General features: G+C 40.3%; 9 protein-coding genes and 2 long non-coding RNA genes across 30 annotated transcripts in view; 5 read left to right on the plus strand and 6 right to left on the minus strand.

Annotated features, from left to right (window-relative positions):
- LOC115347196 overlaps window positions 1-6,006 on the minus strand; it is a 12,246-nt gene extending 6,240 nt beyond the window's left edge. Inside the window, exons 1-2 of the long non-coding RNA XR_005933335.1 lie at window positions 5,381-6,006; window positions 5,184-5,290 (exon numbers count right to left, since the gene is read on the minus strand). This is a non-coding gene — a long non-coding RNA (uncharacterized LOC115347196). The remainder of the gene's footprint in view (window positions 1-5,183; window positions 5,291-5,380) is intronic.
- LOC121233585 (wiskott-Aldrich syndrome protein homolog) overlaps window positions 1-6,393 on the minus strand; it is a 16,567-nt gene extending 10,174 nt beyond the window's left edge. The window contains exons 1-2 of the mRNA XM_041126607.1: window positions 6,203-6,393; window positions 6,035-6,169 (exon numbers count right to left, since the gene is read on the minus strand). Coding sequence (XP_040982541.1) covers window positions 6,035-6,169; window positions 6,203-6,312 — 245 coding nt within the window. The 5' untranslated portion in view covers window positions 6,313-6,393. The remainder of the gene's footprint in view (window positions 1-6,034; window positions 6,170-6,202) is intronic.
- A 20,756-nt stretch (window positions 6,394-27,149) lies between these two features.
- Window positions 27,150-42,763, plus strand: GYG1 (glycogenin 1). Of its 5 annotated transcripts, XM_030029484.2 has the most exons (8): window positions 27,241-27,368; window positions 30,865-31,000; window positions 32,916-33,090; window positions 33,532-33,694; window positions 37,493-37,619; window positions 40,801-41,020; window positions 41,683-41,733; window positions 41,962-42,763. In XM_030029484.2, the coding sequence occupies exons 1-8, from the start codon at window positions 27,362-27,364 to the stop codon at window positions 42,130-42,132; spliced, it is 1,050 nt and encodes a 349-aa protein (XP_029885344.1). In that variant the 5' UTR covers window positions 27,241-27,361; the 3' UTR covers window positions 42,133-42,763. The 5 variants fall into 5 exon arrangements, with proteins under 5 accessions (XP_029885342.1, XP_029885343.1, XP_029885344.1 ...); XM_030029482.2 differs by lacking the exon at window positions 30,865-31,000 and having other exon boundaries at window positions 27,150-27,368; XM_030029486.1 differs by lacking the exon at window positions 41,683-41,733 and having other exon boundaries at window positions 41,966-42,157.
- Window positions 42,764-46,201: 3,438 nt separating this feature from the next.
- HLTF (helicase like transcription factor) lies at window positions 46,202-73,038 on the minus strand. Of its 4 annotated transcripts, none has more exons than XM_030029474.2 (24): window positions 72,913-73,038; window positions 71,328-71,538; window positions 70,611-70,777; window positions 70,020-70,153; window positions 68,903-69,000; window positions 68,078-68,152; window positions 67,677-67,868; window positions 67,462-67,557; window positions 66,400-66,448; window positions 64,538-64,625; window positions 63,738-63,817; window positions 62,751-62,840; window positions 62,432-62,529; window positions 60,366-60,509; window positions 59,424-59,562; window positions 58,593-58,728; window positions 58,111-58,290; window positions 57,529-57,650; window positions 56,353-56,531; window positions 52,391-52,519; window positions 50,925-51,037; window positions 50,445-50,625; window positions 47,363-47,443; window positions 46,202-46,632 (listed from the first exon to the last, which is right to left on the minus strand). In XM_030029474.2, the coding sequence occupies exons 1-24, from the start codon at window positions 72,930-72,932 to the stop codon at window positions 46,480-46,482; spliced, it is 2,955 nt and encodes a 984-aa protein (XP_029885334.1). In that variant the 5' UTR covers window positions 72,933-73,038; the 3' UTR covers window positions 46,202-46,479. The 4 variants fall into 4 exon arrangements, with proteins under 4 accessions (XP_029885334.1, XP_029885332.1, XP_029885333.1 ...); XM_030029472.2 differs by having other exon boundaries at window positions 63,738-63,829; XM_030029473.2 differs by having other exon boundaries at window positions 68,903-69,003.
- Window positions 73,039-73,133: 95 nt separating this feature from the next.
- Window positions 73,134-87,242, plus strand: LOC115347788 (tubulin alpha-3 chain). Of its 8 annotated transcripts, XM_030029480.2 has the most exons (6): window positions 73,189-73,277; window positions 82,065-82,519; window positions 84,112-84,334; window positions 84,845-84,993; window positions 85,918-86,598; window positions 86,835-87,242. In XM_030029480.2, the coding sequence occupies exons 3-6, from the start codon at window positions 84,214-84,216 to the stop codon at window positions 87,138-87,140; spliced, it is 1,257 nt and encodes a 418-aa protein (XP_029885340.1). In that variant the 5' UTR covers window positions 73,189-73,277; window positions 82,065-82,519; window positions 84,112-84,213; the 3' UTR covers window positions 87,141-87,242. The 8 variants fall into 8 exon arrangements, with proteins under 8 accessions (XP_029885341.1, XP_029885340.1, XP_029885339.1 ...); XM_030029481.2 differs by lacking the exon at window positions 82,065-82,519 and having other exon boundaries at window positions 73,134-73,277; XM_030029479.2 differs by lacking the exon at window positions 73,189-73,277 and having other exon boundaries at window positions 81,884-82,519.
- An 874-nt stretch (window positions 87,243-88,116) lies between these two features.
- On the plus strand, window positions 88,117-108,920 carry HPS3 (HPS3 biogenesis of lysosomal organelles complex 2 subunit 1). Its single transcript, XM_030029469.2, has 17 exons — window positions 88,117-88,559; window positions 89,419-89,913; window positions 91,232-91,421; window positions 93,504-93,589; window positions 94,783-94,975; window positions 95,256-95,337; window positions 97,279-97,433; window positions 98,876-98,984; window positions 99,195-99,376; window positions 99,714-99,891; window positions 100,522-100,752; window positions 102,495-102,680; window positions 103,851-104,039; window positions 104,580-104,687; window positions 105,051-105,257; window positions 106,603-106,693; window positions 107,848-108,920. The coding sequence occupies exons 1-17, from the start codon at window positions 88,337-88,339 to the stop codon at window positions 107,973-107,975; spliced, it is 3,033 nt and encodes a 1,010-aa protein (XP_029885329.1). The 5' UTR covers window positions 88,117-88,336; the 3' UTR covers window positions 107,976-108,920.
- Window positions 108,921-110,041: 1,121 nt separating this feature from the next.
- Window positions 110,042-135,770, minus strand: LOC115347784 (ceruloplasmin). 3 transcript variants are annotated; one of them, XM_030029468.2, is made up of 20 exons: window positions 135,679-135,770; window positions 129,600-129,769; window positions 126,491-126,735; window positions 125,038-125,250; window positions 124,344-124,517; window positions 123,497-123,751; window positions 122,050-122,215; window positions 120,941-121,080; window positions 120,195-120,335; window positions 119,868-120,079; window positions 119,156-119,306; window positions 117,047-117,259; window positions 116,460-116,667; window positions 115,073-115,212; window positions 114,465-114,593; window positions 113,766-113,872; window positions 112,803-113,019; window positions 112,026-112,165; window positions 111,376-111,538; window positions 110,042-110,333 (listed from the first exon to the last, which is right to left on the minus strand). In XM_030029468.2, exons 1-20 carry the CDS (start codon window positions 135,700-135,702, stop codon window positions 110,263-110,265), a joined length of 3,279 nt encoding a protein of 1,092 aa, XP_029885328.1. In that variant the 5' UTR covers window positions 135,703-135,770; the 3' UTR covers window positions 110,042-110,262. The 3 variants fall into 3 exon arrangements, with proteins under 3 accessions (XP_029885328.1, XP_040982539.1, XP_029885327.1); XM_041126605.1 differs by lacking the exon at window positions 135,679-135,770 and adding an exon at window positions 134,663-134,695; XM_030029467.2 differs by lacking the exon at window positions 135,679-135,770 and adding an exon at window positions 131,358-131,393.
- Window positions 129,607-150,598, minus strand: LOC115347791 (transmembrane 4 L6 family member 1-like). 3 transcript variants are annotated; one of them, XM_030029487.2, is made up of 9 exons: window positions 150,355-150,598; window positions 148,507-148,596; window positions 148,269-148,417; window positions 146,687-146,867; window positions 139,545-139,634; window positions 138,702-138,844; window positions 136,979-137,159; window positions 135,679-135,771; window positions 129,607-129,769 (listed from the first exon to the last, which is right to left on the minus strand). In XM_030029487.2, the coding sequence occupies exons 1-8, from the start codon at window positions 150,529-150,531 to the stop codon at window positions 135,757-135,759; spliced, it is 1,026 nt and encodes a 341-aa protein (XP_029885347.1). In that variant the 5' UTR covers window positions 150,532-150,598; the 3' UTR covers window positions 129,607-129,769; window positions 135,679-135,756. The 3 variants fall into 3 exon arrangements, with proteins under 3 accessions (XP_029885347.1, XP_029885349.1, XP_029885348.1); XM_030029489.1 differs by lacking the exons at window positions 129,607-129,769; window positions 135,679-135,771; window positions 136,979-137,159; window positions 138,702-138,844; window positions 139,545-139,634 and adding exons at window positions 145,170-145,396; window positions 145,684-145,735; XM_030029488.1 differs by lacking the exons at window positions 129,607-129,769; window positions 135,679-135,771; window positions 136,979-137,159; window positions 138,702-138,844; window positions 139,545-139,634 and adding an exon at window positions 145,170-145,735.
- A 36,900-nt stretch (window positions 150,599-187,498) lies between these two features.
- On the plus strand, window positions 187,499-193,620 carry TM4SF4 (transmembrane 4 L six family member 4). The gene is made up of 5 exons (XM_030029222.2): window positions 187,499-187,920; window positions 188,179-188,268; window positions 190,435-190,568; window positions 192,923-193,112; window positions 193,404-193,620. The coding sequence occupies exons 1-5, from the start codon at window positions 187,747-187,749 to the stop codon at window positions 193,419-193,421; spliced, it is 606 nt and encodes a 201-aa protein (XP_029885082.1). The 5' UTR covers window positions 187,499-187,746; the 3' UTR covers window positions 193,422-193,620.
- Window positions 193,621-200,450: 6,830 nt separating this feature from the next.
- Window positions 200,451-283,913, minus strand: WWTR1 (WW domain containing transcription regulator 1). The gene is made up of 6 exons (XM_030028586.1): window positions 283,276-283,913; window positions 237,626-237,762; window positions 217,068-217,267; window positions 206,011-206,144; window positions 205,356-205,468; window positions 200,451-204,273 (listed from the first exon to the last, which is right to left on the minus strand). The coding sequence occupies exons 1-6, from the start codon at window positions 283,668-283,670 to the stop codon at window positions 204,089-204,091; spliced, it is 1,164 nt and encodes a 387-aa protein (XP_029884446.1). The 5' UTR covers window positions 283,671-283,913; the 3' UTR covers window positions 200,451-204,088.
- A 90-nt stretch (window positions 283,914-284,003) lies between these two features.
- Window positions 284,004-286,431, plus strand: LOC115347804. Of its 2 annotated transcripts, XR_003925616.2 has the most exons (4): window positions 284,004-284,027; window positions 284,881-285,013; window positions 285,293-285,363; window positions 286,068-286,431. It is a non-coding gene; the product is annotated as an uncharacterized LOC115347804 (long non-coding RNA). The 2 variants fall into 2 exon arrangements; XR_003925615.2 differs by lacking the exon at window positions 284,004-284,027 and having other exon boundaries at window positions 284,038-285,013.
- The last annotated feature ends 1,927 nt before the right edge of the window (window positions 286,432-288,358 follow it).

Consider the following 288,358-nt stretch of genomic DNA (forward strand, 5'->3'; position numbering starts at 1 on the left):
GGAAGCGGAAAGAATGACAGAGAGAAAACAAGGTGGGTGGGGAGCAGGTCAGAGAGCTGAAGACAAAATCCTGCTGGGGAGCAGCACAGGAGAGGAGAGACAAAAAGAGATGAATGGGAAGCAGGGCAGTGGGATGCAGACAGCAAAAATAATGATCTGCAACAAGACAGAGGCATTGAAAGAGAAGTAAGGGACAGGGAACAGGACAGAGGAATGGAAGGAAAAAACACTGATGAACAACAGGACAAAGGGATGCAGAGAAAAGGGAGGAGGGGAAAGGAAGGAGGGATAGAGAAAAAAGATGGGGATAGAGCGTGGGACATGGAAAGACAAAAAGCTGGATAAGGAACAGGACAGAGGGACTGAGGGTGGTGGGGAGGGGGGAACCAGATGTAGATTAAGACAAGAGATGGAGAAGGGGAAAAAAAAAAAAGTGATGGGCTACTGGACAGAGACAGACGAAGAAAAAGTAGGGCCAGAGTTGGGAAGAGAGAAAGGAAAAAAGGGACAGCTGGCTGGACAGGGGCTTATAACTAGAAACAATGAGACAGGCAGCAGGACAGAGGCATAAAGGCAGAAAAACCAGGGAGAGGAAGCAGGACAGATGTTGAGAAAAAAAAAAGTGCCAGGGAGCAGGACTGAGAGATGGAGAAAGAAGCATTACAGGCAGAGGGATAGAGAGAGGAAAACACAGGCTGGAAGAAGGACGGGGCAGGGGGGAACAACGGATACAGATTAAGACAGAGTGACAGAACCCAGACAGACAGCAAGAGAAAGAAAAAAACAGTGACAAGCAGCAGGCTGGAGAGGGGGGCATGGGGAAGGAAGGACAGGAGGAAGGAGAGAGGCATACAGAAGACAAGTGAGGGACAGGGAGCAAGAAAAATCATAGAATCATAGAATCATTTAGGCTGGAAAAGACCTTCAAGATCATCGAGTCCAACCATCAACCATGCCCACTAAACCATGTCGTAAAGTACCCTGTCTACTCGCTTTTTGAATACCTCCAGGGATGGTGACTCAACCACTTCCCTGGGCAGCCTATTCCAATGTCTGACAACCCTCTCAGTAAAGAAATTTTTCCTAATATCTAACCTAAATCTCCCTTGTCTCAACTTGAGGCCATTTCCTCTTGTCCTATCTCCAGCCACCTGACAGAAGAGACCAGCACCCACCCCACTACAACCCCCCTTCAGGTAGTTGTAGAGAGCGATAAGGTCTCCCCTCAGCCTCCTCTTCTCTAGACTAAACAGTCCCAGCTCCCTCAGCTGCTCCTCATAAGACTTATGCTCCAGGCCCCTCACCCACTTGGTTGCCATTCTCTGAACACGCTCCAGCACCTCAATGTCTTTCTTGTAGTGAGGGGCCCAAAACTGAACACAGTACTCGAGGTGCGGCCTCACCAGTGCCGAGTACAGGGGAACAATCACCTCCCTGCTCCTGCTGACCACACTATTTCTGATACAAGCCAGGATGACGTTGGCCTTCCTGGCCACCTGGGCACACTGCTGGCTCATATTCAGCCGGCTGTTAACCAGCACCCCCAGGTCTTCCTCTGCCAGGCAGCTTTCCAGACACTCTTCCCCAAGCCTGTAGCGCTGCATGGGGTTTGTGTGGCCGAAGTGCAGGACCCGGCACTTGGCCTTGTTGAACTTCATACAATTGGCCTCGGCCCATCGATCCAACTTGTCCAGATCTCTCTGTAGAGCCTCCCTACCCTCAAGCAGATCAACCCTGCCTCCCAACCTGATATCGTCTGCAAACTTGCTGAAGGTGCACTCGATCCCCTCATCCAAATCATTGATAAAGATATTAAACAGAACAGGGCCCAACACCAAGCCCTGACAAACACCACTTGTGACCCACCGCCAACTGGATTTCACCCCATTCACCACAACCCTCTGGACTCGTCCATCCAGCCAGTTTTTCACCCAGCGAAGAGTACACTTATGCAAGCCATGAGACGCCAGCTTCTCAAGGAGTATGAGATACAGAGAAAAAAAAAAAGAGGGATGGGGAGCAGGACACTGGGATAGAGAACAAGTGAGAGCAACCGGGAGAATGACAGGGAGATGGAGCCAGAGCAAAAACAGGGACCGAGAGCAGGACAGAGAAATGGAAAAGGAAAATTAGGGATGGGGAGCAGGACAGACAGATCCTGGAGAGACAACAAGGGACCCAAGTATAATGACAGAGAAAGAGGGAGGGAGGGAGGGAAGGATGAATGGTGAGCAGCACAGCAGGATGCAAAAAGAAAGAGAGGAATGGGCAGCGGAGCAGAGAAATGGAGAAAGAAAATAGTGGTGGAGAGCTGGAGAGAGAACTAGAAAGAAAAATAAAACAAGGGAGAAGACTGAGGAGCAGAGAGAGAAAGGAAGGTAGACGGATAAGGTCAGAAAGGTAGAAAAATCAAGAAAAATAATAAGGACGAGAAGCCCTGCAAAGAGATGGCACAAGAAAACATAGGGCCAGTGAACAGGACAGAGGGATAGAGAGATTGGGGAGGAAAGGAGAGGAGGGAGAAAGGAGGGAGAAGGACATGGACAGGATGCAGAACACAGATAGAGAAAAAGGACAGGGAACAGCACAAAGGGATTGAGAAAAAAAGAAAGGGTCAGATCGGTACAAAGAGACCAAGAAGGGAAAATTAAAAAAACAGCAATGGGCTAGAGGACAGACACAGAGGAAGATAAAGGGCCAGGTAGCAAGAAAGAGGAGGAGAGAAAGGGAAAAAGTCAGAGCTGGTTGGACAGGGAGGTATAGCAACAAATGACCAGACAGGCAGTAGGACAGGGAAATAAAGACAGAAAAACCAGGGACAGGAAGCAGAACAGAGGGACAGTGAGAGGAAACAAGGGGCAGGGAGCAGGACAGAGGTGGAGAAAGAAGCATTGGGGCAGAAGGACAGAAAGAGAAAAGAGACAGGAAGAGGGATGGGAGACGGGGGTGGGTGGGGACAAGGAGCAGGACACAGATTGTCAGAGAAAGACAGGGAGCAAGACAAGGTGATACAGAGAGAGAAAAAAGAGACAGGGAGGCAGGACAAAGTGGAAGACAGCCAAAAAGAAGAGACAGGGAGCAGGACAGAAACGGAGGAGAAAAAGCCTAGGATGGGCAGCAGGACAGATAGCTGGAGAAGGGAAAAAAGCACTGAGCTGCAGGACAGAGATGGATTGAGAAAACACAGTGACAGGGAGCAGGACAGAGTGACAGAAAACAAAAATTACCAAAGAGGGAACAAGACAGAGAATAGGGGGAAAGGCAAGGAGGAGGACAGAGAAACAGAGAGAGAGTGAGAGGGGATAGGGAGCAGGACAGAAAGATGGAGCAAAAAAGGAAAAAAAGGATGGGAGGCAGAACCAAGGAAAAGAGACAAGGACGGGGAGCAGGACAGAGGGATGGAAGAGGAGAAAAAAAAATAGTGATGGGCTGCAGGACAGAGATGAAGGAATTAAAAAACAGACACAGGGAGCATGACAGAAGGACAGAGAGAGAAAAAAAGGGACAGAGAGCAGGCCAGCATTGGAGGGGAAAAAACCAACAGTGATAGGCAGGGGGAGAGAGATACGGAGAAAGTAAAAAAAAATTAGGAAGACAGAAAGGAGAGAAGGGACAGCTAGCTGGATGGGGGGATACAGTTAGACAGGATAGGAGAGGGAATGGGACAGAGAAAGACAGAAAAGATAGCGAGAGGAAGCAGGGCAGAGAGACAGCAGGGTGGGGAAGGGACAGAGATGTGGACAGAGATGGAGAAATAGGCAGCAGGGACAGAGGAAAAGAGACAGAAGGAGGGACAGGGAGCTGGGCAGAGAAAGAAGAATCAGGACAGCAGCAGGATGGAGATAAAAAACTGGGATGGTCAACGGGACAGAGAGGAATATGAATATGGGCAGGGAGCAGGACAAAGGGACACAGCAAGAAACGACGGGACAGGAAGCAAGACAGAGCGACCTGACAAGAATAATGACAAAAGACAGAGAAAGAGACCGTGAGACGCATAGCGGGTTGGAGAAAGAGAGACAGGTATTAGAAGCCCTGCAGAGAGACAGAGGATGAATAAAAGAGGGCCAGGGAGCAGCACAAAGGGTCAGAGAGAGTAAGAGATGAACAGGAAGGAGGACAGGGACAGTGAGATACAGAAGAAAAAAAAAAAAAACCAGCAACAGCGAGCAAGACAAAGGGATCGAGAGAAAAAGAGAAGGAAGGAGGGAGAGATAGGAAGGCAGGGACACAGAGCAGCACGTACAGGCACAGAGAGGAAAAGAATGCCAAGGAACAGGCCAGAGATATTGTAGGGGAAAAAGAGACGGATGCAGATCAGGACAAACAGATGGTGTTGTGCTTTAACCCCAGCCAGCAACTAAGCACCACACAGCTGCTCACTCACTCTCCCCCACCCAGTAGGATGGGGGATAGAATCGGGGGAAAAAGAAGTAAAACTTGTGGATTGAGACAAGAATGGTTTAATAGAACAGAACAGAAGAAACTAATAATGATAACACTAATAAAATGACAATAGTAATAATAAAAGAATTAGAATATACAAGTGATGTACAATGCAATTGCTTACCACCCACCAACCGACGCCCAGTTAGCCCCAAAGCGGCGATTCCCCCAGCCCCACTCTCCCCAGTTTATATACTGGGCATGATGTCACATGGTATGGGATAACCTGTTGGCCACTTTGGGTCAGCTGCCCTGCCTGTCCCCCCTCCCAACTTCTTGTGCTCCTCCAGCCTTCTTGTTGGCTGGGCATCAGAAGCTGAAAAGTCCTTGACTTTACACTAAACATTACTTAGCAACAACTGAAAACATCAGTGTGTCATCAACATTCTTCTCATACCAAACTCAAAAACATAGCACTATACCAGCTGCTAGGAAGACAATTAACTATCCCAGCTGAAACCAGGACAGATGGAAAAGGAAAAAAAAACACCTATGGGCTGCAGGAGAGACACAGAGGATGAAAAAAAGGAGGGAGAGGGAGCAGGACAAGAACCCAGAGAGAAAACAAAAAAAAGGGAGCAGTCAAACAAGACAGAAAGGGAGCGAGGAAGGAGGAGCAGGACAAGAGAATAGGCAGAAGAGGAGAGGTACAGGGAAGAAAAAAAAAAAAAAAAAAATCACAGCAGCATGGGAAAGAAAGGGGGCCAGAAGAGGGGCAGGGAGGGACTGGGACTCACCACAGCTCTTGCTCTTGGAGCTGCCAGAAGCCTTTGCCAGTTCAGACGTTTCTTTCTCCTCTCCTCCCTTCCTCTCCTGTAAATCCTGTCGCTTGACTGTCCTCCACCTAAAAGAATACATGGATGTCTCACAGCTCTTATAAGACGAGCCTTCCTAGACATGTAGCCTTGCTCACTCACACACTACGCAGCCATACCGTGCTGTTGGTGATGCATACAGACCCTGTGGTGCACGTTGGCGGTCTGACCTGCTGTGGACTACGAGGTGGGATCCTTCCACATGCAGAGAGGCAGGCTCTCTCTTGCCTGCAGCAGGAGGCAGCTGCCAGCCGGATGGCCTTCTATTTCTTCTTCTTTAACATTCTCTAGCCTCTCCAGCTTCAGCAGCTCCTGCCCACAGCCAGTAAGCGCTCCGCCTGTCCCTCTGTGCTCCCGCGCCGCGAGGAGAGGGAGGCCAGGCAGAGACAGCCCACGCAAGCCTGAGGCTGCTGCTTTCAACGGCATCCCCGGGGGACGAACGGACAACCGCACCCACAGCGTGGCCTCTGGGAGAGGGAAAGAGGCAGCAGTGACCGTTATTACCGCAGCTCGACCCTGGCCGGAGCCCCCTCCTTCCGCAGGGGCTTCCGCAGACGCCGCTCGTTCCCCGCGCCGCTGCTAGCGGCACCCACGTTGAGGGAGACTCGAGAACACCGCAGGGCCGGCTTGCTGCCCTCACGACAGGGCTCGGGGGCTGCCTGCGGCCACAGCACAGGCTTCAGGGGAGGGGCTGGAGCTGAGGGCAGCCGCACGGGCCGAGCGGGGCCAGGGGAGCTCTGGCGACCCGCTGGCCGCGCCTGGGGGGTGCGCACCTCCGTCCCCTCTTCCCTTCTACCGGTGGCTCTCGGGGAACTCCCCGGCGCGGCGCTGCCCTGGCCCGGCTCGCCTCCGGCGGACCGGGAGCCTGCCGCGGTGGCCGCTTCGCAGCTTCCCGTCCCGGCAGCCCCGGGCGGCCAGCGGGCAGGAGGCACCCCCCGCCCCTGCCCCCGCCGAAGGGGATCGCTCGCCTCACCCGCGGTCCCGGCGCTCGCCCGCTGCCGCCGAGACCCGCGCCCTGCGCCCCGCCACGCTGCTCCCGGGGACCGCGCATGCGCCGGCCGCCGACGGCGCGCCGGAGGGACCAGAGCCGGCGCGCGAACGCCGGGCTGCAGTACCGCACTTCGGCCACCAGGTCGCACTTCGGCAGCGAGCGCGACGGCACCACCCCGCAGACAGCGCAGTATCACATTGCCGTTACCGGCGGACGGCAGCGTGGAGCATATGGCCGTCACCGCGCATGCGCAGCTCCAGAGTTGCAGTACTGACTTTTGGTCGCAGGGTGGCAGCAGCGAGTGCTCCCCAGCGCGGCTCCGGGCCCCCCCGCGATCCCGCCCCCGCCGCCCGGGGATGACAAGGTGTCACGGTTGAGCCCCAGCCGGCAGCTCAGCCCCACGCAGCCGCTCGCTCCCCCCCAGCGGGATGGGGGACAGAATCGGAAGGGTAAAAGCAAGAAAACTCATGGGTTGAGATAAAGGCAGTTTAATAGGTAAAGCAAAAGCCGTGCGCACAAGAAAAGCAAAACAAGGAATTAATTCACCACTTCCCATGGACAGGCAGGTGTTCAGCCATCTCCAGGAAAGCAGGGCTCCATCACGCTAAGTAACGGTGACTTGGGAAGACAAAAACGATCACTCCGAACATCCCCCCTTCCTCCTTCTTCCCCCACCTTTATAGGCTGAGTATGATGTCATATGGTCTGGAATATCCCTTGGGTCAGTTGGGGTCAGCTGTCCCAGCTGTGTCCCCTCCCAACTTCTTGTGCCCCTCCAGCCTGCTCGCTGGTGGGGTGAGAAGCAGAAAAGGCCTTGGCTCTGTGTCAGCACTGCTCAGCAGTAACTAACACACCCCTGTGTTATCAACACTGTTTTCAGCACAAATCCAAAACATAGCCCCATACCAGCTACTATGAAGAAAATGAACTCTATGCCAGCCAAAACCAGCACACAAGGGCAAACAGAAAAAATCAGGAGATAACAAGGGCAAAGAGACTCTGGGAGAACAAAGCACAGGGAGAGCCCTGGTACACGTGGAAAGAAAAACATATGACCATGAAGCACACCAAGAAGCAGTGATGATGAGGCAGAGTACCCTCAGCAATTTTGCAGATGTCACAAAACTGAGAGGAGTGGCTGATAAGCCAGAGTATCATGCTGCCATCCAGAGGGACCTTGACAGGCTAGAGAAATGGGCTGACATGAACCTCATGAAGTTCCACAAGAGGCGTAACTGTCAGCCTGCTTTTTCCTTCAAGGTTAGGACTCAGTTCTGTAATTCAAGGAAAAACCCTGAACTCACCTGTCTGTGTTTCTGCCCTACACCTAGACTAGAGCCCTGCAAGAAAATTTTGACAGCTCTCAACTCATTCACCATCTCAGCCGTGGCAGTGTGTCATGGCTGCACAGTATCAAACCGAGGAGACCTCAGATCTGAGCACACAGGGGAGCACTGGGTGGCACGGGGGAAGGTTACTGTAGTGATCCTAACCAGAAGATTAATGTACAGTTGAGGAGGTAGTGATTGACATAACAGTTAACCTGAGAAGGCACACGCTCCTGCTGTGCTATGTTGCATGTATAGGTTGGCCTTCAGGCACGTGCTGTGCTGCATATACACCTTGGTCACAGGATAAACTTAGCTGACTAATTGTGAAAAAGGAGCCTGTAGGCAGTTCCTACTTGGCACTGGTGATTACATGTATTTGTCTTTATCTTACACTGAAGCAGCAGGTTCTCAAGTGAACCCTCTCTTGTTTGACAGTAAAAGGATGAATAGAATTATTTTCTTACAAGAAAATTCTGTAAGAGCTCTAAAGACCAAGATGTCAACAGAACCTCCTCACAGACAGGAGCTGCACTGTGGCCGTACCTCAATTGGAGGTCTCTGATTCTGCACAATGTGATGTTCCCAGCATCTGAAGGAATGTAAGATTATACTGCGCTCTTTTCCCTACTAGTGTTAGCTTCAATAAATGGAATTTTGATCAATAATTTACAGAGTATGAGTGCCTTTCTTAGTGGAATCACAATGAACATTAGCCCTAGTGCATGATGGGAACAAACGCCAGAGAAGGGTACACAGCCTACTCTTTCGGGTTCAGGGCTTACAGTTTATTATCTAGGGATCTAGACTTTTCCATTTCACACAGTAAGCCCTAAAGTGATAAACTACAAATCTCAGAACCCAAGCAGTCCTTGGGGATTTAGAGCTTACGGATGAGATTAGATTTTTACATCCGGCGCCCTGATCAATAAATGAGTAAACAGTAAAACCTGATAAATACAGAGCCCCACAAAATAAAGTCATAAACCATAACCCCTGAGAGAGAAACCATTGAAAACCTCAAACTCTAAACAATAAACCTTAAGTGAAAAACTCTGAGCACTCAGTTTTAAGCAAGAAATGCCAAAGAATATGTGAGCAGGAAAATGGTAAAGAGAAAAGTGAAAAGAAGATGAGAATTTTTGCCTGTAGCTTTACAAGTTTCCCTTTCATTTGGAAGGGCAGCAGAATGGGAATACACACACACCAGAAACACTTTGCGGTTGCTGTTTATAGGCTTGGTTTCAGCCACCATTCATCAGTGACCATAAGTAAGAATCAATCCATAGATTGATCCACTATACTAAGCTGCACTTCCACTGAACCAGCCTGCAACACAATGAGCACTAAATCTCCATTACAGACAATTAATATTTGTGGTCCTCTCAGCTCTGTGGGCAAATATCCAGAGCCAGTGACACCTGTAACCACCAACCAGCCTCTCCTTAAGGGAGGTGGTACCTGCTGAGAGAGAGAAAGTCTTCAACCACCAGACTATGCTTCAGCACCTGCAAAAGGCCAGAACAGTTGTTACCAAGAGGCCAAGCAACTGCACAGCCCTTCCAGAACTATCCCAAATCCAAGGCGCATAATTGCTCCCACAATTACAACTGACCCTCTGTGCTGGTTCAGCCATGTTCTCTGGCTCTGCTTCATCACCAGGATGCCACAGCAGTCCTCACAGATGGTAAGGCTTGCTCAGGCACCTGGATAACTCCAGCCTATGGTAGATGGTACTCCTCAGGGCAACGGCAGCACAGACACTGCAATGTTGGAAGCGTCTGTCTTGGCATAGAAACGTACACAGGTCAAACAGAAAGGAGAAGTAAGCAGTCCCCACTGATGTAGCCACCCTTTCATTCATCACAGGCAGAAGGCAAGATTTGGACTCCAAAGTGACCACCCACCACTGTGCCTGACAGTGCTACACATTCGGTGAGCTGTCACCAGAAACACTCCTCTCATCCACCCCGAGAGCAAGGAAGCCAGCCAGTCCTGTGCCACCTCTCCAGCCCTCCACCTTCCACACACAACCTATGCTTCTCCACTTAGCACAGGCCTAGCCCTTTTCCCACAGAAAACACAGGCACACAACACCAATACCACACAACACCGATACCACCCAACGTTTTAGGTCATCTTCAGACTGCTCAGAAAGCAGCATTCAGCAAAGACAGGGGAAAAAAAACCCATGGCCTTTAAAAAGTCTGAACAGTGGAGAGACTCAGCTAGCAGGAAACAGACTAACCAAGGAAGTGACAGAAGCAGGGCTTTGCTTCACTCACACACCTTAAGAGACAATACAAGTGGCCCAAGTCAAACAGACCTTGCTAGAAAGTCCTAGTGACAGAACGGTGTGCCAGAAAGCTGTCAGGTCCAGGTTTCTACTGCACACAGGCAGAAGAGGAGCAGAAGGAGGGTGATGCAAGGAAGATACTGGTTTGCATAAGGACAGATCCATCAGGAAACAAGCAGGGCTCGATGCCAGCGTCACAAGCATGATTCCAGCCACGCTGGGAGGCAACACTGCCTGGGCACTGGAAACGATGCTGTAATGGCAGACTGCACTGACACGGAGTGCCGAAGATGATGGCAGCTCTAGACCACCCTACCACAGGCACCCGTCCTAACAGCCGATCAGGTTGCACATCAGAGTGGGGGTTCTATCCCAGAGGGGTGCTGAGTGTGTGTGGGTGTCCCCGCGCTGCACTACTGCACTGTGATTGAGGGAGGGCAGCAGTGAGTACGTTGCGAGCTGCAGCACCGCGCTGCGGACCGCCGGAGTCGGCTGTGACGACGGCGGCACTGCGCATGCGTGAGAAAGGAGGCCCTGTGCCGGGATCGGGCGAGGGCGGCAGTGAGCACCGCGGCAGTACTGCGCGTGCGTACACCGCCGCCACCGTCCCACCCCCCCCCAACTCAGCACTGAATTGTGATCAACGGTGCGCAACCGTCAGGCAGAGGTGGAACTGCGCATGCGTGTGAGACAGGCTGCAGTACTGGGCTGGGATCAACCGAGGGCAAGCGCGAGCGGGGCGCCGGCACTGCGCGTGCGTATGCGGCGCCCCCGCAGTACTCGACATTGACCAACTGGCGGCAACAGTGAGCACGATGGCGGCAATGTGCACGCGTGCCTCCCGCTGCAGGGCCGGGTGAGAGGGCGGCGGTGACACTGCGCATGCGTCAGGTGGCGAGCAGGCAGGACGGCGGAAACAATACGGACGAGGGGGGCGGAGGCTGGTGAAGGAGAGACAGTGAGCAGGACGGAGCGAGTGGAACAGCAAAAGAAGGGCGGCGAGCAAGCTGGACAGACGGCTGGAGTTGGTGGGAAGGATGGTCAGGCGGAGGGATAGAAGCAGAGGGACAGGGAGGTGAACAGGGGGGTGGAGAAAGGACTTGGGCAGCTGCAGAAAACCTCTCACCGTCCAGCCAAGTGAGCCGTATGCACCAATGCCTAGTGCTCAAGGCTAGCAGGCACTCATCGGCATATATCGGCTCCACTGCCTTGGTGTCCATTGCGACAGTAATTTGTGATCTGCTGCTTGCTGACAGACGTAGTAAAAGGCATCATCCTATCAAAGCGTAAAGCAATGCAAAACCTGAAAGCTCTGCAGAAAAGCATGAGAAACCAAATTCAGTATACAAACATAAATGCTAATCTAATGCATGCAAACAAGGTAAAGGAGAACACACAAGCCACAAAAGCTGCCCTTCCACCCCCATTTTGAAGACTATCACAGCATTTGGGTTTGGTGCAAGAAAGAAATCAGACCAAGTAGGCACTGCAGGTTAACCTTTCAGGAACCTCCTGTGTCCACATTCTTGGCATAACTGTGCCACGCCCCTCTTCCAATTCAGGCACTTGGAAGCGGATCCACTTCTTCAAACAGTTGCCTAGTTACCTCCTGCTCATTGCCTCAGATACACCACAGAGCTGAATGCTGGCTGGCACCAGGGGAAAGATAGGAACCCCCAAAATGGTTCAGAGCCTACTGTTTAGGGTTAAGGGCTTACAATTTATTATCTAAGGATTTGGACCTTTTCATTTAACAGTAAGCTGTAAACCCTGAACTTCTAAGTGTTAAACTACTCTCCTGGTTTCGGCTGGAGTAAAGTTAATTTTCTTCTTAGTAGCTGTTATAGTGCTGTGTTTTGGATTTAGGATGAGAACAACGTTGATAACACACTGATGTTTCAGTTGTTGCTAAGCAGTGCTTATACTGGGTCAGGGATTTTTCAGCTTTTCCTACTGCCCTGCCAGCCAGCAGGCTGGGAGTGCACAAGAAACTGGGAGGGGACACAGCCAGGGCAGCTGACCCCAACTGGCCAAAGGGGTATTCCATACCATATGACGTCATGCCCAGTATATAAACTGGGGGGAGTGTGCTGGGGTGCACCACAGCTCGAGGATTGGCTGGCCATCAGTCAGCAAGTGGTGAGCAACTGTATTGTGCATCACTTCTTTTGTGCATCCTCTTAGTAGTAGTAGTAGTATTTTCCCTTCCTTTTCTGTCCTATTAAACTGTCTTTATCTCAACCCATGAGTTTTGTTTTTTTTCCTGATTCTCTCTCCCATCCCACTGGGGGGGGGCAGGGGGAGTGAGTGAGCAGCTGCGTGGTGCTTAGTTGCCAGCTGGGCTTAAACCACGACCACTACGTATCTTGGAACCCAAATGATCCTTGGCGCTTTACAACTTACAGATGAGGTTAGATTTTAAATCCCGCACCCTGATCAGTAAATAACTGTAAGCCCTGATTGATAGATATGGAGTCGCACAGAATAAAGTCATAAACTGTAACCCGAGTGAGAAACTGTAAACAATGAACTCTAAACAATTGACGGAACGTGAGTGACTGAACCCTCAGTTTTGAGCAATACATGCCACAGCACATAAAAGCAGGAGAACAGTAAGAAGCAGCGGAGGAATTTTTGCCTACAGCTTTTAAAGTTTCCATCCTTTGGAAGTGTAGCAGAACAGGACACACACCAGGAATGTGTTACAGATGCTGCTTATAGGTCTGATTTTAGCCACCATATGCAAGAATCAATCCACAGGACTGCAGTAAGCTGCACTTCCACTGAACCTACCTGCATCCCCGCGAGCACTAACATCTCCATTAGAGACAATTAACGTAATATTTTTGGTCCCCTCAGCTCCATGGTCCAACACCCAGCAGCAGTGCCGCCGAAAACCACCAGCTGATTCTATACCCTTGTCACTCACCAGCACTCTCGGGCAGGCCTGCCAACAGCGGGACCGTCCACCCCCGGAGGGACACATCACCATCCTGCGCCAGGGCCTGCCTTCCCCCCACAGCTCCCAGCTGTCCGTGTCCACAGGGCCGACTGCACACCCTGGCTGCTGCTGGGGAGGAACCGGGGCCTTCAAGTCAGGACAAGGGATGGGAAAGGCAGACCCGTGCTCTAAGCAGACCCTGCCCTGCGCACCCCTGCCTGCACCGAGTGGGCCTGGGTCCAGACCCCCCGGCCCCCACCTCTGCTTCCAGGCAGCCACAGGCACAGCGGGCAGGAGTCCAAGCCTGCGGCTGCCACCGGTCTCACTCACCTGGCTGGTGCCCCTGACCCACACCTGCCCCTGCCACGGGGAAAGGGGCCCTGCCCTCTGCCATGCTACCCCCAGGCACTGCACGTGCACTGGCCACAAATCGAGGAGGAGAGCGTGTCCCCGGGTACTGTGTAGTGAGTTGAGGCCTCAGTCTTCTTTTTTTCTGTCTCGGATGAGATTCCTTGAGGACTAAGGCAGCCCCCTCTGTCTTCTACTTGCCAGTCTGAATACAGCACACGCAACTCAAATAACAGCATTAACCATGAAGAGAAGGCTGAGGAATACATTACTTTAAGAGTTACTTTTTTTTCCCAAACCTATATAGTAGGCAGAGAAAGTCAAGATTGAAAATACACAGCAGCATGTGGTTTTGGCACAGTTCCTCTTCTGTGCAATGCTTTGCACATCTAACATCCTTAAGTTGTATCAGATACTTTAACCAAATCTTGCACAATAAACAATTATCTGTGGTCAGTATTTAAAAGAAAAGCAAGAACAACTGAACGTTCTTCAAGGCAAAATGAAAATCTTCTTTTGACAAAAACTTCATGCAGCAACATAGAAAGAAGGACTCCAAAGATAATTCATCTTCACTAATGGTGCCTTCCCCATCCATTCTTAAATACAGCGGCACTCAAATCTTTGCTCATGAAACGAGAAGTCTTTATGCGGAGAGACTGACCGTACAGGCCCAGCATCAAAATCATACATGTGCTTCAATACAAATGGAGCTTTGACAACACATACCATCTGAACCCAGCTAATGAAATCTGTCAACATTATACACCAAATCCAAGACACATGGATTAAAGTGGAAGAGAAGAGTCAAATTCTAAATCTCTCAAAGCAAATGTTTCAGTTCCTACAAGGAGCAATGGCTGAGGAGGTTCTGGAGTGGTTAAATGTGTTGTCCAGATTTGGATCTCCTCCTCCTCCACACTGAGAGACAGGAATTCCCATTCCCTATGGGGTACATTTTATACCGCATGGGTAAATACAGGGTGGCTTGAAAGCAATTCTTTCCTGAAGTCTTACTGTTCTGCAGGCAGCACTGGTTTTGATACAGGATGGCCTCTCCACCAAAATGAAAAAGGAAGGATTCAGTCCTCAGTAAAAGTATACAATTTCAAGAGTGACTATGTCTGTGCACGTCAGTTTTCAGACCCATAGCTTGGCTGGAAAAATGAACACGTATGAAAATCTAAGCTGAATTTTCAGATTTTTTTAAATTTATTTACAGTCAGATAAGATGCATACTTGTTTCTTGCTATTTCAGCCACTAGTAACAAGAAGGGTAATGTTATCTAAGTATTGAATTTTTTATCATCATACTAAATGCAAGTACAATGTAAGACAATGAAACATACGCTGCATAGAGAACCACCAAGAATTGTTCCAGCTAATTCCATTCCTTTATTGGAAAGCGAACAGAGTAGTAGCTTTGTTAAGGAAAGATGGAGCAGGAAAGATCTAACTGAAGCAAAGTGGTATGCAAAGTATCCTGCAGCATCAGTAGCTGTATGCCAGCCCCAGCAGAACTGCTGACTGTATCTCACTCTTACATATCACAATCCACTGGTTTCCTAGGGAGGTCTTGCTATAAAGAAGCTTGGCTAGTGCCCCTCTTATACTCCACAAGTCTTTCTGGGCAATGGTTTCAGAAAATACTGCCAAATGTCCCTACCTAACAAAGCACCCCTGCCTGTCTTCAGACTTCTCTGCCATACAATTCTTCAGCTTCCCTACTCTCTTAGCCTCAGCACTGAAGCCTTTTTAAAATTCATCTCACAGTGTCCCCGCCGAAGTCCCTGATTTTGTCTCTCTCCTCTTCACTACATCATTGTCATCTCATTGCCAAGAACCCTGGAAGACACATTATTTTTCTTCTTATAGGTCTTTTCCTTCTCCACTTCTGAAAACTCTTCAGAGTTGAAATTCTTTTCAGCCTTTCTTCTCTTTCAGTTTAACTTGTTTTCATTTATGCTATGCCCTCTCCAGCCTCTCCTCAGTTTCCATAAATGCTCTCCTTTTCCCAGGCCTACCTCATGTTTTTCTTTCTCTCAACCATTTCCCTTTCCTTCATTCCCACTCACTATTGAGTTTTTTACCATCATACTAAAATGCAGAGATGCAGAGAAATTGTTTTTTACTCTATTGCAGGCCCGACAACCAAGTTAAGTCTCAGGCCCATTCAGTTCAGCGGAGCTCCATCATTGTTTGGCCTGGCTACTCTCTTCCATTCCATAATAAATGAAGTTAGGGAGCTAGGCCACAGCCTACAGAAACTATTATCTGCTGTATGTCCTCTGTCTTTGCTGAAAAGGAACTCTGAGAAATCTAAATAGACAGTTTCAGCTAGCACTGTGAGGGCAGAAGGTAGAGTGAAATTTATGTCTCTCTATAATTACAACTGGGGCAACCTTGAAACCAAGAATAAAAATATTCCTGTTGCAATGTCCTAACATCCTGGGTCATTCTGTGGTGGGTTGACCCTGGCTGAACACCAGGTGCCCACCAAAGCTGCTCTATCACTCCCCAACTCAGCTGGACAGGGGAAAGAAAATATAATAAAGGGCTCATGGGTCGAGATAAGGACAAGGAGAGATCACTCAACCAATTACCGTCATGGGCAAAAGAGATTCGACTTGGGGAAAATTAACTTAATTTATTGCCAATCAAACCAGAGTAGGGTAATGAGAAATAAAACCGAATCTTAAAACAACTTCTCCCCACCCCTCCCTTCTTCCCAGGCACAGCTTGACTCCCGAATTCTCTACCTCCTCCCCGCCAGCAGCAAAGGGGGATGGGGAACGGGGGTTACGATCAGTTCATCACACATTGTCTCTGCCACTTCATCCTCTTCAGGGGCAGGACTCCTCACACTCTTCCCCTGCTTCCAGTATGGGCTCCTCTCTCCACGGATCCACAGGTCCTGCCCAGAGCCTGCTCCAGCGTGGGCTTCCCACGGGGTCACAGCCTCCTTCAGGCATCCCCCTGCTCCAGCGTGGGGTCCTCCCCGGGCAGCAGGTGGAGATCTGCTCCACCGTGGACCTCCCTGGGCTGCAGGGGGACAGCCTGCCTCACCGTGGTCTTCCCCACGGGCTGCACGGGAATCTCTGCTCCGGCGCCTGGAGTATCTCCTCCCCTCCTTCTGCACTGACGTGGGGGTCTGCAGGGCTGTTTCTCTCACATGTTCTCACTCCCCTCTCCCGCTGCAGTTGTGCAGGTTTGTTTTCCCCTTCTTAAATATATTATCCCAAAGGCGCTACCACCATCGCTGATGGGCTCGGCCTTGGCCAGCAGCGGGTCTGTCTTGGAGCCAGCTGGCATTGGCTCTGTCAGACATGGGGGAAGTTTCTAGCAGCGTCTGACAGAAGCCACCCCTGTAGCCCCGCCGCTACCAAAACCTTGCCATGCAAACCCAATACACATTCAAAGAGTGCAACGTAGCAACGTAACAGATGCTGAGAAGGCAGAAAATATTCAAACACTTCTGTTTTGATCTTATAAAGGACACATTTATCATTAAGTGTTTGTCACTGAATGTATTCATAGCAAACTCAGCCATGTGAAACGTATTTTCAAAGAACCAGAACAGAAGTCCTGCAGTGGAGTCCCAACAGAAAGTTGTGAAAAGCAGACAGAGGAAAAACAACACTGGATATGTGCATGACTTATGCCCTTTAAAGATTCACCCCAAGCTGATGGGGTGTATCATTCTACTGGTTTGATCTGATACTAAAGGTCTGGCGACAAAGAAGGGCTGGGAACAACCTCAGTGGCGGCCCTCACATGAGCATGCATGTTTGCTTGTCCAGGTTTATTCAAAGTCTACTCAAGAACTGAACTAGGGTCACCTAGTGGTGCCAGGAGGTCGTACCAGATGATCTACACAAATACTGAGAGCCTGCCTGGTTGGATGGGATAACAGTTTGTTGTTTTACAGGAGGTTTACTCCTATAAATGGTGTGACTGAATAAACCGTACTTCACTTTGGAAAAGCTGGGATGGTCAATAACCTTCTTGTTGCAAAGGAGAGAAAGCAAAGCTGTAGAAGTTGCATTCCTGCTATATCCCAGCACATTTCAGAAGACTGCACACTAGAAGGCAAGAAATAGAAGTTTCAGCCCCACTAAGCTCACCAGCATACAGCCAAAGGTCTAAGTACCAAAGAATATGCCTAAGGGGACAAGAAAAGGGTGAGAAATGCACTTAAACCAGAAACTGATATCAACATCTGTCACAAATGTTACATGACCCTGGAAATGTTTTTGCCTTCACAATGACACACCTATATTAGGGATTATGAAGATCAGCATTTCTGGACTGCTTCCTTATATGGTAACCAGTACAACTGCAAGGCTTGAAGACAAAGGTAAAATGTAATTAGTTCTTAAATGACTAAAACTCCTGTCACTGCTGTTTTCAGTTTGGTGGGTCCACTATGCGTTCAAAGTTTTCTTCATTCATTTTCTCACCCCTCAAAAATTAATCATTAGGTTTGCTGATAGAGGTATTATGCTGCATTAAACCAGTTGCTATAGATCTAAGAAACCAGACAAGCTTTTGAACACTCAGAGGCCTTCAACAGGTCCAAAATAGGTGTGGCAGACCTAAATAAAATTAGCTGAGCTAAAAACAACTAGAAAGCAATTGCTCAGAGTTTAGCTAGGTGCGTATCAGTCAGATTGTCTCTGAAAGACAAGATAGCTGACAGCTTTGAAGTAAAAGAGAAGTTATTAAGGGGGTAAGAGAGGAGACAATGTTAGGGAAGAGAAACAAACAGTTTGTTGCCTATGGAACAGAGAGGTTAATGAGGAGGTATATTATGATATGCCATAAAACCAGTAAGGCTATTAAGTCCATGGTTTTATTTGAGACTAAAGAAGGGCTCACGTGTCCAAAAGCTTGTCTACTTTCTCCTACTAAATCAGCTGATCTAGTAAAAGACCTCTGCCTACAAATTCTGTTTCTTCTGTCCTGCTCTATTGTCCATGATCATGTTTCACTATCACAGGTGTCATATTTAAGTTAGCGGAATTCCACAGCTCACTCCCCATTACACTGCAACCAGCACTAAAACTCTCTTCATACCATACATGATTAGCTCTGAAGGTATATTTGGACACTGAGGTCTTTGAAAGATGTGATGAGCAGTTACAAGACAAGCATTATACAGATTTCCCTATCAGAGTTGTTTAATATGAGCAGCTTTTAAAAAGCCAAATTAAAAATTTAAAGAAGCCTACTGTAATTTATAGCTTGTGGTCCTGTCCATATCCGTTTATCATCTTTATAGTTTAATGACCACATTCTCCAGCATGACTCTGCAGTGCGTAAGAGCTCTCCTACCGATTATCTGACATCTCCCAATCCTTTCTTCTGTCACAGGTGCTCCAAATTGCTACTCCTGCTGCTGTCTCACTTCTTGATCTTTTTTCACTTCTTATCTGGACCAATGCACAGCTTTGATCTGTCTTAACTCTCCAAGTTCATTTAAGAAGCAATACAAAACTGAACAGAAAAACAGTGTATGAATAGTAATCATTAGGAAAATGCAGTGCGCTCTCCTTCATTTCTATTACTCCAGAACAAAACTCTGTCCTTTCTAATACAACTAATCACAAAAGGGTCTCATTAAAGATTACCATATAATATTTGAAGCCTACCAGTGGCTCTAAATATAACTAAAATGCTAGAAGGAAAAAGCACATTAATTTAAGTGCAGGTATGGAGATTAAATGTGCCAGGGCAGAAGGAGATGCTGGAACCAAAATATTTTCTACTATGCTTTTCATAATTGTTACTGGCTTCATAAAGACAGGTTTACTCTCTGCTGTTCCTTTTCCTAAATGAAACACATTTCCTCAACATATATTCACATAAGTGATACTGTGCTTTATCCAAATGGGCCTCCTGAACATAAGCCATATCACTGTTAAGTGCTTAATAACTACAGGCTAAATCCTATGATCTCTCAGCTGGACCATTATACCCATTAAACATTTATATAAAACACTTTTCAACTTACGTACAAGTGGGGTGTTTTTGTTTGTTGGGGTTTTTTTTAAGCAAGAATCATGTCACAAATAATTCTGTGCTATAGCTTTTATAAAACCTATAAAATATATATTTAGATGAAACATAATGGCTGGGAATTCCTACCTACAAATTTTTTATGCCTCTTGTAGCAGAGAACACAGCAATAAAATCCAGAAACTTCGTTGCAGTCATCCCTATGCGATCTAAAATACTCAGAACATCCCTTGTAAATAATGATTATTAGAAGAACATATAGGACCCCTCAAATAACAAAAAAGGTGCTTTAAACCTTTCCTGAAACACTAAAACCATTGCTTTAAGCAGGGCTTCTCCAGAAGATAGTGGGGAGCACAGAATGGGAAAGATCTGTAGCCTATACTTGTCGGGAGCACCGACAAAATGTTAAAGTTAACCAGTGGAGTTCACTTCCTAAAATGTTACAGTCAGAATCATTGCAGAGCTTCTGAATGTTTTACATATTTATGGAAAATAAAAATATGGCCACAAACATAGTACTGAAAAACTCTAAGGTTCAAAACCCACTCAAACCCACCTGCTGCAGATCTCAAGTGCCAGCCACAACAGCTATATCAGTGTAAACTGCTATAGCAAACTGACCTTCATAGGCAATAGGCTGCATCAAAACATAAACAGTCACTAGCAAAAGCATCAGAAAGAAGCAAATGGAGCTTAGGCCTTCTTATTATGTCAATTGTGGCTTTTAAAACAAACAACCAAGTGTCCGTCCATCCCCAGTTAGTACCAGCTATAATTAAATTTGTCTTCCTATGAACAGCTAATGTAAAGAATGCAGGGCATGGGTAACGTGATTGCTGTTGCCCAGCCCAGTGAACAGAACTGCTGCATCTGCATTGTGAACAATCTGGAAGCTGTGGGGAAACATTGATGAAAATCCTGATAAAAGACAATGAAAAAATAACCAGACTGTACAGTGAGAAAAGCATGAGATGTTTCAATGTTTGCACAGGATAAATAATGCTATGGTTTGTGTGAACTATGCAGCTAGAAAATCATCGTTGAGCCATGCCTGATATACAGGGACCAATTCATATGAGAAGGCATTGTCAGACTAATTATGCCCAGCTTCCTAATATAGCCCCAAAAGAAACCCACTTCATACGGCATATACTGCAAGGTAGCTACATTTGACAGCTACTGTAACTATGATGGAGAGTAAACTTAGGGATCAACCTTCTAACATGGGGATATTTACATGGAACGATACACCTGATACAGCAAATATACCCAGCACAGTCAACACGGATGCTGTAAATATGACACAGCAAGAAGTTTTCTGCAGACTTTCAACAGAAAAACAATCATCCATCTCTTAAGTGGAATATACTGCACTACAGCACACAATCAGTGTGAGCAATGAATTCGTAAGGCTGACAAGTTAGCCCTCCTTTAACTGTTCACCAGATGCATTTCTGCTTATCTCCAGCCTAACTATTTTTCAGCACTGTGACAAGACCTCTGTCCTTCAGCATGTATGACACCAATTTTAGCAAAGATGGGGTTTAACACCTACAGACCATTTTGCACTGCAATGGTTTTGATAACAAGGACTTCTGATCAACATCTTGTAACCTTGAATAATGACCTTTTTCTTGTGCAAACCTGAACATCCTAAGATAAAACTCCACTGAAAGAAGACCTTACTAATTAGCCCTCAAGCACACTGGCACACTTAGGTCAAGAACCCAGGAATGTGTACCTCTAGGCTCACATCACTCTGCTCTGATGAGTACAAGACCTTGTCAGTGAGGTTGGGTGTGGAAGCCGTTACACCACAGATTTGTATTGCTGATGTTCTGTGCAGTCCTAAGGAAGTTGTGTAAGAAGGACCAGTGTTGCCTGAACTGATGGTGTCATGCTGAAACAATTCCTTCAAGGTCAATTAAAATAACCTCCCAAGCAACACTGCTGTTGCTTTATGCTAACATAAACTGCAAAGTATCTTCCCATTTAATCTAAATGAGCCCTACAATCTTCTTCAGTAAAAATGGATGTGGTGATAGTTAACTGCTCAGAGATGTGGGATTAATGCTTACATAGGTTTTTGACAACTATAATTGCTGAGCATTATTGTTAATATATCACTTCTGTAGTAACATTCTAGTCCTAGACAAGGACTCTGGGTTTGTCTGGAGAGAAGGAGGCTGAGGGGGGCAACCTCATAGCTCTCTGTAGCTTCCCGAGGAGGGGACGTGGAGAGGGAGGTGCTGAGCTCTTCTCCTTGGGATCCACGGACAGGACGCCTGGGAATGGCTCAAAGCTGCACTCGTCAGGACAGGTTTATACTTGATGTTAGGAAACTTTTCTTTACCAAGAGGGTGGTCAAACCCTGGAACAGGCTTCCTAGAGAGGTGGTCGATACCCCACGCCTATCAGTGTTTAAGAGGCATTTGGGCAATGCCCTTAATAATATGCTTTAACATTGGGTCAGCCCTGAAGTGGTCAGACAGTTGGACCAGATGATTGTCGTAGGTCCCTTCCAACTGAACTATTTTCTATTCTAGTCTATTCTATTCTAAATATTGATGCTATTATACTTCTTTAGGTACGAGAGGGCTTGAAGCATCTGAACTTAATGATACTAAGGTTTTCCAAAAGGAAGTAACTGAATTCACTTAATATTAATCAGAAATGTCATTCCCAGTACAACATCCTGATTATTTTTTTTTATTTTCACATGAGACTAAAGTTGATTACCTGGCCTAAACTGGAGGAAGTATTAGCTTGAAATTCAGCACAACTCTAGCATGGAACTAGAGCATTGTTGCAAGTCTGAGTAACCTGGTGGAAGTATGGCCACTGCTTCTTCCCAATCCCTGCTAGAATCTCTGCATCTTGTGAACTGCGCATCTCCAGGAATTTTATCATCTGCTAGTTTGTTTGTTTCAAGTATTAAGAGTTTTAGTGCTTCCTGTAATGGAATGAAATGCATTTTAAGATGAGGTATTAAAAGTCTTCTATTTTGGGAGAGTTTAAGATTCTGGTCAGCACACCTGTGCAAGTAAGAAACTTTAAGATTGATTGTTACCTACTGAGGCAGTAGCACCTACAGCTTGGACACACGACTGGGACTCCCCTGTGCAAATACCGAGCAAGAGATGGACTTACTGTTTTTAGTCAAATGGCAAAGAGAGAAAAAAAGGGAAACAAATATGTAGCTGCATTGTCTGCCCTTACCGTCATGGCAAATGAGGAGTGGAAATGGTGACAAACCCCTGCTTTCAGCTCCCAGCCACATGTCCTAATCAGTAGGTCTTGTGGCCTCCCATCCCAGAAGAATCACTAGCAAAGGGGAGCAGAGAGAGATGGAGCAGAGGGCAGGTTAGGAGAAAAACACATGTACACGTGCCTTGTTCAGCCTATTTGCTGAAGAAGAAGAGTGAAATAATTTGTGAAATCATTTGTACGTGGTTCTGTGTTCTCCAATAACATTTAAACCCTTTCATTAAGTTTAAGAAAGCAGAGAGAGGTCTCGGCATGACTACTTTTTAACAGTTTTGTAAAGACTGATGAGAGAGGTAACTATTTCTCCAATGAGAAAAAAGGCTCAGCATCAATTTAGTTCTCAAGGGATGCCAGGTTATTCATGCAACCAGGAGAAAAGCTTCTATTGCAGCTTGCATTATAGACCACTGAGAATCAAACCAAAAGATTATATAAATCAAAAGAAACTGAGGCCTACTTGCTTCACTGCTTGTAAGAGTGTTTATCATGCTAGCTAGAAAAAATCGTAATTCCTTAATCCACTAAACATGTGCTCACTGCCATGTGTTAAGTAACACGCACCAAGCAAATGCAAGATTACAAGATAGAGCCCAGCTTTTCAGAAGACTATCACATTTATGTCATAGGTGGATTTTTTTGAAGGAAATGAGGCCAAAACTATAACTGGCTCTGGGACAGGCAAAGAGAATGCCCATTAGGAAAGGAGAATGTGAAAGGTTGAAATAAGCTGGAGTAACAGCATAAGATTTTGATTATTCAAATAGAAACAAAAAAGTCTTTCCAGTCTTATTGGACTAAGCTACACTATATTGAAATCCTAGCACTAGGAAAAATTTGTGTGAAATTTTAAAATTCTATGCAGACTATTCTAAGTTCTCAAAAAATAAATGTCCAGTCTAGCTTCACAGTATGGTCAAGGTGAGAAGGGCTTCAAAAAGCAGAGGGGATGACCCAGGACAGCTTTTGTCATCAGCGAAGTTTATGACAGGGCAAGACAGAGATGGCAGAACAAAAAAGGAATCAGACCTCTCAGTACAGTCTTGAATCGGGCTGTATTCTTTTTATATATCCAGCTATGCACTTCACACCGTGGAAGTCTTTTTCCTAACCAGATTATCATTTCAGTTGCAGTGTTGTAAAAACTGAATTCCAGTACTTTAAACTTGGACTGAATGCATGGAGTGGACCATTTTTCTTTTTTGCTCCAGATTTTGCAGAGGCAGAAATAATGTTTTATTCTGAGGCTTTCCCTACAAGTTTTATTGATTTAACGGTTGGACTCACTGTGCACATTTGCAAAATTATTATATAGCTTAAGTGTAAGTAGCTAATTAAGTGCTTTAGAAGTTTACACTTAACACAGTCCAGTTACAGGGGCAGCAGTTTCTGTTACAGCTATCTAAATCCTAACTATATTTCAAAGCTCATTCTTAGTATTTGGTGTTTTGAAATGTCTTTCTACTTAAGTTATAGACAAGCTCTTACTGAAATAGCACTATTACTCAGTCATTAAAAGTAGGAAGTTCTATAATGTGCAATGGTAATTTGACTTCTGTGACATGCATTGTGATGTAGTTTTTTAATTGCATGATCACAGGCTCATTTTCCATAGGACTTGCACATCGTTCAGTGTGCCAGTATTCACCTAGTGAGCTGCTATGCAGCACTTTGTCCATTCTTTCTGAACGCTGTCTCTTTATCCAGCAAAATCTATTCCTTCTTCCTCCTCACCAGATTTTTATCAAGTCCTATGGGGTGCTGACAAGTAACACAGTTTCCCTGGCTAGTTCCCATCCTCATATACTTATCTTTCACCTAGTCTTAAATTTGTCCTCTCCCATCAAAACTGAGGCCAAGCTTTTTTTTTTTGCTCAGCTTTTCCTAGGTTTAGATGCTTTCCCATCCTAGCCCTCATCTCATGACAGCTTGTCCCAAGCATTCCTCTCTTTTCTTCCAGCTTTTTTCCTTCTATCCTCATGTCACGTGATCTTTTCTTCCATTTGATCTGGAAGACAATGGCACACCTGACTATCTCTCAGGTTCTTCCTGTGACTTTTCCCCTCCAGGTTGTGGGGAAAGGAGTGTAACCAGTCAGTACAGGGGCACGGATGTATGTGCAATCCAGTCACACAAGGGAACCATAAAATTTACAGCCTGTTCAGCCATGAACATCTGAAAAATCTCAAGCAAGCATGTGCCAACAGGTGTGTGCATAGGAATGAGGGGAGCATTCCTCTGTCACACTTTCAAGCTTAACGCTGACAAACCTCGGTTTTTTTTGTTTTGATTGTTTGTTTGTTTTTAACACGGAAGCCAGAAGGAATGATGCTCTTTTGCTCCACTCTAACATAATACAAAGGAGCCGGGAGGGGGGAGGGAGGGGGCGGGGGAGGCAGGGCAATCACCAGCAGTGGCTATTCTATTGTTTTCTCTCAAAAACTTGGCAAAGCAACAAGCTAGACACAGTGAAATGTGCTGGCTAAAAATTTCTCAAAACTTTCATCTGAGACAGACACAAACCATGCCCAACACCATCACAGAGAAAGTTTGTCAAAGCCATGGATACCTGAAAAAGGTCCACATACCAGAAAATATTAGTAATACCTACTCACAACATTACCAGCATTGTCTGTAATTATGATTCATGCATTTTTATGCATGTGATGTTTTGTAAATTACTGGTATGCTTTAAAAGATTTTTTTTGGTGGTGGTCAAGGAGCACTTCCCTGATTTTGGTATTTTTAAAAGTAAGCAATTTGATTTTAAAACAGGTCTACAAAAGTTGTCTCAGCTCAAACATCATTTCCTATACTGGGGAAATTTGGAGGTGGGATGCTCTTTGTTCATCAGTTTGCATTTGAGGGTTTGTTTATTTTTTAAATCCTTTCATGACAAACCCCATTTGCCATTTCAGGTTAGAAAGGAATCCCTTTCCTAGAATACTTTCCTCAGCTTACTCTGGTGAAAAAGCAGGTATAGGTCATTATCTTGAGGAAGGTAGTGGACTGCAGAAAATGACCTGGGGGTACTGGTGGACACCAAGTTGAACACGAGCCAGCAATGTGCCCTTACTGCAAAGAAGGTGAATGATATCCTGGGCTGCATTTTAGGCAAAGCATTGCCAGCAGGTCGAGGGAGGTTATCCTTCCCCTCTGCTCAGCACTGGTGAGGCCACACCTGGAGCGCTGTGTCCAGTGCTGGCCTCCCCAGTACAAGAGAGACATGGGCATACTGGAGGGAGTCAACAAAGGGCCACAAGGATGATGAAGGGACAAGAAAGCCTCTCTCCTATGAGGAGAGGCTGAGAGAGCTGGGGCTGTTCAGCCTGGGGAAGAAAAGGCTCAGGGGGATCTCATCAATGGATGTAAACACCTGCCAGGAGGGTGCAAAGAGCACAGAGCCAGGCTCTTCCCAGTGGTGCCCAGCGACAGGACCAGAGGCGATGGGCACACGCTGGTACACAGGAGGTTCCCTCTGAACATCAGGAAACACTTTTTCACTGTGAGGGGGACCGAGCCCTGGCACAGGCTGCCCGGGGAGGTGGTGGAGTCTCCATCCTTGGAGGTATTCAAAAGCCACCTGGACATGGTCCTGGGCAACCAGCTCTGGGTGACCCTGCTTGAACAGGGGGGGTTGGACCCGATGACCTCCAGAGATCCCTTCCAGCCTCAACCAGCCTGCGATTCTGTGATTCTTTGGACCAACTCATCTCTTCAGTTAGGGTATCTTGTATATCTATACCCTTCACTATTTGTCATCATCTTTAATTGCTTAGTTTTGACTAGTAGGTAGAGAGTCATGTGCGTAACAAAGGGCCAGTATTAGAGTCTTAGTACTCATAATGCTTGCAAAGGTGATAGAGAAGAGCACAAGAAACTTATCAGCACCCTTCCTATATTCCTGAAAAGGTACAGCTTAAATATTTTCAAGGACTGAAATCAAGCCTTAAAGAAAATACCTAAATATGGGCATACCTCCTCATCTCACCAGCTAACACACACTCCCGGCAGTGCCAAGCATAGCCAACAGTACTAGTTACACTATCTTGATGGAGGGATGACGGCGTAAGCCTTCAAACGACGGCACTTGCCTCACACCTCTTCTAGGGCCCCTCCTGCCACCCCGCAGCGCCCTGCGGTGATCACCACCAAACCACCCGTGACGCCACATGCGCCAACAGCTGCGTTTCAAAGCCTGGCAGCGATCCCAACCGCGCGTGCAGCTGCCTGCATCCGGCCCAAGGCGTGCCTCATGGGAACGCCATCCTCAGCTGCCATTTTGCGGCAGCATCGCGGACGGCTCACCGGCGGCCATGCAACCCTAACGCGGCCGCAGGACCGGGGGTGTCTGGCACGTGTGCGTACTGTAAACGCGCTCCCCGCAGCTGCTTTGGGCCAGGCGCGGTTTCACTCCTTCTTCCTGCGGGGCTCGGCGGTCACAGGAGCAACGCGCTCTCCTGTGCCACCGGCGCTGCCAGCCGGAGCCACGGCGTCCCGACGAGGGCTCCTACCCTCCCTCCGCGCCGTGGAGCATCCCCAGGCTCGGCGTGGCCGAGGCGGCGCCGGCGTGGGTAGGAGGCCCTCACGGCGCGGCCCCGGCCCCGGCCCCGGCCCCGGCCCCGGCCCCCGCCTCCGCGCCCCGGCCCGGCCCGGCGGCCGCCACCGCCCAGCCCCGCGCCCCCTGCGCGGGCCCACCCATGGCCGAAGGAGGGATGACGTGCCACCGCCGCCGGGGACCATGGCGGAGACCCCGCCCCGCGGCGACGCGGGGATTCCTCAGGGCGGGGCCTCCGCCCCCGGCCAAAGACGTGCGCCGCGTGGCCCCGCCCCTATATAAGGGGCGGCCTTCACGCAGCCCCTGGAGCGCGGCCGCCGCCTCTGCTTCAGCCGTTCCGCGGAGTTGGCACCATGGCAGGTCAGTGCGCGCGGCCGCACCTCCCCGCGGGGGCCCAGCGCGCGCGCCGCGGCTCGCCAGGGCTGCAGGCGGCGCGGGCCGTGCCGGCGGAGCCACCGGGCGCGTTCTGGGAGCGGCGCGGGGCGGGCCGCGGCCGCGCCTATTTTTAGGCAGCGGTCCCTGCCAGCCGCGCGCTCCGGGGGGCGGGCCGCCGCCGCGGCCGGTGGGGGCTGGGGCTGCCCGCGGCGGGGTGGGGGGTGGGGGGGGGGAGAGGCTCGGCTCGGAGGCGTCCGGCTGGGCGAGAGGACCCTGGCCGTTCAGCCGCGCTGCGCGGCCGCCTGCCCCGTGCCTGGCCCGGGGCCGTGCCCCCTAACGGGAGGGATGTGGCCAGCGCGGCGGAGGGCAGGGGGGTCCGCGGAGGCCCCTGTAGGGCCGCAGCGGATCGCGGGAGAAAAGCTAGCCCTCTCCTGGCACGCTACGGAGAGCCTGTAGTTCCTGTGCATTTTGATGCTTTACAACGGGCCGTTCCTTACCACCTCTCCGAGCGTGCCTGGCTCTTTTCTTCCGGACACCACCCCCCCCACCCGATTCTTACCATACCTGAAGCTGTCAGCGGAGTCGGTTTCACTTTCAGATCTGGAAGGTTGCAGGAAGTCTGGTGCTCTGCCTCCCGATGCACGTCTTGATTAGATGCTGCTGCCTCTTTAGGACTCCTGTACCCCCCCAAAAACGATGCACGTCTTGATTAGATGTTGCTGCCTCTTTAGGACTCCTGTACCCCCTCAAAAACGATGCATGTCTTGATTAGATGCTGCTGCCTCTTTAGGACTCCTGTAACCCCCCCCCCCCCAAAAAAATCGGATGTACCTAACTTGGAGAACAGGGGAACTGGCAGACACTTGTGAACTCTGGCTATGCCTATGAAAATGCTTCCAGAGGACGTTTTAAAATACTGGGGCGAGCACTCTAGCCCCCTCCTGCATGCTGTCAGGTGGAAGATTGCTCCTAGCTCAGACTTCCAGAATGCTCTTGGCTGGCTGTGTAAGGGCTAGTGCAAAGACTTGCATACAGATACTATAGCCTATGAACTGGGCAGCCAAAGATGTCTCTGAAGGAGCTTGGTTTTGCCTGGATAAATCAATTATGAAGACGTGCAACTGTCTCGCATTCTCTGTGTTTTTGCAGCCACACTATTACTAATAGTTCAGTATGTTTCAGGCATAACAGTGACTGCTGTGTGAACGTAACCTACTGTGGAGGAAATGTTTACAGAGAATGGAGAAGGGGGAGAGGATGGGAAAGGAGACCCACACAACTGAAATACTGGTGGTTTAGGTAAAATGGACTGGTCTCTTACAGATGTAACTTCCATATTAAGCAGCAGCTGGTCTTGCCCAAACTGTAGTAGGGACTCATGCATAACGTGTCTGAACGTACTTGTGAATGTACTTTAGAGAAGGTATGAAATAGAAGATAGTTTATGCAAAACTTTAGAAAGCTGTACTGACTTGGATGCTCTCTCTGCAAGTTGCCCGTGTCCTCTACCTGTCAAGCGGTCATAAAGTTTCCTACTGCAGTTGGGATGTAATAGGGGCCTTCTTAGCCTTTGCTCCGTCATTAAATTGACTCTATTTCTCCAAGACCTTTGTGTGTGAATAATCAGTTTCAGTAAGATGAGGAGACATGGTAGGAGTATACCTGCTAACAAGTCAATGAAAAGACTAAGTCTTTCAATGGCAAGGTCACTTCAAGAATTAAGTCTTATACTGCTGGAAAAAAAACCCCCACAACATTCAGATGAATGTTGGGGACAATCCCACTTTGTCTACACTTGATTTTTAGTGAGCTGTCTGTCAGCATAAGAGTGGCGGACTCCTATATTGAGTAGTTGAGGAGTAACATGCAAATTAAGTAATGAAAAATGCTGCCCTATTAGGAGGGTGTTCTTACCACTTAAAATGCTACACACTTGCCAATTGTAAAGCTTCAAAGAAACAGAAAATTGTCCTGTAGATTTGCTGAATTATATGAACTATTACAAATTGGTAGCTAAAGTGAACTGAAAAAAACCCCAACTTTATTCCTGTCATTGTAGAAGCTTTTTTGAACTTTGTAATTGACCACTATAATGTAAATCCCTTGGGACTAGTTGGTTTTGCTGCTAAGCAAAATAGAAGGTTTTGTAGCTGGTCTGTACAGCTTGCAAACCAGGTTTGCAGAGCTTATAGACAATTACGGTACATGACTTTCTGTCATCAACTGTTAAGATGGTATTAAGTTAAAAAGATATTGATGATGACTGTCTCATGGGCTGAGGAGTTAGACCAAACAACAATCTCTCTGAAAGTAGAGCAGTCAGTATTTTAATCTTACGACTACACTTGGTGGTAAGCCTTTAAGTGTCCAGAACACTCACTCTCAATCCTCATCTAACCTAGTTAACTTGTGTAAAGAAAAGAAATCATAGTTGCTAAAATAAATTTGAACGTGAAAATCTACTCTTGAAATTCTTAGGAAGAAACTATTTTGTTGATGATATCAAAAATGGTTTGTATAAAAGCACACTTCTTTATAAAGAAAGCACTGTATCTTGGAAAGGAGTACTATGTGATGATAGTTAAGAGTTGTCTACATGATGATAGTTAACAGTGAACTGAAGAAGTTTAAAGTTACTTGTTTGCTTTTGTCAGTCCTACCCTGGCAGTTTAAAACAACGTGACAATTGAAAGAATGCAAAGCTTGTATTATATGGCCTCAATAAGCAGTGTACAGCGAAGTGATCCATCTTAATCTATTTTTAAGATACAGCTGGAGCGGAAGATTGTAGTAACAATCCAACCTTACCTCTTTTTGCTTGAAGAGCAAAAACTGTTGCTTCAAGTCTTAAACTGCTTCTCATATTACTTCTCATATTATCTTGCATTCTTCTGATAGAGCTGCAACCATGGGTTGCAGAACAACTCATCTGCAAAATCCTGATCTAGCAAAACTTAATACTGTTGTCCAAGATCTAATTCAATGCTTACTTTCATTTGAAAATGAAATGTAAGTTTTATACTGCCCTAGCTTGAGGGTTGAGAGCTGAACCCAGAGTAACTGCAAAGCTCTACCAACTTTAGACCAAATGTAAGCCCACTGACTCCCAATACTTCTAGCTTTAAAATAGTATATTAATGGCCAAAATAAGGCTCTTTAGACCTTTTGGATTATCTCTAACATTTGGCATGACTTATTTAACCTGTGGGCAAACTGGCACTGGTTTTCTCTTGCAACAGTCTTGATTTTGTTGTTTTTCTTTTTACTGCATTTTGCCATGTGTCAAGTTACTAATAGCAAGTATAGCTATGCAAGTATAATCTGCTTCACTCAGCCATGTAGGTAGGCCCAATATGCAGAGTTAAAGGGCACATCTTGGAGGTCTCACAGCATGATTACCTAATGATACTAGGTTTCTAGTATATCTGTCTCAGAATAAAGTAGTGGATCATGCTAACTTGACCAAGTTCATTTCTTCCAGACCAGTCTTTTGTGACTCTAGCCACAAATGACTCCTATGTGAAAGGAGCACTGGTACTTGGTTCATCCTTGCAACAGTACAGAACAACAAGGAAGCTGACTGCACTCATAACTCCTCAGGTCTCAGATCTTATGAGGTAAGGTCACTTATGTACTTCAAACTGCCACAGTTCCTGCTGATGTGAAGGTTGAAAAATGGAAGTTAAATTCCTTAATAGTAACCTTCCAAAACTCTGGAAGCTTAACAGCTAAGCTTAGCAGAATTCAACTTATACTATCTGGAATTCTGTAAGTTCTTCAAACATGAAACTGTTGTTTTTTTTTTCTCCCCCCCCCCCCCCCCCCCTTCTTCCATATGATGAGTTAACAAATACTCTGTAGTTAGAGCACTAAACTGTGACTTGATACTGATATTTCAACTGGATCTTTGCTCTTTCATAGTCCTGCTTAGAACTGTCCAACAATACAATATTGCCTGTGTGTTCATTAGTGCTGTGTGTATGCATGTGGAGGTGGGAGTAGGGGATTATTGGTATTTATTTGTCTGGCAGAAGCATTCCCAATTGAGATAATGTAATAGAAGCTCTCTTGAAATCTAGCAGACACTTCAAATCAAATTTCATCATGAGAGAAGAAAATGAGCAGAACTAAAGTAGCACCAAGTATGTCAAATCAGCAGATCAACAGAGGCATCTAATGAGGCCACTGCAGTACAACAAATGAAATTAACAGGCAACTGCTTCCTACAGCCTCTCTAGAATAGTCTCAGTATGGAGTGGACTGGGTGCTCTTTCCGCATGTAAGAGGAGGGTAAAAAAACAAGTAACTTAATAGCTACATGAACTACAGATGATAGGTCAAGATTCTTTACATGGGGAAGTTCTTCTGAAAAGATGTCTCAATTTATAGAGGCAGTAGAGAAGTGGCTCAATAATAGAGTGACTTTTCTTGGAGTCTCTTGGCAGCTAAATGGCCTTAACATAAAGATGTTACATATAGGAACATCCATTCTAGCCTATTAGGTCAGTGTGCTCTTTTAAGATGAATCATAAATGTGCTTATGTGCTAGTGTAAGTCAGCTAGTACTACACCCTTAGACCAGTGATACCTGCCTACCTAGTGGTGTAACTGGAGCTTGCATTTCTCACTCTGTATCCACTAACGAGGTATGCCTTAAGTTCAGAAGCAACTGTCCATACCAAACTGTCAGTATAAAGACAGCCTTGCAAGGCAGAGTTCTAAAACCCGTTTACAAACTCTGTGGCTCAAATTGTACTGATAACTGGTGAGCATTCAAGATACACTGTAGAACAGTGAGGCTTCACAGATGCTTCATATTTTAAGCAGCATGAACTCCTTAACCTCTCTTGAACTAATGGTAGTGCTTTGCTGATGGTAAAGCAAAGGTTGGATATCTGCCACAAAATTTAACTACACTGTCTGAAAGTCTCTCACCCTTAGGTGAACATGATTCTGGGTCAAAACACTGCTGTACCCACAGCTATGATTAAGTAAGTCTTTAAAAATTCATGGGATAAAGAAAGTTTTAGCAAGTGGGTCTAGTCAGATGGCTTTAACAGTCACAAATCCAGAACAGTGTTGTCATAACTATCGCATAAACTTCTGTTTCAGCTGTTTAGGATTCAGCTACTGTCCTGCTCAAGCTACTCTAACAGCTTACCATTTCTTAATTGCCTGCTCAAAGTAGACTTGCCAGAAATCAGAGTCTGGCTGGAAAAAAAGCTGTGTGGAAAGGTTGTACTACGTAACCATGACCTACTGGACTTGGTAGCAATGCCAACTAAAGCCCTGTTTGTGGAAGAAAAACCCAAGCAAACTTCTTTGTTCCACAAAATGATGCCCATTACAAACTAGAAACCTTGAGGCAGACAGGTGTGCTTGTGCATTCCAACACATGCAGTCAACTCTTACTGATGGCATAAGAAATACTGCCAGGTTTGCTGTTATTCCATTTCCCTTTATGGAATCTGTCAGCGGTCTGGTGCTGGAATAACCATAGAACTAAATCTTGGCAATTGAATCTTTCTCCAGGAGAGTGCTGGAAAAAGTCTTTGATGAAGTCATATTGGTAAACGTCTTGGATAGTGGGGATTCAGCACACTTGGCGTTAATGAAAAGACCTGAGCTGGGTGTCACACTAACAAAGCTTCACTGCTGGGAACTGACGCAGTTTTCAAAATGTGTTTTCATGGATGCAGACACAATGGTAAGTGGTTATGTCCCATGGTACTTCTTAATGACATGGTATGGGGGTTGTTGGATTTTTTTTCTGTGGGTTGTTCTCGGTTTGTTTGGGTTTTTTGGGGGGGAAGAGGGGTTGGTGTTGTGGGTTGTTTATGTGGTTTTGGTGGTGTGTGTGGTTTGGTGGTTTTGTTTTTTTTTTTTTTTAAGAGGAGGGGTAATAGAGGCCTTCTTACTGTTTGGACTAGCAACTCTAAAAATGTATGTACCTTTTTTTATCTGAATCAATTGTAACGTAGTCTGTGGGGACTATCTCCATAAAGTATTTTCTTCCGTAAGACAAGAGCACTGATATGAGAACTTTCTTTCGTGTCTTAAGGTGGATGTCAAAATCCATTTAAACGTGGTACCCCAATTCCTAACCTAAAAACCAGAAAACAATTTTTTTACCCCCCTTTACAACTAGGTTTTGTCAAATATCGATGAGCTTTTTGAGAGAGAAGAGCTGTCTGCAGCACCAGACCCAGGCTGGCCTGACTGTTTTAATTCTGGAGTTTTTGTTTACCGACCTTCCATTGAAACATACAATCAGCTGTTACAGTTTGCCACAGAGAAAGGCAGCTTTGATGGTATGTATTAATTTGTATTTCAATATAAGTTAGACCAAAATAGTAATAGTGGTTGGGATGGCACAGTAACTACTTACGTGTCATGGGGACTCTGTGCGATAGAATTCTGAACTCAGTGTAACTACACAAAAATTAGAACCTTCTCACAACAGAGGCTATCATTACAATATGTAGTAAAACTACTTTTTTCAGACTTCATGAAATAAAAAACCTAAGAGTTTGGCCTCCAAACTAGCAGCTGTAAGCATTAGCAATGTAAAAATCATGTAACAAGAAATCTTAAGATGCAGCAAGCACAGTGCATACATTAGCAAATGAAACTGCAGTACTATGCTTCATGCACTCCTAATGATCAAGGCTTGAATGTTCTATGCCAACTCAAGTTGCTGTGGAAAAAACAGTACCAATCAACTTGAGTGCAGATTCAGAGAAACAAACATTTAAAGATGCAACTGTGTCTTCATATGCTTTGTGATAGCTTCCTGTCATTATAGGGTGGTGACTGTCTTTTTCCCAATATCAAGTGCATGTAGCCTTGGCTGCTTCCCACTATAGGCCACTGTGCCAGATTTAAGCTTGAGAAGCCAAGTTCTGCTGTCCTGTAAGTGTCCTAAATCTATTACTATTGCAGTAAACGCACATGTTGCTTGAAGACTGCTATAGTTAAAGGCTTCTGAATGACTGTCGCCGTCTCCTGTCACCAAGTTTCGTTATGTAACTACTGTGGTACAAAACCAAAGTCTAACTGAAAAAGCTACAGAGAACTACATAAGACCATAAAACGGAAGTCTTAATAGAAGGCAATTAGCCAGCCTGTTGACTTACCTTTCAGTACTTTGTAAAAAGTAAAAATTCTAGATGTTACTCCTAGTCTGCAGAATAATCCCTGTTACTGTGTGGACTCCTATGTGTGGCCTCCTAAAGAACATTAGTTGCAGTTGGATGCTTAATGCTACCATATGAATGAACTCTAGTGAAAATGAGTACTGCAATGTAATGAAGGGTCTGTCTGTACCTTGCTACTGACAAGGTAGCAGTTGGTAGCTCTTGGGAGTGCTCTCAAATATTGGTTGTAAACTGATCACCAGCTATGGCAAAAGCTGTAGCACTGTACTGAATTGTTGCATTAAAAAAACCCCAACAAACACCCAAAAACCAAACAAAAAACCCGCAAACAAACCCACATCTTTGTGCAAACTGACTGTTGAGTAGCTCCAGGAACATGAGACTTGCCGATTGTCTCCTCTGAGCTTTGTGCTCAACTGCTAGCAGACCCCATGTTCTAGGCCTAAGGCCTTTGTTCTTTAAAAGAATAGAACTGCTTCCACAATATACTTTCTGACTTCCTCAGGGTCCTAAATATGAAGCAATTGTTGCAGCTTTTAACAGCAAAAATGGTGTGTTAATGGTTTAAAATTTATTCAGTTTTTATTAAATGGTAGTGCTGATCTGAGTAATGAGACCATGGAGACTTACACTACCTGTGTAAGCTGCTGCTGAGCTCATGAACTCAGTGGAGAGAAAGGGGATTTAAACTTAAATTGATCTAGACAGTAATAAAAGTTCATAGGAAATTTTATAAGAGAAACACCTGTGAAGGGTCACTGCCCTTAACAGGACACAGGGATGCAAACTTAACAAGCTACTAAGCTATGCATAATTGAAGTCAAGCTCTAAGCACCCCATCTGCAGTAGTAGTAACTAGGCAATGCAAGACTTTGCAGAGTATTTCATGTTTATAACAACAGACAGATGCCTCCTATGTAATGCTATTGTCCAGAAACGGTAGAGTGATGGCTTCTTATGTAGACAACTACTTTGTCTGTTTGAACTTCACCTTTCTAGATAATGAGGAATATGTCATGCAATAATTCTAGATACCAACTAAAAGTAGTGGAGGGGGGAAAAAAAAAGTTTGGTTTAAAAAAAAAAAACAACAAACAAACCTGGTAGTACTGATACTTTAAGAACATTGCTATTGCTTCAACAATCCTCTGGCTCTTTAGCCTGGGATCTAAAATCTTTGCTTTTACATATAAAGATATAATGCAGCAAGACTGTATCTGTGGATATGTTGCTAATGTAACTACTGCCTGATTCTTTCACCTTATGTCTAAGGTCCAGTTTATACAAGACTACTGTTGAAGTCTGAACTAGGACAGCTAAATGCCACTTTCAGTGGCTGCTTTGGCACAAATGCATGCAATCTGAAAAAAAGCCAAGTATGTGAAACAATCTGAGTGAGTGAGTGTCCTCTAGAATAAGTTAAATACACTGTTGCTTCCCCTTCAGTGATGAGCTATCTGTTCTGAGAGGGCATCCCAGACTTCCTTCTCTCCTAGATGATCTTACTGTTAACATACCAATTCTTAACGCAATGTTAAGTTAGAGGTTAAAATGAAACATAGCCGAGTAAAGACCAGGGGACTTGTCTGGTTTCTTTGACTCTGTTCTCTTGAACAGTTGATGGGCACAACTTCTTAAAAAGTGCTTTCCTTCCTTTATGGGTTGAGAGGCAAGTCAGAGGTTTGAAATTACTGGACTTGAGTCTCTTCTAGGCAATTCCTCACTCTGCAATCTGTATGTATGCTTTAACAGGGTACTTAGAATTTGTATTTGTCAGTGTACTGTCTGTACATCTAAGTTTATGCTCAGGGTCTAGATAATGCAGTTGCAAAAAGCATATTCTGCTTAAACAGCAGTGAGGGTGTAAACCTTAGTACTGCCCTAAATCTAATCATAGGCCAATAAAAAGACCTTTCCTGAGTCAGCAGAGACTGAATGCTTTAGAAAATTAAAGACTAAAATAAAACATTGTCTCTTTTTCTAAGCTATCCGTTTACCTACTCTTTAGCAATGCTACTTGTGAATGCAGTTACGTTTTGCAGATGACAAAGTTAAGGGACTCCCTTCAATCTCCTTCATAAGAGGAACTATTAGCACTTAAAGACTAAGTGTATTCACTGCAATAAAGAATGAATGGATATAAATAAGTAGCTTTTACTTCTCAGTAGCTGCTTATAAACTAGTCTGCTTTGGGCCAGCGGGTTGTTGGGTTTGGTGGTTGGTTTTTTTTTTTTAGCTATTCTACTACTGACATACCAAACAACTTCAGACTCATTTGACCTCATTACAACCTCTACTTGCAAACTTAAGAGGTGATCCCTCCCAACACAGTACGTCTGGCCATAACTTAGATTGTTATCCTCACTTAGGGCTTAGTCAGCAGCTTTTTAGTACAGAACTAGGAATGCCTACTGCCTGTTAAGGGATTTGATGAAGCTTTACTAGCATTGTCACCAAGACTGAATGTGCTTTCCTTATCAGATCACAGTGTAGGTAGATGCATCCAGGACTGCAGGTCTAACAGACTATTGATACCCTAACTCTGTTGTTCAGATGTTGGTCATACATCTGTAAGCATAAGTAATAAAACTAATAGTTGGCACTTGATCTTCCGAGCTACAGCTTTCCTGAAGCTGAACAGTGCTTAATTGTCAAGTCCTGTTTTTTGCTGCCTTATACAGCTTGAACTTAAGCTGTAAAAGAAAATGAATGGCAGGGTTTGAGAGCAGCTTGCTATTTTTTAGCAAAAGTAACCCCACACATACTACCTCTTTCATTCTGTGCACTTTTTGGATTTTCAAAGGGTTGTTCACAAATAGAACTCTAGTGCTCTGTGCCAAACTCCTACTGGACATGACAACTGCATTACCGGCTCTTAATTAGTGAAGTGATTGAAAAAGATCCTGAAACAGCTACCTGATGCTTGTAGCCTATTAATGCTTTCTCTTTCAGGTGCAGATCAGGGGTTATTAAACACCTTCTTCAGCAGCTGGGCAACAACAGACATGAGCAAACATCTACCATTTATTTATAATTTGAGCAGCACTTCTGTATATTCCTACCTTCCAGCATTTAAAGCGTAAGTTCAAAACTCTAAGAAGACTTTCAGAGCTTATGTAAACTAATTTCTTGTAACAGAATGAACAGGCAGAATGTGAACTTACACAGTTTTTCTAAAGGGAGACCTAAAAGAAAGTATAATAGTTTCTTCTCAAAAAAAAAAAAGTTGAATTAATACTAGTTAAATGAATCATCTCATGATAAATGCAGAAAGCTGTATCTGTAGCTTAAACCACTCATCCCTGGTGGTAACCCTGAAGCTGATTTAGAGTAAGCACATTTGACAGGTCACTTGCAAAAGGGAGAACCACTCCTCCAGTATGGGATACTGTCTATTACAGCTCTAACCAAAGGCAGTAGTTCTTGAATCAGCTCTTGAATGGGCTTGAGCTGAACTCCAGCATGTCACTGGTGGTATTGTTCCCACCTAGATAATTTGCCCTTTCCTCACTCAAATTACTTAGATTATTTAACAAACAGTAGTTACAGTTCATCTAATCAACCTGTACCATTCAAATAAACATGGTGAACAAAGGCTTGTATAAAGCTAGAATTTTCTCCCAACAGTCTTTCTAGATCTCAGACAGTTCCTTAAGTAATACCAAGATGGAACAAAGACTACAGCCAACCACCATACCATTGTGTGTTTCCTGTGTAAGGAAAACAACTGTATCCTCCCTAGCTAGCAGTATTAGATTTGGCATGTGAGTAAACCATATGTCAGCAGCAGGGTCACTCAAAGTGTTATAATAAACACAGGAGGAAGCAGGGTAAGCTGAAATGTTACACAGAAACTCTTATTCATTAAGAGTGGCAAAAGCTGGTGGCGGGGGAGGGAAGTACCAATTGCATAAAAAAAAAATCTGATCTCTGAATGACATCAGGTTACTAGTGTCTAAAGCAGCAGCTAGCATAAGCAGGACTGTTGCTGGCTCAAGATCAAACTATGTTGTCTTGTGATCAGAATACCATTTGAAATCCTGTCATGCTAAATGTGGAACACTTATTTAAAGAAATATATGCAAGCCTAAGAATGACTAAGTAGTTAGATAGCATTTGATAAGCTAGCATCTATTGTAAAGTATGTCCTCTTTCCATGGCTGGCTGGTTGTTAGTCACATGACCTTAAATTTACTAATCACCTTGTTGCCACAAAAGACTAATTGCGTCTGGGGGCTCCTGACAAAAATTTCATTTAACTGACTGAATCAATTGCCTAACTGAATTCAGCAGACCTTCAAAAGTAGAATGCTGGAAGTGCAGGCCTTTTAAGTAGAATGCCCAGCTCAATAGGTGGAACAATTTCGCTTGGTTAGATTAGCAGCTACACTCCTAATAATCAGCAGTTGGAATGAAGTGAAATTTAAACCTACTGACATCAATAGCTAAGTTTTTTGCAGCTTTGTACAGCGAGACTAGATTTCACAGCAGTCTCAGTAATCCTTTTTCCAAAGGAAAATGCCAATTCATGACAAATGCTCTCTAACTTCAAAACATTGATGAAGGACTTTTCTGGGAAATGGGGAAAGACAGATTAGTTGCTGAGGCCAGTGTGGACATAAAGCTTCCTAACAGTTGAGCTTAAATGTCAAAAGAAAGTATTGCAGATCTAGAAAACAGATACTGAAAACATTGTAGAAGGTTGGCATCTGTGAACTGTTGTACAGGTCTTAAGCGGACAGAATACTAAGAATACACTTCTCCACTTGCAGCAAGTGTAACATAACACTTCTTAGGCATTCTCTAGCTTAAATAGCCTTGATTTTTAAACAATGACAAGTTTCCTCAGAACAGCAGCAGCCTGAGGTGAACAAAACTCAGGCTGTTAAGTAGTACTGTGACAGCTAATAAAACTAAGGTAGTCCTCTTATGCCAAATCTTGACATACAGAGTTTAAAGTTAAAGCCCAGGAACTGACCTCTTAAGGATAGATTTTTTTTTTCTTGCAATTAGTGCAAATACTTGACCTTGTTTCACACATGCATAAGTTTTTTTTCATTCTGCAGTAAGATTGGTTGTGTTTGAAACACTGAATGTGAATATTGAGATACAGTCAAGGGTCTTAAAATAGTACAACCCCCCCACCCAAATGCACACTGCCTTGTTTTGAATATTCTGAAGTTTTTGAAACATACCTGCATTGTCTCCATATGTAAAACTTAAACATCTGAGTCCTGGTCAAAATGGCCGGAGTGTGCTTAACAAATTATTAGAGAAACTAGTTTGGCATTATTATCCATTTTAATCATATTATGTTGAGAAGAAATCCTAATGTGATACAAACTGAACTAGGTGAGACAGTCCCTGTTACTAGGGAGACTGGTATTGCTTGTTCACAAAATTGACTCAAGCTGAACTCTAGTTCTAGAACCATAAAAGAATAGAATGCACGCTGTCTCTTTTAGTGTTCTTTACATCAAAAGGGGTGCATCTCATCTACACTCTTAATGCAAAAGAACATACTGGTAGCATTTGGGACAAAGCTAGAAGCCCACACTGAAAACGGGGTTAAAATAGTTTTTAAAAGAAACAAAAAAACCCACCACCACAAAACCCACCCATGGGTAAACTGAGGTTATTTAAAAAATAATGGTTGGTTGTCTAGCAAGACCCTGCTGCACCAAGATAAGAAGTCCTCTGAAATTACCTAGGCTATACAAAGCTGTTATTTTGCAGGGACACAGTCTTCCTGCACCAGGGCCTTCCAATGATCCTTTTCTATAGGGCTGTAAACTGAAAGGGTAACTCTAACACTGACCCTTCTCTACATAATGCTTGTAATGCCTAACTATCTGGATCACTGACTTTGGAGTAGAATCTTTTTCACTTTTAAAACCAGTTCCGATTGCAACGGCTGCTTGAGACTGCTCTCTCCTGAGCTATGGACATCACTCTACCTAAAGACTTGAGTTGGCTGTAAGTACTTAAATAGCCCAGACCATTAGGTTTTGGCTGTATTCTGACTAGTGTAATGTAGAATTCAGTTTGCATTTTTTCTGTTGTATAAGCGATGCTTTCAGTCCCAGTAGGCAATGGCAGTTTGATCATTTAGTGTTTAGCCTCCTAAATATATTCATATTTCTGTTTTCTGGACACCTACAGAAACTGCAGGTTAAAAAAAAAATTATGCCTGCCAGTCAAAACTCTTGTTTTCTAGACACCTGCACAAACTGTGGGTTCTAACTTTTTCTGTCCAACAGGTTTGGTGCAAATACTAAAGTGGTGCATTTCCTGGGAAGCACAAAGCCATGGAACTACACATATGACTCCAGAACAAAAAGCATAAAAGGCAACATGGACGACCCTAAAATAGTTCACCCAGAATTCCTCAAGATGTGGTGGGATACCTATACAGCTAATGTTTTACCATTACTAGAACAGCATGGAATTGTCAAAGAAATTACTACAGGTGTAAACATGGTATGTGCTTTAATATTCTTGTACAAACTACCTAAGTATGGATGACAGGTTCTCTACAATTCCACCGATTTCCTTTCCCTCTGTCCAACTCAAAGCATGGATGTGGTTTAGTTTGTGGGATGCAAGGTTTTTTGGTTTTGTTCTTTTAAGCTTGGAATAAATAATACTACAGAAGGGAAGCATGCTATAGTGGTCTTGAAGGTAGCTGTCTGCTTGCCTAAACCAAACTATGTAAGTAGCTAATAATGCACCAGAAATTACACTGTAGCAACTTCTTTAATATATACAGGGAAGGGCCCCAACTCTTAATCTGTTGCAGCTAATAAGGTTCTCAAGCAGAAGAACCCCAGTTCAGCATGCAATATGTACATACAGATCTTGCATGGTGAAACAAATCTAGGTAAGCCTAGGATAAGTAGAGAATGCATGCTTACGTAGACTGGCAGTGATGAATCCCAATACCTATCAAAGCCAAAGTAATACTTCTGACTCTAGCTCTCATTCACAGAGTTCCGTAGCTTGCATCTGACTGCAGACTTCATAGTCTTAGCTTAGTGCATGGGCCAGTTTAAGTTCTCAACCTTTCTAAGACCAAAGTTACTGATCTCTTAAGATGTGCTTTCTCTTGTTAATCTTACATCTTTCTAACAAACTATTTGCAGCTATCGGGCTTGGTCTATACTCTGGCTTTCTCTTGTGGCTTCTGTAGAGAGGTATGAAGAACTTAAACTTTACCTTTTTTTTTTTTCCCCTTTTCTCCCTGCTAACTTCTGTAACTCTGCTTTGTTACTTTGCTAGGAAAGCTGCACAATCCCTGCCCACTGGCAATGCTTGCTGCTGTGCATGAGACTATCATCTACTTCATTATCCCATTCTATAGCCTGTTGCTCACTTCAGCTATGCAAAGTATTTCTGTATTTTTACTCTGCCTTTCCTTTTAGGCAGAGATTACAGAGGGAGTGTCCCACATATCAATATCAGCACCATCACCAGCATTACCAACTGTATCTTCAGAAGAACGCAAGGAACGGTGGGAACAGGGCCAAGCTGACTATATGGGAGTGGATTCCTTTGACAACATCAAGAAGAAACTTGATACCTACCTTCAGTAGAAATGCCTGTCTCAAACAGTGGTGATGCAAGGACTTGTTCCAGAACTAACAGCTAGAAAGGTGTAGATGGTGGTCAGTTACACTTGCTAGTAGCTTGATGAAAAACTTCTTGGCTGAAGGCCGCTGCAGTGCTACAGATGAAGAATGAGCAAAAGCTAGGAAGCAGAATTCCTTGGGCCACCTATAACTGCCCAATTTCCCATTCTCCCTACTAGATAAAACCAGGTATTTTCAGCTTAAATTTTCTTCTGTTGTGATCAATTGGCTCAACATATTCCTTGAAACTGGGTTTGTTACCTCACCTCATTAAGGTGATTAGCATTGATTCCTTTGCTTGCTGTTTTAGATGTAAAATCTAATTCATGGGATTGCTCATACACTAGAGTGGTAGCCATTCTGCTTTACCATAAATGTTTTAATGACACTGGGATACATACAGATGTAACAGTAATAGCACTGCTTTGCTCTTCCAGTCACAATTGCACTGAAGTTTTGACCAGGTTCTTACGCACAGTGCCTACAGCATGGCAGAATGCATTTTTCAGTTCTGTATACTATGGGACTAGTAAACTGAGTTTTATCTGTTACTTGCAATGTTGCACTTGATACAAAAATAAAAAGTTGTCATGCATTTCTGGCTTCCCTAAACTCTTGAGCAATTAAAAAAAAGGGAGCTCTGAAGCAGTCTAACTAAAATATTCAACAGGTATAACCCTTACGCTTTGCTAATGCTACTCTACCTGTCATTAGCAAATGTCCAGCTTTTAGTTCTGTAATTATTTACAGAGTATATAGTCATTTGCCAGGGAGCTGTTTAGGGCCAATCACCTTATTAGCTTGCCCTAAGTATAGGACAGGGCAGTGGAGGAAGTACCTGCTGAAGCTACTCACATAAGCAACATGGAGCTTGGGAAGAAGGAGTCTTTCTTTTGGTGACTAAAGAAACATCATCCCTAATGTAAAATAAACAATCAACAAGCTCACCATTTGCTGGTAAAGCAGAAGATGTAATCTGGGTATGAGAGTTAGTTTGTTTTAAGTCGTTTTAACTATTTAATTGCTCTAAGATTCCTTGGTCACTATTTAGCAAAAATGCTAAAGATGAGGTCCAAAACAAAGTAGCTTGTAGCTATTTAAAAGTACCTAACATCTGAAGTCTCAGTTGTAACTAGCCCTTTCCTGTGTGGGTTTTTCTTTTGCTGTGTTGGTTTTTTTTAACAGATAAATTTGAAGTTGTGTGAAAGCAGGAGGGATTACTAGTTACAATGTATAGTGACAAAAGTATACTTTATCCAACAAGTACAAATATTGGAGTTTGCATACTCATAAAATACTCTATGGAAAATGGTAAAATACTCTTGAAGACAGCTAAACAGTCTTAGTTTTGCTCCCCTTGTCTGTATTTGTACTAGAGAATAAGCACGTTACTTCTTTTTAAGCTTAGTTGGAAAGAACTGAAAGTGTAAAAGCATAAGACTATACCAACCTGAAATTTTGGTTTAGTATGTAAGTTTTGTTACTTTAATACAAGAAGATGAGGAAAGATGCTGAATAAGATGAAAACCTGCATGTTTTGGGTTAACAAATATAGTTAGTAAAGAAAGAACACCTATAAAACCATTCTGTCCTAGCCTCTGTGACTCATACTATGGTCAAGTGTTTACCCACAGCCTCAGGAAAGTGAAAGGTATGATATCTCTACCAAACTCTATGCAGCTTATTTTCAATAAAACGACCTTTATGTCATTATCTGCCACTATTTCCTTCATGACTACTGCAGGCAGCATTTGCAGAAAAAGAGATCCCTTTTTATCCCATGTAATATTATCACTTGATACATCAAATAATTTTCTGCTCTAAACTGTAGGTATTCAAACCAGTAACTGAATTAAAGCACTATACTCAAAACATCCTTATTCAAAAGTCATAGCCCTGCTTAGATTGCAACTCAAGTATTGGAACTCATTTGCCTTTAAAAAGCATGTAATCGAAGGTGTTCCTTAGATGCTGACAACTCAGAGCAAGTCTTAAAACTCTTTTTTTCCATTTATATCTTTATGGGGGGGGGTAAAAAAACCCCAGAATGATAGACTACTAACTCAGTCTTTGGAATTAAAAATGTTACAGTCATAACTCAAAAGCTCATTTCTAGAACGTGCTACAGAACATACCATTAGAACTCCAAGGAAGAGAATACCAAGAGCCAAACACTACTTACGGATCATGAAAAGCAGAAAGAAACCCCAAGCAACCAGAACACTGTGGCTTTTAACCACCTGAGTAACCGAACAGCTCCATCAAATCAGACAGGACTTTTCTGCTCTCAGCTTTGACCTTTAACTGTTCTCTCAGATACATTAATGGCTTTCTTGTAGAAGACCTTAACTAGCCATACAGCTTAGTACTAACTCCAGTAAGTTTTTATTTGGCTTTGGAACATGGAAACCATCATCTAGTAGAGGAAAAGTGATACTAGTAATTGTTTTCATAATCATAACTCAGCCACTCTGCAAAATATCAGTGTATTTTAACACAAGTAATGATGTAGCTTGACTAAGCATTGAAACAGGTCTTTTCCTCATGGAATTTTAACTTGGAAAATGGAAAGAATGATACAAAGCCAAATCTATCATTCATAATCAAGAATTATTTCTCCATCTTATCTCTAAACATCAGAACCTGAACCACAAAAACCCAAAGAAAGTCTAATTTACATAAAGTCTATACCAAAAAAAAAAAAAAAATTTCTATCAGGCATAGCTCTGTTTTCTTGTTCTTTTGTCAACTTACCAATGACAGCCAGTTACTGGGGTTCACGCTGTCTTCAGTCATTCATGTCTTTTTAATTCCTTCTCTAACAGACTTAAAGCACTTGTCTCTATAGCTAAGATGCTGGCTTCCCAAAAACTGCATCAGCTTGTTAGGTTACATATTTTGAATTCCTTTCTCACTCCTTCCATTGGCTCACTGTTTCTCCAAATATCAGACATCTTCCCTTTATTTCTCAGTCCTTTTCCATTTCCTATGTTTGCAATTCATCTTATAATCAGCTAGCTGGTATTCTAAGACAGAAGAAAAGTTGAAAGGCATTAGAAGCAAATCAGATTCCATTTCTCTGCTGCCAAATACACTTCCTGAATCTAAACACAGAATCTAAATGGGACCTAAACATAGCAATCTCTGCCTCCCATTTGAAGTTTGAGCGTTACAGGGAAGGCAGCATCACCGAAGACCAGAATCAAATGGAAAGAGATAGAAGGAACAGACAAGAATATTCAAGTAATATTCAGCTGAGATTCTTCAGTGCTATTTATCACTTTGCAGTACATGAACACAAGTAGTTTACCAAATTCTTCCTCTATAAATCAAGGTGCATGAAGATCAGCATTCCATTAAGACATATGCATGGGACTGGAAAACCACTTAGTGGAAGAAAACTGTTAGAAAGCTGGCAGCTATTAAAATAATATGTTTTGTTTATTTTGCAAGGGCTGATTCACTGACAAGTGAGTGGGTCATTCTACTTTGCATATAGCACAGCTGTATTGTTCAAAGTGTGTACAGAAATTAGAAAGCACATTATCAATACAAGCCTACGATTCTAGCATTTTATGCAAATCACAAAACCTTTACTTCTTTAAAAAAAAAATAAAAGAAAAAATCAGTAGAATTCTGTTTAAGGGAAGTAAAATATTAAAAGAAAGTGTTTTACAAATTTAAGTACTTCATTTTTACTAGCTCCTGGGAAGTAATCAACAGAGGAACTCCCTGGTGCACCCATGTATTATTCAGAAATAGTAAAAAAATGTTTTAAAATTTTGAATTAAATACCATCTTTGAACATAGTCTGCAAAAGTAAGAATTCCTTATGAAGTGATCACTGAGGACCTATTCTGAAACAAACAGCCCAGATGATCTGTTTGGTTATCAGGAAACGTTGAGATTGAAATATGAAGCCAATTAATTTCTTAAGGGTTTTGTCTGAAGGACAAAACACGCATTACTTACCTTGTTACCTTTTTGCCTCTAAGAGATGAAATTCTTGTTAGTTAGAATGCATGAAAACACATTTCTGTTTTGAGAGATTTTTATGTATTCTTAAGCATTGTACATAATAAGCAACATTTCAAAGAAATGAACACTGGCAAGATTTCAGGAGTGCAAAACAAGTTTTGTGCATTTCTAAATTAACATTTAGGAGCAAATCAGTTTTTATATTTTATTTGAAGCATTTATGTTTTGACAGCAAAGACAGCAAAACCAGAAGTTAGCACAAGACATGTAACTTGAACAGCAGTATTAACTAAAATATTAAATATATTATTTACTCAAAATACCAGTTTCAAGCTATAAGTCAATTAGAGCCTTAATTTCATTAATTTTGGTTTGTTTTACTTCACTTGCTGAAGGTTTTTTGGTAGCAAAGGCTCCTGCTGCAAGTTCCCTCTTCTTGTTCTGAATTTTCAGCATATTTTCTTCCACTGAATCCTTCACTATGAACTGAAATAGAAAAAAGGCCCAATAAAATGAAGGGATTTTTTTTTTTTTTTAATTAAAAGTTTAGGATGAGAAATTTAGATACTTTGGAAGAAAAATTAAAAAGCTGAGTAGCCTAAAGCACAGTTACATTGTTTCATTATTACTTTGTGAAGAAAACACAAGAGGGAAGGGTTATAAAGCAGATGAAGGAGATGGTTTGGCATTTTAATTTTTTTTGCCTTTTTTAAAAAAAAAAAAAAAAAAAAAAACCAAAAACAAAAAACCCACGCTTATTGGAAGAATATCTCTCTTCTTTGCTACTTATATTAGAAGAGAACCTGTCTTCAGTTTCCCAAGTAATGTTTTTGTCAGTGGGTATTAATGAGGCAGACCAACTGCTCTTCTGCAGCTAAACAAGCTGTTATGACAAGAGCAAAAGCATTCTACGTACCTTCAAGACAATAAACTGTAATAGCCAGGCTAGACAACAGCAATATTACCCCATCTTAGTCAGTCCAAATAGCTCAACAGGGACATCTAATTTTTAAAATTACTATTTCGCAGGGAATAGGTTACATTTTATTTAATGTTACAATCCAAAGTCCACACCTTCAAAATCATACCACAATTTAAGTTTATTGGTGAGACATATGATGTCACAATTCTTTTAAAAATGCAGTAAAGTGTTTTGAAAAATAATTTATTTATTGATAACCAGAAAAATATTCAAACAGCTCACCTCTCAACTCACCTTAGTAATAACAACATTATGCTTCTGACCCAGCCTGTGACACCTGTCAAAACACTGGTCTTCTGCAGCAGGATTCCAAGCCTGTCAGTAGCAGCAATGAACAAGCTAAATAACTTACTTCAAAATACATAGCAAGATGCACATGCAATCACAAAGAAGTTACTGTACCATCACCTCTTGAACAAGTATCACTTGCAGATTAATTACTCCCAACGTAATACTCACTCCTTAAGTATCCCACTATAAAGAAAGCTTTGAGAACTTCTGGTTATATATTCGTAACAAGCAGGAACTTCAGGTAAATGGTTTAAAAATTAAGTCTGTCAGGAGTCTAGGAGACATCAAAACAATCTCGTTATTTTAATTCTGAAATAAACGCTGCATATACTAACTGCCTCAGTACCCTTTTCCTGATAGCAAAATCTAAACCAGCTGAACACAGGCAGTTATTTATCAGTGGACTAAATCCCCTGACTGTTAAGAAAGCCCATGTATACTTACATTGGTATATGCAATCATCACCAAGTTAGGTAAACAAGAAATTTGCTGAACACAAAATGGTAGCCCTAGCTGTTCCTACTTACGCTTAGGATATAACACTAAACACAAGGATTTGCGAAATGTCAAGTCTGTGCTCTGCATTCTTCCAGCATGTTTTTTCTATGTAAAGGTATAACACTACTGGTTCTCACAGAACAGATATTTAAATCTACCTAAAATATTATAATGTTCTGTCTGTGATAAGCAAGCCTCATCCAATGGGCTCACCTTGCCATGTCACCCACATACTGTAAGTTATCTAGGAACTCTTAATGACTCCTTTCTATAGAAGGGGGAAAAAACAGCACTAGGCTAGCACAAAAAATTCACTAGATTCTAAGAACCTCTGATGCCTAAAGACACTTAAGACGTCAAGCTGCAAGATAAAAGCAAAACAAGTCTTGTTTCTCCAGTCTAAGGTAGCAAGCAGAAGTGCAACAAATGATACATCTGCCACTGCAAGATGAACATTCCTGGCAAGCTATGTATGTACAGCAAATGGTTCTAATACTAATCTGACTGTACAAACAAGAAGTCTTGAGGAAAGACCTAGCCCAACATGCACAAGCAGGTTTCATTCTATCTTTGCTGTAGTTGAGGAGGACCAAAGTGTACAACTCTCACTCTTCTTCTCTCATGAGTCCCACAGAGGAAAACTGAATTGCAATACCTCTATGCCTTTCTGCAATATCTCATACAAAGGATACTGTATTTTACATGGGAAAATATGACGAAACTTTAGCTGCAGAGAAGTGTCTGTGTACTTGTGATACTCTCACATTAAAGGTTCGGATTTCTTCCTAAAGGTGAGAATTCAGCAGATATGATTGTATTTAAACAAATAAACAATTTAAAAAAAATAAATAAAAAAAAAAGAAGGGAAGAAAGTCGTCTATGGTTGGATAAATGTTCCTCCTTTGCACTGTGGTATAATACCTCTCAGAGAAGAATGCAGACCTCTAAGCTGCAGTTCTACAACAAATCCACAGAATCTGAGTAGAAAAACTGGTTACTCCATTGGCTCCAGAGGTATTTCTGCTTCTTAAATCCTATTATTGCTGCCAGTTCACTTGAAGGAATGCTAATGCATGACCAAATCTCATTTGGCACTGAACACTCAAAACTGAGATCATAAAGGATGACATGGTCCCACTGCCCCTTCATCAAATACAAGTAGTCAACCACTGCCACTTGGGACAGTTACCATCACAGAATGGTCACCAGCAGGATGAGGAGAAGTTGTTCAATGGTGTATGAAGGCTGCAATTGTATTTGGCTCCGATTTCTGAGGTATAACTATATATTGTAGATGACTCGGTGTTAACAATGCTTAGCTTATTTTCTTAAAACTGCTTGCCACAGGACAGTGTATGCATTATACCTCATTAATTATCTTCACAGAAAATGAAAATTCTTTGGGAGTTTCCACAAGTTTTCTTATTCAGAGAATTGTTGTTTTTTTTTTAAAAAAAAAAAAAAGGCAGTTGGACTAGATGGTGTTGTAGGTCCTCTTCCAACTGAACTATTCAATGCAACACATACAGAAACAATACTTGTGAAGATGTATCACAGTTCATGAAAAACCTTTTTCCAAGGCAACTTCTCCACACTCTCACTTGTATTTAATTCCTTCAGTTTATTAAGTAAATAGCTTTTGTCTTCATGCTGTTATCACTAACCTGATACCCAAGCTAGTAGTTTTTCTTTAGTATTGGTGTTACCAGATACCCAAGTCCAAAGCTACTCTATTTTCATTTACTTTGGTTTTGTTTTCAAGTGCACAAACTGCAGAATTTGTCTCAGTTTGCAACTGCCCAAAATCTAGGACATCAGAGCAGAGGAGTAAATAGTGGGGAAGGGAGGAAGTGAACAGAAAAACTTCAATTTTGTACAATGACACAAAACACGAACCAATTCTGTTAATACCACCATTTTGCTATCAATAAATGTAATTTACATTTTTATTCCTTCCAAAAAATTTTGCATCCCCAAGTGCTTTAATGAAAGAAAAAACTTCCTAAATTTAGATATCACCATCTTTCTCAGTCTCCGACAACCACAAAAAGTAACCTCAGATTAATATCTTTATAAATAAATAAATTCACAAAAATAACAGGAAAGACTAGAGCAGAGAAGCACTGCATTATAACACAGAAAAAAATACACTGTTCCTGAAATTCCACTTCACGGCTTTTGAAGTTATTAACTAGAACAAACAAAATAATATTCAAAAGTATCAGAAAGAAAAAGAAAGAAATACAGAAGGAACAGGTATCAAATGCTACACTGTAAGGTGGCACACCACTTTGTTAACAGTACTACTAGCATTCTGTCCATTCACGGTAAATAAATGGACAGCACAAAAATATTGTGTTAAAACAAAAACATGCCAGGGAAACAAACAAAAACTCCTCTTTGCCCTTTAACAGATACTCATCAGTGTCATTCATTCCCAGAGGGGCTTTCCTTCTACCTCTTAGGAAAACACCAAAGGAGCTTCACCTAGATTAAGTTAGATAATTATGAACGACCCATTACTCACAGGATCCATTAAAAACACTCGGGAAGCTGCTGTCAGATTTAATCCAACTCCACCTGCTTTCAGAGACAAAAGCATTACAGTTGGGGATCCTGCTTGGCTGCTTTGGAAACAATGAATTGCTTCTACTCTTTTCTTCTGTGCCATTGAGCCATCCAAACGAGTGAAGGCAAACCCTGATTCTCTGAAGAGAAAGTAAAAATGTTCAATTTAACAATCCATTTTCTGTGACAACAGGAAATAAATACATTCAAAACCTGACCTCTACTTTGAAATGCGTATTTAAAATTCTGCATTTAACAGGTGATACATTAAAAATAACAAGAATGAGATTCATGGCTTTATTCCACTACACAAAGTATTTAAGTAATTTGTTCCTCTTCTGAAGTTCGAAAGATCAAAAGGATACTATATCCTTTGAGAGATCTTTCTGAAACACCATAAAAGCATATGTTTATTAAAAATGACAGTAGTTCTACTTACTTCAAGGGATTTTCTATTAGCGACAGGAAAGTTGTGAACTGAGAAACAACCAGACATTTAGCAGTTGGATTATCCCTCCGTAGTTCTATCAAAGCATGCATGAGAGCATTTATCTGAAATCAAATGAAGACTTATGCAGCTTATTCTGACTTCGTTAGATGCCACTCCTACAGGTACTTTGATAAAGTTCACATGAATTGAGAAATCACTGTTCAGTAATACCTTTTAAACGAACTAATCTTAAATTCTGTGGGTAGGGTTTCTTTTATTTTCCAAAGGAAACTAAGGTTTGAGCACTTTCAATGGTCACAAACTACAGGGTGATTGATGGTGCTTTGCGGAAGAGGAGTCAGAAACCCAGTCCCCCACTACCCAGGGCATACAGGGAAAAAGGGAATGGCCACAGGGCAAGTGCTCTACTGTAGCAATACTCAAGAAGCAAGAAAGGCATCCCCTAGGAACATTCAGGCAAATAAGCTATGCAAGACCCTGGGCTAGGTATGACAAAGGATAAGGAGGCACCAGAAACAGTCTTGGGACCAACATGAGAACAAAAGGAGCAAGGAATTGGATCTGAGGCAGAAGAACATTGCCAGTTTTCTCATGTAAAGTTTAGCTATGATAAGGTAAAGAACCACTAACTAGAGAATGCAAGTAACTGCACCAGGTAAAAAATAAAAAAAATAAAATAAAAAAAATCTTAATTTATCCTGGAGCACAATGTCTTAAATTAGTTCTTAGGTCTCCACAGAAAGATTTTTAGAGAATAAGTTTATAACCAACTTCTGAAAGAACAACAACTTCATTACAAATTAAAATAAAAAAGTTTCAGAAAAGCAATCTCAAAACAAAAAGGTCAAGCTACCAGCAGGAAGATTTAATTTCTGGCAGCAAATGCACAATGAAGGTAAGGCAAAAAATGATGTGACAGACCTGGAGAAACAGGTCTGCAAAGTAAAATAAGAATATCTCACTAGTTTATCTGACAAGTGTTATATTGAACATATGATGCCCACTTAGTTTTCCCCTTTAGAGCAGAATATATAGACAGTTCTAAGAAGGAAGGATTTACTAAGATTTTTAGTTTCCAAAAGTAAATTAAGAGCTGAATAGTTTCAGTAGTTATAGAACTACTCTATCTTCAGAAACAAAAACAAAAGACAAAGCAACAGCTCTTTTACTGAAAGTTTCATTTAATTAATACGCATCTACGTACTGCGCAATCACCAGCATCAAATTACAACTGATGCTCCTTTTGTCTTGCTTCCCTGCTACAAAATTTGTTTGTGATGAGATTTTATTATGCACTTTATCCTGTGCTGGCTAGACACGCTGTGCAGACTTTTAAATAATAATTTAAAGTATGTTATGCATATGTAAAGTAGGTTCAGCATATTTACATAGAAATTCTAGAGAGTGCTCTACAAAACCATAATGAAAGCCAAGTAAAACACAATGGAATGTACCTTTGAACTGGATATCCACTCCTGATCAGACTTCTTTCCATTACTGGAGTCTATTTCCTCTTCTAGGGGACATTCCACCAAGTGCTCTACTCTAAGCTCATTCCTACAGAGAGGGCATTTGGCATTTGGCTACAAAAAAGTCCAAATAACATTAGAAGAAACATATTAAATCAAATTATTTATAGTGAGTACTAAAGATCACCTTTACAAAGCACCTTTTATGAAATTATTATATTGGTGTTCATACAAAAAATCCTCAAGGACTACATTCGTTCTTGTAACACATTGCTTTGTCATTTCTGACATAACGATCAAAATATTTGTGAGAACATTAAGGTGACATAAATGCTACATGTTTTAAAAACACTCAGCCTTCCTTAAAAGTGGTCATCTTTCCGAGCATATTTATACTTGAAATAAGCAGCACAAGATTTGAAAGCAAGCAAATACTTGGACTATGGGGAGAAGACCATTTAAAATACCAGAAAAATAAACTATCTTTCAAAGACAAGATCTTTCTTAGTTACAAACAAAGAACGACCTTTTACCCTTTTTCTTCAAAGCCTGCACAAAAATAATAGCAGTCTGATGAAATATGCTTTGTCAGGGCCAGACACAGGGTATCTTCTCTTTTTCCACAACATACATGAGAAATGAGACATAATTTAACACCAAAAGCTTTTTTTCTCTGAAACATACTCTAGATAAGGCAAAGTTTAGGATTTATACAATAGCACTTACATAGAACTACTCACAAAATTTAACAAAAGACTGTGTGCACTATACAAATACACAACTTAGGCAAAAGTTTTTCATGTCTGTTGGTTTTGCTGTGCTAACAGAGCAACCCTTTAAAATTGGCTACCTCAGTTTATATAGCAATCTGGCCACAGAACCAAGGCATCTTTAGACCAGCTGCAAAACAGACCTCAGAAAGCAGATGATTACTGGGGGCTGCTAATCTGGAATGAACCTCTAGCCAATTAAAGAGGCTGGCAGTCATAGTCTGCATACATGAATTAATTGCAGCAATAAAGATATCCTTTCAAGAGACAGAATCTTAACACAAACGAATCTGAAATAAGTCTCCAAAACATAGTTACAAACAAACCATTCCTGATTTGGCAGCAATCCAAAAATCTTCCAATGATGAGACAAAATAAAGGAATTCCAATAAATATGAAAAAGTTTTCAGGAAAAAATCCTAACAGTGCTCATAAAGACTCCCCCCCCCCACCCCCTCAATAAAAGGGTCACATCTTTCTGCATCCCTTCTCCAATTTAGTACTGTAACTAAAAACAACAGAAAACACAAAACACAGCTGAACAATGCCAATACAGATACCAAAGACTTGCAGTGAAAGCATATGAAAGTGACAAAAAGTGTCTTGCAATCAACAACTAGAAGAAAAAAGAGCATGTTTTAATGCGTATCTGGCAAGCTTTTACAAGAATGCAGTAGTTAATACACAAAGACATTAGATTACTGTAGAGATTTTACAGCTTTATTGGGACTTTTACTTACTTGCACAACTCTGAAACTAGCCTCAAGGAAAGACTGAAATGAAGGTGTTAATTCTCAAGCTGTTAACTAGTAAAAAGTTTTTCCAATTTTGGTAAATACTTTTAGGTTAACGTTTAGAAAGATAAAATGGTCTCCAAGTTTGTAATACAATGAAAGGCCAAACTTTTCACTCAGCAGTTTTGTGTTGGCAGCTTCACATTCCATTCCTCACTGACGGCTTAATGCTCTCATTTGTATTAATAATGGAAAGCACAGGCATCTTGCCTGGAAGAGTCCTGTTTGAACCCAAACTGTTTTGAGGGAGGGGGTATGTGTTTGTTGGTTTGCTTTGTTTTTAAGGTGGGAAGTAAAGTTCTTTCCCCAGCTATTTACTAAGAGAGAGTTGCATTGTAACCATTCAGGCACAGGAAGTACCCAACTAAGATGCAGCACTAGGACAAATACCTATTACGTGGAAACAGTTAATTCCCCAACTCTGAAATAGTGTTTTGGCTGGAAGCAGCAAAAACTTCCTTAGGAATTGATTTAAATCAGGAATCATTTGAACTTAAGAAAGGCTTACTCACTCGCTGCTTTACGAACTCACAATAGTTCAACTTCAAAAGAGCAGAATCTACACCAACCTCTGTTCAGACTTCACTACTATGAAAGCAATCTATGGAACAATGTGGAATTGGACAAAGGCCCTAGGTTCTGCAGATTCCAAGGTCTTTTCTAGGCAAAGCATAGTAAATAACTTGACAGCACAGTCAAGTAATATGGGTTACATCACATCATAACCCAATTTATTTCTCTGCATGCCTAAATACGCCTGAAGGTTGAGCAGGGGCACCAACTCTGCTACAGACACGTCAAGAACCTCTGCACAGGAAAAAGGCCTCTGCAAGTGCCCTTTCCTTAGAGGGTAATTTCACATCACTAGTTTCCCTCAAAATTGTCAGAACTCTCAACTGGGTTATCTGCATCAGAACAGAACCTTGCGTGTCTGGCAATGAAACAAAGGCAATCTACGTGCCAGACAGACAACACTTCCTACCTTTTCTTGTTAGGTTGACTGATTATGCACAAGCAGGGACTAATTTGTCCCCTGCTGCCTCCTATGAAGAACACCACCTAGATTTAGCCTGGCACTTGCAGCTCTACTGTGGCTGAGTAGGAGGCAGAACAATTCCAGAGGGGAAGTGCAGCAGCACTGGATACAGATGGTGGGACTACTGCACTATCAGACTGCCCTAGAAAGGAAAGGGCAAACAAGAAGGAAAAGTATAGCTTAGAAGCACACATGAAAAATAAATACTGTGTTTTTCAAGAAAGCAATCAAAAGACACTCATCCACAAGCTTATTCTGGAGAGAGTCCAGAGAAGGGCCATGAAGATGGCCCTCTAGCAAGGCAGCTATTTCACCATAGAAGTTTATCAGCTTGCAATAAGGAGAGTAGACACGATTTTTAGTTCAACAGTCAACTTCCAATACACAGCTTTGGTCTTTTTTAAGCACAGCAATATATACATGCATCACATTACATACAAGCAGTGAAGAGGTGTCCTAGTTTCAGCTGGGATAGAGTTAACTGTCTTCCTAGTAGCTGGTACGGTGCTATGTTTTGAGTTCAGTATGAGAAGAATGTTGATAACACTGATGTTTTCAGTTGCTGCTAGTAGTGTTTAGACTAATGTCAAGGATTTTTCAGCTTCTCATGCCCAGCCAGCGAGAAAGCTGGAGGGGCACAAGAAGTTGGCACAGGACACAGCCAAGGCACCTGACCCAAACTGGCCAACAGGGTATTCCATACCATATGACGTCCCATCTAGTGTAGGAACTGGGAAGGGGGGGGCGGGGAATCGCCGCTCGGGGACTAGCTGGGTGCCAGTCGGCGGGTGGTGAGCAATTGCACTGCGCATCATTTGTACATTCCAATCCTTTCATTATTGCTGTTGTCATTTTATTAGTGTTATCATTATCATTATTCGTTTCTTCTTTTCTGTTCTATTAAACTGTTCTTATCTCAACCCGTGGGTTTTGCTTCTTTTTTCCCGATTTTCTCCCCCATCCCACTGGGTGGGGGGGGAGTGAGTGAGCAGCTGCGTGGTGCTTAGTTGCTGGCTGGGGTTAAACCACAACAAGGGGCATCCAGCTACATGGAGATATACAACGCTGCACTAGATGCCATCATTTTTACCCTAGGGACAAAGTAAGGTCAGAACTAGGGAAAAGGTCTTTGAAAATAATGATGGACCTTAACACTGTTCAGTTTGACAGCTACTCTCTCCATAGTTTGATTTCAGGCCGATAGTTTTTATAACCCAGCTGATAACTAGGTTTACACTGTTCACCATTTACGATTCAAATGAACGATAGCTAGGTGGCCTTCTGGTGATACCAGTTCATTGCTTTTTAATAGCTATTACTTATTAACTGTAACCATAGATCACCAACCTGTTCACTTCTGATGACTTCAAAAATACATGGCTTACAAAAGACATGCGCGCAGCGTGTTATCACAGGAAGAGTCAGTGATTCCAAGCAAACTGCACATTCTTCATCTGAACCAGAGCTCAGAACCAACTTCATTTTACTCACTAATGTCTCAGGCAGTTCTTGAGGGGTTTTATTATCTGCAAATACAGAAAGACACTTAAAACCAGAGATTTCCATACAGAAAACACTGAGGTGGCACACATCAACACAGTTCCATTGATCAAAATGCTATTAGGACAGTTTATACACAATGAGGATATAGCCTTACTCACTAGTTAATTGTTCAATAATTATTTAGAAATTATCCAATCATTTCTCCACCTTATATTTTTCAGAAAATAAATGACAGCCTTCTAAAAAAAGGTTCTTACCATATCTCATTGTCTTTTGGTTTTCTGAAAAATCACACCTATACCAATGGCATCTCAAAATAGGATTTTTCAAAACATTAAATTTGAGAACTCTCAAATTTAGAGTATTTCAAACAGACTATACTTTCTGCCGAAACAAATGTATATAATTTTCAACACTATGCAGCTGTACAGTTCTGGCTTGTCAAAAATAGAATTTCACTCTCCTTTCAGTCCTCTGTGTTCACCCTTCCTTGCAGCCATAACAAAGTCAACAGTTTCCTATTCTGCTGAAGAGGCAATGGTTCTGCTGACATGGCTACCAATCTACAAGCCATTCCCCAAAGCCCCTCTACATCTTCTCTCCTGAGGCAAAGAAAAAAATTTGCTGTAAAAGCACTTCTGTAAATTATTACAACAACTGATACACTGCTTTTTAACAAGCCTTCTGCATTTGGCTCTGCAGAGGTCCTCTTCAGTTATTTCTTTATGGGTTGTCAAAGCTTATTAACTCCTGCTTCTAGTCTTTGTAACTACTCATACTTCATTACTTTCATTCATATTTGAGTATATGCTCAAGAACCCACTTCTCAAACATAATCAAACATTATGGTATGAAAAAAATAAAGGTAACAAAGCTAGAAGTAGGTAAAAGCTAAAAACCAAGCTGAAAAGAGGAAGGCTGAAGCTAGAAAGCTTGGAAACACGCAAACGTGTTTCTGTTCTTGAATACAAAGTGCAAGTCCTGTGTTTAGAAACACAGGAACCGAAAGCATTCACTCACCAGCTGAAAAACTAGAAGATGCATTTATACAGAGATGAGGATGACAACAAAGCTGCCTCAATCTGAGCAGAACACCAAGGATGTCAGCATAGTGAGCTAGTACAGTCCCTTCACTGAAAAATCTGAACAAGAGTTTTATCATTAGTGTGAAATGCTACAGCCTGAAGTAACAGATGACATCAAGTGATCAAGTTAGCCGTTAAAATATATTCGAACAGGAAAGTGAAAAATCAGAACATAATTCTATCTAATCCTCTTCTGAAACAAGGTACAAAATGCTGCCAGCAGCATGTTCTACTAGAAGAAATGCTAACACGTGGTGACAAAAATTTTAAGGCCATTCTTTATGTATCTGTTATCCCTTTCTGCTTCTCTCAAGACAGAACTTCTAATATATAGTTCTACAATAGTTTCTACTTCACTCTGCAGAACCGAACAGAGGCTATGCTAATTTGCAATTAGTTGCTTAAGGCATACACACTGACACACTTGGCTACTAAAGCTCACATAATCAAAATTTCCAAAACACAAGTTTATGATATCAAACTTCAGCCTTCAGGATTAAGAAAGCCATCTGCTCACCTGCTAATAGCAGCTTTGCCCTCCTTCTTCACAGACTGATAGATTTGTCTCTCTTCCTCTGTCAATATAACATGCTGAATAAGTACTTTACGTTCTGGTAACTCCAGAATGGGTTTTCCTTTAACTTTACTTGTTTTAGTTCTTCTAAGGGTAATGCTCCTAATCAGAGACTGTAAACGCCTAAAAATAAATATATAGACAATATATTACCCAGGTGGGGTTGGTTTGTTGGGATTTTTTTTTCAGTTTATTGCATAAATACACATTCTGTACAAAATCCAAGCCCAGTAGTACGATGTAATTCATTAACCCGAAATATTAAATAATTTGAATTGTTTAATATTTATTAATTTGAACTAAAAAATTCAAATAAGAACTGATGACACATGCATTCCAGTTTTAAATGTGAAACACTAATTTGTCACATTGCCCAGGCACTACTAGTCATACTTGTTCACAAACCCTTTGGGAACACTTCGTACCCAAGTCCTCCTGGAGCTCCCATTGTGACTGGACGTTGAATTGTTCTGTGCCACCACTCTCGATCAGTAAAAGGTTTCAGTTTTAAGAAGGAAATAAGAGACCACAAATCCTTTACAGAATTCTGAATAGGAGTGCCTGAACAGAAAACAAACAAAGATTGTAAAACCTCAAGGAAACTAAAAAATACATATTAGTTTTTTAATTAAAATATTACAAAGCACTTAAATATCTAACAGTGAGAAAACTACAGCTCTCAGTGCTAGGAAGACTTAGATGTTAAAATTTCCATTTCAGCTTCATCAGTAGTGATTACATCATGATCTTCTTTAAATTACACTTATCATATTATTTATCATATGCTTGCATGGTCCCTGGCAGTTCTTAGGATGACTATTACATTTCAAAAAGCTGAGGTTTGGTGTGTGAGCTTCTAACCAGACATAACATGCCAGTTTATAAATAGGTCCCTTTTTACTTGCACTTCCACCAAACCTGTGTAGCAAAAGTTATTTTAAAATTTGTGTCTGCAAACTGAGTAAAAACAAAAATTAAAAAAACCCCAAAAAAACCCAAAACAAAAAAAACAAACAAAAGAAACCCCCAAAAGCGAAACCACAAAACCAAGCAGAGAAAATAAAAAACAACTAAGAGACAACACACACAAATCCCTGCTCAAAGACAAGTTTAAAAACATTCCAAATGAATCTGACACAGACAGACATTAACCATCTCCCAGAAAAAGCAAAAGTAGAAACACCAAGTGGGAAACACAAGACAGTATTACACGAAGATGATCTACACTGCATTTCCTCTGGTGTCAAATATTTTACCTGTAAGTACCCATCTTCTGTGTCCCTCCAGATTTAAGGCAGCTTTAGTTTGCTGAGCATTTGGATTTCGTATAGTGTGCCCCTCATCCAACACAATTCTCAGCCACTTGACTTTATGTAAAGGGCTGTCACCTCTGATCTGAAACACAGTATTTTAATCTTTGACTCAAATTAAATTACTTTTTTGCAATTTGAATTAAGCAAGCTATTTAAATAATAATTCCACAATTAATAATGGATAGTATTTATTCACATCTTGTTTATTTATCAGCACAGAAAAGCAAAACTAAGAATGGAGCGTTCCTTCTTTTAGATTTAATGATTCCTAGAAAATGTTACCAGTCTTCTCATACTCCAGTACGAGGAATGAACTACAGCAGAAACAAGCTAAGCCTGAAAAGAAGAATGGTGTCAAAGACACAGAGATATGGAAAATGGATCAGAGAGAAAATCAGAAGTTTATATTATATTTGAAGATGTAATCTTCAGGCTTTTAAAATTGCTGGAATTTCTATGAAAGCATCACTTTACAAATACATCCCATGCAATGAGTTACTTGGTTGTAGCCCATGTGCAACAAGAACTAAGGAATTATGTTTTTATATGCTCCATACTCTTTGAATTTGACAGGGGAAGGCAGAAATGGGATGCCACTGATACCTGAGGAGATTTACATACTTGCCATCCTTTTCTATCCTTAAGAAGTCTCTTCCTTAAGCTGTCACAATTGCAGCCAAATAATTGTCTCTACAGGAGCAATCGATAAAAAACTCCCTTCGTTACCACAGCAAACTCATAAGAAAGTATGTAAAGCAGAACTACAGCTATAACCTTTTATTGTCTACCAGAATAGCACTCGAATATACTGCCATCATTAGCCCAACACCAGGAGTCTTGAACAGTAAGGGATCTTCAAAAAACCACTTTTTCTCATTTACTTACTCCGTAATCAGTAGCTAAGATGTTGTATGTTGTCAGTACGATGTCTTGTTCTGAAAGAACTGATGGGTCTTTGCTACGGTCAGAACCGTAATAAACATAAATATTTACATGAAAATCTTGGTGGATATGTTGTTCAAACTGGCCCTGAAAGAAAAGTTGTCAAGTCACCCAAAAGATACTGTGTTACTACATGACTGTTAGAATAATATCCTTCTAAGTTGCCTTAACTAAAAACCACTTCCTCTAGCTCTGTGACATGCTACATCCACTTACATAACAAAAGCAATTTGAATTTGGGTTTCTTTTTACGTCTCCACCCAGGTGAGAAGAGGGACCAGAAGTAGTCATCTCAGTCATTAGTAACAGACACAGTATCACATTCTGGTAACTCTAGCTCTACTTCTTGCACAAGTATTAATTCACATTCTGATGGTATATTGGTGGTGCATTGACCCTGGCTGGGCACCAGGTGCCCACCAAAGCTGCTCTATCACTCCCCCTCCTCAGCTGGACAGGGGGGAGATAATATAACAAAAGGCTCGTGGGTCAAAATAAGGACAGTTTAATAAAGTGAAAGCAAAGGTCACGTGCGAAAGCAAAGAAAAACAAATGATGTTATTCTCTACTTCCCATCAGCAGGCAATGTCTAGCCACCTCCTGGGAAGCAGGGCTTCAGTACGCGTAGTGGTTGCTCTGGAAGACAAAAATGCCCCCCTTCTGCCTCCCTTTACTTAGCTTTTATATCTAAGCTGACATCATATGGTACGGAATATCTGTTTGGTTAGTTTAGGTCAGCTGTCCTGGTTATGTCCCCTCCCAAGATCTTGCCCAGCCCCAGCCTGCTGGGGGGGGGGGTGGTGGCAAAAATGTTGGAGAGACAGCCTTGATGCTGTGCCAGCACTGCTCAGCAGTAGCCAAAACGCTGGTGTGTTATCAACACCTTTCTAGCTACTGATGCAGAGCACAGCACTAGGAGGGCTGCCATGGGGAGAATTAACTCCATCTCAGCCAGACCCAATACATATATGCACTTCAAAATCTACTGTTCCTTCCAAACTGTAACGGAAGAACTTTTATGTTGTTTTTCACTTTCTACCTTCATCTTCTCTTTGTTTATCCTTTCACTGTTCATTCACAGCTTCTTCCCCTTACTGGGTTAACCACCTAAGTTTTAACATAAATGACAGCACAACTGTCAAAGTACTCATTTTAAAACCAGTGTTTATATTCCCTACATTTGTTCTGTAAAGAACTCAGCATACAGTAATCCTGACAGCCAATAAAAGTCAACAATTTGATTTTTGAAGCACCAGACTCACAAGTTTTCTTTTTAAATACTTAATTCAGTTTTGAATTGAAGAGTACTTTCTTTTTACACTATTCAATGTTACTCAATTATACAATTTTAATGTTTTATCTACAGTCTAAATTTGCTACCTTTTCTTATTAATGTTCTAACCCCATACAGCAAAAACTTCCAAATAAAATATAACTTTCAAGGTTGAAGATATCCCCTTAATATTTGTATTCAAAACATCATGGAAACAAAAAAAATTAAACTGACACAGAGAGCACTAGAAGGGCCCTTCAGCCTGTTGACCCTAGCAGACCTACTCCCACAAATCACCAACAGGATCGCCAAATTACTGAACACCTCTAGTAAATGAAACGTCACATGCATTATCAATAAAGTACAATAATATTTTATTCTGAACATGCAAGAAGGACCTGTCTCCTCTACCTTCTGCATCTGGTTTAAGGAGTTAAATCACACGAGTTCCAGAAGTGCCAAAGTGAATCTGCCTAGTCAAAAGCAGGGAATGGAAAGTGAGCTCTTTCTTTCTGATAGTGGTGAGCCCGCTACTCATGGAACTGCACTCTCATTACAATACTACTTCAGTCTTTAAGTTTCTATCAAATAAACCTCCCTTGTGAAAGCAGCTCTGTTTCATAAAAAAGGAAAACCATGACCTTTTACTAGCATGAGAGACTACAGGCAGTACGATTTCTACAGCATCATAATCAACATGTATCACATTTACACATTAAAACAGCTTAGCACTTACAATCCAATTGCTCAGGACAGAGAGTGGACATACAATCAGTGTTGCCCTGGGGCCATCATCAGAATATTTCTTCTCAACACACTGAACGCTAGCGGTACCTGAGGAAACAGAAATCATATTTAGTGGCATAACAGTTCATTTTAAAGCAAAGTAGTTAAAGAAACTCATGTTTCCCTGAAGTCTTTTCTAAATTTCTTCACCTGAACAGCATCAAAGCAATTTACAAAGATATAAGCTTCATTTATTAAGTCAAATATGTATAATATTTCAGCTTCAAAAAACTCAGAAATTAATATCAATCTGTTTATTCCTTCATTACCTTTTCTTTTTGTTTGTCTTTTTAAACAAGTAGATGAAGGCAGAAGAACAGATGCAAAGCCTGTATCTTCTTGGACAACACAGGAAGTTGCTGCAAAAAGCCAGACAAACATAGATTTTTCACACCATGCAGAGCATATGCATGCATTTATTTTTATGACACGTTTCATAAAAGTCAAACCTGTTAACCAAATTACTTCTCCTCTCCAATACAATAATGTAGAATATCTCAAGTTGGAAGGGACCCATAAGGATCATTGAGTCCAACTCCCTGCTCCTCGCAGGACTACCTAAAACTAAACCATATGGCTAAGAGCATAGCCCAGACGCTCCTTGAACCCTGACAGGCATATGTGCAGAAATATACTATCTTATACCTCTATTTCAGGTTATGAATATTCAGAGGAATGCAGTTTACCAGCCATTTAAAAAAATAAATAAAAAATAGTTTAGTATAGGTTTCACTCCAAGTACTTTAAATCTAAACTTAACTGCTTACTCCAGAGTACCTGTAGCCCTTCATTTTTTTTCCATGCAAGATACTTAGTTCAACAAATGACACGTTCTTACCTCTTCATGATCATGTTTCGGGTATTTACCACAAAAGATGGGCTTAATTTTTAAAATTTTTTTCCAACCCTAGTGCACTGACAACAAGTCTGTATCAAATTCTAAAAATCTTCGCAATTCTGTATTTCACCTTCCATTTGACACTCATAGCTTGTTACACCACCATTAGTTCAAGTAGGAAACAAACTACAACACTTAGTCCTAAAACATTGCTTTCCCATTCAGCAATTTCTAAAATTTTCTGCTTAAAGCTTTGGTTGAATAATAAAAAAAAAAAACCAAACCAAACAAAAAAACCCCAAGTAGTTTAGTCAATTCCTTTTTCAGTTAGTTAGAAAGCCTTTTCAGTTTGGCTTCAGAAAGGAAGACACCAGGTGTCACAGTAACCAATTAAAAAAAAGAATTCCTTGCAACTTACTTTCTGTTTGTTGCAGTAGCCATTGGTCAGACTCTCCCAAGTCACTGCTTCCTGAATATCTGGGTTTCTTGGCTTTCTCTCTAAGATATCGTCATTAAGAAAGAAAAAAAAAAAAAAACCAACCACAAACCAAACAAAAAAACCCCCCACAACTCTACTACTGCTTGAATTTACATATTACATCTCAAGAGCATAAAGCAAATGAACTTGATATTGCAAATAAGATACCACTGTGGTTTGAAAATTTTCTCTTTTGAAGGGTTAGAAAATGGAAAGCACAGAACACAGAGCTGCAAGGTGAATGATGCTCATAAAACTTGGTACAGATTATCACTGTAGTTCACACCACATCGCTGATGTGGTGGGAAGGTTAAAACACGTTAGTAAGCTTCACAACTTCCATCAGCTCAAAACTGTCTGTCAGAAGCATGCCTGCAAATTACTTCTTAACCACTTAAAAAACCCAACTGATCCTAAAGGAAAGATTATTTCCCAGCCAGTTTTTTAGATGCCACGCACTGATGTTATTAGACATCTTTACTACTGAAGGAGACATCCAAGCATGCATTCATGCAAGCCACGTTGGAATATATTAAAAAAAGCACTAACTCATTCTAAGTGCAACACAGATACAGAACGCTTATGATAAATGTAAGCAGATGTATAGCATACTGAAAGGTGAAGAGTGAGCAGGAAAGCATTTTAGGCTCAGGTTAATCATAACAAAGTACCACTTTATTTTTACTCAAAAATCTATGTAGCACAGCAACAAAAAGAAAATTATTATTCCAGCTATCTACCTTTTTGGAAGACAACTCGAGTATTTCAACGGAGTAGTTTCAAACTTTTTTATGGTAGAAACACCAGGCTCCATCACATTGCTAGAGTCTTCATAAAGAAGAAATTGGTATTTAAGAAAAATATACATAGTCTTCAGCTTGGTTATCAAAACAACTTTAGCATAACTTGATAAGAACAAGTACAAACGTCCTTTAAAACAACCTTTGTTCTGCATGGGACAAGTACTACTGATACTGAGATCACAAATGAAAAATAAAAAATACTCTTAAAACAATCTTAAATATTTACAAAGTCAAACATGTACTGAGTTTGCAGGTGGTCAAAAACCTTCAAGATGATGAAATACCAAATGTAAGCACTGTACTGTTAACAGCAAAGGTAAAGGTCTATAAAGAAGTTTTAAATAATGCTAAACGGTGAGGGTTTTTTTTATGGGTCAAACCTTACTAATTAATGATTTCTACATTGCCTAAAGCTAAATGCGTAAAAGCAACATTAACAGAAAAAAATGTGGTAGCATCACAGATGCACATGTGGGGGTTTTGGGAGGGCAGGGGGGATCGCAGGGGGCTTGTTTTGTTTTGTTGGGTTTTTTTAAGGTCTTCTATCAGGTAGTGAACAAAACATCACCTCTGCGCTCTGCCAATAATACCAAATCAGAAGCAAATGCAAAAAAGAAAACGCATTAGGACAGAGTTGATATCAAAACTGAAAAGCAACAGCGCTTGCAGAAAGAGTTTTACTATAACTCAGGTAAGTAAATTAATGCTTGAATTCCCGATTTAAACTTCAGTAAAGACTTTTTTTTTTTTTAATATTAAAAAAAAGTTTAATACTATCCTGAAGATGGCAAGACTTGCACAGACTCAGGAAGTAGGTATCAATTTAATATACAATAAAAAGAGAAATAGGGACGGGGTGGGCTTTAAGGGTCTGAAAGACATTATCATCACTTTTTCAGATTAAGCAATAGTAGAAACAGGCTCTCCCCTCACTGCTGTAAATAGTATCTTGTTAAAATGCTTGATGCTCTGGAAAATAAATAAATATATTGGCTGCTGCTAGGCATTTCAGCTTTGGTAAAGGTTCTGATTTTCTGGTGACAGTCATATTGATCCCCATGAAAGTCTGCATTTTCTCCCTTCCAGAGTACTGATAAAAATAACTTTCACCAGAAGCAGTTCATACTAATGTGTTCTCTACTTATCAGTCCCTTTCATTTCTCTTGTGCTATCAGTTAGGCCATCTGTATTAAAATTCCTTGCGTGAGAGAATAGTGAGGGAAAGTTACTCAAGAAAACTTCAAGCCCCATACATTTCTTCAGTCATTTTCAAGAGCATGATGAGTTACAAAACATACTAACAGCAAGTATGATTTTTCATATACATCTATAAATTCTCCTGATACAACCTAAAAACTACAGGTGTGATAAAATCCTTCTAAATACTTGTCATTTGCTCATTACTTAAAAATATATATTAAAAAAAAAGGCGACTTAATATAGAACCCAATTACAATTTAACTATTAACATTTACTGTTTAAACAAACATGATTCTAACAGTTGCATAGAGTGCTCCTGTTTTGTCTACAAGGAAGGAAAAAGGAATGCAAAAGAAAGCCAGGATCCATTTCCTGGATGTGGTAACTTTCCTGGCAGGGTGCAACTTTCTCACAAGCCACTTCATCTTCTCACATGTCAACTGAAACATCTGTAAAAGTATGTTTTAAATACTTCTCTGAGATAACTTAGTTTGTCAAGAGTTTGCGAAGACTGGTACTAACCACAGACTAAGAGTACCCCAGGTAGTAACGTTAATTATCATGCAAACAGTACTGGACTTTTCATAGTTTGCTGTCACCTTTACATAGTCTGCGTCCAACGCTGTTCATGCTGTTAGTACCAGATTCCTATTGAGGAATGGAAACTTTTATTCTTTAATGTAGCAACAGGAAAAAATGCCAATAACATCATTATGCTAATCTGACCAGTGATTAATTACTGCTCTGAAACATGAAAAAGACTTGCTCAGTGGCAAATCAGACAGTCACTTAAAGATATTGAAAAAGCTATACTTTTTTTTTTTTTTTTTAATAGCCACATACAGAGTTCAAATGAAACTACAGAGGAGAGAAACTCAGTCTACACAGCTACCCTAGAAAGAAAACACGCTAATAAGATTTCCCAGTTAACATTCTGAGGTCAAACACAAAGCATTATTTTGTTAAATTTAGACAAGTATGGCAAAACAAAACAAAACGCCCAACCTTAATACTGTCAGTGATAATAAGTCACCTAATCCTAGCATTTAGGTGATTTCATCGTCTTGAAAATCATGTCATAACGAAAGCAAAAAGCACTTAACTGCAATACCTAAGAAGAGTCTGCACACTGGTGTTAGCTCACTAACTGTAGTTTCCCCTCCCCTCTCCATTTCAAGCATCTGGCAAAAATATAAACCAAGATTTATTTATTTACTTTATACCAAGACCCTCTGCTTGCTATTTTGGTTGTTTCAGGCACTTCCTCCAAACCACAGAGGAACTACACGTGCACACCCCCAGAAAAAACACCACTTCTATTTGTGCAGTCACAATTTGCCTACAGGAGAAATTAATAAGAAATTTAAGAATTTACAAAACTTAACACTGAAAATGTTTAAGCCTTCATAAATTCTTCCTTGGAATACGCTTAAGAATACCATCCTAAGATAACACAGTTACAGCTCAGTTATACACTCTGAAGTAACATAGTCCACCTACTTTCAACTAGTCTACCCTACCCTTCCTCTTATTTGATGTACTTGAATAACTTTTTCTACAAGATTTATACAAAGTTTACCATACAGAAAGTTACTAAGCACAGGTTTTTTTATTAACTGCTACATTAACTCTGTTAAAACAACCTTTTCCTTTCATCTCACCTCATAAAACTTATCACTTGTGATCTTTTCAACAGGAAGAGGCTTGCTATCTTGAAAATTTGTGAGAATCAATGCAATAGTAGTAAGCGTTTTACCCTGCGTAACAGAAAAGAACATTATATTTTCCACAGATTAAAATGAACCAAATGACCAACCAATCAAGAAACACACACACGTTTTGTACAAAAAAAATTCAAGCTTGTAAGTATTATTACCAGTCCCATATCATCAGCCAGTATTCCTCCAAGAACATTTTTAGGTCGCCTCTTTTCTGCAAAGTTTGTAAGTATATTGTAGTAGAAGTTACTTCTCTCTTCCCAAAAGGGTGGCAAATCATTACTGTTCTCACGTGAAACCATCCAAGCTAAAGCCTGCTTCTGATGGGGAAGCAAGGGTGTGCCAACTGCCTGCAAATTAAACAGATACATTATGCACTATTTGCCTATTAAATATGACATTCCATTTTTGGAAGAAAAATTTTTTTTATAAAGTCCTTTGTATCTACTGATTTTTTTTCTGATTCAAGCATCTCCTATGTCCAGAAAAAGCTAAATATGCTTCTAGATGTTTAAGTATTTATATTTTTATAGAAAACAGTTTCTAGCTTAAGAAATACCTCTGCTCCTTCCATTTCACAAGTTTTATCATCTTCCTTCAGATCCTCAAACAATTTGTCAAATTCACTTTTAAGCTGCGCAAATGAACACAAAAATTGCAATTAAAATTATTGCAATTAAAAATAACCTCACTAAATAATCAATAACTATTAAATTACAATTACCTGTCATATGATGATCAGTATAGATAGGTCTACCACTTTAGGACTCATTTGCTGGAATAAGTTCATTAGCTACTGCTATATAAAAACTACGTTCAGTTTTCCCAAGACAAACACATGCCAATACAAGCAAGGGCTTGAGAAGGGATGGCTAAATATATTCACATCCTTGTACAACACTCAGTAAAGTAATTACTTCACTCTAAAGAGCAAACAAAAAGCAAAACAAAAAAAACCCCACCACCCAACCCTTCAGGTATCACCTTGGGTCAAATCTGAAGATAAAGTCTGGAAGTCAGATTTTATTTGCATTTGAGAACTTAACATACTTGTTATCTGGTAAAGCATTAGGACAGAGAAAAGAAAACACACCACCACAGCAACGTAAAAAAAATTATTGAACAACCAAAACCTCCCAAAAGTTACATGGGACTCAAGGCTGTCACAGCTAACATGTCTCCTTACATTATAAAAATGAAAAAGTTCAAAAGTTCAAGATGACTTCAAAGCAAATCTGTGGTTCAGAAAAGGAAAAAAAAAAAAAGGAAAAAAAAAAAAATGACAGACTTCCACTTCACAAGCAGTGTTTTATTAATGAAAAAAGTTAAAAGACCCCCACTGTTAAAATTCCAACTTCCTGGTGTTTAAGTATGAAATGCAAACCTGTTCAGTTGTCAACTGCACAGCAGCATGAACCGGAGCACTGTAACTTGGACCAGCTCTCCCAGAAATCCACTTTGATCCAAAACCACATTCTGAACCTACTTGCCATTAAAAAGATGGTATTTTGAAACTCAACAGTATGATGACTTCCCAATCTCAGCCTTCACTGGCTCATCAGTAACAATACTGATCAGATTGTGGGCTATAAGACAGTATCTTTCACCATTTGTCTTTTAGCCTCAATTTATCCTTTACTGTCAATGGGCCACAAAGGCTTTCCACAAAGCTGCATGACACTCACAGGCAATGAGCTATGGGTTGGGATCCTTCGAGATGGTAACCATGTTTCTTAGAAATTGTTGTCTTACATGAAATTTGACTTGGTAACAGTATGATGGCTGATAACACAAAAGGCTTTTTTACTCCAAAATCTTCTTCTGTTAACTATGCACAATAGAACCTGTAAGCTAAAAACTGAAATCTTGCTATACGTAAAACAGATCTGTCCCTCACCAAGTGTTTATTTCTGCACGCATCCTTATTCCTGACGACCACTGCTTCAACAAAGCCTAGTTTCAGGAGCTCAGGTGCTTTTTGTGCAAGGCTAGCTCTGCAAAGCATCAGGTCTGGTAAGCTTCTATGTTCAGAGAGACACCTCATCTCTATTTGCTCATACCTCACTAGTAGGATACATGTCCTAGCACCCTGCTAAAAAGCAGCACTGTCCCTGAAACCCTCATCCTATGAAAGGGTCTAACCTGTTTCTTAAAAAAAAAAAAAAAAATAAATTTTTTCAGTTTAGAGAAATGCAGGGTATCATTACATATTTTTAAGAAACATAAGGAATTGAGCAATAGAACCTCAGAAACAGACGTTGCTCAAATGCCTCTGCAATTGTAGGCAGGTAACATAAAAGGCAGGACACTAAAGTATACTTCCTATGAAGTTTAAAATTAATAGCTGTGGGCTCTGCATTATTCCACAACTAACTGAAAAAATCATTTTGTGAATAACAAGACTATGACAAGGTTTAAGCCCTAAAACATTAATTCCAACCAGTGGCAAGTTCAATCTGAGTATTTTAAAAAGGAAAAAACTCCAAAACTTCACAACTCACCTTTCAGAGGAGGAGCCAATTTAAATCCGTGCCTTTTTAGCTGATCTAGCACTGCTTCCTTGTTTTCTTCTCTTCCCCAAAAGCTCATTTGTACAGGCATGGTAAACGCATTTTTTGCTCCATAAGGGACAACCCTGATAAAAAGCAAGGAAAAAACCCACAGCAGTAATCTTTTAATTGTTTAATTTTTTTATTACAAACCTTGTTATTTCTTCAGCAAGAGGTACTCCAAAGTGTTTATTTTCATCAAAACACAGAACGTTCCAGATAGATGTTAAGTACTCATAGTGTGTAAATCTTTTATACAAACGACCACAGACAGTTAATTTAAGAGTTCCACAAAAATCTTTAAGGAATTTGCTTTCACTAGTGTCTCTACATTTTATCATATATGGGAAAGACTGAACTGTATGCAAGTAGTTCAACAGAACAATAGAGTCTAAAAACATGATGCTTTAATCATATTACCAAGCACTGTCATTTCTGTCAAAAGAGAACACTTACATAGTTTTCAGAATTTGCTAGCATAGCAACAATAAACATTTCCATTATTTATATTCATGGAACCAAAAGCGTAATCTTCACACTTACCCTTCAATTAATGCTAGTTTGTTGTCCATAATGCCTGCCAATGCTGCCGCTAGTTCTTTTTTTATATGGCCTACCTGGTCTCCATTCACATTATTTACTTTCACTGCATTTTTATCATAAGGATTATTGGGCTCCCTCTGAAGTGCAACCATTTCATTATTATTAACCTAACAAAGCAAAACAAACGCCAGAACACATTCATTTAGTTGCAAATTGTTTGCAGAAATATCTAACGTACGCTTACTTAAATATCATGAAGCTTAAAGATTAATTTGGTATAGCATTCTGTTGTCAGTCTAATAACCTACTACTTATTCAAGATACCAAAAGCATTACAGAACAGCCACCTGATACATGTCAGCAATTTCTGAGCAAGAACTGCTAACACATTTTGTAAGGGAATAAGCATCTCTTTTTGTCCATGTAAACAGTTCAAAGACCTAATTTCTTGTTTTCAGTCACTTTCATTTGCCTTCTGTGGGTGAGCAGAGCTACCAAATAACTAAACCAGATTTGAAAGCTTGCTACCTTAATTAAATTTTGAATTACAGTTTTAGATTAAGTACTTCCTGTGAAGAATGTTGAATACAGCAAGTTAAGAAAAAAAAAATTATACTTGGTCAAAAGTTCTAGGAATTTTTGAAATTGAATTAAACTTATTTTTTCTGAGGCTGACAACAACTTTTTCTTCTGCTTTATAATTTATCATGCACTTACAATCCCCGTGTAGTATCGTAATCCAACAACACTTCCTCGCAAAGTTCCATATAAGATAGCTGAGTCTGTATCCTCCTCTGTTCCAGAAGTGTCACCTACAGAGAGGAAGTCTTCCAACCCAAGACTGGAGTAAAAGTCAGGAGAGGAAAAACGGGAGTAGTTTCTCTCTCCTCTGCAGATGTTATACTGACAGTATCCTCTTGCAGAATCTCTACAGAAAGAAAAGTGTGAAATATTTGACAATTACTTTAATAATAAAATTATTATTTCCTTGTAATCTATTTTACTCTTTATATAAGGCTACTTATAAACCCTGGTTTTACAACTTTATTCAGATAATATTTACCTGGAAACATTCAAAAAAAGTTTTATATTAGGAGAAAACTTTTGTCTGCCATTTTTTAATCCCAAATAAATTAGTTTAAGCCAATTACAATAAAGAGCTTACAATTTAACTGACTAAACTACAGTATCTGTGCATTCTGTCCTACCTTCCCTCTCTGTCAACATTAAGAATTCTCCAGATTTAGTTACGTCTCTAATTATACGTGGCACAGCAAAGTTTCCATGCATTTTCCTAACACCAATTTTTCTCATCTAAGAAAAAGGTTGAAAAACCCTCTTTGTAAGTGATTAACTCTGTATAACTTCATCCCTATATCCGCAAAAGTTGAAATGCTAAAACAACTGTTCCCTACATATTTCTTAAGCTTCCTTCATACCTTGACATCTATTATTAATACTTCATAATAAAGTTGAGAGAGAATCAGCTACTCCAACCTAACCTGGATAATTACACTATGTATCTCTAATACAAACTGCCATCTGCCAGGTTCCCCTTTTGGTGAAGGGATACACCTAGTAACTCATGTTATTGCACACAGAGAGATGGAAACATCTCTGGCCATGCATTTAATGCATGTTTGAGTGAAGACAGACATACTAACAACTGTTTTTATCAAGTAGTACGTTAACAATAAAATCTCAATACAAATTTCAGCTGATACATAATAATCATGACCTTTGGTACATCCCAAAACTACCCTCCTATGTTGCTGGATTAATTTAAGAATACTGTGATTTAAAAATAATTAGTTTCCATATACTAGTTATTCAGAGCTTAGCATAGTAAGCTTTGGTTCCTTTTGCAAACGGTATCTAAAGTTACTGTATAATCGGCATTCCGTTTTCTCCGACAGAAAAGAGACACCGTTTAAGAGGCTCTGCTCCGAGCTAATTGCAGATGAGCCAGCGAGGGGTTAACCAGAAGCCATTTTGCCACTGCGCTGCGGCAGGCCTCTCGGGAGCCCCGCCGGAACGCAGAAGCCACCCGAGCGGCCTTGGCGCCCAGCGCCGACACGAACAGGGCGGCGGAGACTCCGAGCTTCTACGCTAGCCACCTCCGCTCGCCCCGCCGCCCGCCCGCCCACCAGCACCTCGCCACCCGCGGCGACCCCCGCCCCGGCCGCCGCTCGCGGGACACGGCGCGAAGCGGCCGAGCGCAGGCGGGACCGGCCGCGCCGCGGACCAGCACAGGCGCGGCGCGGCACGGCGCCCGCCGCCGCCGCCGCCACCCCCGTCTCACTTGGGTAGCCCCCAGGACATGGCGGCAGCAGGGCTCCCGCGGCCCGCAAAGCCCCGCGAGCGCTGCCCCCGCCGCCGCTCCCCGGCCGTGCGCCCGCGCTCCGGACGCCAACGGCAACCGCCAATCCCTGCCAGGGACCTCACAGACGCTGGCCAATGAAGACGCTACGGACAGGAAGGCGACGCTGCTTTCCCGCCCCCCCGCCCCGCCCGCCAGCGGTCAGCCCGCGCGACCCGTGCCGGAGAAGGCAGACAGCTCTCCCTCCGGGGCTCCCGGCCCTACCGGCACACCGCGTAAGCTTCATCGGACACGGGGGAGCGTCAAAACGATCCGTTCGCGGCGGTGGAGAACAACTGCAGTTAACCGTAGGTTATAGACAAGGGAACGTTCACGAGTTTGCAAAGATGCCAAGAAACTGGGAGAGGACGGAAAGGGCAAAGCAGGGGTTTGTCAGAATGGGATTTTCTGGAAGTTTATCTTGTAATGAGAATCCGATTTAGAAAGTAGCCTGCCTCATACACTGACCAAGATAAAAGCATGTGGTACACTACCTTATGCAGAAAACAGTACGTTGTTGTGAGTCGTTGACGTATCTGTATGCGAACGCATCAATCGTTGCCACTGTCAGTGACCTTTAGAAGCATTTATACCCTTGCAGGATAAAGCCTTTTGAAAAATACTTTCATGTCACTTAGGTGAAACCACTCTGAAGTTTCCTGCAGCTTCTCCCAAAAACTAACCAAGTGAGCTGTAATTTAAGTGAAATAGATATTTGCTGTAACCAACAGCAGATGAGGAAAATAGAATTTTTCTTCTTCATTGGCCTACTGTTAAAAAAAAAAAAAAAGAGTAGTTTTAAAAGCTTCCTTTGCTAAAAACTGAATACTTTCACCCACTGCTCCAGCATGCCGTTCCATCCCATTAAATAATTGAAATACTTCACAAAGTCACTGAGGCAGCCACTGCTATCCATTGAAAGAAATGTTCTGTCAAAAAGGGATTTATGCAGCAGTCTTCCTGGATTAACCTGGATGCTAGATGAAAGAAAGTTACATGGTTTTATCTAAAGATGCAGGTTAATGTAAAAAACCCAACCAAACAAAAACCCACAAACAACAACAAAAAGGAAACCAAATCCTAGCTTTTCAATTATGTATCCTTAAAACTTTGCCAACAACTTCTGTATAAAGATTATCATCAGGGAAAACTGTCCCAGAATTAAAATCTAATGTATCTGATGTATAAATTTGTTGGCTTATAATAGATTTGCCAGACTAACTTTGTCAGAGGCTAAAACAGTAAAAGAAAACCCAGATTGTTAGATTGATTTTTGACAGAATTTTCTTCTATGTGAATACATAATTTCTCCTCTTTAGATTCATACAGATACTGCCATGGTCCGAGATAGTTTTAAGACTGACTTACTCCATCTTTAGAAGCCAATTTTAACTTCAGTCTACAGAGATCTTTCAAACTGAAGTGTAGGTTTCTAGGCAAGACCCTGTTTTTCATTAAATTACTGACACATTCTCACAGATTCAGTGGTTCAAAATGGAGTTTAAAATCTGTCCGTGTACCTGTTTTGGTCAGTGCAAATTTACTGAAATAAAACTTATGTTACAGCTTTTACAATTAAAACTATATAGTTGCAAGGAAAACTATAATAAGATAGGATTCTAGGTAACTATTTATTAGACTTTTTTTTTTTTTGAGAAAAAAAGATTGATAGAATGTTCTCCCATAAGGACTTGCACATCTGTCAAAACCAAAAGTGACAGAGTTCATTTATAGTAATTTTCCAACAGAAGCTCTTCTGCAAACTGGACTGGTTCCCACTTGCTTCCTAACTCTTAAGCAATGCATGTGGCAGACTGAAGGGAATCCTACTCTCAGGCAAGCCAGGAGACCTGGGAAGCAGAGCCTAAAACTGAGCTTCCAACCTCCACAGTTCCATGAAAACCTACAACAGATAATGCCTTGCAGTCAGAAATGCTAAGGCTTGCACAGTTCTCTGCTTTCTCCCTTTCACATACAACTTTGATATTTCAGATTGCTACACATTTGAAGAGGAACAATGTTAAATATCAAAAGCCTTTCAGAAACAAATACTTTTCTTCATTCATTTATACTGTTCATTATCCCCATACTGTTTCCTTATACTCCCCCCCCCACCACATAATTTTTCTTCTTGCATACAAAGCTTGCAAGATTTTTGTTATCTTTTCTTGAATATACCAGAAACAGAGTCATCTATAAAATAACAGCATATTCCAGTCTGTTTTTTTTCCAGTGTGATATGATCAATAAGTCTGAGACCACAAAGATCAGCACACACCATATCCTATAAAAGGTTAGGCTTATGTCCTGTCTGTGTTTTCAAAAGGGCTGTATTTTCTGCATCAGGAGTTCAGCATCTACAGACAAAATATCCGGCAGTGATGGAATATCAAGTCCTTTCAGAATTTTTTAAAGGACATTTTAAAATCATAATTTCTCTGGAAGAATACATGAAAAAGGCTGACTACATAGTCCCTCTTAGAGGCTCTATACTACAGCTAATATTTTTGAGAACTTACTTTCTCAGGCTCATTTCCTAAAGTGAAATGAGTGGTCTACAGTGATGCCTCCTCTCATTTCTCCCTTTGCTGACGCTAAACATTTTTTCTGTTGTTACCATAGGATGGCAATGCTGCATAGGCCTATTTTTTTCTCATCTGTGCCACAGTCATTGCTGTACGTGTAGGATAACTGCCTTTTCATAAAGATTTATGGCCACAAAGAGTCAAGGTGAAAATTCTTCCTGAGCTCACATGACCTATCAGGCCAGAATAGTTAAGATGTACAAGAAATTCTGTAACTAAGAGTATATAAAGGAGTTTGACATGTATAAAAGGATAATAGGAAGAGCTGAACATAGTCAAGTCAGTCAGTGGTAAATGGATAATTTTATAGTTTAAATGTAAATGCTATCTTGGCATGTATCTGCACAACTTTTTCCAGCAGAGTACAATTAATGGCCCCACAGAATTTTTGCCAGTAAAAGAGGGAATATAGCTTTGTGCACAATTCTAAACACCAAAGTTCATGAGAATTAAGTTTGATCAGCTTTAGTTAGACAGTGATAAGGAATAAAAAATGTGCATTACAAGAGGCCTAAAAGAGCTTGGCTTACTTAATGTACTAAGACAAAGTCTGAGAAACAGGGTATGATTAATTTTTATACACATATCAACAGAGCAAACCACTGAGAGAGGAAGTAGATTATATAACCTAACCAAAATTGTTCACACAAGCACAAATGGTTGTAGCTACTCATACGTACATTTAGACCAGAAATAAATAGAAAAAGATACTAACATGAATAGTTCGGTTCTAGATAACCCTTCCAGAAGGAATGAGACCAAAATAAATGGTTATCTTTGAGACCAATTTATAATAGGAATTCTGTGACATAGCTGCCTGTGTCAGTAGGGAACTGTACTCAGTTAAGTCAGCATCAATGACATACCAGTAAATGGAAGAAAATTAGTAAATCCCCATAATTTGGTACTCTCAGCAAGCCAATGGTCTGAAGATGCAGGAACGAACATATCTGGAATCTTGAGACAGAGAGTGAAATAGATCTGTGGGTCACCATGAGAGAAAAAAGTAGGCATCTTGGGAGTATGGTGGAGCTCAAAGAGTCTAAGTCGTGCTGTGGAAGTGCTTTTCTCTCCTTGGCTTACAGGAGGAGTCTAGAGCAACTGGCTCACAAATAAGTTGCTTCAGTAAGCTGTAGAAGTTATGAGTTACATGAAATGGACAAGGGCCTCTGCCCCTACTGCGATTCAGACCAGCTTGAACTATTGTCATATTGGGCAGGAATTTGAGGAGCACAGAGCAGATTTGCCTAGCAATATTTTGACCCTAACATATTCATGCATCCCTAAGGAAAGAAAAAAAAAATTATCTTCTTGTGAGGACTTAAAAGCAAACAAGTTAACAAGCTAATCTATTTTTATGTAATTAATAAAGGCAGCAGTGTTCTTTGCGTGTTTTCCACTACACTTACCTTAGAAAAACCCGAAGCACTGCAATTAGAAACACATCAGCTCAGGTTAGGCTCATGCTTAGCATGAATTAAGCATCACTCCACTGGCCTCAATGAATTAATAGCAATTTCTTCATTTTAATTTTTTACCAGTTCTACTGTTAACAGCAGATCTGTCATTTGCTTTTCTTTAAATTTTTGGGGTTTAGGGTTTATTTTTTTGGTGGTTGGCTGGTTTAGGGGTTTTTGTTTGGGCTGGGTTTTTTTGAGAAAAATAAAAGGTAAACTGCTATATCACTTTTGGTGAAAAGAACAAGATGCAACTGATTGATGTTAGTTAGCAGATGCTTCGCTTCACAAATGTGTGGTACATTTATTCTAGGTGGAACCTCATTTGAAGTAGTCTCTACAAAGCCTGTTTTATTCTAAATCATGCTATAATTTTATACAGTTTAACAAGAACAATACATGAAAAGCATCAGTTTTAGTCTAATTTCACTCTGTTTTAGCTACTATTTCTGGTAAAAATGAGAAAGAGGTAATCACATTGTTCTCCTTGCTCAACAGTAAAAAAAAAAAGTATGTGGAAAAATTCATTGATGATCTTCATCATAAATATCCTAAAATCATTACAGAGTGGGTTTTTTTGTTTGTTTGGAAGTTTTGGTGTTTTTTGTTTTGGTTTTTTGTTTGTTTGTTTGTTTGTTTTTTTACAGTTTTATAGTTAACACAGGAAATGCCGTTAATTACTGCAGAGTAGCTTTTTTTGCCTGCCAATTACAAAAGCATAATATAAGGAAAGGTCTAGAAATTAATAAATTAATGGAAACAATGTTAGTAATGTTAACAGTATTTTAATCACTGTAATTTCTACTCTAAGAGGGAATATGTTTTAAAAAATGTGAGTTAATACTGTACTGTATCATCTTGATGCAGCTGAGAAAAAATGGCAGTAGCAATTTTCTTATAAAGAATTCTACACTACAAAGGAATAGATAACAAGTATTAGATCTTAAGGGTCATTAATTATTTGTTAGTATAGCCTATACTGTAAGAAAATTTGATGAATCAACAAGAGGTACTGATTAATGGAACTCCACAGTGCTATCAGATCTACTTGCATTTTATAGCCTAACAAGAAAGGTGTATAACCTCCTCATTGCAAACCAGTGTAGCCTTCAAAAATGCTTGCTTTAGTAATTGCATTTGTGGCTTCTTCTTTACTAGATATGCTAGTTTATAGTATTTTTATACTGTCTTCCTATTGGTAAATTCTCTAGATTTCTAATATTTACTAGTGAATTATAATAATTCTTGAAATCTCTCTACCAATTAAGCCATATTCTATTTGTGAGTAGTTCTATGTTTCTCCAAACAAGACACTCAGCATTTGAATCATAGTAAATAGTTTTCATAAGGAAGAAGGGCCCAAGCAGCATCTTGCCTAAAGTTATGTTAAAATATGTTAGACATATTGACGAAAACTTAAGAATGATATAAGTGTTGTCACTAGCTAGGAAGTCACTGGAAAAAATGATACCCCAGGAATGACGGCATGCTAAAAATAATGTCATGACCACTTTTGCCCTCTCCAATTTTAATCCCTATCCCATCTTGGCCTGTACCCAAAGTCCCATTTTACTGCAGGAGACTAAACAATAGGCCTTTATTATTGGCTCCAAATGACTGGCTGATGGTTTATGCCAATATAGGAATAATTTACAGATACAATAGTAAGACAACAAAAATGTATAAATAGAACTTTTAAAAAAATGCGAAAGGACTTGCAAGAGGAAATGGATGGGCAAGGGGCAAGGAAAAAAGAAAAAATCTTAGCTGAAACATCTGAAGACCCTCAATGCGTGTAGAGACCCAATATAATAAGGACATAAAATTGCATTCTACTATAAAGTCTGTCAACTTTTACTACTCCCGTGTATTTCAGGATTCAAGCAGACAAACACACATACAATTCAGATGCAAATGCACACTGAGCACCTCTCTATCAGATGCAAGTTGCAAAAGAAAAACAGGAACGCTGAAGTTAAGGGCACTATCACTTTTAGAAACTTATTGCCTTGGTATATTTCAATTACATTAAGACAATGTTGTCTAAAGAAAACTAAAGGTATCATCCTTCAAAGCTTGTTTTCTGTCCTGCATGTACAGAGGGGCCAGTCCAAAAAGGACCACCTTTGAAGTATTATCTATCTGTCATTTATACTGAAAACCACCATCATTTAAAGTCACCTCCATAACTTCTTCAGAAAAGCTATTCACAGAAAGATCTGTAAGATGATACTTGACTGTTTTCAAATAATCCAGTGCAATTTTATAAAGATGATATAATTTGATATTAATATATTAAAAGTAGAAAGTAAAGAAACCTTAATTTTAGTATGTTATTCATGAAAAGAAAACCCCAAAGATAAAAGGATAAATTGTTCACAAGCAAATATGTCCCCCCCATCTTTTTTTTATTTCCAAACTAAATAAAGGATTGCATTCCGCTCAAGGGTTGCTTCAAGAGTTCCCAGCACTGTAGGCAACATACCATTTTCTCTGTATCCCTTCCAGAAAAAGGAAAGGGATGGAACAGGGACAAAAAGCAGCAGTGATGAGCCTAGGAGACTCAGGCTAGCTCCTCTGAAGAAAAGATGATTCAAAGGAAAGATGCAAATGCTGTTGCTGCTGAGTGGTGCCATCTTTGTCTCGCAAAGGGCTTCTGCCCAACATCTGAATCTTCCCAGTCTGGTTTTCCAGGCTTTATATGACCAAAGCTAGGCCTTTGTGCAAGAAAGTGCCTACACTTAGACCTGGCCCTTCTAATGCAATGTTTATGTAAAATGATTCAAGCACAGATTTTTTACTCTCAATAGAAATTTTACCAACTTTTGTACTGCAAAATGGAGTTACAACTCACACGATAAAAAGCAATGATTATGTGGGTGTAAATCAGCATAAAGAACTGGACACAATAAAGTGTCTGGCACCTTTAAAAATGAGCACAATAAATAAATTTTTTTAAAAAGCCCAAATGGGCCCATTTTCAAATTACTTTGGTGTTTCTAAAACTGCATCTTAAACAGACTCCTCAGTCACACTGCTAAAGATAAGCTTCAGGATGGATGAAGCACACCACCACTCAAAAGAATTACATTCTCTTTTATAATGGCAATCTTCATTAAAAGCCTATGACTTTCAGAATCAAGCTGTACACCTATCTCTTAAAACTCTCCTGTCCTGGGCTTTAAATTAACTCTAACTTTAAGGCCAAAGTCATATTTCAACCATAAACTAGGTCATCCTTAGTACATAATTAATTTGTCTTTGCAAGCCTTTTCTATGCAGCAGGCTTGAAAGGAAGTATGTCAGCCTTTGGTATCTCTGACTTTAAATATAACCTCACCACTAACACCAGTCTCAACTTAGGATATTATTATATGGGTGTGAGTGTTATCTTATTTCCTCACTCCTAGTCCTCTATGTATTAAAGAACTTATCAATAAACCAGCCTAACCCACAACACTACCAGAGATATAGACATACATACATTTAAATTATGTACAAAATATCATGTGTAGATGAAAGCAAGTCATGCCATAGACCTCCTTCAGCTCAATATTCCATAGCAGTATTGACTCTATAAAACTAACAGAAATTTAAAGTGGTAAGAATCCTATTGTTACATTCTTGAGTACAAGTGGGAAAAATCTGTTTAGTAAGAATATGGCCATATTTGCATCAGTTCCCAGGTATAAACTGCTTTTATAAAAAGGCTTGTTAAAAAAAAAAAAAATCAAAACGATAGCAGGAACCAGGCATTAATCTCAGTTTTAAATTGCTCCCTCAGATGTAGCTTTAAATGCAAGTGGTTGTAAATTATGTAAAACCTCATAAAAAATTGCATAAAACTTGCACTGGAACAACTGAAATCTCATAGAAAAATACTCTAGCTTCAATCATTAAAAAAAACAAAACCAAAAACAACAAAACCCCAAACAAAACCCAACAACAAAACACTATTGAGTTTTGTAGTTTCTTTTGAAAGGTTTTCTTTTCTTCTGGAACCACAGATACATAGCTTATATTTTGCAGAGAAACAGAACTTAACTACCTCCAATAACCTGAAATCACACCTTGTGGGCAGACCCCTGAAACAGAGAATGTCTTTTGCTCAGCATAGCATTTTTTAAATACAGAGCAAGGATACAGTTTACCAGAATTGAATGTGAATAGCTTGACGTTTATAATAACACATGGAATTTCTTTTCCCATTTCAACTTTCAGGCAGCTCCCTCAACAAAGTTAAGTTTTTTCTTCAACTTTCATTCACTCTGTCAGAAAGATAATAATCTAGACTGAATATTTCTATTGTACAAGGCTGTTATTAATCTATGCCCAAGTTTAAAAAGAAAGTCTTGACAGAAAAAAAAAGGATTATTTGATTGTAATGCCTTCCTGTCCAATCTTGATTAGAAGTACATTAAAATAAATGAAGACTTCTAGCTAGATATCTTTCTGTGAGATTTCTGTTGGCCTGTTAGTCAGAACTAACATTACAGAAGAATAATCTTCTCTGCTGCTAGTAAAAAAATTCAGAGCACTTCCTGCATTTCGTGGACCAGTTTGATCTCCTCCAGCCTCATGTACCCACCAGGAAAAACCTCCACGCAAGAATGCTACACGGGGAGCATTACAGGCGATGTGCTGACCACTGGAAAAGAATTAAGTTTTGACAGAAAGGAGAGGGAGAAAGAGGAAAGAAGGGGAGAAAGAACAGGCTGCCCAGAGAGGTTGTGGATGCCCCATCCCTGGAAGTGTTCAAGGCCAGGTTGGATGGGGCTCTGAGCAACCTGGTCTAGTGGAAGGCATCCCTGCCCAGGGCAGGGGGGGGGTGGAACTAGGTGATTTTTAAGGTCCCTTCCAACCCAAACCATTCTGTGATTCTATGAAGAGGAAAGAAAGGGAGAAAGAGGAAAGAAGGGCTGAAAGAAGAACAAAAGGGAGGAAAAAACCAACTGTGGTGTGGCTGCTACTCCAGAAACCAACCAAGCGTACTCACTTCAGCTCCAGACATCCAGCTTCACCTATCCACCGGGCAGTCTTTTTCTGCTGGCAGGGATTTCCAGGCCTTCGGAGGTCTCCTCTCTCCGGCCGGAGCTGCACGCAGGCACTCCTGCCGTTGCCCTAACGAGCAGCGGCCGTCTCGCGGCCTGGAGAACGGCCATTGCAGCGGCGCGCCCCAGTCAAGCCAGAGCTTCGCAGCCCTCCGCACCTCCAGCTTCTGGCCCGAACAACCCCCAGAGCCGGTGCGAGCACAGCTGCCCACAGCGAGCCCGCCCCGGACCTTCACCACAGCCCTGAGGGCAGCCTCAGCCCACCCCGAGGCGCCTCCCACGCCGCAGTTTACCGCCTCGAGCCGACACCCCCACGCCCAGTGCGGCTCAAGCCCCGCCCTCTGGAGACACGACAGCTCGCGCGCTTTCAGGAGAGCATGTGGCAATCATCGCTCCACGTGGGGAGAAGAGCGCCCTCGGCTAATCAGTGGTCTCCGTTCACCTCTAGACCGCCCAGGTAACAGCCAATGGGGAGCCCGCACGCGAGGGCGAGGGGCTCGAGGCGGTTAGCCGTCGGCAGTTGGAGCTGTGCGACTGGTGGCGGTGGATGTAGTGTGGTGCGGTGCGGCCGGAGTTCCTCAGCTTTGCAAGACATCATGGTGGGGAAGGGAATCCTCGGGGCTGGGGAGGGGAAGGGTACTTGGGAGTGCTTCTGCTGCGGCAGTCTGGGGAGTTTGGACCGCATGCGCTGCGGCAGGACTTGCAGGCAGCCTCTGCGTGGAGTCCCCGCGGTAGCAGTAAGGCAGATGGACTGGGGAGAAGGAGAGAAATTGGTGCAAGAGTTAATAGTTCAAGGGAGGCGAGGCACAGAAACTGGCCGGTGGCTAGTAAGACGAGATGTGTAGAAAAGCGACGGATGTCTTGTCGGTGGCGGGCGCCTCCCACGCGGAGGGGTGAGGGGCGGGCTGAAACCTGACCCAGGCGGGAAAGCACGGCGGCAGCCAACCGCATCGCTCCGCCGTTGCTGGGCCGTCTCGCCGAGCCAAGCCGCAGAGGCTTGCGTATAGCCAATCAGAGGAGAGGAGTGTGGCCGGCAGCCAATGGCACCGCGTGCTCCTGAGAGGGCAGTGGTGAAGGGGCGGGGTGGGCCATTGTTGCGGGGATTGTCTGGCGCCGGCTGCGAGAGCGGCATGGCGGTAACGCGACGGGGGATGGGGAACGGTGAGGCGGCGTGAAAGCTTCGGGAACTTGGTGCCAACCGAATGGGAGTGGAAGTAAGCACAGAGTTAGTCTCCCTGGCAAAAGACTTCTGACAGAACCACGGGGTGAGAATCAAAACGTGCAATCAAGGATACAAGTTTTGATGAAGCCGTCAAGAAAACAGGAGAAAGCAGCCCAGATGCCCTACTTTTAATTCACTACCTCTGCTTTTTCATAGATACACTGTAACAGTAAGCTAGAAAAATGGCTTATTTCCGTCTGGGGTGTAAGACAAAATGGAGGTCTTGAGAGATTAAACATACATGGCACAGTTGCTTAGAATCAAAGGAGCTGGATAAAAGTGGGCAGATGACATATGATGGGGACTCGCAGATGATTTCACAGAGGAACTCAAATATGTATGAATTGCCAGGGGCAGTTATAAAGGAAAATGTATTAAGTGGTCCTGTGCAGGAAAGATTCTTGTGGCAGTTATCCAGTATGCAATTTGGCAACAAATCAAGGAAATTTAGGGATATTATATAAAGAAGTCTTCCAAAACTAAAGGAAGGTGAAAAAGAGACTAGGCAGAATATTAAAGATATGATATACATGCAGCATGGTAAGGGATGATGAATCTGTATTCACCCTCTGTGTTCGTAGAGACTATATTGTCTCTAAGATCTTCCAATATTCTCGAAGTCAGCCCAGGTCAACTAAGGTGAGTAGAGTCTTGCCAGCAGCAGACAATTTGATCAGTTAAATTGTCACTCGAGCAACCAGGGAATACTGCAGCAGAGAAAGATCGTGGAAAGATACAACCCGCAGATAGGTAGTTATTATGAGAATAAAATCTAGAAGACAGGTAGCTCCATATCTCATTGTCATTGTACTGTTTTTAATTTGCAGCGTGAATGCATATCCATCCACGTTGGTCAGGCTGGTGTTCAGATTGGCAATGCGTGTTGGGAATTGTATTGTCTTGAACATGGGATCCAGCCTGATGGTCAAATGCCTAGCGATAAAACTATTGGAGGTGGAGATGATTCATTTAATACCTTCTTCAGTGAGACGGGAGCTGGTAAACATGTTCCCAGAGCAGTGTTTGTGGACCTAGAGCCAACCGTAGTTGGTATGTACCCAACATTAAAGATCTTCAGTGTAAAAGTGCACATTCCCTATGGTCTTTTTTGTTTGTTCAGAACACTATATATTAAAAGATGTGTGTCTGGATGCTGTTTTGACATTTGAGGTTATTATTTGAAAGAAATGAAATAATGGTCTACAAGTAACAACATTTGGAAAACAATAGAACTTTTTTAGAGTCTGGATAATCTTTCTAGACTGCTGCACTGCATCCAGAGTTTTGTTAAATTGCTATCTGCAGTCTTGTCTATACCTGTAATGTAGTTTTCTGAGTGACCTCTGTGTTCTCAGGTACAAATACTGCTTTGTGAGTGCCTGATGTTTTCCCCTAAACAAAGGGGCTGAAGTTGTGCCAACTTTTTAGGCTAGTCAGACAAGTTGTGTGTAGTCAGGGATGCTGTCTACACTCTTTTGACATGTGCACTTAGTGTGTAGTCACTAGGCAGCACACACAGAACTGATCAAATTTATGTTGTGGTATTTTGTTTTTTTGTAGATGAAGTACGTACTGGCACATACAGGCAGTTATTCCATCCTGAGCAGCTCATTACTGGGAAAGAAGATGCAGCCAATAATTATGCCAGAGGCCATTATACCATTGGAAAAGAGATTGTTGATCTAGTGCTAGACCGCATTCGCAAACTGGTGAGAATTCATGCTGCAAGTCAGTATTTAAAATAATTGATACAGCTCTATAGCTATCTATAACGATAGTTTGCTATGTTTTTTCCCTAAGAATTTTGTGCATAGTTGATTGCTTAAAACGGAACAAAACAAAACAAAACTTTTATCTCCTTGCCCCCCTCCCGCCCCCAGTTAAATAAAAATTCAGTCAGTAAAACTTAAAATTTTTTAGGCTCTGAAATATTATTTCAAAGTATTTTAAGGATACCTCAGAAACATATTATGAAAGCCTTAAACAAGTGTAACAACCTTTGTTACACTTTTTTGTTTGTTTGTTATTTTCATTTTGAATCATGCCATTATTTGTCATGCAAAATATTGCTAGTACCCTGAACATCAGGTTATGGCTGAATGCTTAGCAATCTTAATTACTTCTCTATTTTTTTTAATCATGACGTTGCATTGTGAGATATTCACATAGAATAATATGATTCAAAGTGAAATAGTGATTGTCTACTTAAAATTACAAAAATAAACACCCCCCTTGTTTTCAACATCTGGTTGATACTTGCTGAAAGCTAGTATGGGAACATAAACAGATCCTAAAGCTGTAACCCAGCTGTAGTTTATAGTAACTTGTCAACAGTGGTGCACAGCTGCTCTTGCTTACAGTGGTATTAAAATGGCATCAGAGACAATAAAGCAACTTTAAAGTATCGAAATACTCTATTCAGAAAAAGTTATGCAGAGGCACTGGTACTTTTGAGTAAAAGACATGCAAGAAAAAAGGAAGACCACCTTTCAAGAATGCTGTTTTTTTATTGTAACAGTCTAAACCTAACAAACTTAAGAAAGAAATGCTTTTGAATGATTATTTTAATACTGCTTTCTCCAAAATCATCAATAACTTTTTTTTTCTCCCACTTTTTTTCCACCCCATTATAGGCTGATCTGTGCACAGGGCTGCAAGGTTTCCTTATCTTTCATAGTTTTGGAGGAGGCACTGGTTCAGGGTTTGCATCTCTGCTCATGGAAAGGCTCTCTGTCGACTACGGCAAAAAATCTAAACTAGAGTTTGCGATTTATCCAGCACCACAAGTTTCCACTGCTGTAGTGGAACCTTACAACTCAATTCTAACTACCCACACAACATTAGAGCATTCAGACTGTGCCTTCATGGTCGATAATGAAGCCATTTATGATATATGTCGTCGTAACCTTGACATTGAACGTCCTACTTATACCAATTTAAACCGATTAATTGGGCAAATTGTTTCATCCATCACAGCCTCACTGCGTTTTGATGGAGCCCTCAACGTAGATCTGACAGAATTTCAAACTAACCTTGTTCCATACCCACGAATCCATTTCCCCCTGGTAACATACGCCCCTGTCATCTCTGCTGAAAAAGCGTATCATGAGCAGTTGTCTGTGGCTGAAATTACCAATGCTTGTTTTGAACCAGCCAACCAGATGGTAAAATGCGACCCTCGCCATGGCAAATACATGGCCTGCTGTATGTTATATAGAGGTGATGTTGTTCCCAAAGACGTCAATGCAGCGATTGCTACTATCAAGACTAAACGTACCATTCAATTTGTGGATTGGTGCCCAACTGGATTCAAGGTACTTCCATAGCTTTTTAAGTGGTTGATGTTTGAAATACTAGGAAATGTATAGTATTCAGAGGTAACAGTCATTCTACAACATTGTAATGTCCCTGTTAAATCTTTTGATGAAGAAGTGCAGAATAACTGTAAGCTATTTATTTGTTCGTAACCATGGTGATTTTTGATTGTTATAAGAAATCAGTCTTTAAGCATTAGCACTCATGAGGAAAGTTTTCATTTGTTTTCTTGAAGGTGGGCATTAACTACCAGCCTCCAACTGTGGTGCCAGGTGGTGACCTTGCCAAGGTCCAGCGGGCTGTGTGTATGCTAAGTAATACAACGGCTATTGCTGAAGCATGGGCTCGCCTCGACCACAAATTTGATCTCATGTATGCTAAGCGTGCCTTTGTACATTGGTATGTTGGTGAAGGAATGGAGGAAGGAGAATTTTCTGAAGCCCGGGAAGATCTGGCTGCCCTTGAGAAAGATTATGAAGAAGTTGGTGTAGACTCAGTAGAAGCAGAGGCTGAAGAAGGAGACGAATATTTAGAAAACTGAAGTCTGGAAAAATTTATTGGGGGAAAAAAAAAAAAAGAATTGCAGAACCCTGTTCACTTGTTTGATTGTTTTCAAATAAAGTTTTAAAGGTTCTACCTTCTATTTTTTTCTTCTTTGCTATTTATTTATGTGTATTTGTGTGCACTTTCCTGTGATCCCAACATGTTCTGAGACATACTCTCTTTGATTTTTGGTTTCTTACAAGCAGGAAACTGTTTCTTCTTCAGGTTGTTACAGTACTAACATCGCTGTTACTATTCCAAGCCTGTCTGCACAATACAAAGGAACCTAATCTTTCCTGAAGGCGTTTTCCCAGAAAGGCTGGCTTCGCAGAAGACTTCTTAAAATCTCCAGGGTTAGTTAACTGCGTGATACCGTACTTAAGTAATTTACCTGACTAGTTATGGCAGATGCTGTTATCTTTTTGAACAGAACTAGCACTTATTATCAGATTACTTGCTAACAACATAAAACTTGCTACTTGAAAAAAAAAAAAAAGAGGGGGGGTGACATTATGCAGAGGAAAAAGCAAAATTTTCCAACCAGCACACCCCCCTGCATTTGAATCAGATAAAAGGAAAATAAAAGAGCAGATCTGTTAGCTACTTTAAAAGAGCACTGTAATTTTTTACATTCCTACCTTGGCCCATTAAAAAAACAATGTCCTTTAACAGTAAGTTCTGATGAATATAGCTTTATAGACACTTGGAAGCAGTTAAATTGTAGGACACTCAGCTCGGGTAAAAACTGCTGACCCGCTACCTTAAATTGTTTTAGTCCTGAATCCTGGTAAAGGAGAAAAAGCTTTAGTGTTTTGTTTTGGTTTTTTCCAGGTTTGGTTTTGGTTTTTTCCTTCCCCACGCGTTCTACAAAACCGGAGAGAGAGAAAGGGCTACATGTGCTAACGATAGCCAGAAGCTAATTATTTTCAGAAGTCCTTGTGACCAGTAGCTGTGGAGAATGCAGTTGACGGAGTTCTGAAGAAAGACTTGGTGCATTTCGAACCCAAACCGCCTTCCTTTTTGCCTCCGGGAGGCCGCAGCCTGGCGCGCCGCCGCCATTCCTGCTGTTGGTGCTCCTCCTGCTGCTGCTGGCGCCGGCCCTGAGCCGCCCCGCGGAAGTGGCGGTGGGGGAGCGCGGCCCCCGGAGGCCGGCGGGCGCTCTTTGCGCGGCCGTGGCGGAGGTCTTCGGGGACCATGGTGCAGCTTTACAACTTGCACCCCTTCGGGTCGCAGCGGGTGGTGCCCTGCAAGCAAGAGCCGGCGCATTTCTGCTGCGGCCGCGATGTGCTGTTCGTGGCCAGCGCGGCGGCCAGCTGCGGGGTCGAAGTGTTCGCGGTGCGCGACCGGGGCCGCTGCGAGCCCCTGGGCTCCTTCGCCACGCTGGGTCCCGTGCTGCGCATGGCGCACAGCCAGGCAGGTCAGTCTCGTTCGCCGCTGGGCCCGGGAGCGCCGGCTCGCGTGCGGGGAGAGGCCTGCGGGCCCCCACCGCTCTGCGCCGGGGCGGGGTGGGGGACAGGACGCCGGGCCGAGGCGCTCGGGCCGGGCCGGGCCGGGCCGGGCCGGGCCGGGGAGGGCGTTGGGCCAGCGGAGGCGGCCAGGCTCCGCTGGGCGGGCCTGGCGCTCCCTGCCCGCGACTGCCTGGCGCTGAGGGCGGGCCCGGGCGTTCCTCGCCGGAGCGGGCTGGCTGCCGCGGGCCGGGTCGGGGAGCGGCGGGCCGTGAGGCACGGCCTGGTCCGAGAGCCGCGCGGGCGGCTGGAAGCGCCGTGGCCGGTGGGGAGTGCATGGCCGGCGTGTTGCTGCTTCTGCCGCCTTTCTCCGCCCCGCCTGTGCTCCTGTCTTTTTTTTTTTTTTTTTTTTTGGCTTCGGAGCACGGGGCGGGTGGTTTCCCCAGCCGATCCCAGAGCTCTTCCTGAGTCTTTCCCTGGTCTTCAGAGATCAAAACATTTTCTCGTTAATGGATATTCTCGGGGGGGGGGGGGGGACGACGACGACACCTTGTCTGCAGTCGCAGCTCATAAAGCAGATTCGCTTAGGAGTTAGTCTGGACCTAGACCTAGAAGTCCTTTGTTTTAATGGTATGGGAAGTGTGTTCCACCCAGCAAAGGAACTTGCGCTTTGGATTTCATTAGAGAAAAATTGCTGAAAACCGTTTGGGGGAATTATTTGTAGGAGTCGAGAATTTAGGATGATCTTTGTAATGTACTACAGCAGGTAAAGAGCTCAAAAACTGTCATCTATTCTTTAATGATATATCAGGACCACTGCTTTCTTTTAAGGAGACTATCTGGTGACAATTGAAGAAAAAAGCAAAGCAACTTTCCTAAGAGCGTATATGAACTGGAGATGCATGTCTGCAGGGAGTTCTCGTGTTTGTGTTCGTATGGTTGGTCACAAGATGGAAGAGTCATACAGTGAAACCTTAAAAGAACAGATGTCAATTGTGGAAATGCCACTTTCGGATCCTCCACTGTGCATTTCATGTTGTCCTGTAAATGGAGATCTTCTTGTGGGCTGCAAAAATAAACTAGTCATGTTCTGCTTGAAATATCTGGTCATAAACCAGAATTTGACTGTGTTAGACTTTGAACGCTCCTTAATTTTACACATTGATAACCTCATTCCTGCTGAAGTTGCATTTTGTGCCAGACATATAGCCATAACAACAGAGCTGGATGTTCTGATCCTGAAACTGGAAGTGGTCCAGCAAAGTGCAGACAGGACAGAGCAATGTGCACATAGAGTTAGTACACTAGAAAAGCCTGTGGATGGAGGTAAGTACAGAAATTAAATTTTTTTTATTTCCAAGAATCTGCTGACTGATTCCTGTTATTCTCGAATTAGGCTCAAACAAAATCATTGCCCTTCAGTAAATGTTTCCCAATCATGTTAGGACTGTCAGCTGAATATTCGAGTGCATGAAAAGTTGTACCACCTGCAGTTGGAGGTGACACTTAAAACAAATAATGCCATCGTTCTGCAGACACTTTCAGGATAGTGCAACCTCTAAAGACATAGATTCAGGTCCTTGTTTTGGGGTGCCAGCATGGGCCAAATCGAAGTGGTAGTAGTTCAGTGTGCTGTGTTCAGAAATACTATTCTATCAGTGTCACTGCCCAAATAACTGTGTCTCTTCTAGGGGACAAGTGGGAGGCCAAATGGAAGAAGCATCTCATGAACCTTGAAATGGACCATGCATATTGGCTTACACATTTAAGAATGCTTCTGTGGCAATGTGTATGGTCTTTTGTAACTCTTAGTTGGCTCAGAACCTGCGTAAACAAGGTGTCAGCAAGTTCTCCTTTTTCAGTCCTTCAGTCCCCCCTTATTCAGGGGCTTGCCTTAGAATCCCAGAAATAGATGTACTCAGTAGGTTTCGTTCCTGTGTATTGCAAGAAATTGATCCATATGTAATCAATTCCCACCTTTCCAAAAGTGTCAGATGAACACCAACAAACCTTAGGAAGATGCTTCATTTGTATTTGAAGAAACTTAAAACAGAAAAGGATGGTCTTTCAGAAATGGAAACTCCACCTAGAAGAAATTGAAAGGTATATAAGACTAGTCAGATAGGAAGAATATAAACTGGAAGGTTTGTCACTGAGTGAAGATGGATCTTAACTCAGATAATGGCATCCTTCCCCTAGTTGTTTTTATTACTAAAAACTAAACAGAAAAGTTCAAATTACTTTCTGAGTGCTGTTAGGATTTGCTTTCCAGAACTTAAGTGAGTTTAAGATAACACAACTTTCTATCATAGCTGCCTTTTCCTTCTTAAAACCTCTCCAGCCAAATGACAACATTTTTTGACAGCCAGCCATTTGCAGCACAGGTTGCCTTGGACTGGCCTTATAATGAACAGTTTAGCTGTTCTTTCAGAAGTCTTGACTCTTAGGTATTCAGACTGTTGAGGCTTAAATGAAGGATTGTTCTCGTCTTCTAGCATAGCTGTTTTCAAAATCTCATGGTTTGAGGAAGCCAATGCTAGCTAAGTAGCTGTAATTGGAGTATTTAATTGATACTCTGTCATATCATTTTCTTACTGCTAAATGGAATGGTTTGAACAATTAATATGGCATTTTCACTGTTAAGGTGTAAAAAAAGATGAAGGCCCTTCAACACATACTTTACAGCTTGAGTTAGATGAGTTCATCGTATGTCAGAAGCCAGTGGAACTGCTTGGGGAAGAAAGTAAGCTATGTGAGATACCCATCACACTGGAATCCACAGAGTTACCTACAGAAGACACAAAGCGCTTCCAAGTGCGGTATCTGCTTTTCAGGTATTACAGATGCATTTTCCCCTTTATGGGTTAATTTACTACACATAATGAGCTGTGGCTCACATCTCGTTGAAACAAAAATCCACCTTGATATTTTGACTTCTGGGGTTTTTATAAGGGTTTTTTGTTTGGTTTTTTTTTTTGCACTGAGGAAACAATGTGATACCAAAGAAAGTCCATTTTTTAATAGAACAGAATATTTCTATTTTGTTGCAATTGGAAGGGACCTGCAATGATTGTCTAGTCCAGCTGCCTGACCACTTCAGGGCTGACCCAATGTTAAAGCATATTATTAAGGGCATTGTCCAAATGCCTCTTAAACACTGACAGGCTTGGGGCGTTGACCACCTCTCTAGGAAGCCTGTTCCAGGGTTTGACCACCCTCTTGGTAAAGAAAAGTTTCCTGATGTCAAGTCTGAACCTGTCCTGATGAGCCTCCTATTGAGCCTGCTGCTGACCAGCACCCCCAGGTCCTTTTCTGCAGGGCTGCTCTCCAGCAACTCCTCTCCCAGTTTATACTTGTGCCTGGCATTACTGCGTCCTAGGTGCAGAATCTGGCACTTGGATTTGTTCCATTTCATGCCGTTGGTGATTGTCCAACGCTCCAGTCTATCTAGATCCCTCTGCAAAGCCTCTTGTCCCTCAAGAGAGTCAACAGCACCTCCCAGTTTGGTATTGTCAGTGAAGTTGCTAATGGTGCATTCAACCCCTGCATCCAGATGATTGATCAAAATATTGACCAGCACTGGCCCCAGGATTGAACCCTGAGGAACACTGCTGGTGACCAGTCACCAGCCAGATGTAGCCCCATTCACTACAACACTGTGAGCTCTGCTGTCCAGCCAGTTCTTAACTCAGCACACCGTGAACCTGCTCATCTCAGTTGGACAACTTTTGGCCTTGCAAATCCTAAGTTTCATTTTATCTGGGGAATGTGACTTGTTGTTATAATTGAAATAGAATAGAACTTCGGTGAGTTTGCAGATCTAGTGATGTTTAACGTCTGCTTTCATCATACATCCTTGTACGCTGTGAAGACCATGCATGGCAGCTTCTCTTGTGATGTATCAGAAGGAATGGTCCTTTCTCAAGGAATACAGAATGAGAAAATCATTTATGTTGGAAGGGACCTTGTGAGACCATGTAGTCCCATACCCCACCCCCTCTCTTCTCAAGCACGGTCAGCTAGAACAGGTTTTCCAGGACCCTGTCTAGTCAGGTTTTGAGTATCTCCACAGATGGAGACTCCACAGCATCTCTGGGCAACCTGTTCCAGTCTCTGACCACCCACAGTTTTTATACTTTTATGTGGAACTGGCAAAACCAAGTTTTACATACCTTATTCCGAAGTGGCTTGTGTCAAATCTTGTTACTGTTTAGAGAAGCCTATTTTAAAGGATTACACGCGAGACTGATCAGCAGTCCTGTCTGTGTGACCGTAATCAAGGTACTGCCTTCTGTTTATTCTGCAGCTTTCATCAGATCCAGCTGAAGTGATACTGATTTGAGTACCTCTAAAAAAACCTGCATTCTCCCTTTCTCCAACTAGCAAAGGGGGTTTAGCAAGTATCTTAAGCACTAAGAAACTATACTTTTTATTTTGTTAGTGATCAAAGCCATTCAACTTTTATCCAAAACGGAGGAAGAATTGATGTTACAGTCCAGTAGTAAATTCCAAAGCAAAGCAGGAAAAAGGATGACACATACTAGGGAAGAAAAGTAGGAGTGGAGATGGCACCCTGTTACATATAGCTCAGCTGAATAAAAAGAGAGGAAAATAAAAGGTTAAATTGAGGTTCAAACCAATTGCAACATGTCTTCCAGTGATCCCAAACTTTGACACAAGTCTTGTAGACAAGCAAAGAAAGAGGATTTTGTTTGCAAGAATAGTTGTTTCTAGCTGTGCCACGTGTTTCTTGGCATTGATTGCCGTGCGAATTACATTAGTAGTAGAAGTGCACATTGTTGTTGAGTATTAAAACGTCAGTTATGCCTGTTATAGCTAGTGCTGTTTACTTGTCCAAAGTAGCTCATAATAATTTCTCACTAAGGTTCTGTGTTGTTTTGGATTTTTTTCTCTAGGCGTTTTACACCAGACCAGTCGCCTTTTGGGTTTTGTGAGGAGACAAAGTTGCACTCTGTTCAACTGCTTCCTGTATACCAGACAGGTATATGGATATGCTTGGATGCATTATGGCCTGTGTCACAGGAGACCTGGGAAAGGAAGGAGCTTCTTTGTATATTCTGTTTTGTACACTGTTTCTGTATGATTTGTTTTTAAATTAAGGTCTTTCCTCCCTTTTCAATGATTTAAACTGAGCTTCTATTGACAAAAAAGTCTTCTAAGTTTCTCTAAGTTCTGCATAAACCTTGAACTAAAATATCAATTCACCACACCAAAAGAGGAAGGTTAAATCAGCTTTTATCAGTTCTCTACTGATTAATTTTACATCACAAAACAGTTACTCTTTACACTGCATTAATAAAATTATCCTCAGTGTTATAAGATACTAAGCTGCCTCTCATTAGTCAACAGTGGAAATCAGAGTAGTAAACCTTAATAATCATTAAGATACAGGTTACCTTTCTGCCAGGCTTTAATTAAAACTGCAAGGGATGAATGCCAATTTTAGGGGTTCTCTAATACACACTAGCTCAAGCCCCAACAGACCCATGGAAAAATTTAATGCTGTATGTTATCAATCAGCTTTACTGACTGCTCACCCAGTTTGTGGTTGTCTGTCTGCTAAGGAGCAAAGCCTCATTTAAGTTGCAGCTGACTTGAGAATAAGCTACTTGCCATTGTAAGTCCAGCTATCTTATGTTCTCTTGTGATTTACAGTCTTTGACAAGAGGGTCTGTAGAATCTGAACACAGCCTTTACATGCCAAAGTGGCTTTATAAATAAATTCTGCCATTCCCAGGCTTTCTTTCCTTTAAGTGAGGGCCTGTATTTTGGTGCACTGTAGCTGTAGCTCTGGATGAGCGTTCATCCCAGCTCACAAGTAGTTGTCTAAGATCGGGCTGATCGTTCAATTCATGGATGCTTAGTTGTGATGAATCTGCCAGGACTCTCAGATGCTGTTATATCTGTAGAATTTCTTCACTCGCTGGTACATCTGCACTTTTGTTAAAAATGCCTCCAAATATGATGACAGGACATATAAATTTTTGACCTGTGCACTGATCCAACCTGTACACTGATCTTAATATAATTCTTCTTCTCTTCACAAGCTACTAACAAAACCAGTCTGCAACCTGGGCAGGTTTGATAGTGTCTTTTAGGTATCAGGCTTGCATAGGAATTGCCAGGTTTTGATTTACGAGGTATATAAAATGCCTTTCTTATTGTTACATCTAGGAGGTTCTGTGACGGCTCATGAGGAAACTGAGAACAAGAAAGAACTACTGAGTCTCTTTTGCTTTTTCTCTTTACCTCATGTTGGATATCTCTACTCTGTTGGGAAGTTAGTAGAACTGATTTCTACTTACCAGTATTCAGAGAAGTCAGAGCAGGCAGTTCTCACTCCACAGTTCCTGCACGTCATTACAAGGTACTATGTTTATGATTTTGCTGGTAGTATTACTATGTTTCTCTATGCTGCTGCCTTCCACACACCCCCCCCCCTCCCCCCCCCCCCTCTGATATGTCCTTCATAGCCTCCTGGAACTCTCTGGGTAGGCTCATGTGATAGTGCAGCATGCCCTCCTGCTTAGACTTCAAGGCCCATTTCTACGAAGGAAAAAGATCTGATTCTCTGCAGTCTTGGCTACTTGATTTTTGCAAGTCTTTGGTTTTTTCCATCATCTTTTTGGTTTCTTCTTTCCCTCTAGTGAGAACCTGCAGTGTTTCACAGTGCGGTGCAGTGCAGCAGCAGCTCGTGATGAGGATCCATATATAGATACGACCGTGAAGGTGCACCTCTCGTTATCTTGCTAAAAGAATGGGGGTGGTAGTGTGGCACTTACTCTCCTTATGTTTCCTTCTGAAATCCTGTTAGTTTCTATTGGCTGAACCATTAGTATAACATCCAAAATTAGTATTTTACTTCAGTCTATGGCATATTGTATTTTAATGGTCTACAAATGTCTCAATGAAACAATCTATTACTGTGGTTTAAGATTCTAGACCATTAGTAGAATGTTTTCAAAAACATCAGAAGCTATAAAATAACTTACATTTTAAACTAAATTCCGCGCTTTCCTGTATAAATCTAAATGAAGGGTGCAGAGTTTTCCCTTATTGCAGCTGATGATGTTTGTGTCTCTCAGGTGTCCTTGAAAAAACAATTTTTGTAAAGGGACTGTAGACACTTGAGGAAGTCTGCTACCAGATACTTCATGCATGTTTTTTTAGGAGGGCGTTTGATCCTTGATGGTCTAGACTTTTCCCCTTCCTTAAATTGCTTACCAGTAAAAATCTATTGAATTGTAAAGTTTGGGATATACATTAATAAAAATACCAGGAAAGATAGACTGAAAGGTATTTTAAGTTAGCATTTAAGGATTTCTTTTGAGCATGTAGACAGCAGACATAAAGAAACCATAGGACAGTGGAAGTAGTATAAAATTTTCAAGAGCCAAACACGTATTCTCTGCTCTCTGTAGAGGTATTGAGATAAAGAATACAAACATGTGACACAGTCTCTCCTGTCCCTTCTCCAGTCTCAGCTTTCTGTGTTTTCACTGTGGGTTACATTCAGTCCATCACAATTCCTCCAGTCAGGCAACAGGCTGCCTCCTGCCTCAGCAGGAGGTTTGAGGAGGTGTGCCCACAATGGTAGTCTGCAGGCTGCAGTCCCTCACGGGTGTCCGTACTGCAGCTTGCCGTCCACAGGCAGCAGACCCACTCTGGCATGGGTCCTCCATGGGCTGCAGTCCCTCTGGGGCGTCCCTGCCCCGGTACGGGTCCTCCATGGGCCACGTTCACGCAGGGGTGTCCCTGCCCTGGTATGGGTCCTCCATGGGCCACGTTCACACAGGGGTGTCTCTGCCCCAGTGTGGAGCTTGAAGTGTGACGATGGTGATGGTTATTTATTATTATTGTTGTTGTTGTTGTTGTTGTTGTTGTTGTTATTATTATTCCTGCTGGTTTTTTTACATCAGTTTCAGAGCTGGCTGGTGCTGGTCCTGGCTCTGACTAGCCCAGGGCAGATTAAAGTCTCCTGGTCACCATTGCAGCCCTCTGCCTCTTTAAAGTTTGAGGTTTCTTCAAAAAGTTGAGTGTACATATGATGCTGTGTTGCCTTGCTTCACTCTGTATGCTAATTTGTAAATATGGTATTTTATCTTCTTGAAGCTGTAAATTTAGAATATTTCTGGGCAAATGAGGTTGAATTTTTCCATTTTTAGTCTAGTATAGATGATACAGTAAGTTTTACTTGAAAGGTGCATATTGAACAAATCAGGGATGTAATACTGGGTATGTAATGTACCAATAGGCAGGCAAATACTTCTATCTATAATTGCTTTTTATAAGCAACTGAAATCGAGACTTTTATAACCATGGCAGGCAATCCTCTACAACTTGGCCAAATTCAAACTATTTGGGATTGAGTTTTCCATGTTAGGCATCTCCCTCAGGCTCAGTTGTTTTGAGACACACATCTAAAACTGTGTAGTTGCTTTGAAGAGTGAAATGATTTTTTTTTTTACCCATTGTTATATAATTTATGTCATAGTTTTATGAGTATTTTTATTCTTGCTTAAGTGAAGCACTCAAAGTTAGGAAAGCCAGTGAATCTTTTTAGTGTCAGAACATTGGACAAAGGTTACCTTTTTTTCTTTTCTTTTTTTTTATTTAAAGACTCAAAGTACATACTAACTGAAATTACGAAACAATCACTTTCCTTTATAGGCTTGTCCACCTGTTGCATTGGATGTCTGCACATTAAGAATGCAGCTTTTTATAGGACCAAGAGCTATCTGTCATTTCAGAAACCATATAATTCTTTTGACTAAGGCAGACATGGAAGATATTACTGAAAGAAGAAAGCCTACAAGAAGGATGCTGTAAGGATTTGTGTCTTTTGGGGAGATGGTATTTATAGCTCTGTGTACAGTGCTGAATTTGTGGATGTTGGAGTTGAAGAGGGGTTCCTCTGTGGAAAAACTGTTTGGGAATAATTCCCTAGTTGGTGCATAAGAGCAGAAGTCAAGCATTTATTTTTTTTCAATTCTACTGTATTAACTGACATAGAAGAAAAGAGGGTAGGGTCACAAATGGTTGAAGTCAACAAAATTAAGTTACTCAAGATTGTAAAAAACTTAACTTTCTTAAGTAGTGTTAAAATTATGTTACTAAGAACGTATCTGCTGAGAAGAAAAAATATTTATCTTGAGAAACAAAAATAAGTAGGAGTACTGAAGCTAGAGGCTAAAAAAATGTGTTGTAGCACAAAATGAAAATGCCTTACATGTGGCTAAGGGTTCTTTCCAAGGAAAGTTGTGAACATCACTATAGTAATCCATGACAAAAGAAGGATCGGACTTTGGCCCAAGATGCTCTGTAGCATGTATGTAGCCAGAGGCATTTGTGACTTTTTATCTATTTCCGTGAGAACTGCTATTCCCATTCTTTTCTGAGGTCTTTTCACAAAACAGCTAAACAGCTATTCTAGAACAGCTATTCAGAAATCACATTATTAAAGTCAGTTCGAGTTCATTAACAAAAGTGGGACAGATATAGCTGATTGAAGAGTTATTTGAACCAGTATTTCTTAAAGCCGAGAACAGACATTATTCAGGAGAAGATGAGGATAAGCCCATCAAGGCAAATGGTAATGCAAAATACTGTAGTTTTCTATGCATAAAGTACAGTTTCTTCTGCCAATTTTATTGTTTCAAAGATTACAGTTGGCATTTGAGGAAGATATGCTTTTTGCCTTCTGTAAAGAATGTAAGTTGAATGAATGCTAGTCTTAACACCATCATTTGAGAATGAAGATGTAAATATCCCAGAACAGTTAAAACCAAAACTCCAAAAACCAGAACAAAAAGAGTCTGTGTTTTCCTACAGTGTTTTAACCTTTAGGGCATTACAGACCTAGCCAATATGTTACAGTAAAAGCATTCAAATTTTTTTTTACACCATGTCTTGGCAAAAACATTAATAGAGCTGCAGGGGCAAACGTGCAGTAAGTCCTTACAGAAAGTAAGTAAACATCTTAGCTAATTTGAATTACTTAACTTTAATGTAAGTATCTGATACTACCTGGTGTTAAACCCGGGAGAAGATGTAGTAGAGAGTTTTGATGATGTTAGTGGTGTATGAACATGCCTATCCCTGTTTTGTTATTAGCCATTATGACTTAAATTCACAGCTTACCTCTCAAGCATTTACTAGCCTGCAAACATACCTATTTATGCATTTGAATTATCAAGTGAGTGGGGTTTTTTTGGCTGCATAGTGTTTATTTGGACACTGACAGCTCAACTGTTTTTCTTTTCTCTAGTTCCAGAAAGGCTGACAGCATCAAATCCAGAACAAATTCTGAGTCAGAACCTGGTTGGAATTTATATATTATAAACACTGTTTCAACCATTCAGCTTTACAGAGAAATGGTATTGCCCAACTCCTGCTTTTGTTGTTTGGTGACTAAAAATAAGTGCTGTTATTTAATCTTTGATGCATGCCATTGCTGAATATAATGTAATGCATTTCTCATGAATAACCTATAATCCTATTTCAAGTGGTTGCTACCCTCTTTAGAACTGTTGCTGTATATTCTTAATTTTTGCCAGCAGCCTAAGAATATCCTGTGTCTGTTCTAGGTAGATTATAGTAGAACTTACGAAAATGTAAAAACTGAGAGTTGCATCCATCTTCTAAGTGAGGCTCACTTACTGGTCAGAGCAGCTATAATGGACCCTTGTTTCCTTACATCAGATGAGAAGGAAGAACTTCTAAGAGCATTCAGAGAAAGTTGTGCCTTCTTAGGAGACTGCTACAGCAGGTATGGTTTTAGATGCCAAAGTGATACAAGTGAGCTTTTGTTTCCAATAATGTAACCTTAAAATGAAAATCCATCATTCTTTGCTGTTTTACATTAGTATTGCATATATAATATAAATGTTTACATTCTATGAAAACAGCTTAATCTAGTCATCTCTTCAGTATTTGGTTGTCTTTATTGTCATTGAACAGAGAATACATTATGTTGAATATGAGCTATGTATTTGCAGATACTGGTGAGTCTGCAACTTTGTTTGATGTATTATTTTAGTTCTTACAAACAGTGATGGCAAAAGTGTTGCCCTTAGTTCTTTTTTTCCTTCCTCTGTTGCCTTCAGGTTTGACACAAAGGATTACCACCTTGCTTTGCCATACTACAGAATGTCAGGTTTATCCATGACTGAAGTTTTAAAGAGGCTAGTTTCAGAAGGTGATGAAATGCAGACATATGAGAGAGGATTTGTATTTTACTTAACTCACTCTCTTAATGAAGACTTAAATGAAGAATTAAGTAAGGTAGAAACAAGTTTTTTTTCTTAATCTATTGATTTAGTTCTGATTTTAGGAAGTGTGTATCACATTTTAATTAAATTCCCTTTGAAAATGCTGAGCTGCTGCTTTAGTTTTACAGTTGTTCTTTTTCACATGGTTTTTATTTTCCCTTTTTTTGTTGACAAAATAGCAAGCAGCACCTGTGATGCTTTGAGCTGTTTTCACGCAACATATTGTGAGTTTGGCTATCATGATGCACGTTGCTAATGATCTGGTTCTTACTTGCACACAGAGACACTTGTGCTTTAGGAAAGCTCTGCCTCAAATTTCTTTCATCTCCCATTTCTGTAACAAAACAAACTGTTTCTCTGAACATTACAAAATTGCACAGGTTGGTAAAACCAATTCACTGTGGTGGTGGATGTTCTCTAGCACCCCAGAATATGAGTTGAATCACTGCTGGTTATAGATCCTTTACTTTTACCTGTAGGGAGGAAAGAGGCAGGAAAGGCACTGTGATTCGAAAGCTAAGATGTACTTGTCTGTTTTATGAAAAAAAAACCAAAACAAAACAAAACTGCAATACTTTCATATGCCATAGAAGACTGTATATCTGGAAAAGTCTAAACTGTCAAATGGCTTTTATTTCAATAGGAATCAGCAAATAAAGTTCTCCAGATATTCTATCTTGCTGACCCTGTGCAGCTGCCTCATATCCTCTGCAGCCCCTGCATGAGAAACGTATGTCCTGTGACAGCTGTGAAGTATCTTCAGAAAGCAGAAAAGATTATGCCATCAGTGGTCCTGACACTTACTAAGGCTTTCATGGCTCTGAAAATGGGAGACTTGACATTGTATGAACATGAGATGGACTCCTATAAGGAGGTAAAGTATGCTGAAAGCATGAGCTATTCATGCTTCGCAAAGCCCAAGTGAATAGGTTTGGCCTGTAGTTGTATTTTACAGTAAAAGAAACTTTTACTCCTTTTTCTCCTGATATACTGTGTAGGCTCCACTGAACGTGCGGAATAACAGTAGTATCAAGGGTTGGCGTGTACTGGGACTGTACTGTTTACCCTGCAGGTTAGGGTAGTCTTATCTTGGCAAAGCCTTACCAAATAAGCAAAAGTTTTGAAGCTGTTAATTTTTGATAAATTAAATGCTGTTTACTGGGGTGTAACAAGCTCTGCAGAGCCAGTGCTCTTCAGCAGTATGGCAGGGTTGTAATAGTAGCTTTTTCACACACCTCCACCTGTAATTAATATGTGATGTGCCCATGAAAACACCATCTGTATGCAAACAGCCCTTATAAAACTGCTGTTGAAGCAGAATATCCATGGTGCACACAAACTGAAGTTTCTGTGTACAATTTCCCATCTTTCTTATGTAGAATCAAAGCACTTAACCTTCATTAAGATCAGATCAGAACCTACTTCAGTGCTATCAAAGTAAGAATTCCACATCAGTGGGGGAAAAATGTTAGTGAAACAGTCTCTGCCATAGATGTTCACATGTGGTTTTAGATTGAGACCAGTCTGTAAATTACTTCTTGTTAAGGTTAATCAGGACTGTTGAATATTCAGAGGTGACAGAGCTCGAGATACAGACTTTTTCTGAGAGTGAGATTTTGGAGGTCTAAAAACTTTTAAATAAACTGATAGCTGTTCCGAAGTTGGATATCATGCTTTGGTAGGAGAAGTCCTGGAGAGCTTTCAAAGTTTGCAGGTTTTGAATTGCAAGGTAGGAACTGTGGAGAGCTGTTTCAACAATGATATTCAGCACCACCTGCTTTCTAACCACTTGCAGCGTGATCGAGTGAAATTGTCATGTTGTGAGCAAACATACACATTCTACTGCGTGGATGTTATTTAAAGAATAAGGTGGCTGGGGTTTGGGTGTTGAGTTTTGGGGTTGTTTTTTTTCCTTTTTAATCTGACCTATTAAAAAAATGTTCTATTGCACCTCACCTTTAAAAAGCATTTTGTTGCAACGTAGAAAAAATAACACTTTCAGAAAGATAAAGAAAGGAAAGACAGTTTGTATGCATAGTGGGGTGGAATCTGAATTTTCCTCTTAGGTCTGCCTTATATTACCTGTGTAATTCATTTAATCTGCTTAGGAATCATTTCCCCACTGTCTTTACAGTGGAAATAGTACCTTGTCATGCTTACCTTCAAAAGCACTCAGATATCCAGAAACAACTTACTGTTACACATAGTGCAGCAGATTTTGATCATTGTTTCAGGGGTATTTTCAAAATAAAAATCATACTTTAGCAAAGTAGTCTATTGAAATTTCAGCCAGTGATTTTTCAAAACGCCATGTGTATTGCATGTCTTGGATTTCATAGTGAAATCTACCTTTGTTATGTGCACAGTAACTCCTGATTTCAGCAGCATGTTACTTTCAGTGTTCAGGCAAATGGCCTACTGCTCAGGAGTCAGTGCTCCAGCACACCATTTGGAGCTCAGTCTCCGGGGAGCTATTCTATAAATTGTAGAAAGAATTTATTTCCTTCCCTTGACTCTTCGTCATTTCATCAGTCTAAACTTTGCTGCCTGAGGAAATACTGAGTTTGCTGAGTTGAATTGTATGTGGGTTGAATTCTTTACCTGATTTATTTGTAGACAATACTGGCCTGTGGCTTCATTGGACAACCAAAACTCTTGAGACAGCGTAAGGAAGGAATGGTTCTGCCAACTGAGTTTGCTGTTTACCTGAAGGAGATGCAGCCTGGTTTACTGGTGGCTGCCACTGTGGCTTTACATGAGAACAGTAAAATTGAACTGGAAGAAGCAGATACGTTTTTCAAGGTTGGCATGTGATCATTTTTTGCTTCTATTTTTCTCATGGTGATGTTGTTATGGGTAAGCAAGGCAGCCTCATTTGCTCCTTCACTCACATTTCAGTATTTCTTCAGAAAGAGGAAGATGAGGGTTGGATATATTCCAGTCATGATAGATGACTACAGAGTCAGAAACTGGACCTTCTGGAAAGAAATACTGGTTAAATCAAGCAAAAAAAAAAAAATCCATTAAGTTCTTTGTTTTAACCCTGTCATTTGAATGGAGAATACCCTGATCTCAGGGATCTTTCAATGGCTTCCTAAGGCTACTGAAATTTAACAGAATTTAGATAAATCACTTCCATAAGCTCCTTCTGAAGAACTCATTAGGGTTGAAACGTAATTCTAAAGAATCAGACTTAAATATGAAGGTATATAATGTTCTGATATTCTGTATAAATTCCTGAAAGAAGAGTGGGTCTCTGCAGTTCATGAAAAGAAAGATAAATAGAATAGTTTTTCTGGTGTCACCGAAATTTTCTTTATTTAGATTGGGAATAGACAAACCTTTTTTCTTTTCTCTACAATGAATAACATTGGATTGAGACCATATATTCTTCAATGTAGGTATGTTGCAGTCTCATGTCTGTTACTGTGAAAGACCTGTACCAGAAATACCAAGTCATGAAACTCAAATTAGAATAAGTGTTGTTGTTTAAAGCCAGTTGGAAACCAAGTAAAAGTCCTTTTCACTGACACACCAGACCTTAAAGCATCTTGCTTGTGGTCCTACCATTATACCTAACTGAGCTACACAGCATCTCTTATCATGGCCTTTAGATTCTTTCGAAGATCTCTGCCTGGCTATTGACATATATAAAAATCCTCCAAATTAGCAGTCTGTAAATACTTGCTGTCAGTGTGCTGACATCTCTGGCAGTGGAGTATATCTTGAAGAAGAAATCAAATCTATTGTTTAGAATTGATTACCAGAAAATCATTCCATGAACTTTTTACTTTGCCTAGCACTGCATCATGTAGAATCACACCCATTAGAAATACATCAAGACAAAAAAGGAACCAATATTCTGCTTCAAGTAAAAGTGAAAAACTGTTTCTCCTGTCTCTTCTAACTTCTGCCACTAGTAAGTACCATAGTCTCTGCTAACTTGCTGTCTTCTAATGTTTTTGTTCTTAGCTGTTGTGTAGTAACAGTGAAAACACTATTCCTCAGCTCTTGGTGGATTTCTGGGAAGCTCTTCTTGTAGTGTGCTCTCAGGAAGAAGTACTTCAGGAGCTTTTATTGAGGGTTACTTCTCAGTATGTTTGGAGAATATCAAAGCAGCAGCTTCCTGAGACTAAGCCACTGAAAACAGCAGAGGATCTGGTAAGTATACCACTCAGAGGAATTTTTATGACTGCATTGTCCCTCCAAAATCTATCCAAATACTATCCTTAATATTTTAATTCTGGACAGTTTTTCTCTTAAAAGAAGCAAGACTGAAAGCAAATAAGGTAGCGTGCAGTTACCAAATAGGTATTTCTGGTTCTGGCCAGTCCTACTCTTTGGGGACATTTGCAAATATAATTCCAACAGGAATCTCAGCTCTGGATAGAAATAAGGGCTAAAATGAAACAATGAGAGTTTGTCAGGTGGAGTGTTTGCAATTTTACAAAGCTGACTAAATGAGAAAAATGTGTGAATGATGAATTTTAAAGGATTCTGAATGGGAAATCTGAAATAGAGAATTAAATAGAAGTTTCCAGTTTATTTGTTACTAAATTGTATGAACCAGAAGAAAGAGCAGCTGCTATTTTAAATTAGGCTATTTGAGAGTAAAATTTTCTTCACTTTTGGTGGGTTTCACATAGAACTGTCACTAACAGAAATATTCCTTTTATTGCAACTTGATTCTTTCTTGTATAGATAAACTCATGTAATCATTTTGGGTTGATTTTCCCATGGGTAACTTCCATAATGTCAGCGGGATCTCCATCTGATAAAGATTACGGTGACGATATCTCAAAACTACAGGTATGAAACCCTTAAATCTTACTGTTTACAGCTTGGATCTATTCTGCAAATGTTCTTGTATGTGTGAACAACTTTCTCTAGCAGACTACTCTCCTCCTTCCCCCCCAGGTTAACCAAGTTTAACTAAAAGGCCCATTGAAATAATGGAAGAAAAAAGTACTGAAAGAGATCTGTCATAACAATGATATTTACATTTGCAGTCCACTCTAAACTTGCTTTCTCAGTTTTCAGTAACATTTATTAAAGAAAGTATTATTTCAAAATCATTCCAATAAGTAAGGGCTTCTGTTCTAAGGTTATGGCTAGCATTTTTTTGCAAAGTTTGTCTTAAATCCAAACAATACTTTTTCTTCTTATCTTCAGTCTCTTTTATGTAGTCAGTCAATCAATATAGCTTCAGCTCTGCCTGTTTTGGAGCCTCTGACAGAGGCTGGCAATGTCGGCCTCACCATCCATGTTCTCTGCAATACCCGCCTAGGCAAGTATGAGGAAGCCATTGACCAGCTTCTCAAAAGGTGTCCTGATGCAGCTGTATTATACGCTCAGCATGAGCTGAAAGATGACAATCGGGTGAGCTACTTATGTTGAAGTTGTTCAGTACTTTTTGTTTTGTTTTTTTTTCTACTAAAATGCTATTGTGTACAGGCGGACTCTGGACGGATCAGGTAGCCCAGCTTTCAGACAACATAAATTGCTTAGCATGCTTTGAACCTCTTGCTTGGCATTTAAATTCGATAACTCAGTTCCCACTAATTTTAAGGGAATATTTTTTCCACCAGTTTCTTCTGTGACTTCCTGTATGTATTCTAGTAAATTTAAAGCATAGTCTTTTCAGATGGCAAAGTGCCTCAGAAAAGGAAGAGTAATATGTTCTTTTTCCACTGTAAATGAAAAACTACCTGGTTTCTCACTAATCAGTGTTCTAAGTTGTTTGACAGTGTTGTGTAATGTGAAGTTTTAGTAATAAGCTAACTGGTAAGAGAACATGGTCCTTAAAATAAAATCACACTTAAATATATTCTTCCTGTGTTCTAGTGACATCTTCTGACCTTACAACATCAGAATGGTACTAGTGCACTAATGGAAAGATTACGTTCTTTATGTCCCATTTTCCCCTTAGGCCTCTATACAGTTTTAATTTTGGAACTGATTTTATTCCAGTGTTCCAGGAGTACAGGAGTTTACTTCCATTGCCCAGCAAAGCCACTCAAATAATTTTACACAGTTTTGCTGGCCAGAGTCAGCAAAGGTGATCCTCTACCAGATGGACATACTAGAACTCTGTTCAAAACGAGATTTGTGCTTTTTATTTAGATCTGAAAATAGTTTTGTTGATTGTTACCGCATTAGTTATAGAGTTGAATGTGAGGTTGCAGTACTGAATCTGAACACAGGTGGAAGGAAAGTTACCATGTTTAAAAAAGAAGGAAAGAAATCCCTTCCCCTTTCTCCATTCTTATCAACAAAATTATAGACAAAACATAATTCACTACTACAGCTGTTGGAAGTAGACAGATTAGGTCAGGAGACAGAGCAGTGTTCTTATAGTAATGCTATTCACCACTTTGCATGGAAGCTGTTTGGAGGGAAAAAACCCTTAATTTTCTGACTGCATCAGTCTTGCTAATTATGTGATTTTTTTTTTTTCTCTTACAAACTTTTATCTATAGAGGCACTAGGGTGCCCTGTGTAAAAATTTTCAAGTAGAAAAAGGTCGCACTGAAAATTGAAAAATACAACACGTGCAAAACCACTGCATTTCAAAGCATTATATAAATAAATGACTGAGTTCATCATAACTTACCTGTATTCGTACACCTCTGACCTTAGTTTGGTGTATTTTTAGCAGCTCTTTCATATTCTTAATTGCAGTACTTGTTAATTTATACTTTTGCTGTGGGTTTCTGTGGATTAGGCGGTGTGGTGGAACAAGCTGCTTCCTGAACTTTGCAAGAGAACCAGACTTACTGGAAATGACTGCCCTGGTCTTATTTCATCGCTGAAAGGTAAATTAATTGATTGCAACTCAACTCCAGAAGCCTTTGCACGTCATCTGACATCATTCTACATACTGTTCAGACTAAGGACAACTGATGTGATAACTTTTTCTACAGTTAAAACTAATACAGCTCAGCAGGCTTTTTAGTCATTAGCACAGGATTCTGCACCGTACAGTGTGTTGCCTCATATAAAAATCATGGCATTCATTTTGTACTGAAAATAGTTAAATGGTTGGAATCATACTGTTTGTTTCTATATAGGTCAAGAATAGACACCATTAAAAAAGCTTACTAAATAGAACTAATAGATAGTAATAGGGTTTTTTTTCTAGGCTAAGTGACTGTATGGTTCTAAGCAATGACAGCTAACAGGCTACTATTGATAACCCAGTGGGTGTTTAAGTGTGTATTGATGATTAGGTCATAGACTGAAAAAACACAGTGTGTTAGTACTAGAAGTAGAGAAACCCGTCCTGGTAGTTGATGTAGTCCTATTGTTGCATGTTTGCAGGAAGTCAATAATATTGTGTATAGCTGAGGGGCCAGTGTGTTTGTTTTGACAGAATAAGAAGATTTAATAAAGTATGTATATTTTTTTAAAAGTGCCAATGTAACTAACGCCTGAGGGCAGAACAGCAGCATCATGGGGTTGCATTGTGCAGTACAGGTTGCCATGCTCTATCATAAAGTTTTAGTTTCTAGTGCTAGCAGTTTTTCTTTTGAAGCATTGTTTTCACGTAGTAACTGTGCTGTAATCACTTAAGAACATAATGTTAAACAGCTTGGTCTGAGAAGCTGCTTGCATAACATCCCATTTTACAGATAGTGCTGAGCTAGGGTACTGGTATAGATTTTTAGGGCTTCCTTTGCATTCGATACAAAATGTGTGAAGTACTAGATCAGAATTCCATAAGCATTAGTGCCACAGGTAGACCTGATGAGTCAAGATAGAGGTATGGTTTTAATCTAAGATATAATTTCAGTTTACTTTTGAGATTTCCTATAGTTGTATTTGCTTCCAAATGGGTGTGTCTTAAATTTCATTCCTCTTGCAGTATAATTTGATGACTTCAATTAGTAATTACATTGTTAATGTTTTTTTATTTCTTTGTTCTAAAACCAAAATACCTAAACAAGATTTTCTCCCCTGCTCTGAGCAGAAACTTTATCAGTTGTTGCAATGGAACTGGAACTAAGGGATTTCCTCAGTCTTCTACCGGAGGATGGAACTGCAGCATTTTTCCTGCCACATCTTCTTCACTGCAGCCAGAGGAAGCTGCTGACCTAAAACAATGAAAGTCTACTATGTGCTCAAATACAAAGAATGTGCTGGAATAAAAAAGTAAATGAAACAACCAGTAGAACTACGTATAAGGTACTGTGGGACTCCCCTCACATAAATCACCTTATTTCTCAGTTGAAACCTTATGACAACTATTGAATGACAGCTATTGTCTGAGGCAAAGCATCTGTTTGAAGCTAATACTATTACACTCTGACAAAGGTCAGCAAACCAGAATTCCTGCCAGGTAGAACTGAATGGTGGTTGGACAGGTAAAAACATAGCTATTCAACTGTTAGGCAGAATCACTCATCTTCTCAGTGAGGGTGAACTTAGGGCCAAAACAGCTAGAAAATACAGACTACATTACAATTGGACATACAATGTTCACTGAAAGTAAAGCAGGGAGCGGGTCTTAATTCTGTGTGTGTTAGTTGGATCACTGACCTAGGGAGGAGTTTAAGTTCAGGCATGTGTCTAACTGTATGCGTAAAAGTAAGTGCCTTACTCTTCTGAGTGGAGTTGAGCCCCACTTACTTCATTTTGCAACATAGACAGTCCCTTGAATTCCAGCTAGCAAAACCAGTCAGCTGCTCTGTCATCTTAATTAAATATCCATGCAAGTGTAACACTGAAAGTGTTTTCACTTAGCAATTCACAAAAAAAAGCCATAATCAAAGAGAAATGGAAATGTTCCTAAGGGGAGTGGAAGATATGGACTGCCACTTGCTTGCTGGTTTTGGTTTTTTTCTTCTCTTGTTGTACTTGGTTAGTAGACAAGTATTTGAAGTATTGCTAGGCCGAAAATTCTTATTTCTTCTAGGATTTTGGTAAGCGTTTCAGGTACTTGTGCATGTATGTACTGATGCTTGTCTTTCTTCTGGGCAGAAAACATCCTGTTTCTTCAGCTGGAATTCAGTCATAATAAACTGTCACAATGTTTATGACTTACTTTCTTATGAATGCAGTTTGGTTTTTTTGAGAATCTACAACAAATAAAACAATGACTCCATGATCCCATAACCATCTAAAGGCCTAATTAGCTGACATTGACTTTATTAAATCCATTTTCACTGAAGCTGTAATATTACTTAAACCTGTAGAAGTCAGTCAGAAGAGATCATCTACATTGCAAATAAAATATATTAAAAAAGAAAAAAATAGTTTAACTTACCTATGTAGCATTCCTGCTACAGCCAAAATCAATGATCTAATTTACTAGCAGGGATTATGCTGGTTCCAGTAGAATCTTTCTACCTTAAAAAAGGCCAAAGCGATTTAGGCTTGTTACAGAGAAGCAACTTCCTTTGTTCTAGTAGCTGTAAAGCCCCAATGTTTTGCTCTGCCTGCCTGTCCCATATATCCTTCCCTCTTGTTTGACATAGGTCTAGCATACGTGGAGTTGGGCTATTAGAACAACCGGATGGCACGACAATACCTGCTCTTACTGCTTTCATTTTTGACCAGCACCAGTCATGCACCAATACTGCTGCTTCCATATGTCAAGAAATGCTTAATTTGCCTAGGTCTGCCCTACATAACTAACAGCAAAATAATTCCACTGCAGGAGTTGTTTAAGATTCATCAGAGCAAAGCTCTTAGGTATAGTAGTCACCAAATTTTGCCCTTCACCGTCTGAATTTCATCAAGCTTATTTCAGTATAACTTTGTCTGTCTTGCAATTATTTTCATTACAGAAAACCAAAAACATCTTGTGCAACCATGATCCCTCAGTCATTGCATCTTTTAAATTCACTATCTTGAAAGATGTTACTGGATAAAATTATAATTCAACAGAAATAATAGAACTTTTTTGTTAGCTGTTCAATTATACCATAGTATATAAGTTTTAAGTGTGAACCTATGGATAAAGTGATAACCAAATTCTTATTTTGAAAGCAATAACTACTAACATATCTGACTAGTAAAATGTGACAGCAGATGCCTAAAACAAATTTTGCTGTTACACAGGGTTATTTACAACTTAAAAAAAAAAGGAAAGTACATTTCATTTGGCTCTTCCATGTTCCTCAGCAGTTAAATAGCATGCATTAGGCATTGCTTAGAATACGTTTAGCTTGAAAGATACTATTTTTATTTAAAGAAAAACGTATTTATAAGCTGTTAGATCCATTCAGCTGTCTTAGTTTATGGCCCTTTTGCTAGCTGTTGGCCGCCAAATGAAATCTTCCAAAACACACGTGGAGATGAATTGTCCAGGAGATACAGTATTTCTCAAGAAATGCTTCACTGAAGGTAGACCTTGGAGAATCGCTGTGGTAAAATGTTTTCATCATTCTGGTGTGCCTGCCATACCTTTACATTTGAACTGATTGAATAATCTTGGGAACAAAGACTGTTTGTCTGTAAGGGGGAAAATAGCTTTTGTTACATGTATTTAATCAAAAGAATAGTCTACGCATATGAACAACAGAGTCCAAAATGAGAGCAATGGATCCCAGTACCTTCTAGACATTGCAAATTACACTTATAAACAGCTTTAAAATGCACTGAAGGGTGCAATTTAATGCATTTTAGATGGCTGATTATGAAAAAAACCAACATACTGCTTCTACAAGGTAAAGTGTATTTCTGCATCTCTGCGTACTCTTAAGTCAATCTTTTTATTATCTGTGCAAGTTTGGCACAATATATTCTGTAAATCAGAATGGTTTATAAAATAGAACTAGATTGTGTTTAATATTCCAGTCTGTTTTTAGTATAGATACACATGTACATTATATAGTTGTATATCTATATATACATCTACATACACACATTTTGAAATGTTCCTACTGTTCTCTTTCTGTCAATTAACTATAATGCATACCTATTACGCTCTGTCTTTTGCATACAGGAAAGTGTTGCTTTTAAAATTGTATTCACTTTGTAGAAACAAGAACTTTCAAAATTCTTCAAGATTCAAGTTTTTTTCACAGGTAATATTGCTAAAGCAAGGTAATAGTGTCTGTATAGCTAAAACGTCTTTTAGAAAGAAAAAACACTATTTTAGTTTTTCAGTACTTTAACTGTTAGGGATGATGACTTCAGCTTTATTTTTGTTTTAAATGAAGATTGGGTGCAAGTCTGACACTACTGGCACTTCTTGGGTACAGAATTACTCTGTCTCGTGATGAATTCTTTTTAAAAAAAAAAATCTGACATTTTAATTTCATTGATGGGAAGCTGAAGCAATAGTCAGTTAACATTCAGTCCTTTAGCTATTTCTGTTTCCTGAGCACCAGCGCTGAGGCAAGTATGATTGGGTGGTTTGCCTCCAGACATCAATATTAAGCCATGAAATATTGCTGGATGCCTGAACTGGTTCTGAGTACGCAGGCCTGTCTGTGAGTCCCATTCTCATCTTTAAATGTAATGAACATTATTGAGATAGATAAGCTCCTACCTTCCTTTGGGAGCACCGTGTAGGTTGCTTCCATGCCTGCATGGATGTGGTCAGTAACATGACAGTGTAATAGCCAGGTTCCAGGGTTCTGCGGGGTCATTTCCACAGTTTGAAATGTCCCAGGGAACAGATCAAAGACATCTGCCCGGTAAACCCCTGTTTGCTTCAGGACAAAAAAACCCAATGGTTAAACAGTGTGGCATTACCAGATAGCTGTAATTTAAGCTACCTTTTATGCATATTCCCACCAAGCTTTTTAATCACAGTTGAGTGAAAAGGCACCTGCTGTATGTCATTTCTACAGAAGCATCACTTTGTACATCTGCTTCATGCTTAAAAGATCAATAAACTAGCAACTACGTGGAAATGAAGGAAAACTACAGCTGTTGTTTTACCACAGACATGAAAATTCACAGCTACGTTGTGAAAACAACTTGTGAGGTTACCAGTCAGCAAATGCTACTGACAGATATTCTCCTTCTCTTGTACGTTGATAAAATACAGGTTTGAGGCATAAAAACTTTACGGTCAAATTACAAGTCCTGCTTAATATTGTAACATCTGACTTTTCACCAGAGAGTACAGTCCTTGGTATTTGATCTACCTTTCATTCTTAACACAGCAAGAAACGAGTGGAAAGGACCTGTTACCTTATAATCAAAGCTGTGACCATGGAAGTGTGCTGTGTGAATGTCTACTTCATTGCCCATTCCCATCAAATACCAGCTTACTTCATCTCCAACATGCATAGTCAGGCCATGTAAATTTCCAAACACCTTTCCATTAATGGCTAAAAGAGGGAAAGAGCAAGACAGCGAAAACAAACAAGCTTTTGTGTATTGTTATTCTCTAAACTTCAATAGAATACAAGATTTGAAAGCTAATGCCAGGCAAAAGTGACAGCTTTGAATGGTATATAAAAACAAAACAACTGGACAGTATATTATGAATGGGTCTGATTATATTCCATATTTAACTAGAAAGTAGGATGTAGTTAAAAGAAAAGTTCTTTGCTGTACATCATTGCTAATATTGCAGTTCTTAAAGATTTGCATTTCCTGCAGCTCTTTGTAAAGGGTAAGCTTTACCAGGACATGCTTTCAGGATGCACATTGCCTTTCCAACTTATCCAGAACAGTTGTTTTCTGACATCAAATGAAAATTTCAAATTTCATTTTTACCCTTTCTCTCCTCAAAATTTCAACATGAAACCATTTTTCTTTTTTTTTTTTTATTATTTTTTTTTAAAACGAGTAATTCAGTGGCATTAAGGGTGTTTTCAAACAGTTTGAGTGAAATCTCTCAGGCAATCCGCCCTGGAACTGGAAATTCAGAAGGTATGAGAAAGTCAAATTTATATGCAGTACTTTCAAACACATAATTTTATAGAGTTTCCAGAGTTACATTAACTAAATTGGGAAACATACCATGCATTTTATTACTTTCAAGGAATTCCTCATCCTCTTTATCAACAAGGTGTGGGTTGCTGGAATAGGTTTGAATGTTTTCATCCAAGTACCATGACTCATTTTCATCAAAAACCATAAAAAGAAGAGCAAACTGAACTTTCTTTTTAGTGTGAAATGATGGCAAATAATGTTTATGACACACAACAAGTGTGCCTATTAATCCACTGTAAGTGTCCTGAAAACATAAATGAAAAATCATATAATTACAAGATGTGACTAAGAAGAAGCACTTTTAATGGCAGACATGAATTCTCTTACTATTTTTACAGCTGTCAGTATCTGGGAATAAAGGTAGCCAGTGTCAGACAAACAAGGTGATTTCTTTACTGTTATATACTACCCATGGATCAAGTTCAATGGATTATGAAGAGTAACTGCCTCTTTTTCATCTCTTGCTAGAAGTAAACATTTATTCCTTTTTAATTTCTTGCTCATCTTTTTTTTTCCAAATTCTTTTTCGGTTTTAGGATTTTGATCTTGGTTTCCATTCAAAATATACTTCTTGACACTTTTTTATTTGCATTTGCTGAGACATGAAGGAAAGAATACATTAATTTCCATTAAAAATTATTAGTCATGTTAAGTTAATGGGCGCTTGTACAAAAATGGCAGATTTATGTTCCACAGTTGCTGTTAGTTTTCCCACACATGACTGATTAGACATTGAGCAAGCTATAAAGTGTTAGCTTTAAGAATGAAATCTGAGTGAGGTGATCTATACCAACAGCAGAAAAACCAGGGAGCAAGAACATGAAGGGCTGTGACTCTCAAATTCTGCCCTTTCTTGCATTATTCAAGAGACAAATTCAAACATATGGTAATGGGGGGCATGGCTTGACAGAGAAAGCAGAAAGTTTCAAACTCCTCTCCCTTTTGCTGTAAGTAAGAACAAAACCCTTTAGATTGATATTAATAATGTACCTTAATGATGTCCACCGTTGAATGGTATGCCCATGCAATACAATGTGGATCTCCTCTCTCAGAACTAGATCTCTCTGGGATTTTCCAGACATATATTTTTGTTTCACCTGAATTGAATAAATATCGATTAATTTTAGAAGTTTTTTGTGTGCTGACGTATAAGAGGTCATCCTGAAACAGATGTTATCTCCATTTACAGTTTATATTTTTCTTGAACTTCCTCTTCCCAATTACTGCACTAGCTAGCTTATTGTTATTTTCCTTCTGCAGATCCCGGACTCTTCTTGCCAACATTTTTTTGTGCGTGTGGCTGCGCTGTCCAGTTTATCATTCTTAATAAAAACAGTTGTATCCTTTTGTAAAGATCACAGAGGAACTTCTGAAATAATAGGTACCATAAGCTGTGCTCTCCCTATGTAGCCAAATCTGTTTGCTTTCATGAAAGGTGCAGCCTTTTTGATGCTATGTCAAAAAATTACTGATCTGTCAAGGGCTAGGATACACAGCGATAGTTAGCAGGGCCATTTTAATTGTAGAACTATTTGTCATAATTGGCATAAAAAAATTTAAGAACCTAAGGTAAAAACAAACAAAGAAACAAAAATGAAATCTTTCCTGCTATCCTAAAATGAAAGCTTGCTAAGCCTTGCTAGAAGGCTTGACGTTACCTGCTAGAAATAAACAAGGATGCTTTGATACCTGGGTTAGTTACAGCAACAACAGAACTGTCTGTTTTCACTCCATGGGCATGTATAGAATAAGGTCTTGATGCCAAGTTCTTAAAAACTATTATAATTTTATCTCCAATATTTGACATAAGCAGTGGCCCTGTTGGATTGAAAAGAAAGATTAACTCGGTTTTACAGAAGATCAGAGCAGAGAGAGAGAGGTTGTTATGTTCAAATATACATCATTGGCTTATAATTCAACTAAAAACTATACATAGATAATGTCATTCACTGTGATATGCTAAGTTGAGTAGCTGAAGGTAGGCATCTAAGTAGAGGCCTAAATCTCAAAAGCTCCAACACCTACTCTGTATTTGAAGTCAGTTTGGATGTTGCTGGCCAGTTTTATGCTGACTTTGAAAATACTGACCTGTGACCAGGCAGCCAAGCAGGTTTTTTTCTTGTAAAGCAAGCAATGTAATCTTGCAAGGAAAGCACCATGATAAAAGTAGCAATTCCATGTAGGTTTAGGCGCTTTGTGTGGGTAGAACTATACTCGGTATTATTCAAATAGTATCTTCTTGTTTTGTTTCACTACATTTTTCCCAGTTTCAAAACTGAACTTCATGATGACTGTACCTTGAATTTCCAGGTGCTGCTGCTCCTCTCCTCTGGGTTTGGGAGTACTGAATGTCTGATCAGTGTACTCGCGATATACTACCTTTCTGTATTTTGAGCCAATGAATTTGTTGTCTTTATTTAAAAATGGATTGCCAGGGCTGCAAACAAAAAAAAAAAAAAAAAAAAAAAAGAAAATAGAGATAAGAATATGTTGTACATTTCTTCATGTATTTTAAAACATCTTTTGCAAGTATGTCAATTGACCATCAAACAAAAATCCAGCTCAGTGAAACTGTAATCTCATAGACCACTGGTATCTTCAACATGAAAACATTCTTGTTAAACTAGGAGGTTTCTCTTAACCTAGAAGGTTAAAAAAACCACTATAAATAGACCAAGTCTATATAATATTTGAGAGAATACTGAGTGCTCAGCCTGACCGGTATTTCAAATTGCAAGAAGTCATCCAACAACTTGCATACCAAAAAATAGAGCCCTCAGTGACTTCTGTAGATCTGAAATGAAGCCTAAAACTTGTAAAGCTTAAGTGCCTTGCTGAAATGAAATGTGAGGGACTGGTTCTCTGCTGACATTATGGGAGCTGGAGACAGTGGGGAAAAAAAAGTCTGGTAACAGCATAGTCTATATTACTTGTGCTTAGAACTATGACAGAGTCCACTGTGGTGTGCAGGGCAAGGAGATGTGCTATCAAGCTGAGGAAAAAGAAAATACAATTAAGTCAATAAAAAAATACAGGCAGTTACAAATCTACTACTTTAACCTCAAATTAAGTTATACAGGTGGAACATGTAGAAATTCATCAGTTCATTGTTTAGCCTCTTCTGCTAATTGGCATAAATTATTTGATCCAATCAGTTCCCTCTCACTGAGATTCAAATACTGGGAATAAAACATCAAGGTGACAAGCTTCGTAGTGAACGAATTCCATCATGGACTTCTCTTGTGTAAACTAATGAAATGGAGAGGAGTAAAAAAGAACCTTATTCAGAGTACAGATAAACATGAGACAAAGACGTGCTACATATTGTAGGTAATCAAATACCAGGACAAAGTAGTCATCGTATCTACAAATTAATGAACATTTTAAGCATCAAGGACTGTACCAACATCAGTAAATAATAAATGTGCATGCACTATCCAGGATTCATGAAAATTTGCAGGTGCCCCACAGAAGATTTATGCTGGACCATTCCATGAACATCATGCTGTCTGGCTAACAGTTACATGGCAACACTAGTGGAGAAGGACCACAAATTCAAGTGAGCCCTGAAAATATATATGCAAAGAAAGGATGTCTAGAAATGCCTGGAGGAGAAAAAGGTTCAGAGAAGTGAGTTGCTCCTTTGCTTTTTGCGTTTTTTCCCTTGCCTGTATTCCCAAGTACCTTTCCTCATGGTATTGATGCCTCTCAAATTCCCATGTCCTGTTAGGAGAATAGTCCCATTCAACTTCCACTGCAGCAATATAGTAAGTCTTTTCATGCAAATACATAGATAGATCCACATTCCACCAATGGCATTGTTTCACTTTGTAGTTCTGTTTCATGCCCCCTGTGTAGTGATCTGTTGTCAGGCATGACACTTCAAAAACTCCTAGAGGTCGTACAAGAAACAAAGACTTGAGGATAAATATCTGTTACTAGTAGATCTTGAGATTGTATTACCTATGTTGATTTAGTGTTTAGAGACTGAGACACAGGCTATTGCTCCTATAAGATCCAAATTCTTTGTGCAGCATGGCTACTTGTAGTAATAAAATTCAGCATACATAGAAGCCAGAATAATCAAGACTTTAGCATTAAGAGCTTATATCCTATGAACACAAGTTTGCTGCCCTTCAAACACAGCTGTACACAGTTTTAGCTCACAAAGGATCAAAATATCAGCTATTTAAAGCTTGTCTCTAAGCATAAAATGTTCATAGGTAAACAGTTTCTAAACTAGTAACAGGATTTTTAAACAAGACATTTACCTTCAGAATCAGGCTTCATAACAGCTGTAAGGAACGTATGTGGAAAAAGATTTGCTGTATCTCTTCGTGTTCCTTTAGTTACAAATGTGTTTTCTGAAAAGTATATCCCATGGATGTCGACTTCTGACCCCAAGCCCATCAAATGCCAGGAAACCACACTTCCTTTACACATCTCAAGACCAGGTTGATTTCCATACATATAACCATTAATGGCTGCAGAAGATTTGAGGAAACAAAACCCACCTTGATTAACACATTACTTAATTCTGCAATACAGATTAAATAATACATACTTCAGCTGTAATGTGATGCCTTAGACTGACAGAAATATCAATAATAAAATACTTTATCATACCAGCAAAATTAGAGAATCAGTTCAAGCAAAACAACTTTTAAAACCTGCTGTTTTAAAACAATTTCTAACTGTTCCTTTTCAATGTCTAAAGCACAGGTAGCTGACTTGACCAACTGGAACTTCCACTGCTTTATACCTGTGAAGTGTACAGGATGCATAAAGCATCCTGGTTTATACCCTGCAAGACCCTCCAGCCATACAGTAGAGACAGTCTGAAGTGTTTTTTGGTTTGAGTTACTAATCCTTTCTAGCTACTCTGCAAAATTTTCAAAGCCTGAGCCTCACAGGTACCACTTAATGCTCAGTATCAAGGCTCTGTAAATAGTAGGAATGCCCCTGAAGGCAAAATTTAAGAAAGACCACAAGCAAATATGTTTAAAGATTAGGACTTATTTGCAGGACTAGGTACTGAAGATAAAAATGTTCTTCCACGTGAAACTTGAAAGCTGTTTCTACAGTACCAAAACACAATCAGTGTGAAACTCAGCTCCACCCTAGTAAAGAAGCAAAGATTTTCATTCTAAGGGGGCCACAGTGCTGGTAAAGGAATCCAGACTCAGCCACGAACACAAAATGAGCCAGCAATGTTCCCTTGCTACAAAGGCAGCTAATGGTATCTTGGGCTGCATTAGGAAGAGTGTTGCCAGCAGGTCAGATTATGAAGGTGAGATTGCAGGTGCTATTGTAGAAAGGCTTCAGACAAATTGAGCTGGAAAGCAGCTTGGCAGAAAAGGACCTGGAGGTACTGGTGGACACCAAGTTGAACAGGAGCCAGCAATGTGCCCTTACTGCAAAGAAGGTGAATGATATCCTGGGCTGCATTAGGCAAAGTATTGCCAGCAGGTCGAGGGAGGTTATCCTTCCCCTCTGCTCAGCACTGGTGAGGCCACACCTGGAGCGCTGTGTCCAGTGCTGGCCTCCCCAGTACAAGAGAGACATGGGCATACTGGAGGGAGTCAACAAAGGGCCACAAGGATGATGAAGGGACAAGAAAGCCTCTCTCCTATGAGGAGAGGCTGAGAGAGCTGGGGCTGTTCAGCCTGGGGAAGAAAAGGCTCAGGGGGATCTCATCAATGGATGTAAACACCTGCCAGGAGGGTGCAAAGAGCACAGAGCCAGGCTCTTCCCAGTGGTGCCCAGCGACAGGACCAGAGGCGATGGGCACACGCTGGTACACAGGAGGTTCCCTCTGAACATCAGGAAACACTTTTTCACTGTGAGGGGGACCGAGCCCTAGCACAGGCTGCCCGGGGAGGTGGTGGAGTCTCCATCCGTGGAGGTATTCAAAAGCCACCTGGACATGGTCCTGGGCAGCCAGGTCTGGGTGACCGTGCTTGAACGGGGGGGGGTTGGACCAGATGACCTCCAGAGATCCCTTCTAACCTCAGCCAGTCTGCGATTCTGTGAAAACTCCTCCTTTCAGCTACATCATCTGTAGGGCAGAAGTCGGTTTTCTCTTGCTGCCTGGTTGCATTCATAGGGGTTGCACATGGGCTACAGACCTAATTCCTCCTTCTGTCTGCTCAAAGGAGTACTTAACAGTGCTAAATGCTCAACGGCCATGCAAGACACTGAGCAGCTGGCATTTTGAACTACCACATTTAGCTGAAATTGAATTGCATTCAAACATGATTTTGTTTCCAATGGAATGAAATGTCTCTGCCACTATACAGTTTCCAGTCTCCAACATGAGATCACAAAAGTAAAAACCTTATTGTAGAAATGAATATTTGGCTAACTAATAATTTTCTTACAGTGCATTTTGTTAGACTCTTGGAAGTCCTCATCATCTTTGTCAATTTTATTAGGATTCAGTATAAACATCAAAATATTGTCATCCAAGTACCAGCTCAGATTCTCATCAAATACTGTGGCAAGTAGAAAAAACTCCATGTTCACATTTTTCTGTTGAGAAGAAATAGCACAAAGGAAAATAGAAATGAGTCAACAGGAAATGTCAGGGGAAAAATTCTATACGCATAATTTATAAGTATAATTCACAAAGTAGGATAGATGCATACATTGATACTTCATTCTGATAATCTCAAAGCTCTCTAATTGCTGTTATCTGGTGACTAGATATCTGCTGCTAATGCTCTTTCTACCAGCAGGAACCACTTTGGGAAATGAATGTGTATTTTGGTCTTTAAAGTCTATATTTTTCTAGTCATTCTCATCCTAGCTGAGACTTGAATGCCAGTGGTTGCTCACGGTGATGGTGGTTTCACAGTTCAGTGCCTGCCTATCTGGAGCCAGACATATTTTGCTTTTTTAAAAAAAAACAAAAAGCAAACTCACTTCCTTCATTTTATGTATTCCCCTCAGCACATGGGTGTGACTGTGATGTGGAGAGGAGGTGTTGCTGAGTGGTCCTCAATGTGGCAGGCCCTGAGGTCACAATTCAGGAGGAGACAGCAGATTCAGCTACCATGATGCAAATACTTCCTTTTTTCTTCTTTGACTGACCTGTTTCCCAGAAGGAAGAAGAGCTCCTTTCCTGCACACCAGGAGAGGACCCACAAGGCCAGAACTGGTGTCTCTGACCGCATCCACAGCTGAGTAATAAAGCCAGGTTAAACAGTCTGGATCTTGGTCTGTGGGGCCCACATCTTCTGGCACATTCCACTCATACGTAAACGTAGCACCAGGACTCACGTGAGAAGCTGGAGATTCAGTACCTATTATAGAAACCAACAGTAGGAATGAACATTGTTTATTTTATCACCTTTAATACATCAACATGTGTGACAGCTTGTTCTCTGGTGCTTGCAGGATCCCCGTCTATAGGCGTACCTCTGGAGGCAGCACCGTACAATGCTCCCTCATCACTCTTACGATAACTCACACCATGGGGCTGAATGCTAAACGGGTGGCTGGCATTGTTTCGGAAGGTCACCCTGATGCTGTCACCCACTTCAGCCTTGATAACAGGTCCTAGGAAAGAGCACACGGTGTAATTACAAGATGTTCCTGTCAAGTGAGGTACAGATCACCACAGGCTTATGGCAATGAATGGCTGGCTGCTTTTCCCATTGCATGGGGAACTGCCCCTGGGCCTGTGTGGCCGCAGACTAGGTCCCTGGCACGTGGCCTGAATCACACGGCAGCCCAGCAGCCACTGGACTGCTCCATTCCCAATTCCTCGTGGAGGCCCAGTGACGTGCAGGACAGTTCCTCCCTTTGGAAAGGGACCTACAGACATTAGCACCAACCTCAGACTCAGTCCAGAGAGATGCCAGAAGCAGCCAGGTTGTAAACAGGGCTAGACCTGCCTACCCCGGCCTTGTAATTCAGAGCCTGGCCTTTGGAGATCATGGCCTATTCCCACAGGCAAGGTGGGGACCACCACAGCGTTGCCTTCAAGAGCTTTCTTACACCCTGAGGTGTCTCTTGGAGGAAGCCACAGGCACCAGCGTCTGCAGGAGGCAGGGAGAGCTGAGGGCCCCTCCCTTGGAGGCGGAGGGGCACTGTGGCTAGCCCGTGGAAGTGATAGTTTACTCTCATAAATCTTTGACATGAAATAATTTTAGATATCTTACCTAAGAGTCCGAGATGCACTTCCTCTGCAAGTCTTTTTTTATGTTCAGTGAAAGAATCATCTGTGTATTCTTTGTAAATGGCTTTTTTGTAAGAGCCACCAATTCTTGTCTCACTTTGTTCAAAAAATATGTGAGATTCACTGTGTAAAAGAAATTGCAATAGATGCAAACAGTTTAAGTCATAATGCTCAGTTTTACAAAGGCAGTCAGGACCTCAACCCTATTTTCTGCAGTATGACATGCTGAGTTTGTCTTTTAGGTCTCCTTTCAGTGATGTGGCCACACACTTACAGGCAGTTCCATATAAGGATGTGCAGGAATCCATTATCCTTGACTAACTTCTCTTTAAGAAAAAGACACTGCTCTGTTGCCCTTTATAAAGCTAGCATGCTTAGAGACTCATCAATAATGATTTCTAGTCAACATTTTGTAACCTGAAGTTTACTCTTCTTTTTATTAAAAGTTCCAAATAATTCAACAACAGTAGATATAAACACCAAGAATATGTAACATCTAAAAAGAAAGTAAGAAGATTTAGTCTACACTTTTAGTCTTCAAAAAAGGATCTTTCAATGTTTTACAAGCACTACTCAAATAATGAACTGTGCCTCATCCCTTGTGGAGCAGGTGAGTGTTCTTTAACTTACAGATGAAAAATCTGAGGAATCAATGTATTCAGTGAACTGATCCATGTCTTAAATACGTAAACACAGAGCAAAGGGCAAAGCTACCTCGTGCAAGTTGTTTGCTAGCTGAGATGCTGTTAGCATGATTTTCATCAGCTAAGGAGATAATAATGAATTCCTAGCTTTGTTCTCTAACTCAGAATAATCAATCATCTTGAATCATCAGAGGTCACTGCCTACATGTGACATTACAACATCTTCATCCCAGTGAAATTACTAACATTATAGCGAAATTTATAGTAAGATTACAAGGAAAACAATAGACCTAATTTGGTCTCATTTTTATCCTAGCATTGATATTTAAGCAGAAGCAAGGACAATGAGAAATTCTGCTTAAAAGTTCTACCATATGGCTTACCTTATTTAGCATGTTCATATCAATTTTGCTTGGAAAGTAAAACTTCTTTAATTAGAAGCACTTACCTGTCGGCGATTAGTTCTTGTCCTGTAAAATGGTTCACTGCAGATGGGCCATAATTCCAGATGACCTCTTCAGCAGCAATGAAGTACTGTCTTATCTTTGTACTCTCATTGTGATCAGTTGTGGATTTCCTGCAGTCTTTTACTTTAAAGAGGGCCTGCATGCCACCTGGAAAAAAATAAGGAGGTAGAGAAAACTAGGGAGAAGGAACTGCACTTTGTTTTCTCTTTCCCTGCTTCCAATAGCTCTTCTCTTCCCTGAAGAATTCCCATACCATTGATGGATATGCAAATCATAAATGAAAAGGAAGATGAATGATATAAAAGAATGCACGCCAGCTGGGCTAGGATGTAGAAGCACAGCCATGGTATTTACAGTAGGCAGACAGGTGTGGTAAAGTGCGTTCTGCTTGTAAAGCTGCAACTGGCATGGTAGTTAAAGAGAAGAGCAGGGTGGAGTGGGAACAGCACTGTCAGTTAGCACTTCAGTTAAGGCCAGGTGCTACCAGACTGACCACCTTCCCCCTAAATCTAATCAGCTTACTTGTGAAACTCCTGGGTCTCTGCACCCTAGCAGAAAGGTCTGTTAGGAAATCTGCTTGTTGGAGATACAAATAATATAATAAAGAGAGTCTTTTTACAAATAATATAATAAAGAGAGTCCTTTTACAGCTATGGATTAGGCCCATTTGTAAGATTTAAGTCTTGACCAGGATGCTGCAACCACATCAGGATGCTGCTTGACATGATAGCTATTTCAAAACTTATAATCTCTGTGTAGTTGAATCTGCAGGTTAAACATACTCTTTTTTTTATATTAGAATTTTCAAATCTTGGAAAATGAATTTGAATTCCGTGTTCCTTCCCACTTTTGTGACAAATTACTTCTCTAATACACTTACAGGGATATAGATCATGGAAAAGCGTCGAATTAGCTTCTGAGTATTTCGTACGTCTATCAAACACTGGAAATACAGGAAGATACAGGGAAGAGAAATGCAGATCATCTCAGCTCATTAGCCAATGCTTTTTCCAGAACATGCCTTTGTCAGCAGGCAAGTGAGCCTGCCTGTCCTGTGCCCTGTGCCAAAACACGGAATGAGCCCCAACTTTTTTGTTGGCAAACAGAAAATTGTGATTAATTACCTTCAGTAATGGGCAAACATCATGCTATTGTTTGTCTAAAGTTGAGGCTTGCAAAAGTGCAGCTGTGCCAATTGCTGCCAACTGATAACAATTTCCATTACAGACAAGAATTTCCTTGATTTCCGTGGCTACATGCTCAAGCTCATCTAATGCACTTCTAGGCATTTCAATTACTATGAGAGTTTTGTTACCTAGAGGAGAATATTGTCTGGCATATAACCAGGTCAGGAGTACTGCTAAAGTGACTCACTAAACTGTTAGCTTAAGCTAAAACATATTCTGATCACTGGAACTTACACTGTACCTTCGATATGGTCATTCACTTGGCAGCTGAGCAGCCATTCCCCAGGACTCCTTGGTATCATGACAGCATCAATGAATGTGGCTGGGAAGAGGTTGATGGTGTCAACTCGATGATGCCTTTCTATTAAGGTCTGTCCATGAAAGTAGGCTGAATGGATATCAGCTTCATTACCCATGCCAAAAAGATGCCATTTTACCTTATCTTCCACACACATTGTGAGGTTTGGGAGGTATCCATACATGTAGCCATTGATTGCTAAAAGAAATGTTATTTATTACAGTTACCTTCACAGACCTTAGGATCTTTTCTTCAAAAGCAGGTGTCATACAACTATTGCTCTATTCTTCAAAATAGAGAGAGGCTCAAAACAAAACTGCACCTTTGAAAGTGAGCCACTATCAGACACACACTTCATCTCCACAACTATCTGAATGAACAGCAGTTCCTGCTATGATTCTGTAATCCATATCAGAGCCAAAGGTATCTTCTTTGTTGACACTAACAGTAAAAACTGTTTTTCTAAACTGCAATATTATAGTGCAGAGTTCAGGACTAAGAAACAGAACAAAGTAACAACTCTGTTTAGAGCGCCTGGGAAGTTATACTGGCAAAATGTTCTTGGCCCCTAAGAATTTTATATCACAACTACAAAGATTTGATTGTACAATACTTGCCATCACTTTTAAATTTTTTTTTTTATTTAAAAGAACCTTTCTTAATCCTCCAAGAAAAAGCCCTGCTTAAAAAAAAAAGAAATTATCTACAGCTCACCTTTAAAAGAGACAACACATAAAAATATTACTTCACCACATCAATGACAAGCAACTTTAATATAATGTTCTCTCACAGTGCATTTTATTGCTTTCCTGGAAGTCCTCGTCATCTTTGTCAACTTTGGAAGGCTCAGAACAGTATGTCCTGATATTATCCTCTAGATACCAACTGAGATTTTCATCCATCACAGAAAACATAAGGATAAATTCAGCATCAAAGTGTTTATCACTGTCCTTATTCATTGTATCTGAAAAAGAGAGTGGTATATTCAAAGTCTTTGGCAACTGACATTATCTTTTCATCAGTTTTAAGTGTAGTATCGGTAGGGCTGGTCACTTCGTATTTTGCTGCTTTTCCTGAGTGTAAGTGTACACATAAACTTACAGACATGCTCAGAAAACAAAGATTGGTTTTGATAGATACTATAAAAGAACTTTACTAAGAATAAATATCGCATGTGATAAGATTACAGTAAATCTGTTTCTCATATCAGTATTTACACATCCTGTTGCATTACTAGCATGAACACATCTCACTCACATGGATTTGTGGACAAAGTATTCTGCAAATTATATTCACTGTCACACACGAAATCAAACCACATCCTACACTATTGAAAGGCAGCTAATTGAGAAGACAAAAAGTTGCGATTTCAAAATCAACTGTAAACTTCTCCTCTTCCAGTACATTATTTCACTGATATTTATCAATAACCATTATCAATCACCTTGCATATGTATTTATTTACTTATTTATTTATGGTTTACCTTTCCTGCAAATTATTAAGGGCCCAACAAGCCCTGAGGCAACATCTCTTGGAGCATCTATGTGGGAGTGGTAAACCCTGGTTATGCAGTCTGCATCTCCCTTAGCTGGACCTTGATCTTCTGTCACATCCCATGTATAAGTGTACTGGCCTCCAGGCTCCACAGCATCATCTCTCTTCTGCAAATCTTTGGTGTTGTCAGGATAAAAAGCACCTGAAGAATGCCACGCAGCCACCATTAACACAACACATTCACAATATGGTGTCAGCATAGCACCTGCCGTGCTTCAAAGTTGACTACATGTTGCAGTAACAGGGACTGAACTTCTGAATACAGGTTAAAAAAAAAAAACAACTTTAAAATCAGGTGAGTAGATCTTTTCCATCTCTTTAGGTGTCTCTTCATTTGCGTTTGAATTCCATGGGAGTGCTTCGATTAATGGCACATTAAATTTAGTCCTTAATTTATTAGGAGGGCACTATGTACTTCTGCTAAAAAGATAACAGTTCAAATATTTGTAAAACATTTGTTAAATATTAATCTTTGAAACTGTTCTAAAATACTGCATATGTCCTCAAGGAATATAGGTGTCACTGGAATGAGAGCAACAGAAAAAAAATTTAAACTTTGTTCCAAAAAGTGCATGTACTGCTACATAACACACTGTTCTGCTCCCAGAGAATGTGTCTATATCAAGTCATATATTAGCTGTAACAAAAAACTTCATGAAATATTAGAAGTTAGGCTGATACTTCATAAATTCTTCTAATGAATATTTTTAAAGACTGCTTTTGAGACAACATCATATTCTCAACAATTCACACACTGTTTTAAAGGCCCACTAATAAAACTTTCAAGAGCCATATTCTGGTGCTGTCTGGTGCCGAAAATTCCTCATCGCCTGAGTGTGGCAAGACCAGCTATTGCAAGGGCAATTCGTCACTAATCACAATAGCAACCCTACAATACATCTTAAAGTGTGTCAGACTTATATCTCATTTATTTATTACAAAGCAATAGCTGTTTCTCCATTTTAAGAAATTCTTGTGTATCTTATATACAATATACACAAATTTAGTGTTAAGAATCTGGAACTGTAAGTTATCGCTGTTAACAATATCTTCTTCATAACAGCATTAATTTTTCCTTTAGATATCCTCAATACCTGCATCTCTTATATGCCTTTATACCCTTATTTCAGGTGAAACATAATTACTCTTATTTCAGGTGAAATGTTGATCTAAAATCGCCTTCTTTATGAATTCCACTTTTGGCTTTGTGTTTCACTCTTAAAAAATTATCAAACTTCTTAGCTCCTATTTTAAATTGATTATGTCCTGTTTTAAATCTTTATTTACTTGACCAGTCTTCTCTTTGATGAGAGAGTATCACTTTTGCTCAGAGGAATGATTAACTTTTGATAAATTCTGGCACAGAACGGACTCAAGCTTACCTTCATTTTCCTTTGTGTATCTTACACCATGTGGATGCAGTGTGTAGCTTCTGGAAGCAAAGTTTTTCAAGTGAATAATAATGGAATCTCCAACTTCTCCCTTAATGATAGGGCCTAAAAAACCCAGCCAGGAAGGTTTGTCAACTATCACATCATATAATTGATTGGTGTACTGAGTGTAGACAGCCTTCTTGTAAGTGCTTCCTATCCTATGTGATCCTCTTTTGAGAAAGACGCCAGCCTGCCTGTAAAGAAAATACAGAAACACATCTGTAGTGTCAGATGCTCATTTTATATTTGAATGGTGTTAATTAGTAGGGTCTCAAATAAAGACCACGCCTCCATAGTGCTGTGCACAATTATATCTGTGTATGTCTCTTATTGTAAAGAGTTAGGCACCCATATAGAGAATAAATATTATGCACCAACCTGAATTTTTTTCTACCTATTTTGTAGACTGAAGATAAGGGTATTTGATACATTTCTGGGCAAATTTGAGACCATGTGGACAAGGCAAATAACAGTTCTTATTCCTTGAAACTTTTGTACTTGCATGCTTAAATTGCTGTATAATTTTCCATGGCCTGTTAAAAATAGTAATTTCCATCATCATGCTATTATGTTGACTGCATGGTCCTTGCTCCATTGCAATGAGGAGCAGACTTTTCTGCTGTAAAATACATTTAAGATGTCTGGACATGAGCAAAACTACAAGGTGCTGCTAAGGTCCAGTGTGTGCATGGCGGAGGGGCGGGCATGCAAAGTGCTGAAATGAGTGAGACCAAGCCCTCAGATGGCTCACCAGTCATAGACTAAGAATAACTTGATATGGATTTACTCTAATAAAGTCTCATTTTTACAGATTCAGCCCAGGAATATACAAACAGATTACATGAGAGGCAGGGAATTAGCAATGACCTCCTCAATCACTGACTGCCTTAACTACTGGACCATTGCTCCTCTCAATTAATGAAACACTTACATGGAAAATGAGAGCTTGGTTAGTGAGGAAACAGCCTAACCCATGAGCCAAAATGAGACTGATGGAGATGGTATTTCCTACACATGGTATCAATACCTCTGAACCGTGTAGCCATCGTGGATATGCTGCCTAAGCACCACCAGCTGCAGGTGAACGGTTACCACGTATCTCTGACAACTATCAACTGGGAATGGCTTTGGAGCCAACCTTTGCCTGCGCTGAGGGTCAGGTACCTTTCATTAAATATTTTAGTCTCTGAGAAGAATTATCTTTGTGGAAAAAGTTCTTATATTCACTGACTACAATGGTGATAGAAACTGCCAGCACTGGCTGTTCAAACTAGTAGTGCTACTACTGGCTGATGCTGTTAGCTCAAACTCCAGAGTCTCTTTAACAACAAATCCCCCTGCCCATTTCAGGAAGACTAGCTGTGGAAGTACCTAATCCAGGAGGAGGCAATCCCGGAAGATAAGGCAACACTGCCTGAAGTTCAGCAGCCTCCTGATTTCTCATCTTACACGATGAGAAACCAAGCCAACTGGGTTTCATATTCCCATCAGGCCATATTGTGAAGCAAGTTAATACTGCCCCAAAATGCAAAGTATTTCCCACAAGGCTGAGCATTGTTTGAGCATGTGGGGAAGGAATTGTTTGTTCCTTGGCAAGCACAGATCTGAAGTGCAATTAAAATGCCAATTCAGAGCTCCATGAAACTTGGAGAACATAATCTTAGTTGCAAAAGCTCATTTACTGGAAGTCTTAGTGCATGAAGCTTTTTAGCCACAAATTAAATCAAACAAATATGTTATGGCTCTTCTAGGACTGTTTGAACAGCTACCATTCAATTGCAGAGTATTCGTTCTACCAGGTACACCACGGTCTTCCCTTCTCCTGTTCTTCCCTGCCTCTATAAATATCAATCTCTGTACAAGCACAGCCTCATAGTTGAAGGGTTCAAGAGGAGAAGAAGAATCAGAGAAGCTAAAAATGAAAAGTATGATAAAAGGGACCAGCTCTATTGCAGGCATACAACCACTGAAAAACTGGAATTAATTTAGCATGCTGCAGGTTGTCATAGACCAGAGAAAAGCAGTGAAAGTGCAGTGAACGGTGGTGGCTTGTTCTGTTACAACACTGCTCTGCAATTTTCAGACAAGTTGCCCTGCTTCCACCATTTATCAGAATTACTAGTCTGCTGAATCACTGGCAGTGTCTTACACATCACTTAGTTTATGATTAAAAATTTTAAAAGTTGACTGCTTCATCTCATGCGTGATGAAGTGGCAGATTACGGCTGAGATATTGTTGGCTCTCACTAGAGAAAACAAACCACTGGAAATCTTCTAGTCCCTCATCTACAGACTAAATGAGAACTGTATTTTCAAGTTTTTTCTAATTTCTGATTTCTCTCTTAATTGTTTTTATTTTAGCATAGTCCTCTTTCATTTTAAAGACACTGAAAAAAATAGCAGCAAGGAACTTTTTTTCTCTCAAATATTTCTCAGATGCTTTTTATATTTGAGTTTTCTTTATTGATTATTCTTCAGGGTGCTCCCCTCCTCCTCACCATACTTAGCCTCATCCTACTTACTGCTCTCACTCTGCACAGGACTCTCCTTGCCTTGTAACAAGCAACCCAGCTCCTCTGCTGTGGATGGAAGGACCCAGCTGTGCTGCTGCACTAGTGAAAATGACCGCTGCCAACAATGAATATCTAAAAAGGAAACCTGTGCTCAATAGGAAAGTTTTAAATTCGTCAAACTTACTTCCACATTTAAAAACGTAACAGCAAAAGTTTTCTTTTCAGCACTGGCACCTTAGCCATTCAAAATTAAACATCATTAGACATTCAGGGTCTTTTTCTAGTCTCTACTTAGTAAACGTGTCATTGCAACAAATTCACAAAAACCCTACATATCCCAATGCCTTTAATTAGCAGAGCATTGGAATGTAATTCTCAAGCAAGCCAGGAAAAAATAAAAATTCCCTTATATGTGTGACAGAAAATCCAGTGACGCCAACATGATTCATTTCACTGCCTTCACCAGGTTTTCAGTCTATCCGCTACTGTCTAAAGCAGACAATGCTGTAAAATCAAACTCAACCAGTGTCAACTGTTTTACTTACTCTTCTTCTGCAAAAAGCTGTCCAGATACGATATTGGTATTGCCAGGTGCATAGTTCCAGACTGTCTCTATAATGCCGATGTAGTACTCCCTGTTCACTGCCCCAGCTAGGCAACAGCAAGAAACCAGCAAGCAGCTTAGGAAGAATAGCTTCATTTTGCATTCATAAACCTTGTGGAAAACGTGAAATAAAAACACTGGACAGGCACATGCAATTTCCCTTTATATGTTCTTGTCTCTTCCACCCCCACTCTTCTTACCTCCCCCCTCCCGGCTCCTGTTTGTTTTGGTGAACACAATAAAATGTTGCACAATGTCTCTGTGTGTCAAGAGTAAACAAAAGATTCTGGTAACCTCGTCAGTTCAGATAATCTTCAAAGAAATTTTTTCAATTTCTGCCAACCTACTATCACGCAAATTACCATTTAGACTGTTATTGGATTGTAAATCTTGTAGCTGAATTGAAAACACTGTAGATTTAAATGGATTTACAGACTTAAGCTTGATTACATTCTTCACTATCACTCTCTCTATAATTTGTATACTACCGAGAAAATAATTTCTGTGACGTGTGGTACAAGAACACACCTTTGTAAGTGCACTGAGAAAAGCTCCAAATGACACCCATTTTTCCCTGGTGTATCTCCTCCTGCGCTGACATAACTGAACACAAGGCAGACCCTGCAGGTGCAGACTTTCTGCTGCCTATTTCCCTTGCTCGTTCTGAATCTACAGACCACTGCTTCTTCCCCTCTGCACAGCAATCACTAAACTGGTGCAACACAGACAGATAAGAGAGGACTGAGGTCACTGGTATCAGAGCAGAGCTTACACACTGATGTATGCATGGATAAGCTCTGCTAACCCACCACAGTCCCCTTGGAAATATAATTTTAGCACAAAGTGTGGCATATATAGCTAGACATGAAAAGGACCAGCTGGTCACAGATGGAGGCAGGGGATGTTTGCATCTCATTCCTAAGCAGTTTCAGTATTGCCCAAAGGAAATGAGGCTCAGAAATTCCACAAAATGAACTATTTAGGTTATCTTCCTCCTAGTCTATCACCAGACAGGATAAGCCACATTCTTCAATGATTAAAAGCATAATAGATGTATAAAGCTCCAGGTAATCTTAACTGTTGCCATTATCTAAATGTACTACCCAGTGCAGAAGGCTATACTTTTGCTTTATTCAAGTTCTGTAAACATTTTGTATCTGTTAGTCTCATTGAAAAATAAGAACAAAATTGGACCTTAAACATGGGATGTTTAAAAAACACCTAACTAAAGTTTGCAATTGCATTTCTTTTCAAGCATACCTCCATTACATCATGATTGTGTACGAAGCTTTAGATATACAAAGCCACCTGTAAACTTGGAAATTGTAAAGACTTCTGTTAAAAAATATGTATCTTCAGTCACTTGGGAATTCTTGAAAAATCTCTTCTGCACTCTGAGCACTGACATAGTCACACTCATTATAAATTACATTTTTCATTATATGGCAACTTAAAAATATTTGTAATAACCACAATCTTCTTTGAAGCTATTTTCTTAATGGTCAGAAAAATTATGATTATTTTGCATAGAAGACTAAGATTCAGAACGCAACTAAAGTACACCAGGTTTCCTTTAATGACATACAAATCTAAACGTTTATTTACCAGGACTGTGGTATACAGATAAATTACCAATTTTAATCACTATTCATACAAAAAATTTCAGGCACTATCAGAATATTGAAGTTCATAATCTCACCTTTTGGAAGCTTCTACACATCTGCATTAAATGGAGGATTCTGCTTCTGCCTAAATGACTGTGGCCAAAGCCAAGTTTTCGAAATCTGACTTAATCTATGATGAAATTCTGGAATTTCCCAGGTTGGTGTCACATGCTCAAAATGATTTCTGTAGGGATTTTTTTTCTTTATCATGGATGAAGGTTGGTGGTTCAGCGGAAAGATCAGCTTGTACAGGTTGCATATGCCCCATCTGTAAATTAACTGAGGTAAAAATGAGAAACTGTTTATCTTCTCTTATACTACTTAAATTCAAAGTCATTCCTTAATACTCAGCTAACAGAGTTGTTCATGTATATGTGGGCTATTTGGCTTATTTTTGTTCAAATTTCCATCAGACTGAGGAAGAGAAAAAACCACACACGCAGTATCCTTGAAATCTCCACATTTATTTGGGGGTAAAAACATGAGCATTTCTTTGCCTTAGTCCCTTGACTCCTCTAAATTATTCTTTCTTGACTTGCAAAAGTACTGCATGTTGTTTTTACTTAAAGATAAACCAAAAACTTTTGACAGGCAAGATATTTCCATTATCACTTTTAATCCCACCTCATCCAAACTTTAAGATATTTGTGTGCTTGAGCACATTCCTATTATCTTTCTCTTAAGGAACTAAAAAAACTGACATAGGTGACTGAGCTTCCCGAGCCTGTATTATTATCTTCAGAGGGTACTTAAAGAGTGGGAACCTCTCTCCTCTCGTAGACTCTCATAGGGCTTAAAAAGACTGAGCACCTAATTTAATTGGTTAAATTATGAGTCTGCAGTTTGGTGTCATGAATAACCCCTTATTGTTTTAAACCACAATACCTCATTTCTCATACTGAGGATGCTGAAATGCTATGACTGTTCTGAAAGCCCTCAAAACTGCATTGAAAATACAAAGCTAATCTTTTACTTCAAAAATTTTCCTTGAGAAAAAAAACAACCCAAAATGGAATATTCTGACAAAAAAAGTCTCAACAAGAGGTCCCAGTGAGATTGAATTGAAACCCCACAATTTCATAAATCCCTAACCTGAATGATGTGTTTATAGTCTGCTGCCCATGCTGCTCTTCTGACCTGCTGCAAACCTCTGCAGGTAAACACCCTTTAAAGTTCTGAGGAGCTTCATTTGTCCTCTGCCACCCTATTCTTTTTCAATGTGGAAAAAACCTCCATCCAACATGTGAAGAATTAGCAATCGGGAAATTGCACTTCAGTGAGACTCACTTTTACCTACACGAGGAATAATATGCCCCAAAATGCAAAAGTGGATGGGCTCCACAGTATTTTACTATAAATCTCTGCCCACAATTATTAGTGGTCAAAACTGAGTCTCTACAGCTATTTCCATTCGAAGCGTTTTAAATGAATGACATTCCTGTTCCAGACACAGCATCATATTACTCTGGCAAAATGCATTGGCTGTGAGGAACAGATAATGCTGGAACTCTTAATTCTAGCTTTCAGCATTAACTCCTCGCTTACAGAAGTTTATGAACCCAAATCTGCATCTTTCTTCAGGTGTGTCTGGGGTATTTTATGTGTGGATTTCGCCAGGCAGCACATGCGCCTCAGGTTCAGGAACATTTTTTCAAGAAAGGGTTTCTCATATGCCAGCATGGTGTGAGCTTTGTCCTGGCTCTGTGGCCCACTTCTCTCTGCTGGTGTCAGGGTGAGGTCTGCATTCTGCAGCTGGAGAGCCAGATGGTCACATTGCCCCAAACAGCACCATCAGAGTTATGTCTAGATTTCAAGGCAGTTAATATTCCTTACAGGAATCTTGGTTTTGCTACCAGGCACAGTTCATAGCACCTTGTTAGAGACACCATCTTTCAGATTGAATCGGGACATAAATTGACTAGATCGAGTTTAACTTGCCTTACATCCAAAATCCCCGTGTGAAACAAGTTGTTAAATTTGTAAATGCAACCCACTGTTAGCCTTTAGTATTCTCACTGCCAATTTCAAATTAATAAACTGCACATTTAGAAGCTGAGCCATCAAGTGACAGTTGAGTCTGGCTATGGCAATGGAGATGCCAATATCTGGATTATGGATAAAGAGGGTTGCAGAATCAATATGTCCAACAAGAATGCCTTACACATCTCTTTCTTTGATTTAAGCCACTAAAATAGGAGATACCAGCCTGTGGTAGAGCAGAAATGTAAATTGACAAGATGCAATCACAAAAAAAAAGGATGAATTAAAGACAGCCAAGCCTTGCCAGTTGTTAGGTACAGCCACTAATAATACTATTTTGGAAAAAAGATGTCAAAATTGATACTGTTCTTTGTGTCTCCTGTCTGCCAAGCTCAAGACTTGCCATGATCAGAGACAGAAGTTATTGAAAAGTAGAAAGGACACATATAGGACCAAGATAAAGGGTTAAGAGTTTACAGGTGTAATTTTAAGGTATTTCATTGCTCTCATCCAGCATAGCAAAATCTATCTCAATAGACCCTGTTTGCCTAAAGATAAGCCTGTATTTTCCCCATGGCTGAGCTGGAGTCTAAATAGAATACCCTGTTTGTTTGCTTTCCTCAGTGAAATGGCACCATTCACTTTAGGAATGTTTAGCATTTCTAGGGGTTTTTTGCTTTGAATGTCTACCCCACACATAGTATTTTTCATCCAGATAATAAAACCTTTTTTTCAAATGTTTCTAACATTTTCAAAATAAACAGCTCCATGGTTTGCGTGCATGAAATCACCAAGATTCTGTAAGATGTTTGGTAGGAGTACAGGTGGATTGGTCAGTTTTCTTTCTTCTGTCTGCAAACAATATCCACAAATCCATAAGAATGTGGGATTATCATTTATGTAGATATACAATATGATTTATATTTAAGCCTAGGGAAAAACAAGTGTCCAGCTGCAAACAGTCCCCATTTCATAATCATGCCTTTTTTTCATGCATCTTTGAACATCCATGCCACCTTGAACCATCTCCCAAAAGACTAGCCCCATTCTTAAACATCATTAATTTCTTTATTACTTCCTGCAACTTAATAGAAACTAAGCAATTAAAACTTTAGATGCATTCTTCAAATCCTACAGGAAGAAACCAGCTTTTCAAAACAATCTGCTAAAGGAATATTAAGGCAAAATCTCAATATTGTCTTGAAACAGAATTAAATGACTGATACACTCTATTTTTTTCTAAATATCTCACCCACAGCTGCCACTTACTGTACAGTTGGCAGTTGTAACTGTGTTTAATATTAGATGTTGATATAGCTGAATCCCACTAGTTCTGATGTAATAGAGATACCTGCATTACCTCAAGTCTGAAGTACATATTTAGCTTTCCTCTGGGTGCTCATTCTCTCAAAACCAGTGCTGAATACAGCCAAATGTTGCCCATGCAGCTGCAAATGAGCCGTATGTCCACTATATTGTGAATCCCTGAATTTCCACTGGGAATGAAATAATAATACCTTGAGAAATTACAAAGACTTTTTAGCTGCTAATTTAAAACAGGTTATTCTTTTTTGTCTGATTATTATTGTCAAGAACATTAGTCTTCCAGTCAGGATATTCAGAAGAGTATTAATAAGCTAGCACTGGGTGCTCACAAGGTTGCCTCATATATTCCCTCAAGTCATATAATGCTTGATCAAAAAAAACCCCAACAGTTTGCCTCTGAGTACAAAATAAGAAGAAACTCAGTGCAGCTATTAACATGTACTAATTAGCATGGCTGACTTCAGAGTTGTGTATCTAATCTTTCAATCAGGCATGGATGCCTTTCTAAAAGCCTTACCGAAGGAAGACTCGATAGCCTTTTTTCAGTAATTGCTTTGTGCAGTTAAAAACTTCCAAGACAGAATGAGCAGGATAGGCTGCTGCTTTTTGTGACCATCATGGTCTGTCTGTAACTAAAATTTATTCATTTAGAAATCACGGCTTCATCCAGCGCACTAATTCTCAAGGGAACAACCCCTCCTGACATACTGGGCTTTGAATCAGGCCCTTTCGGAACAACAAATATTTCTATGCTCTAAACAAAGAGAGGGGAGTATAAAAGCAGTTCTACAGCAGTTTTACAGCAGTTCATTCAAAAACGGTGATTTCAATACAAAAGCAGTTCCACGGTATTCAAACCTCCCTATTGTCAGAACAAGCTGGAGGGTAAAAAAATGAAGAGTCACTGCCAGGGACAACCGGACAGGTTAGAAAACAACTAGAAAAATGTAGATGTCAAACATTTCAGATAACTTCATCCAAAATAGAGAGGCTTGAGAGACAAAGATTTAAGACAAGGGTTTCGTTTGTTTTTGCAGCACCCAAATCTACCATTGTAAATGTTGGAGAAGCCATTTCTCTCTTTTTCTGGGGGGTAGGGGAGAAGCAGTGAAGATTTCCATGCCATTTTTAGAGAATCCCAGCCTGCAAATAAAAAAGGAAGGAAATAGTTACCCTCTTTTTTTCAACTCAAGTTAATATAGCAGTTGCTTGACTCTTCAATGTCCACATCCAACCTAAACCCGACATACACCCCGTGCTCCTGAGGTGACCCTACTCTGTGCCCAGGGACAAGCCAACAGAATTGCTTTGGACTTCGCTGGAAGCTGGGCTGGCTCCTAGGCTGAGGTGGCTCGCTCACTGGCAAGCAGAATGTTTTGAGAGAAATCGCCTCAGGCCTTGACCTTTTTGTAGGTTGCTGTTACAGTAAATTCCTCCAAGAAGCGCTTCCTTGCCTGCTTGCCCAAGGCCCTCCATGGCACCTGCAGTTCCCCTGCGCTGGCCCACCAGCACTGGGCAGGAGCCCTCATGCTGCAGCGGCACTGCCGTCCTACCTGCTCTGCCCTTGTCTCCCACTTACACGACAGAACTAACCCTACTGTCTGGCGGTGTGCATGCCTGCTTTTGGGGGCTGCTGCTTTTCCTAATTAGAAATCTTTCCTGAACATGCTGTCATCACTGAGGTTGTTGGCTACATAAAAACCCTGAGGGCTCCTTGATCCCGGTGCAGATGGACAGGGAGAGGTAAGCATGTCTAATTTCATCCTACCTCCAAAGCTGGGGAAACTGAATGCCACATTAAACCACACCACTTCACACCAGTGTGCAGCTGAGCAGCATCAGTCACTTGAGCTCTGGGGTTCCAACTCATTCTTCTGCCTGAAGCAGAGCCCTCAGTTATTGTTTCAATAACCTACTGAAAACATAGTAAAAACTGATGCCTAGATCACAACTGCTACATATTACCTGTTGCATCTTTTTCTGTTTGCTGTGAAACCCACACATTGATAAGAACAACTTTAAATTGAATGCTAGAAGAAAGGTGCTCAGAAACCTCTGCTGACATAGGAGTAATGGATTCAGCATTGGTGCCGAATTCCCAGCCACATTTTTTCCTTTTCAATCCTAGCCTTAAAGGTCAGAGTAAGCAGTCACCAATCCCTATATTCCACAAGGAATCAGTGGATGAATCAAACACAATAGATTTATTATTGGTACATATCCTCTGGTAATAAAAATGCAGTAGCATAGAGAATGCATAAACCAAAAGGGTAGGTCCTCAACTGAGACAAATCGCTGAAGCTAAACTGACTTGGAGATGCTGGTGAAATTAACTCAGATATTTTGTTACCTGGACAAAAACAGAATAGGTCCCACAGAGTGTCCGTTTCAACTCAGCAGCCACTTTGAGAAAACAGATGATCAACTGCAGTCCACTAAGAGCTATCAGAATAGAGAGTAAAATGATGTTCCACTCTACTATGTTAGCAGGTTCTGTGCACCGAGACCAAGCAGGGTAATCTGTGAGGTACCTATTAAAGAAACAGCCATTTGAAGTAAATTAAATGTGGTGGGTGCAACCCAATTTAAATACACATTATTTTACCTATAATATATATAGAAAAACCATACTGGCCTTTATATGCTTCAAGTTTAGGAACCAGATTCTAGTCTTTCATTCCACCAGCATAACTCCTGCATAGGTTTGTCAAACTCAGCTGAGTGAAAAAGCTTAGGCTCCTCAAATACCTCTGCTTCATCAGTTTCCCTGTTAGACACCTAAGTGTTAGAAAGACATGGCCATTTTTTCAAGTGGCAGAAGCCAAGTTTAAAATGGGAATTTTCCTTTTATTGATTTAATTTCAGCTTTCGGTTAAGTCCAGCTGACATCAGCACCGTGCAGAGAGCAGGAACACCCCATCGCCATCATTCTAACCACTGCATGCAGCCTAAATGGCAGAGCTGAGGTTAAGTGTCACCACATGCAGTTTCCAGTTGTTCAAGAGCCACGCTTTCCCTCCTTAAGAATCATAATGTGCACAACTGACATGTGCCCTTTTAACTGTGAGACATGCTATAGCCTGGAGGTTAATTGCAAGAACCTTTGTTAGACTCACTTGCTCAGTGTCAGTTGCTTTTTTCCTAAACATTCATAACTGAAATGCTTTGAGCCAAATCTGGAGTGCATTATTCAGCATCTGGCCCTTTACGTTGAACTCAAACTCTCATGTTTGCATTTCCAAATGGGATAGTAATGCTGGTGATACGTAGCAGAGATTGCAGGATGCACTTCAGTGTTTTAAAATAAAGCTGACTTAAGTCAGAGAAGGCCATAGTTTAGGAACTATTCCTGTTGGATGCTGAAGGAAGTTGTTTTTGATCCTCCAACAAATTTAATCCTCAGTGCATTCAAATGCAGCTGGAAGAGCGTGGCATTATATGACTTGCAATATTCAAGTCATAAAACTTTTAAAGGGAGAATGTAAAATCTTGCAAAAGCAGCCTCAGGTTACAGATCTGAATCAAACCTTTCATGCCTCTATGAGGCTGGGGCGTGGACAACACTTTGTCTACCTCACTTAGGTGTGTTACGAGATACAGCAGCGGTATGCAAAAACTACCAGTGATCAAACCAGACTTCATTGAGCTTTAGGGGTTAAAGAGAAACCTACTGAGTTATTAAATAGAAAAAAGCCATCTATAATCTTTGAACCAAAAACTTGAGGAATTCGAGAGAATATTCTGAGAAAGTATCCATCTACGCTCACTCTAACCTTATATTCTTTACTACATGTGATTGTGACCACCACCAGATAAAGAAAGGACACTTAGCTAGATGGACTTCCAGGTCTGGTCAGTACAAACATTCTTACATTTACTCTTTCCTTACTAAGTGGCAAATACCTCTCTTTGAGGATTCTGGTGCTCATTCAAGAAGCTGAAAAACCTCACTCGCCAATATAGGTCTTGTGTTCAAGAGACTGTGCCATTTTGTGTAAAACTCTGAGAGAATTTGTTTGACTTTTGTTTTGATGAACAGGTTCTTCCAGAAGAATTACACTGATGTTTCTTACCCTCCAGCAGTGTCTTTGAAGATATAATCCCATCCACCTGATGAATTGCAGAAGGGGCCTTGGATCAGCCCCAAGGTAAAAATGATGCAACTGTATCCAGAGAAAGCAACTCCAAGCAGGGCTAACACAATTGAAATAAAACTCTGAAGTAAAGAGAGAAAAATATTACTGTGTGAGGACAGTGTCCACACCAAATGCAGTCATTCAGCATGCCTAGCTACTTCCTTGCGATTGAATTTCACATTTGATTGTCCCAATCTTCAAAATTCAGAAAGAAAAATACCAGGTAAAGGATAGTAAGCATACACATACAAAATAAAGATTAAGACAGAGTTTAAGACAGTTTCACAACTCTCAGTTAAATATTGTTTGGGGATTATTTTTTTTTAAACTTGCATTTTTTCAAAATTGTTTCCCAAAATGCTAGAGGAACACAACCACGCATTAAACACGTTTGCATCCCAGATAGTGTATATTGAGTCGTTACTGGAAAAAATAACTTCCAAATAATACAAGCAAAGGGATGAAGCTATTTAGTTGGGGCACTTCATTGAAACTCTCAGGTCTTCTACATTCTTATTTTATTTTACAAGGATTTTTTTGTGGGTTTTTTTTTGGTTTGGGTTTTTTTTTTTTCCTGTTTAATTTTCTTTCATCCTGCTTATGCATCAGAAGGAAGGAGCTACACTTTCTGTGACCTCTCAACCTGACTTAGAATGCTTCTCTGTGAAAGGAAGCAGAAACAGACCAGTGGAGAGGGCAAAAGGATGTGCTAGAAACACAAGAGCAGGAAGGCACTCCAAACAAATGCTAAAGATGCACAAAAATAAAACACAGACTCACCCGGTAGGTTTTGTTACAGCTCTCACTCTGACAGCACCGATAGAACATGCTACACTCCAGTGTTATTAGAATCACTGCCAACAGAAGGATCTATAAAGGAACATCATAAGGTCAGTGAAATGACTGCAGATACTAAGCCAAAGTCTCCTTTGCCTATGGAAGGTAGGGACTGCATCTGTTACGGTCTGTTGAGATTTTAAAGCTGCTCAGTAGGAAAGCACAATTACTCAAGGCGCACCGTGGAATTGGACTGTTTTTATTAGGCTGTCACTGTACTTGTTTCTTATACTTGAAAGACAAGAGTACAATGTGTCCCACCACAGCAAAGCATTATAGCATGGACACAGCTATACCAGTGAAGCTGAAAGAATAAAACCAAGCTCACAAGTAAAAGAACCAGTATCAATGAAGGGAAGGATATTTTATTGACACAGCCATATCAGTTCAATGGCTTCTTGCTGGCACAGGTACACGGATCAGGGTATCACCTTCCTTACCGACATACTTATGCTAGAAAAAGTCAGTAGTACAAGCTTTTTGTTAAATTCACCTGGACTTTCGTCTGTTTTCTCTGTCAAGTATCTATATGGTTTTCCTCAGACTCTTGGATTATTTAAACCTGGTACTAGAATCATTTCAATAAATAAGTTTTGGACTCCAGAATCACAAACTGCTGCTCAGGGAGGCACTGGTTTGAAATGGGAAATATGAAAAGGGAATGTTTCTGAATCACAGCACTACCCTCTCACATGCTGCTGCCCTATTTGTAACAGAATAATATATACATTTTTAATGAATTGGTAATAATCCTAAGGCAAAAAATGCTTCAAAATATGAGTGTCACTGTTGCAGTTAACTTTTTCCAAAATTTTCAACTAACCTTTTCTGTTCAAATTCGCTGCCTAATAGCTTTTTCCTCTGCTAGAAAAGAGAAGGTTTTTCTTCTGCTTTAGGAAGAATACACAATTTCAAAATAATGCCTCACGTTTTAATAAGTCTCCCAGTTCAGCACCTTCATAAAAACACCGTACCTGTGCAGATGAGACCTTTTTAAGTACTGATTGTGTGCATACATTTCATTATGCAACTGCTTTCTGTCCCTGAGGCTACAGTTCTTTATGAACATAGCAAACAGTATGAGCAGTGGGCAACTCCGCGTTAGTTTATTACTGCAGATGAGCGTATTACAAGTGTAATGGAGAAAGTCCTACTATGCCAATCACAGCGAGACAGTCTTCTGTATTTAGTCTAACAACAGTGGCACTTGCTGCATTGTGAAGTGTATCCAGTCCTCAAAATACTGGACTGCATACAGCTTTTAAAAACATCTGAACAGTTATGAGAAGCTTTTTTAGTTTTTGTTTCATTTTGATTTGGTAAAAGAGCTCTAATTCAACCTTCAGAGAGCATTAAATCAACATAGAGCCTGCCTCCATAATACAAATGTAAATTACACATAAACAAAAAGCGAGCAGAAAAAAAAAAAAATCAACTCTGCAAAATCACTTAAGTGAAATTAAATAGTATATACATAGCATGTCATTCAGTATATTCACATTTTTTTCAGCTTGATCAAGTTTTTCTGCCTGCAGTGTTTTTGCCAAAGTAATCCATATTGTCTTTAAAAACACAATTACATTGCTGCACAGTAACCCAATGTTATTTGCAGTAGAATGTATTTCATTAAAAATCCATAGAATCAACACTTACCATCACACCTGAGAAACAGATCCCTTCAAAATACCAAACGTAGTTGGGAAGCTGGTAGCTGACAGCATGTGAAGCTTTCCCATTAGGGAAGTATAATAGGATGTTAACAACAATACTCCAAAGTGCAAGAGGTATCAGCAGACAGCTCAAACAGCTTCCACATGTCTCTAAAGCCATCTCTCAAGAACTACAGAAGTTTTGCTCTTCTAAGCTAACAAAAGATTACAAGGTTTTAAATATGAAAAGCGTTTTGACCTCCTCAGCTTGATTCAGTCATTTCATATTCACAGAAACCTGGTGACTGGGGTATGATTCCAGAGATAGAAATGTGCTTAATGGTTAGCAGAACAATAGATTAATATTGCTGTCTAAACTCACTGTCCTTTCTAAGCACAACGTCTTTAAGTAGCAGTTTCCCTTCTAAAAGATCCTCCTTTGTGATCTTCCAAATGAAATCTGTCTAGAATCAGACTCAGGAAGGAACTTCAAAAATCTCATTTCCTAGTGACTGCTTAGAAATGCACTCCTCCCGAGAACACGGATTACGATGCAGATATTCTGTAACATGAGGCAGGTTGCTCAGCCTCAGCGTAGCACAATTTTTTCTACCTTACATGGGGAAGGGGGCTGTCAAATGATAAATATGTCCAGTCTCTGTACAGAAGGCCACACATTTCCTCACTCTACAGAGAATTAATACCAGAGCTTGGCAGATACTGCCCTAAGGGCGAACCAACACTTGCTGCTAACTTGGGGCAGCCTCACAAAAACACCAAGCTGAGTCTTGACCACCTTGCAGGGAGTACAGAAGCCCAAATAACACTGGTTAGAAACTGCCAGGCAGACGTATTGTCACACTTTACTTAATTACTCTTTTCCGCAGCATTATGCAGCTCAGCTGTTTGACAAATTAAATCCTGCTATTTCTCCAGTTGTTTTATTCTGTGCTTACAGCTGAGTATGCATAGCTACAGATCTGACCTAAGTCCACGTGACTTCTTGTACAGGACAAAAGGTCTGGCTGTTTTTTGAAATGCCTGCCGTTTTGCACTGTGCAAAGCCAAAGCCAGACTGTTTCCCTATTTTCATGTGTCATCATTCCCTAAGCAACTAAACATCCATCTCAGTAACACAGAGCCCGAGCTGTTTGAATGCTCACAGCACGACACAAGCCTTCCTTCTATGCCCCTGTGAGTCATCAGAAAAGTAAGAATGAGCTTAGGGTTTACTCAATAGGAAAGTTGTAGTCAGAGAACAAAAAAAATAGGGCTCTATCAAAAGCAAGAAGACTGATTTTAGAAGCAATGATGTCATGGCATATTTTCCTTCTGTTTCCTCATGAGCTGTTTTAGGCTCTGCACACATGAGGCTTCTCTCATGATCTCATAAAAGCTGTTTGGGTTGCATGTTGCAACTAATTGCCTCCTATTCCTTTGAATGAGATCACCCAAGGAAATGGGCATAGTGGTACTCATGCAATTACACCATTTCTCTACCCGTTCTCTGCAGTGACTCTCCCGTTTCCCTCTCCCCGCCTTTTTCTAGGAGGTTTCATTTTGAAGTCCTCAGGCTTTACTCTGAGGATCTTCCCATATTTCCTGGTTTACTCCCTAATCAATATGGACACTTGTTTCAAGTCTCCCTCTAATCGAAATTAGTGGCAAACCTCCCTTTGCAGGCTCACAGGCATGGACAGGACTCATATCATCAACACTGTGCCTTACAGATCAAAGAAAACAGCTGAGTTAAAAGCAGGCACATCACATCCTCAGGACTGATTTTTTTATTACAAAACTCAGAGATCATGTAATAAGCTGAAATCTTTTTTTCTAAAAGGAAAGGCCAAAATTACTAGTGAGCAGCTTAGTTTATAATCAAATTTGCTGCTACTTCCCATAGCAATCTGTTCTGATTAGAAGAAACTTACTTGGAAAATGACAACTGAAACAGCATTCATTCTGCAGTACAGCAGTCTGCATCATGACTTATTTTGTATTTAAACTGAGCTCTGCAAATACCAAATCAAGGTGTGTTTTTTTTGCTGGCACACTGTACTGCTAGAACAGGAAGTAACAATTTTATACTAAGTATTAAGCAAACCTGGCAACCAGTTTCTCAAATATCTTACCAAGTGTTGCAAGAGCTGCTTTGCTGTTGCTGTCAATATCCATGAGCTGATGCCGAGCCCATTACCGAAAAGCCATGTTTACTCTGGATGAGTGACATCTCTGCTAACTGAAATGAATATAACCTAAAACAACTGCTTCTCCACGATGTAACTGATAGAACTCCCAAAACGTTGTCTTATGCATCAGGCAACAAAGAAATTCAACTGGCCTTTTTTTAAATGACAACACAAACAGTGAGTAGTAAAGCTGTGCATTAGTGCTACATGGATCTGAGCTAAAGTTTTAATTCTAAACTCTAGCCTAATCATTGTGTCCATTGGAATTTCTAAAATTGTTTCAATTCTTTAATTATTTGTGTGTACCAGAAAGACAAGTAACAATTATGCAAGCATAAAGGCAAAAATCTGTAAGTTGCATGGGAATTTTACCCTATTCCACCGAGACTATCTTTTCCTTCTCTCGCTTCACACTTAATTTAAAATTGCAGATCCTTTTTCAAACAGTGCTTCTTCACATACAAAGACACCATACTGCACAGCCGCAAGGAATTTTGTGTGTGTGTATACACACGTGCACGTGCTTATTCTCCTCCCTTCCACAGCAGGGCAAGACATGGGTAAACACAAGTAGAAATGGTATTAAAGATTGCCCTCAACTACTACTGTTTATTTATGTATGAATAAATGCTATTGCAAGAAGCAGAGAGCCTGAGATTCTAAACACACACTCTTCCCATCTGTGGGTTCTTTTGCTGCTGTGGATGTGTATGTGCAATTTTGTTTTCACAGTTAATTTCTTTCAGATATGTTTTCGTACTGGGCAGACTTGGCTGTGAGGAGAGCCTGAGATACACCTCAAGTTTCTGGCTACCTCTGAAGACCACACTCCTAGTTACAAATAGTACTAAGTACACACTGGCACCCATGGGAAATTCTTTTTCTCCATAAACAGAAACTAACTCGCCTGTTTTCAAAGACAACTTTCACTGCTGGATTCCAAAACTGAGCAATAATGGTAATTAGCCTCATTTCTTTGAAATAAATGGCATGTCATATTTTGTTTTTCACTTGAAAGATGCCATTGCCAGTAGCATATTGACCTTGCCAGCAAGGCTGTTGGCAGCATATCATTCAGATTTACTTTACCTTGTGATAAAACATTCACTGTAATATGCTACAAGCTATGCTTCAGAGGTTCTTGCACAGGATCTTAGAATACTGCCTCCAGGCTGCTTACTGCTGAAGTCAAATATTTCAGATTAATCTATAACTGCTGACCTGAATTTACACTATATTTTCTGAACACTGCTATGCCTGGGGGTCTGCTGAGTGAGGTAAAAACCAGGACCCAGACCCGCATTTTGGTTTTGTCTCAAGACTTTTGAATAAGCAGTCAGGAGGAAAGGCCCCCTTGGGAAAGCAGCAGAATTGACCCAGAGCTGTGGCTCAATGGCGCAGGAACCTCCCTCCGGTCCTTGGAATGGCCTTCAGCAGTGAACTGCTAGCCCAGACCCAGGACTAAGACTCCATGCACGCAGTTGTACCTGTCACAGAGCTGTCATTGAACTATCATACCCTTGTTGATGCAGAATTGCCTGGCTCAGCTAAATGATCTACACCAAACAGTGAAGCGGTTCCCACCCTGACAGAGTCTGCTGGAGAGCAAAAGTAGGTTATAACCTGACTGCTTTATATTCATGTTCTTATGCCACCACTGTCCTTTACTCTGAGACCAGGAAAGCAGTGTTTCAGCATGGGCAGGGAAAGAATCACTGACACCTGCTGGGTATTTATAATACAAATCTTTATTTGTGAAATACAGGAGAAGTTCAGAAAAATCCTGAAAAGGTGAAGTTCATGTATCTGTCCTCAATCATCTACATTTTACTGCTGCTTTGTTTTTACTCCAGCTGAGTATTCATTTATACCCAGGCCAGACTAGATTGAGTTTGTGTTCATTCCAACATCAGAATGAAAGTGCAACTTTATTGGGAAAGCAGCAAAAAGTACAGTGCTGTTGTGTCAGTAGAAAAGAAAAAAAAAAAAAAAAGCATCTTTAGTGACATGTGCTCAGGCAGTTGACTGTACTAAGATGAAATGAACCAAAGAAATTCAGGATACATTTTCCTTTTAGATACAGGCAGGTTAGTGGAAAATCTGCATATGACTCCAAGAACAAAGGCTGGCCCCAAGTCAATTAAATTGATGGCAACAGCACACTTTGACAACAAACGATGTGCATTTTAGTATGCATAGAATATTAAAAAACAAAACCGAAGAACCACAGAATACTCAATGCACCACACACGTGCACCAATGTCAATGCATTGTCAGGTTTCTAGCAAACGTATGCCTGTGGGGGAAACAAAAAGAAAGAAACACATATTAAGGGGAAGAATGCTAATATTGTATCCACCTATAAGAGCTAAAATTCACCTGATCACATTTAGGCAACCATAGCATGGCTCTTTTATACTGCAGTTACAGCATGGAAGACAGGAGTGAGAAGACAGTAATAGCTTTGAAAGAGCCCCAACATTAAACTATGTCAATTAAAAATATGAAACACATTCTTAGCCATAATGTGTGTGTGATATAAATCATATCTGGTTCATATCTTAAGCCATTGCAATACCAACTCTACCACTATGATACTGATTTTAACAACACGCATAAACTGTTTAACAAGACTCTGGAGAAATTTGGAGGAAATTCCCCTTCCTCACTCAAAAAAACCCACCTTCAGAAAAGCCTTCATATCTGTCAGCAAGTTTTGTCAGCTACGTGCAATTTAATTCCTTCTCTTATCTTACTTTTACTAAGCAAGGCTAGGATGCTGTAGTTTTCATTACATACGGCATATTCTCAGTAGTCTATCAGCTGCTGTGAGCAAAATACAAGGCTAAAGCAATATAGTTAGAACAAGCAGCCTACCACAAAACTGCACCACACTATGCAACAATGGTTTAGGCTCTGGCAAAGACCACCACCACCAGGAGATCTGTGTTTCAGTTATATCACCTATACAGTGATGATGACCACATGTGCCATATGGAGGAAGAAAAGCCTTCCAGCTCCTATGCAGACTGACTTCACTGTGACAGCTGAGGAATCAGCTGAAAGCATGTAGTCAAATACTACACGAAAAAGCTAAACACAACAGTGCTATAAAAAAAGTTAAGCAACAATTCAGTGTAGAAGAATACTTAAAAAATAGCTTCTGAGCAAGACCCCACAGTAGCATCAGTAACAACAGTGTTTCATGTTCATCTGAGAAGCATGGTTAGAACTACAAATGGCTTACCTCCTCATGACTGCAGCACAACCCACATAGTCCTCCAAGAATGCCATTGATTATCTGTATGAAGCACAGAATGAACTCTATTCCTCCCAAGACAAGGAGGATGGAAAAGAGGGTGATGTTCCACTGCACGATGTTTTGAGGTTCTTGACATTTAGACCACTTGTTATACTCAAACAAGTACCTGTACACAGCAATTAAAAACATACTAACATTGTGCCAGAGTGGGATGCTTACCATACACTAGAACTAAATTGCATCTAGTCTGTAGCTGCAAAGATAATCACTCTAAGTGGGAATAGAAAATGCAATGGTTTATTCCATGGAAAGTTTGCTCTGTTTAAGAACGTGTTGAACTATCAGCCATACATTTTTGTTAAGCCTTAATTTCTTAAAAAAAAAATAAAATCTAAGCTATAAAGGCAGAATCTTCTATTACTGACTAAAGTGAGACACAAATGCAAGAAAGCTGAAAGAGCAAAGCTATTTCTCAAAACAACCACAGAGCTTTTCAGGTCTGGGCCTTTATTCTAAAGACATCAATTACTGATCTGAAGCAACTTCCTCTCCTGTGCTGCTGTCTTGGGGCCCTCACATGCCTACCCTGGAAGAGCCAAACATGGAATAAATTCAGAGGGGTACTGCAGTATTCCAGCTATTAATCCACACCCACATCTTCAGAACATCAGCACTGATGAGCCTTCAGCAAGGACTTAATTCTATATTCAGTCATAGTTGAGGGAATGGGGGAGGAGGAATGCCCCCTCTTGGGAGAGGTGCAACTGAAATATAAAATTCAAACTCTGCTGCAAAGGAGCTTTATGTGGCTTCTTAGCACTCAAACTGTCTCTAGTCTGGCATCAGCCATAAACTGTTACTAGAAACAGACTCGAGGTTGCCGACCATACAGACACTGTAAAAGCATGTCATGACCCAAACCAAATCCCCTTCCAAACTACAGGATTTGTGGGGATTAATGGGGAATAGCATACAACTCAGCTACATAGGCTTGGTTTGCTGGAGAACCCTAATTAGGGATAATTAAGAGCTTCTGGCCCTCCCCACCCTGCAGCATACAAAGATTCTTACAAACCTTTTCTAGTTTCATTTACAAAGGTTCTATGCCATTGTCACTAATGAAGGTATTATGCCAGTTTACACTGACACAAAGCAACTTCAGAAGCAAGCATCACAAAAGACGTTCTTACACAAATGATAAGACAAATTTCATAACAACTGCTATTCATGGTTTGTAAATCCCTCAAAGGCCTAAAACTTTATGTTAGACATGTTCATGGACATGAACAGTATATGGTATATAGATATTATTACTTATATATATATATATATACACACACATATATCTTCAGATCCCTTTTTGTAGGATGGAGGATTTATATTGCTTTGATTTTAAACTATACCAGCGTGGGTAACTGATGACTTCTGTTTAGTTCTTAGTGAGTGAGAAGCATAAACTTAAGAATGGATCTTGGTATATGGTTACTGGATATTGCTGAAATGTACTGGAATAAAGCCCATGTGTACATGGGGGAAGATATAACACCCTCATGAACAGACAACTTACCCTCCAGAGGATTCACTGAAAGGATAGATCCAGTTTCTCTCTAGGTGAGTAAAACAATATGGTCCGTGAGACAAGCCCAGTGCTGAAATGATTATACAGTATCCAGAACCAAGGATCCCAACAAAGGCTGCCAGAACTGAGGACAGCATCTGCACAGCAAACACAGACATGAACTTTGAACATAGCCATCACCTTGTCTTTGGGATTATCTGGGACTGGAGTGTAAAGGCTCACTTACCGCACAGCTTTTCCCACAGTCCTCATGGCCAAAGCACCCGCAACAGTCATCATTGTGAAGTCCAATGAATACTGCAGCTGGAATGAGCACCTAGGTATGGAACAAAAAAACCACTGTTCTATTTTGTTGTACAGACAGGGCTGATAAAACACAGTCCTCAAATTGCATTCCTTTATATTGCTTCTTGGCAGAGGAGTGGGGGGCAGCCTGTATAGATTATTCAGTTTTACTTCTGTTTAACACAGTAGGCATCTCACTACTGATATCAGTAGCACCAACACCAGGATGGGTATATTTCTATTTCCACTTTGTGTATACACAGCTCTTAAGTGCGTAAAGAGCCCATCAATAAAGAGCCTGCTGTGGTATTGCTGCAATTTAAAGTACTTCAACTTTAAAAGTTTTTGTTCATATTAAAGGCTGTATCCTGCAAATAAAATGCTTTGTAAAAAAAAAAAAAAAAAAAAAAAAAGAAAGAAAGCATTAACTTTCTACCAGATCAAGACAAGATAAACCTCTCATAATTATTTGTTAAAAAAACAACTACTACCAACAATACTAGTTACTGAAGAGGAGTCATCACTGCCTGTGTGACAAACCAGTCTGACCAGAAAGTCTAGGAATATTTTGCCCAATTCAGGCAAACATCTCATTACAGACATCTAGCTTTTTCTAGGTTTTCACAACCAGTTTCCAGTGACAGAAATGCAAAGTAACAAAGCAGAAACTATCTGTAAGAAACAGAAATCATCCATACTCCAGAGCTCCTAGCATAAAATCAAGAAGGAGCAGAGTTGATAAACAGAGTATCCTCCCTAACAGGACTTAATAATAGTTTGCACTTATAAAGACTCTACACCCAGGGTTACCCTAGAAAACCATAAAGAAAGAGCAAAGCGTTGTCTGCAAACTGCACAGATTTAACAAGACACTAAAAATCTATCCAGTTGAACAGTCACATACTTGTCAGCCCTTACTCAAACCTATCGCTGAGCCCCAATGCTGCAGGTCCAGAAGAGATTGTACAGGTGTGTTTCCAGGAACAGTTCCATTGATTTCACCTGTATTATTCTGTGTGTAGAGCCCAGTCTTTGCAAATCCCAGTCTAGGTTCCAATGCGGCTGTAACACAGCTGTAAGAACCTCTCACAAGACAGAGGGCCTTATCATGCAATCTTTTTCAACCTGTGATTTGCAGACACCTTGAGATCTGTAGCCTATTTCTAAGAGGACTTTAAAAGCAAATGAAAAAGGAAGCCTGGAGTCAGGGAACTTAACTATGGTACAATGTGGTCCACAACATTGAAAAGGTAGAAAATAATAGCTTCAAATTAACTATGTCCTATAATGAACATACTCGATTCTTCATCTTTTGCTGTTACTTGAATCAAAGCTTTGATAACTACCAATTGATTCCTCTGAATAAAGAGCTAAGGCAGAGAAATAACTGTCAACATCTCAGATAATAGAAATTAAGGAATTGCAACTAAATGCTGGTTATCTAGGGACATTTAAAAGGAGAATAGTTCAATAATATAACAAAAAAGTAAGATTTAACCCTTAACACAAACCGTGACCCACTGAGAGGCTTGGTTCCAGTTTTGCATTTGGATTCTGCAACCTAGACCCTATGATTTTCTCAGCTTTAAAGTGACATAATGTTGCATATAAGATAAACAATAGTAACTCATAATACCTATGGGGTAATATAGCTAATTTCTTTTGATACAACTCCAGAGATTCCTGCTGACAAGGTATTTGATCAATAAATTAGTGTAACTGGTAAAGAAACAGTAATACCAAGTAGCTCCAAAATAAACTTGAGAGAAACTACTAGCTCATTACTTACCAAAAAGCCTCCACCTAGAATGCCATGAAGGCACTCCACATATTTGCCGAGGTGATGCTCTGAAGCAAATCTTGTTTCACCATTGGGAAAATAAAGTAAAATGTTGGCCACGATGCTGAGCAAGGCAAGGATGAGCAACTTATAACCAATACATCTAGCACAGCTTCCAAAACACATGTCCTCAGCTTTACAAATCCTTCTTTCACTAGTGCAGTCCAACCTGTCTCATACCTGTCCACACCAAAAGAAGATCAGTCTTTATTCTGACCTCCTTAAATACTCAGGGTTACCCAGCTACCTGGATGACGTTTACACCTCTTCATAGCTACCATAACCAATGGTAGAGTGAGGGAACAGGGATGGCAGAACGCCACCACCCTTTTAAATGCAATAATTGTTGGCAAACCAAAAGCAATCAAGGAAATATTGAATACTAGGTAATTTCACTCTAATATATGATGCTTGGAATGATCACCAGTGAACATGGTTAGACATGAACAACACAGCTTAAACCACAACACAAGTTCTGTTAGGAACTGAAGGAAAAAGGTTCTGTTTTCTTTGTTAGAAGCAGCTTTGACTTTTAGGTTTATAGACTGATTCAGAATAACCTGAAGCCAGGGAAAGACTCAGGTGACTTCAGCAGTACTGAGTCAGAGTTTTGGGTGTAAATAGAATAAGGTCTACAGCAATGAGGATTATGTAGAGCACCCTCTCGCTTTGCTATCCTGTTGATGGAATAAGAACAAACCTCATCAGGAGGTTGGAAAACAAATAAAATTTACGGGTAGGCTTCTAAGGAGTGTCCTCATTCTTGCCATTATAAAACAAGCTGAATTTAGATTAACAGCCATTTGTTAAAGCTAAACCAAGCAAACACTGGTGAAAAATACTGCTTCAAAAAGGATTATAAAATAGCTGTTGCACTGAAATTTCATGTATAGAAACACGAAAAAGAAAAACCCCAAACTGAGAGAACTGTATTGTATCAGGGGTGTTACGTGTACCAGTAACACTAATTTGCATAGTAAGTGGAGATACAAAGTGACCTGGAATTATGGAGAACTAGCCTTCTCTCTTTTCCCTCATGCAAATTTTGCTAAAACAGTCAAAAGCTTTCTTCACATACATACAGCTCAACACAGAGGCATGAGCTGCCATGCCCACTACTATCACATGACAGCAGATAACTAAGAAATGCACAAGCTCGGACTAGATCTGGGAAGTGTTGCTGCTGCCATCATCATAATACAGTGTAATTCTCATTGCAAAAACAGTAGCTAGACAAACTGAGTTTGGGAATGTACAGGATATTAGAAGACTATAGTGAGACTTTTTCAATTATTTAGAGTTTTTCTGGGTTGGGGAGTGGGGGTGGGTTTTTTGTTTGTTTTTGTTTTTTTTAACAGCTAAATAACACTGTAAATGGAAGACCAAATCAAATCCATGGTATTCTTGCAAGTGACATGAGCAACACTTAAGCTGAGAGAGAGAGAGAGGGAGTGCGTGCACAAAAAGACAAGGGTGGTGGGGGCAGGGAAGAGAGCAGTCTTGTGCAGATGTGGGTTTGTGATGTAACTTCTCCGGGTATTGTAGCTGTTGACCTTGGAGACTTCCTTCTTTATGAGAAATATCCTCCAATTGTAGAAACATAGGCTTACCATTATTGTGCACTTCACCTCTGATGACTAAAACAAGTGTAAACATCATCCTGCAAGCTTCCTCTGCAGAAGGAGATGGCTGCTCAACTGAAAACTCCCTTTATTGTGTTACGCTAAAAAAACCACCCCACCCCCCCCACTCCCCCAAACCACCACCCAACACCCTGCAACAACTGCACCACACATATGGCCACTGGGAAGTAGATTTAAAATCTGTTATATTTATAACCTGTATAATTGTTTTCTAAACACGTGATCTGAAATAAAATGTCACATCGTCAAGAACTTCCTATATTTAAAATCAATTCTGTACTTTATCAAGCATGCAGGACATTGTATGGACATTGCAGTCTGCAGTTACTACCAACCCCAACACCCCAAACAATACAATAGTAGTTCAGATCACTCTCCTGTATAATAATTTAGGTTACAAAAATCTTGAGCTTGTTTACTTCTCGTGCCTGTTTGCTTCATAAATTCTTATTTTACTGCTTGGCAAAGTGAGGAGTAGTGGATTTTTGGAACACATTGCGGGCCTGTTGAATTTTAAATGATGAAACTGACCCCACACGAGCAGCAGCCAAACACAAGCTTCTCATCAACCTGAGAAACAGCAGGGCCAAAACTGCAGCTTGTGACATACTCCAGCACCAGGAGACAGCAGTTTACACTAGTGTAAACAAAGCCAGAATCGGGTTTTGAGTCTTTTATACAAGAACCACAGGGTTTGCACTAAAGAGGTAACATAACTGCTTACTCGCTCACAGGTGCTTCCCCATGGGAAACTCCACTAATTCTCTCTCACAGGACTATTCCTGTAGCTCTGATGCCTGTCCTGGACAAAGAACACATGTGAAAAGGCAATTGATTGCCCAGTGTTATTAGAGACAATAAAAGTCTAATTCTAGGCTAAAACCTGACTTTAGACTGTAGGTCTAGTCCTCAGCTCTGGCTGAGAAGCACCTACTGCAGTGCGGTACAGGAAAGACAAGACAAAGGGGCAGTGAAGCAATTTTGATAGCACACTCTACGGTCCAGCAGGTAGGACCATTGTGAAAAGCTTCCATATCCTCTCCTGGCAGAAGGGGGCTAATTTACAATTACAGCAACTGGCTTGTATCCCCAAATCATCAATTCTGCAGGATAAAGTTTGTCAGCAGAACAGTGCTACATGGGCAGGATACTGACCCTTCATGCCAGAGAAGTGGCTAAAACTAGGTGCCTTGTCCAATTACTGAGGCATCTAATACCAAGCCTAATTTCACATGGGGTCCAAGGATCCAGCAGCCCCTCTAAAAAACAAAAAACCCCCACCTCAATAGTCACTGTTGCTTTGGCCCTTCTATTGCAGCAGGAGGACAGAAGCCTGCTTCTTTCACAAAATAAAGATGTTAGAAAGAGACTAGTGTTTCCTGATGCCAAAAAGAGGGAGATCTCATAAACAGTAGATGAGCTCTCTACATTCAAGCTCTGAAAAACTGAGCATTCTCCAGCTTTGTGTACCTGCTCCTCAATCAGCATGACAGGAGTAACAGAAGTTACTTTCTCCAGCTCAGCAGTGTATTGGAAACCCTTGCTATATTTTTGGACAGGTCCTAAATTTACCTGTTGTAGAGGAGGAGTTTATCAAAGACTGACAAAGTTACCACAACTTGCAAAGTTACCAAATACTTGCAGAGAAGAAAAAAAAACCAAAAACAAAACCCCCAAACCCACAAACCCACAGAATTTTATCAAGAAAACCGTGAAGTATCACATTTCTCCTACAAAAGAAAATTACTTCAACTACGACCACATCTAGCACCTGCACCCTAAGCCAGCTTCCCAAAGGTATTCTTCATAATCAACAGAAGAAACTGAGTTGAAAGAAGTGTGCCATACAAAAAAGGAGATCTCTGTACTCTACTAATATATTTTAATGCCCACAGTAATCCTGGAAACACCCATATCCCTCTAGTAAGGAGGAAATCAAGGGGGGCCAGGGGGAACGATATCTGCAAAATAAATACAGAAGTGGTCAGACAGACACAGACCCATCATGTCGGAGTCAGCATGCTGTCAAGAACAGGGTCACACAGACTAGGCTCAGTTTCCCTGACCACACACTGGGCATGCGACCATATTTGAACTTGTTGCACGTGTATGCTGTAAGGCTCCTGTGCTCTGAGGATGCCACAGAACCCTCTTCCCTTAGCTCTCTGGCACACAGTCAGGACAGGCTGGCTGCTATTCCCTTCATGGAAATGGAGATTTTTATAGCTCAGCTATCCCAAATTCCCAGCACTAATCTTGCTAATCCTCCCTAAACAGAATGTTTCTTTTTCTCTCTCTCTTTTTTTTTTTTTTTTTTTAAAGTATTTTAGCACCTAAAGAGGTTCTCATTCCTTATAACCAGACAAAGGATAAAACATTTGCAATAAATGTTTCTGCCATCAGTGTTTTCTGAGCAAGTGTAAGCAATCTTCCGATTTAAATTAAAGATGCCAGAAAGATGGAAAGAAAGATGTTACTTTACTGAAAAACATAACGTGTTTCTTCCCAATAGTTTCTTCTAATGCTCAAAATGATCAGTCCTACTGCTTTATGCTGCCTTATAGCTACCCCTAGACATGGTTTGCTAAAAGACACAATAGTGATCAAGAGACACAGCTGAAATGACAACATGACAAATGTCTTCCAATTACCTTGAAAACAATCTAAAGAAAAACACAAAAAGCCTTAAAGCAAATAACATTTTTTTACATTATAAAAACAGGTCTGGTGTAAAGCCCCCTTGATTCACTAATATCACTGTCATTTGGATACCCTACGCTACAACTTCTACCAGAGAGTTTCTCATTATAACTTTTCTTGCAAAGCTTCTGGTCCCACCCACCATTGGCAAAAGGTTAATGGCAGGGAAGTACCTCTTATGGAAGCACTAGCACGGTGTGGTAACTGCATGACATCTGTAGATGAGACATGGCCTGGGAAATAATAGCATAGGCTGCACAGATGCATTTGGAAACACTGGGCAACACAACGTATGTGTATCAACACGGGTTATGAATTCACACTTGTATTATGAGCTATTCTCATTTGTTTTTCTCTGTTTAGTAGGTTACTGCTCACAGAGGCAAATACTAGCTCAGACAACTGCTGGGAATGTATGATGAATATGCAGTCACCTGTCAGCTAAACTAAGGGAAGCCTCTCAGCCAGCTGTTCAGACAGAGCTCCCAGTGATCTTATGAACACCCACGATTTCCCTTCAATCACATGGAGAAACACCCATCCGTGCTACCACCCATTTCTCAATGTCCAAGTGATGCATTGCTCATGTTTTCCAGCCATCGTCCACAAAAACACTATGCTGTAGCTATAATTGTCCTCAGGCACACCACCTCACAAGTGCATGTCAACCAGCAAACTCCACCTGGACAGTCACAAGAGGAAACTGCTCCCATGAAGTCCTTGATGTCTGCGGTCTCCTGGCCACAGCCAGAAGAAAGTTTCCAGATTAGCTTTATTAATGACATGACAGCTCCTCAGATGAACTAATGAGCTACTTCTGAGGAGGAGCAACCACCTGTTGCCATGAGAGGTATCACAGAACATAACAGCAATCACTCCTTACACAGCTATAACACGCACACACATCTGCTCACTTGCCATCTCTGCCATCACTCTGAGACAGAAAAGCGATCTGAACCGTAGAAGTCAGCTTGAAGTGAGCACTCACACTTTTATGCAACAACACACATTGACACATATAGAGAAGATTTAATTTATTAGTAATAATGCCGACCTAAGAACGAGTCAGCAATGATGCAACAAAAGTAGTCTTGACACTTAACCAACCAGCTTGGAGATTCAAAAGCTTAAAATCAGGGCAAAGCTACCACTAAATGAGCGTATAGAAATTCCTCTCTCTAAAGAAGAGCCCATAAACCTTACTTAAGAACAACTATTACTGACCCTAGACTTGCAATGCTACTGTAACATCATTCCACAATCAAATAAACCACTTCAAAAAACTGTTTTCTGGTGACATATAAAAACCATGATGTGGCCTGCATTCATTACATCTTGCAACAATGTTATTATGATAAAAGTAGGACATAAGACAAATTCTATTTCTATTTTTGCCACAGTCTGTAGGTGAAACCTTGGCCATGCAAATGACCAACAAAAGTTTGTTTCCCTTGGACTGTAGTATTTACACACAGGTTTGCATTCTATATTTCTAGTCTACCCCTAAAATTGTGACATTCTTGCAGAAGTTAAACAAGCATGAAGCATTATCATCACTGTGCTATAAGCATACTCTGTTCTATACTGTGTGTATGTAATGTCTGTATGAATCAGAAATTTGGGATTGGCTTAGCATACATATCTCTGCACAGCACAGCGTACAGACTGTCTTCAGCCTTGGAGTGTGCCACTTTTGTGACTCCGCTCCCCTGTAGCAATATGCATAAAACAGGCATCCAGTAAAAGACATCCAATTCTGACACTTCAGAGAACACGGAACAAAAAAATATCACCATTATGTCATTGGCTGTTGTGGTGCAAAAGTCAATCATTATACATCTTTGTGTTTCTCATAGTGATCCTATGAGTAGTTTTCTACTTACCTCTAATCTAGCAAAAAAAAATAACCTATGTCATACCATATATTTTAGACCTGTAGGTTCAAAAAAGGAAAGAAAAAAAAAAGCAACAAATGTCATTGCCCATTTTGTTTCATTAACATATGCTTCATGCATTGTTCATGCAGTCCTATCTCTGGAATTAGCCATTAGTATGTTCATGCCTGTTAAAAACTTTGAAAATTATTCTTGCTGCATGATTCTACAACTATTGCTTGGCTAGGAACAGTCTATGTATTGATTCCAGAGCAGTAAAATATGAAATTTAGCATTTAAAATTAACGTGTCTTTCATTTTATCATGACTGATATTGCAGTATGCTGTATTTGCTTGCAAATCTTTCAGCATCAGTAGTAACTGGATCACACACATCACAATCCGAAGAGCAAATCAGACATGACCACAAGATTCTTGAGAGATTATTTCCTAAACTGCACTCCCACCTTTCCATCAACCTTTGCTATCACCATTTAAATTGGAACTCTGAAGCTCATTTAACAATATACACTCAGTGCACTGAATTTTTGCTACCAGCTGGTCCTTAAAATGGCTGTCAATCATATAGCCAGCTATTTCACGGTCATGTTCTTCCACCAGTCACATCAAGACCTCAAAAATGCTATACAAATGTAGCACACATTTTTAATAGCAGAAAGTTAATAAAAAAAAAAATTAAAAACTACAGTTAAAGAATAAATCAGACTACAGATGATCCCTTTTAATCTGAGCAACATTTAATGGAGAAGAGCAGAAGAAAATAACATTTAACACTGATTATATTTTTATTAATTCTTAGTCTTTTTTTAAGGAAACCTACTGGAACGATACAACTGAGACTGTATTCTGTGTAGATATACAAAATACCTGTCTGCCATATGGTGCCTGTACTACGTACAATGCTTTACTGTGGCTGCTTCTTTCACAAGGTCCTTCTAGCTCATATATGTGGTGCCGTTCTAATGAACTGCAATTTGGTTTGGAGGGTGAGGAAAGACTAAGTTCCTGAATTAGGAGTTTTATATTCCTTTGAACTATAGTTACAGCTAAAAGTATTCATGTCACCAGTGCACCTAAACATGGAAGTTAGTGCTGCAGAATTACACACATGTTCATTTCAGAGCAGTATTCCATTGCACAGCCATCTCCTCAGGGATCAGATCCTGCCCACAGGACTTTCTGCAAGTGCTTGGAAGACAAAGAGCCCCAAGATTTCCACCAGCTCCCTCTACTGGTAATCACGCTATGACCAAACAGGCTCCTTCGTGCCCACTCATGGGCCACCAGCTCTCAAGTGTTCTACAACAGCTCATGAAATACCATCTTCAAGTGACAGACACCACCTGCCTTCTGCATAAGACGACAACACTCAGTAACAGCTACTGATGGCACAGGAGTCAGGCACAACACACTCTGCAATAATAGGAACTGAACTAAGGCATCGTACCCACTGAGTCAAATCCTGAAGGCTTCAGTAGGACTGGATTTGGTTCAGGTGCTAGTTCCAAAAGACAGCTCTTCCAGGAAGAGCACTACTATATGGCAAGTTAAAAAAAGGAAGTAAACCAACTTTCTTCTTTTACAGATCTTCACAGCAGACAAGTAGTCCTGCTCTTTGCTCTTCACAAGCACAAAGACAAAGGAAACAAAACAAAAACACTGGAAGTTTCCTCTAAAGGTGGCGACACAAAAACAACAAAACACAACAAAAAAACTACACAAAAAAACCAAAACCCCAGCCCTTCCCTAGTATCTGAGCTAAGTCAGGTGACACTATTTCTTTGAGGAAACTGCAACCACGCCAACAATAGCACTTGCCTGTCAGGCAAAACACCTTGGGTTTGTTTTTTTTTTTTGTGTTAATCCTCATCAACTCCCAAGATTTTGATCAATTACACTCTGCCCTAAGTTGAAGACATAGGGCTTACTAATTGAGTGCTACTCAGAGGCGTACAAAAGGCTGAAGGAAAATTAAAATGTGTCCTGTAGAACCATTACAATTATGAAGCCATTACACAGTTCTTCATATGCAGACTTTGTAAGAGGGTTGCTGATTAGTCCAGCCCATGATTAATGCACAATGAATATAAAAAGACTATCACAACAGGAATGAGTTTCCAATGCCATCTCAGAGCAAATTTATTTTATTTCAGATTGTGCGCTAAGCAAGCAAAATACTCCTTTACCAACAGGCCTGAGAACAGCAGGCAAGCACAACAGACCATACTGCACCACCACTTCTCTGCTGTGTACAGATAATGCTGAGAGCAGCTGGTTACACGGTCTTCATAGTCACTTCCACCGTGTCCGTGCTCTGATGGGAAACTCCTGGCCTAACTGTTTACTTTTCAAGCATTAAAGTAAGATCATACCTCTCTTGTAAGAGTTCAAACAAAGCCAGGCTGCAGCTAAGGCTTGCTGAGGATCCATCCCAAACTCCAACACATTTAGTAGCACCTTTAAGAAGATTAAGCAAAGCTCTACAGGGAGGTAGAGTGTATATAATGCAACAAATATCACAATACCTTTTCTGACACTTCATTGGAAGACTACTGTTTTACACGTAAGCTGCCTTTGTGGAAATTATTTTAAATTCAACTTCAGAGGCCTGATTTTTTTTTTCCCTTCATAGAATCACAGAACAGTTTGGGTTGGAAGGGACCTTAAAGATCATCTAGTTCCAAGCCCCCTGCCATGGGCAGGGACACCTTCCACTAGACCAGGTTGCTCAAAGCCCCATCCAACCTGGCCTTGAACAATTCCAGGGATGGGGCAGCCACAGCCTCTCTGAGCAACCTGTTCCAGTGCCTCACCACCCTCACAGTGAAGAACTTCTTCCTTACATCTAATCTAAATCTACCCTCTTTCAGTTTAAAGCCATTACCCCTTGTCCTATCACTAGATGCCCTTGTAAAAAATCCCTCCCCATCTTTCCTGTAGGTCCCCTTTAGGTACTGGAAGGCTGCTATAAGGTCTCCCCAGAGCCTTCTCTTCTCCAGGCTGAACAGCCCCAAGTCTCTCAGCCTGACTTCACAGTAGCGGTGCTCCAGCCCTCTGATCATCTTTGTGGCCCTCCTCTGGACTCGCTCCAACAGGTCCATGCCCTTCTCATGTTGGGGGCCCCAGAGCTGAATGCAGTACTGCAGGTGGGGTCTCATGGGAGTGGAGCAGAGGGGGAAAATCCCCTCCCTCCACCTGCTGGTCACGCTTCTTTTGATGCAGCCCAGAATGCAGTTGGCTTTCTGGGCTGCAAATGCACATTGCCAGGTCATGGTGAGCCTCTCATCAACCAACACCCCCAAGTCCTTCTCCTCAGGGCTGCTCTCAGTCCACTCATTGCCCAGCCTGTATTTGTGCTTGGGATTGCCGTGACACATGTGCAGGATCTTGCACTCAGCCTTGTTGAACTTCATGAAGTTCACACAGGCCCACCTCCCAAGCCTGTCTACTTCCTTGTAGAAGTTTAATGCAGATACCTTGATGCTAGCCAAGTCAAGGGCTTGTCAATAACTGGAAACAGAGGCTGAAGAAGCAGAAATTTGCTTGTGTGTCCTATATTGGTGAAAGCAATTTCAGCTATTTATAAAACCCCCAAATATTTAGTACTATTTATACTATTTAACTCTACAAGTACAGTTAAAAAAATTGCAGACCTGCTTCAGTGTTGTGTCCCAAATACAGATGTGCATATTTGTGATTAGTAAATATCAAATTTTCTATATTCCATATACATTTTCATTTAAACTGTGCAGAAATTCTTTGGGAAATGAGAACAACTGTACGTCCCACATGATATGATGGCTTTTACAAGTATCAACAGGAATTAGCTAGCTAACAGACAAATACAGAGAAATACATACTGCCATTTTCCTTGTGGCAGGAAGTAATTTTCTTTACAAAAAGACACAATTTCTTCACAGAATAAGACCAATTAATTCAGTTTAAAAAATTACATTGATGCAAACAAAAATGCTGTCCTGGTTTCGGCTGGGATAGAGTTAATTTTCTTCCTAGTAGCTGGTATAGTGCTGTCTTTGGGATTTAGGATGAGAATAATGTTGATAACACACTGATCTTTTAGTTATTGCTAAGTGGTGTTTACACTAAGTCAAGGACCTTTCAGCTTCTCACCCCACCCCGCCAGCGAGCAGGCTGGGAACACACAAGGAGCTGTGAGGGAACACAGTCAGGACAGCTGACCTCAACTGGCCAAAGGGATATTCCACACCATATGACATCATGCTCAGGGTATAAACTGGGGGGAGTTGACCAGGGGGGTGGCAGGCTGCTGCTTGGGAACAGGCTGGGCATCGGTCGGTTCGTGGTGAGCAATTGTTTTTCATTTGCATTACTTGTTTTTCTTGGGTTTTATGTCTCTCTCTTTTTGTTATTTTTCCTTTTCATTACAATTTATTATTATTATTATTATTTCAATTATTAAACTGTTCTTATCTCAAGCCATGAGTTCTCTCACTTTTACCCTTCCAATTCCCTCCCCCATCCCATTGGGTTGGGGAGGGGAGTGAGCAAGCAGCTGGGTGGGGCTGAGCTGCTGGCTGGGGTTAAACCACGACAAATGCCTAAACAGTATGTTGATAAGTAACATACACAATAAGATGCTACTAAAGTTTATCATTAGTAACTCAGTCTTGATATTTCAGGATTCTGAACAAAATAATGATGCCAAGGCACAATTTGGATTTTTTTTTTCCCCCTTAAGTACAAAGTTTGAGAACTTGCTGTCATGCCAAACCTATACTGCTATTGGTCTTTTACAATGATTAAATTTCTGCTGCATTCCTGCTGCGTTTGATATTTAAATACAGCAATTTCTGCTGCATTTCATATTTAAAAATAAACTCTACTATTAATTATATTTCATGAAAAGAGAACCATAAAACCTGCTATGCTTAAAGTTTTCGGGCCACCCCTTTAGCTGTGTAAAAGGGGAGCAAACAAGGAAAGAAAAGGGGAGGAAATATATAGCAACAGAATCCTTCCAAAGAGATAAGCAGAGAAACTGAGCAAGGACAAGAATTTTCCCATTGTGAAAAACAAGTAACAGAGCAAATCCTATTCCCATGTGGGTGCTTAACTGGTGCAAAGACTATAAAACAGTAATCCAAGAAACACAAGACATTTCTACTTTTCTCTCAAAATAAAATGAAGATCTAGAATTTACAAGCACATCTTGCAAAGAACTCATAAAAAACTTCCTTAACATTGTAAATTATGTTTACAAAGAGCAAAAAGAAAAGTTATCACCATTAGTTACACACAGGAGCTCTATACATACAGCTTACAGGGTACACAGTTGTCAGGGCAATATAATCTTGTGCTGCTAAAGGAGTCACTTTTAAGTATCTTGGAATTCATAGAAGATACTTCTATCTTTCCTTGCCTTACAGAAAAAAGGCTCAACTATGGCCGCAGCACCCCAAATGTAACTTCACCCACACTGTATTTGCACAGTTCTGCACGGACACAAGGCTGACCTGCAGAGGCCAGTGAAGGTGTGTGACAACCTCGGCTCCTGGAGTCGACACACACATCAGTCAGTCCTCTCCTGCAATCTCACATCAGCTGTGCAGAACGAGAACACAGGCAGAGAAGGCTGGAACTCCACCCCTGTTCTCCTGTTGCACAAAGACGACTTTGTGTAAAACAAAAATTAGTTCCTTTAGTCAGACAGAGCTTAACAAGAACAGGAAATCTGTATTTACAAAATCTGAAAATTAACTGTCCTATCCTGTAAGAATGGTACTGTTTGAACTCTCTGATCATCTTCTCAGAGTCATCACGCATACTAGAATATGTTACACTCGGAAATATTTTCTCACTTGCAGCGTAAATCCTCAGCCACGTGGAACCAGTCCTGTGCCAAAGCCCATGCAGTTACACTTGGTGAAAAAACAGGCATTGCCTTGAGGATCCACCACAGTGAAGTAAACTGACTCAGTTCTAACAGTAAGACATTTTCAGAACTAGATTTCTTACTGCTCTGAAATGCATAAAATAATAAAGTTTGGCACACATAAAAATTCTGGCTCAGTTAAAAATAAACCACTGTACACCTACAAGACATAACTCACCCCATCTTGTGAACTGTCGTACTGGAACCAGAGGATATACTCATACCAGCAAATAACAAAATATGATCCTAATCCACACTTGCTTTATTAAAGCAAAGGGCTAGACTAGTCAAGACTCCTCATACTAGTACAGAACTGGAGAAAATTTAAGGAGAGTAACTCCAGATTGCTAGTATAAACCATAATCTGAAACAAATGGGACACACCAAGTTTCAGATGGACACTTTGAAATGACAGATGTTATCATATGAAAGACAAAGTACTGGATGGAGCCAAAGTCCTCTTATAGCCACGTAATGCCTATACCAATAAGGCATTTCAACTTTATAACTAATATTTGGTTAAGTTCAAACACAATCCTGCCAATAAATTAAAGTAAACACACCTATCTAAAGTACACAAAACCAGACTAACACAGCCTGGTACTTACACATCATGGGAATTTCTACCTGTGCATGTGTAAATCACTGTGCTCATAGGACTTTCTTCATTTTCCTTCAGTAAGGCTGGCATTGTACAAAACATTAAGATGACTTTTAGCTACAAGACCTGGCTAAGCAGGGACCTTACTGAATTTGACCAGACTGCAAACCCTGTCAGCCTCCAATATTTCCTTTCTGCCCTTCAAAAACACTAGTGAAACAAAACCATTAAATAGAAAGATTAGTGCTGAAGGCTGGCTGGTGGGGGAGCAAAGCCATGTGGAGTGTGTTTGGAGAGCTTGCCTGCAGCGCTCACCTGTTCCTGGGTTCACCTTCCGCTTTCTGCTCTGCACGTGGGGGTGTGGTTCCTGCCACCCTGAACTCTCAGGTGGGGGCAGAAATTCAGGGCCCAAACGTTTGCCACAGAAAGCAGCAGAGCTCTCAGGAGAGCTGCAGTCAGCTTTGATTGACGGTCAGTCCTCTCCTCTCCCCTCTGCCTAAGGGAAGGATGCTGCTGATACTACATTTATTGCTCCTGCATGATAGAAGTCAGTACTGAAGAAATCAGCTGTCAAGAGGCACAGACACCTCCAGATACACAAAGACCTAATAACTTTGGGGTGTGCCGTAGCATCCGTATGGTTCTCTGATCACCCTGACTGGATATAAAGTTTGAGCCACATTTTTCTCATTTTTTATTGTTCCCTGACTGTCCAAGCAAAATTTTTAGTGTTATTCTTAGGCAAGAGGAAAGTATCATGTAGTCATTATGGAGTAATTTTTGAAATTGAACATCTTAACCTAATTTTAATCAAAATGCTTTAAGACATCAGTGCACCTCTTCCATTTCTATACTTTTTAGTTTATTTTAAATCTGCAGACTAATTGTTTCTAGTAAGTCTTTACTGCAATTTATCAATTGTTATTTGCTCTTTTCCTACTGCCTTTCATTTTTTAAGTAGTACAACAGTATACATGGACTAATGTTATAAAAACAAACAATTTTTTGAGCCAAATTATTTAACAGACAAATATACTTCAAACTAAGTAATTCTGAGGGAAGTCTTATGACCATCATATGTACAGAAGCAGATTAAAATCTCCCATAACAGAGTTCCTCCTCATACTACAAAGTGTACTCGCATGCCTAATCCATAAATGCAAGGGAAGAGAGAATACTTTTTAAAGTTAGTTAGTTGAGAACACTCCTTAGCATCGGATCTGGACAGGCTTTTTTTTCTAGGCACCAGAACTTTGTTGGGGTCAGCACAGATAGAGAATGCATCAGTGAAGCTGAGTTTCACAGCCTCAGTCAGCACATGCAGAGCGTCAGCTGTATTATGACCCATGTCTGAAAGCAGCAACAACAAAAGCACAATTGCATTAGATTTACCACACATTTAAAAACGTCCAGTGTTACTGCATAATAAAGAACATGGTGCATCCAGACATTATTCACATAACTTTTTTGAGGTATTAATTTAATCATATTGTTCACAGCATTGCACAGTAGTTAGCAATGAGGAATTCTGAAATGGTAGAAAGTTGTATATAAAAATCAGTTAAATCATACTGGAGATTTTCTTTGACATTTATATTGTAGCTTGCAAAACATAATATTTTCAACATAAAAATGAAAACAGTTTCATACTAAGAATCTCCAAATAATATCACATTTTATTTAGCGGTAGAAAACTATTCATTGTACAGTTTACTTGAATTGAAGTCATGCCTTCTGACTGGGCTTCAATTAAGAGTTTCCTTGAACTGTAAATGGCTGAAAATTTTTACAGATTCATTCTTCTGTGTCTGAATCATACTTTCAGAGTTGGCCAGACTTGAAAAACAAACACATGCCACTCAAATCTCTTAATGGATATAAAAGTCATACTTTAACAAATTTTCCAAAATGTTTAGGGTCAAGGCTGTGATTCCTTGTCCACTTGGAGGTATTTCCCAAACATTCACACACTACAGGGAGAAAAAAACAAAGCTTTTTTTCCCCTTTTAACAAGCTTTAAACAACAAAGAGAGCATTATTAGAAATTTATACTAAAACCAGCATAGAGTGAAGGTATTTCTTCCTAACATAAACACACAAACTCCCAACAGGAAGGTAGTGGCTTTCCCCACCTCTCCAACTCAATCTTTTAGAATAAGAGATAAGCATTATAAGTTAGCACAGTGTTCTGCAGCAGTAACCCAATCCGCTGTCCAATCCAGTGTAAGAAAGTGCTAATACTATCATTATTGCTACAGGGGGGGGAAATGTTGAGCCTTCACACAGAATAGATTTCAGCTGCAGATTACAGATACGCATTTTTCATAATGCACTTGAAGGTTACTTAATACTTGGTGCATTCAGGGTCAGATTGTGGCCTTTGTTTTTGCCTAGTATTCCCAAGAGCCTAAAAAGCTCAGAACCTGTCTGCAGCAGAAATGTGCCAGTCAAAACAGTTTGTTAGAAGCATATAAAATTATGAAAAACCCTCTTTTGCCTTCAGCACAGGATCTGTAAACTACCTGTCAAAGAATAAAAGCCTAGACTGCGCTTGCTTGCTTGTAGGAGGACATCAGTAGAAGTAAGATGCCCTATAAACCCTGCCAAACAGGCATTTTCCTAAACTTCTGCTTTGTTGGACAACTGTTACTGTAGTCCTGATCAGCAGGATGCAGCTCCCTGGGCCAGCTGCTGCTCTGCTGCAGCCTTGCAACTCTTGAACCCTTTGTTACTTGAGGCTGCACGTAAGGCAAGGTGGCAACACTCCCAGCAAGACCAGCCTACTTGACAAGGGGTTTCACATGTAGTAAGATATGGTGTTTAAGATGTCCTGAGGCCGAGGAAGGCCTATGACTTTCCTCATGTTGGGGAGGCATTTTAATGATCTGTTCTTAAGAACTGGGCACCCCAACTTCTTCTACGGCTGTGCTCCAAAAGCAGCGATGTTTGCTCCACTTTTAAAACGTGCCTCTGCACGCTGATTTGCCAAACCTCCAAAACTCCCTCTTCCCTTTGACAGGATCAAGGCATGACCCACTCCTCCTGGCCAACAATGTATTCCAGCAGCCACTGCTACTGCCAAACCCACCCCACAGGAGGAATTCCCTCTTCCCCTGCCACAGCTCCAGTGCAGGTGTTCCAACACCCCTTGGAAGTCAGTACCAGTTCTGAGGCACCTTTGCAGCCATAGACCACATCAAGACAGATCAAGCATTTCCCATCCCTCTTCCAGCACACATCACCCCGCAAGCCATGCTCTGGCTCCGCAGGACACAGGTACAAATGTATCCAATGTTTCAGATGCCACATGCACACCTGCTGAGCACTAAAACAAACACCTCCTTTAAGACTGAGCTAACCCAAATTATCTTGCTAAGTCTACAAAAACCTTGTAGAGTTTTATGTCTGTTTCCAAAGCTGCTATGTATCTGGATGTTTTGGTTTCAGTATTACTCAGCACATGGATTTTCCTGCTTTGAAAATAGGAAATGCAGGAGCCCAACAGGTAGCCCATTAGTCCTAAGAGTCTGTCCTCTGTTGCTCAACTTGGACACAACTCCCATTGATGTAATTAAAAAGTTTCCTAGAGTAAAGGCTAGAGGCATGAGTGTGCCAGGTATTTCAAAATCGTCTCTGTAAGCCATGCTGTGGACTTCAGCTTCTTTCTAAAAATATTTCTCAAGAGGCAAAGGGTGTGCCACCGAATGAATGACTAAACTTTTTCCTGTAAGCCCTGGATTAGAAGGAATGCTTGCTCTTGGAGTAAGAAGCTTTATGGTATTTCGGGATACTGTGTCTAACAGGTGGGTGTGCAGAGTATGCTGACCTACCTGCTGAGACAATGCAAGTAGTAACTTCTATGGCAAGAATACAAACCTTCCCTTTTTCCACACATTTTGCAACCCAACTATCAGTTTATTATATAGCCTCAGTACAAAACAGAACTACACAAGTTTTTGGAAGTATGAGGAATATTAGGAAGTATAACTAGGCAAAGCTCAAATATCTAATCAGCAAGAAATTAAAAATGCAGGTTTGCTTTTCTATGCATGATACATATGATCATATTTATACCTTTTGAGTAGAAGCACTCCAACTGAAAAATAACTTAGGAGCAAACCCTTTGTATCATATGCCCTAGAACATTATGTAGAAATAAACACATTATTGCCTTATTTTGGGGGGTTTGGGGGGGGGTTGGGTTTTATTTGTTGTTGTTGTTTTTGTTTTGTTTTGTTTTCCATTATTGTTACTACATTGTAATGATTGCTGTATATGTGACAGAAATGCATGTTGTCAGGGTTAATGATTGGGACAGTCAAGAAAATAGAGATCACTTTTTAAAAAAGTCTTTGTCTTAAATCTTCCATATTTGTTACTTTTTAAAGACTAACAACAGTTCCAAAAACATCTGTCTCCACATCATTACAGATACCACCACCATGTACCACCACTAAGGAAGTATCATTTCTACGGTCTATCAGCAGTATTAAAAAGATCTCGTTTTCAAGCAGAACAGGGGGAAAATAACCACTGAGCGCAGACCATCTAGACTGGCAGCAGATTTCTCATCATTTGAATCTATAAACAAAACCCCAGTGCATTCCTAGTGACTGCTTTCAGCAAAACACGGCTGAACAAGCACGGGAATCCCTCGGTGAATTCTGTGGCCTCCACAATGCAAAAGTCAGAGCAGGTATGCAGTGTCATCTGGCAAGTAAAAGCTTCAGACAGAAAGTCATCACCTGAGCTTGTCCTGGAGAGCAGTAGGCTTCCTCAGGTAAGCTGCATGTAACTTCTCCCTTAACTGTGAGGAAGGTGGCTCTTTACCATCAGGTGAAAACAGCAGTGTTTTCAGAGGGAACAGAATGCTCCTCTGTGAACAGCACAGCATAGCAACTGCACAGAAACAGCAAAGGAATATGGAGCCAGACTAAGTTACTAACATAACTAACTGCAGAGGTAGTGGGGATGAGAGAAAAATTTCTGCATGAGGGCTAGAAGTGTTTGTTGAAAGGCATGTAACTACTCCAATTGCTGTTCATACTGAAGGTTGGTTGCAGTTCACGTACCAAACCCCAAAGATTTCAATTCATGAATTGGGATATTCAGCACCTTGAAATTTAGGTCACTTATTCTGTTGCCTAAATAGAAATTACAGGTGACTAATTTTAGAAATCCAAGTTTGACAGCATTGTCCTCAAATTGTACCCTGTTATAAAGAAGGAATGCAGTCTATATCACAGAAAGGTGGGGAGATTTAATGTTTACACTAGTTTGTGATGCTTTGACTAATGGCATTCTATGAAGAGGAATGGTTTATTGAAACACTAAGAAAAAAATCATGCACATCAGTAACTTTCATTGAAAGACAGACAAAAAAACCCTAAGAAAAGCATGCTGTTAAAAACCAGGAGTTTTGACAAAGTCAAAGCGCAGATCTGCTGTGCCTGGGAGTACCTGGTTCTACCTGCGAGCATAAGCATGGCTCTGAGCATGTGAGCAAAAGATGAACCAGCTATGCAACCAGAGCTCCTCCTGCTCTTGAATTCTGGAGAAATGGCAATTTTATCCCATGGACATGCACATATAAAATGGCTTTGCACATTTCAATGCTGTTGTCAAATTTACAGGATGACCTCTACACTCAAATTAAAGAGACTTGTAAGTCAGTAAAAACAGCAGAAAACAAAGATGAAGCTGGGTATAAAGACCTCATTGTATTAAGATGACACTTCATGTAGCAGGTCAGGTAGCTTTGAGTTATTATAGATAATTATATTGCAAGAGTATACAATACTTTTACTCAAAAATGCAAGGGTGTGGCAGCAGCTGAAGCATTTGCAAGAGGTCATACAGTAATGACAGTCAGAGGACCTGAGGAGAATCCCCTGTCAGGTCAATTAAGCACAACCTGGCATAGTATTATGACACATACTGGTGCTGATCTAAAAGAACCTATTTTGCTACAATCAAGCTGTAAGGTTTACTGAGGTTTTGAAATACATTCACCATTTAAAAAAAAAAAATCTTAATCCCCCCCAAAGAAAAGAGTAAGATACCTGGTTAAATTTGAAAACAGTTATTCCCAGCTGCTCTAAATGATGTAAGGATTAGCCACTAACAAGTTAACAAACATGGAGCAATAACATCAATTCACATTGAACTTGAAACTACTAAAAGAAACCCTTAGTACCACATATGTAAGTCCATCCTTGGTTCCTAAAATCACCCCAGACTGCTAGTTGTCCAAAAGGGAAAACAGAAACAGAGACATACCTCAAAAAAAATTAAAACAAAAAGACACCTCTACATTAGGCAAACCAAGGCAGGAGATCCCACGGCAGTAAGTTTTTGCCAGCTTCCAAAGCAGTATCCTGCTGCTAACCTGCATCTCACACAAATTTTGTTAAACTCAGTGCTGATACATATTTTAACCATGAGCACACCTGACAATGGAGCCCAAGCTGAGGTATGACCCATCCAAACTGTGGCTTGAGGCTGTCCCTTCCCAGGGCTGGGAACATCAGACAGCATTTTGGGGAGACCCACTTCCAGGGTAGCCAGCCACCACTGCCATTCCTTTGGCAAGAAGAAAGGAAAAAGCCTGCCTTGGCCTTATTTCCTCTGTGATTGCCTACCAGCTGGGCAGGGAGGTGGGGGCAGGCAAAGGGTCTTGCTCATGGGTTTCTACCCCGGGGCATGCTGCACAGCATGCAGGGACATTCGGAACAGCAGAGGGGTAGAGAGAACATCATGAGAACACCAAAAGGTACACATTTCCACCATGGCTTACAGAAAGACTGTAGTGTGTTGAGCAAGCACAGAGGTGGGTGATGGCCAGGGAAGCGGCAGGTGGGCAGAGCAGTGATGGGGGGGAGCAGCAGAATGCAGCCCATCTCAGACACACAGCTGATCTCAGGCACTGGTGAAAGAAGGAGATGTAGGAAAAAGACAGCTTAAAAGACAGACATGAAAAAAGTGAAATATCAAACTTAAGGGCTGCTACAGTCCCTCAACCTCAGGCCAGCTGCAAAAGGGTCAGCGTATTTTTCACAACGAGATACAGATAACTAACTAGAATGATTTCTGATTTATTTCTATTTTTTTTCTGATCTAATTTATTTCTAACTTTTTTCTAATCACTATGAGCAAGACCAGAATTAGGATCTCGGAATCTTAACATTTGCACTGTTAGGATCCATCAGAACCTTTAAACAAAGACAAATGCAACAGAAGCACCGGGCCTTTGAGACCACACGGCACGCTCTATCCCAGATACCTGGTATTAAGGCAGGAGATACGTTATCTCTCAAAACAACATGGGAGTGTTCTGAAAGTAACAGGTTACAGCCTGGTACCATACCATTAAATATTAACACAAGCGATAACTAATCTACTCAAGGTGAGTCAACTCTGACCGCAGTTTTAACCGTTTACAAAAAAAGTTTAACAAATCAAGTCTAAGCACATAAATTATTGCAAGACATGCTAGATTATAGTTATGAGAGGAAAGGCATATGTGAAAAGATCAGAATTTTATTTTGCTGCTTGGGAAAAAAAAAAAAACAACTAAAAAATCGTAACCAACCCTGAGCTTGCAATTCTTACAGTTTTATGGAACAGCTCAGTCTTCTGCATTCAAACTGGATTACCTCTATGCCTTCACAAAAACAAAGCAAAACCAAACCCTAAACCCATACATGATATATCTCTGAAATAAATGGTGTCCTGGTAAACTTCTCTCTGGGCCTTCTAATTGCATGGTAGCTGACTTCAAATTTGAAGCAGAAACAGGAGCAAGAGGGGTTTTTACAGAATAGATTAACAGTTACCTAGCTCTAGTCACACTAGTAAACACAATAAAATTTCACAGCAGAAAGAAAACAAAAAAGCAATGCATTATGTTTCCTACAGCTGAGATCCTGTATGTGCTTTTAGCATGGATGAACTAGCACTATCAATAGGCTCTCACTCTCAATTACCTATTTGTTTTTGCTGACATTTCGTTCTCAGCAACCTGTAACATTACATTGCCTACACAACAAGGTTAAGTGCCTATATTTATCTGTTCATGATATGGAAATTTATTGTAGTTGCCCGCTTATTACTACACAGAAAGGCCTACCTTCCACTCACTTCTGTCTTACATTTACTGAAAGGAAGTTATCCAGGAAGCAGAAAGAGTTGCCATGGAAATAAAACCGATTTAACAGAGGCTGCTGCAAAACGTCCATTAATTAACCTATTTACGGTAAAACCATTTCTCCTCTCATTAAATGTAGTTGGTATCATTTCAATGACACAACAGGAGAAATACAGCTGCTCTTCACTTCTTGTATATTCCATGCTTTAGGAAGAATGCATCAGCACAGTTTTGTGCCATGTTTTTTTAATACTTCATGATACAGTTTAAACTGAAGGTGTGAAAAGCAATTCACGATTTGTGTCAACTTTGAGCACACAAGTGAAGGTCCATCTATAAAACTGAATATAACTCATTCCTGAAAAAAGCAATAAAGACTTATCTTGCTTGTTTTGAAACAAAAAGATCTGATTTAGAATTTAAGTTTTAAATTTGTTTTCACTTCTGAAATCCAGACTGTCAAATTCTTTCAGAAAAATGTATCGTGAATGTTTTCAATATGACAAAATGAAATGGTCCATGTCAAATCTCAGGAAATAAAAGAAACTTTAAAGGATAGAGTATAATAAAAGACAAATCTGTGAAATAGTTAACATATTCCAGCTCTGCTCTTGACAGGATACTGTTACACTCTACCTGAAAACCATATGGACTTTCAATGAGGGAGTAACAGCTAATTCAGTTTCAAGCTGGGACAAACCACCTGCAAAAAAAAAAAAAAAAAGTGTAACTAAATGAAGGAACAGCTAGAATATTCTTTTGTTTAGTAACAATTCAGGAACAGATCCCTGTCTAAACAGATACTGCATAGTGACAATGACAAGAACTGTGCTATAAGGAGGGACAGAGCATACCCAGAAGCAAGATTTTCAGTGCCAAGGATCATTTGAAGTTTAATATGGATGCTGTTACCAGCAGTATAATTCTACTCCTAACCTGGCAAATTTGATTACAACAAATCAATAGTTACCAGCCACAATCAGTAAGTACTACAAAACAGTTCATATGCCTTAGACCACCTGGATGTCTATTTACAGAGCAACTGATTTGTTGCTGTACCTAATACAAATTTCATGATTGCAAGGTGATTTCATGGAGGGTGAGAGAGGAATATGAAAAATGTACCACTCCTCATGTGAGTGCTCTGGAAACAGGAACAGGGTAAGCTTCTAAAAGCTGCAACAGCGAAGAACTGAAGGGGCAAAGAGGTTGGGAGAAGGTGTGGGTGGTGTCCTGTCCTCCCTCCAAAACTCCAGCCAAGAAATCCAAGCTAAAAAAAAAAAAAAAAAAGTAGTAACTGTCTGGTAACAGCAATAGCACATCACGTCCTTGCCTCCACGGGCTTTTCTTTGGGTAGCACGGGGCTGTCAACAAGCAGCATACAATTCACAAAACACCCAAAATTTTATACATTTTCAACTGGTTCATAAAAAGAAGAATACAAACTTTCACAGAATTGGTGAGAAATTAGACTTAGCATTGCATGATCTGCCTCATTTTTTAATTTATTTGTTAACTGAGAAACCAATGAACAACTACAACAGTGCAAAGGCAAACTGCTCAGATTCTTCTCTCCACTACAGCAGTGATTAGGGCATAAGTCCACTGCGGGTAATGCCACTAACACCTAGTCACATATTGCCCACAAGGATGAGCGCTCCAAGAGCCTGTGGAGCCTAATGCTGACAACAGGAAGTAACAGAGACTGCAAAGTCAAGCCACCAGCAATTTGAGGCATGTTGGGCAAAATAATGCACTGCCTTAATTGTGGATGAAGAAAGATTTTGATAAGACAACTAAACTCTGCATTTCTTCTCCAACAAGGCTTTGCGCAGAAGTCAGTGGGAACCATGGATACATACAAGGTACGTAACTAGATCCTTAACGTATAACTAAAAATTAAATGGTTTTTTTATTCTGGAAAAACAAAGAACGAGTCACATTGTGAGTTCTAGGCATCCCAAAGCTAAAATCCCAGCTGGCTGCTTCCTTTAGAACTTCTTGATTCTTGCTATCAGAGGAGCTCAGTGTGGAAGAAAATACTATTCAGTCATAAAAAAAATCTCTCTTTTGAACAGAATTCAAGCAGAGGATAGTTAAACAAACAACTGAAGAGGAAATGAAGTGTAAACATGGACTCTGACCCCATTCTTAACAGATGTCCCCACTGAAATCAGCATGGGAGATGGACTAGCCAGCTGGAAGCATGCTTGTAGTTATGAGTAAGATAAACATGAGGTATTAAGCATCCCAGTCTCACACCAAATGGCTTAAAATGAATGCAGTACATAATAGCATTCTTATTGTCAATCAAAAGCTGTACAGAATTGCATCTAAGTACGTGAGACATACAGCTTGGAAGATATGATCCATGGCAATTCTTAAATTTGAATGAATTCAAAACCGTAACGGTCTTTCCAATTTGATCCAACATGGAAATAGGAAACATCCAGTTCCACTTTCACAGAAAAGACAGCCCTCCTGTCTTTCTTCAGTCTGCCTCCCTACACAATTTATGATCCATAATGAGAAGTGCCCTCACTTCGGACAGGTGATCTGGAAGTAAAACTGAATCTACCTATACCAACCAGATATTCCAAGTATCAATATCATAACATAAGATTAACATCTTTGACACCATAGGAGTTCTTTCCTGCAGACCAGGGTCCATTATTTTCCTCTGTGACACATGAACCATTTTCACATAAGGGATTTTAGAGCAAAGATTTCTGTAGGGGATGTGGCTGCCCTAAAGACAAATGGGTGGGAGAAGCAAAAGATCCAATGGGCTACAATCACGTCATTTCTCTGGAGGATGCGAACAATTCACCTGGAAAACACAAATGGAGGATACGAAGCCAGGCAGCAGGGATGCAACTGGAGAGAGATACTCGGTTTGACTGAAGTGCAGCTCACATCTCACTGCCACCAGAGCCCCCATGGTGTTGAAGAGCTAGCATACAGGGAATGTCAGCAACACAAACAAGGGGCAGAAATGAAGAGCTAGTTCTCCTTTGCTCCCATCACCTCCAAGTCTAGAAAGAAAGATGAGAGACTGGTATTCTTTTCCAGGGTAAAACCAAAGCAACTCCATATAAATTTGCAGCATTATTCCTGCTTTACGTTTGGGGCCGCTTAGGCCATAGTTTGTTCCTAGATAAGAAGAGTTAATGAATTCACAGGAGGATTCTCCTCTCTATTGCACTGGTGTCTAGCAAGGGATAAGAACGCCCAGGCTTTATCTCTGGAACCTACCTTCCTTTAGGACCATGCACACACTTGATGTCTGCATCCCAGTAAAGACAGAAGCAATCTCCACCTACACCAGCACTGACAGGTTCAGTGACGCTGAGGGCAGCAGCTGCAGCCACAGCAGCACCGCAGCAGCCATACCAGTTCTTTCAGGTATTTGTGCCTGAGAGGTTGATGAAAATCTGAGCAGTCCAAAAGTCCCCTTGAAAAGGGAGTAGGAGAGGAAAAAAAAAAATAGCAAAATTGTCCAGCCACTACATGACCAGATAATAAGGATCTGAGTGCTTACAGATGCGAAGAAGGAAATCCCAGGTTCACAGACATAAATTGTGAAAACTTCTTAGTTTAAAGATGTTTGTTGTTGCAGAAGGCACAGAAGCACAATAATTTAAAAAGACAGACATAAAAAAAACTGTCAGAAACAACAATACAAGGATTAAAATCTGCCCTCACTGAACCTGGTGGGAACTGTCCTTCAAGTTGTACCCAAGATTTCACTCAAGCAACAGTAATTTCAATTTCTCATGTTTTCAAAGCTTTACAGAACTTGTACAAATGTTACAGGTGAAATTTTCTTGTGAAACATCAGGTGCACTGACTGCTAGAAAAAGAAACTAGAAGTAGACCAAAGCATGAAAAATGCTGCTTTTGGCAGGGATAACACACATGGAGGCACACTGTGTATCCCTGCATTCTTCAGAAACGTACTGAGTCAGGCTGAACACTACTGGGCTCTGAAGACATATGACCAGTGAGTGACAAATGGTCACTCTGAGAAAGAAGTTACAGAAAACCGAGAGCGGTGATAGCATCCAGTGATGCTTTCCCTGCAAGGCAGGAGAACCAGTTCATCCACTGGAAGAACAAAAACATCTGGTAAAAACATGAGGCGGATTCACCTGTTCCTCAAACTTGAAGAAACTGGCATGGTTTCCCAAGCATCTTGCCTGTTTGCCTACTTCTGTAAGGTCAAGAGGAAGAAGAAAACGTAAATTATACTCAGCAAGAGAATGACAGTGCCTGATAGACAGTTGTGCACTTCAGCACTCACAGTGACAGGAAGAATACATAACTGTAAGCTCTGCATAACCTCTGTAAATAATTCTGATCTTTTTAATTTGTGGGACTTGACAAAAAATCATAGCAAAACTATAAAGTACATACACCACCACACAGAAATAATTAACAGGTAACCCTAAAGGAAACAGTCCCTTTGTTCTCCCATTTTGGAAAATACCTCAGGTGGAATTTTAGTTCTCAGTATTACATATTAAAAGTATTTCTGTGGTGCTTAGGTGGCCCGCAGCAGTATTGAAGTTCCTTTGTTTTCTGCTGCAGGCATTGTGGTTTACAAAAAAAGCAATTTTGATTAATATGTAACAAAACACCTTTTCTGCAAAGGAACAAAAATAAATATCACAAGCCTCAACAAATCTGACAGTAGTAAAAAGAGGCATTACATACACATAGTTAGATAACTTTTACTTACTTAAAAGTAATATAAATCAGAGAAGCATCAGAGATTGCTTAGGGGCCACACGCTTATTTGCTACTGGTTGACAGTTACTTTTGGCCCCATGGTTAGAGTATGCCTTGAGGAGAATGAAGGAATGGGATTATTAAAGCCTTAACGGAAGACGTTCCACATAGAAAAGGGCATTTATGGGCAAGTTGGTGAACGGGCAGTGGAGGTGGGTAAAATGGAAAGTAACAGAACATGACTACAGAACAGTAAAACAGCAAAGAAGTATAAAGTTGAGTTACAGTAAAGATGTAAAAGTCCAATTACTAAAATAAATTTATGTGTAATTTCACTTTAAATGAAAATGTCAGTAACTTAAACATATAGAATCATAGAATCGTTTAGGTTGAAAAAGACCTTTAAGATCCTCAAGTCCAACCATCAACCATGCCCACTAAACCATGTCTTGAAGTGCCTTGTCTACACATTTTTTTTAATACCTCCAGGGGTGGTGACACCACCACTTCCCTGGGCAGCCTGTTCCAATGCCTGACAACCCTCTCAGTAAAGAAATTTTTCCTAATATCCAATCTAAACCTCCCCTGGCGCAACTTGAGGCCATTTCCTCTTGTCCTATCACTAGTTACTTGATAGAAGAGACCAGCACCCACCTCGCTACAACCTCCTTTCAGGTGGTTGTAGAGAGCAATAAGGTCTCCCCTCAGCCTCCTTTTCTGCAGGCTAAACAACGCCAGTTCCCTCAGCTGCTCCTCATAAGATTTGTGCTCCAGGCCCCTCTCCAACTTGGTTGCCCTTCTTTGGACATGCTCCAGCACCTCAATGTCTTTCCTGCAGTGAGGGGCCCAAAACTGAACACAGCACTTGAGGTGCGGCCTCACCAGTGCCGAGTACAGGGGAACAATCACTTCCCTGCTCCTGCTGGCCACACTATTTATGATACAGGCCAGGATGCCGTTGGCCTTCCTGGCCACCTGGGCACACTGCTGGCTCATATTCAGCCGGCTGTTAACCAGCACCCCCAGGTCTTTCTCTGCCAGGCAGCTTTCCAGACACTCTTCCCCAAGCCCGTAGTGCTGCATGGGGTTGCTGTGGCCGAAGTGCAGGACCCGGCACTCGGCCTTGTTGAACCTCATACAATTGGCCTCGGCCCATTGATCCAGCCTGTCCAGATCCCTCTGCAGAGCCTTCCTACCCTCGAGCAGATCGACCCTCCCTCCCAGCTTGGTGTCACCTGCAAACTTACTGAGGGTGCACTCGATCCCCTCGTCCAGATCATTGATAAAGATATTAAACAGAACTGGCCCCAATACTGAGCCCTGGGGAACACTGCTTGTGACCGGTCACCAACTGGATTTAACTCCATTCACCACAACCCTCTGGCCTCGGCCATCCAGCCATTTTTTTATGCAGCAAAGAGTACACTTGTCTAAGCCATGAGCCACCAGCTTCTCAAGGAGTATGCCGTGAGAGACAGTGTCAGAGGCCTTACTAAAGTCCAGGTAGACAACATCCACAGCCTTTCCCTCATCCACTAGGTGGGTCACCTGGTCATAGAAGGAGATCAGGTTGGTCAAGCAGGACCTGCCTTTCATGAACCCATGCTGGCTGGGCCTGATCCCCTGGTTGTCCTGAACATGCTGTGTGAGTGCACTCAAGATGAACCGCTCCATAATCTTCCCTGGTACCGAGGTCAGGCTGACAGGCCTGTAGTTCCCTGGATCCTCCCTCTGACCCTTCTTATAAATGGGATTCACATTGGCAAGCCTCCAGTCATCTGGGACCTCCTCTGTTGATGAGGGCTGCCGATAAATGATGGAGAGTGGCTTGGCAAGCTCCTCTGCCAGTTCCCTCAGTACTCTCGGATGGATCCCATCTGGCCCCATAGACTTGTGAGTGTCCAGGTGACGTAGCAGGTCATTAACTATTTCCTCCTGGATTATGGGGGGTATATTCTGCTCTCAGTCCCTGTCTTCCAGCTCAGGGAACTGAGTACCCTAGGGATAACTGGTCTCACTATTAAAGACTGAGGCAAAGAAGGCATTAAGTACCTCAGCCTTTTCCTCGTCTTTGGTGGCAATGTTTCCCTCTGCATCCAAAAAGGATAGATATTCTGCTTGGTTCTCTTTTTATTGTTAACATATTTGTAAAAACATTTTTTGTTGTCTCTTACGACAGTGGCCAGATTGAGTGCTAGCTGAGCTTTTGCCTTTCTAATTTCCTCTCTGCCTGACCCAACAACATCCCTGTACTCTTCCCGAGTTGCCATCTTTCTTCCAAAGATGGTAAACTCTCTCTGGTTTTTTTTTTTGTGTTTTTTTTTTTTTTTTTCCTCCTGAGTCCCAGCAAAAGCTCCCAGTTCAGCCAGGCCAGTCATCTCCCCCAGCAGTTCGTCTTGTGGCACATGGGAATAGCCTGGTCCTGAGCCTTTAAGACTTCCTTCTTGAAGAATGTCCAGCCTTCCTGGACCCCTTTGCCTTTCAGGACCATCTCCCAAGGGACTCTCTCAACCAGTGTCCTGAACAGGCCAAAGTTTGCTCTCTGGAAGTCCATAGTAGTGGTTTTGCTGACCCCCTTCCTTACCTCACCAAGAATCAAGAATTCTATCATTTCATGGTCGCTAAGACCGAGATGGCCTCCAACCATCTCTCACCAGTCCTTCCCTGTTTGTAAACAGTAGGTCTAGCGAGGCTCCTCCCCTGGTAGGCTCACCTACCAGCTGTATCAGGAAGTTATCTTCCACACACTCCAGGAACCTCCTAGACTGCTTGCTCTCTGCTGTGTTGTATTTCCAGCAGACATCCGGAAAGTTGAAGTCCCCCATGAGAACAAGGTCACATGATTGTGAGACTACTGCCAGCCACTTGTAGAATGTTTCATCTGTCTCTTCAACCTGATCGGGTGGTCTATAACAGAATTCCACCATGATATCTGCCTTGTTGGCCTTCCCTCTCTTCCTTACCCATAAGCACTCAACCTTATCATCACAGTCATGGAGCTCTGTACAGTCCAAACCCTCCCTAACATAGAGAGCCACCCCACCACCTCTCCTTCCTTGCCTATCCCTTCTGAAGAGCTTATCGCCACCCATTGCAGCACTCCAGTCATGGGAGTTGTCCCACCATGTTTCTGTGATGGCGACTAAGTCATATCTATCCTGCTGCACCATGGCTTCCAGCTCCTCCTGTTTATTGCCCATGCTGCGTGCATTGGCATAGATGCACTTGAGCTGGCCTATTGATTCCACCCCCAACATTGGCATGCCACCCCCAGGCTCATCTCTGGTGAGCCTAGTTGTATCCCCTTCTCCCTTTGAATCTAGTTTAACGCCCTCTCGATAAGCCCTGCCAACTCATGAGCAAGGATCCTTTTCCCCCTTTGAGATAGCTGGACTCCATCTGTCGCCAGCAAGCCTGGTGTCATGTAAACCTCCCCATGACCAAAAAAAACAAAATTCCACCAATGGCACCAGCCTCTGAACCACGTGTTAATCAGATGTGTTTTCCTGTTCCTTTCAGTGTATTTCCCTGCCACTGAAGGGATTGAGGAAAACACTACCTGTGCTCCTGATCCTTCCACTAATCTCCCCAGTGCCCTGAAGTCCCTTTTGATTGCCTTTGGATTTCTCTCCACAACCTCATCACTGCCAACCTGCACAACCAATAGCAGGTAATAATCAGAGGGCCGAACCAGACCAGGGAGCTTCCTAGTAATGTCTTTTACCTGGGCCCCAGGGAGGCAGCCGACTTCCCTGTGGGATGGGTCAGGCCTGCATACCAGGCCCTCTGTCCCCCTCAGAAGGGAATGGCCCATGACAATTGCCCTCCTTTTTCTCTTAACAGAGGCTGTCAGAATGCATGGGGCTGACTGACTCAGCCTAGGCAGACCCCTGGATAGGCCTTCATCTACACCCTGATCTTCATTGGCCTGGCCCTCAAGTTCCAGAGCCCCATACCTGTTGTGTAGGGGCAACTGGGAAGGTAAGGGAGACCAGGAGGGGATTCACCTGCCTCCCCAAGCAGGGACCTGTATCCATTCCCCTCCATCTCTTAGGTCCCCTCCTGCCTGGTGGCAAGGGGGCAGGGGAACCTCTGCTTCTTGCGGAGCCTCCACCTGCTGCTTCTGCCTCAGGGATGGTAGGGTGTGGGTCCACCAATCTATCTCCCTCTCACACTCCCTGATACTCCTCAACCTTCCCACTTCCTCCTTCAGCTCTGCCACCTGGCTGAGCAGATCATCCACCCAGGATGATCAACACCGCGCACAGGAGTTGTCTCTGCTGCCCTCCGGTACCAGTGACAGGCTCAGGCACTCCCTGCAGCCAGAGACCCGGACAGCCGCGTGTTTGCTTGGGAGCTCTGTCTGGGTCGCCACATTTTTCCTGGCAATGGCTTTCACCCGAGTGGCAACCATACCTGGGTCTGCCGAGAGGACGATGCCCGCCGGCTGAGTCGCCTTCTCTCGCTGGGAAGGGGGCTGCGCCCTCCCTTCGCGAACTGCCGCCCAAACTGCCACGCCACGCCCCTTCGTTTGCCCGCCCTGCTCGCCGCGCTGCGGGTCGCCCGTGCTCCTCAGAGCCGTTTAATCTCCCGCGGTTGCCCCTGGTAACGCCCACATCACGTCAGCCCCGCTCGCGAGAGCTGCCGGCTCTGGAAGGGTCTCTCTGCTCCCCTTCGGGTTTCCCGCGCTTCGGGAATCTCCCTCTCCGCCTCAGCCTACCGGTCAGCTGCCGACTTACCGTTGCCGCTGCTGGTCTCGCCGCCGACTGAGACATGTCTGACACCAGTGGAAATTGAAACTTCTTTTCAAATATTTTTCCCTAATAAGAAAGGACTGGGCTATCAGATGTCAGAGTGAGGTCATGGAATAAAAACTTTACTTGGAATAGGACATTAAACTTCAGGCTTCTTCATCTGACCTATTTCCAGTCACAAAAGAGGCAGAGGGATCACCCACTCTAAGATGGCAATTATCTACCTATAGCAGATAGTCTGTGACCTAATTAATTTGATCTTTCTTGGAAGCTGAAATAGTATCTAAATCCTGACTTATTGACAGCAGAACTGCCCACACAGGGCATGAACTCAGGCTTGTTTTAGTTCTAACGTGCTTTCCAGCCCACTTCTCTTAAGTACTCTTCATTACCGTACCTTGCTTTTCTGTGTTCACAACAATATCAATTTGCAACTTAAAATACCACCTAGGCCAAGCTACATCTGCCACAAGCTCTTATCTGAACAAATGTCAGGAAGAGAGCAAAGGTCAAACAAGATGCTAGGGAAACTGTGCATGTTCCCAGTCTGTCCTCAGAGCCCCTGGGAAGTCTGGCAGCTGGGGCTGGGGTAGGAAAACACCATCACAGGGAAGCCCACGATATCTAGTTTCCTCTTAGACTTTTTCCCCTTCTCTGCTTTCACATGCCTCACCACACAGCTAGCCCCCAGGTTTGAGAAGTCTGTGAATGGAAAAGGGAATGAATTTCTCCTGTGTCAAAGCTCTGGATAAGTGTGTGATGATGGCTTTTACTCTGCACATACACAGCCCCACTGATGCAGCCCCACTCTTTTAGCATCTCACCAATATGCATTTCCATATCCATGCATTTCACAGAGGAGTGGCTCGTCTGAATCGCTAGCAAAGAGGAGCGGGGTCTGTCTCCTCTGCATGTCTACCTGGGTTCATTCTACACTGGTATCAGAGGTGGGGGGCTTCCCTGTGTTCTCCAAAGGAAGGATTCTACTAATGTGATCCTTCACTGCAATGAAGATTGGGTTAATATGAAGGGAGGCATTTCTCAGCTCATTCTTCTTTGGTCTCTCTTCAAAGAAAAGAAACTTCATCCACAGTTTACCAGCCTCTCTCCAGTCCTCAATGGAACGGCACAACACAAAAGGAAATACAACACTGTTACGTGTGTTCAGAGTGATTTTACGCAGGAAATTCCTTCTGTATTTCTTGCTTGAGATCAGTGTGTCACTATATATGTGATATATATATAAACACACATACACACAAATTTACTTGCAGCAGCAGAGGCTTGAACAGACCTGGTTTCAGCTATGCTACTGTAAGTCCAATCCTACCCATAAATTCATAGCAAAATCGTCCCTGGTTTAATTGGAGGCAGGATCAGTACTTCGCACAGAAACTCATGAAGCTCAAGATATCCAAACTATGTTTAGAATATGGAAGCTGCTACACAAATCACAATAGCAAGAGGTTAGGTCATAACTGTCTAATGAGTTCAGTCATTGACACAAGAACCAATCAAGACACACCTATCTACAATTAAAAATGAACAGATACATCAAAATACATGTTAAGCCACATCCATCTATCTGAACAAAATCAAAATCTGATTATCAAGATTAGCAAGAAATCCATGGCAACAAAAAAATGGAACTTATTGTGATAATAGTACTGGTGGTATCTCAAGGGGCTAGCCGAGGTACTGAGAAAAGGATGGTTAACTAATGTGTGCTGCATCCACACAATTTACTCTGCTTTTCAGGTTACCATCTGTGCTACATCTGGTTCTGTTTCAGGATCACTGCTTCCGATTATTGACCTTTCTCATTTACAGCTACCAGCTACCATGCACTCTGCAGGTTTATATATGGCCACAGGGGATGCAACTGTATTTATATTTATCCTTTATATCTATCAAATTTTCTGTTCCTCTCATTTCTCAGTCTCTACATAGTTTGCAGATCATTGCCTGTCTGTGTTTTAAGAAACCAGGCAAAGAATTGATAAGGTATCATCACCACTTACGTCCTCCTGAAACTACCAAAACTATCTGAGTAGCCTTCCATTCCTATTATTTTTCCATAGGAAAATATGTCATTTCACCTTTCTCTGCACGGCATGGACTCTGCATGATTTAGGAGGTGAGGAGAGGAGGAAACACCCTCTCCTAGCACACCGGAAAGGAGTGCCTTCCATCGTGACTCCACAATTGCTAGGAAAACACTGTTGAACAGGACAGGATGACACAACATTAAAAGACCAGCTCCACCCCAGGTACCAGCCCTCAAAGGCTCTACAAGGGAGTATTTATTCCAGGACAAGCAGTTGTGCCTAATGCTTGACAATGGGCTCACTGGGCCTCCTCCCAGAGAGATGGCCAGAGTTGGAAAATGTGGGCTAGAACGGAAGGGAAGAACTCCTCTGAGAGGAACCGACTGTGCACATCACTCAGTTTTCCCCTGGAAAAAGGCTTGAGTCAACCTGAGTTTTGTTTTCCAGCTCAGGCTGGATGCCACTTCCCCTTATGCCAACCCTGCTGACAAGTAAGTGTAACTTAAACCCTCACATAAAGGTTGGCAGTAGTTTGAAAAGGCCATGCATAAATAAGAATATAGTTGAATGGAGGAGTCTGGCTAGCCTTCTGTGGTACTGACACTGTTGGTGAGTGGAGTAAGAGGGAAAGAGCACTGTTGTGAAGCTCAGCTTGAAAGTCTGGCAAGAACCTGGTAGAAGCATCTGCCTTTGAGCCACCTGCAGTAAATCAGGATGGCAGGGTGCTGGATGCAATACAATTTCAACCTTTTCTCCTTACTGCAAGCCAGGATTCACAACTGCATAAAGGCCATATTCTAGACTGATAGAAAAGGGGAAAAAAAAAAAAAAAGTAAAATTTATGTTCCAGCTACAGCAAATATTTCCCCTATGCCTGTTACTGAGTCACTGTGCTATAACTGGGAGCTAAATTACAGATGCTCTCTACCCACTGGGAATGTCATGAAAGTCTATTTAACATATCAGGTGAAGTATGGAGAGTTTTCAAGTTCTGAATCTTTGCCACAGAAGCAATAGAAAGCCATGAAAACTGCTTACATTGGCCTAACTCTGACATCCAACTGAACACATGTAGACTGTGCTGTCAGTCAGCACTTCTTCATTTGTTTCTCTGCTTTTCTGTTGCATAATAGCTGTCCTTCTTGGGATGAAATGTTAAATTTATGAGCACAAGCCTTTGAAAACACTCTCCTTGGTGGTCATGCACACGTTGCTTTTAGGCAGACGGGACCAGATGCTCCTCTCTCCTTTAGGGTCTCAACTGGCAATCAGGGGCGATGCCTCCAACAGCGTCTGTTGGGTGAGAAGGAGGACAGGTACATCCAGCTCCCAGGTTAGACACGACACGGGCCGAAGCAGCACGCGGCCAGCAGCAGGCAGCTCCCAGAGCCTGACAGAGGTAATTGCTCTCCCTGAGCAGGGTGGGATGTGAAGGGCCGTGCTTTCCAACTGTATACCAAACAGCTTAGGTTGTTCACAGCCTCCACAACTTCTAGCAAAATGGCTGAGAGGAATCACAATGACACAATGAGAAAAACAAACACAGCACAACTCCCAGAAACTGTTCAATGAATCATCAGTTACGGACTCCTCCTAAAACCGCCTGTGCCAATAGCACTGAATGCACTGTGCTTGATCGGGATCTGCCAGCCCACTGGGAACAGCCACTGTCACTGTCCAGGCTGTTCTGCTGGATCTGCTTTTCACACCAAGAACCTGTGGACTTCATTTGCATTGCATTATATGCAGACTTGAGGAGCCACTCAAAATGTGTCTTACTAAATACCTGAATAAAACTCTTTTTACAAAGTAAAGTAAACTAGATTTTCTCAGGAATCGTGAGCCCGCTCAGCACTACAGCCATGTTTGCTCCTAGGAGTGGTCCTCAAAAAGGAACCATCCTCTGGTCTTCTTAATACACAAAAGAATGCATATGATTATTTCGGCAGTGGTGACAATCATTTCTTGCCATCCTTTATTGAATGGGCTTAAGTATATATGATATGAAACATTCTTCTTTTAAACAAAAAAATGTGTGCGTTATGCTAAAATGTGGCATATGCCATAATTTCAAAGTACAAGCCATGGAAGATACATTCAGATTTTGATTCATCTTCATCATATGACTTAATGTTTCAGTGAAGAGGGCTATTAAAAATTAGAGCATTTCTCATTCAGTCTTTCCCACAAACAGTCTTGCACCATGTAGCACAGTTTCCAGAAATCACAAAATAAATATAAAATCAACTCTTTAATCCCAAATACGGAGAAACACATGGCACAGTCCAGTAGGAAACATCTGTAGGTTTCTGATCTCTGGCAAGTCATCTACACAGACTAGTCTGCCAGAGAAAAGGTCAACTAAAGAGTAGAAAGAGTCTCTAGCATCATCCCAGGGACTTCTGATACTCTTAGGGGAAGGAGAGTTGTTTAAATAAGTTCTTAGTTTCCCCGTGCCATGGGAATTTCTGGTGCCACAGGTATGGAGCTGATGTGAATCACACATATTTTTCCTTAGTGGTCCTTCTGTCAATGAAGCACCATTTTTACTCTCCAAGCCATTAAAAGCTGTTTTAGTAACTGGTATTGGGAGTTCCAAAAATTCTCAATAATAAAAACTTTCAATGAGTGTTTCCTACTTCCCTGGATATATGTAAATACTTATTTTAATTAAAGCAATAATAGACATATCAGAAAGATGTGATTATCAATTAACCCATCAAAGAACCTGAGAGCCTTTAGCATTTGCCCAGTTGGTTCTTAGTATCTAGAGAAGAACACTTTGGAAAAGTAAGATTTCTTTGCAGAAATTGCTCCACTCAAGGCCAAGTGAGTGCATAGTAAATAAGTGAGCTGATTTTTTACCTGCGAAGATTAAGTCATACTGTGATAATTTTCTTAGTCTCAGTGCAGGCTCCCTGAAGTAAACACGAAGCTCAAAAATCTAGTCTTAAGTCTGACGTGAAAATGGGTTTCGTAGTTTCATCTTTTAATCAAAAACCGAAGACTGTGATCCTTTCTGCCTGAAGTTAGACAGAATTCAGCTACTGAAAACAATAAAAGTGTACCCAGTGCCACACCTAAATTATTAGTAACTATTTTTCTTTAAGTCTGATGCATATTTTACAGCAGAACCCCAAACACACTACCTGCCAGAGACAGTACCTGTGTGTGTTCAATTCTATTGGCACCTTCAGGAAAAAAGGCATTTGAGAGCCCTTGCGCAAGTTGACAACCTTTCCAATTGCACCTCACAACTACAAGCATTGCATATATAATTAAATAGGATTTCTAGTATTACTACTGTCACCTTAAAAAGGTATTTGCCTAAAAACATGAGGTCTGGCCCTCCAGTCTGTTAAAACTGCTTCGTATCCTTCTGTTTCTGCAAAGAAGCCTAAAGTTGACAGGCCAGGCTCTGGTTCCAAATACATTCCTTCAGCATCAGTGATGGCTCAAGATATCCCGGTCCCTGCTCTCCTGGCTTCCTTGTATCCACACAATTGTCGGTGTGGCTTTTGATGAACCAGATCAGGGAATTAGTCTAGATGAAGAGTGACTTGGGTTTCTTTCAGCTGTGTCATTTCTATAAGGTTGCTGGCTGCAAAACCCAGCTTATTTAGCATTGCCACTTAACCTGAAGCCATAGCTCTGGACAGTTCCAGACAGCTTTGGACAGTTCGGTATCATGTACTTCATGGGATTTTGTGGTTGTACAGGGTAAAATTTTAGATGTTTCTGGGCTGCCTGTCTTTGAAGATTCAGCAGAGATTCACTATATGGATCAAAACAAAGCCTCAAACATCTTTAAACGATGCTTATTTCAAATTTGAATGAAAATTTCCTGAGCTTTACCCTCTGAGCCAAGTGGAACCTGTTGTCCATCTCAAAATACATGGAATTCACATGTCCAGACAGGGATGGCAATGGAATTGCATCTATCACTGTTTGCTAGGAATAAAGATTGGTGTGAAAATCATCCTAACACAAGTTCTACAGGACAATATACTAAGTCTAAATATGAAAGAGAAGGTATCCGGTATCTGTTAAAGAGCTGCAGAACCTGCTTTAAAAGACGTGCTTGCTTGAATAAAATGTTGCATGCTAAGCCAGTGAGGCTCTGCTTGAGCTCAAGAGTCTGTCTGCCACATGCAACCTAATTTTAAGTGGAAATTTTGCCTGAGTGCAGATGAAAAGCTGGGCTTTGAGGGAACACATTATCCTTAGAGAACACAAAATGACACAACATAAGGAGCAAATTCACTGCAAATTTTTTTGATCATTAGCCCTTATTCAGAGATACCAGCTGCAAAGCACTGCCTCCATAATAATTCATTACCTATTCTAAATCTATTGTCCGAGTGCTTCAAAATAACAAACGATTAGCTCAACTTACCCAAAGAGAAGAAAATTCACTAGAACTTTTCCATTGCACACAGCTGTTATTAACATCAGCTGATTCGCTATGTGTTTTCATGTCAGTCTTTACAAAGTATTTTGTACTGTGAAGAAGGACCATATATTGTAAAAATGATGATCCTGAACTAAGAAGGATATCTACCCATGACCTGAGCCCAGATAATGAAATGTCTCATCCACATTAGTAAAATATTAACAGAGGTTACTGGTGGTTACAGTAAAATGAGAGGCTGCACTGAACATAATTTCATTTACGGACGTTCAGAAAATTGACATCATGCCTGCAAGAACGTATAAATAACCAGCACAGTGCCTTTCTGATCGTCTGCAGCAACATCTCTAAGGGAGCATTCTACAGGCTCGGCTCCTCTAAAGGCACAGCAGAAACTGGATTGTACACTGAGAAGCATCTTTTTATAAAACAGCTCTGAGAACGTCTGACAGATTTTTCCTCTGCCTTTAATTGTGTTTGCCATTTCTTTAAAAAACCATGTGCACGGGAGGTTGTGCTAAGTGCCTGGGAACCACTCTTATCCCTCTGGCTGTGCTATGTACCCTCGCTAACATTTTGTTGTTTTTCCCTGGAGGAAAAGTGGTTGAAAACAACGTACACATTACAAATGAGGTTTGGTACTTCGGAGGGATCTTGGGATCTGGTGTATTGGTGAGTATATAAATTCAGACATTCCCATCTTCCCCCCCATCCCCCCACCCCCCATGCCATGACTTTGCATTGTTGAATTTCCTCAAATGCAGGTTCCAACACTGCAAATACTTCTTTGATAAACAAATAAGTTACAAATCATCCATCAATAAGTAACTTAATTTAGTGATAAAAAAAAAAAGACATAGAACTGTTATATTTAAAAGCAAATGTAACTAGAATTCATCCCAATTCAAACTTTATTTCTGTTATTGGTAGATGATCTTTCCTGCCTTGGTATTTTTGGGTCTTAAGAATAATGATTGCTGTGGATGCTGTGGTAATGAGAGCTGTGGAAAGAGGTTTGCGGTAAGTGAGAGGAAACATGGCAAAAAAGTAAAAGCTAAATTGTTACTGATACGATATACGTATCTTCTGCTCACAGTCATTGAGAGACTAGACAGATGGGGTCCAGAGCGTAGGACACAAAGCCCTGCCATTTGTCTGAGTGCTGAAAAGTAGAAATAGCAGGCTGTAAAAATTGTATTATGCCTTTGATGTCATGCCACAGGTACCCCAACTGTACTGCCTCATTGTGTTTTGCCATCACAAGATACTTACAGTTGGTATCACAATTAAAACTAATTTCTGAAAGATCTGCACTTTGTTTTGCAGAGCACAACAGTTCTCTTTTTAGCCATTTTTTGTTGGCAGTTTTTAAAATTACTCTGACAGTTGGGCACTACATTCCCAGCTCATTGCAGACCCATGCAATGGGCTGCGAGTGTCTCATTAGGTTCAGAGGAAATTTCAGGTTGGAAGAGACCTCGGGAGGTCACCTAATCCCACCTCCTGCTTGAAGCCAGGGGGACCAGGCTCCACTTTGAATTTATAGCTTCATTTCACATCACAAGTGAAAAGATTCAAATGGATACCGTCAGACACTAGTAAACATTTCAAGCATTTTAGTTTAAAAATGAGATTAGAGAAAAAATGAATACACTTCTACTAGGAAAGTCTGTGCTTTTGAAGTAAGTTGTTTGGCTCTAGTAGATCATTACACTTTTTTATAAGGGAACATGTTTTCAATTGAAAAAAAAAGGAAAAAAACAAATAGGAAATGAATCATGACTGTGATGTTAACAAAGAGCCTTCCCTAAATCCCGTCTTTGATGCTGTCTTCATGCAATCCCAACAAACCAGGTGGAACTTCGAGGAGGGGGAAATGGAGCCACATATTTCTCTCCACCATATTGTATTATCAATTTTCTGTTAGCAGTGAACATATCTTAGTTTAGCTTTGAAGACCATGTATAACTCGGCAACTACCAAACTACTGACGCTTTGCTGCCAGGCTGCCACTCACACCTCTGCAAAGCAGCTGAACTGAGCACATGGTTCTACACGGTGGGGGGACGCGGGGACAAACCAGCTGTGAGCACTCACTGGCATGGGTAAGCTAAACCGTGTACGCACGGTGCTGCCCAGAAAGCAACCTACGTTCTGCAGTGCAGTACCTTGTTGACAACTCACGTTAGAGCGCAGCTGACTGAGAGACTGGGAATATTAATAGAGTCACAAGTACTAAGCACACCGTACTAGAAGAGTCCTGGTGGCCTTACCACAGCATGACTGAGAACTGGATTTGTTCTTGTATGTTAGCAGAAACACCATTATTATATCTACTACATAAACATTAACATTTAAGTTAGCCCCATCAGATATATCAACATAAAAATGCATGTCAACCCTCAAGGCAAGAGTCTTGTGATGTGGTTTGAATAAAAGCTCACAGACCTGCAAGTACATTTCTGTTTTTCCTCCACCTATACCACTTTGATCAATAAAATATACTACCTCTACTTATAATCTATTATGGCTACAAGTGCTTCAGAATTCAAGCAGGGCATTAGTTTTTGCATTATTTACTTACATATTAGTATATATGAAAATGCTGTAATGGAAAGCCAGAAAAATAAAGACATCCTTTCCAATCCACTCCAATTGCACTATTGGAGCTAATGATGACAAATACCTGTGAGGAGATAAAGCATACGAACATGAACCCTGAAGGGGAGACTCAGGAAGGAAAAACATAATTACTTGGTCCAAATATGACCAAGATATCAAAGCTAACTTGTAACGGGTACTGTAGATTTTTTTTTTTTAATGCCTTGAGTGGTCCAAGGCTTCAGTCTTGCTTGTAATCGCTTGAGAAAGACATCCACTTCAGTGAAACACAGGACCTTGAACAACAACGAGGGCTATTGGATAAATACTGTCTAAAGGGGAGGAGTGCCATCTACTGTGTCAGCATCCACCCCTCTCGTGCTCATTCTTTTAAAGCTTTTAAACACCAGTGCAGGCATGCGTTATACATTTATTATGTAATTGCAAACTAATATATTTTAGCTGTTCAGGAGTTGACTATTTTGACTGTTAAGAGCTGAATTTAGGGAATCTACATTCGCATTAATAGGGTACATTTCATTGTTTGAATGAGAACAAAAATAACATTATTTTTCTCTTCGTCAGATGTTTTCTTCTATAATATTTGCTGCAGTTGGAGTTCTGGGAGCTGGATACTGCTTTGTTTTGTCAGCAGTAGCCCTAAACAGAGGCCCTAAATGTTACAATGGAACAGAGTGGACCTATCCTTTCCAGGATGGGTAAGACAAGACAATCAGAAAAAAAAGTTATACATGTTTTAAGTTTGTGACATGATTTAGCTTCCAAATCCATTGTATAAAAATGGGAATTATACTGTTTGTATAAAACACAGAAGGTCTTAAAAGAGCTAGCAATGCACAGCAATACTAAATAAGGTTCAAGAGCACGGATGTAAAGAATAGCAAGTACAATCAAAGCTACTGAGTTTCAAAGGAGCCACTAAAGAGAAACACACAGACTCCAATTCAAACTGGAGAGGATGATAAGCAGTATACAGGGATAAATTCCACCTAGATGAATAGCATGACATCTTATATTGACATTTGATGGTATTCAAATAATTAGTATCTATGTGTCATTTTATCTTGGTTATGGAATTTGGAAGTTGTCTGTTCCCCACACTCTGCAACTCAAACATGTTTGCTGTCATGTATATTTATCATTTTCAGTGAGGTGGTGCGAAGGACCAATTGCTCAGGGCTGAAGTCAGCAAAGGTTCAACTGAAAACAGGGTGCAATGTGTTACCAAGGAGAGCAGGTGTGATCAGAACAGATCGACAAGGGGTGCAGTAAACCCCTCATCACCTGAGGATCTTAAATGCAGTCTTCCTCAGTCAAGAGTGACCTACCAGCGTTTCTTGCATAATACACCACAAAATTATAGTTCAGGCTGAAAAGAAAAAAAAAAGAAAAAAAGAAGTATAATGTTGTATGTTACACATCATTTGTTCATGGGCCAGTGAGGGCTGGAAACCAATTCCTTTGGTCTAATTCTGGGAGTCTTTGGAAAAATATGCTCCGTTTCAAACATAATTCTGATTACAGTCAAGGAACACAGGAAACAAAACAGCATTAAGAATATGCAGAGGAAATGTAGTAAGTGGTTAAGCCGTCCACAATTAAATCAAAATGTGAAGGTAAAAATTACAGGAAATACTTTTAATACTGCTGTTCTTTAGATGAGGCATCTAGAACAGCAAAGGTTCTTTTCTGCTTGGTGGGCAAGAGGTAACTGGTCTGGTAGCATTTGATGTTTTGTAAGGAAAACTGAGTTTATTCATCTTTTATCATACTGTTTTGATAATTCACCTGTTTCGTTCTTATTACAATGTATGCACACACACACACACGTACGCATGTGCAACCACAAAAATCTAATACTGTAATCAAGGAAAAGCCTGGGGTCTCTGCCACGGAGGAGTTATAGAAGATGCCACACTCCCGAGGAGACCCTGTGCGTCCCGTATCTGTAGGGGTATGCTTTGTGGATGTATTATGAATATGACCCAGCAATGTGCGTTTGCAGCCCAGAAAGCCAACCGCATCCTGGGTTGCATCAAAAGAAGCGTGACTAGCAGGTGGAGGGAGGTGATTCTGCCCCTCTACTCCGCTGTCGTGAGACCCCACCTGCAGTACTGCGTTCAGCTCTGGGGCCCCCAACATAAGAAGGACATGGACCTGTTGGAGTGAGTCCAGAGGAGGGCCACGAAGGTGATCAGGGGGCTGGAGCACCTCTCCTATGAAGACAGGCTGAGAGACTTGGGGCTGTTCAGCCTGGAGAAGAGAAGGCTCCGGGGAGACCTTATAGCAGCCTTCCAGTACCTAAAGGGGACCTACAGGAAAGATGGGGAGGGATTTTTTACAAGGGCATCTAGTGATAGGACAAGGGGTAATGGCTTTAAACTGAAAGAGGGTAGATTTAGATTAGATGTAAGGAAGAAGTTCTTCACTGTGAGGGTGGTGAGGCACTGGAACAGGTTGCCCAGAGAAGTTGTGGCTGCCCCATCCCTGGCAGTGTTCAAGGCCAGGTTGGATGGGGCTTTGAGCAACCTGGTCTAGTGGAAGGTGTCCCTGCCCACGGCAGGGGGCTTGGAACTAGATGATCTTTAAGGTCCATTCCAACCCAAACCATTCTATGATTCTATGATTCTATTACACACCGCCAGATGTCAGCTCTGCTTCATCTGGCAGAGAACCGCAACATCAGCAGCAAAGATGCCTTTGACAAAAGACATTGGCACAGATGAACATGCATTTGGCACATGCTTGGCTAAGACCTCCTCTTCCCAAAATACCAGAATCTGTTCAATTGTATCAAACACATACTCATCTCTGATCGTTCTCTTCTGATGCCTTGTCTTTTCAAATCAATTGCTTCAATTGATGTAGAAACTAAAACAAAATCATGTTCCAGATATCTAGCACCAGTGTGATAATGGAAATTCTTTCTTGCAGTACTGAAGCTAACAGAACCTCAGCCGTATCACAACAGTGACAACTTGTCAGCTGTGACAGACTTCCTCTCTGTGAGCTAACATCGTTGTCTTCATAACTGTTTTGTTCCCACCCCCAGGAATTACCTCGCTAACCACACATTGTGGAATGCGTGTCAGTCACCCGAAAACATAGTCCCGTGGAACCTAACCCTCTTCTCCTTGCTGCTCGTCATGAGTGGGATCCAGGTAGTGCTCTGTGGCATTCAGGTGGTGAATGGCCTGTTGGGAACAATCTGTGGGGACTGCCAATGTTGCGGATGTTGTGGGGTGAGCAACTGATGGTTTTCTTTCATTATTTTGTGTACTGATAATAGTTATATATACACCTGACTAACTGACAATCTGAAAAACTAAACTAGCCTTTGTTCAGCACCATGATCATGATTTCTAAAGTACAGCTGAAACCCTATAGTGTTGCCAGGTGCTGAAGATAGGATCTCAGCCCATATCTATGGTGTTTATCTGACAGCTTGCAATAGCCACTGGGAAATAATAAAAACCTTTGAAAGTCACAGGTATAGTAGCCACTAAATTACCTCCATGTTTTTCTTCTTTCAGGGAGATGGAACTGTCTAAAGAACATGAATATTGCAGACAACCCTCCTTACCTTGGGATGCTCCCTTTTATGTTCCATAAAGCAGCCCTCAGATGCATTGTCTCTCGCTAAGAAGGTGAGAATGAAGGGCACTTCCCCCCACTAATGTTACGAAGCCCTGACTCCCTTTCTAGCCTTCCTGAAACCCCTCATTGTGGAATAAAATAAGTGAAATTCAACTCTCACATTCATATTTATTTTTGTAAAACAGCTTCCATTTAAAAAGAGGGTATTCTCAGGCAAAGTATTTTCTCTCCTGAGTCAGCTTTCCAACTGGGGATCACCAAATATTGCTGGTACAAGCTCAGTTGTAATGCAGTTGTGTGTATTTTCCTTTGAGGTTTATCAGATGGAAACATCGCAAGTCTAACTTTTGTTGAGTACATTTACGTTATGTGGAAAAGCGAGGACTTTTCTCTTCCAGACCTGCTCTGATTAAAATGCTCTCTATAAAGAGAGTCTCTGTTACAAAAGAGATTCGTGAATCTCATGGTGAGGTCTCTTTTCTTGACTCTGACAGATGGCTGTATTCAGCAGCACTGCTGTGCAGGTAAGTGTAGGGTGAAAGTAACAGGCAAAAGAAGAGAGTACTGTGGATCTCTAGTCTGAGGTGTTATCTTGGACACCACGATACCCTGCTTCACACGAGGAATTCAGTGAGAAAGGGCAATTCACAGCCATTTCTCAGCATGGTGGGGATTTGCCTTCTTAACTAATCCATAATCAATTTTCCTCCAGTCACTCTCACCAGAGGGAATGTAACAACACAGTACGGCTATAGAAGATGACACTGAAAACAGAGAGTATAAGAATACAGGAGGCTTACAGAGAGACTATCCCAACCTACAATTCTTTGTACTCCAGGGACCTCCTGAGACAAAGGCTCCATCTCTGCATTGACCTCTTCTTGAGGGACAGCTTCTCCATGAAGCTGTCCAGTTGTTTCTTGGATCACAATATCCCATCCATAGTCTAACTCCATGTTGTGGGAAGAACTTCCTTTGTTCTGACCCTGCCACCTGTTCCTTTTGTTTGATGCCTCCTAGTTCTTGCCTGCAAGGAAGAGTACACAGCCAGTCCTAGCCCCTCTTCCCCATGATACCTAATTTCATAGGTTCTCCCATATCTCCTCTCAGCTCTCTCTTTTTTTAGCCTGAAGAACATTAGCATATTTAGCTATTCTTCATACAGAAGTTGTTTCACCTTTATTGGAAGTTTTTTTTCAACTTTCCCCATTACACTCTGAGATGGGAGGGACAGAGCAGCAGTGTTCCAGGTACAGGCACACTGCCCTAGCCATTTATTCTAACAGCAAAGTTCATTAGCTACAAAGACAAGGACGAACCACAACCTGATTGGTCCCTGCTGTGAATCCCACAGGTCTTGTCTTGTTAGAGAGCAAGCCAATTTCTCATACAAAACATCATCTTCAAACACTGACTCCAAACAAATGGTAAATGAAGCCTCATTTCTAGAAAATCAAATAATTTTCCACATCTCTGACAAAATATAAAATTGGTACCCATGAAAAGGAGAGGGCCATACCCTATTTAAATCCAGCTATGTGATAAGAAAATTAAAACTTCAACATACATATCTATTTACGTGCTGAAATATGTCCTATACCCGTAATCCTTGTCTTGAATCTCTCTTGTACAGAAACTGCGCAGCCTGTATAAGTTAATGATGTAGAAATATTCACAGTAAGTAACCAAATCTGTTTCTACTTGTGAACTAAAAGGGCTTTTAACCCCCTGTTCATGGCACTAACTAACCAATGGTGATCTCTTGTCTAACAACGGTGATGTGGTGACTTAAGAGTCACAGATAAACAGGTCTGGGAGGCATCTCTGGAGCCTACCTTTGTAAGCAAAGGCAGTGCAAACAACACTTAAAAAATTTGTAAGACATCTGTGTAACCTGTTCTTAAAAATCTCTAAGTTCAGAGATCCAGCATCTTCAGTATTTTATAACACTGCTAACTGTTCTGAAAGTTAGAAAGACTTTCTTAATATGTAATCATGCACACCCCTGGTACAAAGCTATTCTCCTCCTGGTGGGCTTATGGAAAAGTCTTGCTCTTCACAGCAAACTTTTACATACTTGGAAACCCCTATCATGTTTTGATCCTCACCTCTGACAAAACAAAAAAGTTTCACTCTTTCATCATAACTGATGTTCTTTCACAACTCAGTATTCATGTTGTGCTCCTGCAAGCTTCTCCTACAACTTTCCAGAAGCTGAACGCTCGACTTGTGGCTTCAACACAGGTTAAAATTTCTATTCAGTTGAGTTGAGTAGCTCGTAACTGCTCTTCCTAAAGCTTCCAATCTATACATGAGTGCAAATGCTGTTTATTCATCTTTTTGCAGAAGTTCAATTTAGCTGTGTTGGGCACAGTGCTATGAAACAGACAGGAAAGGCAAAAGAGATAGGAAAGGCAAAAGTACTTTTTTAGAAAGAACTAGTCTTTTAAAATTTAAAACCTATTTCCCAAAGAAATCAAGGAGGAAATAAGAAGGATTGGAGAAGTTTGAGGGATCCAGATCAACTGGTATGCTTCTTAAGAAATTCCTAAAACAAATTTTCACAAACCAGCTTGCCAGACTGGATGTCTCAAGGCTTCTAGTTCATCAATGTATTTGCCACATCTCTTCCCACAAGTTTTCCTCCTGAAATAATGATTCTGTGGCCTGTGCTTTCAGAAAATGTATTTCATGTACTTTGTATCGACACTAGAGGTAACCAAAGAACTTAAAAGCATTCAGAAGCACTAAAAGCTGGTGAGCCATATGCAAAAATGTTAAATAGCTAGATTTAGCTACTAAGAGTTACATTAATAAAAACAAAGTGGCCTCAGTGATACACTGTGCAAGATGATAAAAGAAATTATAAAAAAACCTCTTTAGAAACAGCTGTCTCTCCCACCTGTTCTACGGCATTGCTAAGGAATTTGAGAGTACCCTTTATATCACCACCCACTGATGCAACCATCTTACATCTATTATTTCATCTGTGGTTAGCAGCTGTCCTGCACCTCATCTCGCATTTGTCTTGTTTTATTTATATGAATGAAGCCTTTGGGAACATGGAATGTTTCTCATCAGCATTCAACAAAGAGACGGGTAGCTGCATAGTGTACAATTTTAATATATTAATAAACAGAATACATACATCTTTGTGGGAGACTTGGGATAAGAAATAACAGACAGGAAGCTATGATACCTAAAACCAAAAACAACGGGTGCTTCATGAGTCAATGCTTCTAAGATGCCCAACTACACGGTGGTTTTCTAAGATCAGCTAATAGATAGTAGACACTGAGACAAGGCACACACATTTCATCTTGTGATCTGGACTGCATTTGCACCTTAGCCTTGGGGTGTACTGAACAAGCACAAATGAACTGGAACCAGCAGCTCAGCTGATCTAGCATTTTAAAGTGCCAACAACAGTGTTCCTAAATCTATGCAGTTATGGTTAACATCTGAGGCTCTCCCCTAGCATTTCATTTCAAGGGAATCACACATCTCCAGTGTCAGTTCTGCAGTAACTGGAGATTGCTCTGTGTGTTTTTACTGAGTGAAGCGTCCAGTAAAATCAAGGAGAGAGACTGATCATAAATTGTTGTAACAGAGAAAGATATAATGGGCCAGTGGTACTCCTGGGAGAGAAGTCAGGTGAAGAGACTACGATGCTATACAGGGACAGAAAGATGATGGCAAGAGAGAAATGAAGAACAGGGAGAACTGAAAGTGTTAAAACAGACCTCAGTAGTCCTGACCAGCTTGAACACCACGCTCAGTTTTACTGTGTACAAATGTCAACATATATACGCTTATACAGATACAGAAATCCTAGTAGCCTAAAGGAAAAATATTAGTACCATTTGTAAAATCTCAGAGATGCACATGTCACCTGAAGCTTCGTTATTCACCCATAAAAACTGGCTGCTCGGTGACTGGTTGACTAGGGTGCTGAGAGCATGGCTATTCTGACACTGCACAGCATTGTTTCAGCTGAGAGTTTACATAAAAAGCAACACACGGGTTATTTAACAACTCAGATTACAACACGTGGAGTGGGTGCATGTGATTTTGAGCCCACGCATTTCAACTTCAGCCTGACAAAACTGGTGCCCCTACACGACTCAACTATATACAGTTGGAGCTCTCTTTATTGATGGTCTCCAATAAATCGACTGCAACAAGGTGATACATTAACCACAGTTACAGCGTCACCTCTCAGGGAAGGATGCATTATTTAACTGGCAACTCTTCGCAAAAGGTTCATTTCTAAAATCAGGAAGTAACATCCACAAAGTTAAAAGATGTTTGCTCAGCCAACAGCAAAGGGTGTCTTCTCACATCATTCTAGTCTTGAATGTTCATCGCCTGCCCCCAGTTCAACTTTATCCCCCCCTCGCGTCTTCTACATTACTCATGGTGCAAACAGCAACAAGGCAAACAATGGCAAACTCTGGAACAACCCCTGCTGCCCGAGGATGGGGAGACCGACTCGTTCAACAGCATTGCCAGGGGTGGGGTCTTTACTCGAGAGCATGGGCACTGGTATCACACTGATGGACATGAATAAAAACCCAGATAAAACACCTCTGAAGTTTCTTCTTGCCAAATTACTTCTTCATTGGGACAGGATACACCGTTTAACTGAAATGACAAAAGCTCTGCCAGCGCAATGGGACTTTATCTTACAGACATCTTCACCTGCGAAGCATCACCATTCTCCTCCACCTGTCACCACCAATTTGCTGCGGGACCCTTTGCTGAAATACAGATTGCTCCCACCTGCGGGTCCAGACAGCCCACAGAGAAAAAGTCACGGGTAGGCACTGAAAAATACACCATTAATACACGAATTAATCGCACCAACCAGAGTAGCTTCCGGCATGACTTGGAGACTGGTGCGCGCAGAGAACGGCGCCAGCGATGGGTCTCCCCAGACCTCGCGCCTTCCAGTTCTGCCCAGTGTTGGTCGGCCTTCCCACCGGGCCGCCTGCCCGTGCAGGAGCGGCGGCAGTGCCCGGCGCCCCGGCCGCACCTCACGGGCCCCGCCGCTCCTCACCGGCCCAACCCTTGCGGCGGATGTCAGGCCGACAAGGCAGCGGGAGCTCCCGCCCGCGCCTTCGGCCCGGTCCCGCAGGCCGGGGTCACCCTCGCCCGCCTGCTGCCGGCCTCGCTCCTCCCGCCGCCGGCGGGCTGCTCGCTCCCGAGGAGAGGGCGGTAGCCGCGGCCGCTGCGCGGCTCCGGGCGGACGGCGCCCGGCTCGGCCCGCCCCGCCGGCGGGGGCCGTGGTGAGAGGCGGCCCGGGAACGGCCGCCTGCGGTGGCGGCGGCAGGGGGGACACGACCCGGCAGGCCGCGGCCCGGCCGGGCAGAGCGAGCGGGCGGGCCTCGGGCGGCGGCCACCCCGCCGCCTGCCCCCCGCCCCGGGCCTCCCGCCTTTGCCCTTGCTCGGCCTGTCCTTACCCTCCTCGGGAAATTCGGTAAGCCACAGCTCACAAGAGAGCTTGTTTTGAAAAGAAACGAGAAGAAACCCAAACACAAGGTCTTAACTTCTGTGGAATATTGCGTGCGGCTCAAGCCATCGCGTTTTGAAGGATTAAAAGGGACCTGGCAGGGGTCGTGGGCATTGCTGATGATATGGGGAAGAGCGAGCTTTGAGGAGCAGGAAGAAAAAAAGCGTAAGAAAGATTTTAACTGATGTTACCATGCTGAAAATAACGTTGTCAGGATGCTCTCCCGGCAGAACTCGATAGACACTGGTGTGAGAGGTGAGACTGCCAGGAGTGATGTGCACACCAGTGACCCGGAAGAAAATGCCAGCGCTGGAATCCTGTGCAGCTGGATTTGGATTTTGAAAACTGTGTGCGGTTTTGGTGCAGCCTGAACGGGCTTTCTGAACTCGTGTAGAGAAAGGAGAACAGAAGGCCCATCGGTGGGACTGCTACATTACACTGCTGTCTGGGAAAGCCTGAGTATTGACATGCTTCCCCTGAAACGACTGGGGTTTTCAGTACCTCACAATCTCAGGAAATCCCTCCCTGACAAACAGTTTTATTACAGCTCTTGGGTAACAATATGCAGGAGCGGCAATATGAACAGAGCACGGCTGAGCAGCTTGGAAGCAGAGAGAGATACCTTCCAAGATGTGCGTTGGCACCACGAGGAACAAACTGAGTCACCCTTATAAACAAACACACGTTCAGTGTTTTTGCCAAAGAAACTTGCTAATATTCCTGAGTAAATAAACCATGAATTAACAAACACATTTCCCAAGACAGGGTCAGAAGCTAATACACTTTGCATTTCTGTTTGGTGAAGCTTCCAGAGGTTTTTTATGCCAGATATTGTTAGAAGCATTCTAACAATTAATTAGGATAAAATATGTAAGGGAATGATTCAAGGAAGAGTATTAAAATTAATTAATAGTAACAGTTGTATTGGATCTTAAATCACCCATGTCATGTACCATGACAGTAAAGACCAGATATTCAAATACGAACCCAGGATGTTTAGGTTTCATGGCTTGCTCCTAGGAAAGAAGGCAGGTATTTTCTTAATGCAGAATTTAAGAAACTTCTTGAATTCAAGGGATCAGGCTGAAAACAACGCACTATTTAAGTCCCCAAACCAGAACTTAACAGCAAATGGACTTGGTGCTAACTCTTCTGCTGAGAGACAGCAGTATTAAACAAATCGTAACAAAACATTTGTGTTAGTGAATTATGAATCACAAGGTGCCACTAAAAGAAACAAGTAATGGTGGCACTGGGGAGCATGTTGTAACCATTACGAGTGTAACCACCACTAACAGCCATAACAACTACTAATAGACTGAAACATAATGGTAAAAGAACCCATTTCATTTGCTAAGTGCTAATCATTTAATTCAAAATGTATGCCTTTTGCAGAGAATAGTATGTCTGCACCTTTATTCCAAGCAGTGTTATACAGTTCCCTGGGAAGCACATACTAAAATCCTCCAAAGAAAAAAAAGAAACAATTTAATAAAGCAATATGCATCCAAAACCTTTAAGTTCATTTATATTTGTTTTTCATGTACAAGATCAAAGAAATAAAAAAAACCCCAACAAACAAACAGAATCAAACCCTGGATACAACAGTTTGATCTGATTACTTTTGATACATACAATCTGTTGCAAGGTACTCAAAATTAAAAACAAATGCTCACACGTCATATAACAAAATGAAAAAAGTAAATAAAAAAGTTAAAGTACTAGGATGTACATGGATGTAGTATATTAGGAAACAAGTTTATCTGAACACCCATATTTTTCTGTATTTAAAATAGATATTTAAATCCTTCCCACCCCCTGAACAGCATTTGTTGTCAAAAAGTCAAACCCAATCCACCCCCCAAGTTATATTCTAACAGTATTACCAGAATACAAACTGTAATTAACAACGTCCCATTACTTCTGTATCACCAAGACTTATGTATGCCACCCTCAGTGATGGTCAACAGTAAAACTGTCCAGCTGGCACATTTATTGTATTTATACTACAAGTAGACAGTGTACATTTAGTAAAGCAAATGTTCAAAACCTGAAATAGTACAGTGAAACAGTCAGCAATAAATTTAGTTTCATAAGAATTACATATGCTTTGAATACTTAAAAGTTCTGCCATAAGCCTGTTTAAAGCCAGAATTTTTTTAAAAAAGAGAACTTTAAAAAATAGATTTTGTTCTTGTTTCGCTTCCTCTGATACATCCTCTCCATTACAAAAATGAAAAGCTTACAGTGTGAAGAATCACTTTTAACTTAACCGTGATTTGGTTCACGGCTGAGTAAAGATCTGACCTAAGATTTTGGCAGTTGCTTTTACACTGGAAGTTTCATTTCACATAGCACCCTCCTGTTCCAAATCTGCTGCTGGTTTATTATGGAAGTAATATGGAAACACAGTTTCTGATTTTTTTACTTCTTTAAGGTCTTTGAACCAAGACACTTAACCACCTGAAACACCAATGAAAGAGGAATCAAGTTTGTAGCTTCGCAACTCTGATAAACATCTTATTTGACTTTACCAGAAAACTGCATCAGTTTTCACTGTAAGTAGTATGGCCTTCAGTTGATGAAAATTAGTGTAGCTAAACAGAAGTCAACACAGGTTAGCTAATTCACACCAGCTGTGAACCTGACCTGCTTGGAGTATCTTTTATTATGACAAAACTTAAATTTACAATAGTACAGACTTAGTAGCAAATGAACATGCTGCATTTTCTAACATAATCTAATGATGAGCAATAACAACTGAATCATATCAGAGCTCAGATCTGCAGCTATTGTAAATGGCTCTCTAGCACCAATGGTTTTCAGTTTGTTAGGCCAATCATGCAGTGCTGACGAGCTGGCCTTACAAGTTGGCATCACAACCAGATGCCAAAAAATCTCCAATTCTTTTACCAAAGTCAGTCATGTCACTAAAGAACAAAGCCTTAGGACCATCTGTTTTTCATTTAGGCTGACAACCTGAAGAACTCCTTAAGAGAAAGATTAATCATAATTACAGTAATATTGGTCAGCCCTGCCCGGTCCCCTGCTTGTTGAAAAGAAATTTCTGCTATGTCAACAGTTAGCACTAGCAAAAATAATTAAAAAAAACCCCAACAACAAATAGCCCCTCCAAAAGAATAAAAGAAACACAATGCCCATTCAGCAATTAAATTCTGTGCAGACACAACTCTGCTGTCACATCTCATTTTCTATTAAAAAAAACAAACAAAACCACCAACATAAAAGGAGCTACTTTTCCCTATGTAATAAAACTTCATGACTGTACGTCTTTGCTTTCCATCTCTTTTTTCAAAATTTTGGTGTGTGTGCTTTTTATTTTCCATCTTCTGATATAATGTACACCCAGCAGTTCATCACTGACAAGGTAGTTTATTGTATCAAGTTCTTCTGTTATGTTTTTCACTGAACACTGGTGATTCGTTTTCTGTGTATCCCTATCTGCAGCCACCCCACCAGCAAGGATCTACATTTCTTACGTAATCATTTGTCTTCCAAACCTACTCCATATTCCCATCACTTCATCTCTGACCTTTTCACCTACCTTCACCCAACCAGATGGAAAAAAGGCTTTAGTGATCAATATTCTGGTGCATCAGTAAGATCTTGTAAAGTGTTATTAGACCTGGCAAACACATTTACACCGAGTGCTACATCTCTTCCTCTCTCTACATAGCCTGGATAAAGATTAGAGAAAAGTTGTAATGCTTTTCATAAAAAGACATCTTTTTCAACATAAAAAGCTTAAATTCATAGATTATAAATAATATAATTTCAAAATATTTAAAAATTTTAGGACTTCATTTGCATTTCAGGAGAACTGCAAGCTTAATGTCCTTGATGCCTTCTCAGTCCCAAACCTCTGATAAAGAAGTATTTGTAGGATATACAATAGGCAGAAATACACAGAACACGCCTTGTACACCAATTGTACACCAATTACAATAAGTGAAAGACTTAAGAACTAAGCAACTTTACCAGACCAGTTACTGTACTGCTTTAGCATTGCCCTGATAAAGTTACTATCTTTCTTCATGTATACAACTACATGTATTTTGACATTGTCAGTTAAAAACATTACTGAAAACAGTATGAGCAAGGTTTTTTTCCCACTACATATGACATTAACAAGTTGTGCCACATTTTCCAGACCTGATTTTAAAAGCATGTTTTTGCATTTAAGGTATTTGCCACAGATTTTATATATATAAAAAAGTTTGTTCATGTGTTAAGTTACAAAATTGTAGTGCTTAATATAATAAACATCAAAATCTAAGATCTTTTTAAAAAATGCTTGTTTATAATACATTGCCTTGTTTTTAAAAGGCAGCAGTCAGTACCAGTCTGGTTAATTTTGCAACAATACTGTAGTGTAAAAACGTTGCTAAACAATTCTGGTACTTTCAGATTGGAAGTATTTATTTTCCGAAAACTATACAGTAATATACTGAAAAAAAGAAACTGCAAAAGTACTGTTTGTGCCTTTACAAATATATAATGAGAAGTATTAGGGCTGATATGGATCAGATTTAATCTGTATTCCATACAGCACAGTTAGTTACTAAGAACGAAAGAAAGATTTTTAAAGCTTAAGTTGATAAAAAAAGCTTCTGGTACTATTGTCACAAACATAGTAATAAAACGGCTCTCATGGTCTGATGCTGTGCACGTTTTTTGAACCAAGTGACCTACTAGTTAGCTTTTGTGATTCATGAAGGGTTTGTGATGTTAATCAATACCTAGGAGATCAATCAGGGACATGCACAAACACCACCCACTTTCTGTCCTTGAAGTGAAACGTTTCTGCCTGGTCTGAAAAGATGTGTAAAGTAGTGTGCTTTTTTTTTAAAGAGGAAAAAATATATATGCATATATGTATTTTTATTTATATATATATATATATGTATTTTATATTTAAATTAGTGTCAATCAAATCCAGGCGGAGATTAAACTGACCATAAAGATCATGTAACAAAAGTCATTAAGGCAGTAAGTTGTATCTCTTGAGGATTTTCAGATATTCTACCTCTATCTCAAGAGGAAAAAGAAATGTTGAATTGCATTGTAGGCCCAATCAGCACTGAATGATTACAGCCAGGTAAGGAAGGGCTCATTTTTGGTGAGTACTGACTCCACATCGTTGAGAATAGGGATCAAGTCTTCTGACTCTAGAGTCCCAAGATCAACATTTGTTCCTGGAAGACAGTCGAGGAAATCAGGGAAACGTGTTTGTTGTGGATTTATGTTCATTGTTGTCTGTGCAATAGTTTCTCCTAGGAAAAGTAAAGAAGAACTTTTGAAATACCAAACTCTTCTTGTGGGTCATTTAAAACAACACAATTCATATAAAAATTAGACTCCCCCTTTCCCATAAGCACTTGTGAGCATTCCTATCCTCTACAAATATTACCTCAAAACTGTATTTGCTTGCAGAATGCATATTCTTCTAAGAGTTAATTTCATATCCTTGCTTTGCTCTCGAAAGCACAAAAGGCCCTTTCCAGCAGTGTTCAAAGTAATCAGCCTCTGACCTTCACTTGGGAAGCATGATAGTTCCGACGTTCACTAGTCTCCACAGGGAGCAATGCAATTGACTCTTACATAAACCCTCCAGCCCGCTCTCTGCTCAAGGGTGAATGCTGTCCATGGGGCATAATTGAAAAAAGTGTTTTACAGCAATTTAACTCTGCAATATTATATCACTTTTTTCATAAATTAATAATAACAAGCATGAAAATCTTTAACAGACAAACCTTTCACTCTTTGCATCACCTAGAACTTCTGATGACTTCAAAAGTAAGTTTAGGTGAGGAAGTGCTGAGAATTTCACTATCTGGAAAAAAAGTTGTTGATTTCCTAGTAATTTATTTCAGTATTTTAAACACCATGAGGACACTGATATAAAAATAAATACATACCAAAACCTAAACTAACTAAATACATTGTTTGAAGGCAAATCCAACTTTGCCGTTGTAAGAGACTTACTAATGAGACTGATTTCCCAGAGTTAGAAAACACAGTGATTTGTACCAAGAATGTAACCCAAGACCAGATTTTTACTCCTCCTACCTTGAACTGCGGTATGAAAATACAAACTAAGGCTTGTAGTTTCCAACTTTTACTTATTTTGTTTAATATCAGTCTAAAGCAAAAGGGTAGAATTGGGACCTAAGTTAAAGCTGAGAAACTTCTAGGCACTAAGTACCTTTTAGGCATTTTCCCCCACAGTCTCAGTCTGTTCTCTTGCATAGGAAAGCGAGAGATTATCATTCAGTTATGCAAGTGTAAAACATTACTGGCTGTAACACAAAGTTATTAAAATCATTATACTTTAAGCTAAATCAGAGTATTCTACCTGTATCCATCTCATCTACGTTGCTGAGGAAATCTTCAGGTGTCGTTGGTATACTGTAGCATCCTAATCCCAAGCCACTGTCTGTACTCTGTTCCCTGGAATGGTATGGCCCACTATAAATTGAAACATGAAAAAGACTCAGTAAAGATGTTCTGGTAGACATAGTCCCTGATCATGGTGTTTGAAAAACACAGTACCGTAGGTTAGATATTAAAGTTAAATACTGAGTCATTAAGACTCATTCTCAACTGTTGGCCACTAATGCGGTCATGTTACATCAGCCCAAATATAAAGCAACTGAAGTGAGGCCACTCTTAAATTTTGAAGCACAAACATGTATATATAAGTCTCTAGACAAAAACAGTTCTGATAGCCTAAAAAAACTATTTATACTTAGGTAATGTACCTATTCTACTTAGAGTCTTCTACATACACCTACAGTACAATTAAAACCACCTGTTACCATTTGTTTGATTTTTCTAAGATTCCTTCTCGAAGTATAAACTGAAAGGTTTCAGGCCAGCCACTCAGCCGTACCCGCTCTTCACAGTAAGTACAAAAGAAGATGATATAGGAAACTACTTTGGAGAGACAGCTTTAAAAGTGTAGAGAAGGCAACAGAACCAATTGCCTAGTGAAGTGGACATGAACTTGCCTGTTCAAGAAAGGATCAGATCCATTATTTGTAATAGACCTCATGTCTTGTGTCATGGCAGGTGTATTCACAGCTGTCTGAACTGGGACCATGTTTTCTGAGTCCATGGGAAGTTGTCTGCATAGAGCAGCTTCCTGAAATGGCAAATAAATATAAGGGAAGGGTTATTCCAACAGCTCGGAAATACAGCAGTCTTGCAACAAGCGAACATGTAATATATACAAATCTTCTTATTTAGGAAAGTAATTCTAAACAATGTAACTGACAATTATTTGTTTACAATCCTGTGAAGAAAATGATAATGTACACAGACAGAGTCTTTCATACCCACTTGTGCTGGCTTAAAACACTGCAGAATCTACCTTTCAGTTACCAGCACAGCTGGAAGCCAGTCCCACAGCTCAGCCAGCAGGCAGATGTGTTTGAGGATTTTCTAACCAGTTTCACACTAAATCAGAGGGCCTGTTTGCCTGCTTAAACTAGCCTCACTCTCTTTGCGTGATGCAGATCATGAAATGCTCGTAATAATGGATTTACTGGCAGAGCTGTCCGATTGGCAACCTCTAGTGAGGGGCAGTGGCAGACAGCCAGGCGAAAGCCAAACCTTGAACAAGCACAACTACCTGCAGAATGATGGCACCTCTACAGCCTTGCTGGCCACAGGGATAATCCCTACTAAATCCAATTACCTATGTTATAACTTTGGACACCTTGTGTGTCACCTCATCATAAAACACTGATAGGCCTGCACATTACAGCTGATTATTGACAGCCTGTCTGCACTTCATGGGACAGCTAACTCCAGTTGAGGGGTTTCACATGCATACTAGAGCTGTGTAACACTCAAATTACAATTTCAGTTTACTGTTCAGTGAGACCAAATTTTCTGAGAGCTGGAGTAGCAATAATAAAGCAGTTTAAAACGTACAGATGTACAATCTCCCACATATCTGTGTCTAACAGCTTACCTTAAGCGGAATTGCTCTCAGTTTAAACTGGTGCAAAAGAGAGCAAAATCAGGCACTGAAACTATGTGAGTTGCTACTAGATGATATAATTGGCTATATACCAAAGCAGAAGAATATCACTTGCAACCATAAAGTACTTAACACATTAGAAGAAAACCACTGGAACCAACACTTTGACCCAATAATCTTTAGAATGAACCCTCTGCCTGATAATAAGCATCTGCCTAACGACCTGTCTCATGTACACTGTTTTTAGGATGACAAATGAGCAATTAAGAGCCAAAGGAAACTTGTTTCAGAACTCTTCCTGAAAGGTAAATTCTTCTAGCATTATCTCTGTGAAACAACCATGACATCTAGTGGTACAGAGGTCTATACAAAGGTTGTCTGGCTTCACGGGGCTGTTCCAGACAAATATCCAAAGACCTTAAAATAATAAAGCTGTATCTGTTTTATACCTAGTTTACTCAGCCTTACTATTTTTTTTTTAAATGAAATAAGCAAAGGAAGCATTTAATTTAAATCCTAGTAGAAAACTTTTCTCCACTGAGTCAGTCATTCATTCTCCCAAGTACAGAAAAGACTAAAATGTTTTTCAGGCTAGAATATGATGTTTTACTATGTTTTCAATTGATTTCTTCATTGAGGACTGGTCTGGTCTCTTCATGAATAATGTAACAATTATTCATTGGGAATTAACATCTATTGCTGCCCATTGATGCAATGTTTCCTTTATAATCAAATTATCAATATATTCACTGATAAATAATAATTTACATTAGATGGTGTCATTATTTAGTAAGTGTTAAGAACAAATGGTCTGAAGATTCTTAATAGCTTATGTATGATAGCTTATGTATGATAGCTTATGTATGTCATTTCATTTGTCAAGTGACAATTCTAATGGTGATGTTTCTATTCATAATTAAATCAGCTGGAGTCTGTGAAAGTGTACAAACCTCAGAAAATGGGCAGACTGGCTTTTTTAACTGTCTACATGAAGATACTGAAAGTATTTTTTTCAATATAAGAATAGCAACTGCAGCAACACAAGCAAGGCTAGTACTAGAAAGACACCCAGAAAGAAAGAAATACAGAAAGAGAAAGGAAGAGAGAAGAAAAGGAAGACAGATAACATGAGGCAGGATATACTTAGCTAGGATTTTTTTTTGTTAAAGTCCAATCCAGCAATGAAGTTCATGTTTTTGATACTTGAGCAGTGCATTTTCAAATCTCACTGGACATTGTTCCACATTAACAAAGGTAAGAATAGAACAGGAAAAAAAAAGGCTTTCCCCTAGTTTGCCAAGATGTAAAATACATGTTGGTTACCATTCTGGTCGCTATCATTTCTGAAAATCAAATGCTATTACTAAAAATAAAATAACTGAGAACACCCTGTTCAAGATCCAAGTATTTGCCTCTTTCAGAATATTGTGACTAAGTCCTAATTTGATGTAAATTATTTCCCTTTGCTACTGAGGCAAGGTGAGACACTGCACTGAAAATACTGCCCCAGTACCACCCTTTTTTACTGTAAGGGTGATTGAATATTGGAACAGGTTTACCAGAGAGGTTGCAGAGTTTCCATCCTTGGAGATATTCAAAACCTGACTGGATGCAGCCCTGAGCAACCTGCTGTAACTGACCTTGCTTTGGGCAGGGGAGTTGGACTAGCCAATCTCTAGAGGTCCCTTCCAACCTCAACTACCCTGTGACTCTATGAATCAAAGAATGACCGTGTGCATACATACATCTTTCTGAACAAGATTTTGCCTTTCTGTTTTGGACAATCTTCTTAATAATTTCTTGCCAGCTGTCATGCCCTTTTTTTTCAATTATCAGATTGAAATTCGATTGTATTGCTCAATACTACTGCACTGTATCAAACATAAGCCTGAAAATACCTTGTCTGTAGGAGGTGGTGGAAAATCTTTTCTGTATCCAGCAACTTCTCAATGGATCATATAGTACAAATCAGTGTCTCAACTTGTTGGGGACTGTGTATATGTATGTTGGGTGAGTAGGGGAGAGCTTGCCAAGCTCCCTGCTCATGAAAGAGAAAAACTGAACTAAAAATATGCTGTCCAGAAAAATATTAAAGCTGAAAAGTTGATAATAACAATGATTAACCAGAGTGACAAGCTAACAATCAACTGTTCGACCACAGAGCAGTGCCAAAGAAAATCTATGAAGGAAAAGTCATGCACCTGCAGAGAAAAAAGGCCATTATTTAAGGGTGTATTTGTTGACAATTCGTAGGTGGATTCACAGCAAGAGTTCTGAAACTCTTTTAATTAAAAATGCCAGATGCCTAGCAGGGATGATATTCTAGTGTCTTCTGTTTCCACAACAGGTAATGATGTATTGACAGCCTAAATTTCTCTCCAAGTAATTAATTTTACATAATTGTTCTCACTATACTGCCAAAGACAGCTTATTTGAGACTAGTAAATTCTATTACTTTCAAAGACTTGTAATCACTCCACTGCTTTCCACAGCCATTGTAGAAGTACTGTATTTAAGACAAAAGATGTGTATGTGGAAAGTGAGGAAAGGTCTCCAAACGACACTGAAAAATCTGTACAATTCCATGGAATTGTTTTTAAACAGACAGAGATAAATCTCTTTATGAAACATGTTTAATTAAATGATCACAAGAAACATGAGGCTTTTCTCATTCTTCATGTCATGCCTTATTCCTCTGAGCTCATTACAGAAGCACACACCTCTCCTCCCTTAAGTCTATGATTCCTCTGGTAACTTTCCAAAACAGCAAAACACAAAGCACTAGTGGAGATTTCTGAACCTCCAACTACTTAAAAAATGCAGTTGCACATAAAATCAAAGTACATTGCAAAAAACATAGTGTTGTTCATGAAAGGAGTTTCAGATCTCTAACCCTCCGTGAAATAAATATTATTCCTCTCACACTGAACTGCACAGAAAATAGGCAAAAATCTCCTTACAGCTTTTTATTTCTCTTACAGACTGACTCAAAAAATGCCCAGCCAAATAAACACACTGAAAAGAGCAGATAATTTCTTATATCTACTGCTGCTGGCTTGTTCCATCTGGCAAAAACAACCAACCAAAACTGCATGTGTACTACCTAAATTTAGGTTAATACAGATACACAGGCTGTGTTTCAAGGACACTCCTCCCAGAACAGCTTAAGTTCCAAGGTGAGGTTTATCTGACATGGAATAAGCCACTCAACTACCAAGGTCAGTGTGTTTTTCTGAGTGCTGATAGCCCTGGTCACAATGTGCAAACTCTTTATTGCATATACAGTATAACTGCTCTGAGCACGCTTAGCAAGCCCAGTTCTAACCTCTAGATGTTTCATGTTACACTAGAAGAAGAACTTTCTGATAATGCAATGTCTGTGCCACTTTAATAAACAGCTATGACTGTACTTGGGACAACTAATTGTAGCTAACAGGAGCAAAGTGACAACAGAACAGGTTTTGTTGTGGGCTAAATGCCCAAGCAAGTGCCGTGGGCAAGCTTGTACAGGCCAAGCTGAAACCTGTGCTACTTCAATGTCACTGTTACTGGCCTTGTAACCTCAGATTACCCTATAATTGCTGCAACCATACCTTCTTTTTACAGAATAGACACAAGCACTGCCTTCCTCCAAAAAGACACAAAGATTCTTCTATACCGTATTGTAAGGGGAAAAAACCGAAACACCAGTAACTTCTGTAACTTCCTCCCTATTTCCACAGTAATTTAATTTCCAAAAGTAGCTCAGAATAGACTATTAACAAAGTAAGAACAAGGGCTCAGAGACTACATTACTGCTATGCATCAGACTGTTTTATCTTATGGTCAGGAAGATGAACCGTCAGCCATTTGAGAAGGATTTTTGTTAAACTTGAAGGTTTTTCCCTGAACTGCCTTCCACAAATAGGAAAGCATTATTGCAAAATGTCCATTCTTTCCAGGGTGCTGGACTTACTGCTCCTGCACAAAATACTGTGAATTTCACATGTATTTGCAGACCTTAATGCTGGCTGGCTGTTTTCTGTCCTGCAGCTGACCTATGCAATCAGGGAATTCAGATAGTGATCTCTTTGGAAAACATGGTGCTAACTACTGCTTGGTCCAACAAGGAGAGATTCATACCCAGGTTTATTAATCACGTCCCCAGATACAGTAATTGGGCCTCCTAACCGCTAACTGCAGCAGGACCAACAATCCATTCCAGGAAAGTTTAATCTACTACATGATTTAGACAGGCCTTGCAAAGCAAGACAATTTGTGAGCTGAAAAGCCTCCAGCACCCTAAAGAAAGACTCACACTGGCACTTAAAAAAATCTCAGTTCCTGTCTCTTATTTGTTGCAAGAAACACTACGTTTATCGTAAGGTTACTTGATTTACTCTCACTTGGGGAATGGCATGGCACCTCCTGTGTCTTTATTTCAACATATTCCATGTTGCCTGTAATATTAACTCAGTGTGTACTTTATAATACGAAACAACAGACTCCTGTATACTGGAGTCAGAGTTAGGCTGGGGAAGCAGAGTACTGGCTCTACCATACATTAAGTATGCTCCTCCTCTGCTGCTGCCTCATGCAGGTGATTCATTCAGAAGTCACATTACAATTTTAGTACTGCTACAGATGTTAAGACTCCTTTGGTTCTTTGCTTCTTTGATATTATTACAGCAATGTTCAATAGTAATGGATCAATTACACAATCACAAAAGCTCTGTGATAGCCTGTTATGTCCTGTTGTCTATGGTATGGTAAGCATGACTACAAGGTTCTTAAGAATATTCAGGAATCTCCTACCTTAGGTTAAAAAGTCTGGCAAAAAATACCAGAGACCTCTCGCAGCCCTGTGGATGGCAATATTACAGTTGCAAGTGACAAGCATAGCCTTAGCTATTCAAATTAGCTCTCAGCTCTCAAATGCAGGAGTGCCTCCTGTTGGCCAGCAGACAGCCGTTAGCCCAAAAAGGACCAAACACCCATAATGATCTGCTTGCCACTACAGCATATGCTATTTTAAAAACCCAAAGGGGATTTTCAAAATAAATAACAAAACAAAATAAATTTAAAAAACCCCACAGTACTCTGACATCACAAAGGCATGTCAAAAAGCTTCATCAGTGGTTATTTGCAAAAATCTTTAAAAGCTTCAAAGCACTGCAGCGAGTTAAATTATTCACTGCATCTGAACACAATTCTGATGTAAACCCCTTTTTAGCTGTATGCCAGACAAATCTAGAAATTCACTGCCACACTTCCTGGAACCCTCCTTGGCAGAATTGAACTGAGCTCCATGCTTAGTTGCCAAACAGTCATTTCCAGCTGGGGGAGACGAGTGAGAGCATTTTTATAGTAAGTTTACATTGCTAGTTACTGCAATTCCTTTTCTGCCAGTCCTTGTACTTAGGGTGGAAAGTGAGACATCTAGATATTGCCTGTGCCATCAATAAATACGACTATTGGCCAGTCTGTGCAGTGGGAGGAGCACAGCAGGGCATTTTTCTGTTCAGGCCGTTGGAGGCCAGTAAGGTTCTACTCTGCGAGGACAAAACAGTGATAAATCTTCCTCTGCAACCCCATACACCAGTCCTTCTACAGCCTCGTTTGAGCCCTTGTAACTTTCTCTGCACAAATTTATGAATAGGATTGGGGGATCAGAAAGGAACCTCTGAGAAGTGTTGCCTTTTTGTGACTGTTTGTACCCTTCTAAACAAGGTGCAAGATGGCACTTGTGCACACAGAGAAGTGCTGGGACATCTTCCCTGTAGGACCCTTTCAGAGATTTCTTACTGATATCACCTCTAACTACTTCCATATCCAAGAAGCTCTTGAGTAGCAAGCAGATTCTCCCTTTTCCTTTGGAAAGCCGACAAAAACAGACCAGTAAGAAAGAAAATTAACTCTTTCCAGAATGACAAAACTGAGCAAGGAAACATTTAAATAGAAGCTGTCATACCGGTTTTCTGAAATGCTGCCCTTCCCGCATGTAATCAGTTAGCAGTTCTAGAGGCTTTACCAACTAAATGAAGAGGAGGACAAAGAAGGAAACAAATTCCCTAAGCAGTGAGCTTCCAGAACTGTGTATTCCTCCTGGTTGTATGTGCTGCTCCACCCGAGCAGCTGCAGCCAGGAATGGCTGTGGAGAGCCAGCAGCTGCTGCCAGGCTGAAAGGAGGTTTGTGACCCACCAAAGGAATTCCTCCCCTCTCACTCAAACTCTGCACCTCCTCGCAGTTGCTACCAGCAGTGTGCACACTTACTCAGCGTTTTTCCCTCAGATAGGTTACACTAGAAAAGCAAAAGCAGCAGTGAAGGGTCAGGGCAGGAGTAACTGTACTTGAATGCAGACGACTCCAGAGATTTGTTGCGTTCTTCTCAGCTGCCAGGGTTCAGGAGCGCTCAGGTTACTGGCAGGAAGTTCACGAAGTTCTGTTAGGAAGGATGGATTCTGCATCTTGCTTTCCTTGGGTGGGAAGTATGTTGTTCCTCAAGAGCTACACCAGTTCTGAAAACTTTTGTAATGCAAAGTGATACTGTCCTGCTTTATATAATGTGGAACTCAAACAAACACCATAGGTGCAGGGTGGTACTAGGCATAGTATGTTGGAGGCCTGATTAAGTACGGCACAGCTGCAGAGTGTCGTGCATGTATTAGTTTCAAAGTAAAACACAGTCAGCAGAGCAGGGAAACCAGCCCTTGTGTTAATGGCACAACTGTTCTGAAGCTTAATTTGCTCTTGTCCTGAAGAACAGAGCCAAAGAGTAAAAATAGGTAACACATTATTAGCACAATAACAATTATGACTAAGCTCATACCAGATATCCCCACTCTCTTCCCACACCCGTCTCTAATATGTTCTGAGCTCTTGATAGTAAAGGAGAAGGTATGCAAAAGGCTTGAGATCACTGCTCAGGGCAGAGACCACCACCTTGAACACAGTTCTGCACACGCAGGTAATGTATCATAATGTAACTCCAAACATTAAGGGTGATGGAATGTGGGCACAAGACGTTGGTGTCTGTACAGTTTCTAGACTCAGGTCTGAACCATGAAAGTCAAATTCAGCCCTGACACGAGCAGGTAAAAAAATTCAGAAACTTTAGTGGAATCATATCTGCCTTTCACCCCTGGAAACAGTCTCACCTGTTCAGCAAGAACACTGAGCACTTGCTTAACTTCGAGCATGTACATATATTCACCAAAGACAATGGGAATAATCACATGCAAAGATAGCCAAGCGTTGCTGGAGGAACTACGAAAGCACGTAATTGTAATGCTTTTTTTTTTTTTTTTAAATGCAGCTAGATGGTGCTGTACAGTTTCAAAATGTATTAATGAATTTTGGTTACTTACTTTTGTTAAGCAATTTTTTTTTTAAGTTCTTATACATATATTTAGATGAAGAAGGTAAAAGTAAAAATATAAATGAAGCAAATATATGGTTGTAAAATGTTTTTACAAATATTCACAGTAACGTTTTTGCGATTCTACTCGTCAGACATCCATTTTCATTTTGTTATCAATCTCTCTTTTACAAAAGCCTACTATATGATAGTATGTACATTCATCCTACAGTTGGTCTTTTTATCCGCACAAGATGAAGTTACTAAGGTTCCAGTGGTGTAACTGGAGACAAATTTGACTTACATATAGTTTGTACATGGGAAGAAAAGTACAATCATATTCTTGTTGTTAGAAGTCTGTATTACTATAAAGACCCATATAAAACTGCATTTTCTGTATATGAACAAAAAAAAGCACTTTCAATACAATTCTAATAATATTTAATGTGGTGAGTGATTGTAATAATGTCTATTATTACTTTCTGAAAAGTGATGTTTTGGTTAAATCCAATTAAAAATTATTTGTTCTGAAATATAAGCATGGAAAAAGAGTACCTCACATTCTCAATCATTACAAACATTAAAGACCTTTTCTTCCATTAATTTTACTGAGATGGTATGTTTAAAAAAAACCCCGAAACAACCTATTTAGCAAAAACAACATTCAAAGGCTGCAGAGAGAAAACCAAAAAGCCGGCCATTATTTGTGGTTTTCATGACTGCTGCCTCTAAAAGATGACAAATCCTTTCTGAGCACATACCCCTTCTGGTAAATCTGCTCTGATCATCCAGATCTCTATTTTAGACCTACAGGTTTTAAAGATGTATGTGTCCCTTTCTTTGCTGCCCACAAAGTCTTCCAGAGGTCATTGAGATGCTCCAGTCTGTTTTCATCACTAATGTGTTTTCTTCTCAGTCATTCTCCTCCAGACTTGGAAGAAAAAGTGCATCACTCCTCACCTACTTGCAGCTAGTCAACCTATGACATATACTCTGCTACTCCTCCTCAGAGGGCATCTAAGTGTGAGGATTTTTCTTAGGCTTCTTTTTGCATTTTACACCAGTCACTAACATTTCAAAACATTACAGCAACTTATGGTTCTCTAATAAATCATCAGAAAAGTTCAGCCAGTTGGCATTATTAGCCCAGTAACAAACATGCTTGTACCTGCTGCAAAGAAATGTCACACTGTATTTCTAAATACAGTACAAACAAATGTTACCCTAGAATAACCACAAATTTGTGGGACAATCCCAAAGGCAAAAGGACTGAAGGCGTGAAATAATAATTTCACAAAATTATTATTTCCACAGAGTATGGAAGTAAGGTTGGGTAACCTGGGAGGAATACAGAGACATTGTCTGAGGACACAGAGATGAGTTTAGGAAAGCTAAAGCCCAGCTGGAATTGAATCTGGCCAGGGGAGTCAGACAACAAGAAGGGCTTCTGTAAGTACCTAGGTGACAACAGAAAGGCTAGGGAAAATGCGGGCCCACTGCTTTTCCTGTGAGGAGAGGCTGAGAGAGCTGGGGCTGTTCAGCCTGGGGAAGAAAAGGCTCAGGGGGATCTCATCAATGGATGTAAACACCTGCCAGGAGGGTGCAAAGAGCACAGAGCCAGGCTCTTCCCAGTGGTGCCCAGCGACAGGACCAGAGGCGATGGGCACACGCTGGTACACAGGAGGTTCCCTCTGAACATCAGGAAACACTTTTTCACTGTGAGGGGGACCGAGCCCTGGCACAGGCTGCCCGGGGAGGTGGTGGAGTCTCCATCCTTGGAGGTATTCAAAAGCCACCTGGACATGGTCCTGGGCAACCAGCTCTGGGTGACCCTGCTTGAACAGGGGGGGTTGGACCACACAGCCTCCAGAGATCCCTTCCAACCTCAACCAGCCTGTGATTCTGTGATTTTGTGAAAGCTACTATTTTTAAAGGTACTTAGAACTGTAACTGCAGCACTTACAAGGCCACCGATAATGGTGTTATTCTCGATAAAATGTACTTCGTTCACACTGTTCCTGAGAGAAACACTTTATTTATTTTCTCTAAGGAAGCTGATTAATATGCCATGGAAAACACAACATCACCAGTGGAGTTGTCCGTAACAGAAGAAAGACAACTGTTAAAACTTTTTACTTCCTTAAGGCAGCGTAAAGGAAGTTATATACCTATTTTGTACAATATGAGTCATTATATAGAGCTGAAACTTAAGAAATAGAACAATAAACAAAACATCCACAAAGAACCATCTCTGGAAAGTCTTCAAATCAGAGGTATTCATGTAAGATGTGAATGTGATTTTATTTTAATTCAAAAGCAAAGGGCGCAAATTATAGAGTTGAGGTCAGAGTCAAGAACAACTCCCTATGTTCTGCCTGTATCTTCAGTGAAGCAAGAACATGGTCTACTACACAAACCCAAGTTAAACTGAGAATTAATCAGTGATAGTTGCTCTAGATTTATAAACAGATGCAGAATAGAATTTGGTCCTTAAACTACTATTACAGCTGGTAACAAAGACACCAGGTCTGTAACTCCTGACAGATGGCCATTTTGTGTTCTGTTCAATGCTAGTTTAGAGAAAAAAATGAAATGTTCTATTTATATTAGCTTTTTGGTTACCCTTACATAAAATAATGGTTAATCTTGACAAAAGTAACAGAGCCACTAATTGTACCTGGTAAAAATTTGGATGCATTGAACTAAAGGCTATTGAACAAAATAAGAGTATCCTTCGCATTACCTGTCGCAGTAACTCCTCCTGACGCATCCTAATTCGCTCCCTCTCCATCTGGATTCTCTGGAGCCTCAACTTCTGCTGCTGCTGCTGTTGTGTGGTCAGTGCACTGGGCAAGTTCAACAGCCCTGGCTGTGGAGTCTGGGGAGGACGACTCTGCTGCGACATGGCTGTGCTGGGTGTTATTTGGTGCTGGTGATTCATGACTGTGCGCAAGAAAATAAATCATGGCTGGTTAAGTAGAATTGTACTTTAAGATAAGAGAGGGCATAGGACACATTGCTCATTTACAGTAGAGAGTTATTAGAATTACTGTATCTCAAATGACTAACTACTTCATCTGGCAAGATCTGGTACTAGTAATTGCTTAATAAATGATTTTTAATATTTCATATGTATATAAAACATGAATACTTATAGCAAGTATTTATATTCATCCTGGTACGTTCAAAAGTTTACCTAATGATATGTAGTAAATGATATGCAAGTTTTTTTAACTGAAAATTCCTCTACAAACATATGCCTGTAATATGCAGTAAGCTAGTAAAAATGTTTTCAATCTTAACATTTTCTTTGTTGACAGATCTAAATTAATTATTGTAAGAATAATTACCAGCATAAATAATGAGCACTGTGTGTGTCTTCCACCACTATGAAGGAGATACACACTTTTTTCAATGACACGCAGATGAGAGACGTTCCAGTTCCAATTAAGAAGCAAACCTTGTAGGAGGTCCTGTTCCCTGGCAGGATGTAGCCTTCCTGTATTATCATGGATGAGTCACAGTCTCTGTGTACTCATCTATAAATAAGGGTTAATATTATATCTTGCAGAAGTGTTTTAAGCACTCCTTCCCTCACAGGCACTCACACTTTATAGTAATCAAAAGCAGCTTGAGAACTGGAATTGAAGAAAAAAAGTGCATCTGATAAGATCCAGCAACAAGCTGGACTGTCAGAAGTTACAAAACCAGCACAATAAAAAGACACCAGAAACTAACAGAAGCTACATCTTTCTATAATATCCTTAACATACTTTCACTTACTTTTTCAAAGCAGGTGAAATGCAAGGAAAAGATAATTGAATTGAATCTGTACCACATTGATAAATAAAAAAGTAAAGTAGTGAGAATCACTGCTAACTCTTCTTCATAGATGTCTTTGTCACTTTTGAACAAACACTGCCCTTTTTTTAAAATGGCCTCAGTCATTCCGTGTTTCAGGGTGCAGTCAGTGTAAGTTAGCTATCTGAGTTCACAGTGTGAAAATTACTGTCAATAGCAAAACAGTGTTACTGCAAGTTACTAATATATTATACCAGTTTCATTATCAAACTCAGCAAAAATCTTTATCAATCTTGTACTGAAATAACTGCCTAAACTCACTGCTGCTTTAAACAGTTACATCAGACAAGAATCGAGTTTAATGAGTTCTTAAATGCAAGGCTGTATAAAATCAATCCAAAAAAGATGCCAAGTTCAGGCTTGGCATAACTCCTCTCAGGAGGTACATAAATCAGGTAAGGCTGAATTTACAATTCATGGTTTCATTTGCAAATGAAAAAGGTCTAATAAATTAGAGATTAAGGTGTCTGATTTTAGACCTGATTTAAGACAACAGAGGGATTTGTAACTCTCTCCTGTGTTCTGGATATGCAAGCACCATATTGTACAGTTAATGTCTTACAAAGAAAACCAAAATAGTCTTTGCACATTTGATTAACAACTGAAACTTTATCTGTTAGGGTATTCAGATTTGGAAATGACCCATTAATTTACCACCTTTGGTAGGATATTCAAAAGGTTCATCTGGGTAATAACTCCATAGATGGCTCGTGAGAAATGGGGTAAGCAAACCTGATTTATATCTATGTAAACCAGCTAAACCCTTTCACTTGCAGACAGAAGGCTGCTGCTCAGACAGTTAATGTTGCTTAGACTGTTAATGTTACTTAACATAATCTTTTCTGGTCAAATTCAGAAACTATAAATCAGAGCAGAATTCTCTGTTGGATGGGCATTTTTATTCAGAGAACTGTTATGAAAGAAATCGCGAGTCTGTAGCTCCACAGTCACTCTGGTAATCATGCCACAAAGCTAAAATAATCATTTGGCACCTTCGACAGCAGGTATCACTTGGCCATGGAAACAGAACCACCCCTTCTCTCGTTTCCCTCAGTAATAGGCTTAGAAGGAACAGGACGAAATTGAGGCAGAGAGGGGAAACTGCATAGCCTCTGCTTGTACCTCCTTTTTATTTTTGAGTAAAATGGATCAGTTCCCAGCAATGCAACCTAATACCTTTAGTGAACCACAGAGTGAACAGTTCCTTCTTCTCCTTCCCCACTTTCACATTTCCAGTAAAAAACACATACAGTACCTAAAGCCAGTCTGGATTACAAGTGGTAGCCATGTACTGCTTTAAAAATTGACATTTTCACAAGGATTCCTTCACTAACGGGGCAATAGCTTCATTAACAAAGCTCTTACCTTTCAACAAGAACAGCCCAGATACTAAAATACTCTCTAGAAGAGATAGAGTATTTTTCTGCCCAAAGGACTAAGATTTGTATCTTCCTTTTTATCTTTCACTCATTGTTCTTACCCTATGAGAACTGAAATCTCAACTCAGTTCTATGCTTCTCAGACCTGAACATACTTACGCTGTGTACATGTCTGACCTTAAAGGATACAGTACAGCAAGCACTGTTAGAAGTGTGCATTGAAAGAAATGGGTTGATGATTTTCCAGCCTGGATCGAATGTATGATACCCATACAATGCAAAGTGCTGAACTTAACTAACTCTGCCAGTTCCAAGTTAAAAATTTTTTTGAAAGGTTGACTTTATGCTAGCCAGCTTTCTGCCTAATCAGGTACTGTCTTGTCTTTCTGCAGCTGGAGTAACGCAGGTACAGAGGCATTAGGCCAGCATAAACTTTGCCCTGCTTTGTTTGACAGAAATATTTACTTGTCCTCACATCAGATCTGAACCAAATTTTTCCTTCTGGATGATATACTATCACACAGGTCCAGCATGTAAAGACTATAGAACCATTTGAGAGTGCAGCTGCACGGTGTTTTAGCTTCAGTGGCAAATCCAGCTCAAGAAATAATCCAAGTTAAAAGCAGGCCTGCAGTAATATAACCTTTTCACAGATTCAGTTTATGTGTGGTCCACAAACAGCTGTATCCACACAAATGACATCATGCTTCCACATGAAACCAGAGTGTTGCCGTTTTATCACCTCTTCCACACCCATCTGCTTGTTCCTGCCCACATGCTATCCCTTTACTGAGCTGGCAAAAGCATTTTTGTGGCCACACAGCAAACTAAAAATTGCCCAGGGATAAAAAGAAGGTATTTTCTGACTAGATCAGTTCCCAGCAAAAGTAACTGGGTAGCTATGAAACTGTTTATGTGCAACCAACATAGGAGTCCAGGTGGGAAGAATAAGCTGGTTGCAAGAAAGACAGACCAAAGCCAGCACTGATCAGTAACTTTTCAGTGGTAAAAAACCCGAAAGGTTAGCAAGCTGCAGTGCTGAGGGGAAAGGTAGGAATGAGACCTGGGTGCAGACATCAAACCACTTTCACAATGGAAAACAGTATGTGGACCCACATTTTATGATGCAGTGCATCTAGTCTTATTCACATTAAATAAGTAAGAAATATTATAAGTACAATTATATAAATTATATCAGTGTAAATCTGGTGTTAAATTGCCAGGACCATAAGCACTTAGGCAGGACTTTAACTCTTCTCATATACAAAAGCATGTGCTTAAATTTTTGGCATGTCAATGGTTGAGTGAATAGAACAACCATGGTAAGAATCCAGGCTGGCTCAAGGATTACCACAATATAGTAAGCTCTCTGTAAGAAAATTGCTTTCATGTAAGCAGCACATGCAAATGATAGAACCAGGCAAAGTTAAGTAAAGATTAATAGACTGTACAGTGTGTCTGGCATACACTCAGGGCTAGGGCATGAGTTGTAGTACTATTCGTCATGACTATTTGTTGCCTTTGCTATATAAAATACTCCCTCTTCTTCATCAGCTGATCTGTACCTATGTTGTATCACAGCTGAAATTATACATGCAAGAAGGCAAAGAACAAGACAAGATGAAAATGCTGAGGAATATTTCTCCCTGAGCTATGGTCCCCAATAACCCTCCAAGTCATTTCTTCTCATGGGGACAGACAGAATGCTTTGGTCCAATGAACTCTACATCTTGGAGTAAATTACTTTCAAGCAATACTACCCATTGTTACATACCATCAAGGAACTACAGGAAGCTCAGTAGAATGAGTAAAGTAAGCATTCCCACACCTTGATATTAGGAGTAGAAATTATGTCAAACTGAATCTCCTACAAGTCAGGTATGCCGTAAGTATGTGATCAAATTTCTAAGAAACAACAAAAATCCATTTCACTTCCAAAAAAAGTTATTTACATCATCTGGGTTTGATAAAGCTATAGCTATGGCGAAGTTTTACAAGTTTCAGTGCAAGAGATTCACAGAAGGCAAATGAGTAGGTAGGAGCTATCCTCGGCCAATTCCACCACCTGCATTACTTGGCTCTGCTCCTCTTTCAGGCAGTGCCTTTCTCCTCAGAGGTTTGTCAGTCTAAATCTCTGGACACAGGTCCACAGAAAAACAGTTCTGTTCAAAACTACCACTAATTGAAATGGCTTTTAAAGAACCATTGATTTGGGTCATAGAGACAAACTTACTGAAGGTCATTTGAACCAGCTGACACCGCATTTTTCTCCAGCATACACTGCTTCAAGAAAAAAATGGGATTCAGGTAACTCTCCATTCAGTTTGAATACCAGACACCCACTTTCACAGCAGCTCGAACTGGACAGACTCAAAAACATTAAGTATAGAGGAATCATGTATCTGTGCTTTCAAACAAGTACAGACAGTTTTGCCAAGGTATCTAGATAGAGTATGTTTATGATAAAGTCTAACTTAAAATGGAGCGCTAAATTGATATGGTGATAAAATCAATTTTCTTTTTTCAATGTCAATAAAAACCAGTTTATAAATACACAGGTGCTAAGGCCCAGGTTTTGATCCTATCAACTGCATAACAGCATTATTCCACTTGAACTATTCTTGAGTGCAATCACAATAATGTCCCATAAGCAAATTTAGGACCTATGTGGTCTACTTTTGTGAAGTCAAATCTAGTTTTTGAGCATGTGCATGAACACATATAATGCACATTAAGTTAGTCTAACCTAGCTCTAAACAAATATTAACTGGAAATGAAAATAGTATAAAACACAAAGACTGTTAAGTGATTCTTTTTTAATATCTATTTTAGAAAGCAAAATGAAACCAAAACCTGGGGCATTCTGCACCACTTCCCACAACAACTGCTGCATTCAGCTGCTCTAAAAATATATCCTAAGGGTCAAAATGTTACATGTACAGTAATGAAACAGCTGACTCTGGGAACTAGCTGAAGAGTAATTAAATCATGGCAGATTTGCAAGTACTGTTTTGCATTGGTTCCACTGAAAGGCACTGAAATTAATATGAACAAGTCTTCAGTTAATGTGTTAAGTTTTAGCGCTTTTCTATACCAGCAATTCACACGTGATGGCATGTGGAACGCGTCCTCTGCAAAACAGCCTGTCCAAATGGTCCTCCAGACTTTTGAAAAGCACTGCCCCTCACCTTCCTGGTGCCTTTCACCACCTGAAGCCTGGGTTATATGAAATGCAGCATATCATCTCCAGTTTGAAACAGCCCCACAGGATAAACCACGAGGCCAAAGACATGTTGTACACAGATGATGAAGTGCTTGCTCCTTTTCCCCTCAGTCAATAGCCACCTTGCAGCCACTGCCACTTTCCTCAGCACAGTTCTTGGCCCATATTAGGCGATTTGGGCACTAAAAAACTCCATACAGTTTGTGCACTAGCAAATACCCATAGGCAGCAGATAAATCCTTTATATGTGCCATGTTTCCCTGTGTCATGGTTAAACCCCAGCCAGCAACTAAGCACCATGCAGCCACTTGCTCATTGCCCCCGACTCAGTGGGATGGGGGAGAGAATCAGGAAAAAGAGTAAATCTCATGGGTTGAAATACAGTTTAATAGGACAGAAAGGAAGAAAATAATAACAATAATAATAATGACAATAATAATAATAATAATAATAAAAGAATTAGAATATACAAAACAAGTGATGCACAATGCAATTGCTCACCACTCACCAACCGATGCCCAGTTAGTTCCTGAGCAGCGATTCCCCCCAGGCCAACTTCCCCCAGTTTATATACTGGGCATGATGTCACATAGTATGGAATATCCCTTTGGCCAGTTTGGGTCAGCTGCCCCGGCTGTGTCCCCTCCCAACTTCTTGTGCCCCTCTAGCCTTCTTGCTGGCTGGGCATGAGAAGCTGAAAAATACTTGACTTAGTACAAACACTACTTAGCCACAACTGAAAACATCAGTGTGTTATCAACATTCTTCTCGTCCTAAATCCAAAACATAACACCATAGTAGCTACTAGAAAAGAAAATTAACTCTATCCCAGCTGAAACCAGGACACCCTGCTTGCTCAGTTCCCTGTCATCCTCCTCATTGTGCAGGAAACCAGCTGACTCACTGGCCTCACATTGATAGAAATTCTGGAGCTTAAGGTTGTGTGTGAACATGCACACATGCTTGTTGCCTGTGCCTGGGGCACTGCAGTAAGCAATACATTTTCCAGGACAGGAGAGGGGTGCAGAATGTACTCCCAAGGAGGCAGAATACAAGAAAAAAGTTTAAAGAGCTATTGCCTGCAGAAGAGCACCACTGCTACAGCTGTGCTAGACAATACTCTGCAAACACAGCATTAGCAATATAAAGATCTCACTTTGTATACAGAACTGACCACAAAAGATAAAGATGAGAAATCTGTGGAAAGATTTTATTATCTCACTGGGAAAAGCATAAAAAAATGAATGGGACAGTATTACTGAGAATAATTCCCTAAAGTAATGCAGGTGTAGTAGATACACTACAGAGACAGTAACTTATGGGTAATCTTACATACATGAAGAGTCCCTCATTCAAGACAGAAAACATTCAGAGAAAGCATGACTGTGGCTCTCAAGAAAACAATATAACTGATAGCAAAATGTCTTCAAGTACCAGGGAAAATCTAACTGAAACACCCAGGAAAATGAAGAAAACAGTAACAGCCAGTAGTGCTGAACAAGCATATCAGCTCCAGCTGAAGGAGCTGTGAATTAAGAAAAAGGCCGACTGAGAACATAGCCTGGTAACCACAGGAAGATCGTGGTGAACATTTCCAGGTTGTACACAACAGTCAAAAGACTGTGAGGAACAGAACCACTTTAAAATTTTTGGTACCAGAGATACCCTTGGGCATCTCATAGTTTTGTGTAAATGTAGCAATTGTCAGTCATTTTCAGTGAAGAAGTTGGCAATTGCACAAGCAAGTCCAGTACTTCTCATATTAAGCTATCCAAAGACACTGTATGGGCTGCTGATTTACCCAAGACAAAAGTTCTTCCTGTTTATGGTGTTAAGAATAGCATCCAGCATTGATATCCTCCAGATAAGCCAGGAGTGAAATGCAGTAAATTTTCAAAGTATTAACTATATGGTTTGTTCAGAGTGCAGATTAGTTTTACTATTTACACAGATCAGTACCAGCTGCATCGAACAGGCATGGATTAGTCCTGTGCTATACCCAGGACCAGTTTGGGTCTCAAGGCAGCTTTATTACCTGTAGGTGGTGCAAAGCCCACACCAATAAATCCTTCTGGACCTTGTGGAAAGCATGCAGGATATCTAAACCATCTTTGCAACATGCTTCCAGAATCAGGTGTTGTGGAGAGTATAGCACAGGGATGCCAGTGTGTCATCCAGCATGACTTCTCCAGAGGCATGTAGATGTCATCTGATCCCCAGGTTAAGTCTCCTGGAACCCACAGACTGCAGTGCAGAGGCACCCACTTCCTTTTGTGGAAGTGTATTAGCACCAGCTTTGAAAGGATCATTATCAGATCTGGGCTAGATCTTCATACAATTCCAGATTTGGGATTCTCTGCATAATGCTCTCAAGATAAAGAAAGATGACTATACTACCAGAATGCAGACAACCTTATACTGAAAACTGCAGCTTCCTACATCAATAGCCATTATCTCTGAGAAATTCTGACCTGAGAAAATCGGAAGACCTAAAGAAATGTCCAGGTCAAAGAACATAAAGTCTACCAATGATGAATGATCTTTCCATGTTCCCTGCAAACCTAGTGGCAGTGGAATACTTGAGATAAATGATGCACAGAAAGGAAATGCGGTGATGTTACACACAAAGCCAGAGGCACAGAGGCAGGCACTGGCAGTCCTAATGTGAAACCCACAGCACTTGTAATCCTCCTAAACGAACTATTGGCCCAGAAATCCTGCAGTTTAGCAGAGCAGTTAAAGCTACTGAATGATGCTTCAGAAAACCCAATGCAGTAGTGCTGCACAAACTGCAACTAAAAGCATTTGTCATTAGAGTTCTGACAGATGGGGAAAAGGGACTTCTTGGTGAAGTGAACGATTCCACTAGGAAGATAGCTGGCTACAAGGCTTTGAGATGTTTGGCAGAAATCTGCATGTGCTGTACAGTGTATGCGAGTACACAAAGCAAATCCAACAATTTCGAGCTTACTGGGCATAGGTGGTTCAACATAGTGCAAACATGCAGTAAGTCCATCCAGTTTTTTAAAACTGCAGTTGTCCTGCTGTGGCGGATTGCGCCCCAGCAGCCAGCAACTAAGCCTCCACGCAGGCAGTCACTCAGTTCCTGCCCCTGCCAGCAGGATGGGGGAGAGAATTGGAAGAGCAAAAGCAAGAAAAACTTGTGGGCTGAGATAAAGACAGTTTAAGAAGTCAGGCAAAGCTGCACACACAAGCAAAGTGAAATAAAGAATTTATTCACGACTTCCCATCAGCAGGTAGATGTTTAGCTGCTTCCTGGAAAGCAGGTACTCAGCACATTTAAGGGTTACTTGGGATGCTGTAACCGTGAACGTCTCCCCTTCCTCCTCCTTTCCTTGACCTTTTATTGCTGAGCATGGCATCATACTGTATAGAATATCCCCTTAGGCAATTCAGATCAGCTGTCTCGGCAGCATCACCTCCCAATTTCTTGCGATGCCCCAGCCTACTTGCAGTGCGGAGGGGAAACAGTGGGAAAAAACAGAAAGCCGCAACACTCTGCAAGCTCTGCTCAGGCGTAGCAGTAAGGCTGGTGTGTTGTCAACACTGTTTTAGTCACAAATCCAAACACAGCACCACGGGGGCTGCTATGAAATTAAGTCCATCCCAGCCAAGCCCAGTACAAATGCAGGGTGAGTGCATAGCACTTGCATAGTAAACTAAATGCTTCTGTAAAATACTTTCTGTTCAGATGCAGTACTGATCCGATGTACTCTTTAGCACCTTTCAGTCAGGATGCTGGAAACTAGTAATTCAAAAGGAATATTAAAAAAATCCTTAAGCTCTACCTGAATTCAAGTCTGGGTAAAAAAAGGAAACCACATCTGGATGCAAATGGACATACTGTAGCTCCGCTGAGCTGGCTTCACTGCTGGAGAGGAGATTGCAGGTGTTTCCTAATGTCTCAAACTTTCTGACTGCACGGGGAGACTATGGCAAGGTACCTCTGGGAATAAACCAAAATACACTAGCGAGTGATTTGTGTTTTGCTACATATGAAAAATAACTTCATCGCATACCAATCTTATTATAGATAGCGTCGCATCTTTACACATTGCAAAGGCAAAGGATCTGCTCGTATCGGTCCTGTGTATGCTTCTCCACATTTCATGACAGAAAATACGATTACTTCTTTTCACTGTCTCAAAAAATTTTGAAGTTTCCAACGTATGTAGTCCTGGAATGATACAATTAATATGACTGGACCTTCCACAAAAGAAGTTAAAACCAAGGTTCAGATTTGCTGGAAACCTTTCTTTGTGACCTGTTTTTTACTGAAAGTCATTACATATTTTTACCTATTCTATGCTTGCAAAAATGACACTGAAGTTTACAAGTCTGTACAAATTAAAACACCACCCTACATAGGGCAATTCCAAAAGTCTCAATAGAGTATCCAATTCTTGCTATTATCAACCTCTAGTTTATATATTGGTAATGAAGTCTGATTCTACAGGTAATTACCTGCATCTTCCTAGACATTTTCTTTACAGAATCAACACCATTAAGATCAGTAGTCACATGTGTCTCCCATATAATTGTGCCAACACTTACGATCCCTTAAAATGATTTCCCTCTTCTTTCTCTATCCCACTCCCCCTCTGTGCTTTCTATGCACAACATTATATGTAACATCAGGTAGGTTTTATCCTGCAATGCTATCTACTTGGGCAAAAACCAGCATCCAGGCAGAACTCCAGTCTCCTCAAAAGAAGCATGGAAAAGTATGATATAGTTATTGCAGGACCAAGACTTCTCACTGCTTTTGCATTTTCCACTGTATGAGTTCTTCAAACAACAAGAAAAAAAAAATCGGAATAAACAGTAAATTGCTTTTTTTAACGGTAGAGCTACAATGGCAATGCATGGGGAAAACAAAAAAATATAGTACCTGGAATATTTGAAGCATGTTTGATATGTCTGATATTGTCTAGATTTCAATTAATAGTGAATCTTTAAATACACTAGTTGGAATGAAAAGAACCAACAAAAAATTACCCCTGTGCTATATACATAAGCTTAGTTTGAGAAAAGTTTTCTACCTAACTGCTTTTCCTGGAACTAGTCAACTGAACCAGAGCTGAACTCCTGCACTGAACAGTTCAGTAACACTGTTTTTGAATATAGCTGGTAACTCTGTCACTAAAGATTTGAATGAGTCCAATGAAGTCAAAGGAAATTCTTGTGTCAACTCCAGCGAGCAACTTAACAATGCAATGACATTCTACAAATCTCTGTTCCTTATGATATAATCGTATGGCACCTTTGTTGGGCTATTTATGCAGTTTTATTAATGCCTGCTATTATTTATATTTGAATTCTGAATTTGTATTTGAATGCTATGAGGAACATAATGGAGTTTGGGTTAAAAAAGAAAAACCTGCAGTTCATGCTCCACCTTGACTACCCAATACGAATACTGATTTCAGTACAATGATACTCATCTAATAAATCAGTGACACTTTAACAACTCTTTTCAGCCTGTGGTCTGGGGAGCCTTAGGACCTCTGGACTGTTTTTGAGAGGTCAAAGGTAACTAAGGAAAATCAACTGGTCTTCAGTAAGCTTAAATTCACTAGGCAGGGTTTGGCACTCCCAGGGTAACATTTCTAAGGTTCTGCAAACAAAGGAAAAATATAAAAAACTCAAATCTACCACTCTATAGTAAAGGAGATTGGATGTAACATAGCAGGTGAAAAGTATTCACCATTCTAGCAGACAGACTCAGGGCAGCCTTGAATTCAGTTCTCTTGGGGAAAAACAAATTTATTTTGCAAAATGAAGTCAGTCTCTTCAATAAGCAGCCATTACACAATTTTCCAGCTCAAATGAAAGCAAGTAAAAATGTGGAGTTAAGTTCCAAACCTGGATGGACTATGTGGCCACAGTTTCATTGCAGTCCATGGAATTACAACTATTTAGTTCACATCTCAAGTTAGACCTATGTAATCTTCTTTTTCCAGTTAGATGAAAAATGAAAAAAGTCTTTTATTGCTTTTGTTTGCTTTTAAATTAATGATATGCTAGTGAATTAGGTTTTCTGATATTGTAGAAGACCTTTCTGTTGATGACTTTACTGGATATATACTAAGCAAGGATTATTTTGTGGGCAACAGACTCTGCAAGTTGCAGAAGACAAAACACGCAAGTGTAAATTATTTCTGACATATGCGTTGAACTGACTTACCAACTTTTATTATTTTAGTGTCAGAAGTGTCTGGATGCAGCTGTGGATCTTTTTCTCTACTCTGTTTATAGGCAGTCCAGCGCCTAATTCATATGAACTGGCCAGCGTCAGGTGTCACGCAACACAGTCTGATGAAAAACAAATGTCTATAGAGGTTAAAAAAAAAAAAAAAAAAAAAAAAAAGAACAAACCCACCCATATTACAGTTTTGACTTAGTCACGACATTGTGAAGAAAAAAAGACTAGGCTCCCCTCCTTTTCTCTCTCTGCTTCTGCCAACAAAGAACTGCTTGTTTCACTTATTTCCCAGAAACAGCATTAGCCTTCCAACAAGGTCAGCAAAAAATGCTGCTTTTCAGTTCTGGTGCATTTTGTTCCAAAAATCTGTAAAGTATTAAACCAAAAAGTTGTACTATCCCAGCGCACAGAGACTCCTTTATTCAGATCTCTGGGCTGAAAATAGCTATACAGAAATTTCTCAACAGTTTCAACTGTTATGTTAAGTTCTGTGATATTCACATTTAACTCATCTTTCCCGTCTTCAATGATTCAAGCTTAAAAAATACCCAAATGAACAACCTGCAGGTGCAGCATCAAAGCTATGATTTAGCAGGAAGTTATTTAAAAGATTAGAGATTTACTCTGTAAGCACTTTTAGCAATAAATCAGTAACAACAAATAATGGTGGGGGTTGCTTGACTGGAGAGACAGCTTTAATGCTAATGACCAATAAGTGATGACCATTACTATTTAAAATATTTATTAAATTATTTTTACTTTTGTTTCATGCAATCTTCAGCTTTTGCATTTCATTCACCTTGAAACTATGAAAATAACACTCCGCTTTTGCCCTGGCACATGTTTGGATTACTAATCTTGAAGGGAAATGCTGACACCAACAGGAACTTCTTTGTGTTAAAATTAAAAATTACTAGATTTTGAAACAATACCAACATCTCTTTTGAACACATCAACCATTAACATTTCAGATTTACTAGATAGTCAGTTGCTGGTTTAAAGGTGTGTGTCCTTTGAGCTATCTGGATTTAATTTACCCGATACTGAAGTTAATTCCTATTAGTCTCTGGAACTATTACCCAGTGTCCTTAAAACATAAATAAAATTACTCCATTTGAAATCTCCCTGATAAATTACTTCTTAGAGGTTTTAATTGCAAATAACAAAACCCACCCCCCATTCTTCGTTCTTTTCCAGAGCTGTGTCATAAAACTCTCATTCCCACAGAATGTGCAAGTCCTCTACAATGCTTTCAGCTCTCCTGTAAGTATTATTTCATCAAGCAGAAGCAGGTGCCAAAATTATTCACATTGACCACAACTGAATTGTGTCCGCTTCTTTCAGGATATCCAGTAATTAAAAATGACCTGGAACAGGAAGCCTTTCCACTGTGCAGGTGGTGTGAGGGTATGGGCTACACTGAGGGAAAAACACCTTCCTCTCAATGTTACATATTTGTAGCCAAATTTCCAGCCAATGCAAACCAAGCCTTGCAAGACCTAGACCATTTCATGTATGCTAGTTATCACTAAAATACATACCACCTGTTTTTAAACACTTTGGGATCTGTGTTCTTATCTCCAGAGACTCACTTTAACATGGTAACCAAAACTGCATTTTATCATCCTCAAAACAATAGTAGCTATACCTCTTTTATCATGGCAGGATGTGGAAACTTTGGTTCATGTGTTTATTGCTCTTAGACAGGATTATTGCATTGTTTTATTGGTTGGATTTCCTGGCTGATTAAAAAAAATGAAAGCAGAGGCAAAATGGCATAACTCCCAGTTGTATCCAGACCCAATTAAATTACCATTAGCAATACAGCTGAAAGCTAAACTTTTTAGATTCACGGAAAAAGTTCTACAACACAAACAGTTGTCAGTGTAAGAGGCTCTTCATGTTAAATTCTACTGTGTAATACGTAATATCTTTCCCCTTAGAGAACCAGTCTATTTAATAGTTAAAACTATCCTGCTTGTATCACTTGGGTCATGCCTGTTGGTAGATCTTGATACAGGAAGCTTCTAAGGTAAGGAGCTTTCTCTTTTTCAGTAGGAAAAAAAAAAATAATCAAATAGTTCTTCATCTGGAGTTTGACACAGTAAGTTAATATGGTTGAACTCTCAGGATCAGTGCATACACACTGACCCTAAACAAATTAACTTTAGGCTTTCTACTGTTTTACGCCTGACTTGCTTGATCTATAAAATGGAGATAAGTATTACCAGCTTCTACCAAAGACATGCCATGATGTTTTATTTTTCTTATACTCTATTATTTACACACGATCTGATCAGGTGAAAGTGCAGGTGTCAAGTGCAAACAAAAGTACATGTAGCACCTTTCTCTCCCTGCCAGAAATTGTTCTTTATTCTTAAGTGTGTATTACACATTCTGAAACTCCACCATCCAGTGTTGACGATACAACACCCATTGTCTTTATGGTGCCAGCCTCCTACCTGATGAAAGCATGAGAATTCCACCAGGACCCTCTAATCTGTCACAAAGGTTTTCAAGACCTGATCGCATAAAGCCCTGAGCACCTGGTCTGATCTCATAGCTGACTGCTTTGAGCAGGAGGTTGGGTTAGAGTTCTCCCAAGGCCCCTTCCCACCTGAATTATTCTCATGGCTACAACCTTATATTTTGCAAGGCCCCAACCCTCAGCCATGTGGGAAAACTCATCCAGCTTCTTTCCTTACCTCAGAATAGGCATCCTTACTTTTGCAAGCTCATAACATTCTTACCTTCTAGCAGCTGTCCCTCAATTCATTACACCTGAATGTGTTCACAGTTTCTTATAATACCCCTTTGAGGATGCCACTAGCAGCTAACTGATAAAAAACAAGCAGTACAGAGATAAATTAAAACAATCTGCCCCAATGTGCTGGGTTTGGCTGGGAGAGAGTTCATTTTCTTCATAGTAGCTGGTATGGGGCTATGTTTTGGATTTGTGCTGAAAACAGTGTTGATAACACAGGGGTGTGTTAGTTACTGCTGAGCAGTGCTGACACAGAGCCAAGGCCTTTTCTGCTTCTCACCCCACCAGCGAGCAGGCTGGAGGGGCACAAGAAGTTGGGAGGGGACACAGCTGGGACAGCTGACCCCAACTGACCCAAGGGATATTCCAGACCATATGATGTCATACTCAGCCTATAAAGGTGGGGGAAGAAGGAGGAAGGGGGGATGTTCGGAGTGATCGTGTTTGTCTTCCCAAGTCACCGTTACATAGTGTGATGGAGCCCTGCTTTCCTGGAGATGGCTGAACACCTGCCTGTCCATGGGAAGTGGTGAATTAATTCCTTGTTTTGCTTTGCTTGCGTGCGCAGCTTTTGCTTTACCTATTGAACTGCCTTTATCTCAACCCATGAGTTTTCTTGCTTTTACCCTTCCGATTCTGTCCCCCGTCCCGCTGGGGGGGAGCGAGCGGCTGCGTGGGGCTGAGCTGCCGGCTGGGGCTCAACCGTGACACCCAGATACAGACAGAGTATGGGAACACTGGAAACCTCAGGAATTAGAATGTTAAGCATCTTTATGATTTTTTTTCCCCTCAAATACACGTATTAATGAATTCATTTTGACAGAACCTGAGAGAACATGTAGTTATGAGGTATTATGTCAGTGCTCAGAATTAAGAGTGATCCAGGTACATTTTCTGAAGGCAGGATTAGCTGGGCCAATAGACACTATGCACTAAGACAATAATTTACAAGTTATGAAATTACCAAGTTATCAACCATCATCATAGGACAGCCCAGGTTGCAAGGGACCTTGAAAGATCATCTTACATGGAAAATAATAGATTATGAGGAAAAAAACAGATATGGTAAGGGAAGATGGCTCAGCTCTAATGCATAAGGGATCTATACAAACACAGCTCTGATTGTCTCTTTGCTTCACCCCTTGTCACTTCTTCCCTCACAGCCAGCTCATACATGACTGCAGCTTTTAAAAGCCTTTCCACCCATCAATCCTGTCTCCATGCAAAGTCTGATGAGTCACACAAGTCCTCTTGTGTACCAGAAGTGGAAAATGCAAAGTGGTAAACCAGGTATGCATTTCTGTTATTGCTGATGCTGGACTGTCCACTGTGAAGAGAGGCAAAGATGACAGTGGTAGCCAGGGACTAGGGAGCATCAGGGACGTCCAGCCTGGTTGGATTTCAGTGAGTTTAGTTAGACCAAACACGCATTTTAATCACAGTTTCTAGTTAGATAAATTGAAAGCCCCTATCCACACCCAAATAAACTCAAAGGCATTTTACAAAGTCGCAGAGTGCCCAAAACTCTCAAACCACCAAACTCCGGGCACTACTTAAGGCGCAGCTTAGTCACCCACACAGGACCTCGAATAACCGTGCCTTGCAGTCTGCAACTGGTATTTGTTCTAAGGCCTAAATTCTACAACCGACTGTACCATGATGTATGCCACTTTACCCAGAAGGTTTTCTGAGTTCTTTTGCGGATAGACTGTGTTCTTTTCATATGAGCTTTTTAAGGAACTCATGCATATAAATTCAAGCTAATTTATATAGAAAACATAAATACTATCAGAGGATTTTATTATTTTATGTCAAAATAAGTTGCAAACTGTTAAACTTGAAAAACATTTAAATGAAGACCAGATTGTGCTCACCAACTGGATGAATAGTACAATCACGAAAGAAATCTCTTTAAAACAGTTCGAAGGAAGCAGGATGAAAATAACAATGGTTTTGAGTGTTGCATAATGTAGCATAGAGAAAGACTACATAACAAGCAGCATTTAATTAAAAATTGTTACCAAGAAACTCTTACAAGGATCTAATTTTTTCCCCTAAATCTTGCTACACATAGCCAAAAACCATCCTCCAGAATCTTCTTACACCAGTGACTGCCATTAAGGCAGAATAGCTTCCCTAGCTTGGACTAAGGCACTTCCGGAGAACAATTTAGTCATTTAAGTCAGGCAGTAGTTTAACCTTTAGCTTAGGCGCAATGCAAATGCTCTCTCCTTCCTTTCATTCACAGGAAGTCCATGGAGCTCCATCTCCTAATTCAGGGACCTAGGTTAGATGCCTAAAATAAGGGTGCACAAATACCCCTCCTTCCACATATGGTCTTTGATTCTACCACAGTAACGAAGTTGACTGGCAATAGATAGTTAATACCTTATCAATCAGCTGAAAAAGACTACGTTTCAGAATGGGCAGAAAACTAATACACGTGCAGATTCAGCACCAAAGTAAATGGGTTTTATGAAGTACTTATGAAGACACAAAAAATACAGTGATTCTGTCTGTCTTCAGTCAGTGGCTGATCATTTTCCCTGTTGCATTCCAACAACAGAACATATAGTTACAAGATTCCTGTTGATGTTGTCCTTTCCTTAGCATATCCATCTACAAACTGTCTTAGAAGAAGAACAAAGGTAAAATATTTAGAAAAAGCAGACTGACAAGTCTGAATGTATGCTAACCTGCAACAATATGCTTTCAATCTCTGGGATAAATTTCCCTTTTCATTCATGAAACTTAACTGAATTTAGTGGTGGTGTGTAAATGAGCATAGAAACCTGCCTAGCATGTATTAGTTTTCTGTAAATTTAACAAGATGCATCAAAGGAAGAAATACCTTCAGATGCCTTTGTTATGTAACATTTAAAAAGCAATGCTTTAAATGTTAGTGACAAAACTAACACTGCTTAAGTTATAAGAAAACCAGTATGTGTAGCTCATAAATAGACAACATAAAACCACAGTAAGAAAAAAGGTAGAAAAATACAGCAGATTTTTTAAGGTATGTCTACTAATTTCAATCAACCTTCACTATGTTTCTCTATGTCTCAAGCATAGGCATACTATGATTTGGTATCACTTAGTCACACTCTGTGATTTTGATAGAATGTTTATAAGTGCCTTTGTACACTTTCCAGCAAATATTGCTGAAAGGAGTTTATAAACCAAAGCAACAAACTGTACAGAACAGACTGTATTTTCCATCTCTTCAGAAGAAGCAAAGCAAGGAAAACACATGTGTTAGCAATTGGAAGTGCAGACCAGTATGCAGACCTGGAATACTTAAATCCTTTTCTTTTAAGTGGCTCATCTTCAAAAGAAAAACTTCTTTTAATTCCTACAGTACCAAAAAATGCTAAGGCAAAAGACAGATGCGTAGACTTCATTTGCTAAAAAGTTACAAAATTATGACCAGAAGAGTGGCTTAACTTGGTATCCAGTTTCCATTTCTTCTCTGATGTCTGTAAGATGTTGGCACAATCACTTCTGGCTTAGAGGTCTGACTGCCAGACCAACAAATTGCTCACTTCAATGTCTCAGCAGACCCAAGAAAGCAGGTTTAGCAGTAACACAGTTAGCATCACAAAAGAGCAGAAAGGCCCCTCCTTTTGGCCAAGATAATTTCAAAATAGAGACATTCTACTTTAGTACTGGAAACTGCACTCACATGTATTTTAAACTGTCACATGAAGTATTCAGAGGCTACAGTATTCTGTTCAGATTATTGCAATCTTGTAATTTCTGTGTTTCTAGATTAAATCTTTTAAAATATATTTTTAAAGAAAATAGTGTCACACTTGGTATGTTCAAACAGGTGGATTAGAAAATCAGGGACTGTGATGCTGAATTTAATAATACAGTGCTGAAAGTGCTACTCGGCTGTGCAAACAGATTTGCTTGCTTCCAAAGTGTCACAGCAAGCCTTTTGAAAGCCACTAGAATGAGAAAAAGTTCACCAAAACATATTGACAAAATATTTTCTCAATTAAATAAATATGAACACTGTGGAAATTTTTACGCAGTATTTCTAGTGGGCTAATGTTTAGGAGTTTCAGTCACAGATATGAAGCACTATGCCAAGCACTGTACAAATACCTACCAAAAGTGGAACCTCATCTATAAATGTGATGGATACTGAATGAAATATAGTCTGTATTTGATGTGACAGATTTTGAAGTCTGTGGAAATGCCCCTGTTGAGGACCTGAAGTACCTTCAAGAACAGACTGTCACTTAGGTGTATGCTTTTATTTCTAATCCTTTGTATCCTGAGAAAGACCCTTCCCTAAAATTCAGTATACAAGTATTTCAGTACAGGATTTGGCTTTGATTCACTTCCACTGACAAACTGGGGGAAAAAGCTTGCTGTACACTGTCCTGATTTATGGTACCCCCTTTGTTTTTTAATTAGAGAGAATATAACAGATGTCAACATAAGCTGAGGAGTTGGTATGAACAAAAAACCCCACTGTCCTATTCCTACATCTTGGCCATTTCAGAATTGCTATAAACAGATTGACCTAAATGCAGCTGTGGTTTGAAGCAACATGCGCAGAGCAACTGTTAGTTTTACCATGCAGTGTGACACACTGCAGTACACCCTAACCTTTCAGATTTTACTTAGGTTTCTTCTTCAGATATCCACTCTCATGATACAATTTGCTACTGTCCACTGAATCACATAACATAACCAACACTTTTTATTGAATATATTCAAGCAGGACAGCTGTTGAGAGAAAGGTAGAAGAAAGAACTGAAGTTAGTTACTTCAGGGGACAGCCTAGGTGTTTATTATAAACTTAAGACAAAAGTAATATGTTTATTGCATTACTGCTATTGGTGACCGTTGGCAGCCAAACGTTTTCCATTTCCTTGGTACGTGAAGAGACAGCCCTGATCAACCACACTGCAAATGAATAATCATGAAATCATGAGACCAACTTACCAAAAGTTAATCTGAACAAGAATCTGGTCTGTGTTTTTAAAACTACCTACTTGACATAGTTTTGTGATCTTGAGCCTGTAAGCTGACCTATCTGTTACTCATTTCCTTGAGTGGTAGAAAAGTTAAAGCTGCAGAAGTGAAATATTAGGGATTATTTGTAATTCTCAAATATGCACAAAAATGTTTTCTTCCATTTACGTATTTTCTTTAAAATTTTCAGAGTTTTCATGGCTTTATTTTCACTAAGGCTCATATCTGGCAAAATCAGAGGAATGTAAGTTGATGTTTAAATTTAACCTTGAAGTGCTAAACAGGAACAGCAATGAAACCACACCATTTATAGAAAGTCTTTAGGTAATTCACACTGTAAAATAGCCTTTTTAGTAATTTGCAAGTAGCTTCCAGTGCAGAACCTAACTATGCAAAAAAAACCCCACCACTGGAAACAAACAAACAAGCAAACCAGCTACAACGTCTGACCTGAAGAAACACAGGAAAGACTGCAGACAGATTATCTAACAGCACTCCGCACAGTAAGCTTTGAAAATTATATGGTGGGCTTGTAGAGGCTTTACACCACCTCTGAATAAAAAAGCACAGCAAGAGCTTATTTTTCTATGTTCAATACTACATCAAAAATTTGTTACAGACACTCTAAAATAAAATGCATGAGATGTTAGAACTTCAGCTCAAACAGTACCAATTCACTTGCTGCCAACTCTACAGAGGGAAAAATAAGAAAAGGAAGTGGAGAACATACTGTTAGGCCTGACAGCAGAATCAGAGCTACCCTTCTTGAAGCAAAAATTACTTTGGCAAACAAATTAGTAAAAGGTGGCTCTCATCTCTCTTTTGTATTTTCACCACAGAGATGACATCCAGTACTCACCGAGATTTGGCTGAGACATTGCCATAGACCTCTGTGGTATTGGTGTGGAAGTAGCTGCAGGATGGTGGCTCATGTGATTCAGCGGTTGGTTCATAGTTTTTCGAGGATCTTGCCATGTTGTAATTTTTTCTATGTGACTGAGAAAGAAAAGATAAAACACAAGCTTAACACAAAATACCCGAGTATATTATATACACAGTTAGGCATAATGTCATGGAAGTCGTATTTGCTTTTCTTATCCCACATTTTTCTACCCTTCTTATCTCACCCTAACCCACTTGAAATTATCTATGATCTCATCATTTATTTTTTCTTCTGATCATCTGCCCTGCCATTCTAACTTTTTATGCGCTACTGTTGAATAATTACTTTTACTTGAACGATTGGTGGATTCTATTACAATACTGAAAATCTGTAATACACACTCATCTTCCAGATTATTTAATTGTCCAAAAGTTGTTTACTCTTGTCCTACCAATCTTTTTCTACATATTCAAACATATGGCCATTCTCCATTCAGCAACGTATGGTCATTTTTGAAAAGACAAGTGTTTGTCTTGCCAAATTCAACTGCTTTGTTCCTTACCACACCATGAAAACTAGTCTGTCTGTATGTCTCCAAGAATATCAGAATATATTCTCATTACCAAAAGGGGCAGATTATGTCCTCATGACTCACGTGTAATCGCCAATTCTTCTGTAAAGGCATTAACAGTTTTTATTGCAATGTAGTCAATGTAGGTCAACAACGTATCTACCACTCTAGTATGTAAACCCTCATTTACCTATATTACCCTGAAAACAATGGAGTAGTGCATAAATCTGCATGTGATTTTACAGTGAGATAACTATAAAATGTGATCTCTAAAATATTTCTTGCCACAGAATACAGCGGAAAAGGAACTGTGGTTTTGTTGCAACTGAAGGTTTTCACTGAAATGCATTGGTTTTGGAAGAAACTTATCAGGACAAGGATTTTAAGGATCAGCATGTAATTCTATCTGAAACAAGAAAAGACAAGGGAACTATCTTAACGCAATCAATAATCTGGTATCTCTCTAGGGACTGCCTGGTTCCACGCCCAGCTTTCGCCCAACTCACTGACCAGGCTACTGATTATTGGCTGGACTTGGGATGGGTTTTCCTCTGTGGTTTTTGTTAGAAAACTTTAAAAGAGGCAAGTCTTTGAAAAGAACGTGTAAAGAAGGACAAAAATTTAAATATTCTGTGTCTGCAAACCCCTTCCAATACACCTGTCATAAAAGCACAGTCTAACATCATCTTTACTGAACTAAGTCTCAGGCTCGTCATTGCTACTTTCACCTACATTACTAGCATTGCCATTACTGCTGTGACCACTCCACATCTTCAGACTCAGCTGATTGCCAGTATTATTTCACAAGCAAGTTTCCGTCTATTGTGATGTTACCACGTCCAAACTCTTTACAGTAAGTGTCTGATATTACAAAAAATAATGTGAATTACAAGCAGGAAAAAAAAAACAAACCACCTGAACCATTTTTTAAAGAATGGAAAAAAAGTGACACTGTTTTTATTTAGTCCATAGCCATTTTCATTTCCTAATACTTTACATTTAATGTACAGTTCCAAAACTGTAACTGAAGATCAAACTTTCACTTCGATGCTTGTCTAAAACTCAGCCTCTAAGCTGTTGAGTCACTTCTTTTCTTCATAGTTTCTAGAATATTTGTTATCATTCACAGTGAAACCACCCACCATTGCTTCTCCCAAGCATTAAAACACTTTATTCTCCCCTCATTGTAAACCTTTACTATATTTTAGCTTTTCTTCTTTTACTCTTACTTTCCAAGTATAAGAATTCTTGTATCCAGTTCAGTTAAATGATCTTTTTCCAAAATGAAGGAATGGCATTCTGAATGGAAGATGCTGCTACAGCAATAAATTGGGCAATGTTTTCTGTTAAGTCCTAATTGTGCCTAAATGAGATTAAAAGCTTTTTTATTTAAAGTTCCATTGTTTTGTTTCTCTGGCATTGTAATTCAAGTAAAGAAGCTACACTTAATCAAAGCTATGAATTTTGGAATACCAACATATAATAGAAAAGATTTTTCCCCAAATAGTGCGAAACATGTTTTTAAGTGCAAGCTTTAGTGATAAAACAAATACTGCCTTGATGAAGCTTGTATCAAAACACATTTCTGACTTCAAAGCATTTTTTTTACATATGATGTAAAATTTAAGTAAAAAGGTTAAAATTAGATCAGACTTTTTTTCCTGTAATGTTCATCTCTCAAAACTGAAAGCACAAATTCCTGTTAGGAAAACTTGAAGCACAAGTTAAAGTATTTATGAAGTCAGCTGTATTAAGCAATCTGTAACTTGTTTGAACGTATTCCTCACTCTAACTACAAATCCAAAACCTTCAACTAGAACTGCCAATTACATAAAATGAGCAATAACAGGAAGTGCTCTTAACAAAGACACACTAGAATACCAAAACGGTCAACTTCAAAAATTCTTTTCTGTTATCAAAGTTCCCTTCAGCAGTAAGATTCTCATATTTCATGGGCATTGAAAGACAACAAAGTATGTTCATTTTTTGATTCAGGTGAGAACTATGAACACATGCAGAGTCATGCGAGTTCATACTTAAGATTTTGAGGATCCCTCCATTTTAAGTATTTGGGAAAAGAGAACAAGTCTACCCAGTACAGTCCTTGGTCGCCCTCATAGTAAAAGAGTGTTTTCTGATGTTCAGAGGGAACCTCCTCTGTTTCAGTTCGTGCCCATTGCCTCTGGTCCTGTCAATTAAAAAGGTTGGATGTAACAGCCTGCAGTGAACCAAGCAGATGGAAGCTAATTCATGCATTTCACTCTAGTGTTCAACTGAAGTGTGTAGCACAAGACAGTCCCTGGCAAAATCTTTAGTTTGTTTCGGGGAAAGAAAGATCCGAGTCTTGCAGTTCATGCTGAACCATGCTCAGCACTGTCAGCCACTCATGGGTGCAGGGTTTGGCACTAGACATGGCTTTAATTCCAAAGGTGTGAAATACTACCTTTAGTCAACAGGACAAGCATTTTTCTTCCAGCACTGTCTTCAAACCCACAAATCTCAGCAGGAAGTACCACACAAATCTTTAAAATTGGGCAGTGGGTAGGACTTGCCAGTTTTAGTTCTAACTTTTGCTGAGGTCCTGTTCTTTAAATTGTTGCTACAGCTACCTAATTTCCCACCCCAGTATTGCCAGCTGTTATTTAATTTATTTATTTATATTTATTTTTAATTGTGTCTTCTTGCCTGAATGGTGGAAGATAACAACCATGTCACAGTGATGCAGCACTATCTCCAGGCACCAGCCCTGGTGACATCATGGCTATGTCACAACAGGCAGCCACCAGCTCCCAGAACTAGCCTGGCGGTGTCATTGGCTGTGTCACAGCAGACAGAACATTGGTGGTGGCCATGTCACAGGGCAGTTGTTGCTGACATGGGTGGCCCAGGATGAGTATTTTATACTCGTTGCGAGTTGCAACAGACCAGGCTGGCAGACAAGTAGCCAGGTGAACAAGGGCTGAGAGGAGAGGGCAGGGGAGGGAATGGCAGGGGCTGCCCACGGTGGCAGAGGGTGGCTGCTCCTCCTTTGTGGCTTCTGAAGCACTGAATTCACCAGAAGTTTTGCTACAGATGCCAATGGAAAGTGGGTCATATCCTTTTAATTTTGCACAGATTCACAGCATTGCAGATATTTAGGAAGGAGCATAGTAGCAGGAATGCTTGGTTGCAGTTGGCAGTCTATGACAATAACTATGAATTTTTTTGTCTTTTAATACAGGGTCATTTGGTTTACTTTATTGAAACTGTAAAAAATTTTGAATCATATAGGATTTAGGTAACAGAAGTCATTAGTTAGTTTATATCACGCTGACAGTAAACATCGTTAGCTCAGCAAAATCCTGTCCAAATAATGACTTTGAAAAAAAACTTTCCAAGAACAGTACTATGTTAATATTATCCTCAATATACTTTAAAAACCAGAGAGTCAAGCAATAGTTACTCTTTTAGAAACACGTTTGGCATAACACTTCCTGTTGAAACACTTCGTTTCTCATCACCAAATTAGGATGAAACGAGCTGTAGTTCTGTAAAGGAGCTTTTCTCCACATTGTACCACGAGACAATTCTCCATCCCTTTCTTGTTGTTTTAAAATATGCCCACTTAAAATGCCCTGCCTACAAAGGATTACGAGGAAGAGCTCTGACATTTGTTTTCCCTGAAGTATGTGTCTTTTCTCAGTTATTGACATAGTGAGGCAGTCAGCGTTAATCCAAGGCAGCCAGCATTAAGCCAGCACAAAACATGAAGCAGCACATAATCTAGAATCAATAAACAAGGAAGTAATTTCTGTTAATATCTTTCTAGGATGTATCTTTATTGCCTTGCAGATTTTCTCCTTTTTCAGTTGAAATAAGAGTTGCAGATTAAAAATACGCAATCAAGTTTTAATAAATTCATAAAGCCTCTTCTCACATAAGAAGTCCTTGTAAGAAAAGATAAAAACGTTCTGCAAATCGCTAGGCAAAGCAACCAGCCATGAAACTGTAGCTGAAAACTAATACTCTTGTTCAAAATATCTTTTATCCTTTTTATAGAGAAAACAATCTGTACTTTAATTACACATGTGAGAAGCAGGGCAATGACAACCATTTAGCAACGGTTCTTAACTCACAGAACAACTGAAAAATTGATTAAAAAACGTAAGGATCATAGATCTAAAAAAATTCAGCTGCATTTAAAACAAAACAAAACACAGGAATTTTCTGTGTAAACATGGTAACTTCTCAGCAGCCATAGCCAGGATCCACAAGTGGCCTTGCTTACCCTTCCTGGTGCCATCCTGGCAGTGCACAAACATATCTTCTTCATTAAAAAACATGCAGACAGAGTGTCTGAAACAGAAGCCTCAAAAATATGGCATTGATATTATGATTCAAGATCAAGTAATGGCTGGTTGTTACTAGAATTTATTACTATGACCACTAAACTAATTTGGTTTTATCCAGTTATTAAAGAAAAGGCTGTTAAACATTAGACAATGCTAATTTAACAACTTAAGATAGTAGAACTGAAACCCCGACAAATCCCTACTATCAGACTAAGATTCTAAAATAAAGGGCTTGGTTTCAGGCCAGAGAAGTCTCCCCCCACCCCGATTTCCACTGTTCATGTAAATTCCCCCCCCTTTATTTATACACAGGTATAGAAAAGGTTATGTGAAACCCTTGGAGAAACAGGTACCAGTTCATTCCACTTGAAATGCATTGGATTTATACTGGGATAACAAGATTTTGGCCCACTATCTTTTTATTTATACAAGAGAATAACAGAAAATGTAGCAGTGACAGAAATTAGCCTTTTTTAGATCCTTAGAGCCTCCTGGGTATCAGAACTGACAAAATTCAACCCAGAACACCCTCCTTTTTCTTAAAGGCCAATGCGTGAAACATTAAACATTACAGGTGGATTTCAAACACTAAAATGCAGAATACTGTCTAAAATCCAGGGTCGGCATCATTAAAATCAATTCAAAGACAGTTACCAGTCTACAATCACCAAATGACAGGTGGCTCCCATCCATAACCCTGTTGCAAACGTTCAGCAACGCACACTGTGTTGAGTAGCCAGATCAGACTCAGTCACAATGAGCAGGCGTTAAGAGTAGTATTTAGCTCTGGACTTTCCATAGGACTGCTTTTTGGTTTTTTTTTAAAAAGTATGATACAGGCCAATGTTAGAATAAGTCAGACTGAACTGTGATTTCATGACTGGCTGAGGACAACCCAAGTCCATGCTGCTGCTGACAGGGGAAGTCCCATGTCCCCAGCCATGTCTTCTCATCCCTTTTCTTGGGCTGACACTAGTGATCCCGCAGTCGTGCAGTCTGCCAGATTGGGCTAAGCAAACTCTTATGGCTAATACTAATTTCTGTTTTGCCGATTCTGTTTTTGCTGGATGCTCATCCAACCAGCTGTATGGTTGCATGAGGAAGGGAGACGCAATTCAGAGCCTTAGTGGCAGAAAAGCAGCATTTCTGGTTGTGAAACCATACCCTTTTATCACTGTTTATTTCAACCCTGGAAAAAAATAATTTCGCTCACGTGTGAAATTTCATTGTAATGAAAACCATTTCTTCAGCTATGAAATGTGTATCTGTACACAAGAAAGAATAAGACTATGGAGAGAACCCCTAAATATCCTTATCTGGGATTGTATTAATCCATCTGTTCCTTGTTCTATTATTTCCAGAACTATTAATCCCAGAAGGATTTTTTTCTTAGCATACATTACATAGCCTTACAACAATGAGACAGCAAACAAAGCTTCAGGCAAAGGCAAGTAACATAGGCTAGAAATTTTGCCTTCATTGCTAAACTGTACCACATGGGTGACCCGCCTGGAAGACAGTAACATTTTTACTTCCCCCAACATCTGAGCTTTACACTGGTACTGGACAAAGATTAAGCATTTCACCTCCACTGTGTTAAACCTCTGGTCTAATTGTCCCCTAAGGCACTGACTTGTATGCTAGTTTTACCTGCTTTATCAATGGAATCATATTGTTATAAAACACTTTACACACTTAATTCTGGTGTAGCAGCATCTATATAGAAGGATCACCTATTACAATAAATCTGTCTAAATTAATAAATACCACAAAAACATCTTTCATTCAGTCAGTCCTAAGAGCTATATTCTGTTTCTGTAAGTTTCCACCTCCCTTGAGAAAAAAGTATTTTTCTATAATTGTTAGTTTATGCTTTTAATTTTTGCATAATTTTCTGTAAATGATAATAACATTTTAATTTTCAAAAGTTTTTCATAAAATAGCTCCAAAGTTATGTAAATAATATTTTTCAGTTTCCCTTGTCATTTTTACTTTCCTTTTCCTCTAAAAGGCAGGGGGAGAGGAAAATAAGAGATGGACCAATAACATGAGTTTTGTTTAGAAATGTATATGAATAAAAAGTGCCAATCACATTTAAACACACTTTCTGTAACAAGTATTACTATACTGATTGCTCAACCAAAGATGAAGCTAAAACTCAATGTCAGAACAATTCTGAAAAAGACTAATTTTATGAATGCTCTAAATCTCTTAATTATTTGCTTTTTTATTATTATTATATTCTACTATTATTATCTATCTATTATTACCTCTTTTATTGCATGACATCTTCTGTTTATCATCTACACACATTATCCAAAGAGACAGCCTAAAACTTTGGGAGAGAATTAGTGAAACAGTTCTTTGCTATAAATTTTGAAGGTAACTGCCTCCATCACATGTGTATGAATACAAAGAGGAGGAGCCCCAAACTTTAAAGAGATCTTGCCTAACCTATAATATTGAAGCTTCACTATGAAGTAGAGAGAACTGCTATGTAGGAATGTAACGAACTTTTAAGACTTGTTTTCATAAGATTCTTATTTGAGGAATATTCAAACACATGAGAAAGTATCCCCAAAATACATATTCAAATTCTCACTTTCAAGTTTTTCAGAAGCAATCTTTGCATTTCTTATTATTATAAATCCTAGTGTGAGAGCAGGCCATTTCTCAACAAGGTCTTCATAAATAAGAAGGGTAGGAGAGACATTAATTTTATCTTCTATTTCTGCATCACAGATGAGACTGATGGAGGTTCTTAGGCAAACGAGAAGTTTCAGTGCTCCCACTGAAATCAGTGAAACTTAAATATTTACAAATCAAATGAGATATACCAAGTATCTGTCAAACATGACACAGAACATGCTATTATAAATGCCGCCCCCTAAGCTGCCCAAATCACAGCATTTACACCCATAAAGTCCTATGGTGCAAAAGCTCAGTAAGTGGTAAATTGTATCCTAATGGTGGCCCCTCATCAGAGAAAAATGAAATCAAAGCTCAGAGCTAAACAACTCAGTATTTTACCAGGACTTTTTGATTCTGTTCCACCTGTTGTACCTTAGGCTTTTGTTAAATGCTTCCTGTTTGGGTGTCTGCTTCCCACTTCGAAATGCCAATGTTCCTCAGAATTTGTGCTACTGCTGTGTACTGCATTTTTTTAACTGCTAGGCTCTAATCCCCGACTTCCACTGCAGCCTTGCCAAGACAGCTCAGTTAGTTTAAATTAGCAAGCAGCAGCATGAAGTATACTAATTCTCTTTCTGCTTGTACTAACTCCAACAAATGTATGTCAGCGGGTTCTATTTTCAGACCATATTTTTCTTCCCTAGTATTAGGAAATTCAAATCTACCCATCTAAAAAGGTTTAAGGGGAATTGAAGAGAAAGAACTGACTTGAAATACATTATTCCGTAAGTGTGCTCTCACCTGAAATAACACAAACTTAAAGAGTTTGGCTAACACTGTAGTACTTGTACCGGGTCCTTTATCAGGGCTTTGTCATACAGACTGAGAGAGTGGATTTTGCGGCTGAGCCACATGAAAGTAAAGCTGCTTCAGGGCAAGTGGGAAGCTGATGACTCATCAGCACGAACAGCCCTCATGTTCTGACTCATTAACTGCTCCAAAACAGGGCCACAGCTCACACTGCCTTGGAGCACATCCAGTCATCCGCTTCCGGCTACACCACCATGGCTAAACATTGGGAAATCTGTTTACATCTCTGCAAGCAGAGCCAAATCGTTGCCCAACTTTTTCTCTCTGTCCCTCTGTTCCTTGTAAACAAAGAAGGGACAAAAAGGAAACTTGTCTCAAGTAAGAGTCCACTCACAGCGCTTTGACACTGCGTGATGTGGCAGATATACTTTTATACAGATGGAAAGTTTTTTAAATTTAAGAAAATTACCTTGGGGCCACAACATCCTAGTCTATTATGTGAGCTGACTTATGGTACTGCAGTGCAATTTCTGGTAAAACTACAGCCAGAGCCAAGCCACACAGTATTTCAGTAACCGTTATCATGCAGGATCTAGCAGCAAGAGAGAAATTGTGTGTAAGGTTTAAGTGCCTTAGAAACTTACTTTAAAACATGCTGGTATAAAACAATCTATTGACACAAACCAGAGATGCTCCCAGTAACTACAGGAACAGCTTCCCCCTCCTGCCCTGCCAGTGGCCACATTCTCACCTCTCACAAGGCAAGGTGGGTTTTCTCCCCTGCCCAGAACTAGTAATTTTGGCCCTCTCCCTGATCCTGATGAAAGCAACCATTAGTATCACAAGTCAGCTGGCCCAGGATTCTTGAGAGATCATGACCTACACGAGCAGCCTGCTTTCACGGTGACCACCAGTTCAGCATGGCCCCAGCGTAGCCTGAAGACAACTAGCGGAAATAACAAAGAAAAATTCATGTTCATTTTCATTAAAGCCTTCCCCTGTGTAGGGGCTAACCCACAAGGGTGCTAAGCATTCAGCCCTTCAAAACATAAAAGGTTCAGCAGAGTTCAAAGTAATCACCTGTTTGCAGTTGTCATGGTTTAACCCCAGCCAGCAACTAGGCACCACGCAGCCGCTCATTCACTTCCCCCGCACCCAGTGGGATGGGGAGGAGAATTGAAAAAAAGTAGTAGTAACTTGTGGGTTGGGATAAGAATGATTTAATAACTGAAGTAAAATTAAATATAATACTAACAATAATAATAGCTCACCACCCACTAACCAATGCCCAAGCAGCAATCTGTGCCTCCCGGCCAACTCCCCCTTGTTTGTATACTGAGCATGACGTCCTATGGTATGGAATATCCCTTTGGCCAGTTCGGGTCAGCTGTCCTGGCCATGCTCTCTCCCAGCTCCTTGTACACCTGCTTGCTGGCAGAGCATGGGAAACTGAAAAATCCTTAACTTAGGATAAGTACTACTTAGCAACAACTAAAACATCAGTATGTTATCAACACTATTCTCACACTAAATCCAAAACACACTGTACCAGCTACTAAGAAGAAAATTAACTCTATCCCAGCTGAAACCAGGACAGCAGTATACTTTGTGAGGCCAAACACAATGTCACAGTCAGTTCTGCACCTTGCTCATTCCGATCCTCTGCTACCTCCTTAGGTCAGTTGGTACAACTGGTTTAGGCTATGGACAGCAACTCAAATCAGCAAAGCGATGCAGATTAAAACCAGACCTAATAAAAATAATTAATACATTGGATCAATTTAGGACAACTTAAGGCTCGGTAAAAAAGTTAGGAGTGATTCGTCAAGGCAGGAACTCTTCACACATTTCCTCATGGACTGTCACATTGGGCTAGATAAAATGTCAGCTTTCCAGAGATAAGGCCTTCAGCAGAGACCTGCATGCAACTTCCCCCCCAACAGCTAGTCTGACACAAGAGCCCACTGTCCCTGGACATTCATCCCTGCACTCCCAGTGCAGTTTGCTGCCTCCCGCCTTCAGTTATGCTACAGTTTTGTGGGACTGCACTATAATCTAGATTCACAAAATTAAGCGGGTTAAAAAGAACCCTGAATAAGGAGGTAACTGATCAAGCAGTTGCATTTGCTTACCTTTAAACATGCAAAGTCCCCTCACCTATTTCTCAGCAACTGTCTTTTATAATCCAATAAGGTGACTTATGGCAGAGATGAAAGGAACCTGTACTATTGCTAATTAATGTTGTCATTTCCTTCACAAGACAAGCGGGGGCCTGTTCAGGATACTGTGCACCTCAGATATTTAGGCACTCACTCCCTGCCCAAAAGGAGCTTAGAGGACTAACCTCACACCACAAAGGGCAATTGCTAAACAGAAGTGCGTTTGTTTGTGCTCCTGAATGCACATACATCTATTTCTGTGAAAAAAAGAATCACGACTGACCGCTTTCCAATCATTTTCTAAGTTAAATTTATTTTAAAACCTCGGTCTAATTCAAATATTCAACAACTATTGGTCTGGGAAAAAATTCATACAGTACATTCACATTAAGAAAAAAATAGTGAATATCAAGAGCAAAAAAAGACGTCATCCTGCATACATGACTGAGAATGTGTGTTAGCATACTTATTAATTATGGTGGTGCCTACTAGCCATATCTTTGTTTGCACCAAATGATAAATGCCAATTGTTTACTGTACACATCAGCCCTGGTACATTCATGCATCTCTAAAAAAACTTGTCAACTGCCTGAGGGCAGACAGTGAACCCACCACTGAGACAGTCCCTTATTTCCTCTCCTACAGGAGAGTATTCAAACAGAGTAGCTTGCTTTCATCTTTCCCAGTACCTTTTATACAACAGTAACTTTTACCACATCAGTCCCATCTGCAAATGGTTCACTGGTTTTCTGTTATTCCAGGTTCCATTCAAACTGACTTCTCATTTTAGAATTGTCAATGTACTTGATCCAGCCAATTTCACAGTACTTTAACATCTAATTCCCCTCCTTCTGTCCTTTGCTCATCTAGCTTTGGCTTGATCTCTCTCTCTTCAAAAAATTTGTCTCAAGCAGACAAGGCACTAGGTTTTGGGTTTGTTTTGTTTTGTTTTGTTTTTTTTGCAACTCTTTCCATTGGAAGAAACATCCTCTATGGCTTTGCCTTGTGAGCTCCCTCAAAATTCTTAAATATTCTTAAATATTTTCTCCTTTGCTCTACTTTTAAACTTATTTCACACTCTAGTCCCTTTCACTAGGGTTTGACTTCACAACTGCACAAAATCAGCTTTAGATGGCATTTAGTGCAGATTGTTTTAAAGAGCCTATCTACTAAAAGGGAAATGGACAAACAGATATGAGTTTGGTGAGCTGTGCTGCAGATTGGAGAGAAAGGAAATACCCTTACTAAGAAGCAGAAATAAACAAACAACTAAAAATCTCAGCTTCTTGCTAAATTATTTCAGAAAAGTTGGGGGGGGGGGGGGGGGGGGGAGGCAGTGTACATCTTGTATTCTCAGTGGCCAGAACAAAGATCCTTTTTCTTGGACTATAAACTCTGGCTAGCTTTTCACAGTCTTTGTTATATTTGAGCGAGTTGGGGAACAGTTGATTTGGGTTGTTCACAGATAATTAGTTTGGAAGAGTCTGGTTTGGTTTTTGCTTACTGTTAGAGACATCAGATACATAAATATGTTTCTAGCTCCAAAACAGTTTTGACATAAAAGCTATTTACAAGAAATCTTCTTTCTACTCCCTGGGTTTTACTAAACATTGAATATTTCAAAAAATGTTTCTTCCAGGCTTCATGCAGTATAAATTTTATAGCCTTTTTTCTAAATATGGCATTGTTAAAGATATTGTAAAAGCTATTTTGCCACCTGCAGTTCACTTCAAGTTAAATTTATTTTAAGCCTTGCCATTTTTTCATGTCAGTTATTCCTTGCTAAGTGGAGTTATATAGCATTAAAAGAGAAAGCGTAAAGGTACCAAAATTAACTCTCTGATTTTTCACGGTAATGTAGATGGAATCAACATTTGAAAAGCTAATCTACCCATTCTACCAGTTAAACTGCATAGTACTTTAAGATTTTCAAATGCTAAGTGAACTCAACTGGACTGTGAAGTTATGATTTTTTAAAACATACGTCTTGAGAACTGCTTCACTAGCCTCACAGAATCTTGTTCAACTGTAGAAGTCTAGTATCACCAACTTCTTAAAAATCTTAGCTCTATTATTCTTTCTGAAATGACCTTTATGTCTTGCAGTCACACGTGAGCAAAACTTAAGATATGAATTGAATGCAAATGAACAATTACCCTACGTGCATGTGTCCAATTCCCACAGAAATTAAAGGAATTTGTGTCTATATTGTGCTAAAAGAACAGGATGAGGGCCATGAAGGTCCTTCACTATACTGGATCTTTGACATCATGCAAGTGAATAAGCATGAAAGAGAAAACCACAGACCCAATATTCTTTGTCATTAAACAGAGAATTCAAAAACCATGACTAGAATCTAAAGAAATTAAATCTACTTAGCACAGTTTAATTTATTAAAAAAAATAGCAAGTCACAAGGTTCCAATTCATCCCCCAAAAATCACATGAAGTGACCTTCAGAAGTATTATTTTACCCCTCTAAGGTAAGTGGAAAAAAAGGTGCACAAGTACCCAGTCCTGTGTAACAATTAGGATGAAAAAAATTACTGTGCAAATAAAAATATCCTTTTTTCCTTAAGAAAACCTTTGATCTTATTTCCCTCACACACTTCAAAATTACTTCCTGGCCTAGTGTCTGTTCCCAGGAAACTTCAATTGAAGGGTGAGACCCACCACGTACAGAAAAATAAAAATACTGGTTTGGGTAAAAAATTAACTCACAAATGAGTATTTTTAAATGCTTACCAACAGCAGTTACATTTATCAACGTGTTTAGAAACCTCCAAACCCACTGTTCACTAGGGAAACACCAACAGCTCCCTAAGGATCACAGAAGCAGCAGTGCCACTGTGATAACCACCATGAATTCCCTGCCTTAAGGTGGTTAGTTTGATCGAGGGTGGGGCCAGGAATCTCTGAAGGGGATGAAGAGGATCAAGGAAATTCTATAATTAAGCGATACTTTACAGCAGCTTATGTCAGCTGTTGGAACCAGTGGGAGGACTGGCTGAGGAGTGCCACAACAACTAGCAAAAGTCTTCCTCACCAGACCATATGCAGCCTAACACCCTCAGCACTGTCCCTGCCCCACATCTTACCAAGGTCACCTTATACCAACACCTGTTGGTTCTGCAACTTGGGGATGCACTTCAGTTATTGCTGTCATCTTTCTAATCCTGAAAGGGGGAGGAATTTATTGTTCATTAAAAAAAGTAAGTGAGAAACATTTTAGATTGTCTCTAGTAAGAAAACTACATGTGCTATGTGCTCCCTTGGATATTAAAAGAGAATTTGTGAATGCTTCATTGTAAGAATCCTCCATTAAACACTCTTAATTATTAATACTAGTGGGTTAATTAATTCTCCACTTCAAGTAGCTTTAGTTTCAAAAGATCATAGAATCACAGAATAGTTTCGGTTGGAGGGGACCTTAAAGATCACCTAGTTCCATCCCCCTCCATGGGCAGGGGCACCTTCCACTAGATAAATATATATTGGATATATTGTAATTTATACAAATATTTTATATTTCTTTTCAGATATTCTATCTTCTCCATGGCCATTACATGCACAAAAGAAGGGCAGGACATGGTTCAATAACTGTATGAGAATACACTGTTCTGTCTGTAGCATGCAGTTGGATTCCTCTTCCTTTGCCCCGCTTCTTTTCCCTTTCTCTCACCACAGAGTGGAAAATTTCAGGAACCAAGTTCTGCCTCTCATCACAACATGAAAAGGCTTTACAGAAACAACAGCACCATGTCCTAACATCATGCACCCACCTGTGCATTTGATAACGGTAACTCATTAAGTAAACTGTAACAGTCCCCACAATGTGGGAACTACCTTCCAAACATGTAAGAGACAGTCACTTCTCTTAATGTAAAGCTTGAAGATCATGCAGTAATTTCAGTAGGATAGTCCAATTTTTATGGCTTGTCACTTGTTTACAGCTCTGTTAAATGCAAACTTAAGTGGAAATGGGACCGAGTTAAATTATGACCTGAATTGCATCTTGTTAAAGACAATAAGCTTCACTCTGGCATGAGCCCACACAGAACATGTTTGGAAAAAAATCTTTATTGGCATAGACAGTTTACATGCCAGACTGCGCAGACAAAGCATTAACTGCATTAGGTTTGCAGTTGTCTTAGTCTTTTCTTTTAGCTTATGTTTACATTACACACAAAAAAAGGAATGTGAAAAGCTTAATACAATGAACCAGAATAACATACTCAGTGTTAGCTTCTTTTGGTCCTCTCATGGTTGTGCACTCTGATACCAATTGTTAATTATATAATCACACACTATTTTTCCAGAGAGTGCCTGCTTTACTTACTAAGCGCATTTGACTATTCAAAGACTCGGTTACTGATGTGCTACTAAGTATTTTCTTTATCTAGCATGCAGATACAATAAACTGTCTTTAAAAGATGAGTAAATCATCACAGTGGAACTTCAGAGATTTCCATTCAGTTTTGCACTGATGTCCCCATTTTACAGATCAGGAGTACAACATATTTAGAAGCATCCAGTAATTCAGGGAGCACTTTGAACTCACTGGCACTTAAGAGTAAGCTAGTGTAGCTAGTCCACATTTACAGCTGCCGCAAAGCACTCCGGGCGGCCCCTATTGATATCCTTGAAACAACTGGTGGTAGGCAGTCAGAACAGCTGTTAAGTATTATTTTCTAGCTTCAGCATTTTAATTATCTACTGACATTATTGACTGTTAATCAGGAAAGCAAAAAAGTTTGCCTTATTCAAAGTCAAAATGTTAATAATATTTTGCAAAAGATCATGCGCATGGTATATACATATGAAGAGAAAATACCTATTAGGTGGAAGAGTTTAAAGCTGCATGCCATTTATTTCATTTATACAGTTCAACAGTTGGAAAGAGTAAGATTTTATCATTTATTATATCACTAAAAGCACACAAACACATAAAACCAGTATCTCTTTATCAATTCTCCTTTGAAAGTACAGAAATTAATAACTAACATTCAATAGTTCAACTATTCATTACTGTAGTAGGTTCAAGTGACGGTCTACAGTATTTCAACCTGCAGGTTTAGCTAATAAAATTCATGGTACTTGCTTTTTCAGACATCGATAATGTTTCATGAAAATTTCATGAAGTTTTAACAAGGAGACACAATGTAATTATTAAACTGATTGAACCATGGACTTCATTCTCCTACTGCATGTTCATCATAATTTCTAATCTTGAAGCTGGAACATTACATAAGTATTTGAATATTTATTATCTTATGCTAAGTACTAATTAAAATAACTTCTTCAGTGAAAAGAGTTGCTCTTTTCCTGAATTAGTTTCAGCATTATTTGCTACTGTGAAGAAAACTTTAAGAATGTCCTGCTAAGCTTCCCTGTAATTGACTGATTCCATTGTTGGTATACACTGAGGACTTAAAAAACATTAAACTAGTTATACAAAGGGAAACAAAACACCCTTTGAGTTCTATTGACAACTTAACCTTTAGAATTTGGATGAAATCCCAACTCTTGAAAGGAAGAAAATAAGGTACTGAATGAAATTGTTATATAGAACATTCTTACAGGATTTTTTAATGTATACAATATACAATGACATTAATGCAGTTGTTTACTTGATGAGTGCCTGTAGCACTCATACTTAGAGACATATCAGTGATTCTACTAAAACCATGTTTATTTTATTTTAGGGGAAAAAATGGAAAAATCTGAAGACAAAATATTCCTTTGAGAGAGATACGTGACACTTTCAGGTTCATGAAGTTAGAGAAATTATTAAATATGTTATAGAATAAAAAATAATTAACTGTCCTCCACTTGAACTAGAGGGCTATAATCAGGTTTTGTTGTGAATGCCTCTATTTACCAATAAAAAAGCCATGTCAAAAGTGACCATATTTATGAACAGTCATGGTTTACATACATGAAATATAAAATGGTGCTGTGTTGTAACAAGAAATGGAGAAGCAGCCCAATCTAATAAATGTTCTTTTACTATCAAGCTGGCATTTCTAGACAAGCTGTTATTATTTTAACATACTCTGCATTCCAGTAAAAATAAACAAACAAACAAACAAGAAACCCCCTTTCAACTATGCAGAATCCCCTTATAGGGAAATAATCAAAATCTTCCCCAGGCAAGAACAGATAATGGGACAGACAAACAACCCAGAACAAAACAGGACATAAAATCCCTATGAAGCTATAGAAAAATTCTCCTTTAAAGTTGTATCCCACTGCATTGGCCAGAAGCAGAGAAATGTATGACACTGCAGAATTTGGTCCCAGAATTCTCTTCAGCAGTCTAGATTTTTATTTCACGTTTTGCTTTCCGAGGCTGTCAGAAAATCACCATTAATGTCGCCAGAACTTTGTTCATTTTGCATGTGCATAAAAAAAAAAAAAAAGGGATTTTTTTCTAGTACCGGTGTCTTTTGCTCAGAGAATTAATAGGGTTGAACTCTTACCATAATACCAGTAACACTCTACTATTTGTGCTATTTAACTGTCATGTACTGTTTTCTCTTTGTAATTTGAAGAATAACTGTCAAGAGCTTCAGATCATTGTAATATATTCAAGCATACTTTTGTAAAAGGTTTTTGTTGCAGAAATAATTTATTTTCTACTCCAAAAGTAGGCACATCTGCAATGCTGTCTGCCTGCTGGTTTTGATATCATAGAGGGACCAGCTTTTCTTAAAAAGACAACAAAATGGTGTTACCACAGTCTCTAGAATTTCTTTCCACAAATGCACAGCAGTTGTTCTAACTTTTTCCTATGACAAGCTCTCTTTTTCCAGTTCTGCTTGGTCAGAGTTTCCAAACGATAACATGAATTGGCTTGAAGAATATATTTCCCAAACAGATGATTCTCCTTCACTGGAAACTGAGCACTCTGGCTCAAAATACACACATTTGTGCAAAGCAGTTCCTGGTACTGTAACTCTCATTCAAAGATCATTCTCACAACCTCAGCTTTCAGGTCAATACATTTATTAAGCTCCAAAAAAAGTCAAAATAGCTTCTGCTTTCTGAACTTTACAGGCAGCAATCTTTATATTTTAATAGGAAGGCCATGGCTACAGCACAACAGATATGCAGAACCAAACTAGATCCTAAAATACAATTTTTGTTTTTCCTCAAAGCCCCGAAATCCTAATTGTTCAAACCAAGATTTACATCTTGTCAATAAGACTTTAACTAGTTTGCCAAAATTACTTTGGCAAAAGCATTTTCTCCTATGATTTAGTTAAAACATAAGCAATTAAAAATAATATTTAGGCAACCAACTTCATTCACTATATCACAGATATAATTTTTTAAAATTATAATTGTATTTTTATATATATTTTTATTCAGGTGAATAAAATTACTTTAGATGTGTATTTATCTACCACAATAGTGGCTATGAGGTAGCTAAGATTATTTTAAATTTCAAGCTCCCCAAATCTCTCAGTATTTTAGAAAATAATTTTTTTTGTTACTGAAAATTGTCAGGAACAACTTTGTGACTGTTAACTGTAAGTGCTGAAGTTTCATTGACTTGCCAGTGATGCAATGCATCACACTTTTGTTTTGCAGATTTATGTAATGAAAGCAGCAGACACTGAAAAAAGGGCAGCTCATAGTTGCGTTAGAAGATTGCCTGCTGCTTGTGGAAGCAAATCTTCTATTGATTTCATTGGGGGTGATGCTTGTCCAAGCAGCATGGAATCGCTTAGAGGGATAAGAAAGAATCTGTGCTTCATGCTGCTAATCTAACCACCAAACTCCGTTTTTCGGTCCCTGCTCTCCTTTCAGTGTTACATGGTGTAGAGTAAGAAGCATTCTTTCAAACCTGTGTGTCTGAAGTTAAATAAACACTTCTAAATTTCTTTTATAATGTGTAATATGTACATAAGGATGTGGACATGTGGTTACTTGAAAGAGTTGTACTGCCCAAGCATTTTGGCAAGGTTTGAGAACCCTGCCCTCCTGCACCAGGGTCTGTACTAACTAGCCTGCTAGTCAGTGGTAACTACACACAGATTACATTCTTGCAGACAATCATAGCCAGAGGGGTGGAGGATCCATATATATTTAAAAACCAACCAACTAACCACCTTGCCCCCCTTCCCCCCCAACCCAACAACCCCCAAACTTTTAGATCTCATTCATACAGTGGAAAAAAGTTAGACTCTGGACAATATGGGCAGAAAAAGAGGGTATCAGGATGCATCTTACATTTCCTCCATAGAATAAATTCAGTGGGAGAAAATCTGCTTCATTTAAACTAATACTGAGACACCTGTGAAATTGAATGGATCAGAACTTCATCTAACTTCCTCTATTCGGACCATTTCTATCACTACTGAGAATACAGTAAGGACAAAAGACAGTTCAGGATAAACATATTTTTAACAGACAGAAGGTTGAACAGAACATTGCCCTCTTCATAAGTTCTCCTAAGGTGAAGAAAAGGAAAGCAATCAACCAACATCAACTGATGTATGCTAAGGAAAATGGAGCACAGCTCTTTCCTCTTCCCTGTAAGATTATGAAGAAATCCATTAGGACTCCTGATACTCAGAAAATACCCTCACTTTCAGGACCTGGAGAAACATCTGATGGATTCTATTAAAATAATGACAAAAACCTGTCTCTCATCAACATCTTCCCTGCTATTCCATATTACCCATTTAGGGGGTTCCCTCAGAACATGGGAAAATTTCAAAGGGTTCAATTTCTTACATGACATATACACGAGAAAAATCCCACCACTTCTTCCAGTGAATTGACTCACAGGAAACAAATTAAGATTGATCGAATTTCTTGTAGCATCTGTGTGTTTACATGTTTTTATTACCCCCTTGCTTTCAATTTTGAAGGTCAGCTTAGAATATAAAAAAAAAGTTTAATAAAGAAATGGTTCTTTTCACAGTTAGCACTGGTTATCCACTGCCTTCTGCTTACATCACTTTAACTCATGGGTTTTGTGCTGTGAGGTCCTCAGTACTTCACTCTACTAGACAAAAATGTGATCAGGTTATAAATAACTTTTTCAGGAGTTTCTTACAAAATTTTGACTCCCAAAATATTGGTTCCAGCTCTTCAGAAAGTTTTAGTACACAAAGGTTGAGAGGTGTCCTATTTTGATTATTTTTTTTTTCATTATGATTCATGGTGGAGGTGATTAGCTAGCAGATGAATTTTTCTTGGACCTTATTTCTGCCTTCCATATGATGAACTGATTAGTTCCCATGGAAGAAAAGGCAGTACAAATAACCATACTAATCGCTAGAGTTCAGAAAGTTGGCCTTTTACAATCTCAAACTACTGTGTATCCAGGAAATCCTGCCAGACAGTCACTGTTTGCAAATGGTTGGGAAATGTGATCATCTGCCATGAAAAACAGATGAAAAGCAGGATCTGGTTAAAAGACCAAGCCTTTGCCCAAACAAAACCTTTCCAAAATAAAGAAACAATGTCTGGTAGCTGACAGTTGACCTCAGCTGAGGAAGGGTGACAGTTCTGCACTGGTGCTCTCTGTATGTAATTTGAGAATTTTAAACAAGGCCAGAATTTCAAATAAGATTTAGCTGAACATAAGGAATTGCTGTCAATTCTGACAGTGCAGTAATATTTCGATCAAATGTAGTCTACTTGAAAGGAAATCTGTCTTTTTAAAATTTAAGTACAAATGTGGACAAGCAAGACTTCCCTTAAGCTGAGAATAACGTATAAAAATATCAGACATTTAACAATGTAGGAGCATCTCACCGATTTACAATGGAGAGGACAGTTCCATTAGAAGTACAAGTGCACACTTTTTTGAGAATTACTTGTACAAGTATGAGAAGCTGTGTACATTTCATAGGAATACACTGTGCTGTATTTAAAAGGAATAATGCTATGATATTGAAGCAGCACATATTAACTACATTATTAGCAGTTTAGACACAGGCCTTAAGCCTATTTATTTAGTAATGGAAAAGAGAGTGACTGATCAGGTAATGTTTAACCTATGCACTAAACCTGGGTAACAAATATAATTTGGGGGTGGGGAAAAGAGAAAGAGGCTTGCTATCCTCAGAAAAGGTGTGACTATTTTTTTAATATTAGAATGCTGTACCATAGCTATGAAAAATGCTAATATTGACTGAAAAAACATTAAAAAGGCAGTGTCACAGAACACTGTAAAATTTCCTAATAAACCATTTAACATCTGGTATCTAAAATCCAATCTTTAAAATCTAGTAGGAATGAAGTATTTTAGACCAGCTTCTTACCTGGAAAATAGTCTCCCTGTATTTCAATTGGACTTCTTATTAAATAAATGCAGAATTATTTCATAGAAACATGCAATATCCTGAGTTGGAAGGGACCCACAAGGATCATCAAGTCCAACTCCTGACTCCACACAGGACAACCTAAAAGTTAAACCAGGTATCTGAGAGTTGTCCAAATGCTTCTTGAACAACAACCAGCTTAGGGCCATGACCACTTCCCTGGGGAGCTTGTTCCAGTGTTTTACCACCCTCTCACAGGACAACTTTTTCTTAATATCCAATCTGAACTTCCCCTGACACAGCTTTAAGCCATCCCCTTGCATCCTATCACCAGACACCAGGGAGAAGAGATCAGCAGCTCCCTCTCCGCTCCCCCTGTGAGGAAGCTGTACACAGCAATGAGGCCACCCCTCAGTCTTCTCCAAGCTGCACAAACCTACTACCTTAGCGGCTTCTCCAAAGTCATGACCTCTACTCCTTTCACCACTGTTGCTGCCCTCCTTTACAACTTCACATTGTAAATATTTTTGGTAAGACTGTATTTTATTGAGTTCGAAGCCTTAAAATCCTTTATGGTCTTTAAAAAAACAGGCAAAGAATTTGTAACATCCAAATTCAATGAAATAGTAAATGAAAATGAACCCTTGACCAAAAATAAACTACTAGGAGGCAAAAGAAACCATGAGAATGCAAATTAAGATGTGACCTGCAAGGAGCTCTGTCATCTTAATGAAGATTTGTCATGTTTTATTGGCATACTGTGTTCAGAAGAGGAATAAAGCAGTCCTATTTCAAAATTTACCTGGTAAACTTTAACCATATGTTGGCACTTTCATATTTACAATAATGAAAGTAATCAGGTTATCACCTGACTGAGAGGTAAGAGCAATCATCCTGTATTTTTATTTTCAGTTCAGCTTCTGTCAGCCAAAACAAATTCACAGAGTCTTTTTCTTTGGGTGCGACTGAATTGTGACCCGAGATATACATCAGATATGTGCCCCTAAAGCCATGACTACAACACTGATGAAGTCAGAGGGGACTGACATTACTGTCCTTGACACAGATAGGGTTGTGTAGTCATCTTTGTTCTTGCATATAAAGAAGCCAGGGCAAGGAATCAAATGGAGCTATTTCCTTGTCTCATCAACCAGTGCCTGCATCAGGGGTCATACCAGACCAAGAGGAGCGGGAGGCCACTTCAATATCTGGCTGCTTATCAGCCCCTTATCTCCATTAGTAAAACCAGTAGCAGGAATGAAGACCTAACAGAAGAGCAGCTCTCTGCTCCTACCAGGGAGGGAACTGAGTAACAGCTGAACAAGAGGCAGAATATAAGTAACTTGAGGGGCAGCCAGGAGGCCACTGCCAATTGAACCACCAAAGAGGAGGGGAAAAATTATTTTCTACACTTCACTTTTAAAATATGCTCATCTCACTCATCTACTGGGTTCAACTGACTATACATGCTCTATATTTTTACTTTCCAATGTCACAGTGTCTTCCACTACCAAGGATATTATTGTGGTGTTATTTCCATCGAAGTCAGTACACTAATTCCCCTTAGACTGCATCATATAATACAATCTTATGTACTGATTTGTTGACATAAAGCATATAAATAAGAACAGACAAGCACAGGAAAGAAATCAGAATTGCTGGGTTTTTTCCTCATGGCAACTAATTGCTTTCTGCTGTCACGAACTGCTGATCCAGGGCAAGTGTGAAGCCATCGATCTTCTCTGGACCTTCCGGACTCTAAGACATGAAGGTCAATATATGACCTGAGACAAATAACAACTTAATATTTCCACATGATTATTGTTCCCCCCCAAGCTTTTCTGTATGCTCTCTGGAAACGCTGCAACAATACTCTAAAAGTATCAACATACTACACACAAATAGACAAAACCCCACAATATTGCACTCCAAGTCATTTCTTACAGACATCTTCTTCAAAAACAGACAAGTGCATGTTTTTCTACCAAAGCTGAACATATGGATTAAAAAAAAACCCCAGACTTTTCTTCTCATTCAATGCGAAATGAATGTTACACTTAACAGCTTCTGCTGGGAACCCCTAGACTTAATTAACATTCTGCAGGTCACCCAGTTACAGAGCTTGGCTTTGAAAGACTCAGCTGAAAAATAAAACACTATTTTGTGGCTGTAATTTACAAGACAGTTTTGTCACCCACAATTAAATGTTATCTTAAATTTGGAATCTTTAAGTATACATTTGCCTGACTGTGCCCACAAATCAGACAGCCAGATTATGAATTCCTTTTTCATTTTACTAGAGACACATTTGGAACCTCAAATCTAGAAGAAAACTACAGATCCAATCACTGTTTCATAGGTAATCTCTCATAACTAGGAAAAGGACTGAACACATCAGGAAAGTTTACAAGGCTATCCATAGGACTGGCACAGCTCACCAAAGGGTACCAGAGAAACTCCAATAAGAAGATAGTATTTCTGTCTTTGGAACAAGTTCAGTAGTGTGCAGTAAGTAAGGTAGGGGAACACATGAAAGGAGATGAAGTAAAGCACCTAGCTGTTTATTAACTGTGAACTTTTAATCCTGTGTAGTGAATGAGTCAACAAGCCAGAGAAATAATATGCAAGAGCATAACTAAAGACAGCTTTAGCTGTCAAAATAAAGGTTGCGCAGGGCAATAAAAACTGGATCTAATAAAGCAGCAGGAAGTTTCACAGAAAAACAAGTTAACAGGTCTGGTTACTACAAACATGAATGACAAAGGAGGGGGAAAAAAAAGATGGGTTGAGAAGTTGTAATTGTTCAGGCACTAAATTCGTTGCAAGCTATATACAAGTTTCAACTCACCCTGATCTTTTTTCATGTAGAATGCATGTCTGGCTTCTATTTCTGAAGTTGTGAGTTGCTAGCCATCCAGTTTGTAAAAAAGGTTTAAAAGGCCAGCAAGCATCTTCACAGTGTAATCAGCTGGAGATCACTAAGAGTTGTTCACTACACCTTGCAGCAAGGAATATTAAACTTCAATGAGTTCTGCATGGCCATGACTGCAAAACTCATTTACTGCTGTGTTTCACAGCAGGCAGTTAGCTTGCTAAATCCACAGAGCATGAAGCACTGCCTAAGTGGATGGGACCTTCCGTATGCCTTGCTGAGGTGCATCAGCTTCAAGAACTAATTCTGGAAGAGGCATCCAACTACAAAACCCCAGCAAGAGAACGATGTCTTTGGCAGAAAGAAATACACTTTGAATTTCAGTCCAACCATGCAGTTACAACTCTGTGGTCAGAGAAATAATGGTGGTTATTCCCAGAACAAGTGATTTTCACAGATGTTCCTAAAGCACATAGTTGTCGTAACACATGATGTTCTCTCTGCATCTTGTACAATAGAGGTCCCTTTCTTTTTAGCAACTGTGATGTACGTAAAAACAAGACTCTATCATACATACTAACATGCCTGTTCAATTCATCAAAACTAAACCCACTTCCACAGTCCCACCTGGCATCAGCAGAAAGGAATGGGGGGAGGAGGGGAGGAGCTGGGCCAAACCCCTGCAACAAAAAAAACTTTCCCCACAGCAAGAGCTGGAGAGTATTCTCCAGCCGTTATGAAAATCAATTAGTTAACCCCTATATTATGTAGCACTGATTTACTTTTGTCTGTCTGTGAGCAGCTATATGAACAATTTCTAATGAATACTTACACTTCTCTTTCATCTTTCTACAAAGCAAAAATCCCTCCAGATAGGGAATCAGCTGTTTTCTCTCAGGTGCCAAATATTGTGGACTTTAATCCAACACTCCAACTGATTTCAGTCAGTATTTTGCTTAGTGAGAGCCAAAACCACCAACTCTTATTAACACATTAAACAAATGCTTAATATTTTTATTACAGATGTAATCTAGACATGGCTATTTTACTGAACTCCCCTGTCTTATTTCTACTGAAGTGAATGGCAAAACATCCACTGACTGCAGGGCCAAGTAAGAAGCGGTCATCTGCAGCAAGATAAAGCAGTGCATATCCAAGATGGTACTTTCTTCTTTCGGAGAAGCAATGCTTGTACCTTCTTAAGCAATAGGGCACTTGGAGTTGCAGCTCTTAGGTGCACTGCAATTCTCAATACCTAAAGGAACAGACAGTGCGCTGCAGAATTATATAGTCTGAAAAGAATGGCTGCTATTTCCCAACTTTCAATAAAAGATTTCTTAAGTCTTCAGTAACAGTTCTTTCACTAAAGAAAAGCTACCAGTTAACAGTAATGTGACTGCTAACAGTAAGATCAACAAAAAATTTTAACAATTAAATACTCATCAGCAATCAATCAAAAATCTCACAGGTTGCAAGTTTAGTGACCTCTTCAGAATTTTCTTGTAAAGATATACATAAGGTATTGTAAAAATATAACAAGTATTTCAAATGAGAAAATCTCACATTCTCCCTCTTCATGAAAAGCCTTTAAAGGCATTTGTATTCCATCATTAGCACAGCCTCTAACACTGCAAGAATTACAAAACACCACACTGTACTTCAGTAGAGATGCATTTAATGAGGCCTGAGAATCAGCCCTCCTACAAATGTTAGCTAGATAGGAGTAAACCATTCAAACACTCTGTAAGTAAAGAGTTCAGGCCACAAGCAGTAATTGTTTAATGTGGGTAGATGTCTTTGAAAAGGGATCATCTTTCACTCGCTCCTTTTTAAGGCATTTAAACTAAAATATTCTTCATGGATAAATCTTTCTCACTGACATAGAAAAAGAAATTACTTCTATCTTAGCAGTTCCATTTTTTTCCAACCTCAAGAAAAATATTCTGAAGATTTTTAGTAACAATGGTATTATTCAATAGCCAAAAGAACCTGGGCTCAACATGCATATGATCATGTAATTTATCAACTCTGGATTTAAATTTGTAGTCCTTTTAATGGCATAATTAGCCCTGATATCTGAGGTTTGACCTCATACAGAAAAGGAAGGCCAAACTAGCTGTGTGAACTGAAGAACAAGTATGTATGCCTCGCTTATGTTTAAAGTGATCATCATCTTGCTTTAGATTATTTTAAGCAGGTAAGCATTAGGTGAAATTAGAATTAGCTTAATAATACTAACAGATTAAGGACTAAAACATAGTCTAGTCATTACACCAATTACAAATGTCATGTCAACAAAAAAACCTGCTATTTTGTATCACATCATCATGGTGAGACCGAAGAAATGGATCTGTTAAAGATGACTCTCAAACTTACAAAGTAAAAATAATGGATCATATCCACCAATTTCACTGACAATTCTATAAAGACCCTGTAAGTCTGTTACAATGATAAATAATATTCCATTCACCTAGCACTTTCCAATTAAACACCTCTGGGACTCAGCCACATTCAACCAGCTCCAGACCACAGTTAGTATTAAAATTTCCTGACTTGCCAAGAACAAAAAAGTATGGAAATACAGACCAAATGTTGTATTCAATCATCATGCAGTGATGGACTGGAACGGAACGCTGATCAGCTAGCTCTCAGTCCTGTTTCAACCACTGGAAACCAATATGCTAAAATATACTACAATTTTTTTTGCATTGGACTAACAACCCATTACAAAATATATTAAAAGACAGTCTTGTCATCAACTTCTTATGCTTATTTAAAATGTTTCCTATTAATCTTCATTACAATTTTTTAAATTCCAAACACATGAATTAAAGACAAAACTCTTCACATCAAATAGTGAAAAATGGTACTTCTATTGCCTACTTTGCGCATGCAGATTGCGTTAAAACACACAGGCGCTTTTTTCATAAAAGCCCTCTTTTGGAATAAAACTCACGCATATGATCTTCCTTTCAAAGCAACTTGCCATACAATTTAACAAACCTACATATGGTTTTCATTGTGTATTTCTTCTTTAATATTCATGAGAACAAAACATTGCCCTGTAAAATCCAAATTGTCTTAGAATTAAACCAAATTGGTAAGCTTTTTATCTTTATTTTGAAATACCTGTATTTAAATGCTTTAGACTGAGGTGATCTTCCCAGGATTTTAAAAACGTTTATTTAATTTCAACTTAAAAATGAAAATTCAGTATAAGGGAAGAGTTTGCAGGATGCATTTAGGTCTAGCAGAGATGATCTGGCAGGTCAAGACTCTTGCACATCCCATCTGGAATTACACTATCAAAGGAATACTCATTCAAATGACTCAAAGGAGTGAGTCATTTGTAAACTGCAATCTCTCAGCAGTTAACTTTTTTTTTTAAGCTGTGGTTTATATAAAATTTCATGTATTGATTAAAATTTTAAAGACCGGCACAGCTTTGTCTCAAAGACCCCAAAGTAAAACACCAAAAGCAGCTTTTGCAACTTTACTTTTTTGTAAAAAGGCTGGACACTGACTGACTAGAAAACATTTCCCTTCTGCCAGTATCTAAAATGCTATCTAAAAAGGCAAGCTGCAACACTGACATGCACAACAAAGTCAGGACAAATGTCATGTCTGTATCATGTGGAATTTTTGCAGTGATATCTCTTTCCGTATGGCCCCAAGAGGAATTTTAGTTAAGACTTCTTTTTCTTTGCTGCTGTTCCTAGTGCAGTCATCAAGAAAAAAACACCACTTCAAAATAGACAAATTTATTCGTTATGAGAAAATTTGTGCTCTGCAATCAAAAGCCTAAAAGCAATTTTGGAGCTTGGGATCAAGATGCCCGAGTTGAGCTGGAGCCAGTCAGGCAGGTTGTTGGCCATTACAAACTATCAAATATATTTGAATTGTTTTGTGCAATGAATCTGCAAAGGCTGTGAACCAAGTGGCACCACTCCACATTTGGATACAAATCTACAGTTTCTCTCAACACTACCTCAAAGGCAGACACTTCAGCTATACAGGGTCAGATTAATTTCTGATGGTTCTGCATTATGCAAGCGCTCTTTAAATAGAGTCAAGATAATCTTACTACAGAGTGTTTTATCTACCTGCAGAAGTGAAAACTGAACTTCACATATTTTCAATACACCTGTTTCATTACAGTTTTTAGGGAGTTCATCTCGTATCTGTCAGAGGGTGAAAGCATGAGAATAACAGTTTTTTAACTTGACTTTTCTTTTCCTTAGGATGCATTCCTGTTAGATTTCTAAGCTTCCTTCCACTGTCATGGGTATTAAAACATGAAGGCCTAATCTTTAAGTTTTAACAATGCTTGTGTTAAGGGGATACTTTTTCACCAACAGGGAAAAAGAATAATAACAAAGGTACCAGAGTGGAGGACCAGGTTATGCACAGCAAGGTAAGTACAAAGCTAGTACCAGTGATACACCAAAGTATCAACACCTCATCACTCAGTTATTGCTTAGGATTGCATATACTTAGAACCATCATCCTACCGCAGTGGTTACTGTGGTACGTGCTTTTTAATACTCCACTTTCCTTTCAGCACGCAGTCATTCTGCTTTTTAAAGATGCAAAATGTCGGTGGGTATTTCCAGCATACAGGAAGGCCAGAGTAACAGATCTGTATGCAAATCTGAGAAGAATTTGCCTTTAGGATTAATTATTTCTTTAGCAAAAAGAGGCATGGTTAGTAATGTGATTATTAATATGCAGGGGTTTTTTCAGTCTACTAAAATTAATTGGAACATTTTATCCATTAATCATGTAATCCCATTTCAAAAAAATCTCAAACTCATACAGTCCAGAAAGAACTTTCAGCTCAAATTTCCCCATTTGTTGTTTTATAGTCAGAATCTGTACCAGCCATAGTGCAGCAGTAGTACTGAACATTGTGACAGGTAACATAGCTCACAAGGGTGCACAGACTGGATGCTTTCAAAGTACATGCTGCTGTGCTGAAGCTGCTTTAATTTGAGGTTTTCAAATTAGTAGGTAGTGTAGGTAGTTTTTTGGTTTTATTTTTTAACAAGCTCATCTTAAATTGCTCTTCACATAAGGTTTAGGTAATACGAGGAAAACAGTAAAACTGTAATATCCCCTCAGTATCTAACGAAGAGTTACTTCCAGTTTGCTTTATACCTTTACAAATTAAATTGTAAGTAATAGTATGCATTTCTTTTTCAGCCTGTCTTCTTTACAGCTTCCTGTTTTTTCTAGAAAAATGAATCAGACATTTGTTTCTCCAAGATAAAAAAGACTACTGAAAATATTGTTCTAGTAGAGGCCATCCTGACAGAAAAAGGAAATGTTCATGAGACAATATCCTCAGCAAAAGGCATGGTTTTAGTAAAGCAAACGAGGCAGTACCCCAAAACTACTCAAATAAATGCAAACCTATGTCTGTATCTACAGGAAAAGTAGTACAAACTGGAAAATGACAGTACTCCTGTGTCTTAACTGCATCCCCATTCGTTTTACGTGCAATCTTATGCTTCTCTTTCACCTTTTAATGTGCTACTCTCTGTTACAAGAAAGATCTGTGATAATTGCTAAAAAACAGCATGTCAAAACCTCAAAATTTTATGGATGTTTTGAGAAGTATTTGACTATAAATATACTGCACCAAATATTGGAATCAATTGCAATGCCTAAGTTTTGGCAATTATTTGACAAGAAAATCAACACAAGTGCCTCCATATAATAATCTAGTGTAATATATAATGTAATAACTATAATAACCTCTTAAATCTGAGGTGTTTTTTAAAAAGCGGACCATCAGACATCAACAGGATTACTCCTTTTACCTAGCACAACCCCACATCACGCAAGAGTTGCTTTCTGGAACGTATAGCACCTGAAACCACATTTGGTGCCAGACTGTTCATATATTTCCATGTGGCAACACAAAAAGGTGACCTGCCACAGTATCAAGAAACTTCACCCAAATGTTTGGCAATGGAACACCATGGCAAGCCTGTTTCTGTCAAGTAATTCACAAGAGATGGCAGATCTAGCTGTTGATATAATTAAACAGAATTTAAGGAATCAAAGTTAGATCATCCCTCTGTCCTCAGAGCAAGTCTACCATGGAAAGAAACTAAACCTAATAATATGAATCACTCAGTCACTGCAGATGACTGCTTAAAATAATGTTTCTCCATAGATTTGGGTGAGTATTAGCATGGTTAATAGCAAGAGCTACCTCTTCTTTACAATTTATGGACCAGAACTGCAAAGTTATTTGTGAACTTACTGCACAGTGAATTACACTAGACAAATAGGTATAGAAGCCTAAAAATTTATATTTCTATTGTAATATTATCATTATACACACATAACACTCATTACACCGTAAAAAGGCAGGATATTAAAACAAGATTTCTGCCTATCAGAGAAGTTTCTGCAAATGTGGTAAGAGGAGGAGCAGGGTCAAAAAAACTTAAGAAGTTTTTGTGAAATGTAAAGTGGATTATACGAAAGAGTTGTCTCTAATAGAAGGGGACTGGACTGGATTCCTGCTACATCCTATGCTTCTACAAAATAGTCACTGTAAACTGAAATTACATGAAACAGTCCCATGGCAAAAAATTTTTTGCAAACCTGTTAGTGTCAATGACTCAGATTTCCCATTTTCAAGAACACATGAGGTTTTTTTCTAATACTGTCACAAACAAACAAGGTTGACAAAACTCTCCTGTAATTTGCTTACATGAAAAAACTTAACTCTCAACGTTTTTGCAAACTTCTGGTCTAAACTTTTTTTGGGGGGGTGTGCTGGTTTTGGCTGGGATAGAATTAATTTTCTTCATAGTAGCTGGTATGGGGCTATGCTTTGGTTTTGTGCTGAAAACAGTGTTGATAATACGGGGATGCTTTTGTTACTGCTGAGCAGTGCTTACACAGAGCCAAGGCCTTTTCTGCTTCTCACCCCACCCCACCAGCAAGCAGGCTGGAGGGGCACAAGAAGTTGGGAGGGGACACAGCTGGGACAGCTGACCCCAACTGACCCAAGGGATATTCCAGACCATATGATGTCATACCTAGCCTATAAAGGGGGGGGGGGGGGGGGAGAAGAAGGAAGGAGGAGATGTTCAGAGTGATGGCATTTGTCTTCCTAAGTTACCGTTACACATGATGGAGCCCTGCTTTCCTGGAGATGGCTGAACACCTGCCTGCCCATGGGAAGTGGTGAATTAATTCCTTGTTTTGCTTTGCTTCCGTGCGCGGCTTTTGCTTTACCTATTGAACTGCCTTTACCTCAACCCACCAGTTTTCTCACTTTTACCCTTCCGATTCTCTCCCTCATGCTGACGCAGGGCAAGTGAGTGAGTGGCTGCGTGGGGCTTAGTTGCCGGGTGGGGTTAAACCACGACAGGGGAGAAGCTATAAGGCCCCAACTACTCACTTGGAGTTGGATGATACTTTCCATCTCATTAGAGTAAACTCAGCTTTAATTTCTTCTCATCCTAGCACTGCCTTCAGTGCCTGGTGGATGCCCCCGTCCCTGAAAAAAAAAAACCAAACCAGGAGAACACACGGCTGTACGTCGTAATTTCTGATGATACTGTGCTAATTTTAAAGATGCAATATTTACACACCTTTTTATTTTCATTATTTTTGTTTCAATAGCAGTTGCCTTCCCAGTCAGAGAAATCTCAGTTAAAAAGCCCTTACAGCTCAGTGATTTTACAACACTTGCAGAATATGAATGGGAAAGACACGTACATGGTCACAAGGTGGCCAATTAATCTTGGGGCCAGCAATTCAAGTTACTCAGACTAACTAGCTACTGAAACATTCTGCTTCTTATTAGTTTTCATTAAAGTAATACAGCAGCCTACATTTTGAGAATTTTAAAATTTTCTTCACCCAAAAGCAGCATGATGATTGGCCCCATAACCTGCAGGTGCCCTTCCAAGGTGTCACATGCTCCAAGCCCATGGTCAGCTATAAACCCCTCTACACTCCTGTACTACTGTTTCAAGATGTTGCTGGCAGGGGTCCAGGCTCCATACACTACTTCTATCAGCACTAGAATGGTATTTGCTCTGGAACCTGAAAAGCAAAACTTCTACACATATTTTAGCTCCTTTTCTTTCTATTTTTATTCTTTCTTTATGCTTTATCTTATCTTCGTAAGAAGTTCAAAATAATTAATTCTGTTTAAAGCAAAACCAGGTAGAATCAATTAGAGCATGTTTTCCAATGGTGTACTTAAGACATGCCATTTACTTATTTAATAAATTCAAGAAAACAACCAAGTGTTTTTTGAAAGTCCCTTTTCAGTAGCCTAAAATAACTAAATTATAACCATTCCATCATATCAAGTACTTTGCATATCCTAAAATAAGAATGCTGTTCTCACAAAGAGAGATACGCCAAAGAAGAAACTATACATTTATTACTTGTATACTTGTTGTGTTTGTGTATATTTGCTGTGTTTATGTGTTCCATCTCTGAAAAAAATCCACCGGAAACCTGAGGAATAAGAAACCCCATAAAAGTCAAGTTTTGAGGCAAGAACTATTACAACATGCAGAACAGAATCATTTTTTCTCATAACAAGATAGAATCCGGGGGGGGGGGGGGGGGGGGGGAAACCTACATTCTACTCACTGCTGAAACACAGTTATCCAACAATACGCTGTGGCTGGGTGAGACAAATGGAAGCATCAGTGAACAAAATAAGCTTACTCATCATGTCAACAGGGTTATTTTAATTAACATCAAAAGCCAAGCACATCTGGTGAAAGCCCAAGCTAAGAGGTCTCCACAGCTACTGAACACATCAGCACACAGATCCCCTTACTTCAGCTATTTGCAGGAAAAAATAATAATTACTTTTGGTACTAAAAATAGAAATTCCAAAGGGAAAAACCTTGAAAAGTAAACTTTCGCCTCATCTTGGTAAGTGTTAAGCATTTAAACCAAACTGTTGCCTACAGAAGTGATGGAGAGTTTGACACCTCTCAGATCATTAATGACAACCTAAACTTAGAAAACCATTTAGTGATTTTGGGACCCTTGTTTGGATAAATGAGGAATATTGGCAATATCAGTTAATAAGAATTTCAAATAAAAGCTTGAAACAATATTTGGACTATTAAAAAAGGATAAGAAATACTCTTATTAATCCTCTGTAGCTAATGGAGAATACTTTTCACATGATCGGTAAAATCAATACACCATTTACACAGACCGAAGACATCACAAATTGCAAAATATTTCCTGCAAGCCAGTGATAAAGCAATGCATAAAATGCATTGTGGGAGGCATGTCCCATACTAGAGCATGTCAGCCTTTTGTTAGGGAACCAACAGGCTGGAATAGGGAATACAAATTCTCTAGGGGCATTCCTGACTTTCATGTCATCTTCTCTCTACTTGCACAAGGGACCAAAATGCAATCACAGTCACTGGCTACCAACTAAGAGCCAAACTGTTCTGTTAAGAGTGCAAAAGGGAACTCTGAGAGCAAAATCCCAGAACTGAGTCACTAGGGTTCTCCAAACTTATTCAGAACTTGCTTGGTTTGAAGTATGGGTTGTATGGTCCTTCTTGAGTAAGGGCAGAAGAGAAGAAATCATCCATCAATTCTAAATTTAAAGTTCTGGGACCCTCTTTTGTCTTTGGGCAGTCGAGAGATGGAATTCTTTCCACTGAACTTCCATTGAAAGACATACTCTCACCGACTCTAACCCTCCAAGCATGAACTGCAACACACCAGAAGAGTCCTGACTCAGGCCCCACCACCACCACCAGCTCAGGCACCCACACAGCAATGTACTCTGTCATTCTGGGACCCCTGCATACCAGAGGCAGGCAGTAAGGCTGCCTGATCTACCAGCCCTTTGTCACTGTGGGACTTGAGAGAGAGAAACAGGTAGCTGAATGTTTGTGCTGCAGTCAGAAGTGTCTCTCTAAAAGGACTGCACACTGAACAGAGCACCATCAGGTGTTGTGATCTCCAGCTACTGCTTTGCACTGTAGCCTTCCCCAGTCACGTCACTGTCACAGATAAACCCCTGCGAGGTAACCAAGCACATGTTTCAAATCTTATGTTTCACAACTTCATGAAGCAGGGAGGTCTGGGTCCTCTGCTTCTGGATTCCATCTTGAAATGCTTAAGTAATTCCTACTCACAAGAGTAATCTATCTCAAGTATGGATTTATCAAATCAAACTTTTCATTTGCAACAAAGAAAATCAGTGTAACGATCACCAATTTCATTTTGCAAAGCATCTTTTCCAAAAGAGATGTTTCATTGTACCAGGAAATGATCTAATTATGTGTTTTGAAACACTTTTTTAGATTGTAGAGGTGATAAAGACACTTTAAAAACCTATCAAAACAGCTAAGCTTCTGCCTTTCCATTAGATTAACTTGTTTTTTTCTGCTTACTAATAAACAGTCACAGATGAACAAGTCCAACAGCACTCTTCAAACAAGAAAGCCCTCTGAAATTGTCTTAAAAAAATATAAAATTAAAAACAAGCACCCAAACACTGAAGTGAACTATTAATTCCAAATTAAAATTTGTCCAATTATGTGTGGCTGAGTGTGACACTGAAAAAAATGACCTGTTGCCTGTGTCTCAGACTTCCCAGAGAACTTTATTTTCCCTTTCCAGATGTAAACTGAAAGCAAGACAACAAGAACAAAAACAAGTGTTCCCAAAGGTGAACAAACATATGGAATTTTGGCTGGGTGACCTTCTGCTGAGGCTCCACTACAGCTGATCACATCCACAATCTTTATACCAACAATTGTCTACAGAGGTCTTTACAAGGCTGTCAGAGTAACTTTGAAACTGAGCTTTTCATATTCTTAACCTATTTTTGGAAGGAACTTAGAGCAAATCATATTAAAAAATTAAATTAAAGAAATGTAAATAGAACATAATCAAAGTAAAAGTAATATGAAATCAATAGCTCCAGAAATTTTCATAAATAGATGCTTTGTCTGTTTGTTTAATTGGAATTGTGGCCCTCTTTTTTTTTTTTTTTAAATGATGACTGATTCAACAATTTTCTGCTTTCAAGTTTGGCAGAATTTAAAAAGGATGCTTTTTTAATCCTGGGAGTGTCACAGATCTCAAACCAGGATCTTTCCTAGCTTTGACAAAGTATCTTTTACAACATACATACCCTTACTAACTATTCTCAGTGTTGAATCTTTAGAAAAACTTTAATTTCTTTTAAATATCAATCATTTAATGTTCCACTTGCAATAAGTTGTAAATAGTCTCACTAGAAATCTCTTTTACTCTAGTTATTCAATTTTACATTGTCCACTCTCTTGCAGTGGCATAATTTCATTGATTCTTCACTGCCATGAAGTCCTTCAGTAGCAGATAAAAATCAAAATGCCAAATATAAACATGAATAAAGCAGCAGAACACTCTGCCACCTCTAATAAAAAGAAGTTTTGTCTAAAATTATAATCTACCATTTGGGTGATGTCAGGGCTGAGACAGTGATGGCAGCATCCATGAAAAGATCATCCCATGACCGCAAAAGTCATCATTAAAGGAATGGCTGTCAAAAAGTTATACTAGGTATATCCTGTGCAGTTTGAAGGGATGGTAAGAATCACTGGCATCACTATATCCCTCCTGCTAGCAAGGCTGCCACGTCAGGTAGAGGAGTCATAGACTGCATACACACACTTTTATTCAACATTAAAATCTGGTCCACAATTTTCACATTAACTTCACATCACATCAAATCCTCATTTTTGACATGTGACTATGCAATTAAGCTGTATATATTTGCAAAAAAATTTTTTCCTAACCTCTCAAGGCAAAAGCACTTACATTTCTGTTTAAATATATACAGTAGAATGAGTAAAATGACAAACATGACTAGGAAAATGTAGTGTCAAAACCAAATGTGAAATAAAAAAAACCTTTTGTGAAGAACTCCCACACTAAATTCTGCTCTTGTAAGCTCAAAAATGTTGACCTTTTACTACATTCCCCACAAAGCTGTACAGTGATGACCACACAGTGCAGGCTGTACTCATTTACTGATGCAAAGCCTGCTTTGTTTCAGTCCCCAGATATCTAACCTAGGTGAATAATGGCACCAGCAAGAGGCTGCAGAGAAGCATATCCACACAATGCAGCTTCCTATATGGCTCTAAAAGAAATCATACAGAATGGATGTTAATATTAGAAAAGCTACTTTTGTCCAAACTGTCCAACTAAGGAGACAATCCAAAGCTTTTCTCAAATGGTAATTACTTTTTTACTCCTGAAGCTTTTAAAAATATTGTATTTTGAGAAAATTCTGAAAACAACATTCACATTTCCACCTGAATGTGTACAAAGAGCTGCTTAGGCAAATGACATAAAACAGTTTGGTTTTGTTCTTTTTCTTCCTTCCTTTTTAAAAAAGACGACTCCAGACCCACATCCCCCAAATGATTTATCAGGTAAAGAGACCTTGGAAAATATAGTCTGTGAATCTAACAAACTCCAGTTGGGCAAGGTGCCTTCCTCTTACATTTGTGAAGTCTGCTCCTATGAAAAATTCTGTTCTACCTCCAAGTGTGTTTGGGGTGTTGCTGTAGTTTGTACAAACTATAGTTAGTTTTTGTAAACATGCCCACAGGACAAGCATGTTAAAAAGCAATCAGCAGTCATCTCTGGGGATTTTGAACTCCTGCTGCTGGTAGAATGGTCAAGAATCACCAAAAACTGCACTATGACATCCTGGTGGTTAATGTCTGAGGTGCCCTATGGAAACGCAAGCTTTGTATCCACTTAGAATGGTAACACTGCAAAAGGATGTAAGCTTACATTGTAAGAAACAACTTCCACTGAGCAAAAATTTAGTGTTTATTCCTGTACACTATCTGCTTCAATACACAGAAATTTTTCATTGACAAGAACAGATGCTGATCAGTTCTTAATGCACATGCCCTGCATTATCAATATCACTATAGATACTTCTGAGTTTTGTGCTAGTGCCTCAATCTTTAATATACTATTTCACATGAGCTACCAGAAAGTGGGAAAAGATATTCTTCTAGCTTTACACACCACAAATGAAGGCACAAAGAGATTACGTGATTTCCTAAGAGTCACACTCTGCAGCACAACAGGAACTGCACCGCTGTTTCCTTCAACCTAGGTCAGCTTCCCAATGACTGCTACTTCCTTCTTCTCTGATGCTGCTGTATTTAGGGGCTTTGCAGTGAAGGTGAAGCCTAAGAAAACATGTCAGTCAAGAAGTTTTAAGAACTTCTTTAAAAAAAACACCACACAGAATTTAAGACTGCTAGTGGCCTTTAAGAAACTCACATAAACAGAAATCTCACAGTTCAAATACAATTTTTGATTTCAAAAACACAATACACTTTAATGCAGCCTCTAAGAATTTCTTGACAGAAGACTGTAATTTCATTTTGTGATGCTTACACCATTGCTCACCAATCAGTCATTGAAAAACAGGAACGTAGAACATTTAGTAAAAACACCATCAGCAGGTACACCAGGTTAAATTGATCACAGGTAGAAAAAAGGATTACTGGTGGTACAGGGAAAAACTCAAATGTACCATGGAAGTGTCCTTCTATTCACAAACCTGAAAGACTGTCAGAGTATTGAACCCCAAAAGGATTAGGGACAGATCAATACCCAACGAACAAAAAGGAGCATCCTGACCAAGAAAATAGCGAGGGGCCAGCAGATGTCGCATAGGGTATGGGCAGACAAACAAGCTACTGCAGGAAAAGCTCTGTCTGGACTTGTAACTCTACTATTGCTATGCTTACGCTGTAACTGCCTACATGCATGCTATTAGCCATAAGGAAATGCAAGACAGCTAACTCCTCTTTCACACATCCCCTTAGATTGTAGTAATTTGTGGTGACACTCCAAGCAATTAGTTCAGTTTTAACACAATACATTCTGTTCAGTTCTGTAAGAAAGCCTGTATCTGTCTCTTCACTGTAGCTTCAGACACATCTGCCTTAAAAATAGTCATAGGTAGGGAATACTGCAGTACAGTACAGTGTTCCCAAGTTTCACATTCTTGAAGAGTTCATACAACAGTCACCAGCATTAGCATTCATGCTAGGTCTGGACTTTGATTTAATCAATGTAAAAAAAAAAAACCCCACCTGCCAAAAACCAAACACCCACCTCCACCCCACATCATGCCCATCTCTCTCCCTCTCTCTCTAAAACGAAGAGGGAAAATGCCACAAGCTTGTATGTTGAAATTCAGCCCACATGACATTTCCTTTGGATTTAATTGCTTCCATACAATTTGTATTTGCTAGTCATGCTACACCCCAGAGCACTAAATATGCTGTTACAAAGAAGATCTTGTCCTGCAATAACCTCCTTAATCAAAGAGACAGACTTATGGGTAAAACCAATTTTCAACTTCATCCAAAGCATCCAAACAGGAAACAAGTCAAAGCCTAACCACCGACTCTTCCAACATGATTTGAAGGAGTGAACAGTAAAAAGCTGGAAAAGACAGACTTTACAGATTCTACGTTGTCAAATCTGCTCAAAGTTGGACACATTCATCAACTTAGGAAGCAAATGGATCTGCATACTGTCATCTATTTACCAATTATGGAGTAAAGATGGTCAGGCAGACCATCTTTTAGATGTTGACTATAGCAGCTCACAAAAATTATAGAAATAAACCTACTGCTCATTTTTCTTTCTTTGAGCAACCCAAACCATTAGTAAAGCCAATAGCCTTTCAGATGGTCCCAGAAAAAAGTTTTCATGGTAGCATTCTTAATTAACACCTGTATCTATTCTATACATATCTTTCTAAAAATATTATAATTGATATTCTTTTCTAATGATTAATGCATAAAGCAACTGTATTTTCAGCTTATATCACAAGATGGATGCCAGACAGTTGTCATCCATCAATGCACAAATACTCCTGGACTTTGGGTTTAACACTAAGACTAAAGGAGTAATTTAAGACAAATGTAATTAAACCAATGCAATCCTCTGCATGCAAATTATTCATTTATTAGCTTAAAAGTATGCATCAGTCCAATATATCCCATTTTGTATCAACAAACTAGTGTGTATAGCAGGGTTGTCATCAGTTTCCTTAAATCATCTGGAACTGCATACACCTAAATTTAGTGCAACTTTTGTGTTTAGACAGCCCTTTACAATTAACTGTCTTAAATATTTCCCTCAAAGGAAACCCTTCTTGGTAACACTTCCAGGGTCAGTGTAGTCTTGCTTAAAGCTTTCTTCACTGACGCTCTGCAGCCAAGTCAAAAACATAGCTTGTATCCTAACTCAGAAAACCTGACAAAAGAGGGAATTGGATCACATCCTGTAAATTGAATGTGTTCTCAATGCAATTTTATTCCAGATCTGCTTTCATCCTCAGATTTTATTAAGCACCACATTAACCACCAAATTTTATTAAGCACCACAGGTGACGATTTTAAATCCTGAGAAAACAGTCTATTGATCATGAAAAGACATTGTCTTGGACCAGAAAATGAATAATTATTAACTTTCATGGGAAACTCTGTAGCCATTCCTACTACCAAATTCAGCGGGAAAAAAGCAGCTCATAAATCCTTGGTGGTCTTTTAAGTTTTTAAGAGGGACTCCAATGCCAATATAGGAATTAGCTTAATTTTTCTTTTCAGCTAGGCTTTATAAATTTATATCAAAAGTAGTTATTTGTTTATCCAGGTCCAATGAATCACTCTGATTTTGAAGTAATCTATTCCAAATATTTATAATTGTCAATGGGAAGAAAAACTTTTTCACACACAAAATGTGAATTCTTGGCTTGATCACCAGAAAAAAATAAATGGTTCTGCCCCACTTCTCCTGAAAAATGTTAGCAAGTGTACTCAATTAAAAGCAACTGAACTTCAAAGATTATGCAAAACGCAAATTTTAACCCATGAAATAGTTCAGCCAGACAATTCACTGTAAGAATTACACCTGTTTCACTATCAACTTTGTAACCTACAGTAGTGAAACCTATCCAAGCTTGCAGTTTGTGCATAACAATCTGATCACATTTATTGTCCATTCATTTTGCATACCATTTTAATTGTCCTTTATTTCTCAGCATTTTACTTCCATATACTCCTTTGCATTGACAGAAGCACAAAGAAATTAAGTTACTACGGTCAAACTTCCCCCCCCCCCCCCCCCCCCCGTGGAGACCATTGCAGGTCTGTTTTTAGTTCAATTCACTACTAATGTAACACTGAATATGGAAGTTAATCTACTAAACTTTTCAAATCAACAAAAGAAATATAAATAAATAAATGAAAAATTCCATGTCAGTACTGTTGTACTTAACAGCTAATCATACAGAATTGTCTTAGGCAGTATATATACCCTGTTTAAATGTACTTGTAAAAGAGCCATCTAAAATTTGAAATTAACAAACATCTTCAGAAACAAAAAAATCAGTGTAGGCTTTCAAGTGATCACATGAACTTCACTGTTTGCTCTATCTGAACATTCCTATCAAGTTACATGTTTATATCAAGCTGAATACAATCATGAGAATTTACTCATGATTTAGTGGAACATATTGATAAGAAAACATTATTATAAATCAAAAAGGTACCTAAAAACGATCAGAAAACAGCATTTCCTTCATGTAATATTAAAAAAAAATTAACTTTGTATGCAGATTATTATGAAATAATTACTGTTATAGTTTGTCAGTGTTTATTATTTAATATATTTGCCAAGTACAGTAATTAAGCTCATACAGATGTATCTGAAATATGGTTGCATTCTGTACATACATATTAAATTGAGAAACTTTTAAAGCTGTCATGACTGAAATGCAAGTTCTGACTGCAGTCATAGACATGCAATTCTATGAAGCAGAACAGCCTACAAAGTATGTAACAGCAAGAATATGGACTAGTGTATATGCCTTTTATTAGTATGTCCCAATAGTAACTTTCAATATCAACAGTTCTTTAATAAAACTTATTAAATACTCTGGTGGTTCCTGAGACTATTGTTTTTACTGTACTTTAAAATTTACACACCTAATTTTGGGAGCATGCTTAAAGTTATCTCTATAACTCTCCCTTACCAGAAATTTAGACAATATTTTGTACTGAAATAAAACAGTTATTCCTAAACAATGTATAAGGTCCATTTCTGAAATTCTTATTCTGTCCTCAGTTGGCCAAAAATCCTATCAAGGCCTAATATTTGCATTAAACTAACTAGCAAGCTAAAATAACTCTGTTTTGAGAGACAACTTTGAAATTCCATTGTTTTCCTTGCTTGTACATAGTGCCAGAGATCATTAAACCAAGAGAATATAACAATTTATTTCTAATCCTAAAATGATTCTTCCTAGTTTTGTATTTCATTATTTTAATTTGTAGGAATTAAATTACCTAACTGCCTATGTCTGAAGAGTTCATGTGCTGATCCTCTCTATTTGATTACATTAGAGGTCCCTTAGCCAAAGCCCAATCACTCAAGTTTTGCCAAAATGAGATCTGGCCCAATCTCAGAATCAAGAGGCTGAAATTACTCCATATATCATGCTGATCCCAGGAAGGTAGAAAACAATTCTCATTTGCACAAAAGTTAAGGAAGTTCTCTGGATTTATAACATCATCATTGAAACAGCATCTGAACTACAGCCTCCAGTCAAAGGAGCAATCAGGTAGACCTCTAATGCTGTCAACCACAGCTTGCAAATTTAGTTTTGATGTGTACAGAACTTCCTAAGCACCTCTAAAATGAGTTACAAAGGTGATCTACAGTTGAGTTTCCATCAGTTAAACTTTGGTATTGTATCACAGCTTTCCTGTCTGTTAGGAACTCTAAAATAGTAGATACATGCATTCATTCCAGATAAAAGTCATTGGTGGTAATACATCTTGACACTGTCTTTCACACCATAACTCATTTTTAATAAAGGAACGCTGGCAAGGAGAGGAGTTCAGGCACACAAAGTCCCACATAACCACTGGAGACGGGGAACAAAAAAAATCCCCTAAAGTGGGGATTAAATGCTCCAAAAGCCGCATCCTTTTGTAAATGTCTCTTCCTAATGCATGACACCAAAACCAGCCAGGATGCGTGGCCTCTTGCTTTCCACCATTTTTCTACAAGGACCAAAGCTACATCGATGTAAGCCCCACCTTACTCATGTCCATGAGTAATCATGGTCATAACTGTGGAACAATACTGCAAGTGTCGTTCAAAGGTGTTGGCGTTTTCCCCATTTTTATCAGAACTTAACAGAGTAACTGTCTCATGCATTGTCCATCTCCTCCTCCATTTCTAGTTGTGTAACTACAGTCCTGAGGCAGAAAAGTACCTCTGTTATGAATACTGTACAGCACCAAGCACAAAATCAATATAAAATAATAAAAAACCCTACAGAATTAACACAAATGGTTTTCAGGGAAAGGCTATATTTGGAAATCATTTGAGCACTTCAACTGTCTTAATACTACCTGTTTTGTCATTTTCAGAAAAAAGTTATCATAGTATTTACATTACTTTTCTTCTCATGTTGTCCTGCTGAACATGCTCAGTAATGTAAAACTGATCATGTGTTAAATCAAGCTTCTCCACCAACAGAAACGAGTAGGAAAAAATGTGAACATGTCAAGTAAATAAATTATTGAAAGTAATTAGCCTTCTTTCCCCTTGAGCAGGATTTACTGGCAAATACGTCCTGATATGGCAAACGTTCACTGTAACATTTTAGAAAACACTGTGATAAAGATAACAGTTTCACAAATCTGTTCAGTGCAAACGCTGTGTTCTCCATATTCTGTTTACCTTCTGAAATGAAATTGGAGTCTGACTAAGAAGCACTGTACACACACTGAGAAAACATTAAAATCTTAGTCTTCATTTGAAATACGAGGCTGTACGACCTAAAAACAAACTGATGGAAAGTAATACTTGAAAAATTCTTTTTACAGAGTATGTGTACATAGCTCAGCATGTGGATCGATATGCAACTGATATTCCCATTTAACAACATAAGAGCTACGCGGGGCAGTTTGCCTGTCTTTCCAGAAACCCTTTTTATCAGAAATAATTCACACTTAAATTTTTTTCTACACATGCACACAGAGAGAAATGCTTTAGATAACATTGCTAGAAGTGTGTGTTCATTAGCCTGTTTTCCATCCCCCACTTCTGCGGTTTGGTATTTAATTACAGGGTGGAGTGGTCCCCAGGCTACTTATGTTTCTTCCAGTCACAGCCAGAAAATTTCTGCAGGAACTGACATGCAGGAGTGTGATTGCTTCAAGTCATAGCTGGTTCCCGGTCAAGAAGGTTAGCTCACTGTTCACTGAAAGCCCCATCACTACTTTTGTTTAATAATTCTTGAAAATATGTTTAAATACAACAAATTGCATTCTAAACTTCAACAGATAATAATTTAACAGGACCTAATTTGGCTATTTGCTCTTAATTTCCTTCTCAATTTTCTTTTGCTAATGACCGTAAACAAATCTTTATCATTAAGCTGGAAAGAAATGGCAAATTTTTTTGACAGACAGGCCTTGAATATAGGAAAATGTAACCTTGTATGCCTGGTTTGACCAAATAGGATTTTCAAGTACATAATCCAATTGAACCCTACATATTATTGCACATAGTTCTAAATGTTGCTTTCCATAAACAATCTTAGATCTCTGCAGAAAATTCTATTTTCACCTGAAAAACATTACACCACTTGCCAAGTATTATAATTCATATGTGATTATTTCATACCTAAGTATTAATCCCAACAGCATTGAGGTATAAAGAAATACATCATAGGTATAAATACATTATTCTAATTAATTTTTATAGAAATGAGAAAAGTCCTGTTGGATAAATAAAACTGGGGAAACAAAACTAGGTAATAAATTACACACACAATGAAATTTTTGTTTTATATATGAAAAAGGATGTCGTTAATGAGAGTATTACTGTTGACAGGATTTGGAAAAAAGTGAAAGATACTTTGGGGTTTTATCCATAGCTTTTTGTTTTGTTTTGTTTTTTAAATAAGGGACTTGCATTTTTGGCCTAAGCAACAAGAATCCACCAGCTTGGAAAACTCTGTCTCTACGTCAGAAATGTGTGACAGGAAGGTGAAACCACATGAGCTCATTTTGATATTAGTCAAAAACCGAATGGCAGACAAAGATTGTGTTATGTAATTTTTAGCCAGAGGTATCCAAAAACACCTGCTAGCCAAGCCCTAGCAAGAATTTACATAAAATATTTATTCACAAATGATCTGTTACAGTGCTCTTATCAGTCAGCTGCTGTTTCTCTGTTCTGCTCTATCGAGAAAAATACATGCAAAGCACAGAGCAACAAGATCTTCTCATTCAGGTGATAAACCAGATTAATGAAAAACTCCTAATTTGGACCCCGGTACATGTCCACCCAGTATTATAAACCATATACAGTAACATACAGAATGGCAGATAGAAATGAAACATATTTTCGTGCTTTGCTAGTAACTCAGAGTATGACAAGAGGCAAAAATGTAAACTCTGTGCAGAGTAATTCGAAGACTGAGCTCTTGAGTAACCCTTTGGATATTCCAAAGCCACAAGGCAAAGAAATTGTTACAGAATCATGTAAATTATCCATTTAATCAGTTTTCTAAACAGTAAATATCCTCTATCTTTGCCAGTCCCATCATGCATTGTCTATATGCCATTTATTATGGCTGAATACACACACACGGTTGAGTATGAACTACTCTTCTAACTGAGAAGGCCATAGAAAACGAGTAAATGATGTCCTGTAACCCTGGCAGTTTAACTCCCTCAGTATCCTTAGGTAGATGCTTCATCAGTAAGTGTCAGTAAACATTTTGTCACTCCATATTTATTGGGTTAATACAGTGCCGCTTAATCTGCAATGAATCTGGACCAGAGATAACAGAATCTACCAAAATAAGGCACTGTTGTCTTACCACATATAACAATTATTACGTATTTTCAGGCCTATTAAACTGCTTTGAATCAAATTCCAAATGTCATAAATAAAATACTCTGGCCAAAAATTACTGGCCAGAAGGGACAGGCAGTTATGTTACCACACTTCTCAAAATCTATGACTAAAATAAGGAAGCCTCCTCCCGTGTCCCTAAAGATATGGATACTATAAATATAATACACACCACTTGTACCGCAGCAGTGCATTCCGTTTGTGAAAAGCCACCCATGAAACGAACACGGTGGTTTCGCAGTTAAAAGCCTGGACTGGAGACCTGAGAGCCCAGGTTATGTAGTTCCCCCATCCACAGCCTGGTTTACCTCCAACAGGTCACAGACACACAGTGTCCTGTTCCCACATTCTGGAAAACTCCCTGGAACAACTGCTATTAAACTTCTTTAAAAAAAAAAAGTTTCTGAATCTCGGACGTGAGACGAAGCAGGAAAGAAACACGGAACCGACAGGTTTACAGGCAGGGCTTCCCCCCTGCTCTGGAAGCAGCCCTCCAGCCCGCGCCCGACGGCTCGCTTCACCTCGACCGTCTTCCTCTTCCCTCCGGTGAAGCGGGAAGGGGTTTCCTCGCATCCACCTCAGCCTTGGAAGGTCTCGGCGCCCCCCGCCGCCCTCACCTCACGGCGAGGCCCCCCCCCTCCCCGCCGCCCTCACCTCACGGCGAGGCCCCCCCCTCCCCGCCGCCCTCACCTCACGGGGATGCCGCCCCCCCCCCCGCCCTCCCGCCGCCGCCTTACGGCGCAGCTCGCGTCGGCCGGCCCGGCGACCAACAACCCCCCGTCGCGCTCCTCTGCGCCAGCCCCGGCTGGCCGCCGTGAAACTTGGCCGACAACCCTCCCCCGGTGCGGACCGGGCCGCGGCAACCGCCCTCCGGCCCGGGACTCCGCGCCCGCCCCGGGGCTGCAGCCACCGCCGGGCGCAGGAGCTCCCCGCCAGCGCCCCCGCAGCCGCCCGCCGCCCCACTCACTTGAGGAAATACCGCTGTCCCGTGTGCGTGAGCGCCATCTCCCAGCCGGGCGGCAGCGGCAGCTCGTCCGTCACGTCGTAGGAGCGCTGGCGGAGGTGCGCGTGCTGCGGCGCCGCGCCCGAGCCCACCAGCGAGGCGGGCGAGGAGTGGGAGCGGACGTGCTGCGCGGCGGCGGCGGGCCGCGGCGGGGGGCCGCCCGAGTCCGTGCTCGACTGCCGCGAGTGCGAGCCCGAGTCGGGCTCCTTGAAGAAGGACTCGGGCAGGATCTTCTTCCTCCAGGAGCTGGGCTTCGGGTTCATCACCGCGTTGAAAAGCGCCTCCAGCTCCGTGTCCAGGTCCTGCGTGACGTGGATCACCTGCTGCCCCGGCGGCGGAGGCGCGGGAGCGGGGTTCATTTTCACACCCGTCGGCCCCGACGGCGGGCGCGGGCAGGCAATGGTCGGGGCCGGCCCCGCTGCAGGCCGCCGCCGAGAACGCGCCTTTCGGAGCCGGGCGGGCGGCTCTCCGGGACCAGCGCCGCTCTGCTGGAGCGGGCGGACGGCGCGGGGAAGTGCCTCTGCGCCCCCGTCGGGAGTGTCGGCGTCCCGGGCGGCCGGCGGAGGGGCGGGCGGGTCAGCCCCCGGGCCGGGCCGCGCCGGGCAGCGGCGGGACGAGGGCAGCGCCGGCCCCGCCCGCCCGCCCCGCGGCGGCCCGGCCCACCCCCGCCCCGCCCCGCCCCGCCCGCAGTTATGCAACTGCCGCGGAAAGTTTGGGTAGTCGGAGCCGCTGTGGGGCGGGGGCGGCTTCCCCGCCTAGCAGAGTGACCCTTGGGGCAGCGGGGCCACGGGTCAGGCCCGGCCCGCCCGAGTGTCCCTCAGAGCCCGCCGGGATCGGGATCGGGGCCGGGGCCGGACGGGGTGTCCCTCAGAGCCCGCCGGGATCGGGGCAAGGGACCGCCGGGGTGTCCCTTGGAGCCCGCCGGGGCTGGGGCCGGGGACTGCCCGGGTGTCCTTCAGAACCCCGGCAAGACGGTCTGTCCTCGGGCCGCCACTGCCCCCGTCCCGCACGGAGTTAGCGGAGGCCGGGGGAAGGCGGCGCCATGGAGGCCGGGAGGGGCGTTCCGGGTGAGCGCGGCGGCCGCGGCCGCGCTCGCTGCCGCCCGGGCCCCGGCGCGCTGCGGAGGGCCGCGGGGGGGCCGGGCCGGCTCGTTGGCGGGAGCGGCTGGCCCGGCCCGGCGCGGGCCGGCTGTCGCCCCGGGGCCCGCAGCAGGCGGAGCAGCTGCGCCTTCCTGTCACGCAATGCAGTTACAAGCGTGGCTTTAGCCTTCAAGGGAACGTGGAGCACTTTCTCTCCTGATGCAACCGAATTTCTGTCAACCTAATTAGCTTTGCTTTAAAACCATTATTGAGGAAGTTCATGGGTGACGCTAATTTCTGGAAGCAAAATGATACGTAAATCAGTTCATGTACAAGCTTCATAGCGTAATTTAGTGATGCTATGGCAATGGGGGAAAAAAGGAAGGAAGCATTCCTTTGTTGCCTTTTTAGGTAAGGTTTAGCCCTTTGCTGACAGGTGCGAGTTCAGTGCAGAGTTGTTTTACGAATCTTTCCGACTCACTATCCATAGGTGGTATTTCAAATATAGCTGTGATACTTTGGGCATCTATCCTGACCACCTGTTCACAGTCACTTGTCCTCCACTTAGTCTGTACTAGAAGCCAGAGCTGTCATCAAAATGCATTCCTGAGACTTTCTATAAAGTAAATGTGATATATACAATTTTTTCTTCATTTTGTCTCATTTTCTGGTGCACTTGGAACAACTTTTGAATGGTGATGCGACCAGAATTTGCTTAAATTCTGTAGCTGCATCTATAAAGAATAATATTGTTCACTTTCCAACTTCAATGTTGTTTTTTACAATAGGAAGCATACAGTGCTTTTATGACTACACACATAGAGATATCACACATTGGCTATACAGACACACACTTTATTTTAGTAATGCATTTCTTCATTTTATTTCTGCCTTTTGGACAGACTTCAGGCTATGCTGATTGGTAAGAACACATCCTCCTCAGTAATCAGAATCTACATTAGAGAAGTCTTAGGTAAGTAATTTTTTTCTGAACTTACTTACTTCTTAAGAAGCATGAACTATTCTGAACTTCACTTGGCTTCTCCAGCTTAGAACTTGGACCTGACTCTTGGACAATCTTTGTCCCTTGATCAGTATTACATTTAATATTGGTAATGTAGATTCTGAGATTCACAGCTTAAGCCTGTACATGAACTCCAGATTAGGATCAGCTAGCTCTATGGAACAGATCTTGTTTGTGCATTTCCTGATTTCCTTGCTTTAACAAATATTCGGTATCATTTATTTTTCCTTACATTTCCTGTTCATGTTTCCATTGACTAGGCAGATCTCCTCCTTGGGCTTTGTTGTTTTTTTTGTTTTCTCCCCCACCTCTGCTATATTTCTGGTCAGGAAATGCGGTACTCCTGAGACTTGTTTATGCTTCCCTTCCCTAAGAATTTTCCATGGTATCTTTTGTACCATTCTTCTACTGCTTCCTTACTGGGTCACTTGCTAGCATTTTTACTAGCTCAGACAGCTGTGCTAATTACAGCACCTGCTCCAGGGTTATGCAGATATGACATAACTTCCCCCCCCGCCCCCGCAATTTCCTTGTTTAAAACCTTTGGATATTAGATGATTGTGTGTGTGCACATGTGATTATTGTACAGATAATGATCTCAACATGAGTGATTTTTCATACAGCCTTTACAAGGGCTTTTTTACTTCCTCCAGGCCTCTGTATCCTTGAGTAAAGACACACCCATCTACCTGTTACATTCCTTTCCAGATGACATGCCTATTCAAGGCAAGGCTCTGGTAATCTCATTCATGGTGACATCTCATCTACAATAATTACACCACTTCCGTAAGACAGTGTGGCATCTCATGAGGAAGCATATGCACATCTGTTCTAAACTTAAGCAGTATTTATTACAGCTAGAACTGTCTTCTTCAGCAAGATGATAGTATTTCGGCTGCGCTTTTTACTGAATAATATAATTAGCTGCTATTGTACCACTTGGTGTAGGCTAAAACATCTTTCTACACTAATCTGAAAGTGATTAAAACTGTAAGAATAAATTCTCATTGTTGTTATTGTTCTTTGTTTAGAAAACAGTAACTTCCTTCTTTGGACACAAAAATAGGATATGACCACCAGCTTTTATAGAAAATGATTCAATATGTTCAAGTCCATGGAAGACAATGACACTTCCATCACAATGAGATTGGATTAAGTGATAAAGGAACCAAACCACAAATGTGACATAGAAAGCCTCCTTATCATTACTTCTTTCTTCTAATTACAAGATTGTACATTATAAAAAATAAGACAATAACATTATTTTACCTCAATTTCATGTGCTGTTCAAATGTTTTTGAATAGTACAGACTTTTTTTGTTCAACTGAAGGATGCATAGAAGCACAGTACTTTCAGTATACCCTATTTGTCATCCATTTTCTAGCAGCAAATTCAGTCTATACGTCAGTGGAAAGCCAAGCAAACAGATCAGAAGAAATATGTCCACTTTCAAATGTACGCTTAGATAATGAGCATCTAATGGTTTAAAGAAACAATACCACATATTGTAGTTTTTAATCTAGATCCATCACTGCTTTGTATCAAAGCCCTACATGCATTAAAATATTTCTGAGAAAGTCTACATAAGTGAAGATGCATGTGTGATGTCTACTATAAAATAAAACATTCAGGATTCTCTGGAAAAATCTCATGCTTTCTGGGTAACCAAATAACAATTACACAGTGCAGACCAGAAAGAGCAAGCACAGTTCCTGCCTTCTGTTTGGGTATGCACTGTGCAAAGAGACTTTAAGCTGTCATTAACTACATCTAGTTGCTTTCATATACTTCAGTGAAGAAGAGTCATACATAGAAAGCTTCTATTCCTCAAAAATAAATAATGGAGAACAAAGGATACAATGGAACAGTAAAGATATTACATGAGGTTTCACTATACAAAGGTATACATGTGCATCATACACCCACATTTACACTTTAAAAAAATTTATAGTTTGTCATGGAAATTAATGCTTATTTGCACTTGTGGCAATTGGGTATTGTTTGATAGACTTTTTTTGTATATTATGCTCTTGCTAATAGTTCTATATTAATCTAGTTTTCAAGAGACTTCTTCTGGAAAGGTATACTTCAGTAAATGTGGTTTTTAAGAAAGGGGTCAATACTTAGGATTCTGGTTTTTATCTCTGTGCATTTCACAGCTATTTGTTTCTCAGGTAGCTAACAGCTTTTAGACTTTGGTGGCACCTCAGAATGCACGAAAGAATATCCTATGTAGCCAACTGTGATGTGGTTTATTTAATACAAAGACCTGGTCTATATTACAAAGTTTCATGAAAATGGCTATGTCAGCGTATCTGCCCAGCCAACATCTCCAACCCAGCAAAACCTCTAATGTGGACACAGTCTGCTAGCGGGGAAAAAAAAAAAAAAAAAAAAAAAAAAAAAAAAAAAAAAAAGAACTGTCAGCTTAGTTCATGTTGGTTTATAAGTTGATGTAATTTTACTGGCAAGAAAGCTATGTGAACATCTATAGTAGATGACTGCTCAGACATTCATTTCAGAAACAGCTGTGCTAACAAAAAATTGCACCAATGTTTGTGTCTCAGAGGTTATTCCCCTTACAGCAAAGCCAGTGGAATGGGACACACCAACACTGCTCATCCACATCAGTCCAAAGTCAGATTACACATAAACAGTCTGCAACAGCGATTTGGGAAAAGCTGTGGTGTCTAGTTTGCAAACAGCTGAAGCTGTGTCAGAAGTCACCACACTACAGCTGCTTGTTACTGAGGTTAGCATGCCGCCTCCCAAGAAGATAGCGGAACAAAATGCATAGGCACGCCATAATCAGTTTGTCTCAGGTAGCTTAAACTGCTGACAAAAATGAGGTTTCCTAATATAGCTGACTTTGCACATAAGTGAATTAAGAAGCAAATTCACATTTGTGGAAATGGTGGTAACGTTTAAAGGACAGAAAACCAG

This window comes from Aquila chrysaetos, chromosome 10, assembly GCF_900496995.4.
Source record: "Aquila chrysaetos chrysaetos chromosome 10, bAquChr1.4, whole genome shotgun sequence".
NCBI classification, from domain to species: domain Eukaryota; kingdom Metazoa; phylum Chordata; class Aves; order Accipitriformes; family Accipitridae; genus Aquila; species Aquila chrysaetos.

What these genes read in the sequence shown, in the direction of transcription:
- GYG1 (XM_030029482.2), top strand. Translation starts at nt 27,151, where the DNA reads ATGGCCGAAGGAGGGATGACGTGCCACCGCCGCCGGGGACCATGGCGG. An exon ending in AGAGAAAGGCAGCTTTGATG is followed by an intron (nt 33,695 to 37,492) that starts GTATGTATTAAT and finishes TTTCTCTTTCAG; the next exon opens with GTGCAGATCAGGGGTTATTA. An exon ending in CTTGTGGCTTCTGTAGAGAG is followed by an intron (nt 41,734 to 41,961) that starts GTATGAAGAACT and finishes CTTTCCTTTTAG; the next exon opens with GCAGAGATTACAGAGGGAGT.
- HLTF (XM_030029471.2), bottom strand. Translation starts at nt 72,932, where the DNA reads ATGTCCTGGGGGCTACCCAA. An exon ending in GCTACTGCAACAAACAGAAA is followed by an intron (nt 62,841 to 63,737) that starts GTAAGTTGCAAG and finishes GGCTTTTTGCAG; the next exon opens with CAACTTCCTGTGTTGTCCAA. An exon ending in AAGACAAACAAAAAGAAAAG is followed by an intron (nt 62,530 to 62,750) that starts GTAATGAAGGAA and finishes CTGTTTCCTCAG; the next exon opens with GTACCGCTAGCGTTCAGTGT.
- LOC115347788 (XM_030029475.1), top strand. Translation starts at nt 82,530, where the DNA reads ATGGGGAGCCCGCACGCGAGGGCGAGGGGCTCGAGGCGGTTAGCCGTC. An exon ending in CAGCTTTGCAAGACATCATG is followed by an intron (nt 82,662 to 84,111) that starts GTGGGGAAGGGA and finishes TTTAATTTGCAG; the next exon opens with CGTGAATGCATATCCATCCA. An exon ending in CCTAGAGCCAACCGTAGTTG is followed by an intron (nt 84,335 to 84,844) that starts GTATGTACCCAA and finishes GTTTTTTTGTAG; the next exon opens with ATGAAGTACGTACTGGCACA.
- HPS3 (XM_030029469.2), top strand. Translation starts at nt 88,337, where the DNA reads ATGGTGCAGCTTTACAACTTGCACCCCTTCGGGTCGCAGCGGGTGGTG. An exon ending in CATGGCGCACAGCCAGGCAG is followed by an intron (nt 88,560 to 89,418) that starts GTCAGTCTCGTT and finishes CTTTCTTTTAAG; the next exon opens with GAGACTATCTGGTGACAATT. An exon ending in AAGCAGATACGTTTTTCAAG is followed by an intron (nt 102,681 to 103,850) that starts GTTGGCATGTGA and finishes TTTTGTTCTTAG; the next exon opens with CTGTTGTGTAGTAACAGTGA.
- LOC115347784 (XM_030029467.2), bottom strand. Translation starts at nt 131,384, where the DNA reads ATGCAGATGTGTAGAAGCTTCCAAAAG. An exon ending in AGTGAATGACCATATCGAAG is followed by an intron (nt 122,216 to 123,496) that starts GTACAGTGTAAG and finishes ATTTTTTTCCAG; the next exon opens with GTGGCATGCAGGCCCTCTTT. An exon ending in GCAGCACCTGGAAATTCAAG is followed by an intron (nt 114,594 to 115,072) that starts GTACAGTCATCA and finishes TCAATCCAACAG; the next exon opens with GGCCACTGCTTATGTCAAAT.
- LOC115347791 (XM_030029487.2), bottom strand. Translation starts at nt 150,531, where the DNA reads ATGTGTTTTGGAAGCTGTGCTAGATGTATTGGTTATAAGTTGCTCATC. An exon ending in ACTGTGGGAAAAGCTGTGCG is followed by an intron (nt 148,418 to 148,506) that starts GTAAGTGAGCCT and finishes TTTGCTGTGCAG; the next exon opens with ATGCTGTCCTCAGTTCTGGC. An exon ending in TTCAAAGACACTGCTGGAGG is followed by an intron (nt 137,160 to 138,701) that starts GTAAGAAACATC and finishes TTTCTTTAATAG; the next exon opens with GTACCTCACAGATTACCCTG.
- TM4SF4 (XM_030029222.2), top strand. Translation starts at nt 187,747, where the DNA reads ATGTGCACGGGAGGTTGTGCTAAGTGCCTGGGAACCACTCTTATCCCT. An exon ending in TCTTGGGATCTGGTGTATTG is followed by an intron (nt 187,921 to 188,178) that starts GTGAGTATATAA and finishes TGTTATTGGTAG; the next exon opens with ATGATCTTTCCTGCCTTGGT. An exon ending in ACCTATCCTTTCCAGGATGG is followed by an intron (nt 190,569 to 192,922) that starts GTAAGACAAGAC and finishes TCCCACCCCCAG; the next exon opens with GAATTACCTCGCTAACCACA.
- WWTR1 (XM_030028586.1), bottom strand. Translation starts at nt 283,670, where the DNA reads ATGAACCCCGCTCCCGCGCCTCCGCCGCCGGGGCAGCAGGTGATCCAC. An exon ending in AATGTCTCAGCCAAATCTCG is followed by an intron (nt 217,268 to 237,625) that starts GTGAGTACTGGA and finishes TCTTGCGCACAG; the next exon opens with TCATGAATCACCAGCACCAA. An exon ending in CGTAGATGAGATGGATACAG is followed by an intron (nt 204,274 to 205,355) that starts GTAGAATACTCT and finishes TACTTTTCCTAG; the next exon opens with GAGAAACTATTGCACAGACA.